The sequence below is a fragment of the Amyelois transitella genome, chromosome 2 (assembly GCF_032362555.1).
Source record: "Amyelois transitella isolate CPQ chromosome 2, ilAmyTran1.1, whole genome shotgun sequence".
In the NCBI taxonomy this organism is placed as follows: Eukaryota; Metazoa; Arthropoda; class Insecta; order Lepidoptera; family Pyralidae; genus Amyelois; species Amyelois transitella.
In genome coordinates, this window is record NC_083505.1 from 5,889,869 (window position 1) to 6,133,661 (window position 243,793).

General features: G+C 34.6%; 26 protein-coding genes and 1 non-coding gene across 40 annotated transcripts; 6 read left to right on the top strand and 21 right to left on the bottom strand.

Moving 5' to 3' along the window:
• Window positions 1-55,115: 55,115 nt before the first annotated feature.
• Window positions 55,116-67,070, top strand: LOC106143005 (sodium/hydrogen exchanger 9B1). The gene is made up of 11 exons (XM_013344965.2): window positions 55,116-55,248; window positions 55,412-55,475; window positions 55,856-55,959; window positions 57,301-57,538; window positions 58,136-58,305; window positions 60,147-60,361; window positions 60,779-60,950; window positions 63,322-63,476; window positions 63,866-64,030; window positions 65,729-65,912; window positions 66,984-67,070. Exons 1-11 carry the CDS (start codon window positions 55,224-55,226, stop codon window positions 67,061-67,063), a joined length of 1,572 nt encoding a protein of 523 aa, XP_013200419.2. The 5' UTR covers window positions 55,116-55,223; the 3' UTR covers window positions 67,064-67,070.
• Window positions 67,071-68,465: 1,395 nt separating this feature from the next.
• Window positions 68,466-80,751, top strand: LOC106143029 (sodium/hydrogen exchanger 9B2). Of its 6 annotated transcripts, none has more exons than XM_060945888.1 (11): window positions 68,466-68,599; window positions 70,435-70,502; window positions 70,707-70,825; window positions 71,377-71,605; window positions 72,592-72,682; window positions 75,230-75,441; window positions 76,999-77,170; window positions 77,676-77,830; window positions 79,188-79,349; window positions 80,004-80,199; window positions 80,534-80,751. In XM_060945888.1, the coding sequence occupies exons 4-11, from the start codon at window positions 71,387-71,389 to the stop codon at window positions 80,539-80,541; spliced, it is 1,215 nt and encodes a 404-aa protein (XP_060801871.1). In that variant the 5' UTR covers window positions 68,466-68,599; window positions 70,435-70,502; window positions 70,707-70,825; window positions 71,377-71,386; the 3' UTR covers window positions 80,542-80,751. The 6 variants fall into 6 exon arrangements, with proteins under 6 accessions (XP_060801871.1, XP_060801873.1, XP_060801868.1 ...); XM_060945890.1 differs by having other exon boundaries at window positions 70,435-70,498; XM_060945885.1 differs by having other exon boundaries at window positions 68,501-68,780.
• Window positions 76,619-76,690, top strand: Trnah-gug (transfer RNA histidin (anticodon GUG)). Its single transcript has one exon. It is a non-coding gene; the product is annotated as a tRNA-His (tRNA).
• A 2,795-nt stretch (window positions 80,752-83,546) lies between the features above and the next one.
• Window positions 83,547-122,728, top strand: LOC106143138 (sodium/hydrogen exchanger 9B2). 3 transcript variants are annotated; one of them, XM_013345145.2, is made up of 13 exons: window positions 83,547-84,085; window positions 101,051-101,310; window positions 114,640-114,731; window positions 115,431-115,530; window positions 115,765-115,913; window positions 116,015-116,246; window positions 116,499-116,668; window positions 117,423-117,637; window positions 117,852-118,023; window positions 119,458-119,612; window positions 119,976-120,140; window positions 120,633-120,840; window positions 121,391-122,728. In XM_013345145.2, exons 1-13 carry the CDS (start codon window positions 83,882-83,884, stop codon window positions 121,573-121,575), a joined length of 2,307 nt encoding a protein of 768 aa, XP_013200599.1. In that variant the 5' UTR covers window positions 83,547-83,881; the 3' UTR covers window positions 121,576-122,728. The 3 variants fall into 3 exon arrangements, with proteins under 3 accessions (XP_013200599.1, XP_013200601.1, XP_060802236.1); XM_013345147.2 differs by lacking the exon at window positions 83,547-84,085 and adding an exon at window positions 88,236-88,658; XM_060946253.1 differs by lacking the exon at window positions 83,547-84,085 and adding an exon at window positions 94,199-94,302.
• A 3,264-nt stretch (window positions 122,729-125,992) lies between these two features.
• Window positions 125,993-139,334, bottom strand: LOC106143078 (G-protein coupled receptor Mth2). Its single transcript, XM_013345050.2, has 8 exons — window positions 137,904-139,334; window positions 136,458-136,696; window positions 134,163-134,346; window positions 133,156-133,234; window positions 129,018-129,202; window positions 128,629-128,821; window positions 128,165-128,355; window positions 125,993-126,881 (listed from the first exon to the last, which is right to left on the bottom strand). Exons 1-8 carry the CDS (start codon window positions 138,919-138,921, stop codon window positions 126,742-126,744), a joined length of 2,229 nt encoding a protein of 742 aa, XP_013200504.1. The 5' UTR covers window positions 138,922-139,334; the 3' UTR covers window positions 125,993-126,741.
• A 1,584-nt stretch (window positions 139,335-140,918) lies between these two features.
• LOC106143079 (protein 60A) lies at window positions 140,919-148,479 on the bottom strand. Its single transcript, XM_013345051.2, has 7 exons — window positions 147,994-148,479; window positions 145,449-145,638; window positions 145,017-145,171; window positions 143,448-143,648; window positions 143,101-143,174; window positions 142,735-142,869; window positions 140,919-142,201 (listed from the first exon to the last, which is right to left on the bottom strand). Exons 1-7 carry the CDS (start codon window positions 148,373-148,375, stop codon window positions 142,076-142,078), a joined length of 1,263 nt encoding a protein of 420 aa, XP_013200505.1. The 5' UTR covers window positions 148,376-148,479; the 3' UTR covers window positions 140,919-142,075.
• A 1,797-nt stretch (window positions 148,480-150,276) lies between these two features.
• On the bottom strand, window positions 150,277-153,456 carry LOC106143081 (protein CWC15 homolog). Its single transcript, XM_013345053.2, has 3 exons — window positions 153,146-153,456; window positions 152,194-152,473; window positions 150,277-151,421 (listed from the first exon to the last, which is right to left on the bottom strand). Exons 1-3 carry the CDS (start codon window positions 153,274-153,276, stop codon window positions 151,179-151,181), a joined length of 654 nt encoding a protein of 217 aa, XP_013200507.1. The 5' UTR covers window positions 153,277-153,456; the 3' UTR covers window positions 150,277-151,178.
• Window positions 153,457-156,043: 2,587 nt separating this feature from the next.
• LOC132902192 (protein CWC15 homolog A-like) lies at window positions 156,044-158,837 on the bottom strand. The gene is made up of 3 exons (XM_060946296.1): window positions 157,946-158,837; window positions 157,210-157,489; window positions 156,044-156,760 (listed from the first exon to the last, which is right to left on the bottom strand). The coding sequence occupies exons 1-3, from the start codon at window positions 158,074-158,076 to the stop codon at window positions 156,518-156,520; spliced, it is 654 nt and encodes a 217-aa protein (XP_060802279.1). The 5' UTR covers window positions 158,077-158,837; the 3' UTR covers window positions 156,044-156,517.
• A 970-nt stretch (window positions 158,838-159,807) lies between these two features.
• LOC132902356 (protein CWC15 homolog A-like) lies at window positions 159,808-162,583 on the bottom strand. The gene is made up of 3 exons (XM_060947054.1): window positions 161,628-162,583; window positions 160,892-161,171; window positions 159,808-160,442 (listed from the first exon to the last, which is right to left on the bottom strand). Exons 1-3 carry the CDS (start codon window positions 161,756-161,758, stop codon window positions 160,200-160,202), a joined length of 654 nt encoding a protein of 217 aa, XP_060803037.1. The 5' UTR covers window positions 161,759-162,583; the 3' UTR covers window positions 159,808-160,199.
• A 401-nt stretch (window positions 162,584-162,984) lies between these two features.
• Window positions 162,985-166,083, bottom strand: LOC132902182 (zinc finger MYM-type protein 1-like). The gene is made up of 2 exons (XM_060946279.1): window positions 165,506-166,083; window positions 162,985-165,402 (listed from the first exon to the last, which is right to left on the bottom strand). Exon 2 carries the CDS (start codon window positions 164,914-164,916, stop codon window positions 163,459-163,461), a length of 1,458 nt encoding a protein of 485 aa, XP_060802262.1. The 5' UTR covers window positions 164,917-165,402; window positions 165,506-166,083; the 3' UTR covers window positions 162,985-163,458.
• A 620-nt stretch (window positions 166,084-166,703) lies between these two features.
• LOC132902340 (protein CWC15 homolog A-like) lies at window positions 166,704-169,492 on the bottom strand. Its single transcript, XM_060946981.1, has 3 exons — window positions 168,524-169,492; window positions 167,788-168,067; window positions 166,704-167,338 (listed from the first exon to the last, which is right to left on the bottom strand). Exons 1-3 carry the CDS (start codon window positions 168,652-168,654, stop codon window positions 167,096-167,098), a joined length of 654 nt encoding a protein of 217 aa, XP_060802964.1. The 5' UTR covers window positions 168,655-169,492; the 3' UTR covers window positions 166,704-167,095.
• Window positions 169,493-170,385: 893 nt separating this feature from the next.
• LOC132902347 (protein CWC15 homolog A-like) lies at window positions 170,386-173,239 on the bottom strand. Its single transcript, XM_060947010.1, has 3 exons — window positions 172,205-173,239; window positions 171,469-171,748; window positions 170,386-171,019 (listed from the first exon to the last, which is right to left on the bottom strand). Exons 1-3 carry the CDS (start codon window positions 172,333-172,335, stop codon window positions 170,777-170,779), a joined length of 654 nt encoding a protein of 217 aa, XP_060802993.1. The 5' UTR covers window positions 172,336-173,239; the 3' UTR covers window positions 170,386-170,776.
• Window positions 173,240-176,064: 2,825 nt separating this feature from the next.
• LOC132902303 (protein CWC15 homolog A-like) lies at window positions 176,065-178,870 on the bottom strand. Its single transcript, XM_060946824.1, has 3 exons — window positions 177,976-178,870; window positions 177,240-177,519; window positions 176,065-176,790 (listed from the first exon to the last, which is right to left on the bottom strand). The coding sequence occupies exons 1-3, from the start codon at window positions 178,104-178,106 to the stop codon at window positions 176,548-176,550; spliced, it is 654 nt and encodes a 217-aa protein (XP_060802807.1). The 5' UTR covers window positions 178,107-178,870; the 3' UTR covers window positions 176,065-176,547.
• Window positions 178,871-179,837: 967 nt separating this feature from the next.
• On the bottom strand, window positions 179,838-182,691 carry LOC132902344 (protein CWC15 homolog A-like). The gene is made up of 3 exons (XM_060946994.1): window positions 181,657-182,691; window positions 180,921-181,200; window positions 179,838-180,471 (listed from the first exon to the last, which is right to left on the bottom strand). The coding sequence occupies exons 1-3, from the start codon at window positions 181,785-181,787 to the stop codon at window positions 180,229-180,231; spliced, it is 654 nt and encodes a 217-aa protein (XP_060802977.1). The 5' UTR covers window positions 181,788-182,691; the 3' UTR covers window positions 179,838-180,228.
• An 827-nt stretch (window positions 182,692-183,518) lies between these two features.
• LOC132902352 (protein CWC15 homolog A-like) lies at window positions 183,519-186,036 on the bottom strand. Its single transcript, XM_060947044.1, has 3 exons — window positions 185,339-186,036; window positions 184,603-184,882; window positions 183,519-184,153 (listed from the first exon to the last, which is right to left on the bottom strand). Exons 1-3 carry the CDS (start codon window positions 185,467-185,469, stop codon window positions 183,911-183,913), a joined length of 654 nt encoding a protein of 217 aa, XP_060803027.1. The 5' UTR covers window positions 185,470-186,036; the 3' UTR covers window positions 183,519-183,910.
• A 1,081-nt stretch (window positions 186,037-187,117) lies between these two features.
• On the bottom strand, window positions 187,118-189,716 carry LOC132902333 (protein CWC15 homolog A-like). The gene is made up of 3 exons (XM_060946934.1): window positions 189,020-189,716; window positions 188,284-188,563; window positions 187,118-187,834 (listed from the first exon to the last, which is right to left on the bottom strand). Exons 1-3 carry the CDS (start codon window positions 189,148-189,150, stop codon window positions 187,592-187,594), a joined length of 654 nt encoding a protein of 217 aa, XP_060802917.1. The 5' UTR covers window positions 189,151-189,716; the 3' UTR covers window positions 187,118-187,591.
• Window positions 189,717-190,798: 1,082 nt separating this feature from the next.
• LOC132902202 (protein CWC15 homolog A-like) lies at window positions 190,799-193,592 on the bottom strand. Its single transcript, XM_060946325.1, has 3 exons — window positions 192,701-193,592; window positions 191,965-192,244; window positions 190,799-191,515 (listed from the first exon to the last, which is right to left on the bottom strand). The coding sequence occupies exons 1-3, from the start codon at window positions 192,829-192,831 to the stop codon at window positions 191,273-191,275; spliced, it is 654 nt and encodes a 217-aa protein (XP_060802308.1). The 5' UTR covers window positions 192,832-193,592; the 3' UTR covers window positions 190,799-191,272.
• Window positions 193,593-194,479: 887 nt separating this feature from the next.
• Window positions 194,480-197,273, bottom strand: LOC132902200 (protein CWC15 homolog A-like). The gene is made up of 3 exons (XM_060946319.1): window positions 196,382-197,273; window positions 195,646-195,925; window positions 194,480-195,196 (listed from the first exon to the last, which is right to left on the bottom strand). The coding sequence occupies exons 1-3, from the start codon at window positions 196,510-196,512 to the stop codon at window positions 194,954-194,956; spliced, it is 654 nt and encodes a 217-aa protein (XP_060802302.1). The 5' UTR covers window positions 196,513-197,273; the 3' UTR covers window positions 194,480-194,953.
• Window positions 197,274-200,246: 2,973 nt separating this feature from the next.
• LOC132901899 (protein CWC15 homolog A-like) lies at window positions 200,247-203,045 on the bottom strand. The gene is made up of 3 exons (XM_060945039.1): window positions 202,154-203,045; window positions 201,418-201,697; window positions 200,247-200,968 (listed from the first exon to the last, which is right to left on the bottom strand). The coding sequence occupies exons 1-3, from the start codon at window positions 202,282-202,284 to the stop codon at window positions 200,726-200,728; spliced, it is 654 nt and encodes a 217-aa protein (XP_060801022.1). The 5' UTR covers window positions 202,285-203,045; the 3' UTR covers window positions 200,247-200,725.
• Window positions 203,046-203,932: 887 nt separating this feature from the next.
• On the bottom strand, window positions 203,933-206,726 carry LOC132901893 (protein CWC15 homolog A-like). The gene is made up of 3 exons (XM_060945028.1): window positions 205,835-206,726; window positions 205,099-205,378; window positions 203,933-204,649 (listed from the first exon to the last, which is right to left on the bottom strand). Exons 1-3 carry the CDS (start codon window positions 205,963-205,965, stop codon window positions 204,407-204,409), a joined length of 654 nt encoding a protein of 217 aa, XP_060801011.1. The 5' UTR covers window positions 205,966-206,726; the 3' UTR covers window positions 203,933-204,406.
• Window positions 206,727-207,613: 887 nt separating this feature from the next.
• Window positions 207,614-210,007, bottom strand: LOC132901896 (protein CWC15 homolog A-like). Its single transcript, XM_060945032.1, has 3 exons — window positions 209,516-210,007; window positions 208,780-209,059; window positions 207,614-208,330 (listed from the first exon to the last, which is right to left on the bottom strand). The coding sequence occupies exons 1-3, from the start codon at window positions 209,644-209,646 to the stop codon at window positions 208,088-208,090; spliced, it is 654 nt and encodes a 217-aa protein (XP_060801015.1). The 5' UTR covers window positions 209,647-210,007; the 3' UTR covers window positions 207,614-208,087.
• Window positions 210,008-211,298: 1,291 nt separating this feature from the next.
• On the bottom strand, window positions 211,299-213,692 carry LOC132901898 (protein CWC15 homolog A-like). Its single transcript, XM_060945034.1, has 3 exons — window positions 213,201-213,692; window positions 212,465-212,744; window positions 211,299-212,015 (listed from the first exon to the last, which is right to left on the bottom strand). The coding sequence occupies exons 1-3, from the start codon at window positions 213,329-213,331 to the stop codon at window positions 211,773-211,775; spliced, it is 654 nt and encodes a 217-aa protein (XP_060801017.1). The 5' UTR covers window positions 213,332-213,692; the 3' UTR covers window positions 211,299-211,772.
• Window positions 213,693-214,983: 1,291 nt separating this feature from the next.
• Window positions 214,984-219,763, bottom strand: LOC132901892 (protein CWC15 homolog A-like). 3 transcript variants are annotated; one of them, XM_060945021.1, is made up of 4 exons: window positions 219,634-219,763; window positions 216,886-217,050; window positions 216,150-216,429; window positions 214,984-215,700 (listed from the first exon to the last, which is right to left on the bottom strand). In XM_060945021.1, the coding sequence occupies exons 2-4, from the start codon at window positions 217,014-217,016 to the stop codon at window positions 215,458-215,460; spliced, it is 654 nt and encodes a 217-aa protein (XP_060801004.1). In that variant the 5' UTR covers window positions 217,017-217,050; window positions 219,634-219,763; the 3' UTR covers window positions 214,984-215,457. The 3 variants fall into 3 exon arrangements, with proteins under 3 accessions (XP_060801004.1, XP_060801005.1, XP_060800997.1); XM_060945022.1 differs by lacking the exon at window positions 219,634-219,763 and adding an exon at window positions 219,398-219,613; XM_060945014.1 differs by lacking the exon at window positions 219,634-219,763 and adding an exon at window positions 218,810-219,001.
• On the top strand, window positions 219,137-226,009 carry LOC106143080 (RNA-binding protein 39). Its single transcript, XM_013345052.2, has 8 exons — window positions 219,137-219,289; window positions 220,219-220,273; window positions 222,900-222,979; window positions 223,343-223,883; window positions 224,171-224,437; window positions 224,509-224,724; window positions 225,026-225,150; window positions 225,591-226,009. The coding sequence occupies exons 2-8, from the start codon at window positions 220,220-220,222 to the stop codon at window positions 225,877-225,879; spliced, it is 1,572 nt and encodes a 523-aa protein (XP_013200506.1). The 5' UTR covers window positions 219,137-219,289; window position 220,219; the 3' UTR covers window positions 225,880-226,009.
• A 208-nt stretch (window positions 226,010-226,217) lies between these two features.
• On the bottom strand, window positions 226,218-231,761 carry LOC106143036 (uncharacterized). Of its 3 annotated transcripts, none has more exons than XM_013345005.2 (3): window positions 231,696-231,761; window positions 226,964-227,312; window positions 226,218-226,522 (listed from the first exon to the last, which is right to left on the bottom strand). In XM_013345005.2, exons 2-3 carry the CDS (start codon window positions 227,303-227,305, stop codon window positions 226,319-226,321), a joined length of 546 nt encoding a protein of 181 aa, XP_013200459.1. In that variant the 5' UTR covers window positions 227,306-227,312; window positions 231,696-231,761; the 3' UTR covers window positions 226,218-226,318. The 3 variants fall into 3 exon arrangements, with proteins under 3 accessions (XP_013200459.1, XP_013200458.1, XP_060801035.1); XM_013345004.2 differs by lacking the exon at window positions 231,696-231,761 and adding an exon at window positions 229,388-229,617; XM_060945052.1 differs by lacking the exon at window positions 231,696-231,761 and adding an exon at window positions 228,269-229,335.
• A 2,522-nt stretch (window positions 231,762-234,283) lies between these two features.
• Window positions 234,284-236,698, top strand: LOC106143032 (protein FAM210B, mitochondrial). 3 transcript variants are annotated; one of them, XM_060944997.1, is made up of 4 exons: window positions 234,284-234,582; window positions 234,729-235,170; window positions 235,377-235,539; window positions 236,436-236,698. In XM_060944997.1, exons 2-4 carry the CDS (start codon window positions 234,849-234,851, stop codon window positions 236,659-236,661), a joined length of 711 nt encoding a protein of 236 aa, XP_060800980.1. In that variant the 5' UTR covers window positions 234,284-234,582; window positions 234,729-234,848; the 3' UTR covers window positions 236,662-236,698. The 3 variants fall into 3 exon arrangements, with proteins under 3 accessions (XP_060800980.1, XP_013200455.1, XP_060800985.1); XM_013345001.2 differs by having other exon boundaries at window positions 234,293-234,582; window positions 234,745-235,170; XM_060945002.1 differs by lacking the exon at window positions 235,377-235,539 and having other exon boundaries at window positions 234,298-234,582; window positions 234,745-235,170; window positions 236,436-236,596.
• Window positions 236,699-236,973: 275 nt separating this feature from the next.
• Window positions 236,974-242,858, bottom strand: LOC106143038 (2',5'-phosphodiesterase 12). Its single transcript, XM_013345009.2, has 8 exons — window positions 242,075-242,858; window positions 240,558-240,681; window positions 240,084-240,223; window positions 238,934-239,096; window positions 238,046-238,334; window positions 237,801-237,921; window positions 237,293-237,444; window positions 236,974-237,167 (listed from the first exon to the last, which is right to left on the bottom strand). Exons 1-8 carry the CDS (start codon window positions 242,733-242,735, stop codon window positions 237,060-237,062), a joined length of 1,758 nt encoding a protein of 585 aa, XP_013200463.1. The 5' UTR covers window positions 242,736-242,858; the 3' UTR covers window positions 236,974-237,059.
• Window positions 242,859-243,793: the final 935 nt, after the last annotated feature.

The following is a 243,793-nucleotide window of genomic DNA, read 5'->3' on the forward strand; positions in this document are numbered from 1 at the left end:
GGGTTGCTTCGTCGTTATCTTGCGAAATGACCACTTTTATGAGGGTATAAAATAAGGGTCATTTTTTTCAGACCTCTCCGTGTTAATAGGAAATTATATATAGGTAGAAATCCTTACACGTATGGGTTTATTAAATATAGAAAACAATTTGCTGGATTTTTTCCCTGCGAAAGTTGTTTTTGGATAACAATTCAATCCGTTCTATCAATCACGCGGTGTCTGATCCACTTGTCGAGCTTTGATGAATTGGGCGTTCTATTTCTAAGCATGAATAAAAGAAGACAACTTATTTTAAATTTATAGTATGGAGGAATATTTTTAGTTATTAAATTTTTTATTATTTTTTTTTTTGATTATTAAATCAGTTAACAATTAAATCAATCAATCAATTAACTTTAATTATTAAAGCGAAAATTTGTACTTCAGTTATAATAACTTAAAACAACATAAAGCAACCTAAAATACAATTAAAATATAAAAACACATTTAAACAATAGCAGATAAATACAACTCTACTCGTATATATCGCAAAATATTTATAATTTACTAAGGTAGATACTAAGGTTGCCAGTGGTACAAGATAAATATTTCCTCTGTATAAACTCATTCTCGTTTATTAAACGGCACAATAGGGAAGGTATAATAAGTTTAAAAAAAAAAAAATAAAAAAAATAAAAAAAAATAAAAAAAAAAAATAAAAAAAAAAAAAAAAAAAATAATCCGTACCTACTGAGGGTAAATTGTTTTTATTAACAAAGCCGAGCAATTCTGTTTAATTAAAGAAGCGGTATAGTTTCAAGTAATCTGGTACTCAACTCCCTGTGGCCGCTTGAATTATAGTACTTAATCGGATTTCAAATTCCGTATTTTACAAAATAATACTAATTAATCATTCATTTCTCAAGCATTTTCACAAACCATACTAATATATATACTTTTATTTTAAATGCGAAAGTAAATTTGTTTGTTTGTAACCCTTTCACACATTCTGCCTTAATATACTTAGTATGAATTAAGGAAAAGGTAAGATTTTTCATGCATGCAGAGCCGTGGACGAAAATCCATATCCAATCCATAAATAAATATAGCACAAAAATAAAAAGAGTAATAAAAAATCACATAAATACTAGGTACCCAATAAAATTTTCCATATAACCGTTTCATCATAAATCTGTTTGCAGACTAGTTTAATTATAGCAAGGTCAATCACTCCACCCACATTTCTAATTACATCCAGTTATCATCGAGCCGGATGTCAATCACACAAAGGGCATGCGACGATACGCTGTATGAAAACCACAGAGCGGCCATTAGAGTACAACGGAACTAGAATATTCACATTCTATAAAACTATGTAGAGCGACAGTGGTCGAACCGTTAGAGTATCCGAATAAAAAAAATGATGCACCAGCAGGTACAGGTTTAAATTGTACCTATCTCGACTACGTACCAAAAACTTCTTCAAAGTTATATAGGTAGGTTAATTTAAGTGACAAAAATTAAAAAAAGAAATAGTTTGAGTGCTAATAGCCGATGCTCTTACTGCGAGAGAATACATTGCAAAGAAACATAATTGCAATTGGATGTGTGTAAGAAATAAAATAGTTCATAATCACTCATATTGCGCGCTCTATTCGTTAGTGTCAAATAATACAAACATGTATATAAATACACGCCCTCAGTCATGAGAAGTTTACCAATATCAAACATACGAGTTACCAAATCACCTAAATAGGAACCCGTGTATTCTCTGATACCGACTGACTTATACATTCATAGTTATAACCAGTTGCAACGGAATATTCACTAGAGATGAGCACAGCCATTAACAAATAGATTTCAGCTATCTATAGAGCCACTGCAGATCTCTAGCAATCAATTATTGAGATACTACCGTACCTATTTACGACCGACTGATTTTGACTTGCTTCAGTTTAAAAGGTATTGGCTAGATATTTAATGTGAGAGACTTCCATTACGCAATAGTAGGACCTTCTTAAGTTTTAAGTTAAAAGAACTTATTAATGCAAAAATATATATAAACTCTTTTAAAATTCTTGTTTTTTTCACCCCCATGAAAATTTTCAGGAAAACAAACACGACACGAGTCTTAAACAAAACCACATACCAAATTTCATTAAAATCGCTTCAACGGTTTACTTGTTAACAATAAGATTTAATAACTTTATCATTTATAATGTTACATGGGACAAGATTAAGTTGGGATAGTTATTAATTTAGAATACAGCATAGAAAACATAAAAATCAAAATTTACCTTAACTTGAAAAAACATTTTTTTTAGTTATTTTTTCTGCACATAGGAATGAAGAAACAGATACGGACTCCAGATCCCGAAGCATAATGTGAGAAGGTGTAACTGAGAACATGTAAAGACGAGAGAGGGAAAGAGATTCTAAATCCGCGAAGTTTAAGTTGATTTTCTTCCAACATGAAACTATGTATAGTTACATTTTACTTTTCAACTCCATATAAGGTATAAGGTTAGCATACAGAAACTGGGTTACAGATAGTAAACGTATGTACGGTCGTTGCAGGTGACGTGTCATAACTCGATATGACGGCACTTACCATTCCGGGATTTGTGTCGCAGTACGAGTAGATGTCGCCACTATCTTCCTTCGAACCTGATTACAGTATTTACGACGGTTCACTGCGCGGTACCCTCGCTGTTATTGCGTAGATACCTATTTAGTTATGGTAAACTGTGAGATAAGATTTAGTTCTTTGGGTGAGTGCGATTGTTCTTTTAAACTACAAATAAAAATAAAGTTTAAATTACAAAGTTATGTTCCAGGATTCGTCAAGAAAAGCTTATAAATTTTGCTTTATAAGTATTTAAAGGGACTTAAACTAAATAACTGTCACTATCAAAACCTGAAATAGTAGACTTTAAGAGCTGCGACTACTGGCTTATATTTAAAGTATAAAAACCTGATATGTATGTGATTTGTAAAAATTTGTAAGCCTTTAAAATGAATATTGGACATATATAAGGATGAAACATCTTTTCATCTAAGTTCATAATATGAGTAGCTACATACATAATAATAAATTGTTTGTAAACTGCCCAAATCAGTAGCAGAGGCTGTCAAGCTGTATGTGACATACCACTGCTCTTAATTGCAGATTATGTTAGTTATGAGAAGGCATGAGATTAGAGCACGCTCCTTGATATAGACATGTCAGTATTGCAATGCCGCTTATTTATGACGCAACTTCTACGAGTAGTAAGATATATTACGTAGGGTACCTTACGTAGAAAATACTATCATAAAAAGAATAATAGCACACCGCATAATTCATCTGGTGAATTCATTTTATCATTAAAATAATAATAGCCGACACAAAGACAAAAGAAGTTTGTCTTTAGAAACTATTCAAATCTAAATTACCTTAGAAGATACGACTAGCCCCAACCTAGGTCAATAAAATGAGTTCTAACCTATATTAGACGTCATGTAAACCAACCACTGAGAGCATTGACAAAATTTTTAAGACACGATTTCACCTTTTTCTATCTTTTTAGTTACTGTAACTTTAAAGTTAAAAAAGAGGGAAAATAAGACTTTTTCGTTGTCAATGTTCGTAAATAACGCTGTACTTAGAAACCGTAAGTCTATTTATATTCTGGTCAATCTTTGGCATTTAGAAGTAACTCTACAATCGGAACGTCTGGGGAAAAATCACTTCAAGAGTCCGACGACTTGCTAAGACTTCAACAAGACTTTACAAATGTAGATTAAGCAAAAGAAATATGAAGGCTTCATAGTAACTGGGAAGATGATATCTGGCCCTACATTTTTGGGAAAGAGTAAATACATATATATGTTGTAAGTGTACCTCTATAAGTATACAATATGCTAATTAATAATTCTGTTGGAAAGAGATTCAACAGAATTATTAATTAGCATATTTTTGTCACGAGTGCATGTGTTGTTCTCAAATGCATTGCCAATTCACAAAGCGAACTGCTCACACACGCGTTGTATTAAAAACGTCGACAATTTAATACGTAAGCATTTAATTTAAGGTAACAATTTACTTAGTTAATAATTTTCAGCAACTGCTTACCATTTTGTCATGAATATTTTGCTCTAAGCCCGGCAACAAAGCAACGGCATTTATTTTAAAATCGTTTTTGTGAAGGCCTACTTTTCTCATGGCAGACGAAACTGCAATGTAGGTGATATTTTACTTTCGGTCCGGCTGTAACCACAATTTTTTGAAAGCTTTGCTTTGTATATGCCTCCTGAAAAGCTCATTGTTCAAGCTTCTTACACAGCGGTCATTGCGATATTTTCTAACATACTTTTTATGTTGTGGTGCTTTAGAGAATACGAATATTTTCTGATGACAGAAAAAGTTGGAGAGCAATTTCAAAAATATAAGTAAGTGCTGTATTTTAATATTTTTCTTTACATACATATTCTCAATGGCATTCTTGGATATTTATCTACATTATATTAAAGTCATATGTAGATAAACATTAAAGACTATCTCGTGTCTTGAAATTACTTTAAACCTGGGTCAATCTGTGTTTGGTTCCTCTATATTTAGTAGTTGATCATTCAGGTACATCTGTTTTCTAATGAGCTCAGAATCTTAGAAACGTGATAATTTACATACTATTAATAACTTTCAAGTGGCAACGTTAGGAATTTTATGCGCTACTTACTTAGTTATAAATCGTCTCCTACGACATCCAGGGGTACGAATGGAGACTAATTGAGATAACTGAGTAGATTGGACCACATATAGAATTCTGCCGAATATAAGTGTGAAAATACAAACAAGGATGTAACCATGTCTCCTTCAGAAAATTAAATCGTGGTATCAAATTCTCTTAACGTAGGAGAATGTCTATAAGGAGGTCGTAAAATTTCTTTTATTAAAGCCTTTTTTTTAATCTATGCGGAGAGAATTTACAGGGCCGTTAGTGTCAAAGCGCTGCGTATACTTCGTTCAATTTCTTTTGTGTCGTATATGTCATCAAAATTTTCTGAACATTACCATAATTTATGTAAAACTATCAAATTATATTTGGGGAAGTCCAAAACATTTTATCATTGTGTTAATGTTATGACTATAATACGTCCACGGCTTTACCCGCGTGCTACGAATACTTACTTAGTGTATCCCTAGACTTCTCGCTACATTTATTACACTAATCTTTGACACTTAACGAATAATAAACACAAATTATGTCTGGAAAGAGGAGACTGTAGGAAACTTAATTAAACTAACCAATTGCCAGAGAGAGCCTAGAAACACTTATCTCTCCGCAGTTCGCCTGCAAAGTGAATCTACTTAATTGCATACAGAAGTTATTGGTAATTCTACTTATATAATATTGAACTGGAGCTACGTCAAAGGAACTGGTGCCCCTTCATTAGGGATTTAAAATTAATTCATATTGGAAATTATGAAATCTGATTTTGCATGCAGCAAAGGAATATTTTTTTGAAAAGTTTTCTTTTGCTAGCCTCTAATATAAATTAAAAATCATTGATCATTAGCAGAAAGGGCTACTAAGGAAAAAGACACAATCTTAATCTTGTAGTGCAGCTTTTACTATGATCTAATATGGGTAAGGTTTCCCTAAAGTGGTTGCGAAAAGTAAGACTAGTCGCTTCGTGTACAAACCTGACTCAAAGGATTGTGGTTAAAAGTCACACTCCGGGCTCGACTTCAGGTGAGGTGAGAATGTAACCTGGATTTACACAAGGAGGAAGAACATAAGGAAACATTTATTCAATCTTGTTAAAATATGAATTAAACTATCATCAGAAGGAAAGATAAATCAATTACAAATTGACCGTGAAAGCGGTTTGTTTTAGCCGGCGCTGGCTCCACAGATAGCCGTGGTATCAGCTTATAAATCAGCCGCCTGTGGAATAGTGTGGATTCATGAATGTAGTGGTGCTACGGGCGATATCGGGCATGGCGCGAGGCCAGATACGTGTCCGACACTGTACCTGGCCGACGTAGCAGTACAAATTGAAGAATTACATATGAGACCCCCTTAAACGTTATTGTCGATCGCATAATTGTTATTACTTATTTAGCTAGCTTAACACTGTTGAACTACCTAATATTGTTTCATGAATGTAGTGGTGCTGCAACTATTGACACTGTACCTGACCGACATAGCACTGTATATTTAAGAATAATATACGAGACCTCTTCATCAACCGCTTTTTACTGGCAGTCTAGTCATTTTTATAGTATTTGTATTTTTATTGGTGCAATAAAGTGTATCGTCTAACCTGTATAAATAAGTTACAAAAAGGCAATTGAACATGCGATAGGACTATGAATTACTTTTTCTTAAATCTGGCATTTTAACCTCGATCACCGACGCTTAACATATAAGACTCCTTTACCATCTTGCTGGCGGTAGTCCCGGTTGTGTCCTATTTGAAGAGGGTCTGTGAGTCTATAATCGCCATCTTGGATTGTATATTGAGTATATGAGCCATATTATACGTTCCGTATTTGGAATCAGAATTGTTTATTACTACTTTGCTTTACAATGCTCGTCTATCTCCACGGAGAGCCTTATTGAATAGTGATAGTTTGCGCACGAATGTTGGCAAGTATATTGCATAACCAAAATACAAATCTTACTTACCTTATATTAATAATATAAGTAGGTAAGGTTTGTATTAATTTATTAAAATGAAAACATTCTAATGTGTAGTCCATTTGAAGTTTGATTATTTCTTCTTTATTCAAAGTCTTCTTCATTCTTTAATTTCAACGTCGCCGTTACCATATTATTTAATCAAATAAACCTATAATATATTGGAAAATTTAGGAACTTTTCTCTACTTTTTGTATTTTGTGGCAGCGGCGCGGTTGCCAGGTCTGTTTACTTTTCCTTTTTTGTTTGTATCCTATCATTGCAGCTGACGAAAAAATACGTGTAATCTTTGATTTTTCATTTCATACTTTATTTTACCTTAGCCAAAATAAATTAATGTAAGCAGTAGAAATTGAGATAAATAGTCATCTCATCGCAGTAATGTAAGTGATACTTATAAAAGATATTTAGAGCAGAAAAATACATACCTACTTTTAATTTCTGTCCTATATATAATAATATTAACATTACCCTAGATGATTTATCTCCACATTACATTTGTGAGCGAACAGCAACCATTTCACGTGTTATAAAATTCGTAACAGCATTTCGAATGCATATTTCCCAATCCTGTTATTTATTAGAGCGTCATCTGAAACATCAAAAATAGCATTATTTATATTTTCAAACATCTGTTTTATAAACTATTGTTGAATTTATTTTTTTTACTTTTAAAAATATTTCACATACTTTTAAAACATTCGCATGTAAAGGAAATGAATGATTTTTTATTATTATGGCATATTCAAGGATAAATGGAAAATGCGAAATAAGATAACAAAGGTAAGCGGGAGCCATGAAATATGCAGACGTGCGCAACACAAATTGCGCTAACTTGAGAACGAAATGTAAAACTTGAACGTCGCGGAGCGGAGGCCAAACGGGAGTCAAGTATGGAGCCTTTATAAATACAAAGAGAGGCGGCGGACTTGCGGTTGCGAAACCCACTTCCTTACAATATTATTGTGTACGTAGTTTAACTAACTTGTTTGTCATTTCAGGCGTAGTGTGACTGTTGTCGGTGCGGTCCACGAATGGCCTGGAGGACTTCACACTTCGCGCTTGCCTCTAATTGTCAACTCGAAGCCTTAAACGAATGTTGAACACAATGTACGTAACCAATGAATACGGAATGCGGCTGAGTTAACGCGGACCAAAATGAGTTAACTCGGTAGCGAGTTAAAACTTTACAAACAAGAACGGGCACACTCATTAAATTGCAAGTATAGTAAATTGTTTGCAGATAAATTAACAAATAACTTTGCATTTAAATACATTTGTGAATTTGATTATATAAAATTTTAAGCCCATTGGGGTACGTAGTCTTTTATTGAAATTTAATACATAATTATTAATAAGTAAAGCTTAACGACGTAAACACAGATACAAAACTGAAGATCCGTTTTACTGAATCGCTTAACTGTGGGATTGAGCTTCAAAAGTGACAGTCTTCATCATTTACGGAAGAGTCATGAGGGTATATTAAGGCTTTCCCTTGATTTTTTTTCAAAACCTGCGTAGGACCTGCGTAGAAAGAGACGCCCAGCGTACACCATTGGTTTTTTTCTTCGCTAGCAAACTTTACTAAAAATCTGCTATGTATTCGTAACATTTAAACCTTTTTTGTATTGATCTTTTTTATATCAACGTCCATTCTTTTTAGTATAGCAATAACGATGGCAACTTGAGACCTTTATTGGAGTCCATTCGGTTAGGATTTAGAGGCTGTTAGCGTCATATAACTAAACCATTACTTTTTGGATTATGTATTTGTACAGTTTTTAAAATAAACGACTAAAAGGTCGTCAAGGTTGATTACGCGTGGATGATACAGTGGCGTTGGATGTCCATAGACTACGGTAACCGCTCGTAACCGCTTACCTATACTTGACTTTGGTTAGTCGCCTTTATATGCTAACAAACATATAATCACGTCGATATTCCTTACGGGGTAGACAGAGCCAACAGTCTCACAAAGGCTGAAAGGCTGCCTTCGGCCGTATGGCTTAAAGATGAAATAGTGATAGGAGCTAGCCCATCGCCCAAAAGAAGAATCCCAAGTTTTTATTTATTTTATTAGCCTATCTCTTTGTTGCATTTCACGACATCCATGTGAACAACATGGACTGATCCTATTCTAAAGTGCTGAGAACTACACGCCTTTACATAATACCCTAATTTATCTTATACAAAAGTAACAAAGCGTGACGTCGATAGAGATGATTTGCTAGCTACTTAAGCGTCTTAAAAGTGAGTTACCGTAGAAGTGTGTGAAGAAAGAAAATTTTTAAATTTTATTATCATTTGAATTTCCTACTTTCGGAGCTTATTCGCTCCTAAATGTGTAGTTATCAAAGTGTTGCACTGCATCGTCGCACAGCCCCTTGGAGACATTATGCCTGTGTCATCTTCTCATTGTGACGTCATCCGACGCCCTCCCCACCACCCTTTCATTGTACCGTCCCACTTTTTAATCTGAAGACGTCGTATAAAAGCACAATACTCCGCAGATACATAGCAGATATTGTGTTTCGACTTACAGCACAAATAATGATTTGAAAATTAAGCTATTGAAAAAACTCTCTAGGTAAAATTATTTTCTCTGGGTATTTCATTGTATGTACGCCATAAACAAGATTTACTTAATGTAATTCTAACAAGATCCCAACTAAAATTAAAAATGCGACAGCAAGTTTGTTTGTATGCTCTTCACGCGTTTTTTATTGAACAATTTTTATCTTGTAATTTTGCTGTGTGATGATGATATATAATCATTATGATTTAGGAGGAGAACACAGGGTACTTTTCACTCGGTAAAAATAAAGTATTTTGTTTAAAATCTGTTTTCTTTTTGAGTGTGTGTAAGTGACGCTAAATTCGCATGGGCTAAGCTGTGGGTAAAAGCTAAGTAGTCATAAAATAAAGTCATCTGTATAAATGATTACTAGTGTAATCCTGCAGGAAAACACAGTACAAAAATCTCGATTTACATTCCGAACCACAGTTAGCGGAACCATAACAAACGATTCGCAGAAAAGAAAAACTACACGTCTAATATTAGCGCCGCAATATTAATCTGAGGACGCTGGCTGAGTCGACAACACATCTTCTCGTAGGATTGTCTGAGACGTGTGGATAAATCATAGCGATATTACCAAGTCGGTGGCGGGCTGTAATAGATCATGAGGCATAAAGACACCTATCCATAGCGGGACAAGAATTCTATTCTCAGTTAAGTAAATATTAAAATGTTGGCTGAAGTCTATATATACCTATTATAGTTACATACAAACACGCGTCTTTCCCAGAGGAGTAGGCAGGGGCCATATGTTTCGACATGACAAGATTCCTGTGTACTACTTTCTGCTTTATGTATTATATCATCTTCATGCAAACTCGTCGGTTAACTATTGATCCGAACTAAGACGGCATGTACTTATTCGATTTGATTTGAAGAAAGTCGTACTACTCGTACGTTACCGCAGCTGTGGAGTTTCTACTTTTTAAAGAGCCAAACACGCCAATGTCGCAACGTGTCGTGATGATTTGCATCAAGTTCGTAGCGCCATTTGTGATATTTTATGCTATAACCAAATTTATTCAGGGCTTTTCTTCAACGAAAATTAACAATATCTTTAAAGATACAAACAAATTTACATACACTCATAAAATCATGCCTGTTTCCCGGCGGGGCAGGCAGATACAAATTTTCATAGAAAATTTTGGGGTTTTATTTCAAGTGTCGACTATTCATAATATGTTTACCTACTAAGTATATAGGTAAAATATGTATTTATATTTCTACTTAATCATAAAATTTTGTGTATAGAGTATATAACGAGTTATTACTTGAACTCCGGGTCAAAATTACGCATAATTTGAAAAACGCAAACAAAGTTTTTGCCGAGCTGTCTGCACGTGTGCCAGCGCTTTGTATTACCAACAAAGCCACACAGGTAGGTACTTGCGCAGAGCTTTTAGGCGGGTAGTTATCGTGCAAGCCGCAAATGCGAATTTACGCTTTGCATTTTGAAAAATTAAAAGCGACATTTTCAATGCAATTGCGAACGTTCCTTTCACAGTTGGCGTGGGTAATGGCCACTCCAATACGAAAATGCGCGGCCTTTTTTGTTGCCGACGCTTTCCAAAACATTCATTTGTGCCCACTATTTGCAGTGCACTTCACTTTCACTAAATCGCTACTTAATGTTTCATTGTACTTATTGGAGAAATGTATTTTTTTTTCACGGACCCAAGATTCACGCATATGACAATGTAAACGTACAGGACATACGTTAAAAATATTAGGTATGGACTGGACATATGGGCCTATCTACATTTTGTGAGGATGTTTTAGCAAGTATTCAAACATGTTTTTATGACGTAATATATTAACTGAACTTGAGATCTTTCATCTGCCTTTTCTTTTCGTGAATTGATATAAATGTGTTACAATAGGTATTCATATGACTTTTGTAATTACCAAAAAAGAACGGACTAACTGAATTTATAACTGTGACACAAAACATGAACAGGGGCTATGAAGGACATAAATCCATAAAAAGTATTTTCATATTTGTGTTTGACGACTAAACTCGTGATTCTACATCTATTAGATTTTAACCGATGTTTTATATCGAATGAAAATAAATAAATTAGCTTTTTAAATAAAATGCAATCCAAAATTATCAAACGATAAACATTTCTTCAAAAGGAATAAAAACAAAGTACATAATCCTATAAACAGCCCGTTTTCCTTTTATGTTTCACAACCCTATATTTTTTTATATTTAACCGTTATAACCTACTGACCCGAAATATTAATTCCCTTCGTTCAAAAGAACAAATTAGTCGGTTTGAATAATATCTTTAATTTTCATTTCCATCACAAATAAAGTAGGATTACCCGGCTACTCTTTCAATAGCGATTCCTTAACGATCCCAATTAGCTTAAATACGTAATTTAAATAACCAGATGTCGGGTGAAATCGTCGGAGTGCGTTTTGGGAACGATTTCGAATCGGATCCACGTGCGACGAGGCTCTGGCGCCGTATTAATGCTAATAATAAAAGCAAACGAGGGAAGTGTTTAAAACAGATTGCATTATTGACGATACGGTCCTGAATTATATTCAGGTTGCATTAGTAGCATGTAAATTTTTGCTATGACAGGCGGATTTCTTTTTCTATAAGTACATTTACTCAAGAGGATTGAAAGTAAATTTAATAATACTGGTTTAAGTTTATACAAACATCAAAGGTTTAATAGCGATACATAGCGCTTTAACATTACATGAAAAATAACTTAAATATACCTAAACATACCTAAACATACATAAATATAAAATCTAGCTTCAAAAACTATTCACTGAAAATAATAGAGCGTGTTCACTAAACCGGAAAGATTTATTGAACCTTTTTGTAGTTTTATGGTACTGAAATGCGTAATGGTCGCGTGTCATACGACTGTGTATGCTTTTAAGGCGCACTCACACGGTCCGGATTTAGCTATCATCGTGTCGATTGATGAGAGTCACGATTCAAAATCATTTATTTTTCCCAATTCACTACCCTGTGTATTTGTCTTAAATTCTTAAAAGTATTTATTTAAAGGTCATATTGTTATAAGTACATACTCGTGTCTTTTTAATTATATACAATTTTGTAATGCTGAATGTAGTTAGACTATTCCACCTATTTTAATATGAAGAAATTTTAAAAATGTGACCAATCTTACATCTGCTAAGTTGTATTTTAAACTCCATACTATTCATTCCTTCAAATTATTGCGAGAACTTTTTCACAGCGGACGTCGCAATTTATCTTCTTAATATTTTTTTCAAGAAACCTTCAGCTGAAATGAAACAAGAGATGGAATTAAAAATATGAAAAGGTGATTTTCCTACGAGGCTGAGAACGGCGCGGCATTAATTCAAGAGGCGCCGCCTAGAGCGAACTGTCAAGCTACAAAGTGCACTGTGTGCTCTTAATATTTATGGTTCGCGACTATAGACAATTACCAAAATACCCGTACTTTTAAGTGTTGGCAAATGCAAAAGCTTTGCTTTCAACGGTTTTATTTGCATTTTGTTTATCTACGTTGTCACTTCCTTTAGCAATTCTATCATATATTACGAGTATATAGAGAAAAATCAATATTTAGGCATGCCGTGTGGAGAGTACAACAGGATCCATCTTTTTCTTTCCATTTCGTTAAATAGGATTAAAAACAGAACACTTACAATAAAGTAATCAAATATCTCAAAATGAGTTAGTGTGAGACTGCCTGTCGACTTTTCTTTCCTTTAATGCTAAAGGTAGTAATGATTGTGAATAGATTGTATTAAGGTAAGTAGTTGGTTTCAACATTTTGAGAGCATGTATCTTTTTGTGCATACGCTACTGTAATAGAGATTCGTTTTTATATGTCGTTACTTTAAATAATACTATATACAACATACGCCAACCTAAAAAAGACATCTTCCGGATTACATAATATGAAACGTACGCTCGTTAAGTTGTGACCAGCCTCGGTATGCGGTAGTTGGCTACTTGGCCAAGTGGCATTTTGCCCGTTAATGTAATTTTGCACTGACCATATCAAACGATATCGTTAGCTGCTTACAGATCCTATTGGTCCATCAGCATTTTGGCAAGCAACGTCTTTATCTCTTACGGGGTTGACATAACCAACAGTCTCATACGACTAAAAGAATCAACTGGATAGTTATAAAAAATTCAATTAAGATGGATTAATAATAAAAAGGAGATTCAGTTTCAGGTTGCTAGTCCATGACATAAAATAGGAATTCCCAATTTATCGGCCTGATCTTTATAGATCTATAAAGAAAACAATATTCTCACGTTATAATATATACCTATCAGAAAGGCACAAATATAAAGGACAGGATATTTATTACCGTACATTCGTCCTCGAACATCGTTAATCAGGTGTTATCTGCAGACAGGTTACATTTCGTAACGGGAAGTTCTTATGTGACGAAGTAATTATTTGAGCCTGGTCTAGCAGTCTATAAATAACAACCGATAAAACTCAATTAACTCGACAAAAGCTTACAATCGGTCCTGAGATGCGCTGACCAAGTTGGTTCTAAAGTCATTCAAATAAGATTGAACATTCATTGCCAACTTCGTATTTTTAGCCGATTGCGTAGGTTTTTGTAGCTTAATTTGTTTTGGTCTATATGACTTCAAACGAAGTGCCTTACTTTCCAAAGAGTTGATGTAATTTAAAGACTAAAGGGCGTTTTATTTTTTTTAGATCATATTATTAAAGAAATAATAAGGCTCCATACTTCGAAAAGTAGCGGCAAGTAACTGGAAACACGCAAAAAATATGTCTTTTTTTTACAATACATTAAAATTAATTAGAAGGATTGAAGTTTAATGGCAAAGTTTGCAACTAACTAAATAAAAGCGTAGAAGGAAAGAGCGAATGAAATCAAGTTAATAAGTTCATATAAAAAGAGAAGAGTATAAATAGGAACGTTTGACCATATCATATTCACCGTGCCCTAAGAATTGTACAGAAATTGAGAATTTTTCATTAATTGCTATACTATTACTAACTTTATAATTTGCGTTCATTATTTCTTCATTAGTTTTTTTTTGTAAAAACATTTCATTTACATCTTAAATGTATAAATTTAAAATTCTCACAAAAACATGTGAGTATCGACGTCATGGAGTTAGCGTAATGGGGTCATCAAACTTCTTCGTTCGGTAACAAAATGGCTCGGACGCTAAGAATTTTACGAGCAAATTAAATTCCACACTTGTCGCCCGCATTTAACTGCAACTTTCGCGACCACTTTAGGCGCGCTCGTTACCCCATAAATCTCTACTAATAAAAACATTCTCATTCCGTATCTTGTGGACATTGTAGACAGTGTTTACTGTGTAATCTATTTTGAATTAGGTTTGAATTCCGTACTCGTTTTTGGACTGAAAGATAATGTTCAGTGTTGTAATTATTCTTTTATATTTTTTTCGTCTTAATATGGACAAGTCAGAGATAAAGCTATTGTATTTAAATCGTAAAATCTGTGTCTTTTAGTTATTATATGTGCGTCCGCTCCTACCAAAGCTCGGCTCAGCATTCATATTATTATAATTACTAACAACATAGGAAATAATCACACTATCAGTGTCCAAAATAAAATTTACTACTATGTTAAAAGGTAGATATCTTTACATACATACAAATATATAAATATGTCTATATCCCTTGCGTTGCGGGGTAGACAGAGTCAGAGTCTTGAAAATATTGACAGGCCACGTGTAGCTAAACTAAGCCAAACTTGGGATTCATATAAAATGACAGGTTGCTAGTCTGACGCCTAAAAGAAGAATCCCAAGTTTATAAGCCCATCCCTTAGTCGCCATTTACGACATCCATGGGAAAGAGATGGAGTGGTCATATTCTTTTTTCTATTGGTGCCGGGAACCACATGGCACACGGCACGGCAGAAGGTAACTATTGAAATATATACACCATAATTATGTTAAATGGCGAAATTCGGCTACGAGCTACGGCGCGGCTACGCCGTAGCATCTCGTAGCTACATTGTAGGGAGTCAATTCTTATTATTCTGTAGTTGGTGATACGGTCGCTTTATTTACCTTTATCATTTTTTTTTAAATTCTCCCCGCAGTTTTACTGGCGTGAATACCGGTAAAAATTTATTTATTCATACAACATGGATTAGGATTGATAAACAATCAAAATTCCATGAAATGTGTCGGAATAAATATGTAGGTACACATATGTACATACGCTGCTACTACTAGCAAGAAATTTCTTTTAAAATCATATTTTTTAAATATGTTACATTGTGCCATATTTTCTAATTTGTTTAAAAATTTGCGATTCAAAATTTATACGTAGTTATATCATAAAATTTTCCATTGTAATAAAACTTTGCACAACACAGCACAACTTTAGCTTTAAAAGATAAATACTATCCAGTATGTTAAAATTTAATGACCTCCGAATTATTTGATCGGATTTAACATTAACACTAATTTCTACTTAACAGCTGCGTTCATTCTCATACGGGCTCAAACCGTGACTCGAACCCAATTAATTTGCAAATCTATCGCTTTAAAATTAATTATATGATCTCTTCCAATACAATATCCATAACATACTAATTCTCGTTGTACTTTTGATTTTCTGTTATTTGTTAATTGTTGCAAAAACCGCAAAAAATATGTATTTAGTTGTCTAGTAAAAATAAAACAAACAAAATCTAATGGGAATCAAATCTAAAACCCCAACGTGATAGGCAAACAAAACACTAGCCACTGACCCGCGGAGGTCGCATCGGAATTATCTACCCATTTTATATAGAAAATTAATTTTGGGTAAAAATATAGAAAACATCGAATTTTGAATTTTGGATCCCAACTCAACTCAAAAAAAAAATCCCAAGACATGGGTTCCAAAATTCAACGAATTTGGAGCAATTTAATACTAATGTTACTATACCGTATAAGAACTTTTTCTCAGAGAATTCCTATAATTCACAATAATTGGTTGTGAGCCAAAATCCGGGGCTATCTATTCAGTGGTATGGTTATGGTTCGTTGATAGGTGTGTCAGTCACCTTTTCCTTCAATTCAGCAGGTTATTGACCAGGCTTTTCAAGATTCCTTCATCACTCATCCTCCTAAATGAATAAAATAGTCCAATCGGATAGTCACAGTGGATTACGTCGTTTGATTTTTTATTTTCATATTTTTAAATAGTCACTCTTATACATATCTCTATTACTATGTGTGCATCCGTTTGTAACGAATAATCCCGCAATTTTTTTCCTGTAAAAATTTTAGATGTCTTAGTGCACCACTAGATCAATAAGGAACCTACTTATCAAAGAAAATTCTAGTCCCACCATTTTGGCATGAGCAGTCAAGCATCTTTTATATATTTAGATTATTAATATTAGTACAGTTTGCATTACTAACAGCAATGTATACGAGGTAAACAGTGGCTGTTGTTTCTAAAATCAAAACTTGTATAAATAAACTGTTCGATACTATTTTTTGCCTGAAATTGTTTGACCTAGGCATTTAACTCAGAAAGCTATTTGATGGGTAATAAAATTAACTTCTTTAGTTATTTATCAAATGGTTTTAGTTTAACGCTTTAAAATTTTTCAATTTTATTAAAATAATATAATATTTTCGTTAGTTGGTGGAATCGTCGTTCAACACAAACAAGGTTTTAATCTCCCCTGGGGTAATAATAACTTGAGGGCGATGTAACGACTCTACTTACAAACTACACAACATCTGTCAGCGGTTACCTACCACCATAGCTGTTAAACAACTTAGACAATATATTCACATAAGTACCATCTCTATATAAAGATTGACCAGAAATACATATAGAAAAGTCTTGTTTCACAACTAAACAGCGAAAAAAATCTTTTCTTGTAACGTAAGTTTAGTTACCAAAATGAACGAAGGGACCATACCTCGCCATGTTGTGGACTGAAAAGTGAATTAAAAACATTGAACTTTTTTTGTTCGTTATTAATTGAAACAATATTTACTCATAAAAGGTAGCAGAACCCAACGCTATTAAGCAGGCAGTCTTGTTTATGGCTCCTTTTATATAATACACGTCTTCTCAAACAGGTCAGTTTATATTGACGATCGTGAACGTTTGTCAAATCAATGTCGAATCACACTCAATATGACGTAGGTATCTATTTAGTGCAGTATCCATTTAATTACATGTATTGCTTTATGAAACACAGAACCAACACCCTCAGGACAGCTTATATTCCTGAGCAAGCTTTATCTCATATCTTCATGAAAGTCATTGAAAAACTCCGAAAACACATAACCAGATATAAGTTTCAATTTTCAACAACTTTCTGTAATTTGGTCTCACTTAAAACTAGGATAGTCCTTGCCTCAATATATTATCTTTTGCAAATCAGCTACTTCACAAGACGTTTCGATTATCAGGAAAGAGTGTCCATAAAGTAGAAATACCAAATTATCTTTAATTTGTTTATGTAGAAAGATATAACTGTTTGCAATACAGTCTGTTATGGTGCGTAGGCGTTCGCGTAGGAAAGTGTTATCCAAAACACCCACAGGAGCGAAAGCTCAGTAAAAAGAAATTTAATGGTTATCGGGAGTACTTTTGGTGCCACAATTACATTTAAGTCTATCAGAAGACAATATGAATGTGCTTGATAAATTAATTTAAGATTGCTAACCGATTATTTGCCCTTATATTTAAGGGCAATTTTCCTTTAAATAGCGACTCGTCGACTTCCAGATAAACCTGCAATATTATCGTGGCAAGTCAATGAAGTGTTATACGAGTATAATATATGATTTTAAACCTGGAACTGTGATCCTAAAATGGAATATCATTACAACGTTTACACGCATCTTAACACAGCAGAGATAGGTTAGTTTCACTTAAAGTTACTCGGAAAAGCGTGATATGTTGCACAAATAAAACCAATGTCGCGGCCACGCCACGGTCCCCGCAAATTGGATTGACTTTGCGTGGAAAGAAATATGTTCGTCCCTCCCTGGTGCATCCTCAACCGCTTCTTGAAGATTGCGGCTATATTTATCTTCTAGATTTCCATTTATCTCGTGGGAAACATGCTTGTTTACCTACATAGTTTATACATTATGCATAAGTACTGCTACTTATAAGGAGCCGTGATTCCGTGTACTTTCATCTTGAAATTTATTCAAATTTAAACCATCTTATCTTAAAGGCTTTTCTAATAACTATGGATTAAGTTATTACATATTTTTTTCTACATTTCGTGGCGGCCTTCATTTCCGTGACTAACGTTAGTTAACGAACTCCAGACAACATCCTCCGCCAAACTAAGGCTGAAGAAGGAAACTGGACAGAGAGGAAAGTACGTCTGGGTCTTTTAAATATTAAATGTACCCTCAATGAGGGATTAAATACAAAACGTTTCTACTTTCTAATGAGCTCAAAAAAATCTTTCATATACTTTTCAAAATCAATAGGAAAACGTCTGTTAGATTTATAATTTTATATTAATTCTTACAATAAAGCGCAATATAAAAACATTCCCTTTAACGCATTCTAATTTTAAAGAATATTTTAAATAAGCGGAGTATTTGAAGCAACATTTAATATACCCATATTCGTAATATTCCAGGCGAGATTCGTAACAAATCGTCGTAGATCCCGGAGCTAAACCTCGGTAAATTGTCGACATAAACTGTTATGAGACTACGCTTCATACCACAGGGACTCTTGTGTTTCTGGACTTCGCATCACAAGTATACTTCACTCGTAAGACAAGTTCGTCTCCCATGCAAAACTAGACGGTATTGTCTGCAACAATTGTTCATATATGTGTCGCGTTATTACAATACAAGTTACACCTCCTTACTTGACTATTATAATTAAAAGGCTTGTCATGGTTGAAATACATACATATGGTCACGTCTATATCCCTTGTGGGGTAGACAGAGCCAACAGTCTTGAAAGGACTGATAGGCCACGTTCAGCTATTTGGCTTAATGATACTCGTAGAATTGAGATTCATATAGTGACGGTTGAAATATGTATTAAACTTATATTTTCTAATTGTGCAACCTCGTGTAAATGAAGTTTTAAGAAATGGCAGAAAAGGAAAGTAGGACCTTATAAAGTGACCCAATTTTTTATATGTACTAATTTTTTTTGTTTTTTACAAAACTAAATATAGTCGAGTAATATTATATTTCATATTATTACTGTATTAATACTAAAGGTTTTAATACAGTAATAATATTCATACATAAAACACAAAAGCAATGTTATGTAATTTAAAAGTTAATTTGGTGTAAACAAAAATCGAATCGTAAACAGTCCCCAGTGTCGAGTATTTTTTATTCTGTTTGATTTCCTCTTCTCGCTCTGCATAATTAATTACAAAAGCGGAAAGTAAACTAAGGGGAGCCTCGCATTTAATCCTCTAAAGAAAAAGATAAGGAAACTATATAGAATACTGAGTAATTTGAAATTTTCTTAAGTCGCAAAGTGCGGGAAGTGTTAATGAAAACAGTAAGTAAATGAGTTCTGAAGCGATTCGTTTATGCGCAGTTTGCTCTTTTGCTGAAAAGAAGATCAAGGAATAATTATTTTGTCTTCAGATTATTAAGTTTGTACATAGTAATGTATTATTTGCGTATTGTTTAGTACCTCTTTTAACACATTTTTTAACAAATATATTGAAAATGCAGTTCAATAAGCATAGGCCTATAAATCAAAAGTATCCTTATCAAATCATTAACACAAGAAACACTCAATTGAATTCAAAATCCCGTCATTTTGACTGATTTTTTTCTGCTATTCACTAAGAAATCTATGCTTCGAAAGGAGATATTTAAATTTGGGAGGATTCCAAACGGCCTTGCCAACGTTCTTGAACGGATTTATGATCTCGCGCGGACAGAGCAAACCCCCAGGAAATAACGCGAGCCTGCCACGCGCAAATGTTCTGATCGATTCTGCCATTTATAAAACTATTTCAACTTTGTTTCGGTGCACAACTGGTGCATTTAAGATTTCATTGAATATGTCAAATATCTATAGTTTATTAAGTTATTAATAAGGTAGGATGGTAAAATGTTCTTTCCTTCTTTTAACGTTAGGTGGTCACATCCTCACCGGTTTAGGGAAGAGCCCGTGGTGCGCCATTAAAATTATGGTTTTTACACGTCTGACATCCGCACCTTTTGCATGAGTATTTGGATAATGGTGAATGGCCGAGATAGGTGATAAAATGTTCATACATACATACATACATATGATCACATCTATATCCCCAGCGGGGTAGACAGAGCCACCAGTCTTAAAAAGACTGAAAGGCCACGCTCAGCTGTTTGGCTTAGTGATAGAATTGAGATTCAAATAGTGACAAGTTGCTAGCCCATCGCCTAAAAGAGGAATCCCAAGTTTATAAGCCTATCCCTTAGTCGCCTTTTACTACATCTGTGGGAATAGATGGAGTGGCCCTTTCCTTTTTGTGTTGGTGCCGGGAACCACACGGCTAATAAAATGTTCATACAACATAATATTTTATTTAAAACTGATTTAAGTAAACAGGAGCGATTAAAACATTTGGTATAGAGCATTTATGATAGTTGTATTTACTAAATTATACCCGATGAAAAATACTTGTTGTATTGATCTGTGATTGAAATCAATGCAGCTATTAACAATTTTTTGTGGTTATATGAGAAACGTATTAATTATGGGCTGAAAGGGCAAATGACGACAGCAAAGTATTTGTCTTCGACTGAGATTTATGCTGCAATTCTATAAGGTGACGGGAAAGGGGCATTACAAACGAAACATAGCGGATTTGTCGACGTCACCCGTCTGAATATTCATCTCTGTCCATCACTCTGCGTAAATAACATGGCGATGAGACAGAAGTCTTTATCACTAAGGAGTTACGGTCGACCCAGGAATAATAAAACTACTTCTTATACATTAATTAAGACCCTTAATTTATGGCCAGCACTAAAGATAAAACTAATCTTTTGGTGCCAAAGATTACAGCGGGTAAAGTGACAGGACAGTAGAAGAAGTTAACATAGATTCATAAGACATTAGAGATCTCCGATCAACTTGAATTAAAAAAATCTGTGACAGCTTATAGGCAATTTTTTTTCAAGAGTTTTAACTGCGAAATGATAACAGAGTGCAAATTATGCTCACACAAAATAGTTGAATTTTTATTTTTGCGCATGCTGACTATTTTATGCTGTAATTTTCTATGTGAATCATTTTTTTCATCGATCAAGAAAGTTAATTTCATACATGTTTTCAGCATTTCTGAAATGACATCTAGCTCATTAAACTTTCTTACGGAATTATTGCATAAGAACATCCCTATCACGTGATACTATTTTTTACAAAGCACAGAGTTAGTAACCCTTAGATACATAACGACATTTTTACTATGCAAAAAAGCCTTTAAAAGACCTGAATTAAAACGATACGTTAAAACCGAGGAAGGCCACTTAATCATGTTAGGTTAGTGCGCTCCATTAACCAAGTTTTTTCGTATTTCGTTTGCCGAGCGAAGTGTAATTGACACGACATTAATCTGGATGCCATGCCTAGTTTGCTGCGAGATCTATGTTTAAATTATGTCCTAACTCCGAAGATTTAGACATGTTTGCGTAAAATGGCCAACGAATTTTAGTTACTTCTGCTAGCTCAGTATGTTTATATGTGCTGTGCTGTAGCACAACTAGGGTTTGTTAATACAAACTGTCTTACATATTTGTATAAGTTGCGATTTATATATATATATATGGATAGTTATATATACATATAGATAGATATATGCAATTATTTAATATATCTTACATCAAAACACCTTTTGCTAATAAAATGTCGAAAATTATAAATAAACAGCCACATGACTTAGGAATAGTTAAATTTTGAACGGTTAATGAAGACCAGTGAAGTTCATTATAATGGCTCAATAACTCTTATTAACTTTCTATATTAATTCTTGTTTAACAGTGTTAGATTAAGTTTTTAGACGGTATATTCCTCTCGGCTGCACTTGATTCCCGGCATAGTTTGCTTAAGTGTTACTTATAAACCTAGTTTAAGTTTAAATACCCATAACTTCGCTGGAACGTGCAGTATGGAAGGTTGCAGTAAGTTAGAGCTCTATCTGGCTTTACTTCCACTGGGGTTGCCTTTAACAATAAAATAACGAATTTACAGGTTTACGGCAAACGGCTACTTCTATCTAAATTGTTTTGGGACCGTGGATTAACTCGTTACTTTTATTTGTATTTTCTCCTCGCTTATTGTCAGAAAAAAGAAACAAGAGTTAATATATTTAAAAATACTTACTAGCCATACGGAAATTAAAATAAAATGACAAACATTATTAAGTGAAGAGGTACGTAAAATGTAAGGCAGGCAACATTGCTTACTTACGAGGTGAGTCCGACATAAAGAGGAAACGCAAGTCACATATGAGGTAATTTGCTGCTCCCCTGCGCTCGAAGTTAGGACCTCAATTTCATGTTATAACTAGCTTGCAAAGATCATATTTAAAATATGTTACGTTAATTTACCTTCGGTTTGATTTAGTTTCTGGAAAATAGAATTACCTATAGATGATGCCCACAGCTAGCTCGCGCGCTAAAAATCTATTTTATTGCTATACTTATACAAGCCAAAGTTCAACTTCTTACACCTAGTATTTTTTTTCTATACAAGGTCATAATTTAGTAAGGTGGAGTAAGAGTTTTTATATGTGGTTTTATGAAAATCATGATTATTGTTTATTACAAAATTTTTAGCTAGCTTTAAGTTTTTTCTTATACATATATACATACATATAATCACGTCTATATCCCTTATGGGGTAGACAGAGCTAACAGTCTTGTAAAGATAGAATTGAGATTCAAAAGTGACAGGTTTCTAGCTCATCGCCTAAAAGAAGAAACCCAAGTTTATAAACCTACCCCTTAGTCGCTTTTTACGATATCCAAGGGAGAGAGATGGAGTGGTCCTATTCTTTTTTCTATTGATGCCGGGAAACACACGGCACTATATTTCTTATATAGAAAAGCATTTCAGAAGAACAAGAGTATGCTCAGAGCACGTCAGAAATTGAGTTTTGTATTGGTCATTTTATTTATTCTCATAATATAAATAAAATATTTCATTCAATAATAGATTTACAGGATTTGCCAATCATTAAAGATTTACCTATGCAGAAAGCACTCCCTTCCCGGTTTTTCGGATGAACGCTCACCAATTGTTTTCTGAATCAACAATATGCGGGAGGAAGACGATAAATCGTCCAGTACCTGGGCCGCGGTTCCTGTCAAACGATACACGAATTTGATTTACATATGGCGAGCAAACTTTCCGACGAGAGCGTAGGCAAATATTAACTGTGGGTCCGGATTTTAATATAAATCGCAGATGGAATCCGGCTGTGGGAATTGGTGTTACATATTTTTATTTATAGGTGACATTTACGAATTGTGGGTTTGTGAAAATGAGATAAATATTTATTATACAAATTTGTTCTTTTTAAGTCAAGTCATGATCATTGCAAGGCCAAAGATAAATTATTATTTGAGTGAAATCTTTTTATTTGATGTCATTCTTTTTAAAACGCCATCTACATCCATAAAATACATGTATAAGTGCCTAGTTAAATAAACTTTTTTGGGTATAAATATACCGAGTTTAACATATCATATAGGCTCAGGCATGCATGCAAACCAGGCTGGCTCATAAATCAATGTCGAAAAAATGAATTTGCGGCGTTTTACGATGAATATTAATGAAATTTTATGGGCTAGCAATATTCCTCTTGGAACGGCAAAGGACAAGAAAAATCCATAGTGATTCATTGCGCGCTCAGTAAAACACTAGAAGTTAATTAATCAAAACACTTAAAAAAGAATACTGCAAAATTGTAAAAAGTACCAATTTGAATTGAGCAATATGTTTTTATTATTTCTACTGAACTGGAAAATATGATGTGGAAAATCTGGCAGTATATATTAAAACAATGAACGGTTCGATTATTCAGTGCATAATAAATTGATTCGGTGCTTCATCAATGGATGCGTCGGCAGTCAGAAACTGAGCTGAATGGCGTTTTATTTTTGATTTAATTTTGATTGTAATTGATAAAATAATTTTTTTTTTTTTGAAGGCTGGCCATTTCAATTTTGCCATTAAAATTAGTATTTACCAAAACTAAAAATTTTGCCGCATGCTACAAACTACATGACTGTAACTCAACCTCAACAACTCGAATTAATTTCTTTTGAACTGCATTAAGGAATTTATAAAGCAATAGCTTCAATAAACAAAATATATCATAAACTCTCAGTACCGTTATCTAGCAATTCCGATGCTGCATAACAATCCGAGCGGCGCGTATTATGCAAAATAAGTACATTCATTTCCCCGTGTCAACGCTAGATACGGAGAATGTGCGAGTACGTGATATAGTTGTATCGATATTAGGTATTCGAAAACTCGCATCGAGATTCGGTATTGAAGCTGTGAGTGCAACGACGCAAGCGGCGATCCCAAGGCGATCCGCTTCGAAATTTGTAAAGATGTCTAGCTCTTCCTGAACTGGGGTGACAAAAACCAACCTGATTTGATTTACAAGAACTTCCAGGAACGAATATGAAAAGGTATAGCGATACTTAGACGACACGTACGAGTTACATGAGGAGCATGTACAGATAGTGCATATTGAGGTAGATTAAAGGTAAAATCATGGTCTTAGTTGGTCCGATTTATGGTTCTTTAAATATTAATTTTCTTGGCTATATCCCGTGAAACATGTATATATATATACATATATATATATATATATATATATATATATATATATATATATATATATATATATATATATATATATATATATATATATATATATATATACATATTTCACGGGACTACTGAAACGGTGTTAAAATAAATAAAATCTATCAGCGCTCCCTCGCCGGAGTGATGTGTTGTAAAAACAAATTCCAACTCTCATTCCGCCGTGAGTGTTATATTGCTGCAAGCGGTGCTAACAAATAACATGAGGTAATAACATTGTTTTATGTAATTGTTATTAGAAATGTTCGGTAAAATTAAATTTTCGACTTAAATTAATTTTAAAACAATTTTTTTTGTTCTTCAATATCCGGTTACATCCTCACCTCTTTGGGAAGGAGAAATGTAACGAGGTATTTATGTCAAATTAAGCACCACTAATAACTATTATGTACTAAAAGTACACGGCGAGAACAATGAAAACGACGGAATGAAAGGTTCTGGTTTGACTATGATACTTGCAAATCCTTTGAAACTGCTTAAATTTTAACTAACATTAATACATAGCTCGAGCATTAGCAACAAATCATTAATTATGTTATGAGCATCTATCTAACACGAGATGGCGATATAATCAGTTGAAGAGGACACTCCCAGAGCGAGTGGTGAAGAGCTCTCAACTCTGTGCACAGAGCATTATTTGGTGATGTTCAAAGTACTTGTCTCGAAACACTTTAAATGCTATTTGGAGTTGCTATTATGTTGGCCGCAACTTACTGAGTGGAGCCGATTATACCGACTAGTTGGCATTTGCACTTGACAAATGGCAAAATACATAAAAGGACACCTTGGGTATTCTCGAATACTCAATTTGTATGAAAGATCGAAAATGTATTTCCTTGTTTTAATAAACAACTCGGGAAACACTACGAAACCCTTACATTTGTATAAAATAGCTTATTTCCAAGAGAGATAAGAGACAACTCAACAAATGGGTTCTGTGATTGAACGCAAGTACCTTCCGTATTCTGAATTCTCATTAGTTTGGTAAACAACTGTAGTTATTATCTGTTGCGTATCTATATTTTATTTATATATTATAAAATATTGTATTGTATCCCACACCTATATTTAAGATGAGAGTACCCGGGCAATTGACACCCAGCATTCCACGATCTTATATATGTGCACTGGTCGTTCTGCGGCCAAAAATAAATATATTTTAGATACTTCTCATTACCAACTAGCCTGTTTGCCTGGGGCTTTGCTTCCATGAAACTTTCTAGAAATAAATAAGCCTATGTAACTTTGAAAGTTCGGTCTAAGTACATCGGTGCTAATTTTACCAAACTTATTGGTCCAGTATTTTATGAGTTTATTAATTACAAGTAAATTACAAATAATTTATCTTTTGGTTAATATTAGTGTGGCAATATTATTATTTAGTCCTATAATTCAAATCTATCTATATGGTTTTTGCCACATATCGCAGATATGTATTTTTAATTTATTTTCAAGTATATTCAATTTGTTTGAATAAATTAATAAATTTAAAAAAAATATGTTTGGTGTCTTTGTTCTAAGAAAGTTTATCCAATTAACTGAACAAGTATAATTCATTATAACAAATAAAAAAAGAATCACTCACTCGCTAAGAGCTAGTATCATAAAGGCGTTTCAACAGCCGTACAGTTTTCACCATTAAAAACTGATTGAATGAGTATTTTTAGTGTAGTTGCACAGAGCTTGCAAATTATACTACTTTGGTTTCTCCACCACAGTCAACCTAAGGCCTAGTTAAAGTTATTTTGTTATTTTTGTCTTGCACTTAATTTTTAACAGCCATACAGTTTTCACTATTGATTGGTTTTGTTAGGGGCAATGCTTGCACATAATACAAATCTGTCATTACATCGTGACATTATGCCACTTACATCCTAATCTCTTCGGTTTTCTGGTTTTACACATATATGCAAAACTAATTGTATTTCAACGGCGCTCCTTATTATTTTAAAATTAACCAACAAGAGATTATGAATTATCTTTACCACTTCCAGCTGACACTGATTACGTGTCGTCCCAAAGAAAATGGACTATTTATCTAAGTGTGTTATCTTTGGTATTTCTGAAACGGCACAGCGGGTGGCTCAATAACCATCCAATTTGCATAACCTAATTCCTTGTGGCTGCGTCAAATTGCTGACAGATCTCGCGGCCGAACTCTGGTCGTAATGAATGGGACGTCGATCCTGATAAGGATGAAAATTGACAGGAATATATTCGCTCACTACCACCGTACCGCGCTGAAGACAAAGCCTTGAGAAGAAATTGCGAACTTGTTTTATAGAAAATTTGATTTTTTACTTTTAGAATAGAATAGAATAGAATAGATTTATTTTCAAAATTGGATACAAGGTATCACTTATTGACGTCACATAACTTAAATCTAATTATAATTACTACCGCTTCCAAAGCGCATGTGTAGAAGAAGCGGCGGAACAAACTACACTGCAGCATTTTCACAGGACGTCAATTTACAAATATAGATTTCTTAAATCTAAATCGTGGACGAATGCACATTGTCTACATTAAAAAACATGTATGAATGTAGAACTGATTATGTCAATACGAATATTTCGTCAAATAAAATAAATATAAAATAAAATATGTACATACTGTACAAATTATGTCAAGATCATATCAAAAATACACAAGCATTTAAGAGGCCATTATGTCCAGCTCGGGCCACACATGTTTATCATTAATATAATCATCCGTGCTGTAATAGGTTTCCTACAAAGCTCAACTTTAATATACTGTTTGAATTTTCTATCATTCATTTCAAGAACACTTTTTGGTAATTTATTATAAAATCTTATACAATTAATCAGAAATGATTTCCCTACCTTAGCCAGCCGATGTGCTGGGATCGACAACTTGTAATTGTTCCGCAGTGATCTACTAGTACATTCACCTACTTTTTTGAAAGAGTCTAAGTTTTTCCTAACATGCATGATGTTATCGAATATGTATTGGGAGGGCAAAGTTTTTCTTAGCAAAAGTACAGCTTTTATTAAACGATCTTTCCTCTATACAAGAAAACGTTATAACTATCTTTGATTAATTAGTCAGATAGATAAATATGCAAAAGAATAGTAATTAGATAAAATAATCTTAAGCTGTATATATATGCATTTAACAATATATTCCACAGTTTGCTAATAATATACAGTTTGCTAGACACGTAAAAATTTTCCTTTAACTTGCAATCAGGAAGTTGGCAATTTGCAGTTGAAATCACGATTAAAGTAATTTTATTTCAAGACGAAATTCCGCGGAGCGTTTGCGCGCTTTGGGAACTGAAGTTAAACAAAACTTGTCCATTGCTAACTCTGACGTATGTATTTGTATGCCACTGTAGTAGTTAACATAGCTTTGAGTGCATTTGCATATGTTATATGTTAAATAATTTACATTGGCATTTAATTTAGGGTAACTACAAGTATAATTATTATATTTTGAAGTACCTTAAATTATCCATATTATTATAAATCAAGCCAACCTGAGTCGCATTCGAATTGAGCTCCATGATACTATCTGAATTTCCTTTTTGGAAGATAAATATTTCTAAGCATTAACTACTTTGTCAATATTCTAATAAAAGTATGTATAGTTTATACATGCTTAAATAGGAAGGCCACGTGTAAGATCTTATATTAAAACATTATTTATATTAAACGAACATGCCAAATAGGTTTGATCTTTTTCTCATAGCGGTCAAGAAATCAGTATTCAAGGGTCAGCTAGCAATAAATTGAATGCAGCGAGCTTCAGGCTTGTCAGGCATCCGAGAAAAATGAAATTCCGATTGAACTCCAACGCGTGGACAGCGCGTGCCGGCGCATACAGCCTAGTCGGTACTTTTCTTTTATTAAGTGTGGTCTAACGTTTACTCATAACTTGTGTCTTTTGAAATGAAAATAATTTTTCTTTGCCAACTTGAACTAAAAGTTTTTTAGTTAGAAAATATATATAAAAAAACATTAAAAAAAATTGTTAAGCATATTTTCTGGATTTATTGGACATATTTTTTATATTGAGCTATAAAATAAAGCTTTGTACAAGGGGTCTGGTAAATCGCGTCGCATATTGAAAGGAAGCACTCAGTATCTGATTCTCGTTCTAAATAATTACAAAAAATAGAGGATTAACATTTAAGCGATTCCTATTCTACATGTATATTTATTGAATTATTATAATTGTTGTGTAAAAGTAACAATTTCCTAAAAAACACATGTAATGGAGAACTTATACATATTTTTTTTCCTATAAGAAAATATGAGTAAGATATTATATATACCTACTGATATTTCTTTTCGTAGATTTTATACCTCGTTATCGGCCACGAGATTCAAAATCTTAAAATCAAACATAGGGATAGAAACTTCTTAGTACTAAAAGTCTTTCAACACTTAAGAATTGCAAGCTCCAAACTTTAAATGACATAAAAATCTTTAGCAAAATCAGCTCGTCTATAAGCAGCTGTCCAGGCGCGTCATTGTAATCCGGCCCCGTTGTGCAGACACTGCTTAATATTCTTTTTGGAATGCATCAGAAGTGGGACGCAGCTTAGCGCCGCTGTAAGTTGTAAGGCGCTGAACAAAATTAATGGCTCCTCCGGCAAAGTCCTTACTACAAAATAGGGACAGTCAAAAGGTGACTCGCAAAAAGTGACGTCTAGCAAGTGTATCGACTGATTTTTTTATGAAAGAATGTGTCGTGACATTAAGCCACAAAAACAAATAGGCAGACTTTCTGCATTTTTACTTAAGTCGGATGGAAGGAAGTATGAAAAACACCTAAATGGAAAAGCATATAAGACCCAATCCGATAAACGTTCTTTTTCACCATGACCAAATCAAGAAAAATTTTAAAGTGTGCTTTAAAGCACACTATTTAACGGCGACAGAGATCGATGTTTATATTTGTAGATTCCTTAATTTATGGACCAAGTCCTTACCAAGAGAACGCCTGCAGACTTAATCCGAGCAAACACGTGATGCACTGCCCACTCCGGCGCCTTTAGTTGGCAGATCAGCGAATAAACTTTGTCTAACTGAACAATGTGTGCATATTTTAATTAGTTAGGAACCTAGTACATGCTCTAACATTTAAATGAGCTACATCGGCGTAAGTCTGCTCTGGAGTAGTTCCGTAATTGTTGAAGCACGAGATGAAAAATAACTCACTCTAAGTAGGTAGGTTAGGTTTGTTTAGTTCCCTTATAATTCTCAGATTTTTAAAAGACTCCTATGTGGACCTATGTAGTTATTATGCCATTTATGTACAGATTTTCCACAATTTTAGAATTTTAGATTAATCACAAATAATTAATATTTATAGATATATTTTTATATAATATTTATATATCTTAGATTAATCACAAATTATTAAACGTGTCTGTTTTTAGATGAAAAACAATACAAAAAACAGAAACGGAACCAATGGAGAGAATTTAAGTGCAGTATAATGCAACAGCTGGCAGGGCATTAATATTCAGCTCGACTTCGTAATATCGATTATCACCATCTTTTTACAATTCTGAAAAAAAGCGCTGTACACGATTAGAAAAGTCTTGCACATTAAACAATATATGAGAGAAACAATTTCAGCTTTCTCTGTGACATTCGACTTTCAGAGTGCAATTTAACAACATAAGCATATATTCAAAAATTGCAACGCAATGTACTCATTTAAATAGGTATTTTACCTCAATCTCTATCCTTGGAATACCTTCAGTGACTTTGTTTAATTTTTAATCACAGGGTCAATAATTAGTAAATATAAAATACGAAGTATGAAAATTTATTTATTACTTTGACCGCAAAGTTCAAGGAACGTCATTATGTGAAGAGTAGATTTGATTTATTACATCAAAGAATAAAAATGGCGCTGGTTCTCTATCTTCCATTAAAAAGCTTTTTCATGGCGAATTGCGACATATAAATGGAGACAAGACTTCTTGAATCTTTCTCCATAATTGATTCCGTCTAGGGAGATTTCTTTTTGCTCGACCACGACTAAGCTTGAAAATGACTGCGATTTGCTTGTACCTACTTTATCACTGGCTCGAGTTACCATAAATATCTTCACATTTTTATGATAAAAGATCTCCATGATATACAATTTACGACTAGAAATAAAAGTTAGCTATTTAATCGTTTACATAAAAAAAAATTATACTAGACAGGATTTAAAATTAGAAATAGATTTTCTGTAATAGGCTTAATCAAATAAGGCAGAGCTATAATTCTTAAATATTAAGCTAATCTAGAATATAAATGTATATACTTTACTTGATTTTACTTGAAATCATATTTCTAAAAATTAAAACATATAAGTAAAAACAGTCTATGTTATTGCTGATGGACTAGCGCCAATCTTTATGCCTAATTTCATAAATTGGTCTTGTCCTATAACAATTTATTTTTCAATACTAAAATATGAATATGGCTAGATACTAGAAAAGTACATACAAGTATAAACCTCTATGTTTGATCATAAATTTTAGAAAGGAATCAGTATGAGCTATTTTAATCATGAATATCGATAATCGCATTTGAATAGCTTCCTCGTTTCTCCTGCGGTGGATGCTTAAGAATCTTGAAATTTTTAAGAAGTACTTCAGCCATTTTGTCGTACTCCGATTATTGCTTTATAAGACTTTTATTTTCCCCACAAATATAGAATAATTATATACCTATATAGGTATTATTATTTAGAATGATATGAATTTTATCACTTAACCATCCGGCTTAATGTAGACTTCGAGTCTTGTAACTATTGGTTCTATCTATCCCGTAAAGGATAAAGATGTGGTAAGTGTTTATTCGTAATGTGCTTTACACACTATTTAACGGCGACAGAGATCGATGTTTATATTTGTAGATTCCTTAATTTATGGACCAAGTCCTTACCAAGAGAACGCCTGCAGACTTAATCCGAGCAAACACGTGATGCACTGCCCACTCCGGCGCCTTTAGTTGGCAGATCAGCGAATAAACTTTGTCTAACTGAACAATGTGTGCATATTTTAATTAGTTAGGAACCTAGTACATGCTCTAACATTTAAATGAGCTACATCGGCGTAAGTCTGCTCTGGAGTAGTTCCGTAATTGTTGAAGCACGAGATGAAAAATAACTCACTCTAAGTAGGTAGGTTAGGTTTGTTTAGTTCCCTTATAATTCTCAGATTTTTAAAAGACTCCTATGTGGACCTATGTAGTTATTATGCCATTTATGTACAGATTTTCCACAATTTTAGAATTTTAGATTAATCACAAATAATTAATATTTATAGATATATTTTTATATAATATTTATATATCTTAGATTAATCACAAATTATTAAACGTGTCTGTTTTTAGATGAAAAACAATACAAAAAACAGAAACGGAACCAATGGAGAGAATTTAAGTGCAGTATAATGCAACAGCTGGCAGGGCATTAATATTCAGCTCGACTTCGTAATATCGATTATCACCATCTTTTTACAATTCTGAAAAAAAGCGCTGTACACGATTAGAAAAGTCTTGCACATTAAACAATATATGAGAGAAACAATTTCAGCTTTCTCTGTGACATTCGACTTTCAGAGTGCAATTTAACAACATAAGCATATATTCAAAAATTGCAACGCAATGTACTCATTTAAATAGGTATTTTACCTCAATCTCTATCCTTGGAATACCTTCAGTGACTTTGTTTAATTTTTAATCACAGGGTCAATAATTAGTAAATATAAAATACGAAGTATGAAAATTTATTTATTACTTTGACCGCAAAGTTCAAGGAACGTCATTATGTGAAGAGTAGATTTGATTTATTACATCAAAGAATAAAAATGGCGCTGGTTCTCTATCTTCCATTAAAAAGCTTTTTCATGGCGAATTGCGACATATAAATGGAGACAAGACTTCTTGAATCTTTCTCCATAATTGATTCCGTCTAGGGAGATTTCTTTTTGCTCGACCACGACTAAGCTTGAAAATGACTGCGATTTGCTTGTACCTACTTTATCACTGGCTCGAGTTACCATAAATATCTTCACATTTTTATGATAAAAGATCTCCATGATATACAATTTACGACTAGAAATAAAAGTTAGCTATTTAATCGTTTACATAAAAAAAAATTATACTAGACAGGATTTAAAATTAGAAATAGATTTTCTGTAATAGGCTTAATCAAATAAGGCAGAGCTATAATTCTTAAATATTAAGCTAATCTAGAATATAAATGTATATACTTTACTTGATTTTACTTGAAATCATATTTCTAAAAATTAAAACATATAAGTAAAAACAGTCTATGTTATTGCTGATGGACTAGCGCCAATCTTTATGCCTAATTTCATAAATTGGTCTTGTCCTATAACAATTTATTTTTCAATACTAAAATATGAATATGGCTAGATACTAGAAAAGTACATACAAGTATAAACCTCTATGTTTGATCATAAATTTTAGAAAGGAATCAGTATGAGCTATTTTAATCATGAATATCGATAATCGCATTTGAATAGCTTCCTCGTTTCTCCTGCGGTGGATGCTTAAGAATCTTGAAATTTTTAAGAAGTACTTCAGCCATTTTGTCGTACTCCGATTATTGCTTTATAAGACTTTTATTTTCCCCACAAATATAGAATAATTATATACCTATATAGGTATTATTATTTAGAATGATATGAATTTTATCACTTAACCATCCGGCTTAATGTAGACTTCGAGTCTTGTAACTATTGGTTCTATCTATCCCGTAAAGGATAAAGATGTGGTAAGTGTTTATTCGTAATATTTATTGATAAAGTCTAGTGTAAGTGACACATATTATATCCACAGAAACTCTTGACCGTTTTTAAATATTTTTTTCTTTCAAGTATTCAAATTATTTAAATCAAATGTAGGTTTTAGATCACAATCATAAACATTTATTTTATATTATAATATCGAAAAACCCAAAACTGCACGTCATTCATTTAATTGTAACGTTCAATACACAGACGTGAAAAAAGAATCTTCTTTTTTCAAACCCTTACAAACACTTTTGTTGTCCTTATAGATTTAAATCTCGCCAAGTTTCAACAGTCGAGATAAATCTGAGGGCACAAACTTCCTGCCGACAAAGATCGATCGGGACATTGAATTACCTTGTTGCCCCGACCTTTGTTCTGTTGCTTGACACAGTAAGGGCAAGTTAAATTATCCTAATTAAAAACTGAACCGACATTTGTATTCATTTATTGAGAGTGCTAATATTTTACTTTTAAATCTACACTCAGATTATTGTTGGCACTTTCTACGCCGCAAGTGATAAAGATATTATATAAACATATCTACAGACGTAACGATTTAATTCCTACTTTAATAATGTTTTTGTGAGTTAACATAAAATGAAACTACAAAATTTTAATATCACTAGAATTGATAAATTAATACAGCAGCGACTTGATCCTTCATCTTTCCTCCCGATTGTTATTGGCAGTTTTGATTGATTGCATCATACTATAGCAATCCTATAGCTAAGTTTGATCTAATTTTTTTTTTCATTTTAAAATTAATCAAGTCAGGTCGTACAGTTACGTATTCATCCACAAAAGACCTGAATCAGACATAAATTCAACTACAAAATGCAATAATTAGCAGTAAGAGATAATGCGATACAATAGCGAGCGAATTCTTGACCAACAATAATTTCATCTTCATTGCCGTACATGCATATATCCTTAACCAGATAGACAGAGTTAACAGCCTCGCAAAGACTTGAAGTTCACGTTTAGCTTAGTGGTTAATGGAATCGAGATTAAAATAGTGACAGGCTGCTAGCGCATATGACAAGATAATATCTAAGCCTTTCTTATATACCGTCTGATTGTATTACCAATATCCAGATACATGAAAAAAGATTGCTATTATATTTATTTCCCTAGAAAGTATGGTGAGGCATGCCAACAACGTCACGTTTCATTGTCTGAGCCTGCGTGAGGTTTACGAGGAGACCCTGACAGACCGACGGTAAATTGTGGCGGGTTCAAGTGCGTGGTGTGTATATATGTGTCATTATGTACCGCCAAACCCTTGTATTATTCACCGTAATAATTTGTATAGTAGTTTAATATTAGTATTATAAGATAATTTAAGAACAATAAAGTTTTCGGCTTCGGTAATAATAAGCACGTTTTGATCTCTTGCCTTGTTGTTATAAAAATACAACGTTTCCTGATTAATTTGAGGATCGGTAATTAAATTAAGATATATTTCTTGAACCCACAGCCACCGTCCGTTTCCTTGTTTCCTCAAGCGATGGGAAACAGGCATTGCATTCTCTCTTCCACTCTCGTTGTGACGGTCTCAAGTGATACTTATAGGTAATGCTGGGGTAGCAACAATAATTCATAGGACTACAAAAGCTACGTACTTAAAGTACGTTATACATCAGGTCAAAAGGACGCTTTACCGACACTGAACTTGCGTAAAAATAATGATGAATGCGTATCATATGTAAGAAGCATAAAGTGCAAAGAGAAAGTCTCTGTCTTCCCTCCGGGAAAGAGACGTGATTTTATTCATCAACGTACGAGTTATAAAACTGTGTAAATTTTAAATACATAGACAGAATAGAATGTATCTCTATGCTAAGTACGGGATATTGTAGAGATGGCACTATCGCATAGCCAGACTTGCATGCGAAATGTTGATGTATTCTCACTGTTTCAACTGCTAGGACCAACGGCATATGGCCATGCTCAACATTGTATTTTTTTTTCATAAAATAAACAAAGGATAATATGAACTTACGAGTATTAGTTGGTCAACAATTTTTAAATGTCTCAAAATCTTTATAACTGTGTGCGGAAAACTTTAACTACTAACGTTTATATATTTTGAACGAATGAATGAATGAATGATTTATTATGCAAGAATGCATACATATGCACTACAGTTGTTACATTTGTTTTTTTAGCACTAAACATTCAGACGTTTTTTTATGTTGTATGAAAACTCTACAATAATTAGTAATTTTATGGAATAATCTATTTAGCTTTATATTTAACGGACTTAAAATATTAACTGTTCTCCAGAAAACCTTACATACATAGTTACATACCACCGTTTCTGTTTCACCAAACATAAACCGGTTGCACGTATAAAAAACGAACGAACTGTGAAGACCTCACCAAATTTTTCTACTTCGGCAGTTCACGGTGTATAGTGAACGAAAACAATGGGAACAAATCCGCACGGCGCGGCACCCGTTCACAGGATCGACTTCTAAAACGTAACGTAAACCGATTACTGGCGCTGTTTCGGGATTTCAATTCAAACAGTACCTATTTCCGATAGCTGAATGGATTATTGGCTGTTACTTGGAAATCGCGCCCCGTTTTCATTAAGTCAATTTGTGAAAATCACGCTTTTGTAATTAGTTACTATAATCTACGATCTCACATTTTTTCTTATTTTCATAGATACGTCTTGTATCGATAGATTTTTGTTTGCAGATTATAAAGAGAATTTTGGTGGTTGAAATAATAATCATAACCCCACTAAGAGCTGCCATAAAAATGTAAGTAAGTAGAATACATATAATAATCTAGATAAAAATAATAATATTACTTTTAAGCTCCATTAGAGAAGGGATTAAATAAGCGTTCACTACTGCGAAAGTCTTCTACGGCTCTCTTTTAACTCTTTAACTAACGTAATCTTCAAGAAGTTAACGTAAACTTTTTATAGGCCAAACTGCACTTTGGACTAACACGATTTATTTTACCGCAATTTCGTGAAAGTACTTTGGTGAAAATATTATTTCTCGAAACTTTTTTACATTGTTAACTTTTAAATGATTTGTTTGTTGTAAAATTAAATATTGTATACAATGTTTTAACAATCCATTATGAATTAAACTCAGCCCGTACTAACAATGTGGGATTGTGAATGATCGATATTTGTAAATTTTTATCATAATAATAAGATTCTTTATACATGATTGTGTGTGGGTCAACAAAGCGAGGCAGAGACCAACCAGCTTATACGCATCATCAATATGTTGCCTGGAAGGATGCAAGTGGCAGTAATAAAATACGATGGAGAACCTGCGGCTTAACTAAAATCTGTGCCACATTAAGAACCTACATGCCAAATTTAAAACTGTAAATTAGTATCCAATTACACATTAGTATTTATTTATATAATTATTTTAATTAATTCATATGTCTGTCATTTAGTCACTCTGTACATTGTATTATTTATTAGAGATTTTAAAAATATCGAATAAAATAAGTTTTTAATTTAACTTCAAATTGTCTGATTAGCTCCATAGCTTATTTACAGAAATATTGAGAAAATGTTGGAAAACTATTTTAAACCGTTCATTCACCGTACAAACTCCAAAACTAAACTTTTAATTGGTATAATATGCTCAGTGAAAGCAGAACATTGATTTTAAAATAAATTTGTCGTTACATTTTACAGGATGTTATTGGCATACCAGGTGCGTCTTCACCGCTTGATGATATCTTGTGGTCCGCCTGTGCTCATACCAAGATCCTAGAGTGGGTAACCAGTTTTTTACAGAACCGTCTGACGTCTGCAACCTAACAGGGAAACCTAACACTTATTGGATCATGGTTTCTCAACCAGTTCCTTCAGGATTTTTTTTTTCAACAAAATAGCAACTAACGTAACTCAGCAAAAATCATTGATATGTTGTCACATTGTCAACCTTGATAGTTTTTGAAATTGAACGTGCGCATCACGCTTTTTGAAATCGGATACCTTAAACATTTGACTGCCGTCGCTCTTCTTTATTTTCGTAATATTTTACAGAAATACTTTTAATCGCATAGCCGTTTCACTTTCCTCATGAATCTACTGGCGTGGTATATTGCTTAAGTACATATAATGAACCTTCGTTCGGGTTTTATTTCGAAGATTTAACTTTTGATATTTTCATTAATACCAGATAAATGAGCAAAAAAATCTAACTGCCTGCCCATATTATTTAAGATACAGAAGCTAACTTTACACAGTTTAAGAGAAAACCTAGGTCGTTAAATTGATCGAAGTGCTCAACTAAGAAAACAACTCTACCGTAGACCGTCACAAGGTAGTTGACAAGGGCTTAAATTTCTCGGCAAAGTTGTAGGTAGTGTAACCGCCGTTTCAAAATACCGCAGTGCAGCGCATGCCTTCATCGTATACGATATTTTAGCAATTCGTTAAATGCAAATTTAATATTGTGTTCACAACACATACGATAAATGATTTCCAACAGGCGCAACATACGCCAACTGATATTTATTGCTTGGCGGAGTTATAAAGAGGTGCTTGTTAATAAATTAGGTACTTCGATATAGAACCTGAGCTTGTTTTTTTTTGTTGCTATGGTTCTGCGTATGGAATAAGATATAGTATACAGAGATAAAGTAGACAGATAGGGTAGACAGAGCCAACCGTCTCAGAAAGATTGAAGCCATACAGCTGAACGTGGCCTATGTTCAGCTGGATATTTTCATGATGGAATCGAGATTCAAATTGTGACATAAGTAGCTTACCCATAGCAAACAAGCGGAATGGCAAGTTCATAATAAGCCTACCATTAGTCGCCTTTTACTACGTCCTTGGTAAAAATATGGAGTGGTTCTATTATAAACTGCGAATTTATTAAATTAATTAAAGAGTAAAGGGAGATATGTGGAAATAATACTTTATGGTCAAACAAATCATACGAATATAAGAGTTACTTTTCAGACAAATAATAAAAGGGATGTGTAGTTTTGTGTATTCGAAAAGAAAATGGAGCTTGGGCGAGCTGCCCACTTTGTACGATGGTGGATTTATATCGGTCGTATAAAAGTTTATGTTGTATGCATACATTTTGAGAGACTTATGGACACAGTAACGACAGCGTCCCAAGTTTCAGCAAAACACTGCAAGTAACTGTACTCAGCGATGAGTTTTTAAACCATCGCTTATTGTACTTCCTTCGTTTATATTTAAGGTTTAAGGTTTAGAATAACTTTATTCTCATAAGATTTACATAAAATAAATCACTTACTGAGAAAACAATATTTATATAAGTATGGGCATGCATTTTATACAAAATAAATATAAAAAACCAATGGCCTCGACACAGAGGGTATAGAATATTAAATATGAAAAAAATTACTTAGTAGGGTAGATCTACGGAGCTACGGAGTGACGTCGTCTTCGTCATCGGCTGCATGCGATCGCGCCCGGCAACACACGGATAAACCAAGAAGTTCATGTTGTCAGTTTATTTTGTATTTTTGTTCGACGAAAATATCTCAGAAACTATTCACAATGGCTCAACCATTGCGAATAGTTCCTACTCAAAAATTATATTACTATTTTTTTAATATCATTACGTACGTACATATTTTATTGATGGGTTATTTTGATAAATTTATCGAATACTTATATCGAAAGTCATTTAAGAACTTGTGAAATCAGAAAAATATAATTTTATCCACGATCACAGAACAAGAAGCCTTATTCAAAGAGTTGTCTTTTTCTTATTTTTCCTCACTATAATCCCGGTTACATCTATGCCAACCTAGATAGGAGCCTGGGGTAGGCCATTGACTATGGATTTTAGATTGGATGTCAGTCAGGTTTTTATACGAAGCGACTCCCATCTGACCTACACAACCGTGTTAGATCATGGTTACTCATCCAGTCGCCTGGATGTGCAGATTTCCTCACGATGTTTACATAACTTCGAAATTATTCACTGGTGTATGGCCAAGGTGGGATTTAAACCTGTGCCTTTATGCGCAACAGCGTTTAACCGGGCACCTTACCGATTCGTTCACCGACGCTGACCTTTATTCAAGTACGAATATAATTAATTACAAAATCATTACGGTTCAACGCCCAAGTGAGAGCAAGTTACTGCTGCCAAACTATTGTTTTCTATTATATTACCCGTAATTTCTATCCACGGCATCCACCGTCGAAGGTTTTGGAACAATCGGTTTTAAGTTTATTAGTTTATTTCCTAATTTTATTTATTTTTTAATATTGTGCATTTACCTGGACCTCGTGGTGATATATCGCACGCTCATTCAAGACTACACCACACACGATCTATCAAGTTACCTAAGATACATACATTATTTATCACCAGTTGCATAAATATTTGCATCCAGTGTTTTTCTGTTTCAAGAAGAAAAAAGCTGATGCCTATAATCGGGCGAATCATAAACTTCATAATTTATTCTCTCGCACATGATATGGCATAAGAAATAAATATCTATTAGCTTATTACCGTTTTAGACTTAGTACAATATGAAAGCATTAGATTTATGTATAAAGTATAAGCCGTTACCATTTCGGCTGCATTTAGATTTAAACTACTGAAGTATTTACTTCTCTTAGAAAGGTTTTGAGGTTTATGTCTGACCGAAGGTCGCAAAGCTGATTAAAGTAGTTAGTTTTAATATTGAATTAACGTAAAAGGCCATTACCTCTGCGATTGAACACGCACAAATTTTTTTTACACCAATTATATTTTATCAATGTAATTTTGCATGTTGTTGAAGATGACTGAAATTTCAGGAATTGCACGAAAGCAAAGCATCGGATAAACTATTTTAAACCAAAAGAAATGAAGCTTGTTAGGTAAATACATTGAGAATAAATTGAATTTCAGTGTAAATGAAGTTCTGGCATTTTCGTCCGCTGACTATAACGAATACAAAACGTCAGGGCAAATAATCGAGGCTATTTACATTTTGCTCCGCCCACCTGACGCCACCAGGTAGCGCACCTGTAACGCTAATTCCTGTTCATTTTACTAATTTTATAATATTATAATTTGGCCATTTTAGGAAGCTTTAAAGTTGAGAAGACAACAGGGCCGCAAAATTATATATGTTCAAGGATTTTAATATATTAATAGCATATAGCGTGTGTATTTTTAATATTTTATATGTAGTGTTACTTACATATAAGATATTAATATTTATTTAAAGTTTATCTTGTTCACGCTGATTCATGTTTTCACGCTGATTTTAGTTACCAGATATTTATATTATCTGGTAACTAAAATCAGCGTGAAAACATGCCATATATCAAATTTAAAATTCCAAACATAAAATAAGAGAAATCTTATATATTTATTGATTCTTAAGTAACTAATTTAGAATATTGTTGGTGGTTTCGACAAAAACCAAGACAAAAGAAGTTTAAAAAATAATTAAGAGAATGTTACACTTAAGGCCCTGAAAGGAAGTTTTCCGATATCGTTAATTAAAAGCCATTTATAGTCATCATTTTATTGCGTTGAAAAGATATTGTATTCGACATCAGATAATTAAATAAAAAAAAAAACACGTTTAGAAGTCAGCTTTATTTTTCTTACATGTACTTTTTTGATGAATATTTCAATGTTTTTCTCTTGTCGTCATTGTATCCATAATTATTCTCGGATAGTGTTTTAAAGCATATGTACAAGAACTTGCAAACACACAATTTGGCAAATTTTACCGCGAAGGAATGTAAAGGTTTTTTTAAATATTGCCATACGTAAGTGGCATAGCTGCTAAAGGAATAAAAGTCGTTTTTAAACAAGATATTCTTTGGATATCGAGGGTACCTTGTGTCACTTGTAGACTTCTGAACCCAACTCTCTCTTTTTCTCTCCCAAGTACAAGCATAGTTTCTCAATTCATGGAATAATAGAAAGTAAGAAATATATTTTTTCATTAAAATGGATTTCTAGATAAACATTTTAGGCATTTATGTGTCTAATATTAAATATCTTATATTTAAAACATATAATAGGAAAATATTACAAATTATATACAAATTTAATAAAGATAATCTTCCTAAAGATAAACCGGTCAGGTTAAAAGTACCCGAAACCGCCGAGCTTGCATGAAGAGAGTTATGAATGTGTATGAAGCGAAGAAACTATGCAGAGATCGTGGCAAGTGGAAAGAGGTAGTCTGCCTACCCCTCCGGGAAAGAGGCGTGATTTTATGTATGTATAAACTTCCTATTCCATGTTCTCAAATTTGGTTCCCTATGCGAATATTTTAAATCTGTTACCCAGTTCCGGTTTTCTCGTTAGACGTAATATGAGAGTTAAGACAACAGCTGACTGACGCAGATCGTGTTCCATTTTAAATTTTGCGGAGACCTAGTTTTGCGGCTGCACATCTGCACCCTCGCAGCTGAGGTTTGGTGGAGTGCATCGAATGCGGGCTAAACTCCCAAGCAAAGAGAAAATCTTGAGAAACTCGTGTAGTTTTGCTCAAGTTTACAAACACAAAATATGATATATTCAAATTGAAACTCAGAATAAAATAAAATCCTAAAAAAACGATACCGAGGATATCGAATTCCAAAACATTTGGCGTTGATTTGCAAGTCATTCATTTTATTACACGCAAACCGAAATTGAAAAGAATTTATGTTTTTCAGTAACAATCTTGATCGTATTTGTTTGTGATTCAAAATGGTATATTGTTTTTTAAATTTTGTATTTCTTTTTCAATATTCTTCTTTTCGGTTGCAATATTTTTTTACGTCAATAATACTATAAATTTACCATTTAACGGCGAATAGAAGGTGAAATATTTATAATTTGATCCAAGGATGAAATAAACGTACTTACCTTTAAAATTGCCGTGCCGTGTGGTTCTCGGCACCAATACAAAAAAGAATAGGACCACTCCATCTCTTTCCCATGGATTTCGTAAAAGGCGACTGAGGAGTAGGCTTATAAATTTGGGATTCTTCTTTTAGACGATGGGCTAACAACCTGTCACTATTTGAATCTCAATTCTATCTTAAAGCCAAATAGCTGAACGTGGCCTATCAGTCTTAACAAGACTGTTGGCTCTGTCTACCCCGCAATGGATATAGACGTGATTGTATGTATGTATGTACCTTTAAAATTTTGGGTACTTAGTTAGAAGGTAAATAGTTTGTCTTACCTTCCATCAACAGCCCTCCATGGCCCACTGCTCTGCATAAGCCTCTTTCAGTTTACGCCAACCTTCTCTATCCTGTAGCAACGCAATATGAAGTTTTTATCAGCGCTGTACTTAATGTCATCATCCTTTCTAGACTTGACTCTGACGTCCCAAGCTTCACTTTTCCTTCTTGGTTAGATACCATTCTGTTACAGCCCTCTTCCACCTATCATTTCACTTGTAATTCTATCTACCTTTCTTACCTTAGGGGCCAAAAATTATATTTAAAAACAAGTGATAAATTTTTTAATGAAGTTTTAGAAAACGTACAATATTTTGGAATGAGCCATTACTACAACAGATTTAAATGGAAGCACAAAAATAATTAAGGTTGTAGCGCGCATCACTATTTTTAGCAGACATACCCCAACCCTATTTTATGCTAAGGTTGGCGGCCTCGTCGGCCGCAGCCTATCACCATGCGCAGTGTTGCCAGTATGATTTCCCAAAAAAGGACTGTTGACTTTCTGAAAAAGTACGGTTTTCAACTTCAAGGTACGGTTGGGTCGGGATTCTGCAAAAACGAAAAAACATAAAAAATGAAAAAGTTATGAAACAAAAATATTGAAACAAAGTATAATTTCGTATTATTGAATATCAAATATTAGAATCACACATGCATTCATACAATTGGCTACGTGCCAGCCTTCGGAAAAATATTTACAAAAAAATATTCATTACTTTAAATTCGCGCGAAAACAGCCGGTCACGTCACATTACAATTTCTCGCCAATCAGTGAACGCTGTTTGAAACTGACAGGTGACGTTTTGCTTGACATTTTCTGTGAGATGTATGTGACGTATCACAATATATACACAGATAAAAAAGACAAATCTATTTTGCGAAAATAAAATATTTAAAATTTCTTATAAACCGATATCTATTGTGCCATTATTCTTTGGTTACAAGCTATCTCAAGTATCATATTTAACATATTTGATGTTTCATCGTTACAACTATCAAATAGCCAATTACTTAAATGAATATATGTGATATACGTAAATACTCCGGAATTTTCTAAATTCGGTTGTTAATTCACAAGATGGCAACCCCAACAAAACATTAAAAAAACAGGATTTTTAGCATCAAACTTATCTGTTTCATTTTGACGCTAGTGGTGATTATTAATTTTATATGTCGACCAGAAATATAGCAGACTTTGCCACACTGCGGATAAAAAAGCAACAAAAAACAAAATAACTGGCAACAAGGCTAAAAAAAAAATGTTACCATAACCCGACAATATTCAGTAATCAGTGTTGCTCTATGGTCTTGCTTGTTCTTACATCTTCTAAAATAAGTCTGAAAATATTTGACAATTTGACAGTTTACTCAATATGACATACCTATTTGGTGTTGCTTTGCTAAAAAAGGACTGATATAAAATATATATTTACGAAAATGAACACTATTTTAATCAACAGTTTTGGCTACTCAAAAATTTCATTGAAACTTATATTTTTATGGTATTTTAACAATTGTTAAGTCAACAAATAACAATCGCATTAATTTCTTTGCATGTATTTTTAAATCAAAAATAAAATATAAATTTATATTTCGCTTTTTTATTTTTTATGGTAACCCTGAAAATCATATCATGTCATGGCGTCGGATGATTTAGCATCTTTTTAGCATTTAATGTTTTTTTATAGCATATGTTATATAAAAACACTTCCAAATTTACAAAGTTAAATAATCTTAGCAAATTCTAATTTGTCTCACATAGCCAAATCGCCTCTATCGCGACTATGAAGTCGCCCTATTAAAAAGGGACAGCCGGCCCCCGTACTACCTATCTCGCTCGGGTCGTTTTTTCGCTAGGTATCTATCAGTTATCAATCCTGTTTAGGGTATAATGTTATTGTGTAAAATGCATAATTAGCGCCCTCGTTGACAGGTCTGCAATATTTCTGGTCGACCTATAAATAATTTTTATATCAAACGTCCAAGGCGATTAAATATAGTTCTACCCTTGACCATCAGATCGGAACAGATAGTTTGCAAAATTTTAAGTTGTTTGTCAGTATCTATTTAATAAGAATGAATGAAAGGCAATAAACCACACCTTGGCTGTGGTGATAAGAAAAGAAATAGCATTGTCATTTAGTCACACAACTTTGCCTTCTTGCCATGCAAACAAAAATCATGCATGAAAAATGCAAACCATCATCAACATCAACTTACCTTGACTTAACTTTTCTTCCGTCTCGAGATTCGTATTGTTTTCTCAATCAGTTATGTGAATATCCGAACAACAGAACACAGTATTTTATATTAAAACCAAATTCTAATCATATTTGTGAAAATAAGTTATCTTTAAATATTTAGTTCGATCTCGGTTTCAGATTGACTATTTGACATTTGGTGATAGTCCCGCCAATTCTTTGAGTCCTGCAGACCGCAGACTATATTTTGTTTTTTTTTTTTAAGTTCATCGTTTCTTAGTAAGAAAGGCAATGAATGTAATCCAAACAACTAAGTCTTATTTGTTTGGAAGAAAAAAGTTTTTTGAACACAAATTCAGAATGTTGAGCAAAACATAAAAAGGCGATTTTTTATTGTTTTTTACCCTTTGTAGGTTGTAGTGAAAAATAAACTACTAATATGGAAAAGGTACGAAAAAGGTACGGTCTGCACTGAGGTACGATAGTGGTACGGTTGTGTGATGAATAGTACGGAAAACCGTACTTTTTGGTACGGTCTGGCAACGCTGACCATGCGTAGCGCCGCGTGCTTTGTCTATTTTACTTTAAACGGTTGTCGTTCTGTCTCGAACGACCAATGGCAGAGCTTCCCGCCTTTTTTGTCAGCTGCATGCCCGCTCTCTCGCGCCGAAACTGGGAGTTCGACCGCCGTCCGCTCCGCCATGAGCGATGTTTTCATGTGTCCTTATAATTTTCTTGTTTAAACGGTAGATTCTGTATTTTATAATATTTTGTTAGCACTCAAATAAATAATATAACTGCTACAAGTGGCTGCCCAACGTTGTGCGAGTAAAGTTAACCCGTGAACCCTAAATCCTAGTACCTACACCTACGTTCCGCGTGTGCTCTCCATCATCATGCCACGTACACGCAGGGAGGAAGCAGCGCAAGCTACTGACGAAGTCGCCCCGGACTTCGATGATGCAATGGGCGCCGACGCCGCAGTTTTTTCGTCGGGACAACTCGCCGCCATGATGGCGGCCATCCAGAGGTCCCAAACTGAAGCCTTCGAGCGCCTGCTGGAGAGAGTAATTCGCCAGCCGCCATCCCCAACTCCCGCGTCTACACCAGCATTCGCCGCCGGCAGCGGCACTTTTACGCATTGCACCGCCAGATTCAGCGGTGACGCCGGCGACTCCGTGGAAGCATTCATTGACGCCATTCAAAGTTACAAGGACTGCGCTAACGTGTCCGAGGAAAACGCCCTCAGGGGGCTCTCAATGGTGCTCACTCACAACGCGGCAATATGGTACCAAGGGATCAAAAAAGAAATCACAACATGGGACGGGGTCATTGAACTCCTACAAAATACTTACGGCGATAAACGACCTCCACACCGCATCTACAGAGAGCTGTTCGACCAGAAACAAGGCGACCAGAATACCGACGTGTTTGTCGCGAGATGCCGTGCACTTCTTGCAAAGATTCCCGTCGGCGATATTTCCGAAAGAGCGCAAGTCGACATGGTTTACGGCTTACTCGATACAAGAATACGTAAACGCTTACGAAGAGAAGAGTTCGAAAATTTCTCCGGCATGCTTCGTCTCGCCCGGTCTATTGAAATCGAGGAGGACGTGGAGACGCAGACCCATCAGCAGTCCGGTCCGCCGCTAAGAGGACGACCGAGACCGACGGCGTACGACGGCCGCCGCGCCAGCAGCACGGCTCGGGCCCCGACGGGGTCGAGCGCCCATGCCGGCGCGATGCCGACACCAGCCGCGAGCGCAGCGTCGTCATCGCGACATTCCGTGGATGTCACCGCCGATTCCAATCAACGATCGAACAAGAAACTGCGTTGCGTTTATTGTAAAAAATACGGTCACGTACGGGAAGAATGTAAAAAGTTACAAAAGTGCAGTGATAGTGATAACAGTGATAAATCGTCGGGTTCGCTTATTTGTTACGGTTGCGGTGCGAGAGGGTTCATGCGTCCTCAATGTCCTACGTGTAACAGTAATGTATCATTCGCATCTCTCACATTCAACGATTCATCGGGTTCGGTAAGTGATCAAATTACTACTTTCTCTACTCCAAGTCATAACATCAAACCTATCAATAGTAGTTTTTTCGATGTCAATTCTTGCGAGATGTCACCTAGTAGTAGTTATAGATCGTCATACCTACAGTCGCAACAGCTGTGCGACCAAGCTTTTGTTACTAATAATTTTAATGAACGATTACATCTTAAAACCGCCGATTGCAACTCACGTTATTGTAATGAGACACGTTCGGATGTGACAAGTGATAAACAATTGATAAATGATACATTTAGTACAGTAACTGTTATAGAACCTAACATTAATCAATTACCTAGTAGGGTAAATCTGCCTGTTTTGGATCTTAATCTTAAACAACCACCTAATAGGTTGAATACACCTGCTATCTTACCGGCTCATGGGTCTTGCTGCTTTAGCTTTAATCAATTCACACCTTCAGCTGTTTCTCACAGCACCGTGTCTACGGTGACAAACACTGGTTTTTTGGGTGATGCTATGCCTGCGGTTTCTCTCTCTGCGTCTGAAGTTTTACAGACGACTACTGCATGCTCTACGCAGCAAAGGCCTGTGCTATGTGTTACAATTCTTGGAATGCGAGGCATGGCTTTAGTTGATACCGCTGCAAAGTGCTCGGTTGCCGGACATAAGCTTTATAAAATTTTTAGAGATAAGGGGCTTACTTTTAGATCCAAACAGGTGAACGTTAAGCTAGCTGACGGTGTCGTGCATCCTCATGAGGTCCTGGTGGCAACTGTAAACGTCACCATCACTGTAGATAGAAGTGTTCGAGTGGACTTCATGATTTTTCCTGATGCTGACAACAACGACACACTCCTGGGAATTGATTTCCTCAACGCTGCAGGTATGGTTATTGATTTTTCTGCTTCAACTTGGCGCTTTTCTGGGTGCACGCAGACCTACCAGCTTGAGTATGAGGGAAATGAGAATTCACAGAGCGACTCCATAACACTTTCAGCAATTACAGTGTGGTCCCATGAAGGCTTGTTGCTTACCCAGGATCAACAGCAGCGACTTCCTCCAGTGCTCCAGCACCATGAAGACACCTTCCAGCAAGGAGGAGAGGGTACTCAGCTTGCTGAGTTTCATATTGATCCAGGTGATCATGAACCTATTGCTAATACTTTTAGCCACCTCATCTGTGATCAAGCATCACAAGAAGTATGCGGAGCCAGTTCAGTCATCATAGACTTACCTCAAAGAAGTGTTACTGATCCTCTAACTACACAGTTGCAGGATCCTAAGGTATCAAAGAGTAAGAATGTACAGAACTTTACTAACTCTAAAACTTCTTCCCACTGGTTGAAGCGTGGTTATTTGATGGACCATGGTGATTCCTCTAGGAGACCATCTCCAGTTTTCAAAGTTGGGGATCAGGTACTGTTAACTATGCATGCTCTTAGCAATGCAACCAAGGGTTTGACTAGAAAGTTCATGCCGCAGAGAGATGGGCCTTACACAATTAACAAGGTAATCAGTCCTACGTCCTATGAGCTGGTGGATAGTCAGGGTCAACATATAGGTCGTTATCACGCGTCAGATCTGACTTGTCTTATTCATAGTAGTGTCGAAAATGTAGAGCCCGTCCAATCTCGCCGTTGTTTGCGAGGACGGCCACGTAAAGCTAAAAGATAGTCGCGCTTTCTGATGTTACCAACTCACTCTCGGGGCGATGTCGTGACTTGGAGGAGGAGGATGTAGCGCGCATCACTATTTTTAGCAGACATACCCCAACCCTATTTTATGCTAAGGTTGGCGGCCTCGTCGGCCGCAGCCTATCACCATGCGTAGCGCCGCGTGCTTTGTCTATTTTACTTTAAACGGTTGTCGTTCTGTCTCGAACGACCAATGGCAGAGCTTCCCGCCTTTTTTGTCAGCTGCATGCCCGCTCTCTCGCGCCGAAACTGGGAGTTCGACCGCCGTCCGCTCCGCCATGAGCGATGTTTTCATGTGTCCTTATAATTTTCTTGTTTAAACGGTAGATTCTGTATTTTATAATATTTTGTTAGCACTCAAATAAATAATATAACTGCTACAAGGTTTTATTTCAACGGGTACGATATACAACCTCTAGCTGGTCTTGATTCTTATCACATCTATTTTTTCGTGTGGAAACGACCCTTTCTGCCCAGCGGATGCTTACGCGGGACTTGAACTTAGCAAATTTCAGTTTATCACATCGCACTCACATAATTTTGTGATGAATCAGCTCATCACGTGGTCACTCTTACTGAAATAAAATTTGCTCAATTTTTTTTTAATTAGATGATAATGAAGTTTATCCGCCGAAAACATAATTTTGCATTAACATACCGATAACACATATAGAAAGTACTAAGTGTAATTTTTTCATCCTGGTAAAAACTAAAGTTCCCGTAGGATTTCCGAAAAACCTATATTGTTTTGTAACGAAATAAATAATACAACGAGTAATTGAAGGTAATATTTACCCTACTGACTTTTCTTATGCTACGTCAAATTGCTTGGCGTAGTGGTGGGCGGGCGGCGGCGTGCGGGCGTCGAAACATCGGGAAAAAACGCGACCTCCCCGGATGCACCTGTAATTGGCGGCTTCCCCTTCCGCAGCCTGTCCCCAGCCTTATTCCCAGCACAGATTCTTTTAGACATTTTGTAGCTGGTTTGAAAATTAACTGTACCGTGCTCTGTTTCTATTTGGCAGGTATGTGTTATAATAACAAAAATTGTATGACTTTTATTGTATGTGTTTAGTTTTCAAAATATTTCTAAAGCAACAAAATATTTCTAATAACGAAGATTTTTTTTTATTTTTATCGTCATAGAACTCAGTGTTATCTCATTAGTATGACCCCAGTTGAAGTCAGCGTTCTATACAATATATGTATATCACGTCTTTAACCCTAGTGTGATAGACAGAGCCAATAGTCTCGAAAGGATTGAAAGGCCACGTTAAATAAAATACTATTAATACAAAATGGGGAACATCTTTCCCATCGGGTATCTGAACTCTTTACATTATGTACACAAGCAAATCCCCGCAGAATACTCTAGTGAACTATTTTGAAAATCAATAACTATTCATATCCTCCGCTCGGTCGCCTATGTAAACATTACTCGAGCAGTCCTTGGGAACACTTTGATAAATCAGAATATTCTTCAAACGACACTGAGATGTTTTTACCAATATGCGGTAGATTCATAAATTGACTAAAGTACAATTGTGACACTCCTATTTGTGAGGGAAATTCGTTCTGAAGGATGGTATCTGTTGGAAAAAATGAGTTATGAATCACTAGCTTTCACCGCAGCCCGTATAAAATGTACCGTATATACTTCTCCATACTCCATACTATAATGTATGCAAAATTGGATGGGACGGATTCAATGGTTAAGAAATTCGGTGGTGAAAGATAGACAAAATAAATACCTAAGTTAATAAGCATTACTAGAAGATAAAAGTTATTTTATTACTGTGATAATATCCAAGAGATTAAGATAAGTACAAAAGTTGCTTAAATTTTTATAAATATGTATACCTATATAGAGGTATACAATTCAAAATTTAATCGATAGTCTGTCTAGCTACAGCAACAAGTAAAAACAGATTTTCATAAAAATACATCTAATAACAATATTTCTTCTGGTGATTTCTGGTTTCTTCAAAGCACTGGTTTTCTTGAAAATACTTGAAAGGCAATTCTACTCTTTCGCTATTTGTAGCGTTGAAGATCCCTCGCCCCCGGTAGCTATGCACGCCTGTTTCAAATCATTCGCTGTCTTTTTAAAGAGAAATAGGTTATTTTTGAGATATTATGCAATCGTAGATGAGTCGTTTCAAATGATGACTTTAAGCTTTTTTTAAGTTTTGCATGAAATTAAGTCAGTTAATGCTTACAATGAAGGTATTTAATAGGTTAGCACAATATTGATTAAGTTAATTTTAAAGTAAAAGACTCAGTTACTTTTTATATTGTTTAGAATGTTTATTTCCAAATATAACAAACAATTACTACTTACTTGCCTTTCCTCAATGGATTGCGAGACTAATTCGCAACAAGCAAAAACTTTAATTGGTTCTAGTTTGAAAAAATGGCGAGAGTTTTTATTTAAATACGACACCTTAAACGTGATGGAGTTTCAAATGGCGACATCAAAAGTTCATAGTTAAATTTAATTGCATCATATAACAGCTGGTTTAAATATGAAACACCCCACGGCAACACTGGCGTCCGCCCTTTTATTACTTTCAAAGACTTGTAGAATTCAAAGTGGGTTGCCCACAGCTTGTCTTTCAAAAGTTTACTCCTTTCATATCTCCGTTTCAATTCCGCAGCGCAATTTATATGCACTTTGTGGGGACCGCTCAAAAGCAGCTCGGCGAGCTTTTATTCGTGGAGAGTGCTACTGTTAAACGCCGTTTTTTCTGCAGAAGAAGAGTCTTGATGACGCCGTTCATAGTTAATGAGCAGCCAGTATCCGGGTGTTACAGCGTAAATTGCCCGCTCTTTAAAGGCCCGCGTTTGCCAACTGGGCCGGAGTCGGTGTGGCGTGAAAGACTCTTCCGCCCCTGCGTTATTGTTTGCCTCAAATGACTTCTTTTTATCGTCAAATCAACATTGGTACCTGCAAGTTGCAACATGCAATCTCTTTTAGCTATCACTTGAAAATGATAGGCGACTAGGCGTCTATGAAACTTGCTAATAGGATGTTTTGTCTCTGAAATGGCTTCAGGCTTTCGATATATCGCGCAATTTGTTCTCGCTCAAGTTTCAAAAAAAAGAGAGAAAAAAAGCGGAAACTCACTTACATTTTATGGAACGTTATAAGTATATATACAACTTTTTGTTTTGAATATTAAGTTTAATATTTTTTGGAGATATTTATTTGTTTGTCAATATTTATATATACAACAGATCCTATTGTCCAATAAAATTGACAAATGATCATATGAAACCACTTTTTTGAAATGTTCCTCGGGAAAATTGTGAACTAAATCATTGATTAGCCTTTTGATAAAGTCATAACTTCAAGCGGCTGATTGTTGAACGTGAGCGGCATGCAGGTGCAATAACAATGCATTGTAGAGCTATCGAAACTCAAGTTACGAGATATGGCAGGTTACGATATTATTTTATTTATTTGTTTAAAAAGGAATACTATTCTTATTTTTTGACTTGTGTTAAAATAGATACGAATAGCCTTATAGCTTTTTCAAGATAATCTTTGATATTTTCGATTAGCGGAATAAGTTCAAATATACCTACATGAGGTTTTCCTTCATTCATTTAATACATACATACTCTTTCCCGGAGGGGTAGGCAGAGACTACCTCTTTCCACTTGCTACGATCTCTGCATATTTCCTTCGCTTCATCCACATTCATAACTCATTTAATTGAAGTATTTATTTATTTATTTATATTTCAGTGCACAAAATACAAATGTATAGCATAATTGGCGGACTTAATGCTAGTAGCATTATCTACCAGTTAACCATTGGGTCTGACAAAGAACTAACTAAACTAACTAAAAAATATAAAATAAAAACTACTATAGATAAACAATATACATAAATAAATAGGTGCAGCGATTACCGAAATGTACCTAATTTGAACTCGTAATAATCAAGTATTATGTAGACATGTTATGTTAGATTGATGACTAAAAATGTACTACTAAGTTATCGTAAATTATTTTCGGTAAGAGTTCAAAGGGACATTCTGTTATTCTCAGGATCGTCTTATTGCTGCTTTACAAAACATATTATAATGCAATCGTTAACAGATATCAATAACGTTTACTCTGTGTCTCATCATAATCGTATTGGATGCTATATACCAAACATCAAATGTCGAATGAATCAACCTTCACCCAACAAAACGGATTCATTTGTTCAAGGTTGAATTCATTGGAAACAAAATTAAATGTTCTTTAAATTAATTCCCAAATTCTTTTTGTCAAAGAAGTTAGATAATCTGGAAAGCCGACCCGACACAGCAACGTATGACTCCGACTAAACATAGAATATAGTACAGTGTCTAAAAATGTCTCATTTCAAAAATAAAATCAGCCCAGTGAGTGACGTGAAACACACATTCAACGAAATCCTAGCTAAATATATTTGTCTCACTTCTGATTTTAATTTCTAATAACTAATCTATTGCAATCTTTTGCATGAATATACAAATAAAGTTCTTTTACTACAAAGTTAAAAACAAAATCTAAATTAGCTATCAATTTTCTGAGAACGGCTGGATCGTATTTTATCCCAAGACCAATGTCAATAGCTAGTCTTGTTTGGTAGCGAAAAATAAGTGGAGTGTATTTTGTACCCTGCGATGGCGATGTCATAAAGTAAACCCAGCGTCGTCTAACTTCCTCTCCCCGTAGTAGTAGTAAAAGATAAGTAGATTGTAAAAGTTAATTAAAAGCTTACTTAGGATAATCTTTTCACTTATCTAGCAATCAAGGCCAAAAGAGGCCTTCGATTCTTGTGACCACTGCCTACTCCATAAGGGATAAAGTCGTGGATCCCAATGTAAGTAGGTAGTATCTTATTCAGACGAATTTGCACCCTAGGGCTCACCGCCCCGATTGCTTCTCTTTGCAAAAAACATAACTAAGAACCATTAATAAGACTATCATTTTTCACTTATTGATTTTATGCACAGTAAGATCGATCCATTTGCTTGACTACTATGATGCTAAAAAGGTACTTAGACAAACACTTCGATGTCATAATTCTCAAATCAGAGTCAGCACACTATAGGACACCAAAGACCCATTCTTCAATTGTTTCCTCTTTCTAATCAAAGGTACTTACCGTTCATTTTATCTATTATGAAATTTCTTTGTCCAACTTATCCGCTAGCTAGTTGCGGACGTCCACCACATACATCCGATGTTGTATAAATCTGTTGCATATTTTGAAACTACATCGATTGTATGGCCGTGCGCGGCGCGTCATGTTAAGCTACCATTCTATCGATATTTTGTACTCACCTGTGTTACTTTTTTATACACCTACCTGATTACAGTCACTTGTCTATGTTAGATTCTTATAGTTTTTGCGAAAGTATTTCGAGTAAAAACTTATGTATTTATCCCCAATAAAATAAACAGGGATTAGAAACATACATAAGTTAAACTATATGTGGGTTTACATAAGTGGGCTAAAGAGTTTAGATAAAATATTCCCCCTATTTATTAATATATATACGAGTATTTATACTATTCTATATATAAATACATTATTAAATATACTTACATCAAAAAAAACAGGCATTTTAGTGATATTACTTTTGATTTTATTTTTTTAAATAAAAAATTAGATTTTTATCTGACGTTTTATGCAAAACTAGCGACCCTCCCCGTCTTCGCACTGTTAGCATTTACATATGAACCTTTCTCTTGTATCACTCTATATATTAAAAAACAAAATCAAAACATAGGAAGCGACTTTGCTTTATACTTATATAAGTAACATATTCACATATATTAAAGTCATAACAACTTCCATTTCGAATCTAAAAACAGTTATATAAGAAAATATGATTTACTCGGCAGTTGTGCAAAAATAACGTTTTCATATAAAAATGAAAGTAATATCCGGGGTTGTTAGAACTACATAACGTATCATCGTCAAGCCTAATTGAATGGCGTGTCAAGTTTCTTCATCAATATAGTACTACGTTATGATTGATGAGTATTCTATAATTGATATTAAAGCGAGTGCGCATGCGACGACTTTACAAAATATAACGTCAGGGACACGAGAGCGGCCGACGCGACGGCAGCTTTTGATTCAATCAACGACAATACTCAAGCAGAATGCGCACTCCGCGACGGACCGACAGTCCACACGTTACACTAAAACAAAGCAATTCAGTTCAATACAGCACTCGATACTGAAAACTGTAAAATAAAATGATAGGAACGACATGTGAAAATGGTGAGTAGAATGTGTTAAATAGTGTTAACAAACAATATTCAAGTTTTTACAAGCGCCAGTGAATTGAAACTTCATCACATAAAATATGTTATGCTAAATAAATACTGTTGTTTAGGCAAGTGCATGAAACCCCGAAAAATGTTAAACATGTGTGTGATTTCAGAGCGAAACAACACCGATACTCGGACATACAATGTGACTACTTTCGAAATAGGTCCCAACAAAACGTGAGTAAGTAATATTTTTTTGCAAATTGTTTTTCATGGGGATTTTTTTCTTCAATTCACTCATAATGACGGCGAAGCTTAGCATAAGCCTGACATAAAATGTAGATTGAAAAAAAGATTATTCTTTCCCAATAATTAGCAGTCTTATACCACCATATATACCTATTTAATAAAGCCAGGTCATAATTTTTTTTTATGAATAAAACATTTTATTTTACAAAATAACCATATGTTAGCAGTAACGAAATGAAATATTAATTAGAAAATAACTGATAACTAAGTATTTTATAATAATTAATAGTCTTGATTATCTTTAAATTGTCATTAACCGAAAAAAACAAAGTATATGAAATAAAAATGAGGTATTTATTCATTTACAGGAATATACCACAGACTTATGAACACAAAGTACTTAAGAGCAGGATAAAGAAAGCAATACCTTCCCTTCATGAATGGAAGCAGTATTTTGGAGTTTTATTATGTGGTAAATAATTTTCACTTTGTAATCACTTCATTTTGACTTTAAATAATATATAGTCTGGTAATAGATACAAATACAATCGGATTTATATTGTTGCATTCATAAGGGCGGCTGCATTTAACTAAGTATAACTCTGTAATATAATTTTTCCAAATTTTGGCTATAGAGATAAAAATGTCCAATAATTTTAGTTATATACATATTTTATATATACACTTGCCCGAACCTTCCTCGTTTTGAGAAATTTTTAAACAGTAATAAATGTCCTACGATTGTTGTCAAAAATGTAAGCACTTATTGTTTTGCCGAAAATGCAACAAGAAAAATTTTAGTATTTTAGCGTATAATGGAATAAGTTTTTGTAGCTGAATTTATGTATTTTTTTTATCTTGTTTTACTGGAGAAAGTTACGTAATAGTCATTCATTCTTATCTCAATCGTTTGAAATTTTATACAGTCTATATTAAAAAGATGCTCCAAAATAATAAAGTATTATTCCTAAGAAAAGTTAATTAAATTTCCATTATCATTTATCAGTAGCTCTGCCGTTCGCATGAAAAAGTCGTCTTCCATTAGCTTTGTCTAATGTAACGAATACATGGCTTTTCTTTTGTCACATATTTATCCCGAATGACTCTAAGGCTGACAACTACTGATAATTTTTGGATGTCCATAAAATTTTCATAGGTACGTATAGTACGGAGGAAGGCAAGGGTACTTCCGACGCAGGCAAAGCCGCTTGGTTATACTCTTACAGTGGGTAAAGAGAAACATATTCTTAGACAGCTGATTTGTTAACAGTAACAGATTTTCGTAAACTTAACCATTGACCTCTCGATCTTAAATAAATCAATAGGCTAACGTTACTTTTTAGTACTGACTTCTTATCAAGCGTAGTAAAGATAAGAAGAGTGAATAAAGTGAGGTAAAGATTTCTTGACATTGACAGAAAAAACTGTTCTTAAAAAAATTACGTATGAGAATATTCAAGTCATATACCGAATACATACCATTCCTATAATGTTATGACTTTCCTACGCGCCACTGGTGTTTCAATTAATAAAACAATTGAAGATGCATGATCGTTAGCATATGCGGATAACATTTTGCTCACATGTTAATAACAACCTGTATTCAATAGTGCATATGACACAGCCAGGAAAAGTATTTGATAACACAGTAGTTGTTCAATAACTCAATAAGATAACGAATTACCTATACCTTAATATTTTAAACTAATATCTATCCAGTATTAGGAGTATTTCAGTTATAAAATGTCAGTTATCTGATTTGATTTCTAATAGGAATAAGAAGAAATAAAAAAATATGTATCTTTTATTTCAGGGTTAACAATATGGGGCACATCATGGCTTGCGCTCAAGGATGTAGTCCTTCCAGGAGGTTTCGCATTCCATATGGCCGGAGTAGCCATAGCCGGCTATGTCTGTGGCCACACTTTAGAACGATATAGTACAATAAATCCTGTAGTGGGCATGACCTTAACGGGAGCTCTTTATAGAAGCTTCGGTCCTGCGAGTTACTTAGAAGACCCAATCGCAAATTCTATTGATTTCCATTTACGGTATGTATTTATCACAGTTTATTATGTTGTTATTATATATAGGTAAGGGCAATTTTTAAGATAACGTAATAGATTGCTTGCGATGAGTAACTGGATGTGTAAATATTACCCGGTTTAATTCAGGTTCCCCTGCAAGATCTGACGGCAGTCGCTTTGTTTAAAAGAAGACAGTTTCATCAGAAGACTTATTGTACTTCACACTTCACAAAAAAAAATACTTTTACCTCTTTCGTAGTTCACAAAAATTTGTATGAAATATCGAGTAGGCGCAAAAACCTAGTAGACATTTTCAGTGCTATTTATACTCATAGATGGATTATTTTCTTTAAAATTATAAAGGTTGTTTTAAGTCCCATATCTCTCTTCTTCCGCAGTTACGGTATTGGGCCTATTTTACTCATACTCTGGCTGTCTGGCCAGACACGTTTAAAGGTCAAATAAGTTTATCAGTAATTTACAACATATTAATTAAAACTGTGCCATAAACATTATGACGTTTGTGTTATAATTTTTTTTATGTTGTTAGTATAAAATACTGACTTTGAAATCTCTTATGAAGTTATAGTACCACCAAAATATTTCTTTACTTTGTTCTAGGCGTATTTATCCTGTTATTATATTGACAAAGGGTCCACTCACTTGGAACTGGGACTACATAAGAAAGAACTCGATCAAAGTATTCTCTTTGGCAACTTTACCATGGATTGTGGAGTGTACTTCAACTGTTTTTTTCAGCCACTTACTCCTTGATTTTCCTTGGTATTGGGGTAAGAAACATTTCCTGTATTCAAATAATTCAAACAAAGTATTTATGTTTGCTAAAGAAAAGCGTTTTTAAGCCTCGTTCAAATGAAGCTAAGTAACAATTGAAGTTGGTATACTTATTTTATGAATAAATTACATGATCTCAATGACATCATTGAGCAATGCAGCTGAACGTGGCCTTTCGTGTTTATGAGGCAGTAAACTCCATTAGGGATAATTACGTGATTATATGTATGTATGTTTATTTAGCGAAAATTTGAAATGTTTTTCGCCTTCTTATACACATGAGAATATTACTTTGCAAGTATGCAAGTTGCATTTGTATGGATAATATATACATACATATATATCTGGCAAGTTGTATTTGTATATATATATATATACTAGAGGCCACCCGCGACTCCGTCCACATGGAATCAATCACGCGGGAACTCCGGGATAAAAAAGTAGCCTATTTGTTATTCTGGATCTTCAGCTACCTACATACCAAATTTCATCGTAATCGGTTCAGAATTTTTTTGCGTGAAAGAGTAACAAACATCCATTCTGACATCCTGACATACTTACAAACTTTCGCATTTATACTGTTAAGTAGTATTATATTATTAGGTATATATCCTACTTAATAGTATATTGTTTATCTTATTTGGCAGTTTAACGATTGGCCGCCAGTGACCCGCAAGTTTTACCTCTTAAAATTTTATTATTTGATCTCTTACTCGACGCTTACTAATGTCAACTAAAAGTTATACCTAAAGAGGGAGTATAATCCTGTTTTAATGAGCACCGGGAACCAGACAGCATACAGTGCCATAGATAATTTAAATGATACCCACTTAGTATTTTCTCTTTATATCCTATTCATACTTCCATTTTTAAATTTCAAAGGGACGCGACGGATTATCATGTTTCCATTTATATGTGCTTGTTAGAATGAAAAATACATTACATGTGTTGCTCCAAAATTATTTTTACCCACTCATTCACGTGATTCTAATGTTAATAACCGCTTTGACAATTTTTTTCATTCATAAACAATTAAATATCGTCAAAATTTACCATGCTATTACATACATACATAAATAAAATCACGTCTATATGCCTAGCGGGATAGACAGAGCCAATAATCTTAAAAAGACTGATATGCCACGTTTAGCTGTTTGACTTAGTGAAATAATTGAGATTCAAATAGTGACATGTTTGCTAGCCTGTCGCCTAAAAGAAGAATCCCAAGTTTATAAGCCTATCCCTTTGTCTTAGTCTTACCATGCTATTAATAGGTTTATATGAATATGACAATAATAAAACACATAGGTCATATGAAAGATTTGTTTGTTGTCGTGTAATTCATTTATCATGTCCATATATATATATAAACACTAATATGTAAGTACATATCAAAATAAATATATGTATGGCCTGTGAGGAAGCCTAAAGAATAGATCTTTTTTCAAAATTGGAAACAAGATTTCACTTTTTTACGTCACATCACTTAAATCTAAATATATCTACTAGCGCTTCCAAAGCGCATGTGTAGAAGAGGCTGCAGAACATACTACACTGAAGCATTTTCACCTGACGTCAATTTACAAATATAGATAGATCTCTTTAATATAAATCGTGGACGAATGCACATTGTTGAGCAGTGGATGTCCTATGGCTGATATGACGATAATTATGAATACAATAAATATACACGAAATACAGAGAAGTATACATACTACTAAAGTTCATGCATTTAAAATGCAAATTCAAAATTTTTATTCATTATTGCGCAATGATAGAAATGGAAAAAAAAATTAATATGCCCTAGAAATATATTAAACGTTTAATTTGTTTGAAGGACTACATCTTGGAGCGATATTGGCGTCGGTTTCACCTGCAGTGGTAGTGCCCACAGTGAACGCTCTAAGTGCCCGGGGTCTGGGCACTAAGCAACAAATCGCCCAGCTGGTTGGCAACGCCGGCGGTCTCGACACCGCGTTCACGGAGGGCATGTTCGGAGTTATCAATAGCGCAATATTTTTCCCCGCATTACTTCCGTACAAAATTGTGAAGGTTATTTTGAACACTTAGTTTAGAAATATGTTTGTTTTGTTAAGATTCACTATTTAACATATTATAGAATGTTTGAGCTTCTCACGACGCATTTATGTTAATTGAGTTGAATATTGGTTCGACTTACTCTATTTTTTTATATATATTTTTTTGGAAAGGTTGAGTTTATAGAAGTTAACTTATAAATTAAACTAATATCTCCCCAGTTGTCCTTGCTTATGAAATTAAAATATCTTTTATTAACTACTTGATTTAATCGTGAAGTTTGCCAACTTGCTATGATTACAAGGGTTTTGCTTAATAACATCAATGATTCGCTTACGCTGGAGCAGAAAACGCTGAACTAATCATTCCCATACATGCTTATATAAGATATTCTACAGATTTTTAATTAATACAAACTAACTTTTTTGGCAGGCAGTTCTAGCAATGTTCTTGGGAATCGTCCTTGGAATCCTTTGGGGTATTCTGATCGACTATGTCCCAGACCACAGTGACTTTTACGCACCAACTATACGCAGTCTCCTGATATTTTGTGGGGGACTGTTGATCTCATATGGAAGTGCTTATTTTGGATGGGGAGGAACTTGTGAGTAGAACACACAAATTTATCACTTCTTTATTTCGTCCGTCCTGACGGGATAGATGGAGCCAATAATCTCAAAGGCATTTTTCAACTGGATAACATAATTGGTTTTGGAGTAATATCACACTAATTGACGACTTCATAGACTACTTGTAAAAACGACTATGGTTAGATTAAAGTTATTTTATCAATATTTATTCTTCTTCTCGTAAGCGATGGGCAACCTGTCGCTATTCTCTATTCCATCTTAAGGCAAACAGCTAAACGTAGCTTTTCAATCTTTCCTTGCCTTTCAATCCTATATGTATGTATGTATCAAAATCCATAAGCTTGAATTAACATCTACATATACATACATAAAATCACGCCTCTTTCCCGGAGGGGTAGGCAGATAATTTACATCTATTACTGCTACATACATACATATGGTCACGTCTATATCCCTTGTGGGGTAGACAGAGCCAACAGTCTTGAAAAGACTGATAGGCCACGCTCAGCTATTTGGCTTAATGATAGAATTGAGATCCAAATAGTGAAACTGTCGCTAGCCCATCGCTTTAAAAAAAGAAATCCCAAGTTTGTAAGCATATCCCTTAGTCACCTTTTACGACATCCATAAGGAAGAGATGGAGTGGTCCTATTCTTTTTTGTACTGGTGCTGGTGCCGGATCTTTTTTGTACTATAACTCATATTATACATTATGACCTCATGTTGTGTAGTCAATATAACATCTCTGAGTGAAAATGTAAGTCATATTATCTCAAGAGTATATTTTGTACTATCTTATCACAGAGTTCTACAGTAGCGTTATTATAATCCTTAATTACACGTGGCATTATGATACAAGACCAAATCAATATAAATCAAGTTTGTAAACAGTAAATTCATTAATACAGAAACAGTGCTTTCTTGATTTGATCTAACTAATTATGAAGTCGCGACAGAAGTACACGTACATAAAATAGGTATTTTAAAAGCGATAATTAGAAACTTATATTTATTGAATACTGTCATCGATAATATACATCAATGTCTACATACATTTAAGTATTAAAGAAATCAAAACGTAAAGCATTTAATGCAGTATGGTACCATACATAATTTAATATAATCGGTTCTCGATCATCCAGCCCATCGCCTACAAGAGGAATCCCAAGTTTATTAGCCTATCCCTTTGTCGCCTTCTAGGACATCAATTGGAAAAATATGGAGTGGTTCTATTCTAAAGTGCCGCCATAGTCTAAATATATAATAAAAAATACAGACATAACATTTTAAAATGTTTAAACAGTCGGCTTACTCTACTCAAGTTAACATTAAGCCTCGTTTTGACACAACAAACTACGTCATTTTACGTTACGCAAACGTAGGGATTTTCTTCAGATTTCGAGAGCATATACATATTTTCAAGGAGAATGTTTTCTTTTCTATTTAAATATTTGTTATGTAGATACTTTTTATGTTGCATTATCGATTAATACATTATAGATTTAGTTCCCAATAAATAAATAAAATAATTAGCACAAGTAATATCCATAACAGTAAACATATGTATATTTATGTAAGTAATAATATTCACTTATGTAAGTACGAAGTACTTATTACCAAGGAGTAATAAAAATGCAATGGATTATAGAAACGTTAAGATATGTGTATGAATATTAATTAGGCTGGTTTTCTGAGATACAGGCATCTGCCTAGTTCAGACACCAGTCTCTCATATTCATATTCTTACCTATTGCATTTACTACTTGATATTTGAGAGAAAATAAAAATATTTTTGATTTTGATTAAGAACGCTTTATATTTTTGATTTAGATTTGTCTTTTTATCTTAGCATTAATTTTTACATCTAAGGCTAAACTAATTGCTCTTGTTGATGAAAGCAATTGGTCGAGTTATGAATCCCACTAATTGTTGCTTTTAATTAGCCTTCGTATCAATTAGACCAATTGCTTTATCTTATCTCACTCAAAGTGTCGTAACGTAAAATTTTTCCAATATGTTACTGTGCAAAAAATTGCTCAATTTTTTATTAGCTGGTTTAAAAAAATCCAAATAATAGACTGATATCAAACTCTAATGAATGAAACTGCATACTTTATTCAATTCAGTAATCCGTATGCCGGCTTTAGTCATTCTCCAGAATTTGTGCTATGCAGTTCCCGCCGTCTAATAAATGAACGTAATCGTCTGACGTATTATAAAATAGCCACGTAAATTTTCGAAGTCAATAACATTATCTTGTCCATGACATGGATGTTAATAAAGAAATGAGCATGTATTTATATAAATAAATAAAAAATGTCAACAGGTTACACACATGAGCTAATTGCTAACGGGGTAGACAGAAATCTAATATTCTTGTTTTAGCTGGAGTAGCGATCATGGTGTGCGCGGGCACAGCAGCGACGCGCTGGTCTCGCAGGGGGTGGGCCATCAACGACAACCCCGTGGCCGAGGTCTACAAACTCCTGTGGAGGATCTTCGAGCCAATGCTCTTCACTTACAGCGGTTACTTCTTAGAAGTAAGCCAACTTTTCCATCTTTAAGAAAACATGCACAATGCTGAAATTTTCCTTAAACCTAACTCTACTATTGATGTCGCCCTGGAATTCTTAACAGCACTGACTGTATTTGATGCTAGTAATGACATTTTTTCTTAAACATGTGTATTGAACTAATCGACAACACAATTAGTTTTTTTTTAATTTTAGTAGCCAACAATATATTACCACAGAATAAATACTTAATCGTTATATTTGTTAATTTTTAATTTCTCTACTTTGACGAGATTTAATCATATTACATCACTAAAGAACGCTCGCGGCTCCACCCGCGTGAATTGTATAAAAGGGAGACTATAAATTTTATTAGATCGTTGTAAATGCCTAAATAACAAATTAAACTTTTTTAGATTTCTTACACATCGGCAAAAGAAATTAGTTTGATGGTTGCTTGTATCTTCTCCGCGCTGATTCTACGGCTAATTACGGCATTCCTTATCGGTATTTGTAACAAGATGTCAATTAAAGAAAGTCTGTTTATTGCCGTCACATGGATACCAAAGGCCATTGTCGAGGTGAGTTTTTATTGAATTCGTTATTTTTAAAGCTTTTCCATACAAGTATGTGCATGATCTAATATATACTCGTACATCATTGAATTCATTTAAGGGAATAAGCTGGTTTCATAATACCATTTCATAGGAATATTTATCAACCTTTAATAATAGGTAATGCTACATGACAGCACATGACGGACAACCAAACACCTGTTGATATGCCTGTAGTATCACTAACTGGATAGGTATGTCGCCATTAGATTTACATCCATTGCCAGATTCGTTTTTTTCTTTCGTTACGTTGATTTTCAATAATACAGTTTATTATTTCTTTGTCATTTTATCACACTCTTTTATTTTTTATTAAATATGCAACAATCCCAAATTACCCAAATAATAGAATTCCTTAATATTTTCCAAATTAACGATAATGCTCATGCCAATGTTTGAGCGGACGGACTCTTTACACGCTAAGGCAATTAATCATTGTTGATGATGAATATATAGGCCCGCCCACTGACAGCCAAAGGCCTTCTATTGACTGAATTAAAACTTAAATAATTGATAGTTTTATAACAGGACAACCACAGAGTATCAGGCACATGTTATTTTATTTTATTTTCGACCATAAACTATCAGTGACAGCAAAAGACATTGGTGTACCTATCGTTATTCACGTCTATATATTGTCTCCATAAAAAAACAAATAATACAACCTGTTCTGTATCACACCAGTATTTATAGAGACATCAATATGAGAAATAATTTATATACTTTTTTTTCAACCAATAACTCAATATGAGAAATAATTTGTATACTTTCCTTAATTGACTCAAAGGATCTAATATCACTGTTATTAAAAAAAGCATCTTATCTAACTACCATTTTAATATTGTGTAACGTACAGAAGGGTGAGACTACGGAGCAGGAAATGGTTTTTGCGAAACCCTATCATATCTTATTCGATGCTACTGACAGACATATTACTGCGCCACCTAAAGGAAGACTGCAATAATAATACATCTTCTTTTGAGATTAGAAGCGTATGTAGATACTCTAGATATGTGAAGTCAGTTATTCCAAGTTGGTCAATAAATAATTCTTAACAGGCAATGGTCTGCCACTCATTAAAAATCTTTTACACCATTTCACCTTATGGGTCTACCAGACGCCAAATATTTTCGTTTAATTTACCAACGTGATACTCATTTTTTTCTACATGTAAGAAAACAGTAAAAAAATATATTATTCATTGAATATTTTTACACAAAACCAAAATCAAGCAATAGAAGAAACAGTAATAAACCTCTGTTTGTCTGTACACACTAATCTTCCGAACAACGGGACAAATACGAATGAAACTATGTTAGTATTGAGCTTGGACACCATGTTTACTATAAATGATTTTGGAACCTCAAACATACATACATATATATAATCACGTCTAACCTAAAACCCCTGCCAGATAACCAGCCACACAAACCAAATAAATAAAACATAAATGTAAAAATGACACCTCATCAAAAGTTGTTCTGCCTTATGAGCATTTTTGAATGAGCTATAAAAATTGAAGACATAGTCATAATGTCCCAGCTAAACTATAGGAAATATATTAATGAAGCCTGCAATAGTTCAATCACGCTAACGTAGTCGAAGAGATAAGTTAATTTTAAATATTTTAGTGCTTAATAAATAATTAATTCAAACCTTTTTCAGGCCGTACTAGTACGCGTGGCAATGGATTCATTATGGAGTGACGCTACTTCATTTGACAAACAAATTGCATCTCAACATTCAAATATTATAGTCATTGCAATTCTTATCACATCTACACTGGGCTCTTCATTAACTACATTTTTGGGACCTATTCTTCTCTCGGAATCAAAGGTTGCACCTGAAGGTATCTATACTTTTTATATTAAACATTTAAAACCTTGACCACTGTGATCAAGTGGTTCATGGCCACAATATGACGACTTTGCATCAAATGTTGTTGGTTAAATAATTCTGAATAGAAATAATTAGGTCTTCTATGGGAATTTTATGACTTTTAAAACTATTTTTACATTTATTTTAATCCCCATTAAATAATCTTATCCCCAATCTTTATGTTCAAGAAAAAGAGGAGATAAAAAGTGGCAATTATTTATTTCTACTAGGCTTGATGCCTAGTAGAAATAAATATGATATCATCGTTATAACTTAATCGATAACGCTGTTAGTTAAATAAATGATTTATCTTAAGGATAATATGAATACATGACAGAACTATAACGTAATATAAGGCGGATGCCAAAGAATCCTTCACTCCGGGTGTTTGTCCCGGTTTCCCTCTTTTATCTATGATTAATGCTGCTGAGCCTGATCCTTGACCGCATAGATCCCGTAGCTATACACACCACACACACCAATACTATAAGCTGAATAGAGGAAAATTTTATTATAAATTCATTACATAATATGAGTACGACCACTTCCGTAGTTAAGTATCATTTAAATTTAATTAATAATTAAAATTAAATTTATAATTTAAATTGAAGCTAGTTTAAATATAAAGTATATGATGTTACATATATTTTCTATGTTTTTCTTACGATATTATACGCGTAGTCATAATATTCGTTCTTGAAAAAATGGGGAGTCGTTTCTTGCTGCTGTTCATTTGTTGTCGGAACCGCATTTTGTTATCTCTCAGTTATTTATTTTACTTATTATTTTATATAAAGTTACCTTCTCATATTTTATTGACACCGAACCACTTTACCTATGTGTAAAATTTAGCATTATACGTTTAAATAATTGTATATTCTTTTTCCGAACATGACCAATTTACACTCTAACTCAGCGCAGTAAGGGATCATGTGCTGTAAAATGGCTCATAAATAGCAGCTCACATTTTTAGAGGTAGCTTTACCTCCACGATGTTCTAACAAGATAAGAATGGATGAACTGACAATATTTTTTGTTTCAGAGTTTTACCGTACACAAACCTTATCACCGCCGGCATCTTCAAATAGTGTTAGAGATAAAACAAGCTCTCTAGAAATTTAAATAATTATGATGTATAACGATTAAATATATTTTATAAAGATTTCTTGTTTATTTTTTTCACATTCGAGAAAACAATACACGAAATCAGATCGACTTGACGAAAAAGACTTATTCAGATAAATATCTCAGAGCTAATAAGTTTCATACAATTACGCCAGGACCTATAAACAATTCTGTGGTCCAATTGATAAAAAATAATGATTTACAATTGAACGCCAGTATGGGATACGTGATAGTCAATTTATTTCAATAAAGGAATATGAGCCTGGCATAACGGATTCTTGAAGTCAATATACCTACATAGAATATCATCGCGGTTACGTTATTTAGACAGGCCTAAGATAACATGATTAATACTGGAACAGAAAATATGGTAGAAGCACCAAACATTAGTAATAAAATCTAATGATTTTCCAATTATAAAGTAATAAATGATCACAAAAAAAATTAATTAGTCTGCCAGAAAGTCTTGTCTAACACGGGTAACAGTATGAGGCATGTAGTGGGTGAATTCATGTTTATCTTGCGACCACACAATTGCCCATGTAAAGAGAGCGCACGACTGACGACTGAAAGATACTGAACTCCGTTGATAGTTCTCGAATCCCAGCCCGCTTAGCTCGCTCGTTTGTGTTTTGGTTATCAGATAACCCTAACCTAAACGGACCCAAATGAATACGCCCGCTATCGGATACATGTATGTTTAGGGCATTTGATGTGAAGTCAAGAGGATAAAATACTATCCAGCGCCAAGCTTTAGATATGCCAAGGATATGATACGAGTACTTAATCGCAATTACTTTGGGTAAATTGAAGTGCCTTCCATTATACAATTCATATGTCTGCACTTATTCGACAGAAAAACAATAATGCCATGTGGTTCTCGGCTTTTTAGAATAGAACCACTTCATATCTTCTCCATATGTGTCGTAAAAGGCGGCTAAGTGAAAAACTAATAAATTTGGGATACTTCTTGTAGGCGATGAGCTAGCAACTTGTCACTATCAAATGATTTAGCCAAAACAACTGAACGTAGCCTTCCAATCTTTTCGAGATTTTGGTTTTCTACCGCAAAGGGATATAGACGTGAGTATATGTATGTATAAACCATCAAAACTTGAGTAACTATTTCGATCATTCTGTATACTTTATATTTCTGTATTCATGTTTCAAATATTTAAATCGCTATTTTTGTCATCACTATCATAAGACATCGAAGGTACCGGGCCAATCAAAATAAATTTATAATACCTAAGAAGAAAAAAGATATTTCAATAAGTTATAAGTAGTATTTAACAAACCACCGAGCACAGTGATCAGTAATGCTTATATTAACAGTCTTACTATAAATATAAGCATTAATATTTTATGATTATTTACTTGTGATTACTGAAGTGAAAATTTGATAGCTACATGGTTGCTAATTTTGCGTCAGTATTATTTAAGTACTTCAAAGATCACTGAAGCGTTGCTGTAATTATTAATTTCTTCTTGTAAAGTGGCTGGCCAGAGTAGACCTATATCGGCACTGCTCAAGTTAAGTGGTGTTTAACTATTGCAGGGTGTCGCCATCCTGCCACGACGCTTTTAAAACTTGTTCTAATGAAAGTGGCGTCATAGTTATGTGCACTAACAAATTTGTGTCAAAACTAAAAGCTATTTTGTTGTGTTGTTAATATTGGACCGTAATTAGATACGAGAAAAATCATGCGAATTGGTAAGTTCTATTATTAATATATAATATAATAATATTAACCTATCTATATTCGAGAGAAGCATTTTCATTTTGATTTGTATGTTCATGGTCTGTTTTTTTACATAATAATAGTATAGTATGTTTTCTAATTATAATATATTGAATAATTTGGCCATAATTACTTACTTAATGTAGAATACATAACTGTTCTTCTGATATAATAAAAATACCCCGTATTATATAGGTATTCAGAGGCAGTCTTTTTTTGAAGTCGGTAACTCGCGCAAATTGTCGAACGCTTATGAGATTTTTTTGTCTACCTCTTTGATCAAACGCTTCCCATCACATTTTAATCATGTGGGGTGTGCGTGTGGAACCATCGTTGTTTACTTCAATGCACTTTGGTAACCTTCTTATTATGTTTAAGAATAGAATATCTACATGAAATATATCACAGAGATACAGCTAGTCCCAAAGGAAACTTAATTTGGATAGCTCAATCATGAGTTACGGAATAGTAACTCAACGAAGTAATTATAGACATATAAAAATCAATTTAAGCTCTTGGATAAATATTATAATTTGTTAAGTATCTATATTGTTCACTTTACTTAAACATTGATACCTCTAATGACCTTTAATCAGAATCTGTTGGAGGAGACCCTTGTCCCTTTTAAGCCGCACGCTACAGCATTGTTTTAAAAATATTACGTGTTTAGCGTATTTTAGCATAATCAAGATAAGTATGTATTACTGCATCTATTGATCTACTAACGTTGTTATTATAATTGATCTTTGTGTTGCAAATTTGTCTAGACTACCGATAAGCTTTTTAACCTTATAAACATAATTCGCTTAATCAATTTAAATTCGGGTTCTTAGAAATTACATACACACATACATACACAGGCATACGCTTAAAGTACCACAATTTTTAAGCTCGGTCATTACTTCAGCCCTGTCACCATCGAAAGGTAGAGCTATGAACCTGTTTTGGTATTAATTAGTTCCCTTGGCTCACTGGAATCTGAAATCAAAAATGTATCATCACAAATAGAACATTTTATATCTAAAAAATAAAATATCTTCTATTTTATATCATGTTACTCTCCAAAAAAAAAGACGACTAAGGATAGGCTTAAAAACTTAGGATTCTCTTTTTAGGCGATGAGCTAGCAACTTATCACTATTTAATTCTCAATTCTATCATTAAGCCAAACATCTGACCGTGGCCTATCAGTCTTTTCAAGACTGTTGGCTCTGTCTACTCAGCATGGGATATAAGTGTTTATATGTGTGTGTATATGTATGTGTGAATTTATTATGTTACTGTCCAAATAACCGCAAAAAAAAACAAAAAAAAACGAATAATACCTTCAAGATTTATGGAAAAATCAAGTGTAAATACACACCTACACAAGAATCTCCATTACGTACGACTTATAATATTTGATTATTTTTTAAATACATAGGAAGTACGTCATAAGATCAAACTTTGACAAAAAATAATGCTACCATTAACATGACAAGATAAAGCATTGGTTTGGCTACAAAGCAAATTGTTGAGTAACTTGCTCTAGCATTATTAGGTTTTGAATTCGTGCCATCCATCCAGCCGTCCATCGAACATAAATCATTGCTTACATTGAGATTTTATTTGCTTTATGAACTTCAGATAACGAAACAAAAACGGTGAATAAAGGCGACAGCACAACACACAGCCACGACGGAGAGAAAACGTGAGTAAGTACGAGTAGGCGGTATAAATTTGCATTCTCTGATATATTCATTATTAAAAAATACTTATATATCATGGACGAAGACGACAGTCTATTAGTCAAAGTGGAATATAAGTGCGGAAACATTATGTCCTTAACGTAAGGTTTCAACGATTTATAAAAATGCATTTTATCGTCTTGGTTGTTGTTAACCTTTTTAATTTTTCAGAGAGTGCACGCCGACATATATAGCTGACACAAATTTTAATGACGAAAAATGTAAAAGTAAATTCTGGGATGGAAAAACTTCATCTTCCATTCGTCATTTTCTCACGCTCTTAATATTAGGTATGTTCATAAAAATAAACCAATTAGTTTAAAATTAAGTAGCTTATTATCTGTCTTAAATTCTACAAGTAAGTATTTTGCTTAAACATCAAAAGTTTATCATGAAGCCCTTGACCACCAAAAGAGGTTAATTTTAATAATTTTTAATTAATGATTGGAGTATTTGTGAATAATGTGGCTCCTTAATCAATGATCCTGGAAATGTATTATCATTAGTTCAAGAACTTGTTTGTATTTAAATGAATGGTTAAGATTTAGTACTAATAAAAGACATTCCCCAAAAATGTTACTATGCTCCAAAATTTTTAAATTTAAATCCCAGTGTTTATATGTTAAGTGAATAAGTGAAAATCAATCATAGTCGGGGATGTTCCACCATTTTAATTCCTAACCCGATCTGATTTAATTGTATTAATTAAGTACCTAGTTTTGAAACAGACGGTCTTAACTGTCTGGTGGAAATCTTTTGGGAAAGCATATGCCCAGTCTGTTCAGTTAAACTAATATTAATAGTGGTAAAGCAACATCTAAAATAATTCTTAACTTTATAGGAATTTGTACATGGGGTGTCCTCTGGGTGGGTTGGGGAAGCAGCTGGGGTTGGAATGGAGAATACTTCGTGCTGGCCCTAGTGGCAATCGTGGCTTGGGGCAGCGGGTTGTTGCTACAAGAGCTGACCTCTCTGCCACCTCTACTAGCCGCCCTTCTCACGGGCATACTAGCCAGATATCTGAATGTCCTAGATATGAGACAGTACACCGACATCGATGGGTTTTTAAGGTAAGTATTTGATCATCATACGTATCTATCAACAGGCCTAACGTACCAAAAATAACCATACATACATATAATCACGACTAGACAGAGCCGACAGTCTTGAAAATACTGAAAAACCACGTTCAGCTGTTTGTCTTAATGATAATAATCATAGATATATTTAAACGAATACGAGTATAAGAACAAAGAGTGCTGTGGTAAGAGGAAATGATAATAAATAACAAATAGTTATCTTGACATTATAATTCCGATGATTATTTATTCGGATAATCAAATTTACAAATGTATCACTGCCAATCATCCAGGCAATGTATACTTATATTGTATCTATAAAATCTACTTTAATGCATGTAGGTATGTATGTACGATTATATATTATAATTTTCTATGGAAATTAAACAAATATACCTTAATGAAGTAATAATAATAAACAGTCTTGGTTGACATACATAACTAAATGTTTTAAACAGCAAAGTACTTTCAAATCACGTACCGCAGAACCTTCACGTTTTATCGAAACTCAGTTTTTTAATTTACTATTTTCCTACATAGGCACATTGTAAAATCGTTGGTGACCACGTATGTCTACTGATTTTTAAGTTAAAAAAGATTAATATTATTTTCACCAATTGACAATGATCTAGATTTATCCAAATACATATGTATAAAAGCGGACACTGTCTGACTGATATATCAACAGATAGCCCAAACTGCTAGATTTGGCATGTTGGCGTTTGGCATTTGGCTTCTTATATGATATCAAGGAATGCACTGTGAGACAATTTCGGGATATTATATGTTCTTATTTTTATTTACCTGCTGGCGTACTTTAGTAAATATCAAGATGAAGAAAGAATGCTCTAAAAGATTTCGCAAAAAAAATGCTCACTATAAAAAAAAAATATTTCAGGAAAATATACCCAATCGTGATTCTAGGTAAGGGATCACTAGCGTGGGATGTGACTTACATGAGATCCAACTGGGCACAGGTGGTGTCGCTCGGGGTATTACCATGGGTCACTGAAGTCACAGTGTTGGCCGCCATGACTAACATCCTGCTCGGATTTCCCTGGATATGGGGTAAGTGTACAATATTTAATACACCTACATAAATTAATAAAAAAAAAAAAATTAAACACGAAAGAAGTATGCAAGAATAAGTGTCTAGATGTCCTCTCTACCAACCCTTCCGGGAAAGAGTCGTGACTTTATGTATGGTTGTATGCAAAACTTATTTAAATAAAGCAAAGTTATTTTCTTTATAAAAACATAACGTAACAGACCCTTTTTTTACTAATATGACAAAGGCATCCCATATACCACATAAGGCCACCCATAAAAGCCACTCGAAAAAATGATATTTGAAAATAATCTTATAACGAAATTAAAGTTAATATACCTACTTTCAACACTATGACATAATACAGACACCTGTTGAAGCGTGATGGATCCCTGATAATAATAACCTGACGCCACAAATTAAGTACAATACACTCGTTATTACCTAATTGGTAATGGTAATTATAATGAAAATAGATCAAACTCTTGCTAATAAATTATCAAAGTAATGATAAAATCAGAATATATTCAAGAATATAGCATAAATAAATATAAGAAACATAATTTTCTTAATGCAACTTGTAATGTTATTAGTTCAGTAATAAAAACAGATAGCTTTTTACAAATCCAGAAATATACATTTTCTTATCCCTTGCGGGGTAGTCAGAGCCAATAGTCTCGAATCAACTAATTACTATCTTATAACTAGAAAGCCACGGTTATAGGCTGAATTAATTAGTGATGCGATTAAGATTCATATAGATAAAAATATATATATATAATGTCATATCACAGCTAAAAGACCTTATAAAAATTACCATCCCCAACAGATTACTTTAAAAATATAGTAAACTGAAAGGGTAGATAAAGCAATAATCACAATAAATAGGAACATTCGCAATTTCCACAATCGGTATTTTATAGTGGTGGAGTCACTTGATATTCCTGCAGTAATAAAATGAATAGATACAAATACAATGTAGTGCGAAGCGTGCGGTACAAAGCCAATTCAATAAATTCCGCCGTATAACTCGTATTGCGAAAGATTTGAATGCATTTTCACTGCATGACGTGCTCGGAAAATCAGGATTTCCACAGGTTAGGACCGCACAGGAATGACACTGACATAGAAAATAGTTTCATTTAGTTTGGAAAAAATAATAATTTTACTTTTATGAGTGTACGCGTAATTTATGCAAACACTTTAAGAAGATTAAATAATAATAACCTTTAAAAACATAAATTAATAAAACAAAGTATTTAAATATTGTAAATTTTTTACGACAATACGTTTTTTTTTATTCCGAGATGAAAAAAATGAAAACTCGTTTTACGTGATTGCACCTGATTCATATCGAAAAACCTTTTAATTTTATTAACATTGGCTCCGTGGTGTGTGACAGAGGTTCACCACCAGGATTGTAACAATATTTTACGATTCCCAAAATAAAATCCGCAGAATGTGGGCAGCGTAGCGGAGCGCGTTGTCGGGACCCGGGAACGCTTCATTCCGCTCTATCTGTAAGCGTGTGTGTGTGTTTTTGTGTATGCCGTGAACAGTGAACACACCTGTAATTATGCGTCCAATTTCAATGGACAAAACGTTAAAGCGAAAAACTTTAGGCTTTGTTTTCAGATTTACTGTATTCATATTTAAATTTATTTACATGTACCAAATAAACGTTTTGGGTTTTTATGTCGGTAACAAAAACAAAACAAACAAATAGGTGATATTTTTATCGTGATTCCGGTAGATTTTGTGCTCAGTTTACTATTGATCGTGCATTGTTTATCTTATTGGTATAAACTACATTATGTATTGATGACCCGAATACGTCCGCTCCGTTCCCGCGGAAATTATAAAAAAATCAATCTTAGTGTACCACTAGATAACTTAGAATCTAATTCAAATTGATATGTCACCCAATCAGTTAGTACCCTCTTTTATATATTTAGGTGCATGGGTAGTTTGAAGTTATGATTCCAGAAAATTTACTTTTGGAAGGATTCCGTGGAAGGTTTTGACCTGTTTACCCCTTTTGCGCCAAGCTTTTTTATTTGAGTACTTCAAAGATGTAATTAACTGTTTACCATTTCATATCACGGCCATCGATTCTCTTATGGTTGAAGCATATACCTATAACAAAATTCAAAACAAGCTGCAACTCGTAAGTTACAACTATAAAATGCATCACTGTGGTATGTCATAGCGCAACAGGGTGATTTATCTTTGAGCGAAACGTCACTTTCTATATAGAATTGGTATGGAAAGGAACAAAAAGCAATTGAACTTTCCAATTTTGTGTAAAAATCACTGAGATTATTGTATGCAATGATTGTAGTATATTATCGAGCAGGATGCATGAAGTTAAAGAGAGATAAGCATTATCAATATAGAACTCTCGCTATAAATACCTACTGCAGTTTTATTAATTGTATATTTAACTAGACCGTAATGCTAAAACGAAATAAAAATATTTTTCTCGATTCTACAAAACACGCTAGAGAATTGTCGTTAGAAGACCACACGCAGAGAGGTCATTAGTGATTTGATTATTCGGTTTGCAGGTTTCATGCTGGGTTCTGTGTACGCTTCAGTATCGTGCCCCGTCGTGATGCCTCTAGTGATAAAACACAGCAAGCTTGCCGGCGGCAAGCGCAATTGGCCACAATTTGTGTGCACAGCCGGAGGCATCGATACCGCCCTGAGCGTTGGCGTTTTTGGGATGCTCTACAGTTTTTTATTCTACGAAACCGATGAAACGTATCGATATGTTAAGGTAACTTATGAAATTAATAAGACGAATAAGCCCCTAAAAGGCGTGATTTAAAGTTTTCGCGTGTTCCCACGCCTAGAGTTTTCGGGGTGCTCTATAATTTTTTTATTCTAGTGAACCGATGATACGTATCGGTATGTTATGAAATGAATACGACGAATAAGAAATATTTAAAATCACATCCCTTTACTAAAGGGGTAGACGGAGGCATTGACACTGCCTTGAGCGTCGGCGTTTTTGAGTTGCTCTATAGTTTTTTATTATTCGGAACCGATGATACGTATCGGTGATTCGGTATTTATGTGAGTCTCAAGTCACAAAGAAAACTCCTCTGCATACTTTTGGGTTTGTAAAGTAATAACGTCCTATACTAGGAGCCTGTTTTGGAATTATAAAATGGTTTCTTTTTCCAAACTATGAACATTAGACAATTATATCATAGACAAAGATTTCTTCTAGATTTGATTTTAAATGTCAAAATGTTCCCATGGTGACTAAAAAGTTACAATTTGGAAAGAACAACCAAACTTCGTAGGTAATTAAGTTTTCAATTATTGTCCACACTAATAATAAAGATAAAAGATTTGTATTTTTGTTTGTTTGTAACGAAGCCCTCGCAAAAGCTAGTATGAAATAAACTGACTCTGGATAAATCTAGTTTCATAAAGCCTTGTTTGACTATAAGTGATCAAGAGTTTATACCACAACAACTTTATATATTTTATTAAAATGTCCTTACATCGCTGCAATGAATTGCAGCCTAAGTAATTCATTGCAGTGGCAAGAATTCATTGGATTCAGGCCGCTTCCAACTGGTCAACGTAGTAGTCGGCAAAGAATAGGTAGCAAATATTTTTATGATTGATTTAATATAGAAAAAACATGAGATGTGTTAATTGTGTATAATGATCTAAATCTTTCAAAACATTGGAGACTAAAATTGTTAAAATAACCGTTTTAACTTCTAGAGCCTATTTCAAGAAACCATTTTTTTTGTACCAACCATCTCATAAGTAAACAGAAACTCCAGTTAGTTTTAATGTATAAATATCTACTACTTATCGAATAACTGTTTATTTTTTGCGACTCGCTTGCGCAGCGTATCGAATTACTTATTGTGAAAGTATCACGTTTCTTAAAGTCTCTTCGGATTTTGTTAACCTTGTCACCAGCTCCAATAGCCGTGATCGTCTAGTGGTTAGGACCCTACGTTGTGGCCGTAGTAACCCAGGTTCGAATCCTGGTCACGGCAGTGAAAACTATCACGGTGGAGCGTATATTTTATACTTTGAAATATATTTGTTACCTCTACACATTAAACCACTGAACCAAATTCATTCAAACTGTTCATGAAATTCTGGGTATAATTTAGTGTAGATAATGGAAAAGGACAGACGTACTTTTCAAATGGGCGAAAGCAATTTTTTTCGTATGTATTATATACACATCATTCAAAATATATTTCCAAATCGGTTTGGTGGCAGGTCGCCAGCCGGGTAACACAGTCCTTTAAAAAAGTTTGATATAATGTTATATAAACTTTTATTATATTTCTTACAGGCGAGCTTATCTTTGTTGGCGGGCATAGCCCTGGGGGTCTCTTGGGGAGCCCTCGCGGGTCTCCTGCCCGACTCCCGAGATTACTACGCAACGGAGCTACGGATCCTACTCGTGATTTTAGGAGCCCTCTCCGGGAATTTCGTCACCTCTTTTTTTGGATGGGGAGGCACCGGTTAGCCTTCATATTTTTGAGTAGTAAATTTACCTAATATGCAATATTGTTGTCATACGAATTCAAACAAAAACGTCTTTACCATAAGACGCAGGTATATTACAAATTAAACGCTAATTTGTTTGCTTTCAATTTGTATCTTGACTCTATTTTCTGTACTATACACTAACCAAGCTGGGTGTTTTAATATGCAAATCTGTGGCATAATTACATATTTAGCAACTTACATTAATTATCACGTGGTATCCGCCTAAGTAGAAAAAGACCCCATTTTTTCGACATTCTCAAAAGTCGTTTCAGAATCATATTCCAATGTCAATTCATGTTTCAAATAAATTTCTGAAAATCAGAATTCGATCATTGCGTTTCCTTGGAAATTCAATTTTTTTTTTATTACAATAATTTCCATGCTATTAAGTCACTGCACTATATGATTTACAGATACACAAATACACAAATTTACATAAATATATATACAGTGTCACATATGATCCCCATATTTCAGCGGGGGTGGCTGTATTAGCGTGCAACGCTACGGCCGCTACGTACTGGGCGCGGGAGGGGTGGCGGCTGAACTGCAATCCCGCGGCGACCGCCTACCGCGTGTTCTGGGCGGCGTGTGAGCCGGTACTTTTTGCTTACACCGGCACTTTCTTTGTGGTGAGTTCTAAATGAAATTTCCTGTAGTTAAGCTACCATGGACTGTACGCTCTAGTTTCCATACAAATGTTCTTACTTTCTTTGTGGTGGGTTTCAACTGGGACTTTAGTTAGTTAATATATTATAGAGTCACACTATATTCCCCATTTGTAGCAGGAGTGACTGCAATATCTTGCAACTCAACGACCGCTACGTTTTACTACCGATGTTTTAGACGCCGTATGAGCCGGTACTTTTTGCTTACATGCACTTTCTTTGTGGAGACTTCTAAATAGACTCCTTAAAGGTACATTTACATTTTTACAGGAAATTACATTTCAAGTCGATTAAATTTCATTAATGGTAAATAATGTGATCTTGTTAAGATTTTGCTGTAAAAACAGTATAAATTAATACTTGAACGTACAGGGAAGTCAAACTTATATCTGCGTGTTTATTTTTTTGGGCATTTACGGCGCTAAAAAAAGTTTAAACGTATTTTCCCTGAAATAGATCCTTTAGTTATGTTTCTACGGTCACGGTTCAGTAGTTAAAATATTGTACAAAAAACGTTTTCTGACTCATAAAAACTCAATAGGCAATTAATTAACCTGTAGTTTTCCTCTTAATATTTCGTACGTTTCACCGTTTCGTAAGGACGAAACGGAAAATATAGAACAATCTATTTTAGCAGTTACTAAAAAAACATAAATTGTATAAACATGTCATGGACTATAGTACTAGTATAGTATAGTACTAGTACTATAGTACTTCGGTATACTAAATCTCCCATTTTCTTGCGTTCCCAATTGCACCCTTCGCCGCTTTATATTGGGACCTGAATCCATTTTCCTACAATTGCCTCTGCACTTTATATGGTCTGTTTATTTGTTTGTAATATCTTTTAAGAACACAGAACTTAGTCGATTTTAAACTTCTGCGTTGCATTTTACTATTTTTAATTATTAAACGAGCATGTAAAGTACATATCTTTATTTTCTTTATTATTATATAATTATTATTCTGCCGTAGAGACGGAGCAGTAGCCCGCTGGCTTTCAATCGCTCGTTGACCACCGATCATTGATCATTGTAACATAATTTGAAATGTCATAGATAAAATAAAGGTACTACCTACTTTACGCGTTTAATAAGCGCGTTTAATACCTGTATTATTAGAAACATTACACAGTCTTCATCGCCATACTCAGTTTAAGGTCAAAGCATGCTTATCATATCTTTGGGAAGCAAATATCTCATACATTGGTTTCGTATTGAATAAGTTTGCAGATGAATCCTTAAAAAGCGTATGCGGCTCTTTGGCATTTTGTCTGTTGTCTTCACGGATAATAAATAAATTAAATATATACAATTTTCAGATTGATAGTTCTATAACGGAGGCGTCGTTAGTACCAGGGTTCGCGATCCTTGCTGTCTGTCTGTCAGTGCGGTTGTCAGTAGTATGTCTGGCTTGTTGGAGACTCTCGCTCAAGGAGAAACTATTCGTGTGTTGCACTTGGACGCCGAAGTCTATTGTAGAGGTACTAAGTAAATGTATTACTATTTAAATTCTTGTTATTAGTTTATTCATGCATTGACTGTACGAACCAAAAAGAGAGATAAAATGATTACGTTTAGGTGAAAGTTTAGAGTAACCCCCCAAAATCCCTAAGCAACATAATTTTTTTTTATGTTTTCCTACTGTAACTAACCAGAGTGATGTCGTTAGCTGCATTTGAAAAAAAAAACAAATGAAATGATGCACGTAAATTATTCAAACATTTATAAAATGTTATCATTGAATTGGATATACTGGGAATGTGCATAAAAATAAGTACTTATATTGATGAAAATCACGAATCGTTCGGAAGCTTTTGTACCGCAATTTATACGCCAATAACTGCAGTACAATTAGCAATATTTTATTGTTATTACAGTTTGCGGATGAGGCTAACCGCCTTCCATAAACAGCTTAAATTAACGAACCTTTATTGAGAGTCACTTTCTATGGCATACGTATTAACCACTTTTTATTAAGGACTGTTAAAAGCATTTTTCATGTCAATAATGGTTTCCTATAAGTTTTTTTAGTTCCTTGTTTGATTTTTTTATGAAATTATATCATTTTTGTGGTGATAGGTTACTCTTTGTGACTTTTACTTTTTAACATAGGACTATTTTTGTCTTATTTTCAGGCGGTACTCTGCCCCATAGTATTGAACACCATAATATCTATGCAAATGCAAGATGAGACAATAACTAAATACGCTGAAGACATAATAAAACTTATAATTCAAGCTATCCTGGTCACGACGCCAGTGGGATACTTGTTAACTAGTCATGTGGGACCAATATTGTTAAGAAGTGCTGCTAAGGATATCGAATTTTCTGGTAACTAACAAACTGTATCACTTCATAGTCTGTTTCTTATCTCTTCAAACTAGCAACAATACTACCTTTTTTTATTTTAGTTCTGAAGGTACATTATCTTTTTACAAAATTTCATTAAGTACTAGTTCTGTTAAAAACTAGTCTATTTGCAGCAAAAAAAAAGTATAAATACTTTATCTTTTTATCATATTGGTATAATTGTTTCACATTCAAACTGTCTCATGGTCACGCCAGACGGCGAGGCAACCGGGTTAATGTGCCTTCTGAAATATAGAAACATCATCTTTTAATAAGAAATTACTTAGTGTTTACTTACTCATTTTTTAATTTTCAGATACCTAATTGATCAAAAAGTATACTCTCAACTTATGGATCTCAGGGCAGACACAAATGAAGATTTACCTTTACACTTCATTAATTTGATAAATACAATATAGAAATTAGCAAATAAGCAGCCATAAAAATATATATGACGAATTATTAAGTGTAAATAAGTACAAAATATTTAATAATATATCTTTCCCGTAAAACCACAATAAAGTTTGTTAAATATTATATGTATTTTTAATCGCTTTCTGCATGTATATACACCACTAAATTTATTCAGTTTTTTTTATTTTAATCGATGGCATCCCGCATAAAACACAAAGAGTAAAGAAGCAAGTATATTTCAGGCTAGTGAGAAAAAAAATATGAAATCAAAAATAGTATTTTTATTGTACTCCGCAATTTAAAGATAACATTAATTGATAGGTTAATGGTACTTTATTATTGTAACTTCACTAATTTCTTGAATTACAAATACTTAGCATAATTGCCATGGTACCTAAGCCGAACTGTACTGATAAAGAATACTCATAAACATTACTTGCAATGCAATAAACTCCGTAAAAAACAGATATCAGAAGTCAGTTCTTCTTAATAAATTATTATTAATAATAAAAAGATGTGAGAAAGATAAGTTGCACTTCAAGTTGAACATGTTCTGTAATTAATGACATTTCTTAGTATTCTTACGATCTTTGTTGAATTAGTACCTAGGTATTAACAATTTTTCAACACAAATACAGAAAAGCCACTTAAGTCTAACTTTTAGGCTATTTATCTCAAGGAATCAAACTTTTTGCAATCCTCCTTTTTCATCAGGTGCCAAAGCCATAAAACTTGTACTGAGTCGCCATCTAGCAACTTAGTATTATAGGTTGTATCAACATGTAAAAGCAACTCAGATTGCAACATAAAAACGCCAGCGCCCTCTGTTTAAATTTTCTTGAACTGTTTATATATTGTGAAAGCCTTCAAGTGACAGTTTGTTGTTTTGGTAATACATACAGATTTGATATTCTAAAAGACAATTGAAAGATGGCTTATCACATGATTTCATAACAAATTCTAAAAAGAGGTAGTCCTTTGTATGTTTTGCTTTATAAGTGTGCAAAGGTTAAATTTTGACGAATTTTCACGAGCCGGCTAACCTGGACATTGATTCTTTGATCTATAATTTCGACGAATGGTATTTAGAAGATGTTACTATCATGCAAGCCTTCGAAATCCTTTTTTATTTTAGGTAAGGGTTCAAGGAGGGAAAGTAAAGAATTAGGGTACTTATTACCATTTTTAAATCCTTCATTTCAATGTTCCTAAATACATACCTTACATACATAAAATCATTTCTTGTTTACCGGAGAAGGCAGAGACTAGGTGCATCCTTGCCACAATCTTTTCTTAAGTGTTCTTTTCTCCTCATTCACAATCATAATTCTCTTCTTACAAGCTCTCGTTCTCAACAATCATTATTTTTTATCACAAAAATTATCGATTGCTACTTATAAAAGTAACAATTTATGATCAATGGATTATTATTGTTATTGCTAGAGGTAATTCAACGTTTGTAAAAACATATTATATGTCAAATAATCAGGATAAGATGTCATAATTTTTCTTCGAATATTGTATATCGCTTGATACCAGAAGACAGAGTTCTAATCATTTCTGATGAACGAAACGCACGTCATAGATAAAGTACCAACTTGCATACTCGTCAGAAATATCAACCCGAACATTGTGATTAATTGTAATATAATAATATTAAAAATAATGATCTTTAATATTTCCCATTCTGATACATAATGACCACAGAACACGTGGTCCACTGGAGATTTGACTGCTCTTTGCTCTATCCTTCCGTGCCGCATATTATTTCCTCAGACCCTCAGAAAAAAGTTTTGAAAAAGTTTCTTGCCAATTTCGTACAAAGAATTTGGGAAATAGAGATCATTTGCATGCACGGTTTAAGGTGTAAGGTACGGGCATAAGGACATCAAAAATTTGACACAATTTATGTGAAGCAATTTGGATAGAATATTGTAGGACAGATAACATACTGGCAAAATTTATGACGTGTGTAAAAGAACAACGAACATATTAGCTTAAAATAAAATTTGAACATACATTTATTTATTAGAATTAGTTTTATTGTTATATTTTTATTCCTAATACCTTTTATCTTCTGATTTATTATACTTAACAACCATATTAATTAATTGAGGAGCAGTCGCTTAACAGTTTATCTGTATCATAATTTTAGAAGGTCCGTATTTTTAAAGACCCGCATAAAACAAAGCAGAATGTGAATGCACGCAATGCAATAATTGTTGCAGTTACTACTGGTACATCTGAAAACTATTTACGTAAAATGTTATTACTACGGTAAGTATGTGAGATCATTTACTTGTACCAATGTATTTGTTTACCCATAATAAATTAGGACATATGAATAGTGATCAAATAGCCTGAAATAGTTGCGAAATTTTTCAACTCGATACTTATATCTCATATCACGGTAATATAAATTCAAACTTGAAAAATAAGAACATAGGAAGACGGGAGATAGAAGAGAAGAAGGGAAAAAACTACTGGCAGCAGTCCTCGTCCACCACTCCGGGAAAGAGGCGTGATTTAATATGTAAGTATATATAGAATTATTTGTACATGTATTGTTAAACTACTAAAATGAATACATTCGAAGAGAAGTACGTACTAAATGATTCTAATTTGCTGATAAGCCATCCATTCAAACGATTCACAATTTAAATCTAATCCCATATTTAATACTTATCTCATCTACATATATTGTTTTTCAATGTTGACATCTCATATCAGCATATTTATTATTACATTAAGAATAATAAAAACTCGTGACATAAATTATCTTTCACATTAGTCTGATGATTGTAAGATGAACAATTATTTTAGAAGAGATGAGATCCCTTCAATTAGTTAACCGCGTAAAGTATCTACGGCAGGAGCGCGGGGCTGGCACACCAGTGGTGCACTGCGCCCGCGCCGGCAGTGCGGCAGGATTCCGCTACCCGCTCGTACACAATCATAACGTCACACCGCACTCGTCTTAGAGGTGATAAGTGTTAGTGAAAACCCTGAATAAGGAAACCGCCACAAAGCTTCACGCGCCCACTAGCCAGTTCAAGGCTCCTACGTGATCTTGCCAAGGCGTGAACATAAAGGGCCTCCGTCCTCACGTAAACAGACCTGCTGATTTGTATAATATTTTTTATCTGAACTCTTTCACCTTCGAGGTGTATCTAATCGAACTGTCAAGTGGTGATATTGTTTAGAGCAGTGTGATATCACAATAGAATTGAATGAATAGTGTTAACTGAAGATGAAATCTCGAGACCGTCGTGCGAAATCTAAACAAGAGAAAAAAGGCGGGAAACAAGAAGTTAGAAGTGGGAAAAGCGGTGGGGTAACCCAGGGGACGCCTGGAGCAGCCCGAGTGCGCGCCAAGAGAACGGGAGCGGAGGCTGTGAAGCTGCACATAGAGACGTCCGGCAGCACCGGCAGGTCGTCGAGGTCTGCCACTGCGGTATGTTGACACAACCTTTAGTACCTAAAACAATATCGACATTCAAAATATAGATCAACAAAGTGCTGTCTGGTTCCCGGCACCAATATAAAAAAGAATAGGAACACTCCAACACTTTCATTTTTCTTGGAATTCTTATTTTAGGCAATGGGCTAGCAAACAGCTAAACGTGTCCTAGCCGTATCTTACGTGTGTATGTTGGCTCTGTCTACCCCGCAAGGGATGTTTGTAAAGATGTTTTTCTTTGCCGATACGGCAACAAGCTCATTGCGTTGGGACATATAGTAATTAAAGTATGAGTGATATGTTTATGATCGACTAGTGACCAACTATTGAGTAAGTCTACAGTCATCTCTGTTTTGGGAGTTATTGCGAAACTACATTCAAGAGTATTCATAAATTTAAAAAATTCAGATATTATTATATCAACGAGTATTCTGAATATTTTTTAATAAGTAGATACATAAAGAATAAAATTTGAATAAAGAAAAAATATTTAATCATCCTGTAAAAAATGAAGATATTGAATATTTAACTAACTTATAATACTATGACAGAATCATCGCTCCCCCTACAACTTAATAAGATCAAAAATATAAAGCCTACAAGCATCAATATAGTCAGACAGATATGAGAACGTCACATTTTATACTTAAATAAATAAAATATATACAGTAGCTACCAAAAACCAAAGCATGTGATCCGTTTATCACATCCACAAGATCGTGACACTCAGAGATTATCGACTCTTACCTTATCGTGTTCAGAATACTTTGTCATTCTTTCAGTTTATTGCGCATACTGTTTTACTCACCTACATTCAAAACATCTATTGCTTGTTTATCGAGGCGAAACCTGGTATCATAATTCCTAATGCCAGCCTTACAGCCGACGTCAAGATCACTATATGACGACCATACTTATCATACCTTCGGAAGCACGGAAATTTTTAATCAGACAATCAGTTATTAAAAGGGAATATTCCAAACAAGAAACTATTGTATGACAGTTTTCCAGAATTATCCAGAAGTATGCTGTATAAGAAATTATGGTTTTAAAAATACATGACTGGCCACGAACTTATAAACTACAATAAAAAAAAACTTATACTCAACGGTTAAACTACTCAAAATATTTCAACATTCTTTGTTCGTGATCTGAAATTCTGGTCAACTATTCTTATTATTTTGTCACGGTTTTTTCACGTTTTTCCTTCACTACTCTACATTTTTAATAAGCAAAATATTAACTTTCTTAAACAAATCGAAAATATTTTGCCCGTTGACGTGGGCGAAGGCACCCCATGATATCCACATAAAAAGAACTCCCTACCTAATGTTACGAGCCCTAAATTTACAAATTACGTAGACCACGTCAATACGTATACGTAAAAACCAATATCGTCCTCAGAATACGACCAATTATTACTTTCAATGGCCACCTATTATTTAACAAAGTTACAAAAACGTTTTGTGATGCGTTCTCGCATATAGGTACTAAATAAACTAAATACATTTTATGAATCGACCATATTAGACAATAATGGTACAGATTGATTGATTGCCGTGCGGTTCCCGGCACCAATAAAAAAAAAGAACAGGACCACTCTATCTCGTTCTCATGGATGTCATTAAAGACAACTAAGGGATAAGCTTATAAACTTGGGATTCTTATTTTACTCGAAGGGCTAGCAACCTGTTACTGTTTGAATCTCAATTCTATCATTAAGTCAAACAGCTGAACGTGGCCAGTCTTCCAAGACTGTTGGCTTTGTCTACCCCGCAAAGGATAACGATGTGATTATATGTATTTATGTAAGTATATGTATTGATTGATACTATTACTTTACTACATCTTGCTCTTAGCTCAGTATTATTAAAATGAAATCACGATATAAGTATGTAATGTCGCGACCCCAGGTCCAAAAGCACTATGGCGGAGAGTGCAATCACCTAAGAAAACGCAAAGATATGAGAGAGATCTATTTTTCGTATTATTGTAATACATCTAAATTATTCATATTTCTGTAATTTCAATTGTAAATATAACAGAAAATAATTGTTTGAAATTATAATGTTTTAATTATAATAAGAACATAATTTAAAAGGTAATAAAATGCCACGGAAAATATCATCAAGGAAAATGCGAACAAGGTGACAAGTAATAAAGCTACCGACGTGTATTATCTCAAAAAAAGGAAACGTAATACAGATAATTACAAAAATTGTTTTTTTTAATAAAGTCTATAAATAATACATTGTTTTGTTATGAAATGTATTCTATTGTTTAAATTAAAATATTATACACACATTTACACTAGCGAAAACTAAACTAAAAATCATATTTATCTATAAGAAAATTCTAAATGTGTGCGTTGCAATAAGGAGCGCGCGTCATTTTTTTACAGTTGCTGACCCGAAAGACATCATAGTTAGGTATATTCCACTTAGGTAAATTTATTTAGTAAGGGTAACCGACCAAAAGGTTATTAAATGTCAAGAGGATTACTAAAGCAGATTGACTAAGCAAATATACAAAGGGAGAGTGAATGGAGCTGTTGGAGTGGGAAGGCTTAGACGAAAGTACCTTGGTCAAATCGGAGACGTTCTAGCAAAAGGTCAGGGCAAGAGTACCCGAAACCAATGCATGAAGAAAGTTATGAATGTGGATTGAAAAATGAAAATTTTTATTGTTAAATTTTTTTATTGTTTTTAATTTTGAATGTCTATTATCATTAAACATTTTATATATCATTCAAATTTAAAAATACCCCGACACCAATTTTTATTGTAATACATCACTTCTTTGCACCGTGGGTTAAGCTTAGAATACTCTCAATAAAATCATCAATATTTTCTATCAATTCGGTTCACTCGAGTATATTCGCCGACATTCGATCTTCCTTCACCAGTTTCAACTCCCACACCTTTTACACGGCTCAACCGATTTTGATCAAACATATCTAAGAACACTCGCACGCAAATTACCTTTAATCCAAAAAAACTAAATTGAAATCGCTTTATCCATTTGTAAGCTTTGATGCCACAGACAGACACGTCAAACTTATAACATCCCTCTCTTTCCATCGGGGGTTAAACGCGATGTTCTACATCTTGATGTCTGTCGTTAACAATAAATAGTGTAACAATCATATACTGATGTCAAAAATTATTAGAAAACTCTTTTCGTCCAATTATTTACTAATGAAGTTTTGATTTTATTGTTAACTTTGAACACAAACGAGAGGAAGTAAGTTTTTATTAACAATACACACAATGCATGACCTTCAATTAGGTCCCTCGTGTATGTCCAAATAATTCAAATTAATGTGTCATACTTCTAGTTTATTACACAAAAATACTATAAAGTTTAAAATAACTGTTTATGCGCGAACTCGCCTATGAAGATTTCCATTCTGCCATTCTACTTGTATCTCACACACTCACGAATGCAAAAACTATTTTTAACGTGCAATAATATATATTATATTTATAATAATAGCGATATCAAAATGTAAATAAATGAATTATAAGGTAATTTCAATTATTAAGGCATTACTTACATTATTCGGAATGAAACAATGTTGTTCGTGCTTAATAAATAAAAACTATCTAAGAATTACAACATTTTCTTCTAACGAACGGAAAATTTGCCTCTTTGAAACTCGAACAACTTTTGATGGTTTAATATCAATTAAAACTTATTGGGCTAATAATTACCTATATCACAGATAACGATAAATCACGATCATCCAAAGACTCAATGTTATTATCCTTCTAATTAATACTTAGTAACAGCCATGGATACCAATAATATAGTTCCACTATGTAAATGCCGGTATTTACCATAAGTTGCAATACGTACCTACTTTACTCTGTCTGAGCCGGTCCGTTTGTCGCCAATATTGTTTTCACGTGACTCCTATAAAACTGTAAAAGGCCACGGAATGTTACAAAAATTATTGATCCGCATCCATTTAAATACGTGCAATCTCAACGGGTCTGTCATTTCTTTTCAATTTCCATTTTAATGTATCACGTGCTTAGCCAGAATTCATTAACTCCATTGTGATAATAAAAGAAACAAAGAGATACACTTATAAGTACTAAGCGGTTGGTTGTGTAACATCATTCTGTTTGTGCCAATCGGTATCGTGAAGTGTGTGGAGGGTTTAACGGTTTTGTGTAAAAACCAAGGTCATATAGTGTTAAACATTGTCAAATTCCCTTAGACGGAGTGGTCACGTAAAGAGTTTGCGTGCTTTGGACGCCGGCTGCGCGGCAGTCTGACGTCGACCGCAGCAGCTCTTAATACTCATCTCTTCTTTATCCCTTATCTTAAGTAGTGTCCACTTAGTCTTACCTCGTGACTCGAGGGCCGGACTCAGTACTAACAAAAGATACGCGATATCTGGAAACTCGTCAATACAGATCAATCGTTTATTGTGAATGTTTATAACTTCATATCGGCTATGTAATTTACGATCTCTGTTTTATTTTATTTATAAAAACTTAAATTTTTATTACAACATTTTGTGACGACAGTGTTAAGTGAAGCTGACAGGTGTACGAAGGTGGGTAAAAAGTTGCGTTAATTTACAGTGGTAGGAATTTAATCGTTGTTTTAGGAATTAATCATAACGATGATTAAAGGAATATTAATTTACATTTAATTTAATTCTCTGTTTACAAAAGATATGGGCAACTAGCTTGTGCATCAACTTTAAAACCTCTGAAAAGATTTCGCTGAAGTTAAGCATTCAAAAAGAAATCAGCAAGGAATTTTGGTGGCAATATATTTCGCGTCATCTCTGTCCAACAACTTCCTTACTGACTCAAGCTTACGAATAGCGAACCTTATATGTATGTTGTTAATTAAATTACCTTGCGACAATAATTTCAGTGTTCCGCTTTAATTATAAATTCAAACATTAAAATATGTGTCAGTTTATGTTCCATAAAACACAAGTCACTCACTCATGTTGAACTGTACCGAATGATCTATTTCAGAACAGTAAAACTACTTTAATCGTAGAAATCTGAATAATATGAGACAACAGAAATACCATATTGTTTTTGGAACTGTAGAAATGATTTGTCATGGTCTTTCATCGAACGAAGTGCAGCGAAGGTACAAACTGTTAAATGAATTTTAATATTAAGATGCAATATTAAAGCCTTAGGGATTCACTATCACAATTGTCAACATGGCTTTCGTTCATTACGAGTATTTAGTCATTAGTCACTTCTATAGTCTTCCATAATTACGAATTCTATGACTGCACAATGTACGACACGTAAGTACAAGACATTGTTGTAGATTAATGACTTAAGTAGGTCCTCTTTAATCAATTACACAATATACGAGTACATATAAACATACGAAAGAACCATGCCTGTTTCTCAGAGGGAAGGCAGAGACTTATTTTTTTAATAGTCTAACAGTCATTTGTTAAGTAATTAGTGAGAATAGTGAATATATTTAGATGAATATCAAAGTGTGAATAAATGTGCAAATAGAAAAACCAATATTGTAAAACCAAAAGATATGACAATTATTAAGTGATATGAAGTGTCCTATAGTAATGAATAAAAATGTTGAATCTGAATTTTGAATTTTAAGTGCATTTTGTGTCTTCGTACTTAACAAATAAAAAGTATTTAAATTTTAAGTGAATAGCTTAAAGAACAATTAAATAATAAACAAATTAAAATAAATGTGAACATAATTCAAATAATACAATCGATTTTAAATACAAGTAGTATTACTATGCACGACGTGTTACAATAACAACGTTAATTTTTGAAGTTTAGGACTGTTTTTTTTTATATAACCATTAAATAATAATACAATTTTATCTATGGAGTAATCTATACATATCATAAAAAATTAAAAATATTTTGTCTGTACATTTAGTATTTTTGACTGAAATGGATAGAGGGACACTGAGAATGAATAATAGAAAGCAAACATATTTTATTTTTAATTTCTTGTCTGTCTGTCTGTATGTATGATCAGGATTATCTCCGAAAGTACTGAACCGATTTACTTGAATCTTTCACCAGTTGCTTTGTTTTAACTCAGACAAACATTTATCGTTTGTTTCATCAAAATTGGTTCACTAAAAAAAAAGTTATCGACATTTGAATGAACTCAAGGCATGAGTTTGCCTACAAATAAGTTACGAAATTTAAAATTCAAAGTCATTTATCATTATACGACAGCATTATACCTATAACATATAAATATAAGTGAAAGGCGACTAAGGGATAGGCTTACAAACTTGGGATTCTTTTTTAGGCGATGGGCGAGTAACCTATTACTATTTGATTGAGATTCAAATTCATTCTATCATTAAGCCAAATAGCTGAACGTGGCAATTCAGTCTTTTCATGCCTGTTGGCTCTGTCTTCCCCGCAAGGGATATAGACGTGACCATATGTATGTAGTCATCTTTAATTTCGACACCAGCGCAACGGCTTCGCTGGTCTAGTGGTTAGCGCGTGAGACTGTGAAGTTGGCGGTCCAAGTTCGAGCCCCAACAAAAACAAGATATTTTTTTATTAAAAATATTTTTTTTTGTGTTGTTTGAGTATTTTATTAAAAAAAACTGAAAATCACAATACTACATACAATAAAACGGTAAAAATATTTTGTCTATACATTTAATATTTTGACTGAAACGGATAGAGATTTTTTTTTACATTTTTTGTCTGTCTGTCTGTATCTGGCTGTATGATATAGATTCAACTAAATTTACGCAGACGAAGTCGCGGGCAACAGCTAGTGTTATAATAACGATGAAACAAAAACATATATATTATAATTTTTGTAAACATACATACAAATAATCACGTCTATTATAATGCTCGCAAGGCAGACAGAGCCTTTAATTTTCAGCCTTGACAAGTCAGAAAATTACATACTTAACTGTAAAATATGAAATTATATTTAAATGGATAGGTACTAACAAAAAGATAAGGCCAATTTAAGATTTTACTCATTGATATGGCTCCTTTAATTTTTATTTATCCACAACTCAAAGAGAACTTGATCATTAATGAATAAGGGTATTTCAATTCATAGGGATAAGTCAAGAATTACTATTTTAATGATAGACACATTTAATGCCATTAATGAAATTCATTTTTTATCATACCTTATCATTTTAAAATTTTACATTAAATTACCATGTTTACAAACATACATGGATAATATAAACTTGACTTTGTATCAAAACCCCTATGTGTAATACTACGTTTTTCTTAAACGCTATATTCAACTTGCCTACTAACGGCAAAGTCCATACAACATTTGAAAAACATTTCCTTTGGAACATTTTTTGGAAATCTACTGCACTCAATTATATAATTAGCAGACATGTAAACCGAATTGTTAATTCGGCTCGCATGGCAGTGCAACAGATAAGTCACGGTCCGACAAATGAAAAACAAAGTTATTTTGAGATATTTTCTTGTTTTATTGAAATAGGTATGTAGGTACATTCTCAGAGAAAAAAGATTGCACGTCATTACCAATTTAACCCTTCTCGATTAGATTGTTTCGGATTAATTTTATCATTATTATAATATAATAAATTCTCCTTGAGATATCTGACGTAACATCAGACATAGAATCGTCGCGGACTTAATATCGTGATGAGCTGTGAATATTAAGTGGAAGTACGCAGGAAAATGTGCTCTTGATACCGGCTAGCCTTATTTGTGGAGCAGGAATATAGGCAACTATATTTTTGTAATAATACCATCATGACCTTATTAAATTAATATTATGAATTTGTTTAAAATTCATATTATATAAAACTAATTGAAGAAACTTCTTATAAGATAACTTCAATTAAAAAAATTGGTATTGGTGTACGTGATCATCCGCACGGAGTGCCTCGCAAGTACATGATTTACTGATTTTATTTTTTATGTTTTTATTTTTATTTCTTTTTGTGTTGTCTATGTTTTTATACTAACATATTTATAAGTACCATTGTTACTAAACAAATGGATCCTGTTATCCGAAATAAATAAATTTTGAATTTTTTTTTTTTTTTTGAAAAAAAAGGGTTGATCTATTATAGAGTTTTGCAATCAGTTTTTCCATAATATATTATTTATAATTTTTATATACACATAATAAATTATATATTTATTATTTATAATAAAAATATTCATTACCTTATTGTTTTAAATATATTATAGAAATATTTAGATTGGATAATATTTCTATTGTAGAAGTTGCATTGAAGGCCGCTTTCTATTTTACATACATACATACATAAAATCACGCCTCTTTCCCGGAGGGGTAGACTTTCTATTTTCCTAATTGAAATCTTTTCTGGTGCAATAAAGACATATAATCACTTCTCTATTCCTTACGGGGTAAACTGAAAGGTCACGTTCAGCTGTATGGCAATGAGATTCAAGTGAGATAAAGAGATGGTGACAGGACGCAAGTTTTAAGCCTTTCCCTTAGTCACCTTTACTACATCTATGGGAAATATTTGGATATAAAAGTGGTCCAATTTTAAAGTGCCGGGAACCCACGATTAAGATTTTTAACTGTATTGTATCAAATGTACTTAAAATTTTTGCCGTGTGGTTCCCGGGTGCCGTGTGGTTCCCGGCAGTGCCGTGTGGTTCCCGGCACCAATACAAAAAAGAATAGGACCACTCCATCTCTTTCTCATGGATGTCGTAAAAGGCGACTAAGGGATAGGCTTATAAACTTGGGTTTATTCTTTTAGGCGATGGGCTAGCAACCTGTCACTATTTGAATCTCAATTCTATCATTAAGCCAAATAGCTGAACGTGGCCATTTAGTCTTCAAGACTGTTGGCTCTGTCTACCCCGCATGGGATATGGATGTAACCATATGTATGTATGTATGTACTTAAAATTTAATAGTTTATATGTGAGTGAAACTTTGCGGTTATATGGCTTATATTTAAAATTTTACGATACATTGCAGAATTTTCAAGTATCCAAAGACTAATAATATACTACTGAAAGTTAATGTAATTGCTTATTAGCTACTGGAAGTAACTGTCATAATACCATTAGTATGGACGGATTGACCTAGCACCGTTTAAGATTAGCAGGTTTAAGATTACGGAAATTTTGCGATACAAAATTTACATAAGTGTTTCATAAATTTATGGGGCGGTAATAATTTCAGCTCAGATATATATGCATTGTTATTTTATTTTATCCATACATTATAATAAAACAGTAAAAATATTTTGTCTGTACATTGATTATTTTTGACTGAAATGGATAGAGGGACACTTAGAATGAATAATAGAAAACAATTTTTTTTTTAATTTTTTGTCTGTCTGTCTGTATGTATGTATGATCACGCTTATCTCCGAAAGTACTGAACCGATTTACTTAAAACTTTCACCAATTGCTTTGTTTTAACTTAGAAAAACATTTAAAGTTTGTTTCATCAAAATAAGTTCACTAAAAAAAAAGTTATCGTCATTTGAATGAACTCAAGGCATGAGTTTCCCTGCAAATAACTTACGAAATTAAAAATTCAAAGTCATTTATCATTGTACGGCAGCATAATACCTAATAACATCTATACTAATATTATAAAGCTGAAGAGTTTGTTTGTTTGTTTGAACGCGCTAATCTCAGGAACTACCTACTGGTTCGTATTGAAAAATTCTTTTTGCGTTGAATAGACCATTTCTCGAAGAAGGCTTAAGGCTATTTAACATCACGCTGCAACTATAACGAGCAAAGAAATAATGGAATATGTGAAAAAAACGGGGAAATTTATTTATCCTTGAGGGATTCAATGATGCCCAAAATAACTATTCCACGCGGACGAAGTCGCGGGTACAGCTAGTTTCCAATAAATTAATCCATTGAAAACAGGAGCTCTAACCGACCCTCTTAAAATTAATAAATTTGCTTATATACTCAGATTAATTTTATAAATATTATACAGGATAGTGACATTACTGTCAAGGATTGTCGTGAATTATACTCAAAGTAATTCAGTGAACCTATTTAATTTCAATTGACACTTCCCTTGTCATGTGGTGCGCGTGCTAACGTCCTCATGTTTGATGCACAACACTTTAGTAGTAATAGCTTATATCTAAACGATTGGTCGCCCGCGGCCCGTCGCGGTAAACATCTTGTTTAAAGAATCATAATACCTCGCACCATAGACTTCACACCGGCAGCGCAATGGTCAGTAACACATTGTACCTTTACACCAACTCATGTGAAATTCACAGACTAATTTGTTTTTTTTTTTCACTCATCTTTTTTATTAAAAATGAAGCCTATAATCTTGATTTGTTGACTAAACATACATGCATTAAATTAAATCGGTCAATGCTTAGATAACAGGTTAAATACATTCACATTCCTAAATCTTATGAGCGTTTTTACATATAATCTTAAGTCATACATGTATAACGTTTAATCGCCTAACCCAAAATCATTAAAAATAAAATATGAAATACAGTCCGTAGGTGCTTTTGTTTTAATTTAATTCGTTTATATAATCTTCTTCTTCTTCATCAATATTAATCTTCTTCTTCATAATCAAGAGCAACATATTTTTATACTATTAGCAGTAATTTGAAACGATGGCTTTTGTTTCTATATGCCAATACCATTCGTTTCTTACATTTGTATACTTAAAATTATTTAACACAATTAATTTGTCACGTTATGATCGTAAATTGGGATGACGACACGATAACCTTGCCTTAAGGAAAGACTAAACAATTTCTTGTCCCAAGGTAGACCGGAGTATCCGTATAAATACAATTTAATAAAATAAATAGTACGTATTGTCATAAAAAAAATATTACCTAGTATTTGTGAATTAAATTTTGAACTAATGATAAAATCGCACTTTTTGGAACTACTCATCAAATTTTTTAAAACTAATTTTCAGTGTGGGATTTGTACAAAAATAGTGAAATATTTTTTCTTAAAATATAATTTGTATTAACCAACTAGCTGTTGCCCGCGGCTCCGCCAAACGTCTGTCATCTGCCAAATATTAAATTAATTAACAAAAATTAAAACATCAGAGATTTTAAACAACTTACCACAGTAAAGATGTTTAAAACCCTTACCCCAGAATGTTAAGGCATAATTCCCCAACTATTTTTAAAATACTTTTATATTTTCGATTGAACTATTTAAAAATTTATTACAGCCTATTCTGTCTTCTTTAATTTGCAGAATAATCAAATGTAAAACAAGCTAATATAATACATGCAACTTTGAATAAAAAATAGTAGATATTTATTGATATGGAAAGGTGCTTTTAAGGAACTTCGTGCCAATTGCGTGCAGTCAAATCTAAAATGTTTTTAATTAACTTAATCAGAGAAGTTCACACTACATAAAAGGTTGGTAACATTGACGGATAGTTAAGTTACGTCAAATTTTATATGTAATTTGCAATCAAAAAGCTTAATATATCTTTTCAATTTATTTTCCTTATCCATGAGTAGTTTAAAATCTTACGAGATCGAACTTTGGAGTATGAAATATATGAAAAATGCTCAGCAAATTTATTTGTTTTTCTTTTGAGTTTAACCGCTAATTGTCACTAAAGATGTTTATAACACGATAATTGATCTTCATAGGATATACGTATCGTGATCACGATGTTAGTAAGTGGATTCAGTGTGATTCCACTAAATACATGACAAACACATCGAACTAATAACGCAATGTATTGTTTACGTCGTTCATAACGACGCGCGCCTGTATCAGATTATCACCATATTGAACTATTTGTTTAGTCATGGGATCCACAAGTTAGTACAAGTTTTCATGACGTTAGTGGAAAAGTTTGTGTGGCTTTTTTTTATTTCGTTACTATTATGAAGCTAAGAAATGTTCAATAAATTAGCGAGAAAAAATATATCAATTAAGTTTTTATGAAACTCAGATATCTTCGTCAATTGCTTAAACTATATAAAGGGCCATAGGTATATCATTACACAGAATACCAGTAAATTAAAAGAAAAAAAAAATTGTTGTATTTTACATACATCTATCCTTATTATATCATATATCCCTTGCGGGGTAGACAGAGCCAATAGTCTTGAAAAAACTGAAAGACCACGTTCAGTTGAAGGGCTAATTTATTGTTTTTTGATATTTTTAAATTTTATAAGTTATTATCCGACGTATAACTTCGACACTGAAGTAAAGAGAAAATATGTGAGCAATGTCATTGTTTGTTTAATGTATCATACACGTAACAATTTGATCATATGGTAATTTTTTATCAACAATGCTTTGGTCAAACATTAGTGAATCTATCCTTACTTATAACTAAGGCAGTCACTAGAGCGCAGTAGAATCGCGATACCCTCCCGAGATCTTTGGCGAGTAGTACCAGACGTTGGTATTACAATATAAATTAGTCAAATTTTAAATATTGGGTAAGTTAAGCATTGGTTTTATTTTTATATTGAACAATTTACACAATTTTTCCACAAGTAAGTAGTTACAAATATCATTTTACTAATAACTTAATTACATCTACAATCTATAATTTGATACTACCTAACTCCTATTAGTAAGTAGTTTGTGCCATAATAAATAAAAAAATTAATAAAATCTATATTTGTAAATAGATACCTTTAAGAACGTGTATTTAAATACTGAAAAATTCATAAATATTCATAGATATTGAAAAATTTTCTCACAAATTCTATAGCGGACGTTTTGCTAATATTTATATTTATTTTGTATAGCCCATTTAACATATTTTGTAATATGAAATATTTAACTGAATAGTGCTTTAACTTAATAGTTGAGCATTAGTATAATATATGATAATATAAAAATATAAAAAATGAAATAATTAGAATAATTAGATCTGCTAACGACTATTTCAGACACCAGATTTTTACAAAGATTTCCAACACTGTTGATAGATAGATAATGTTAATGATTGATCAGTATAGTACATTTTATTTTTATTGCTGTAACTACTAGTCACATGTTTTTATCTTTATTTTAATTTATTTGATATTTTTATTGTTGATTTTACAACTGAATTTTCTCTTACTTTACACAGTGAAAAATTGCAGAAAAAAAGTGTAGGTACTTATAGAATTCAATAACAACTTCAAGTGAAAAATGGTAAAAACAAATCAAGATATTGGCGGTTATTTCGATATTTAAATTTGTCATTCAGATTCAGTAGAACGAAGATTCAACACTAAAACATGAATGCAAGAAAAAGATGGTATTTAGATTGCATTTTCGAGAGAAGAAAAGCCTCGACTTGGTAATTAAGTAACACTATAAATGTGAAAGTTTCTGAGGATATCTATTTCAGCATACATTGGTTGCTGATAAAGTAACATTCTAGCAATGTTTTCTTTTGTCACAATCATAAAACCACTGTAACCAACATGCAACAAGGAGCTCAATAACATTAACTCTCTTGAGAAATAGTGACCTTGCCATCATATTATAATACACACACGCACCTATCAAAGGATTGTCTATTACATTTGTATCATTGATGTACTCGTAGGTAGAGGATGAAGCAATTTACTTTTTTCGTAAAAGACTCTACACACATACACGTATAATAAAAATAAACGTGGAAAAAATAATTATGGTCACCAGTCATAGTTCCACATAGGAGAGTACTAGTTTTCTTATCCCATAATTATTTTACTTGGATTACTATAAACTCTAGCAAAGACGTCATTCTGCTTGATTGTGTGCTCTCTTCCTACATCCACCGGTCAATTTATTTCCAACTCTTATTGCTAGTGTGTCAATGCTCACATCAATTTCTGTTTTCCTAACTACATATATTTTCCCATTTTCGGATTTCCGAGTAATTTATTTTATCACGGAAAGAAACATATCTGTGCAACTTAATAATTAATTTAAATACATACATTCTTAAACCTCCATTAGTGCTAATGCGAAAATCTGAAAACGTATTAATTTTCTTTACTGTAATCACCATTAGCGGTCGGAAGAACATTAAAGGTGATGAGTAATAAGGCCTAAAACTCATGTGACATGGCCAATGCTCTAAATTTTCAAATGTACGTACATTTCTTACAACAATACATTTTATTTCACTAAATATGAGGAACTACAAATCTCTATTCTTTCCATTGTTTTATTTGTACCAATGTATATTGTACAAATTAAGGTAATTATGGTCAAAAAGGTAAACAAAGCAAGTATGTGACAACAATTCACACTACAATTATTCAAATGACATGCGCAAACCTGTTAAAAGTTAATTAGCAAATAAGATCACAATGCTTATTTGATATAGGAAACTTGTTTACGTTTTTAGATATATACTTTCTTATTTCAATTATTGTATTCAATAGATGTACGTACATCAAAAGAAATGGAGTGAAGATATTTTATATTTTGGAACTTTATAAGTATATTAGAAACCTATTAGAAAAAATCTCATGAATGTGATGATCTAAATAACACATTGCCGGAGCGACAAATGCATGCAAATTGGCAAAATTAATTTAAAGTATTAATATTATATTGAACAAACGTAACGACCAACCACGTGTGTGTATTATTTATTTTTCTTACAAACAAAGCGATAAAATATTTCACAATCAATGAACAAATAAACATCAAACAAAACATATATTACATGAAGTCATTGTCCTTTACCTTTTTATTAAGGTCTCATAACAAAACGATCGTCATGAGTGTATAATTGGATGAGCATCCATCCAACAAATAAGAGCGTATCAGGGCGCGTGGCGACGGCGGACCACGCTCATCTAATGATTACAAACTCGTGGTCCGCTCCTCGTGAGTGGTCATGTGATTGTGATGAGACCACTTAAGCAAATAAATGCGTTGCGGCCGCGGACCAACTACTGACATTCGGTAGCCATCACCTTTCACGTCATCAGTTGCATAGATTGTTATAAAATCCCAAATACGAGTTTTTTCCCCAACAATTGACCAAAATAAAATCGTGACTTTAAAACAGAAGACAAAAATCAAAATGTATAAGTAAATGTAATAGATGAAAATTTAGAAAAAAAAAGTTGGAAAGCGGCGAATGGTGCAATTAACACACACAACATCAACAATTGAGTTGAGAGAGGTCAATGTCTTAAAATATTGCCATTTCTATGGAATATTTTTAAGACATTGATTTCCAGCCTGCACACAACTTAATCTTGAATTCTTATATAACCAACCTTCATTTTTCATAAAGCATTATCATTCTACTTATATTTTATTTAGCAGGATTTGTATAAAATCTTCGCACTTTGTATACTCACAATTATATACGTATTATTTACTAGTTGTTTCCCGCAACTCCGTTAAGGTTACGTACATATTACAGGTCCCTTTGGCTTCTACATCACATGATCCTCCATTTTTAACTCATCAGGTTGACCAACATTTGTTATGACGACTTTTCCATAATTCGGATGATTTAGCTGGTCTACAATGGTTCTGCATCAGGTGTTCTAGATCTTCGATTTTTAAAAGCCGACAGAAAATGCTCTTCAGTTTGAACAACTTTTGTTAATCAGTCCTTTCTATAATTCCTATAGTTTAGCTGAGTTATTATGGTTCGATATTACCTGTTCCAGATTCTAAAATAAATTATACCCTAGGTATATGTTGGCCAGGCTTAAGAGCTTTACAACAAAATAGTTTTATTCATATCCGTTCAGTAGTTCCGGAGGTTAGCATGTACAAACAAACATACAGACATAACAACAGACAGACTTTTTCGTCAAATTCATACTATTTCTGCATCGTTATAAAGTATATTTTTTAATATACCTACTGTACAATGTACAGACAATTTTTTTACAGTTTTATTATATGTATTGATTTATAAGTTTTTGATATTACAAACACTGCAAAATGTTATTTACTCATTTAAAAATAACTTTGCAACTAAAGGCATAAATAACTGTATTTGCTTAGATATCAAATGTAAATGAAGACATACATATGTAAAAAACAGCACTACAAAATATAAATATATTATAACATTTATTGAATGCCGACTGAAAATATTGTTATACTTTGAAAGTAGTGGAACAATTTTTTTTTTTGGTTTGCTGTATTGTAGATACTATTTTGATTTTTTATGTAATGGACCTACGACCCCACCATAGAGTCGTTACAAAGTAGGTATCAAAATAATGAAAGATCGCGTATAATTCCCGTTAAAAAATGCAGAGAATTCAACGCAAACTTTTATATATTTATTTCAGAACTTTTTTTTACATATGCTTACTTTTACTGTATAAAAAACTCTGTATTGACGTCTTTAAATATTAATAATTAACTCATTAGGAACCTATTTGTCGATTTTCAATTCAGTCACTTATTCAGTCAATGTGCTCTTTTATAAATATATAGAGAAAAAAAGAAAATTAAGTCGCAACCCTTGCCAATTAGTATCACAATCTATTGTCTAATATTTAAAGTAAAAATATATGTATATGGGGAAATAGTATGGTAAGTAGTTACTTTTCATAAGGTTTGAATCTCTTGGCTCACTCTTAATTAGAAATCTTTATACAAATGTGTGAAAAAATTAAAAGTTACATTATACTTAATGAGTTTTGCTTTAGCGTCTGCAGCTACTGAAATTCAGTAAGTGTGTAGCCGCTAGCTGGCGAACGAGGTTCCTCGGGCAGAAACGCCCTTTACACCTACGTCAAAGTTGAACAATTAACAAAATCCTCGTAATTCTTGATGGTCTCGTTATGATTTTTATTTTCATTTTGCAATATATATTTATAATATTAAGTGAATGTAAAATTGTTTGAATAAGGACTTACGTCATTATTATATAATATTTTTTATAATATTTATAAACTTGAACACATCATTCATAAATTCCAAGGGTAAGGTACCCTTGGAATTTATGAATGATGTGTAAAAAATAAAGATTTTTATCTCATTGCAGGTACGCAAAACCAGCGTCAGAATGACGGCAATAAAGGAATATCCTTTCGATCTGAGTGATCTACAGAATCAATCTAACGAAAGTGGGGAGACGAAAAATCCGCCACCTGCACCAGCGCCTACGCAAACGTCTGCGTTGCCGGCAGATGCTCTGGCTGTTCCTTCCAGCATTACTAAAGCGCCCACCCCTGACGGAAGGAGAAAAGTGTCGATAATGGCAGATGAAGGCAGCAAAGACAGGGAAAATATGACATCAGAAAGGTAAATTAGTTTTAAAACTTTTTACCATTTTTCAAAAACAATGATTTGGATTAAAAAATTGGAACCGTGTATTATGTTTCGGTTAATAAATCATGAAAACACGTTAAAAATAATTGAAATTTTTCATGTCATCTAATAACCAAGCCAAATGCTTTATCTAAACTGTTTTGCCTGAATCAAATCATCAGGCGCTTACGTAAATCATTCACATATGAGATTTGTCAACAGTCATGATAATCTGTATAAGATTTAATAAACAACAAGAAAATTCATAGAATTTATCAAAAAATTTGAAGGTTTTATGATAAGATAGGTATGTCCGCATTCTTAAAGTCCTTACATAAATGTAGTTACCTAGTTATCAGATGTCCGATGTCCACGTCTTGGAAAATTTACATTCCTAAGCCCTCTTAAGCTGGCCATTTCATCTTTAAAAAAACTATTACGTTACTATAATCAAACTAAAGTAAATCCCTGTTTCTTACCTACCGGAGAACTTATCTAAAGACTGTTGTGTTATCTTAATTATTTTAAAGTTTCCTAAGTCTTATAACCCGTGAATTTCTTGTATATACTCGTTATAATGGTGAAACCGGAACCCTATTACTCAGCATCCGCTGTCTACCTGTGCGTCCGTCCGGCTATATAGAAAGCTGAAATTTAAACATAATGTTACAAGTAGTGTTGCCCAAATTCAGTCTTGGTCTTGCAGTCTTGGTCTTGTTCTTGCGTTTTTGCAAGACCAAGACCAAGAACAAGACCAGGTGTATTGGCGCAAGACCAAGACCAAGACTGACCGTGCAAGACTTGTGCAAGAACAAGACATAGCCTGCAAGACTCTTGCGTCTTGCAGCTAGGACTTAGCGCTATTTCACTGAGTAGTTAGGTGTAACAGTTCGGTGTATAGGTAGGTACGCTTAGGAATTCTATGAGACGCAAAAAACTGTATCAAAGAATATGAAAAACTGGACCTATGCGCATTACGACTAATACCATAAACATAGCGAATAAAAAATATCTATTAAAATCAAACTGAGTGCATGCATAGTTATGTTTTAACCATCGGCACTTTGATAATGCGGCATCAAAGGTTTTGTACTTACTTCTCAAAGAAATTTGCCGCTTTTCGGAAGTACATGGTTATGATACACGCGCCAGCGGCTTCTTTTGAAATCTAAAACAATCGTTGCCGCCACGCCGAAATCATAACATTTGACACTATTTGATTGCCGCCGTAGGTATACTCATGCAAAATAATTTCGAATTTTAAGAGTACCTACAGGTGTTCCAAAGAATAAATAAGTTTCAGAGTGCTTAGAATGAAAATGAATACATTATACTGATCACACAAGTAGTACTATGATTAGGATAAAATGGTAAGGATAGGTAGTTGATGTCATATTAATTCATTCTAGTAATATTGATTACTTATATGGTTTTAAACTAATTACTTAGGTACTATTATTGTACATTTAGTCATTATATTTCTTAAGTTTTTACAAGAAAAAATAGCAAAGAAGTGTTCAAATATCACCCGTTTAATAAATATTGTAGCCACTTTTAAATATACTTGAAACGTGTAAAAAATTCTACAAAACTAATAAAATAATATAAAAAGCGTAGGTACTTACCTACTAATAAAATAAAAAGCCTGCGATAAGAGTTTTGTATTACTTACCAGCCCGAATATCTCTGAGAGAGATGATGAGAGTAAGTATTTACTAGCTGTGCCCGCGACTTCGTCCACGAGGAATAGTAACTTTGGAGGTATAGTGACGTTCAGGACTTATTTATTTATTTTAAAACTTCTGTCATCAAACATACAAACGAACTCTTCAGCTTTATAATATTAGTATAGATGTACGCCAAAACATTCACTTATATGTAAAGAATAGTGATTGGCACTAATTCTTTACATATATTTTATTCACGCGTCGCGTCTGTACAAGTAGCTAATATTTAGTGTGTGTTTGTACGCCGCACGCGGCATTGTTTGATTTGCGGCGGCATCCTTTTTATAGAGCCGGCACGTGGCGAGGCGGCGCGGTAGAAAGCAAGGAAACGTACTATAAATAAAGGAATTATTTTAATTCCAGTCATTTCCAATTGAGCTGTGCTTCGAGTCTAACTTAATAATTGTTTTTACTAATTCTCGTTATTTTCTAAAAACGTATCACGTGTACAATTTAATATGAGTGACGAAGATTCAAATTATTCTAGTCCGAGTAACGAGAGTTTGAGTCACAGATCTAAAAGACCCAAAAGCAAATTTGAGGAGTTTTTCGAAATAATTCATGCATCCCAAACTGCCTTCTGTAAATTGTGCCAACATAAAAAGATTGAAATAAAAATGAAAAACAGAAACACTTCAGGCTTAAGGAAACATCTAATATCTTTCCACAAAAAGGAATCAGAAATATTTCTTCCTGTTAAACCAAAATTAAGTGGAGATATCACAAGCTTTTTAGTAACCGCTGGAAGAAGTGGACAGGTAAGAATATTTTTTTAACAGTTAAAAGAATTTTAACTCTGCGTAGCTATTCATGCGATACTTTCAAAAACGCCATTGACTTACGTAAGTATTTTTGAGTTAGTGGTGTTTTCATCTAGGGGTGCGACACATTAAGTATGTAATTATCGTCTTAAATATTTTTTATAAACACCCATATTTTCATTTAATCGGCCAGTAACAACTAAGTACTTTATTTTGGTAAATTACAGTTCAGTGCAACCTTCAGCGTAAGCTTATAAATCATAAATGTTTATTAAGAAAGAGTTACTTCCATGGAAAACGACATATATCGTAGGTCAGTTGATTTTTCGAATTTCTTATCAAATCTTCAGTTATTTATTAATCTGCTTGATCTTTACTATGGCTATGTTAATTCAAGCTCACAATGTTCCAATTCTAATACGTTTTTCTAAGTTTTAAAGTAAACTTTAATAAATAGTAATAGACTAATAGGTAATTGCAAGACTTGCAAGACTCTTGCTGCAAGACCAAGACCAAGACCAAGACTGGGAGCGCAAGACCAAGACCAAGACCAAGACTAGGTGTATTGGCGCAAGACCAAGACCAAGACTGGCTAAGTCTCGTCTTGTTCTTGCATTTGGGCAACACTAGTTACAAGTATAATACTGTTGCCTTTGATTTCGCACTCTTAGGAATTTCTAAAATTATTTCCTTCACGTCGTTCCGTTCCATCAATCATATATACCAAGACCGAAACGAACTTATTCAAATGGCAGAAAATACCTATAACGATGGAATAACTTCACTTTTTATCCACATCCATGTAGTTCAAGTACACCCTACTAATATTATAAATGCGAAAGTTTGTGAGTATGTCAGTATGGAGGTTTGTTACTCTTTCACGCAAAAAATTCTAAACCGATTACGATGAAATTTGGTATGTAGGTAGCTGAAGACCCAGAATAACATATAGGCTACTTTTTATCCCGGAGTTCCCGCGGGATTGATTGATAGAGTTTCGATGCGGACAAAGTCGCGGGTGGGCTCTAGTTCTTCATATTAACAGGTGTGAGTGTTGTTCTCATTGAAGTGTATATAGTTCTCATCTCTTAGCTTAATTTCAGCAAACAAACAATCAAAATCATTTATTTTTAATGTTTATGCAATTAATGATAGAAATCGCAAAAAAAAATGAAATACATTGAAAAAAAAGAAAAGTACAAACAAACATATTTTTTTTATTTTGATTTTAATGGAAACAACTAATGCATCAATAAACATTTTAGATCTCCACAACCATATAAAATGCTCTATTTTCCTTACAAGTCCTCTATATTTTCAAATTTTAAAAATATACCAATTTCTAGTTTGTACGAACAATCCAAGGGATTTAGCGATTTGAAATAGAACTGGCACGATATTCCACATGACGTAACACACATCCGCAACAACTTAATGCAAAAGACTTCAACGTGTTCGCATATCGTTAGGAACTTTGAACTTAATTCATTTTTCTTGTTAATCAATAAATAATTTTATTAATTACTATTGGTTTCTGTTAGTAATATTCAATTATTTTCTTATGAAATCAAATTTATAAAATAACGTTTGAATTTACCTTCTAAGATTTAATAAAATATTACTTTTGATTTTAGATTTCATCACTTCATAGTATAAAGCAAAGTCGCTTCCCGCGTCTGTCCCTATGTTTCTATATAAGCTTAAATGTTTAAACAACACGAAACACAAAGTTTTTTGATGCAGATAGATAGAGTGATTCAAGAGGAAGGTTTTAATGTTTTTCTTTTGTTTTACGAGGACGTAACTCAGGGGCTTACTCCAATTAAAAATTATTAATATACACTTGTCTGTCTTTAAGGCACATACTTAACGATGTATTCAGCTCGATCGGGTTGGTAATTACAGAGCAAACTAGCTGTGATGTTTGGACAAACAAAGGATGGATGCATTCGTAGAGTTCCCTCTTCTCTTTTGAGATACTAAACCCTTTATTTTAGTTAATAAGTAACAATTTGTTACTAACAAATAACCCATGTTATGTCATTGAGTCTAAGATATCAAACCAATTTTTCTAAGGCGGAGTTGTGCCCCGACTTTCAGTCCTGTGAAAAATGGTAATTCCATTCCATTCCCATTTTTTTCCTTTATAAATCACAAAATTGATAAATTTCTCCAAATATATAATTTTTGTGGATATATATTTAGATTATGATAGATAATAATAGAGATTTATCGCTTGTTTTAAATTAATGAATTATAAAATTTCTTAATTAACTGCGCATAATATCATCTTATTGTAATTGATCGTGGCTGATTGATATGTAGATGATTTGTACGTCAAATTTAAACCCTTTTATACTACACCTTTCACTACCAGTTAGTGAATGCATGTAGGTACCTGTGTATCTTACATTTAAATACAGTACGTCTTGTACAAATCACGTGAATCGTTGTGAAAGGAGCACTCAATGCTTATTATAATATCTGCCATAGATACACGTAGTGGTATTTTGACCCAATGTCAATACTGCGTCATGTACAAAGGATTTTTTGTTCCCTGTTACTCAATAGAAACACAATTTATCGCAAATAGATTTAGGTCAAATAGGTAGTTAGATATGAAGGTTTACGCTTTAAATAACCGTGTCAAATGTATATGATTTCTCCACCTCTATTGCATCTCAAAAACTAACTTCTTAATACACTATGCATGTATGATTCAGAAGAGTTTGTGATCACGATAGGTTTGAATGTGCCTAATTGTACTTGTAGTTTTGTCTGTGTCCAATACGTACTAATCATAGTAATCAGCATATATACCAAACAGGCTCCTAGGTGTCAGGCACGCTACTCGTATAACCATCAAATCATTAGCACGTCGTTTTACCAAATTTTATTACTTTTGTAACATCTCTCTTCCTTTCGTCTTACCAGGTTCTTAGTTGCACCCTCAATTGTTGTTTCATAGAAGAGTATACTTAGTAAAAAAATATTATAGGAGCACAATACTCGTACTATCGCGTTCATATCTGCAGTCATAGTTTTAAAATTCTTACGGGTTAAAATAGCGTGCACTGAGGTTCCACTAGATACACACACACATGCATATTTAAAAAGAATAAATATTCCTTCAAATGAATACGGTCTTTAATACCAATGATTACTAAGAAAAACAGTCTATTATTCTTTGACATATAACATAACAAAACAGAAAGAGACGGTAATCAACGATGGCCGAATTGGGCCCGATAATTGTCGATCGAGATATCGTCGTCTCTCATTATTTGCATAAGATTTGCCTATAGAGGGAAGCCTGCGACTGCCAGACTTATGTCATTTCAATAAGGTTGAAAGTTTGTCTGCACACGACCCTAACATAGGTAGTGGTTCCTTTGAAAATTATTGGGTAGCAATTTTATTACTTCGTGTGAGCAAGTGAGATCTAAGATATATTAGATAATCTCGCTTGTTCACACTCGCTTGTTCTAGTTACTAGCGTTACTTGGATTCCGAAGCTATTCAAGGATTTTTTTTTTAATTTTTTTACTGACAATTTTTAATGTTTCAAGGTGCCATTTGAACTAAGTAACTGACTGACTAACTAACTGATATCTAAGAATTACAATACCTACCCGTGTCTTCAAACACGGAAATCAGCAAGAAATATTAAATTTATTTATATAGGTAATTTATTTAATAAAGAGGGAGCAAAATAAAACATTCAATAATTAAAATTAGTAAATTTTATTAAAACAGTTTACCTGTAGTTTTATTTACATATTGATGATTATATAAAGCTATACATATATAGTATATTACACTAATTGTATTATCCACTTATCTCCTGTTATTAAGGTTACAGCTTAATTATTCGTTTTCATAAAGAAAAGATATTGAAGCTGTCCTTAAAATACTATCCAAGTAATTATTACTTTTAATATAAATTGGCAGAACCTTTCACGCACTATATGGACTCGATGCATAGGGCAGTTGTCTTGCACAAATGATATTGTTGGCATATCATCAATCGGATAAATACACCGCACAGTTGGTAACATGGTTTCTTGCAGCACTTGCACATAATGAGCAGCTGTAGCGCGTCCTGCTATCCACACCTGTTCCCCAGGTCCAGCAGCACTCATCCAGCCCCACATATTTACAGATATGTGTCCAGACTCCATATTTGGCACTATATTTTTTTCTTCATACAGAGTTGCATTTCTTCGCCATAAATGAAGCCTACCGTGTTGTGATGACATAAACGAACTTTTCGTCCGTAAATATCGCTTCTTTCCAGTAAAAATCCAAATACTGCCGAGCAAATTCTAAACGTCTTTGCTATTTATTTCGGATAAATACGGCTTTCTTGCTGGCTGCCTGTTGTGTAGTCCCTCACGATGAAAACTCGACGAACAGTAACCACTAATGTGTCGAACTGTTCCGCAAATGTTCTGGTCGGTATGAAGCCATTATTTTCGTACTGTTCCACCATGGATCACCGCTGTGTGGCTGTCGCTGTGTTGATTATTAGCGGATGACGGTCGCTGCGCGGTCGACTTTTTAGACTACCCTCTTCTTGATGGCGCGTTACCCAACGTTTCACCGCTTGTTGTTTATTGTGTTATTTGTGTGAATGTGTGAGTGATAGCAGCGGTGCAAGCTATAAAGTTTTGCGAACTATGACTGCAATTATGAACGCGACCGTACATACACACTTATAATCACGTCTTTTTTCCTTAGAGAGCTAACAGTTTTTTAAAGACCACAATTATTGAAAATAGCTCAGATCGTCCATTGTAGTATAGTTTACAATTGTAGACGTCAATTAAAAAAAATTTAAAAATTAATAATTAATAATTTGTAAACGAGAACAAGTACAATTAAATTACATAGAATAACGATGACATCTGCAGAAATTATTTAACTGTGTCGCAGATGTCACCGCCAACCCCCAGAATTTTTTTTTATCGTTGAGCTTTGCCTGATCAAATATATAAAGCAAAAATAGCAAACTTTTTTACAGCAAAAATGCTCAGTGAACACATTGCGTGTTCTCGATGGGTAGATCGAATTATTAACAAGTTGGAAGAACTATTTTATTTTATATCATTCCATTTTCTTCGAAGAACATCCAGCAATTAACAACAAAAAAGTTAACTAACTAACAACTAAAGACCAATTTTATATATAAAACAACTATGTAGATTTTCACTTAAAAAGTACTTATTACTTGACCCTATTATGACTGCTGCTTCAGTCAAGTTTAAGGTATTAAGACTTCTTCGACAATATAATAAGCAAGTTTAGTGACAAGTTATGTAATAAGGCGCGATTCTTGTCGGATTATAGTTTTAATAGCTACTTGAAAAGGGCAGTATCTTTAATTTTGACCTGTCCATCTTATCAAAGATATCTAGTATGTGGTAGTACCAATGACTTTATTAAAAGTCTGGCAACGTTCCATAAAGACCACCGCCACACATACCACCTGATACATGGCCAAAGAAAGTAAGGAAGCATGCTTCTTCTATTGACAACTAGGGCTGTCTGATTCTGAGTTCGTTAAGTTTAGAAACGGACGTTCGACTTTTACGTACAGAACTTAACCCTCATTTCCTCCTTTTTTAAATTCACATTCATGCTATCAATGCCTCATCAATGCAATTCAATTTGTTAAGAAGAAGGCAAACTAATTAAAATAATCAAATACAAATAATAAAATAAGCTCTTTAAAATTTAAATAACAAAATAAAATAAACATGTCACATGACTGTGTTATTCTAAATAAACGCTTACTTAAGAAACAATTGCGACCAATTTTGTATTTTTCCATAATTAGTTACAGTATTTGGTCACGGTATAAAATTTCCAATAGAAAACAGTTTTGTAGTAAGTATATATACTTATATCTAACTATATTTCAATTATTTACATAAAATATTCCATTTTAATCTTGAAAAAATTTCGTATTCAAAATAAATAATTAATTCATCTTGAAAATACAAAAACCACACTGAAACTATTCGACAAATTTATACCAGTTCGATATTTCTGCGCACAGGATAATCGTTTTACAGTTTTGTGTGAAATCCGAAGTTAATTATTTTTTTTATTGAACATTGAACCGTGACTGCAGTAGTCAGTTTTATTGGAAATATTTTTGAACAAAGCGACGTATAGAACGAATTGTTCTCTTTTACGATTGTGTTCGTGGTACACATATTGTGTCGATCAGCGGGCAGTGCGGAAGGTTCGGAGGGCGCGGGTGCGCAGCCATAGTTGTCATTTGAGCTTGTTTGAGATTTTCCACGCAGTATTATAAACACGGGGCGCGATATCGCGGACAGTAGTCAGTTGTCATCTTAATACCAATCCGGCAGCCCGCCCCAGGCGATGAACAACATTTTTCTATGGCAGATAGTTTACTGTTGGGCTTGAGACCATTTTTTGCACAACGGCCAATGACCGGCCAGCCGGCCGGCGAAACTAAGAGGACGGAGGCAGTCACGTGCCCGGGGTGAGGCGCGACGGGCGGCTCACTCACAACCGAACCTTCTCTTTAAGATGCACATTCGCCTTCACATAGGTGTGGAGCATGCTGGTCCGGACGGCATGCCCCCGCGTCGAGTACCCGCTTTGTTAGCTCCGTAACCTTAAATTTCGTGAATAAGACTCGCTGAGTACCATGTAGGATGTCTCACAGCAGCCTTAGTTGTCACTACGACAGCTACTTACCATCGGATTCATCGCTTGAGACAGACGCACTCAATCGGCACTGGTAAGTCTAAAAACTACATTTATTTGGCCGCAGTCTATAAAATGCATTCTGCTCGCAACGTAAAATTACGCAATGAAAACACTACGCCGTGCACAAGCGTACTTACATACATTATTTATTTTCTGATTCGGAGCAATATGTTTGTACATGTGCATTATAGTTTATATGCTTGATTTTAAAAATATCTACTCATATAAAAAATATTTGTTCTCGTCGTCGTCGATCATATTACATATTTAAGTCCTACATATGGTGAAACATCGATATAAGTAGGAACTATAAACATTCACAATGTAGGTACCTAGTAGGTATAATCAATTGTTTGACAAATCTGTCCACGGAAGTTTCAGTTTACACTTGGACAATTTTCTGCTCACCTACTTCTTTCAGCGGTGATATGATTAATATCAATGTCACTAAAAGCTATATACCTACTTGATAAACGAAGTCACCAGGTACATATTGTAACTATAACGATTGCTTTTCAATAATTAGTCGATAAATAAAATCATAGGTAAGGTGAGACGTTTGTAAATGTAGTGTATCTAGATTAAAATTTCCTAAATTGCTAACTAAACCTACATTAATGCTACTGCAAATAAGTTAAGAAGGATCTCACAATCGTCATAAACATAACCTTTATCCTGTGATAATAAAATAAGCCGTTAGTTTGCAATGACCGTCCGCGCAACTGTCTGCCAAATTGTCAACGTATCAAGTAACCGAAAAAAAGGTTACTTTTTGCTAGAATAGGCATGATGACTAATTTTTGTTTTGGTGTTTATTAATTTACTTTCATAATAACTAACACATTGGTGAAATAATAGCATCGAAAAACTGGCGAGTCCAAAACGTTGTTAATTAATTTATATTGTTTTAAGACATTGTCTTCATCCCTGCAAAACCTCTTATTTCTGATCAAATATTTCTATGGTTTCTTCTTCTTCTAACTAAGTTTCTTAGTACTTATTCTTTTTATTTAAAAATATATAAAGGTTTTAGATACTTGCGAAATCTGATGGTGGTAAAGCTACACGATTTCTACAAATCCTAAACTTATCCTATATCTTTTGTAGTATATTTATTTTCTTGTTCGATACATACACAACCTTAGCTATTATATTTCTGTAACACTATTGTAATATTTATTTCTACATACGTATGATGTTTGTAACACAAGGTGTCGGTTAAGTCATGAAAATATAACAGTTAAAAAAATGTTGCAAGATTGGCAATAAATGAAATACCTACCTTAAAATTATACACGTGACAACTTGTGAGGGTACTCCTTATTGCGGTTTAGAATCAATAAAGACCACCGCTTAGTTGACCCAGCCCCGACTCTGGATATTAGAAAATCTAATACAAATTTATTCTTCTTCAAAAATCTTATAAAAATTTACAATGATTTTTTAAAGAAACGATGACTAATTGTTGCTATTTATAACCATTTATTCTAAAATTACTTTAATTTGTGCAGAATGTTTTTTTTAATTCTCGGCACATAGAAATAAATAGGATTTAATAACATGGAAAAAGGAATTGAAAAATTATTTTACTTTTCTTATTTTATAAACGTAGGTACTCACAATCCTAAGTATTTCCACCCCTTAATGTACTTCTATTAATGTAGTTGAAAACGACCTTCAAGTCTTTACGATACTGTTGGATCTGTCTATCGTGATAGAAAAGTATGTAAATGTGCAAGTAAATGTTTGTATCTATTGCAACAGTGCAAACGATAAATAGTTTTATAATTTAAATATCCTCTAGCAACTGTACTAATAAGATCTTTGCAAGTTATCGTATCACATTATTTATTCCATCTACAAACACCTACATGTCGCATGACTGAGTCATCATGTGCCGAATACTCCGAAACGCTGGGCCATCGTTAGTGGTGTTAACTGAATCGTGCCAGTACCTACTAATGTTACATAAATAAAAGATAAAGGTAACCCAGGAAGTCTTGTCTGAAACACCAATAAAACCTTTTCTAACAATACCATCTAGAAACATAATTTTATCTATATTAATAAAAATAAATCGCGAAACGTGTTACTCAGCATAGTCGAGAAAAATTCGTTACAGTTAAACTTTTTCAGGGCGCAAGGAAGGTTCTTAGGGAGACAATAAATGTAAAATAGAAAAAATTAAAAAATCACTCCTTTGACAGTAAAAACTAGTGCCGTCACCTAGTTTTGAATATAAACATCAAATCTGTTTAATAAAGAAAAGCGGTGAAGTTATTTGCAATTTATTGCCTACGTCAGATCAGTTGACCCAGAACTTAAACATTGACCTACTACATTGAGGAACATATCCATCGTAACCGCTATTTTACCTCATGCTATACATAGGTGAATAGTTACTATAACCTTAAGATATAAAACGACCATTTTTGCAATTACTCCATCAATAAAGTCAATGACAGTCGTGAGTTAATAGATCGAACGATGTAATTTATAAAACTACGAGATAGAATGACACGTAGCTTTGGTTTTGGAATTTTTCTCCTTTTTTCCTCTTTCTTTGGTTTTTCCTCTGTAACGACGTTGACATATACTTATATTATCATCGACCTTGTCTTTTACCGTAAAAAAAGAACCGAAAATTGGGCGGGATCATAAAAGCAAGTTAAAAGAATTTTCGTTTTCACATTGTGTAAGTACCGAAAGCTGTTCGTCAAATAATAAATTTGGATGTAATACAATTTTTCAAATCATTTGCATTTTAATTGATTTGAGGGAAAATGTTGGAATATGTAACATAACAACATAACCCTGAATATAGGTAGCTATTAGTATGCCGAATAACAGAAGTACCTTTTCAAAATCTATTCAATCGTTTCGATTGTGCGTGGAGTTCACAGATGAGTTCGCCGCCAATTTAATCCTTTTGTAAACATTATGTAGATTTCATTGAAAAAGTCCAAAGGTACGTCTGTTTGATAGATCGATATAATAGGTATTATTTGTCTTATATCACAAATCCTTAACAGCTCATTATCTGCATCCATAGTTTTTCTTACAGGTTTTTTTAACAGGACTTTCATTATATATGGACGGACAGATAAACATTACAACCACTACGTTAAGTAGCTTTATTAAAAATAAACTTTCTCAAGAGGAAAAAAGCGAGTTATTTTAAACCCGTCTCGTAATGTACCGGTTTTAACTCGAGTTTTGATGAATTTATGTCGTTCGATTTTTAAAGTATATACGAAGCTTATATGAAGCAATAGAAAAGAAAAACAAATACAAAGTTATGTAAGAATAATAATAAGACGAGCGCAACACACAAAACCGCGAACAGATAACGGTGACGAATTTGGAAATTTGTTTGCGTTCTTAGACAGGACATCACCATACCTCAAATTGTGTTAAAAATTAAACCGTTTTAATGATTAAAAAGTTTTTAAAAATATTACTAACACGACAAATATAAGTTATGAATAAGTCAACGTAATTGAGTACAAGACCAACACATAATCGCGACACGTGTGGAAATTTAAATTTTTGTTAAACGGTATCAAATGTAATGATTAGTCGTTATTTGCTTACGTAATGCCACTTTCAATGCGTACTAAGTAATGTTGCTATAATACTGAAAAAGAAAGAAACTCGGACATTTATTGTTAGTAGCCTGAAATTGAGCCAACTTGGTAATTGACAAAATTTTCTTCATGTAAAACTTGAGTCGTGGTCATATGTCAATAAGATATAACGTCAGTCTTCTCTCCCGAGGCGACGACGGAACCGGGACTAACACTAAAAAAGATTATTTGTTGCCTTATTATTTTGCTACATAACAAAAAGAGCATCATCAAAATCCGTCCAGTAGATCTGGAGGTTAGAATGTGCAACTAGTTCAGGCGGATTAAAAACTCATTGGTACATTTCATGGAAAAATATACTTATTATAAAAGTATTAAAAAAAATAATAATAATAATTTGCACATTTGCGCATAATTTTGATACGGGTTATTCCCTTCCAGTAGAGATTTTTGGGAAAATTCCGAACACAATAACTGGAATACATATTATATTGTTTCCAGGAATGGACGGGTATCAAGCACAGCAGAAGGACCCTCGCGCCGTAAGAGCAATCTTCACAATGCCATGGCGGCAGAAATGGATACATCATGGGGTAATTCTTTTGAAATCTTAAGAGAGGATTCCCATTAGGGCAGTCTGTCCTCGGGATTGGTCGTGGAAGTGACGGCAACGGAGCACCGATATGAAACATAATAGATTGTGTATTACCGTGACCCGTCCGAGACCACTTAATGCTGTTATATGCCCAGCGCGGATGAACTCCGGCCCGTCCCAGGGCACCGTCTGTTCTGATAAGAATCGCCCAAAGATATTAAAAATTCATCCATATTTCACCCTGTGCCTATTTTGTTTCAATATAACTCATCAAATTAAGCGTAAGGTTCATTTTACATATCATATTTTTATAGATTGGATCGTTGATGATGTGGACAACATATTTCTCAGGAAATTATTACCTCGATAACTATGCCAAGTTCAGCTATTCCATTCACTCATTTTAACTATTTGCATAAACATCTGGTATACTTTACTTACCACTAGATAAAAGAAAGAAAAAATATTAAATACGATACGGTAACCAGTGAAGATAATTTTATTCATTCTTCAAAGAAGAACGAGAATAGAACAAGAATAAATTATATTGACAATATAACGGCAATTTCCCAGGCGGTTGCTTTAGAAATGAGCAGGTGCGAGTTGGACACAGCTGACGAATCACACGGACAATTTCATCGATTGTCCGCACTTGACTTACATTTGTTTTATGTGACACTCGTCTGCTTGTTCCCAGATCGGCCGGCGCACATTGAAGGCAGGTATAAGAAATATTCAACGACATCCTCGATATATTCGAAGAAAGCTTTGTCGCAGCAGAGCGAACACGTCGAAAGGTAATCATGAGTTGTGATTTGATCCAGTTTCACTACAACCTTATCCTTTTTGACAAAAAAGAAAATTTTATTGTTTGGCCACTACAATAATATTTGATAACTTCACAATAATTTATTAAGAGCATTAACATTAAATTTTCACCAAAATCTTCTTCACTTATTGATGAGTCGTGGACGATGGTATGAGCTACGGCGCTAGTCTTTCTTTTTATTTGCTAAATTCTTTATTTTTAGGTCCTGGTGGTACGCTTGTTGTCAGAAGTGTCATCAAGAAGAATCCGGAATTCCTTCTTGGGAACCGCCTCACTGGCAAAAAATATGCCCATACCCACTATGCCCGTCTTACAGGACTTTTGCCCAAACCGTATCAGTATTGCTCATCGGTAATGTACCTTTTAATTTTGATAAATTGTTTGGGTAAATTCACCCATATTTATAAGATATAGGTTACTTGCCAAGTGACAATAACATTTATATATTCAAGGTGTTCTTGTATGGCTGACTGTATGGATAATCATGGGAGACACCGCCGCCCCTGGAGGCCAGCTGTTTATGTTTGCTGTCCTGACCATCGCCGCGTACTTTGGAGGCTGGCTACTCGTCAAACTTACCACACTGCCAGCCCTAATAGGAATGCTGATAGTCGGAATAGTCATGAAAAATATTGGTTTTGTTGAGTTTGATCCAACGTATCAAAAAGTCTGTTCATACATAAGGTAAAGTAAATTTTGTAAAAATAACTTAAGTTTAAACTAACAATCCTTCCCGATTACACAAATGAGTATAATTTACTTAATTTATCATCTAAACAATGTTTATTGGTAACTATAAATATTCTTACTCTTTTTAATTAATATCAAAAATACATCGGCCTTTTTTTAAATCAATACGAAACCTTTTTCATAAATTATTATATTTATAAATAAGATAATCAATAAGCCCGTAATAAAATGTTAATTTAATTTCAGAAAAATTGCCTTGACAATCATTTTAACGAGAGCAGGAATGGACTTGGATCCTACAGCCATGAAAAAAGTTTTCTTCACTGTAATTAAGTTGGCATTAATTCCATGGACCTTCGAATGTATTTTGTGTGCTGTGATGGGTAACCTGCTCCTAGGCTTACCATGGGATTGGGGTAAGTCCAGAATGTTTTGAATTAAATTTAATTATTGTTTTACTTCACTCAACAAATTTCAATCTATTTTTCTAATATTAATTTTTTGGGTGAAAGAGTAATTACTATACATATACAAATAAAGGTTAAACCATAGGTTTTGCATTTATAATATTAGAAGAGAGAAGTAAAATAGTAAAAGTAAAGCGACAGAGCCACCAAATAAAAATCTACCTAACTTTTCAGTCGGCGGTTAAAATTGAAACTTATGATAATACATGACATGTCTAAATATATTGTATGAGACACGTTTCTAATACATCAATTACTCGCAAGGTCATTGCCTATTAATAATTCAGAAAGTTTAAACTTAATAACGACCCACTTTCCTACTTTCAAAAGTTGTACCTATATGGTAGTGAAATCAATAAACACATTTATGTATATGCATCCTTTTATGGGACAAACATACTTATTTTTTGGCTTAGACCACGTTTTTAATATCTTTATACGGTGATTGGGGCAAACAATTTTTCAAGTTGAGTTTTGCTAAGCTCAACTTGAAAAATTGTTTGCCCTAAGCAGCGGGGTATATTTAATCGTAAATGGTAAAATTTTATCCTGCAATTTTCTGATTATTTTCCAAGTTAATTTTAGGAGCTACAATTACAGACTATCTTGTCTATTGAGTTGAATATTATGAGTTACCACATTAGTAAATTAAAAGAAAATCATTTTTTACTTTGCTGATAGAACTTGTTATTATTTATTTCAGCATTCTTGCTGGGCTCCATAGTGGCCGCGGTTTCTCCTGCTGTAATTGTTCCCTGCCTATTCCGCCTTCGGGAAAAGGGCTATGGTGTCTCCAAGGGAATCCCCACTCTGGTATTGGCAGTTTCCGGGATAGACGATGCTGCCAGTGTTGCTGTCTTTGGGATTGTGTCTGGTGTCATGTTTTCGACTTCATCGATGACCATGAATATAGTGAAGGTAATCAATATTTTATTTTTAAAAAAAGGAGCAAAATCCAATTAAAACTAATTTAATTGGATTTTGCTGTAGAAATTGTAAGGTTTCAAATATGTAATTAAAGCATTGATAATCACACAAACTATTGAACATACCACAGAAAGGAAGGATTTGAACCTGTGCCTCCATTGTAGATATCTTTGAGGTTTATTGGTGTGTTAATTTCCAATTACAGGGACCTTTGAGTATTCTGGGCGGTATAATGTTCGGCTTCCTGTGTGGATATTTAGTGAAGTACGTGCCAGAGAGGAATGATGCCTTCCTAGTTCCTTTGCGGGTACTATTGTTGCTCGCTGGAGGAGTGGTCTCTGTGTTGGGCTCTGAAGAGGTTGGCTGGGATGGTGCCGGTAAGAAAAGTTACAATTGGTTAACTAATCATTACCCTCCTGACATTTGTCCAGAAGTCCATGTAGAAGACGGTCAGTAAAGTATTTTTACTTAGAAACTACCGTTTGACCTCTATGACCATGGTGACGATTATCGGTATTTAAATTTCTTTTTCATTACCAAGAAAAGTGCTCGATTAATCTATAAATCTATAAGTCGTTTTGCGTATATTCTGTTTCTCCACATTGTGTACAACCATATTTCAATTTTTTCTTCTCGTTTCCTCTCATATATTCCTTTTATGAGTCTGTTTATCAAGTACTAAACCTGTGATTAAAAAAGTATCAAATATATGTGAAACAGATTTCACAATTTGAAATTATCTATTTGATAGTTTTAAAGTCGCACTCGAGATGTCAGTTTCAAAATTTGCCCATTTTGTAAAGTGTAATTTCCAAAATCACAACTTGCACTACAAAAACAAGCGCTACGTTCTTAAATTAGCCATCGAATAAATAATCTAGATGTTTTAGCAAAGCCAGGGTTTTCACTTCACTTTTATCATAATTTTGTCATAAATTGAATTACCTACTAAAGGAAGAACTTCAGAGTTTCATCAAACACCAAGTACCTGTAACAGCTAAGCAGAATTTACAAACTGGATCATTTCCACCTCAAGTCTAGAAGGTTTATACTAACAAGCGTTAAAATGTTTGCGGCTTCGGATAATTGTTTTTCATAGCATAGGCTTTCACCAGAACAATGCCTTGTTATATGGAAATGCATCGGCTGTAATAAAAACTGTGCATACAATGAAAAATTGTAAATATTTTCCTCATTACGGCTTGGATGACGATCACAAAAAGGTGTTATTAGATGAACATTTCTGTCCATCATCACTTCACTCACATGTCAACAAATAATATTGTTCGCTTATTTCTAAACAAATATTTTTTTAGAAATTAGGGAATAATATTAGTTAAATTGGTTATAAGTAATAAACGGCCTGATATAAAATATATAATAAAAGACAGTAACTACTAACAACAACTTTGCCGTGTGGCTCCCGGCACCAATACAAAAAAGAATAGGACCACTCCATCTCTTTCCCATGGATGTCGTAAAAAGCGACTAAAGGATCGGTTTATAGATATTTTGATTTGGATAGGCTTACAAACTTGGGATTCTTTTTTAGGCGATGGGCTAGCAACCTGTCACTAGTTGGATCTCAATTCTATCTTTAAGCCAAGTAGCTGAACGTGGCCATTCAGTCTTTTCAAGACTGTTGGCTCTGTCTACCCCACAAGGGATATAGACGTGACCATATGTATGTATGTATGTACTACTAACAACTATTAATAATTCTGTAGGACTATAAACTAGTCATGATGTCGCCTCTTATAATGATAAATCTACTAACAAACTTGTTGGAATATTTTTTCTAATATTTACAGGGCCACTAGCGGTTATTGCCTTTGCCTTCATGGCTTGCAAGAACTGGAGTGAACAAGGATGGGAAATAGACGACAACCCAGTCGCCACTGCCTTCGAAATCTTTTGGATGTTCTTCGAACCAATGCTGTTCGGTGTGACTGGTGCGCAGGTCGTTGTAAGTACCTACATTTGCTGCTTTTTCATACTTTATATTTTCAGTCAACCCCAAAAATTATAATTAAGAATTTATGTACAAAGTAGTCCAACTTTCACTTTACCTATTCCTCTCGTGATTCTTCTATTAATCCTATCCTAAGCAAATATTACCTATATTCTTATAGATAGGTACGTTTTTCTCTCCTTAAAAGTGTTTATAAAAGGATACAAATTTAATTTTACAACTAAATAACCAATCCTTAAAATAATATTTTGCATGAAAAAAAGACTTCCAGGCATTGTTAACCTTAGCGTCAACTTATACTATTACTAACAATATCATGTTGTGATATCATGGGAATGGTTAATTTTCGTTTTACAGATAGCAGAACTGCCGTTACAGTTGGTGTTGATTGGGAGTGGGATTCTGGTCGTATGCGCAATATTGCGCGCCCTCCTCACCAGTGTTTGCGCCGTGCGCAGTAATTTGAACACCAAGGAAAAACTCTTCGTTGGCTTGGCATGGATGGCTAAAGCGACAGTACAGGTAAGCACTGAAATACTTACAAAGACATTTTTTTGATTATTCAGATACATACATACATATGATCACGTCTATATCCCTTGCGGGGTAGACAGAGCCAACAGTCTTGAAAAGACTGAATGGCCACGTTCAGCTATTTGGCTTAATGATAGAACCGAGATTCAAATAGTGACAGGTTGCTAGCCCATCGCCTAAAAGAGGAATCCTAAGTTTATAAGCCTATCCCTTAGTCGCCTTTTACGACATCCATGGGAAAGAGATGGAGTGGTCCTATTCTTTTTTGTAATAGTGCCGGGAACCACACGGCATTATTCAGATTGATATAGATTTTTTTTTTTACTTTTTACTTACTAACTTTTTATCTTTCTACATGCCACTGCTGAGCATAAACCTCTTACTGCCTTTGCTTGTAACCCACTATCAAAATTCTTTGACATATTAATATTATTTAATGTCTCCAAAAATTACTTTAATATTTTCTTTCAAACTTTACAGGCTGCCTTAGGCCCAGTAGCTTTAGACGAAGTCGGGAAAATTGTGGGCCTAGATGCCGCACAACATGAGAAGCTGGTCGGCTACGCCGAAATTGTGGTCACTGTGTGCATTATGTCCATTGTGATCACGGCGCCCATCGGAGCCATTATTATAACTCTCACCGGACCCAGGCTACTGTCCAAGACATCAAAACCACCTGTATTAGAAGGTAAATATTTAATATTGTGTCTTTTTTACTGTAAAACATGTTGCTTTTTGAAGTTATCCGAAGGACATAACAGCACTATAAGTCTAATTTAGCATTTGTACATACTAATGGTGTGATTTGAAAGGTGCGAAAGGATTATTATGATAAAACTTATGGTTTATTCTATTTGATGCTCAATGGCAAGATGAAGGGTAAGATAAAGACACTGACAATAAAGTTACACGAATTCTGAATTTTATAAAAATATATTTTTGAATTTGAATTTTTTGAATTTTTGAATTTGAATTTTGCCTTTGATTAAAAAAATAGATATAGCGGCTATGATAAACCATGCGAATAATACTGCCGATACCAATATGATGAAAATTTATGATTAGAATCTCAAAAAAAGAATACTTTGATAACAATATTTTAATCTAACCCTTGTCTTTAAGTAAACGTTAATAAGAACTACTCACGATTCACGCTTGGTGTGGCACTCTCTTTTTGCAGACCAATGTTACTAACACAAAATTATCAAAGCATTGTTATTAATACGATTCCGTGTCAGGGTGGCGTCGTTCACACCGGCCTTCCATTCGAGACATCTCCATCATCGACGAGGAGGAAATGGCAGAACGCGACGCGGAGGCCGACGAGCCCGCGCCGCCGCCCGACAGCCCCGACCAGACCGCTGTCGCGCCGTCCTACAGCACCCCCAAACCCATCACCGTCCAACCCAACCACCGCACTTGATCTCCTAACCCTGTCGCTGCGGGACTCCACTCAGAGTTGGTTTACCATCTATTCTTTCAATGGTACAATAAAACTAGGTATGTCCTTCCTCTATATGCGAGAGTAACACTCGCTGGTTATGCTGGAAACATCGACTATGACATACTTAGTGAAAATTAATGCACTATATATTAATTGTTACCTTTCTTGCGTAAGTCTAGTTTTAACTGAAATGCAAGTCTGTCATCATCCATATTTGAATGTTAACTGTAGCCGTCCATTATAGGTGTACATTCACATTTCTTTTAGTTACTTCTACAGAAATCATCACAGATATTTGGCATACGTAAAGAATCTAACTAAGCCTTTCATTACAAATTTGTATCTTTAGAATCAAATACTGGATACTCCAAAATAATAATTTTACTTTCGTATAATTGTAATAAGGTCTAATGCCGAGTTGTTGATTAGTAACTCTACTTTCTATTTATTTCCAAAACTACTGCAAAATCATCAACCCCAACCATTAAGTATACTACTAATATCATTTGAATTGTGCTATTTAGTTAGTACTTACAATGTTAACTAACTTATTTTTATATAATCGCCATTACTAGATCATTTTAAGGAAATCACAAAAGTAAAATTGTATATAACTAGACCATTAGATAGTAATGATAAGATCATGTGATAAAGAGTATACTTAAGTTTCTTAGCAGCGGGAGAATCCTACTTATAAAATGAATCGATGTATAAAGTACTTATATTTCACGATTCAACTTAAATATAGGTTACATTGTTATTGACCAATATTTTATTTTATATTTTATTGGCCGTAATTAATATGTTCTCGCTAATATGCATACTTAATTCATCTAAACCAAGTGTAAAAGCCGTAAACTTAACGTTGGTACAAATTATATAATAAGCAGATTAAAATATTTGTATTCGCACTTTAAAAGTATATTTTTGTATTGCTACTCGTATACCAGTTCATAATTATATATTCTTGCATGTTTAAAACACTTAAATATTTTTTAAGTAATTAAGTAGGTATAAGTGGCAAATGTAATGTGTTCAGTATTATGCACGTGTATATAATGATACAGCCAGTTGTTTCCAGTGCCGTGTGCGTTTGGTGATATTGTGTGATTAAATTTAGTTTCAAAATAAACATGTCTACATAAATTGTTTATATTAGTCTGTACCTAATTATAAAATGAAGTTAGAAATAAAAAGGAAAATTTTATTGCGACAAAAATAAAATTGGATTCGTGCTCGTAGTATAGTGTATTTAGTATAGTTACTATGGCGATATATATATATATATATATATATATATATATATATATATATATATATATATATATATATATAATATATATATCTAAAATCAAGTAGGTACTTACTACAATTTGACTAATTTTATGAATGTCTTATAACCATACCTACGTAATACGATTAGCACGGATATTATTGTACTTAATGCAATATTTTTTTAATTTTTCTACAGAACTCATACAAATTTTCAATATTTATAACCTTTGTATAATTTGTAATAGGTAAACACAAGTAGACAGCTGGGTTGTGTATCATTAATACAAATGTTTATCTTCCTAAATTAAAAGTCATTTTGCAAATAGATAATGGTGCTGAAAATATATCTAGGTACTATGTTCATTGTTGTTCAATACCTATATTAAAATTTTCAAAGTTAAGTCTCCTGCAAAAATACGTTTTTGAAAAAGTAATTTCCTTTCATTTCGAAATTTCTTGTACATATAATTTCAATGAAATTTTGCCATAATAAAGAAATATATAGTTAGGTCTTTATTTATTTCAACAGAAAAATCTTATTTTTAAATTGGAAAATTTTCATGAATAACCTTCGTTTAAAGCACAACTACGAGTAGGTACGTTGTATAAATATTGAGCATTGCAGGCAACCCTAAGCAAGTAGGTATACGTACCTACTTGTATGAGTTAAAATCACTTTTTATGTTTTTCGGCTCTTACCTAATCTAAATGAACATAATGTTACCTCAAGTCATAAGTAATAAATACTTGTATTATAAATACTAAAGTACTCATTTTATTCGAACTAAAACCGTATGGACCCTTTTCTCATCCTTGAGATTGGATTTCATCAAGTTCATAACATCACTAACAAGAACGAGAGAGTAACACAATCCATATTTTCAGATTGGTAGCAAAAAAGCCGCACCTTTTAACAATCGGGGAAGATATTCTACTACATTCGTATTTTCAAATAAATAAAAGTTCTCCCTTATTACATTTTAACTTGCTACTACATCGATGCAATAAAATTTTTTTAGTCATTTTAAAAGAAGAGAGCTTCAAAAACATGGTAAAATAAAAATACTGAAATGCTTACGAAATGAATAACAAGAAAGTAAACAAAAATAAGGCGGATAAGGGCAGAAATTCTACGTACTATTAGTAGTATTCATCGGACCGTAAAAACTTTTTACAATATTTTATTTCATGTTGTGTCACAATGTTGTCCAACGAACACTGGAGCTTGGTAGAGAACAGCTAAGAGTGCCGTTGGCTTTTAGAAAAGGAGATACTTATTTCATGTTTGTGGATACAGATTCTGCCGCGCCCCAATTTTTTGTCATTGTATATAAATGTTACATCTGCATAGAAATGTGCTCATAAAATCAAAAAGGCGTTAAAAGTAAATGTTGTGTTTAACGTTATGTTAAATGAGTTACATTTTGTGCTTACAAAACTAAGCTAAGTTTATCCATAAAAACATTTTTTTAACTTAGACGTACAAACGTTAGGTATACCTATTTCACTCTTGGTTCGAGCTCCACTGCGGGCATGTTCCAAGGACACTCTTTATGTGTTACGTGCATTTTGAATGCTAAACAATTTTGTGTAATAATTAACTAGTTGATGCCTACGACTTCGTTTGTGTGTGAGCCACACAAACGAAGTCGTAGGATTAGGTAACGATTGTTGTTAAGGTGTCATTTCTATTTTTCCTTTACCGGGATCATCATGGGGCTTCAGGTATTCCAGATCTCCGATTTTTATACAATATTTTAAGGGTAAGTATATTCATAAAGGATGCTTTATAATTTTGCCTAATAAAACCATATTATTTTTAAGTTTACTAACTCAAGGAAGACTTTCTTACAATCAATTAGGATACCCAAATAGAGTAGTGGGCCGTTTCAATAAAGATTGCTGATAATAAATGAGTTTTATGCGCCTATGTGTGTTTAGGGCGTCGGCCAACTTGTCTGCAAACAAATTAACTGGAATAAGGAAAATAATATTTTAATCGTCATTTATTCTCTAAGTGCTCAAATGTGGTCATCCCTCACATTTTGGAGACAGTGCCAAACTTAAAATAAATATAAATTAATGATTAAGAATAAACAAATATGCCTTAATTTGATAGAAAGTAACGAAATGAAGGATATGATCAAAATCGGTCAGCAATTTTTCTGAATGTGAAATAAAACATATTTCTCTAGTATTAATTCATTTTTAATGAAATATACAGTTGTGTATGAATGTAGGCATAGACACTAACAAACACGTCACATTACTACTTAAATATTTTAAAAACCAAATAGTTAAGAAACAATTTAAGTGCCTCTTATAGTACCTATTCTAGTAGTAGTTTAACTTAAAACTCATAGGTCAACCGTTTAGGTATTTTTCTTAAGTTAATAGAAAGTACATTTATTTTCTATTTGGATTATGTTGCCGTGTATTTCCCGGCACAGTGCCGTGTTCTCGGCATAAAAAGAAAATAAGAAAAGGGCCACTCTATCTCTTTTCCATGGATATTGTAAAAGGCGACTAAGGGTTAGGCTTATATACATATATTATTATGTTATGGATTCAGTTCAACATTATATTTTGAAATCTAACTCTGCTTTAATGTTCATACATACATACATACATACATATGATCACGTCTATATCCCTTGCGGGGTAGACAGAGCCAACAGTCTTGAAAAGACTGAATGGCCACGTTCAGCTATTTGGCTTAATGATAGAACCGAGATTCAGATAGTGACAGGTTGCTAGCCCATCGCCTAAAAGAGGAATCCTAAGTTTATAAGCCTATCCCTTAGTCGCCTTTTACGACATCCATGGGAAAGAGATGGAGTGGTCCTATTCTTTTTTGTAATAGTGCCGGGAACCACACGGCAACTTTACTGTTCATAACCTCAATAATACATAGAGCGTACAATTCGATAATTTTTTTTATTGTTTTTCCGTCTCTATGACATGACGACATGTCCCAATATCAAAGATAACAATATTGTATGAAAATGTATGTCTAATCTAAATTCTATGACTAGATCTAGTTAAGAAAGTATGTGATTTTCGACAAAGATAAACTACTGGTATAAAACAACAATACCTAAATATTGATTAAGTAGGTACCTTTGATTTTTTTTTTTTCACCATAAAATCAACAAACTAGTACGAACGGCCACATCTGCTTAAAATAGAAAATATCGCAACATAAAAAAGCTTATAGATATAATATGGTCTTACCTATTTCTATAATAAAATAAAGTACCTACACGAAAAATCAGTTCGGCCATTTATATTCATACATGCAAATTCAAAAAATCAACATAATAATAAAAAATATTAAATTTAATCTAGGTTTAGAAAAAAAAAGCGGTTGAAACATTACACAATAATAATAACTTTTACTTTAAAAAATAAATGCATGGAGCTTCTGAAACAAACATACCTACCTTAGAAATTAGAATATGATAACGTTAAGACTTTTATGGTGGGATGAGAGTAACGCAAGTGAACTTCTACATAAATTAAGTCAAAAAAATTAAAGCTCTTTACGAAAATTCTATGATATCGCGTTTAAACATATAAATTCTTAATTATAGTCAATCATAGCAAGAGCTGTAATCACAATCACAATTATTTATTTTAGAAACAAATGATGAATAATACCGCCCAACTTTGGTAGGTTAAATAACGAAGTCATGATCCTTCTACGAAAGATATTAAATCAAATCATGCTGCAAATCAACATATTTAGTATGTTACTCGTAAAATTAAGATTTTATTCAGTATCAATATGAGTTACTCTAGCAGATCCTTTTGCTTCGTGTTTTAAGCCACAGACTTAGAAGCACACTGGTCCAAAAATCGGTGGTTAATTTATTTCTTTTTAGCGTTGTTAGGGACAGACACTCTTGTGGAGATGCGTTCGTCGGCACTGATAGAGCGGGACAGAAGGGTGGATGATGTTCTTCCAGAAGATGAAGTGCCGTTGTTCTGCGCGTCTGGTCTCTCCAGCCCTGTTTATATTAGTTTGAGTTAATTGAGGTGCGTTCATTCTCATAGTTACTTTACAATCCTAAACTGACTGAATATAATTAAGATTAAAATTTACTTCATTTTTGGTAGATATTTACATTTTTTACATTCTACAAACACCACACAACGTTAATTTTTCAGTCATTTTAAGATTGGAATGCGTCACAAAAACTGTTTTTGCGTGTACTGTACGTTAGCAAATGTGCAATACATATTATAACATTTATGTGCAATTACTAGATGTTTATCAATTGTATTAAATAGCAAAGCAAATATATTATCATGAAGTAATATAATAATAATAAACATAGGTAAGTAGAAATACTAATTAAACGTATATTAAAATTAGCTAGAGTTAAATAAAGGTCTTTCACCACCACGTTATAATATATAATAAAGGATTCTATTTTATATTCAAATGCTCAGTTAATTTAAATTAATTTTTAGTTTTGTCTCACTATGTCTGTAATAAAAAAATGTCATTGTTCGTAAACCGACATGAAGCATATTTTGATGAAATACGACCTTTATGATTTAAAGAGTACAAGTACAAAATATGAAAAATTAATAAGAAAAAAAAATGAGGGTTAAGAAAGAGAAGCAAAATTCTAATAAGTAGTAAAAAATTCTCAATATGTACTTGTATCAAGTGGGATCCTTGAACAACCTGAAAAAGTAACACCAAATCTCATTTTTGGATGAAAAACATTGACATCAGATAATTTCAAAGAAAATAATTAAGTAGTTGAGTTCCTAGCGATTTCTTGCTTTGCTCTTGTAGGGATTTACAAAAATCTTTTCTCTCTAGTTGCTGACAATTCTTTATTTTATTTAATTGAGTAACGACGAAATCCCTTTGTCTGTTTTTGACGAGTATTTGTGTTGTGAGATCAATAAAAGGTAAAAGCAAATGAAGGATATGACGTAAATCAGATTGCACTAGCACTTAGTAATTCAATGATCTTGAAACGTAAACTTAACTTTTATCGATAATATTTATATCTAATAGATATCAAGTCCTCATTGCAAAAGTACTCGTAGAAATCATATCATCAGATTATATTCTAAAAAGGGTCGGTCGCACTTTTTTCATACTTATTACGTCCTCCAACTCGCATATATTCGATAAATGTCATTTGAATTCATTCTTTAAAACTAAACAATGAAATTTAATAGACAAGATCTTCAGTTAATCATAAACTTCTTTTTTTTTAATTTCTGCGTGAGCAAAGCTGTAATTTTATAACTGTACTAAAAAACTTACCCAGTCTTTTCCTAGCCAAATAATACAGCTTAGGCTTGAAAATCAGTATGATAAAGATGAGGACTCCTTGGAGTTGGTTGTAGAGGTCGACGATATCCCACAGCCACTTAGGCTCGCCAGCGACTGTAGACAGAAGTTCGCAAATCCACCCTGCGCCCATCACGACCCACAGCTTCCCAGTTAAAAGGTACCTGCATAATCACGTTACAGAAATTAGTATCGCATTGTCGTTTTAAAGATCAATTGCGTAGAAAAAATAATGAGGAAATACCTACAATATGAACATATTTAATTTCGCTACTTTAATTTTAATACTGCTCTAAAAATGTAGTAGTTTTTGGTATATTCAAAATTTTTCCTAATCTAATAAATGAGAGTTTCAAATAATGCTTACTACATCTTTAGGTGTTTTCTCCCTCGAAATTTGAGTAGGTTAGGCCTCAATCTGCGTTAAATTATCTTACTTAGCTCTATCGACCCTGAACCGGCGCTTCATTCGTTCTCCCATGGATCCTGCCTGCAGACGGTGGACTTCAGACTTGACGCGCGCGCAATGGCGCGCCGTCAGCACCCACAGCACGAAGTTGATGCACGTCACGATGCCCATAGGAATCACAAAGAATATGTAATGTGGCCAGTCGTCTTTGTCATTTTGCACTGAAAAAAATATGTTTTATGTAATTTACAATCACAGCGTAGGTGGTTTGACAAAAGACTTTTAAGTAACTTAGGTAATAACAGAAAAGAGTAAGGACGTTAAAATATATCTTAGTGTCAAAATTAAGAAAAAAATTTAATATTTAAAATGAAAAAATAAACTCCAATATAAGCCAGGGCTTTTTTGTAAACGTACTTGTTCCAAACCAGCACCTGGTGATTCCCATATTAGAATCGAGGTATGGTGAAACTGGATACTTGTCGAATAAGAATGTGATCAGTGTTAGGAGAATAGAAGAGCTCCACGCATACACCGAGTACCAGATAAAACGTTTCCTCTCAGCATTTGCCTTACGTAATGGACGCACTGACCGAACATTCCTGCAACAAAAATTTAACCATCAACTCAGTCTCTTATATCAGTAGAATAAAGTAAACATAAATAAATTATTACAAGTTATCCTATTAGGTTAGATCGCTTTAGTTTAATAATACCTAATAATTTCAGTTAGGTACCTCAAAGCTGTTCATCATGACACAAGATTTTAATTATAAAGAAGTAGTATATAAAAATGTTAATTGGGTAATTAGATGATCAGAAGTAACATGTGGTTCCCGGCACCAATAAAAAAATAGGACCACTCCATCTCGTATGGAAGTCGTAAAAGGCAACTAAACTAAGGGAACGGCTTATAAACTTGGAATTCTTATTTTAGGCAATGGGCTAGAAACCTGTCACTATTTGAATCTCAATTCTGTCATTAATCCAAACAGCTGATCGTGGGCTTTCAGTCTTTTTAAGACTGTTGGCTCCGTCTACCCCGCAAGGGATACAGACGAGAATATATGTATGTACAGACACACAGTTGTGCGTGGCTCCTTTTAGCAAACTCTGCGTGTGCCAGGATAAATAACATAATATGGTGCTCACTTGTCTCGTTGTTTCTTAGTTCTGTGATCTGTGAGCACCAATAATAAAGGATACACTGCCAACTCTCACCTATAGGTAAAGTCTGAGCAATCATGAATCAAATCATGTTAACATTAAAGTTCAACGATGCTTAATATGTCAGTAATGGAGTATACTCATAGTTAGAATTAAGACTATAAAAAGCACTGATTTCGTGCACCACTCCTACTGAATGATTGTGTAGTGTAATCGCAATATTGTAAACAATCACATGCACGTATAAACAAGCTCTACATGTGCTAACCTACTTACTAATAAAACAGAAAATAAAAAAAAGAATATGATGTACACCCAAAGAAATCTATACTTCTGTAAACATAACGCATAAGTATACAAAAGCAGACAATGTTGCTTATTGATTTCTGAAACTTGAGATGCGCATATATTTTTTTAAATGTATATATATATTATTCGGCAAATTTAATATATCAGGGCATTGGTGTATCCGTACAATACAATCTCCCTAACCAAAAACATAGAATAGAAAAATATAAAAAGGTCAAATTATATGCGAATGAATTCTCGAATTTTATTCCGCCGGGACATATTGTAGTTTAATTAGTTAGCACCACACCTACTGACACAAAAGTGACTTTATTACTGCCATCTTGTCGGTTTTCATTAGGCGATACGATGACGGCCATGTCCGACCTTTACACACGAACGTCCATTTGCACCCTAAATTACTTGTATAATTAAAATGATTTCACTTTTTACCATTATTAAGTCTGATAAGCGAGTAATAAATACTGATTAATGAAAAATGTCACTTGAACATTGAACAAAAATAGTTCTAGATACTTACTTTTTACAGACATACAACAAAAAATTAAGTGAATAAATGGAAACGTATATATGTATATGTATACGTATATATATAGAATGAAGTGGAAACCTGTGTAGGTTATTGTTTCGTGTGCTTATTCATATATGTTTTCTATGTTCATGAATTTGTAAAGAAAAAGCTAATGTAAAAAATCCGGTACTTATTTATAACCGCTCCATATAGGAGCGGTTATAAATAAGTTATGGGAAATCCCATGGACGTCGTAAAAGGCGGCTAAGGGATGGGATTATGAACTTGAGATTTCTCTTGTGGGCGATGTAGCCCATCGCAATCTGTCACAATTCCATCATGAAGCCATACAGCTGAACGTGGCCTTTCGGTCTTTTCGAAACTCTTGGCTCTGTTTACCCCGCAAAAGATAGAGGCGTGACTATACGTTGTATGTGATAAAAATAATCAGTCAGTCAGCCATACGAGAATAACAAAAAATTATCAGTTTTAATAAAATGTTAAGAGAAAATTTTCATTTCTTACTGTAGTAACGAACTTTCAAAACTTTTCAAAGACTCAAGCTCCCAATTGGCTTACATAAACAATGTATCACTTAGCCAAGGACACTATTTGGGAAAAAGTTATTTTGTTGTTTGTGCGGGGGTGACCGAAAATCCTACTTCCCTCAGTACACACCCTCAACCTTGATTAAGCTATACCGTCAACTAACGACAATGTACCTACCCATTATGTGCTTTTAGTATGTCAGCATTAGCCGTATTTATAAAAGTCTATTATATAAATGTGTAAGTTTGTCGAATTCAAGTTGATTAGTATGGCTAGTTACTTAATATATGTAGGTACATTTAAATACAAAAACCTTAAACAGGCCGCGAGCATTTTCAAATTTGACGAATATTTACAAATAAGGCTTACTTAGTTACTGTATTTAGAAGATCTCTGAAGCTTTTGGGCTCTCTGTTCTACACGTTACGTGATGGTGAGAGGTAAGATCGCAAAAACACCTGCATATTGCTTAAACTGATTGATCATAATAAAAACAGACTCTCCCATTTCTGGATCTTGGCTATAAGGCAGACCCAGGCTATTCTCCCATGGGACTCAATTTTATAGAGTCATAAGCTATCTGACATTATACCGTATTAACAGCAGAAACTATAAAACGGGACTGCAATTTGGCATGTTATTTTCTTTGACGCGTATATGGGAGCATTAATAGATCGAAAAATTAACGTCAATTTTCGTTTCGCGCGAGCAGTACTTCAGCGATAAGCTAGTATTAAATATATATAAAGAAAAAGTGATTATAATATCTGAATAGTATGATTAGACATATTTATTGCAAGTAGGAAAGTATAATTTGAAATAACGCATCTTGTTAAAAAATCAAAGAAAAAATTCTTTATTAATATATAGATACATATTTCTAATTGTTCACGTTACTATATGAACAAAATCCATAAATAGCTGACAGTGACTAACACTTACGCTAATATAATACACGCAAACGCCAATAGACAAACATCTGGGGTGCAGTAGAACATGTGCAATAGTAAGGTTTCCACGTATTTTGTAACCTTTCTTGAATAAGAAAATTTCTGCTTTTAGTTTGAAGTATTGGCCTAACGGACACAGAGCCACAGTCCGCTGAGTCCAGAAGTTGAATGAAATGTGCAGGTTTTCTTATGGCCGTAAAAAGTACTGACATAAAACTTATTGTTCGTCCATTCGCGGTATTAGTTTAAGCGCAATTAAGTACTTAGACATTTTTGGTACTATTTCAGATATTTTAGCTATAGAAAAACTGAAAGAATATAAGTTCAATATTTCTATCTACTGTTAAGTTGTAATGTAAAGGCTTTTTAATTAATATAATTCAAATGACATAACATTCACCTATAAGTATAATTACATTATACAATGAAGCATAGAAATGGAAGTCGCTAGTTTATCTTTTAAATAGATAATGTAAGTATGAAATTAGATGAACATCTGTAATCGTCGTATTTTTTTCTAAAGGCCCGCTGAGTTTGTACTCCGCCTAATGTAAACAATTGCGTCTAATAAGATCATGAACGAAGCAGACGCGCTGTTATGTTAACAGCAACGTTACTCTGAAATCAAATTTATCTTAATATTCATTATCCCAACACATGTTTTCGATCGTAACTTAAATCAGGAATATATCCAACCATCCTTAATACGTTAAGAGCTTATATATACCAGAAATTTAATAATAAAAAAAGATATTATAGCTTTCATAGTAAATGATTTTCGTGTGATATTATTACTAGCAATCTTCTGCGAAAATCCCAAAAGGATTTCTGAACAAAATTATCTCATTCCTTAATTTAAAGTCACACTATTATATAGTATTTCTTTGAATTTTTTTATATTTTTAGAAATTAATTAGAAAAGAAAGGCCACAGGCAATAAAAGCTAGAGCTTCAGTAAAAGCTTATGGATTTAGCTTTTTGATACATTTTTTTTCTTTTTTATTTTAATAATCTAATTAAATATTTATCGATGACTAATATCGATGAAAATTTATGAAAACAAACTCACCCAAATGTCCACCAGATGTCGAAACACATCACATTGAGCCAGGCGAAGGCAGCCACGAAGCCGAAGTAGATTCCGTATGCTGTGTAAACAACAAATACTTGATAATTGCTCACAGTTTTACATTATTATAATTTATAAAGCACCATTTGTTCTTCTGGTTTTAGGTATACTTATACCAAACCTAACATACGTAGGTAATAAAAATGAATACCTAGGTAATTAAGTATTTTCCCGATAAAAGACTTGATAATAATTTGTTGGAAGAATCCTTGATGTTAGAACAAAGTTGCTCATAGGATGCGAACCTATGAAGTAGGATTTTTAATTAAGCAAATAAATTTCAAAAATTAACTTTACATGCTCTTTACGATTTGAATCAGTTATATTTTGTAGGTGCTTTAGCCCCCTACAGCTACATCCACAGGAAGAGATATATCTATGTAACTACTGATAAAGACATGATAATATAAGTAAATGTGTGTGTGTCCAAATTATACATAATACGTACAATACTTCTACAAATGACCGATTATGGCGGATAAATCAACACGACCGCCGGTTATGGCTTATCCTAACAGTGCTTAAGTGGACGCGATCAATAAAATATTTTATGGCACATACATATGTATGTACGATATTTGTTTAAGAGCCGAATGTTTTAATGGAATCGGTTAGGAACCCAGAACTAAGTCTATTCTTAAATGTAGTACACGATTGGACATATTCTCTTCTGATGCTTGTTTTAAGCTATCCTCTTGGCATTATTCACGTTTGCGTCACTCACGCACACGCACTCACTTAAGTGCAGCCCGAGGTGTTTCTGTGACCACAATCCTGAATGTCATGTTGTTACGCGATCTATATAGGGGAACCTTCCCGAGCTTGGATTTTTACACTAAGTGAAAGAGCTTAGTCGGGCCCAACGATATCCATATAAAAGGTTGGTTTTTAAAAGACTAATTTACATCGATTTAGTTCTTCAGTACTAAAAACCACAAAACACTTACCAAGTAAGGTGCATGTACCGTTGTCAGGAATGTAGGCGTACTGTACTCTCGCGAGACAGCCGAAAGCAAGCAGCATGGTGCATAAGTGACATATCAGGGTGCGTCCGTGCTGATTCCTCAACTCTGGTAGGGCGCAATACACTACAAGCGTAAGGGCAAGACACACACTCGATATCGTCATCAACTGCAACATAAAGATTCCAATTAATTACGCTTTCTTGTACCTGCTTGATTGAATTTGCAACGAAACAATTGATAGTTGGTTTCGAGTAAAAAAAATAATCAAGTAGGTTTTCTTGTTTTAGGCTGCTTGTAGACGTTTACTTGTTAGTTGTTCTATTTGTAAATGAAAAATTGGATTTGACGATTTTTAGTGTTAAAATCACTACAAATTATATATAATTTCGGTAAAGTTTTGCAGGGATTTGGTTCTTGTTTGAAATGTTGGAAAGTGGGTTTTCTGAGGATAATCTATAAATAATAAAAATGTCTGTTTCGCGAATAGGTGACCCTTTATTGTAAGTACATTATGTTATGTGTTGAAATTTTTTTATTGTATTGAGTTGCGTTTAACCATTTTATGGAACCATTATTACCTATGTGTTTTGCAAACATATTATAAATTGGGAGTAATTAATATTTAGTTACTATGATTGCAAACCAACATCGCTATTTGTAAGTATACTAAGATTCTACTTATATGTAGCATCTATATGAGGATGACCTCGGATTCCATGGGTAAATAAATTCTACGCTGTTAGCTACATCATGTACCGTATATATATATTTGTTAGAAATATTTGATGAAAATGACGAATGGTTGTTGAATGAGTGGCTGATGATGAGTGAAAAATATACATCAAAGTGTTGCCAGTAAAATGAATGACTATGACGAACTAGCCATTAGTTCCGTGCAAATACAATACAAATATTAAGAAGTTTAAGAGTAGATTCTATTAAGATGATTTTTATTTAATTTGTCTTGCCTCCTTGCACTAATTCCGTAAAATTATACGCCAGATTCTTTTAAAATATAAAAATATCTTTCCGCTATTCATTATACCGAACATTATATAAATGTTTAAAATAGTTAGGTACCCTTAACTTGTAGTACATTAGTCCTCATAAAATAGATAGATAATATTTAGATTAGGTACCTTTAGGTACCTACTCACAAAGTATGCTATGTAACTGATCTATTAATCAAAATTTTGTAGATGAAGATTGTAGTTAGAACAACAAGTCATCGACGAAAATAACACACTGGCTCATCCAAATTTTATTTCCGGATACAAGAAGAATTATTATTTGATGAAACAAATAATTTAATTGTTATAAGAGCAAAGAAATTTCCTAAAGTTATTGGTTGTTAAAAGTTAAAAGAAGTTCTAATTAAATAAAGAATTTATTGGTTAAAAGAAGTCGTTTAGGGTTTTTAAGAGGTTTTGGAAAAGTATTGGTTTTAGAGCCAAATGGCATAAACGCTGATTAAATGGACAAAAAAACTGATTATGGTTATAAATAACCATAGTTCAGTTAATAAAAAGTATTAAATTCCTGTGCTTATGGCGAAATAAGGAAGTAGTAGATATCAACTAATGGATTTTCGAGTCACTTTCTGTGGTAACCACTATTCATTCACTTAGCTACTTTTTGTTTTAAACACGCTGTTTATTGTTGTGTTGTCTTTAATAAAAGAAGTAATTCATAAGCTTTGAAATCACTTTATGAAAACTGTGAACTACACTGGTGATTGAGGAGAGTTGGATAGTTATGACAAATATCTCTTATAGGTACTTATATAAAATTTTCGTGCCACAATATTCGTTCCGGTACTCCTCTGAAACAGTTGACCGATTCTCATGAAATGTAAGCATATTGAGTAGTCTGAGAATCGGCCAACATCTATTTTTAATACCCCTTAGTGATAAGGGTTGTCCACCCTTAACATTTTTTAACTAGAAATTACTTAAAAATTATTTATAAGGCAAAACAACGTTTGCCAGGACAGCTAGTATTAATATAAATTCAATCGCCGCGATAATGAGCGCGCCTCGATGTTGATTTAATTATTAACTACATATATAAATGTTACATAAATTTATTTTCTGATTATAAAATAACTTAAAGTATTGTATAAAAATATCATGAGTTTCCTATTGAGCAATTACAGATAGAGTAAGAACTTATCTTTTCCTGTTACATTACGAGTCGAGTTTACACGACTGCTTCACTCACATCACATAGGTAGAATATTATAATTCAATACTTTTTTAATTAAAGCAAAATACTCACTACAAAAGATAGTTTATAATTCTTGTCTTCAAGCGGTTCGTAACACGTGACCCCACTGACCAAGACATCAGCATTGCAGTGACGAAAGTCGAAGGTTTCCAAACAGTAGTTCACAGTGACGCCTAGAGCCCATTTCAGATTACCTTCCATGGTCAGCTCGTGGTGATCTGCCCTCGATGAAATATTGAGAGCCATTCGACTTTGTGGACAATCCAAGGATGAACGGATGCCGTATGTATCTAAAACATTACATTTTTTTTTTAATGTTCATACGCCAGTACATTTACACGGAATTTGAAGTTCGTAGGTCAAAAAACGTCATCTAACAATGTACTTCCCCAGTTAAATTTTAAAACATTTGCCTTTGAAATACATGTTCGCATTATAAGAGGCCAGCACTATTGGACATAAAAAGGTAGGTACACTCAACTGCATATCAAGTTATCCTGCATGTCGCGGTAATAGAGGCGAATTTGCAATGACTATGGGTAGGTTGAAATCCTACTGTTACGTACGTTTTTGAAATCTTCATTTTGACACAGTTTATCTTATCAAACGACTGAGAAAGGAAATCCTTATATCCAACCTTCAACTTGGAAATAACAAACTTTAAAAAGTTATGTTCGAACAGAATATTTCTGGGGAAGACTAGAATTAGAATCCAAGTAAATGTAGATCAGATATTGATTTCGATTTTATCATGGTTACTTTTACATCCAGTTGGGTGATATACAGGTTTCTTCACTATGTTTTTCCTAACCTAGGTCAAAAAGTGGTATTACAGTTTTAACAATTACTTTTTAGTGTGACAGTGTGGCATGTCAATGCACAAAAATATATTTTTATATTTATTATTATATCAATTGCGGATATAGTAACATTTGAACCTTATTTTACCTATTTTAATAACAAAAACATTTATTTTATAGTAATGTTCAAAGAAATAAAACAAATTCAACAATTGTTTTCTACGTAAGTATAGGTAAATAAATAACAGTTACCCAACTTAAATTTACGGCTAAACACTCAAACATATTTAAAGTAATCTCTTCTTTTACAATTAGTGCGAGTGAACTTAGTAAAAAAATGGTACACTATTTCGTGTTTATTTAGCGTTGCAATTTATTATGAATCAGCACTAAATGCTCTTCTGAATCATTATTTGACTAAATAGATTAGATATCTCTTTATCTATAAATTGGTTTTGTTTCAAGATTAATGCAAATATAAAAATACATGAACAAATAGTAAAAATGTGAAATTTCTATTTAGATGACAAGCTGTTACTCCATTTCTCCTTACGGATTATTATATTTATGGCCTGCCTTATAAATACGCATACCTACTACTACTAAGAATCAGTATCCTACTGTTTGAAGTAATACTAACTTTTGCTGTTGATATAAACAGAAAGCCAGTATAAAGGTATCAAAAGAATAAACTTACCTAATTTTGAAAGGTTTTTTAATGGTGGTAAAAATGGTGACAAATCGAACAAAGCAGACTCATCAGTATTTGGGACACATCGACTTCTGAATCCGCACGACCAGGGCTTAAAATGCTGTCCTACGGGACAGCATTTTCTTAGACAAAAAGCATCATAATTTGAACAATTCTTTGTACAGACTCGGGCAATCATTTGCTTGTCTGGATCATGTATGTCCCTGTCTATACACCATTCATTATGAAAACTGGAACTGTTGCTTGCACCATATCTACTCTCAATATTTAACATACTGCCATCTAATCTAAACATAAACTTTTCATTGGTTAATTCTACTGCATATTCCGACAATTTACAGTGTAATCCCAATTCAATCTCATAAATATAATTACTATTTTTACTGTTCTCAATTTGTGTTGCAATCCACTCTTCGTCATCATTTTCCAAATTTTTTCTACACAAATGGTATTCGATGTCATAGTTTTGGCCCTTGGGACAACATTTTCGAATTTTAACTAAGGATATTTTTGCGTCTCTTACTTCAGTTTCAGTCTGTTCTTTAATGCACTGCAGGGCAACAATTTTAGGGATTATATGTTTTTGCTCTTCGTTAGAAATGTTTGCCACAAGTCTATCATAACATATACTATTTTCTTTCATTGTGTCGACATCTTTAATTGTTGGTATAGGTAACAATTGTAAATCGCAATCCTGGGGCATTCCATATTTAACCTCAATATCTTCATCCAAAATTAAGGGGAAGTGTCGGTTTGAAATATTATACGTCGCTTCGACATCACTCTCTAAACACTTGAAATTTACTTCCTTGGTATCGTTATTCACAACAACAACTTTAATAAGATTTAACTTTTTCGGGCAACACTTTTGAAAAGTTGTTGTCTCAGCATTCAAAGCTTTTGCGCCAAATAAAATAAAACAGGAAATTAACAGCCACATGGTATTTCTAAATCGTTTGGCGTTCCCGCCCACGAATATTGTAATATTATATGGAATACTCATAACAGGTGGGGGATGTCGATCGCACTGTTCATTGTTTATATTGAGTCTGTTTTGCTGCGTGCGTTACCGCGAGCCGGCGGGCGAGTGAGGCCGGCTGAACACTGCACTGACCGAACCGTTTTCGGCCAACTGAATGATCTCTGTTGCGATTTGGAGGCTGTTACGCCCTTGAAATTAACCAGTCAACCCCCCGCACCTCAACACGTATACTTGTATCCGGAAGCTTGTTTCTTCAGATATTCTATCACTTCACATTTAGTATATACCTATATCATTCAAACACCTTTTCTAAAGTAGGTACAATTATCATAAGATTTTGAATTTTTTTAGTCTGATGAGCAAATCATATATAAATTTAAATAACCACACGTGGTCTACGGCGTCGTAGCGTTTGCGTCAAACTAAATTTTATTAACAAAGGCTACGATTCAAGTTTCTTATCAGATAGATACAGATAAATATTGAGGTGACAGATTGATTTCTTACAACTGAACACATTGATATCCAAGTAAATATTATCAGTAAGAAAAATATGGCAAGCAGTCTATATTTACCCTTTTATACCTACATACAGCAATGGGCCTCAGAGATATATAAATTCATATAGAAATTCATTTTCATCGACCAACTAAATGATGAGAATAAAAATACAAAATCACTCAAAAGCTGACTTTTTCAAAAAAATTATACTCAAGTATTTTGATTAGAAATCTGAGAAAAGAAAATATTTGGAAATATTTGATTTGAACTTAAATCAAAATTCAGTACACTTTGATTTGAACTTAAATCAAAATTCAGTACACTTTGATTTGAACTTTAATCAAAATTCAGTACACTCTGTACATAAATCTTTTTAAAATTGGCAATCCATAAAATATATATATATATATTTTTCTTTTTTCAATATTAAATCTCATAAATATATAAATCTGAACAATGTATTCTCTCGTCCACCCACATTCTATTCTAAGTTTAATTTAATATTTTGAAGTTGACGTTGTTGAAGAAAATGCTGCAGTGCAGTTTGTTACCGCTTCTTCTGCCTTGGAAGCGGCAGTAAACTTAGTTTTTTGTTAAACCATACGTTTTGACAATTATTAAGCGATATATAGTATCCTATAGTAATGAATAAAATTTTTGATTTTGAATTTGAAATTTAACTGATGCTAAGAAAAATCTTAACAAACAGCAACAATCGGAACAAAAATCAGCTACTCGTAAAAAAATGATATCACTACAAAATGCAATTATGTTTCTGGTCAATTATATTCATTGTCATGAAATCCAAAGCGATTCGACTGGTCTAGGTATGATTGGGGAAATGTCGACGGTTAGCCTAAGTTTGACAGCACGAATGCAATAGACCGATCAGTGAAGGCTGCTCTTTACAGTACCTACTCTTCGCCAGTGCATTGGAAACATTTGTTCATATACTTAGGATTTCTCTTTTAGACGATGTGCTTAGGAACCTGTCACTATTTGAATCTCAATTCTAGTATTAAGCCAAGCGGCTGAGCGTTCATTTTTTATTAGGTAATTACTACATACTGTGACATAATGTCGTAATATAGAGTAAGTGCCGTGTGGTTCCCGGCACCAATACAAAAAAGAATAGGACCACTCCATCTCTTTCCCATGGATGTCGTAAAAGGCGACTAAGGGATAGGCTTACAAACTTAGGATTCTTTTTTAGGCGATGGGCTAGCAACCTGTCACTATTTGAATCTCAATTCTATCATTAAGCCAAATAGCTGAACGTGGCCATTCAGTCCTTTCAAGACTGTTGGCTCTGTCTACCCCGCAAGGGATATAGACGTGAACATATGTATGTATGTATGTATATAGAGTAATTCAACTTGTATAAGGAAGATTCTGTACTTGGTTTAAGGATGGGTACTGGGTAGGTAGCAGTATTATTTTAAGTTGAATTTGTGTCATTAAGAAGTCCCTTTGATAACTTTGAACTAGTAATAATTATTTTTAAATAAACACAAATAATGAATACATACCATACAAAATAATATATTTATTGTCACAGTATATGTACTACATTCATAGAAATTATTAAGTATTACTATATATCTGGCGACTGCAGAATAACCTGCGCCGAAGTCGGAATATTATAATGGACTAAGGTACTTTTAATAATGTAGCAGGAACATTGGTTAATGCGTAAAAAAAATTTGTACCTTTTTATATTTATTTGGAGTATTTATATGTCTGAAATGTGCTGATCTTAATTTATTTGAAATACTAAAATGTTGTGTTAAATCCTATAAAATAATTAAAAATTAAATTTCCCGCTACACTCTATTTACAGAATTTATAAAAAATACTTAATCTACGTAACGTGTGAAAGTCGCAATAAAATAATTTCGTAGGCATACCTATTTACATATTTTGGCACATATTATGGCAAACCTTAGACCATTCAAAGTTTCAAATTAAAATATGCTGAAGTATTAACTTAGGCTGTATACATAATATCTACCTACTTTTATTTACATAGCTTATCTAAGGAATACTTAACGACTCAATACATACATTTTGTCGGTATCGTAGTTATTAAAATGTACGACTTTGTATTTCACTATTTTGTTTGAAAATTTAATTTTAATATTTCTTATCAATATTAAAGTTATTTTTATACACTGTTATATTTTATGCCCTGTTACATAACTTTTGACCAACTAAATTATAATAGTAGACGTCAAGTCGGTCTATTCTCTATCGTAATTTTAGAAACTTCACAGAATTATTAACTGTAAGCACGTCGCCTAGTTAATTGGGAATTATATACCAAATATCTGAATTAATTCAAATCATATAAATAAATTGATATGTATGGGTATATCTAAACATACCTTGATATTATAATTATTTTTTTAACCCATTTCGCGTTCCATAAGCTTACCATCAAAATATTGTCATGGTCACATTACTTTGATGACCTTAACGCCGAACGCATTATCTGATAATATGGACTGATTTTTATTGAAGTGGCGGTATAAAAATAATGTTCTGAAATAGTAACTTTAGTACATATATATAAATTCTAAGATTTAAAATTTAAGTTGAACATTTCAAAGTTCACCTAGTATAAACACAAGTCTTTCCTCTTTCTAATGTAATTATGTAGTAATTACGCAACATCTCAATGACAACCACAACTCTTAACAACCATGTTCTTGTATTTCCGAAGGATCACATTGGAGTCATCTGTGTAGTAGAGGACGGATATTGGAGATAGCTTGATCGGCGCACACGATGGTTTTGGGACCTGAAAAATTATGGACTTTTATAATAAGACATGCAAGGCACTCGCATCTTTTCCAAAATTCATAGAGGGGGATATACAAAAGCACTAACTTAATTCCATTAAAATTTTAGACAGGTAGTCGACGTCAACCTTAAATCTTTCGCAAATCTTCACCAAGTAAGGTATAATTTACTATACATATTTAGCAGATCTAGAGCCATGCTCAGCTGTATGGCTTAATGATGGAATTGAGATTGAAATAGTAACAGGTTGCTAGCTCATAGGATCGCAACAGGTGGAAGGAAGAGATCAAAGAGAAAGTGATTCGGCGGGGGAGTCACGACCCTCAGCAATGAGGTATACGACGCGAGGAGGAGGCTAGCTCATCGCCCACAACAAGAATACCAAGTTTATTCGTCTTTCCCTTATTCGCCTTTAACAACATCCATGCGGAAATGATATGGAGTGGAACTTTTCTAAAGTACCGGAAACCACACGGCACCGTGGTATAAACTTATTGATAATGTTTTGTGACATCAAAAACATCTTCATACCTGTTGTGGATTTAAAAGATGAACCAACGTCTGTACGATTGCATGATTCGTGGCATTTTTATGTGCATTCAATGGGAAGTTGCATTCACCGCTACAATAAAATGCACCGTACCCGTCAGGAGCTATGATCCAATCCTGCAATAAAACGAAAAAAAGACATTAATTCCATATTTGAATAGAACAGAAACACTTCACCTTTTATAAATATGTAAACTTATAACGTCTCATTACTTCCTCAAATTTCAGCATAATTAAGGTCTTGTTAAGTATGCGTTTATTTATCATTTCGTAGTGTCTCGTCCTAAATACATTGTTAATCGATCTATGTACTAACCTTAAACCTACGCAATTATAACGATGTCTTACCTGCCATTCTAAATCTTTGAAACTAACATAGAGGGTTTGTATTTCACAGCTTCTCGTTGTCCAATGTGACGTGTCTGTAAAAGAAATAAATGTTTCGTCATTTTCAAGTCTTAGCCATACTTAGATATAGTTAGTAAGTTCTAATAATTTGTATTACTTATTTTGGATAAACTTACAACAAATAAAATTTTCTTGATAAAACCAGACTTAAAGCCAAGCCAGACTAGCCAGAAGGAAGAAGAGTTAATTTAAAATATTCTTATTTTACTCTGCTTGATAGCAACAATGCAAATACTTTAGCCGATAAACACCAGTAAATGACATGAAATTTAACTGATGAGTCTTACCTGTCAGTGGATTCCTTAGATGGTTTTCAGAGAAGCCGTGGGAGCGCCAACGCTTCGCTTCCCGCTTGCGGCGCGCCCCGGGATCCGCGTTGCCTAACTTAGGGCCACCCTTGAAGAAAGCCACTAAGAATGGCTGCTTGCCTTCCACGACCGCACCTCGAGGCTCTTCCAACCCTATTTCCTCAGGTTTCACGTGCCGCTCTAAATTTATAATATAAAATCAAATCAAATAAGGTTGCAGTTATATACATACATGAGTATATGTATATTTATCCCTTTCCTTTTATGGGAATCTATTTATGGTAGTAATTGTATTATTGCTATATATATCGTGGAACCGAGCGGTGCTTAATAGACGTAAGAAAATCCATTAGAAGATGTAAAATCAAAAAACCAACAAAAAGCAACAAAAACATCAGGAAAGCATAAAAAAATTTACTTTTGTCAAAAGAGACCCGACTTCAATGGACATACTCCTTTTTTGAATTCAGTAAATGTATACTAAAACATTCTCCTAAATGTAACAAACCCTTTTTCTGAAAACCTCATCATAATCGGTTCAGCCAGCCAGACAGATCGATTTTGTAGCCCCATATGCGACCTATATTCGAAATTTCAACGATGTCGTTAGAGCCGTTTTCGAAAACTTAGTCCGCGTGGAATAGTTATTTAAGGCATCATTGAAGCCCTCAAGAATTAATTTTCCCCGTATTTTTTCACATATTCCATTATTTCTTTGCTCCTTATAGTTGCACTGTGATGATATATAGCCGATTAATGGTCTATTCAACGAAAAAAGATTTTTTAATTTGAACCAGTAGTTTCTGAGATTAGCGCGTTCAAACAAACAAACTCTTCAGCTTGCTCGTTCAATAGTATACGATTTGTGCCGTATGGTTTCCAGCACTATATCTATAGTGCTGGAATATATAATAGGACCACTCTATATCTTGGAAGTCGTAAAAGGCGACAAAGGGAAATCTAACAACCTGGCACTATTTGAATATCAATTCCATCTTAAGCTATACAGCTGAACCAGCTTTTATATTTTTACGAATGTTGGCTCAGTATACCTCGTAGGGGATATAGTAGTGATTTTATGATGTACTTATTTGTTAAATATGCGATGGGCTAGCAACCTGTCAACAATCATCAACATCAAGTCATTAGCCGAACTACTAGTAGGCAAATTCTTTGGCTGGTAGCTGGCATCCGTTATACACTACACGGATTTCTTCATTCGGCTAATTTTAGAAGCCAAGGTCATGGTAAAGGTACAGCATTAGGCAGGTAAACCTGATACACAATTAAAGGGATACTTAACATCTGTTTATTTGCAAACTGGTGTTCATATCTATGGGTGCGCTTGTAGAGAAAGCAAACGTAGAGCAGCACTCAGCCCCCATGATTCGGCTCGTAATAACCGAAGAGTAGAGTCATAGGTGGTAGTGGGATCGTGCCATGACAAAGTTTTATATACATATATGTCCATAGGACATTGAACCGGTCGTCAGATATTCTGCCCCCGATTGAATAAGATCGTTTTCACTGTAGCGACTTTGCTCTAACCTGGTTGTGAATGTGGGTGTAGAGTGATGAAGAATCCGCGGTTGTCAGCGGGCGATGATAGCCACGCACCCAGGGCGTTGGTCACGTTCAACTCCAGCCAGCCTTCTGCACCCGCACTGGTGTTTACTGCAGCCACCTCCTCAAGTTGCATTTTTCTGGAAGTGTATTGTTTTCGTTTTAATTTTTTACCTATTACTGCACGAACGTGCAACAGCAACCATTTAAAGTGACTTTTAGCCATTTTGGCATCACACCCTTGCCTGCCAACAGCCATGTAGCTCACATGCAACGAAGACAACTAACATCACAGACCCTCCTACTATTTTAATGGCTCATATTTTACAAATCACTTCAAATACTTTAGATTGGGTAAGTACTAAATAAATCTATTCTATTCTACTTCACCTACCTACTAAAGCGATAAAAACTTACCCTAAATTATCAACGTTGATTACACGATGTGCAACCACTCTGTATAAACTTGTGGGGTCTTCTGTATGCGTTGGCGCCTGGTGTAGCCTCAGCTCGGCGGTCAGCAGCGAGGACGCGTCGCCGGGAGCGCCTGCCACCTCAAACCACACGTGTCTTCCGTGGCCTTGTCGAAGAGCCCCCAAATGATGCTCTGAAAATAAATATCATAGACCTTTTGAAACAGATATAAAAGAATATTTAACATCTTCTTCCCCCTGGAATTTGGTCCCAGTTAATCCTCAACTCTCTGAAGAGTGGGTGGGTCAAGTTTTTACACTAACGACTCCCATCTGACTTTCGCGACCTTTTCCAATAAACCTAACTCTTATTAGATCATGGTAACAATAACCAGTTACGTGAATGTGTAATTTCTCCCCATCGAAAGATAATCAGAGGTTTACATGGCAGAGATAGGATTTGGATCTGCACCTTAACGATTTGACCAACGACATTCTTCAACGAAGAAAAAAGATTCTGTTTTTTTTATCACATACTATTTTGATAGTTTCAACCTATACTTAATCTATAACAATAGAAAATCATCTACAAATTCTGTAAAACACGTTTCAATTAACATCACTGTGTAAACAAGGGTGACGTAACTTATAGTTAATGAGCGCTTTTGCGATGTGTACCTGCTTATTTAACTTGGTTCAATATGAGTGTGTTCTCCAGACATATTAAACAGGTAGGTAATATCCTTTATTAAATAAAGCCATTCGCATGCAAATTGTGACCAAAGGTTGCGGAACAGGTGGCTCGCCCGTTATTCACCCGTCAAGTGTAACTTGAAACATTAATTAATAATTTTATTCTAGTTTTCACACAAGTATTAATGCCGCATATCATACTTAGAAGCAGTCAGAAAACTGGTCTGCCAATTTCATAATTTTCATTCCTATTTTCTTATTTGTAGATTTTATTTGCCCTATGTCTTCCGGATAAACTTTGTAGCTGGGTACTTCTGCGAAATGATTGCGTTCCAGTAATAGAATATGTAAGTAGGTATAACTCGTTATCGAGTTCGTAACAAACATGCACGAGAGCAAAGAACTGTTTACATTAATTTTATTATAGTTACTTAATATCAAAGATCTCCAACACTACGATCTTTAACGACCTCTACTGGGTAATTAATTAATACGATAAATAAATACGATCCCCGTCTGCTACTCTGGAGCTACCCAGTTTCGATTCCCAGCGTGGACAATTTAAATTTATTTATAGCATTTTATCAGATTTTTCTACAATTTGGGGTGTGCGTTTTCTCCTAAATTAGTAAGGATTTATATTGATAATGATACAGGTAGGTAATTTATTTAGGACGATATGTAATGCCAATTTACCCCGGGGCTACGCTCCCTTGGGAATTTCGGAATATAAAGGAACTTATATGTTATTCCATCCTACTAATGTCCTATCCTACTAATATTATAAAAGCGAAAGTAGGTAGGTATCTTATTAGTAGATTTTGCATGAAAGAGTACTGACATCCTTACAAATTCCGCTTTTATAAGTTTTATTACGAGTAGTATCTAGTATATTAGCCCCTTACCACTTAATGGGATTTTATATTACTAGGTAAGTAGGTACCTACTTCATTTGCTATGTAATATAACTTCTTTTAATAACAGAAAATATAACTAGACATTTATGGAATTGTTTCTTGGAACTTAAATTCCATTATATTTTTTGTAACGGCCTTCAATGGTGATTCTCAGACAAAGCTATCATTAAATTTTAAGATGTCTTTATCAAAGTGCCGCCAGCCAGACCCACCCGCTCTGGTGGTATGTGAAATGACTCATCATTGTTCTACCTGTGGACCACATTTTTTACAAATTCTTCTAAAGTAGAAATACCTTTCGATTCGATAGATAATAAAAATTTTGAGAATGCTATTTATTACAAGAAGCATAATAGAAGAAATATTTGACATTACGAAAATAATATCTCGGAGTTCCCTTCAAACTAAGTGTATTTATTTTTAACGAGCCAAACTGAAATGGTTATCAAAGGGGCACAAATGGTGAGAAGCAGACAAGCTAAGCAGAAAACAATAAAAAAATTGTAGGAACCTCGTTTGTTGATTAATTTTAAGTTACCTAGTAAAATTATTTAGATAACTGGGAAATTAGTCTTAGTTAATTTTAGTCCCAGGACGCATAAACCTAGGTACCTCATCCTAAGTAGGGACAAATCAGAATCACACGAATGAACCTACCTACTTGTAAAATAAGTAATAGGTACTTACTCTACATAAATATCTTAAATAGGTACTAATCGTAGTCCAGAGAACCTGCCAAGTAATTTAAGTAAGAATATTTAATAACAATATTCACATAGGTACATAGTTTTTATATATTAAGACATAGGTAGTTAATACCTATCTAAAATATAGGTAAGTAAATAAGACCCATTAGAAAATGTATTAGATTTCTACATTGAACCGACCAGGAATTTATTGAGCTTGGAAATAGTAAAAAATTAAAGTAATGCTACTTACTTTTGCTTTGAAACGTCATGATGAGATCACTGGCATCAATCGCTATCTGTTCATCGCCACTGAGTGCCATCTCAGAGCTGCGTGTAGGACGCGCCTGCTCATGTTCCTCGGCCAGCTGTTTGTACACGTCCAGGAGAAAACTAGGAGCTGAACGGTCCAGGGGTGGAGCCCGAGGGCCCCGCGGACGTTCGCCTAGGCCCAGGAGATCGAGTATTTCATGTTCAACAACCAGCCGTTCGTGCCGCGTCATAGAGTGATGTATCACTGTTTGATCGACCCCATTATCAATGTATAAACCGGAGAGGGTAGCTTTACAAACGAGAGGAAACAACGCCACGAGAGTGATGCACGCGCATCGCCACGCCGCTTTTGGGTCGGTCATAATGGCTGTCCGTGCGGTGAGCGCCCACTCAACTGGCGAGCGGAGACGCGGAGGCGCGCGACGGGATCAGCCACTGAACCTGCCCACTCAAGGTAGGCCGCCGGCGGCGCCGCGCTCGCCACATTCCTCCCCTCTCTCGCCTCGTTCACTTCACTTTAATGTAAACATTGATCGCCACAAGCCGCACCGCACACGCATTAGCTACTTACATGTAGGTATCTATGTGTTGATTAATGCGCCTTGCAAAACAAACGAATCTTTCCTCTACCGTTAACTAATCGATGCATAACACAAATAACAGGTACATACATACATGTAATCACGTCTATATCTCTTGCAGGGTAGACAGAGCCAACAGTCTCGAAAAACTGATAGGCGACGTTCAGCTCTTAGGCTTAAGATGATAACATCAACAAATTGAGACTTCTATATTGCGTCGTGTAGATGATTCACTGCATTGATTCTTTTCAAAAAAGGGGGGAAATATGTACTTAAGTACAATTTGACACAATAGAAAAAAATCACAAATGTAGGTCTAAAAATATCTTTCAATGAGTAGAACTTTGTAAAAATGCCTTTGTAAAAATTGTAAAAATGTTTGAGGTACAAACTTTTTTGATATAGGTACAAACAGGTACAAACTAGGTACTAAGGGCTGGTTCGACAATATTTGTGTTTTGCGAGGTGGCTCCGTCATCTTGACGTTCATCTTTTTTTGCATTACCTTATGTATCCAAACAATACTAGCGTAATACTGTTTGATTTTTTGATCAAAAGTATAAAAATCAACATTGAGTATAGGTACCTATCTAGTTACCTACTTACTAGTTTCAAAATACAAGGACAAGGCCTACGCCCTTAGCCGCTCGGGGTGCTTTCAGGAGAATAAATTAATTTTCATTTCAGTGATTAGGTACCTGTGTGTGAATCTTACACATTTTCTTTCTACTTACGTTACTTTCTTTGATGAGCTAGAGAAAAAAACTCATAAAAAAAAGGTTCGCGTAACGTTTATTCACGATTTACTTACCTACCTACTTTGTTACAGGAAAAGATAAAATTGTGACAGATTGTTGGCCCATCGCCTACAAGAGGAAATAACATAGATACCTACACTTTATTACCAAGTACCTAAGTACCTACTCATATTTTGGCAACCTCCTCGAAGGACCTCTGGACGTCCCAGTCCCAGGGCGGAAAAATGAAGTGTAAAACGGACGTGGACACCATAAAAAAAAGGTCATTATGTATTATTTAAAAAACAAATTACTTGTTTTTTTACTTTTATGTAAGTACCTTACAAATTGGCATTAGTTCGTTACTCATCCATCAGTTAAAACTAATTACATTAATTAGTTTTAAATTAGCAGGGCAGGTAAATTCAACTCTAATGAAGAGAACTTGGTGTCTCGTCTTTTCTGCTTAGGTTAGTTAAGTACATTTCACAGAAAACATAGAGCCGCATTAGCTGAAACGTACGGAGGTAAAGAGGAACAAACATTTTCAGCCTGAGCATTTTCTGATGAGATATAAAAACCGAAGATTTGGAACACCTAATGCAGCACCATGACGATCAAGCTTAAATTAAAAAAATGCCACCTTAACAAAAACCGTTCAGCCACGGGGACAAAACCGTGGGCTTCAAATAATTTACATTATACATCCACCTTATCACGGTTTTAGCCCATACGGGTATACAGAGCCCGCAATCTCGAAAAGACTGGAAGGCCATGCCTAGCTCTATGGCTTAATAAATTTATAAATATAAGTGTAATAACTATTAGTTAGTTGCGTTCATTAAGAAGCAGTAAGTGTTCCCTCTTTTTCAACAATTCCCGTCATTAGATCTTGTGAATATGAAACTACCTAGGGAAAATATAGTTTCAAAAAAACTATCCAAGTCGATTTATAAAATCTTTAATAAATATAGGTACCAAAGAATTATTTTAAGCTACTTCTGCCCGGGGCTTCGCTCCATTCTTAAATTAAAACAAAGGAGCAATACCAACAATTAGGTATATTTCTTCCACATACCACATCTGTTTCTGTTCACATTTTAGAAATCTTACCGATACCGATCTTGACCGATACTTGAAAGATATCGGTCAGGATCTAAAACGAACAGAAACCAAAAATGTGATTTTTAGTATTTCATTATGTCTGTTTGTACTCGCATCACGTGAAAACTGTTGCTCCGATTAGAATGTGGTTTTCTCCGATGTTAATCCACCCCTTGAAGGAGGCAATACTGAGATTATCAGTGAACTATTGGTCACACAGATTTTGTTTAAAGTCGATGGCAACAGCTAATTAAAAATAAAACACCTTACAACCTAGTTAAAAACATAAGTTTTCAGAAATAAAATATTACCTACACCCTACTACTATTTACACGCAGATAATAATAAATAGTACCTATAAAGTTCATTTATATCACATACTGATATTAACGTTAGTACAAAGATGAAGCTAGCCCCAAATTTCGGCAGGCATACTGACAGACTGTGACACAGACTGAAAATTACAAATAAATTTATAACAAAATTAGTTATATTAATTTAACTGGGAATTAAACATAATAATGAGACATCCACCTTAGGCATTCTATCCATAGCCCAGGCAATGTATAGAATGCCTATATTATACTGACTTCCGGTGACATAAATAAAAAAAATATATATATATTGGATATATAATATTTCGAATATTTCAAACCCTGAAAAATATCAAACTGTTAGATAATAAACCAGTTTAATAAATCTAATCATTTTGTAATCTCACTTTTACAAATCATGTAAAAAAATTATTTAACATATTTTTCCATGAATTTTTTATGAAATTCTGACCTAAGTGAGTCATTGATAAATGTGTTGCCTTTCTTTTGTGGCTCAGAACGAGCACAGTTTTTGAACACAACATCATCATCCCATCTTCTTTTAACCTTCATATCATTTTTTTGTCCTGCTGCAGAGTAATTCAACAAAGGATTCCCAGACAAAATGTTTTCCATTCGTATTCTCTCCTCTTCTTGTTTCCTTTCAGCTTCCTAAAAGAAAAATTGCATTATTTGTGACATGTCACGTCTTTATCCCTTGCGGTCAGTTAGATTGATATGCTGTTAACTGTACTATTTCAATAAAAATACTTCAAGCTTATGTTAAGCTGCTTTGCTTGACAATGGAAACCAAAAGTAAGTATGATTGTATGTCAATTAGCTTTAAAAGACATACATACATACATATAATCACGTCTATATCCCATGCGGGTTAGACAGAGCCAACAGTCTTGTAAAGACTGATAGGCCACATTCAGCTGTTTGGCTTTAAGACAGAATTGAGATTCAAATAGTGACAGGTTGCTAGCCCATCGCCTAAAAAAAAATCCCAAGTGTAAGCCTATCCCTTAGTCGCCTTTTACGACATCCATGGTAAAGAGATGGAGTGGTCCCATTCTTTTTTGTATTGGTGCCGGGAACCACACGGCACTATAAAAGACATTTCAAAATATCAATCTACAACCCTGTAACCTGGCTCCTCTCCAGAAAGGTGAGAATTTAACCAGGACTAACGGCATGAAGAAGATATCAAATATAAGGATTCATTATGAGGATCTTAAATATATTTTGTTATTATTATAGTTAGAAATAAATAGTTTTGATTTTATTTAAAACATTAGACACTTCAATGTTACATCCCATAATTTTTTTTTAACAATTATGGTACTAATAATGAACTGTTCTAGCAAAAATTTATAAATACAAATACTTTATTTGCTATAAATGCTATAAATGCGGTACAATTAAACTAAAAATTACATACCTTCTTTGCCTGTTCTATTGCTCGCTCTTTTTTTATTTTGTTCAGTTCCGCTAATAATGCCGCAGTGTCATCATCAGAATCGTCAGATTCTGAAGAATCTCCTTCAAGGGGATCATCCGCATCCAAACTTGCAGCGGGTACTTGATCTACTTTGGCTCTCTTTGCGGGTGGTTCATTTAGCCTTCTTGTGCTTGGGCCTTTAATTTCCTTTTCTCTATCATCTAGTTCTTTGCGAAAATCTCTTGATCTTAACTCTTCAGTGGTGCCTTGTCCTTGTTCTCTAATAAGTGACAAAAATATGATTTGTTAAAATTTATATCAACTTCCTTTAGAACCGACAAGAAGAGACAGACAGACAGACCAGTTGCTGCAAAAATCTTCTTCCTCCTAGCTTAAGTCCCTGTTGCATCCTATCCACTCTGGAGAGGAACCCGAGTAATGCCTTTGGCCATGGATCCTGGGCTGGGTGAGTCAGGTTTTCACATGAAGCAACTCCTCCGCAACCTTTACAGGTAAACCTATCACGTATTGGATTGATCGATGTTATCCCTCACCGTAAAAGAATCAGTTAGTAGTCAAACCAACGTAGTTTCATTACATCTAAATAGTCATTGATACATTGCCGAGAGATGGGATTCAAACCTGTGCCTTTCTGCACATCACGGATTTTGACCGGGCACCTTACCGATTCCACCAACGACACCACAATCTCTGCATAGTTACTTTTTGCTTCATCTATATTCATTAATCTTTTCATGCAAGTTAAGAACGAGTACACTAAACCTAGTGTACTCTTGTTCTAAACTTTCTTACACTTGAATATTCCTGATTACATCAAGATACATACGTCTTGGCCTTCCTTCCTGGTTGACCTGCTTTCATCCATACTTACAACATGACCATTATCCAAGCAATCCCTTTCAACTTTAAAGTGTCCAGATAAATCACTCACCTGTATTTTAACTTCGTATGTCCAGGCAGATCTCTACTGGAGTACTGTCGAGATATAGCGCTCAAATCCTTTTCACCACGTCCTTGTCCACCTCTAGCCGGATCAAAAGTGGGCCTTGCTGCGGTGGTCATTTTAAATGATTGAGCTCTATTCAATTGTAATAATTTGTACTTATTTTTCTCTCAATATTCGTTTATGATTAGGCCACGAACAGTTACACCAACAAATACCAAGCACGATTGTTTGCAATTCACTGCACGCTTGCTTGTTTGCTTAGCCTTGCAGTTTGCGACACAGACTAGGAATGTGAAAAATTAATCATAAGTAAAAATCGATACATGATTTTTTTAAAATTAATTATCGATTTTTTTATAATCATGCAATAAATGCACCCCGACATTACGTTTGGTCTTCTGGCTTAGAGCCCAGAACGCGAACTGCCAAAGAATCATAATATAATAATCAAAGCTCCATAATATTACATTAACACCAACTGTGCATTCTTTCTGTGCTTTTAAAACAGTTTAGATGATTCATTTAATCAAACATTAACTAGATGGATAGTCGATGAATTGTATTTTACCGACATTCGGTTGATTTGTAATTCATTTTTCGTTGTTGAAATTTTTTTAAAACTTTAATTTGTGTTGATTATATAAGGACTTACTTACTGTTTCTGATTATAATTTTAAAATAATAAATTTATTGATATAATTTATACGGCGTTTATTATGACATTAATTGAAAAATTAGGAAAAAAATTATCAATATAATAAAATCAATTATTTTCTTAAGAAAAATCGATTTATCATTCTAAAGAAATAGACCGATTAAATAAAAATCGATGTTTTATCAACAAGTCACATCCCTCACACAGATAATAAATATGAATGTCTAAAGACTAAGTATGTAGGTATGTAGGTAGTCATTAGTTCACCGTTTAGTTCCTTTTTATGCGGATAGCACTAGTGTCGCATCTGTCCTTAGAGATGTGCAAGCAAAGCTGATATCGACAAGCTAGTTATGTACCTACTCGAAATCGAAATTTGCTGCTCGGATTGCCCATGTTTTGTTCTATTATTATTTATTAACATAAATCTTAATTTAAAAATATATTTATTTTCAAAATAGGATATAAGTTAAACCTTTAAAAGTCAACGCAAAATTTTCGGTTTTGTTTGGTTCGCAGTGACATGGGCACATATATAATCGTTTGCAACGTCACACTAGAATCCTTTTACTTGAACCTGGCGGAGATGGCATACCGAGACTTTTCTTTCCCAGATAGTGAGCAAGCTCCCGCAACCCGTTGCCGTAATACCATAGCCGTTTCTGTTACATTTACTAGGTACTTCTGCTTCAGAAGTCGTGCAATATGAAAGACATAATTGTGGCCAAAGACAAAAAAACATGGCCGAAAATATGGCGGCACAAGCAGCCAATAGGGGCGTGCGATACTAAAGCTATACATTGGAACTACAGACAGTGCCCAGGCCTGGTTTTCACCTCGCAACGCGCGAACGAAACGTCACAACGAAGCGAAGCGATAGGTACCTACGTGTGTATCTCTGTACTGTACACGTAACCTAGGTACTTACCGAACACTGACATTGACACTGACACTGACAGCCGACTTTGATTGAATGTGGATTGAATGCTGTCAACTCTCACCGACGAGAAGGCGCTAGATCGTATCAAAAAAGCGCTAGATTGCAAATATTTACTATTTCGTGTGTATATATTATGTAGGTACTGCAGTATTGTTATTTCCGAAAGGATGAATCGATGTTGTTCTTTTGACATTCTCAGTACCTATAGTATCATATCAAATAACAGGGCTTCATAGTAACTATATACCTACACTATACTATAATACACATCATGACTAAATTGTGACTAAAGAATAGGACCACTCCATCTCTTTCCTATGGATGTCGTAAAAGGCGACTAAGGGATAGGCTTACAAACTTGGGATTCTATTTTAAGGCGATGGGCTAGCAACCTGTCGCTATTTTTGAATCTCAATTCTATCATTAAGCCAAATAGCTGAGCGTGGCCTATCAGTATTTTCAAGACAATTGGCTCTGTCTACCCCACAAGGGATATAGACGTGACCATATGTATGTATGTACTAAATTGTGTCGTGCCTGTTCACAATGCAATATCGCACGGCAAAACACAACGGTCGGTGCGGTGTAGGTAGGTGGTACCTATGTTTGTTTGCGACGCGAACTCCTATGAACGTTGAACGGAGATCTAAACGTCTAATCACTACTATATTGATATTATAAAGGAAAGTCTCCATGTGTTAAATGTTCATACCAAATTTCAAGTAAATCGGTCCAGTGGATTATGCGTGTTGCGTCTCCAGACAGACAGACAGAAAACTTTATTCCACTGAGAATATAAAAAGAAAAATATCCAATGTACAATGTACAATTTTTTTGTTCTTCAGATTGAATATAATACATATGTATATTATGTACCTACTCCTACCTATATCACGTTTTCATCTCTTAAGGTGTAGACGCAGCCAACGGTCATAATAGAGCCATCTCTTCAATGTGTCGTAAGGCGATTTTTATTAAGTATAATTTTTTTTGTACATTGTTAATGTAGTAGAGTAGATTTTGCTTTTCGAAATCCTATTGGATTGTCATCAAGAATTTTAATTTTTTGCTAAAACGCTATATAAATATACTTTCGAAAAGACTGGAAGGCCATGCCTTCCTCCATGACTTAATAATTTATAAATACATACATATACCTATACCTAAGCGTATAAGTTGCGTTCAGTAAGTTGCAGTAAGTGTTGCCTCTTTTTCAACAAGTTCCCGTCATCAGATCTTGTGACAAATATGAAAACACCTTAGTAGGGTGTAGATGTAGTTTAAAAATAAAACCATACAAGTAGGTTCATAAAAAAAATTTATACAAATAATTACATAAACGATAATTAATACTATTATTATTTTAAACAAAATTCTGCACGGGGCTTCGCTCCCTTCTAATCTAAGATGTTATAAAACAAAGGGGTAATATGAAGACATAATTACATATATAAAAATAAAAAAATACAAAGCGTTCATTAAAATTGATATTTATACATAACACCTAACCTAATGAGACATCGGCCTTAGGGCCCTTTAATACATAGCCATACATAGGCATTGTATAGAATGCTTGTTTAATACTGATTTCGTACAGTTTTTGTTGGCTCACTATAACAAATCATGGAAAAATATTATACTGTGCTGATAAGAAAACAACATTTTTTTTTTTTGTTTTAAAATGTAACAAATAGATTATCGTCTGCTAAAAGTAGCAGACTAATCACAGATTAAGAGCTCAAAAAAATCAATAACACTATCATTATTTAACATATTTTTCCATGGTTTTTTTATGAAATTCTGACCTAAGTGAGTCATTGATAAATGTGTTGCCTTTCTTTTGTGGCTCAGAACGAGCACAGTTTTTGAAAACGACATCACCATCCCATCTTCTTTTCACCTTCATATAATTTTTTTGTTCTGCTCCCGAGTAATTCAACAGAGGATTCCCAGAAAAAACGTTTTCCATTCGTATTCTCTCCTCTTCTCGTTTCTTTTCAGCTTCCTAAAACAAAAATTACATTATTTGTGACATGTCACGTCTTTATCCCTTGCAGTAGCTTGGGTAGAAAATACAGTCTGCACTGTTGCCTGTACTATTAATAAAAAAACTCCTCAAGGCTATGTTTGGCTGCTTAGCTTGACGATTGAAATTAACAGCAGGTATGTATGATTGTGTGATGATTAGATATAAAAGACATTCCAAAAAACTGGAAAGGTATAAAACATATGTATGTACTTGGTATTGAGGTATTATTTTAAAAATTGGATTTTTAGAGTTTTCTAGTTGAAAATAGGCATCATTTGCAGGTATCAAATGAAATAAAATAAAAATTAAACCCTGCCTACTCTCCAGAGAGGTGAGGACGTAACAAAATTTCATTTAACAATGATGGTGCTAACAACGAACTGTTCTCGCAAAAAATGTAAATAATCAAACTAAAAATTACATACCTTCTTTGCCTGTTCTGTTGCTCGCTCTTTTTTTATTTTGTTCAATTCCTCTAATAATGCCGCAGTGTCATCATCGGAATCATCCGATTCTGAAGTATCTCCTTCAAGGGGATCATCCGCATCCAAAATTGCAGCGGGTACTTGATCCACTTTGGCTCTCTTTGCGGATGGTTCATTTAGCCTTCTTGTGCTCGGGCCTTTAATTTCTTTTTCTCTATCGTCTAGTTCTTTGCGAAAATCCCTTGATCGTAACTCTTCAGTGGTGCCTTGTCCTCGGTGTCTAAAAAGTAAGAATAACATCATTTGTTAAAATTTAAATCAACTTCCTTTAGAACATTCAACACGCAGTTAAGATATTCGGACCAGTTGCTGCATAAATCTTCTTCCTCCTGGCATTAGAACCGGTTGCATCCTCAACACTCTGGAGAGGAGCCCGGGGTATGCCTTTGACCATGGATCCTGGATTGGGTGAGTCAGGATTTCACACGAAACGACTCCCATCTGACCTCCGCAACCTTTGCACGTAAACCTAACCCATGTTGGATCGGTCGATGTTTTCCCTCGCCGTAAGAGCAGTTCGGTTAGTATTCAAACTAGTGTAAATTAAAATCTAAAATAGTCATTGGTCTCAATTGGCCTTCCGTCCTGGTTGACCTGCTTTCATCCATACTTACAACATGACCAAACCATCCAAGCAATCCTTTTGAACTTTAAAGTGTCCAGATAAATCACTCACCTGTATTTTAATTTCGTATGTCCAGGCAGATCTCTACTGGAGTACTGTCGAGATATAGCGCTCAAATCCTTTTCGCCGCGTCCTTGTCCACCTCTAGCCGGATCAAAAGTGGGCCTTGCTGCCGTGGTCATTTTCAATAATTGAGCTTTATTCAATTGTAGATACCTAATAATATATAATTATTTTTCCTTCAATATTCGTATGAGATTAGGTGTCTATGTAAGTACCTACTTATTATTCAGAATAGGTCTCAAATTATTAAACAAGCTCTAACAACGATACCGCCACGCGGCCACGGACACGTACACCAGCAAATACCACGCACGATAAATTATTTGCAATTCGCTGCACCCTTGTTTGTTTTGTGTTGCAGTTTGCTTGCACTCTGCACCACGCAACGCACGACACGTCACAACGAAGCGAAGCGATAGGTACCTACGTGTGTATCTCTGTACTGTACACGTAACCTAGGTACTTACCGAACACTGACATTGACACTGACACTGACAGCCGACTTTGATTGAATGTGGATTGAATGCTGTCAACTCTCACCGACGAGAAGGCGCTAGATCGTATCAAAAAAGCGCTAGATTGCAAATATTTACTATTTCGTGTGTATATATTATGTAGGTACTGCAGTATTGTTATTTCCGAAAGGATGAATCGATGTTGTTCTTTTGACATTCTCAGTACCTATAGTATCATATCAAATAACAGGGCTTCATAGTAACTATATACCTACACTATACTATAATACACATCATGACTAAATTGTGACTAAAGAATAGGACCACTCCATCTCTTTCCTATGGATGTCGTAAAAGGCGACTAAGGGATAGGCTTACAAACTTGGGATTCTATTTTAAGGCGATGGGCTAGCAACCTGTCGCTATTTTTGAATCTCAATTCTATCATTAAGCCAAATAGCTGAGCGTGGCCTATCAGTATTTTCAAGACAATTGGCTCTGTCTACCCCACAAGGGATATAGACGTGACCATATGTATGTATGTACTAAATTGTGTCGTGCCTGTTCACAATGCAATATCGCACGGCAAAACACAACGGTCGGTGCGGTGTAGGTAGGTGGTACCTATGTTTGTTTGCGACGCGAACTCCTATGAACGTTGAACGGAGATCTAAACGTCTAATCACTACTATATTGATATTATAAAGGAAAGTCTCCATGTGTTAAATGTTCATACCAAATTTCAAGTAAATCGGTCCAGTGGATTATGCGTGTTGCGTCTCCAGACAGACAGACAGAAAACTTTATTCCACTGAGAATATAAAAAGAAAAATATCCAATGTACAATGTACAATTTTTTTGTTCTTCAGATTGAATATAATACATATGTATATTATGTACCTACTCCTACCTATATCACGTTTTCATCTCTTAAGGTGTAGACGCAGCCAACGGTCATAATAGAGCCATCTCTTCAATGTGTCGTAAGGCGATTTTTATTAAGTATAATTTTTTTTGTACATTGTTAATGTAGTAGAGTAGATTTTGCTTTTCGAAATCCTATTGGATTGTCATCAAGAATTTTAATTTTTTGCTAAAACGCTATATAAATATACTTTCGAAAAGACTGGAAGGCCATGCCTTCCTCCATGACTTAATAATTTATAAATACATACATATACCTATACCTAAGCGTATAAGTTGCGTTCAGTAAGTTGCAGTAAGTGTTGCCTCTTTTTCAACAAGTTCCCGTCATCAGATCTTGTGACAAATATGAAAACACCTTAGTAGGGTGTAGATGTAGTTTAAAAATAAAACCATACAAGTAGGTTCATAAAAAAAATTTATACAAATAATTACATAAACGATAATTAATACTATTATTATATTAAACAAAATTCTGCACGGGGCTTCGCTCCCTTCTAATCTAAGATGTTATAAAACAAAGGGGTAATATGAAGACATAATTACATATATAAAAATAAAAAAATACAAAGCGTTCATTAAAATTGATATTTATACATAACACCTAACCTAATGAGACATCGGCCTTAGGGCCCTTTAATACATAGCCATACATAGGCATTGTATAGAATGCTTGTTTAATACTGATTTCGTACAGTTTTTGTTGGCTCACTATAACAAATCATGGAAAAATATTATACTGTGCTGATAAGAAAACAACATTTTTTTTTTTTTGTTTTAAAATGTAACAAATAGATTATCGTCTGCTAAAAGTAGCAGACTAATCACAGATTAAGAGCTCAAAAAAATCAATAACACTATCATTATTTAACATATTTTTCCATGGTTTTTTTATGAAATTCTGACCTAAGTGAGTCATTGATAAATGTGTTGCCTTTCTTTTGTGGCTCAGAACGAGCACAGTTTTTGAAAACGACATCACCATCCCATCTTCTTTTCACCTTCATATAATTTTTTTGTTCTGCTCCCGAGTAATTCAACAGAGGATTCCCAGAAAAAACGTTTTCCATTCGTATTCTCTCCTCTTCTCGTTTCTTTTCAGCTTCCTAAAACAAAAATTACATTATTTGTGACATGTCACGTCTTTATCCCTTGCAGTAGCTTGGGTAGAAAATACAGTCTGCACTGTTGCCTGTACTATTAATAAAAAAACTCCTCAAGGCTATGTTTGGCTGCTTAGCTTGACGATTGAAATTAACAGCAGGTATGTATGATTGTGTGATGATTAGATATAAAAGACATTCCAAAAAACTGGAAAGGTATAAAACATATGTATGTACTTGGTATTGAGGTATTATTTTAAAAATTGGATTTTTAGAGTTTTCTAGTTGAAAATAGGCATCATTTGCAGGTATCAAATGAAATAAAATAAAAATTAAACCCTGCCTACTCTCCAGAGAGGTGAGGACGTAACAAAATTTCATTTAACAATGATGGTACTAACAACGAACTGTTCTCGCAAAAAATGTAAATAATCAAACTAAAAATTACATACCTTCTTTGCCTGTTCTGTTGCTCGCTCTTTTTTTATTTTGTTCAATTCCTCTAATAATGCCGCAGTGTCATCATCGGAATCATCAGATTCTGAAGTATCTCCTTCAAGGGGATCATCCGCATCCAAAATTGCAGCGGGTACTTGATCCACTTTGGCTCTCTTTGCGGATGGTTCATTTAGCCTTCTTGTGCTCGGGCCTTTAATTTCTTTTTCTCTATCGTCTAGTTCTTTGCGAAAATCCCTTGATCGTAACTCTTCAGTGGTGCCTTGTCCTCGGTGTCTAAAAAGTAAGAATAACATCATTTGTTAAAATTTAAATCAACTTCCTTTAGAACATTCAACACGCAGTTAAGATATTCGGACCAGTTGCTGCATAAATCTTCTTCCTCCTGGCATTAGAACCGGTTGCATCCTCAACACTCTGGAGAGGAGCCCGGGGTATGCCTTTGACCATGGATCCTGGATTGGGTGAGTCAGGATTTCACACGAAACGACTCCCATCTGACCTCCGCAACCTTTGCACGTAAACCTAACCCATGTTGGATCGGTCGATGTTTTCCCTCGCCGTAAGAGCAGTTCGGTTAGTATTCAAACTAGTGTAAATTAAAATCTAAAATAGTCATTGGTCTCAATTGGCCTTCCGTCCTGGTTGACCTGCTTTCATCCATACTTACAACATGACCAAACCATCCAAGCAATCCTTTTGAACTTTAAAGTGTCCAGATAAATCACTCACCTGTATTTTAATTTCGTATGTCCAGGCAGATCTCTACTGGAGTACTGTCGAGATATAGCGCTCAAATCCTTTTCGCCGCGTCCTTGTCCACCTCTAGCCGGATCAAAAGTGGGCCTTGCTGCCGTGGTCATTTTCAATAATTGAGCTTTATTCAATTGTAGATACCTAATAATATATAATTATTTTTCCTTCAATATTCGTATGAGATTAGGTGTCTATGTAAGTACCTACTTATTATTCAGAATAGGTCTCAAATTATTAAACAAGCTCTAACAACGATACCGCCACGCGGCCACGGACACGTACACCAGCAAATACCACGCACGATAAATTATTTGCAATTCGCTGCACCCTTGTTTGTTTTGTGTTGCAGTTTGCTTGCACTCTGCACCACGCAACGCACGACACGTCACAACGAAGCGAAGCGATAGGTACCTACGTGTGTATCTCTGTACTGTACACGTAACCTAGGTACTTACCGAACACTGACATTGACACTGACACTGACAGCCGACTTTGATTGAATGTGGATTGAATGCTGTCAACTCTCACCGACGAGAAGGCGCTAGATCGTATCAAAAAAGCGCTAGATTGCAAATATTTACTATTTCGTGTGTATATATTATGTAGGTACTGCAGTATTGTTATTTCCGAAAGGATGAATCGATGTTGTTCTTTTGACATTCTCAGTACCTATAGTATCATATCAAATAACAGGGCTTCATAGTAACTATATACCTACACTATACTATAATACACATCATGACTAAATTGTGACTAAAGAATAGGACCACTCCATCTCTTTCCTATGGATGTCGTAAAAGGCGACTAAGGGATAGGCTTACAAACTTGGGATTCTATTTTAAGGCGATGGGCTAGCAACCTGTCGCTATTTTTGAATCTCAATTCTATCATTAAGCCAAATAGCTGAGCGTGGCCTATCAGTATTTTCAAGACAATTGGCTCTGTCTACCCCACAAGGGATATAGACGTGACCATATGTATGTATGTACTAAATTGTGTCGTGCCTGTTCACAATGCAATATCGCACGGCAAAACACAACGGTCGGTGCGGTGTAGGTAGGTGGTACCTATGTTTGTTTGCGACGCGAACTCCTATGAACGTTGAACGGAGATCTAAACGTCTAATCACTACTATATTGATATTATAAAGGAAAGTCTCCATGTGTTAAATGTTCATACCAAATTTCAAGTAAATCGGTCCAGTGGATTATGCGTGTTGCGTCTCCAGACAGACCAGTGGCGTAGCGTGCATTGGCGGGACCCCGTATAAAAAATTGTTTGGGGGCCCTTGTATTGTTTGGGGGTAAAGATTTTTCACAAAAGAAAAAAAATATTGTGAAAAGAAATATTTATTTATCATAACATAATTTAACCTTAATTTAAAAATTTAATTTTACAAATAAAAATCAAATTTTAAATATTCATTCGCCTTGCCTTTTTTTCGGCAAACTGATTTATTAAATCATTTATGGCTGATGATGATTTTAGTTTTTCTAAAGTTTCTACCTCTATGGACAATAGTGAGAGGTCTGACAGCCGTTCTTGTCCCATCGAAGTTCTTAAGTAATTTTTTATCAGTTTTAATTTTGAAAAACTTCTTTCTGCAGTTGCGGTTGTAACTGGAAGGGTCAAGAATAAAAAGCATGCTGTGATTACCTCGGGAAAACTAGATGCAAGACTATTGAATTTTAGTAGCAATAATTCAATGAGTTCTTTAATGGAATAAATTTTTTGAATTTCAGATTTTAAGCATGTTTTTAGAGCCTTTAATTGGTCACAAAGATTAACTGAGATGTCTTTACTGTATTTAACCGACAGTTTTTCGGAAGCGATTAATATCTCTTCGTTCGTTCTCCGGTTGTAATATTTCGAACATACTACTCAGGTCGCAAAGGCTCTGAAATCTTTCTTTAGTTTGAGAAATTAATATATCTAAACAGCAATAGTATACATTGACTTTGAAATAGGATTCCGGGTCGGAAATTCTCTCATCTTGTGATAACTCATCAAAAAAACGCTTCGTTATCTTTCGCCTACTGTTTTTAAAAACAGTTGTTACCCCCCACTCTTTTGCTAAATCTTTGGACTCATTTAGCAAACTATTAAATGAAATCTGATTTCTTAATTGGCACAGTCTATTTAAAAGATTACTTAATAAAATACTAGATTTCTGTAAGTCATTATTTTCATGCTGTAGAGCTTTAGAAATAGGATTAATAATTTCAAATAGTGAAGAAAAAAATGTAACGAGCACTAAGAAATTATAACTCTCTAAAATATTAATTATATTTTTACATTCTTCACGTTCATCTTTTTTATTTGAAATTAAATTTAGTTGGTACAAAGTTTTCATGATAAGTAAAAAATTTTTCTTTACCGATAATAAAGCATCGTTCCTAGAAGACCATCTGGTTGGACATACCTTTTTAAGGGTAATCAAATATTTTTCAGATGGATCGTCACTTAGCATAGCCCAGCGTTTTATACTATTGCCAAAAAAAGTATATATTTTTTCTAAATTATCGAAAAAAGTCGATACTTCACGAACGTGTCTCGCAACTAAGTTTAAAGCGTGCGCAGCACAATGAACATAATCGGCATTTGGAGCATGCTCTTTTATTAGGGTTTGTAATCCTCCATAAACACCCGACATAACATTTGCTCCATCGTAACCCTGTCCTCTACATTTAGTCAAATCAATTCCATATTCTTTAGTCAAATTTAAAATGTCAGTTTTCAGACCTGCAGCACTGCAATCGGTTACTGCTATAAATCCTAAAAAGGACTCACAGATTTTTATTTCTTTAGGCAAATTATCATCATTTTCTGTAACCGAGATATATCGAAAAACTACAGAAAGTTGGTCAATTTTTGACAAGTCTTGTGTTGTATCCAGAATTATTGTCAGAAATGGAGCTTTTTTAATTTCTGAGATAATATTGTTCCTAACGGTGGTACCAAGCAAACTAATAATTTCGTTTTGAATCGTAGGGCTTAAATAATTTATTTCGCCTTTCGGTTTTAGAAGAAGTTCTTTTAAAGTTGCATCATAGTTAGATAGCAAACGTAAAATTGCCATAAAATTTCCAGAATCAGAATCATGCCCTCTCAAAGATAGATTACAAGATGCTAAAGTAATTATAACATTAATAATACGATTCAGTACATCTCTCCAGAATGTAATTTTACTATTGATTTCACTTTGCAATAGAGTATCGATGGTATTTCCTTGCAACCAATTATTATAAGAGAGTGAGGCATTCATATGCTGCTGTGACTTTTCATGGTCAAGTATAGTTTGCGTAAAATTGCTTCTAACCGAAACACCGTTAACCCAAGCAGAGGAGTTCGATTTGTTTTGACGATCTGCTAATAACCAACAGAAGTGACAGTACGGTTTGTTTAAAACGTTAGAATAACATAACCATGGTCATTGGTCTTACAAGTTTTATGCCTGCCTGATTGAAATATGAATAATAATAGGCCGAAAAAGGTCGGTTACTTTCTGGATCTTTTGGAATTGGTCCTTGTGGTTTAAATGGACCCAATTTAAAAATTATTTTTCGTTCGCATTCAGATAAATTGTCACCGAAATTTCCTCTATCTGATGAAATTATATTACAATCCTCAAATATATCAGAATCGTTGACTTGGTGTTCTTCAATTTCTGGATGGACATCCGATGAAGTATGTGCTTGACTTTCTTCTATTTCCGAATGGATATTCGACGCAGAACGTGCTTCAGAAGAATCTAAAAATAAACTTTTTGTGACGGACAGATTGACAGACCGAAATTAAAAGATTTCCTTGTTAATCACTACGAACCCCGAATAAATGGGTTGGGTAGTACTTACCTTTCCAATCTAAATCACTCACAGTATCTTGTCTCTGAAAAAATGAAGAAATTTTGGGCACTTTTTTTATAACCTCTTCCCTTTTCCGTTTACTTTTTCTTTTCTCACCACCGCTGGGATAATCTCTTTTCCTTTCACTCATTTCTTTTACAAATCGCTTCTAATATTGTTAAACCAGAAGAACAATATTGTTTGTACTGAATTACAATGTAGGTAATGCACAATTACATAAAACGCGTAAATAAACACTGCACTGCACTCCGTGGTTTAACATCAAATGTAGAGTATGGACGTACACGTACATCGTGATATCGATTTTATTATTGAGGGATTCCCCGCTGAGTTGCAGATGAAGTAAGTAAAACGGGGAAGTCCCGCAGCCCGCCATAACGATGTAGAGTGTTGCCAACTTTTGAACGCACGCTTAAGGCGGGATGAAAAGTTATTGCTTTATAGAATTTTGTCATTTGTAAAATAAAATAAATTAGGAAGTTTTTATTTCTTTTTCCTTACACACTTTGGGGCCCCCGTGGCTCGGGGGCCCCGTATAATTGATACGGCAGATACGGCGGTAGCTACGCCCCTGAGACAGACAGACAGAAAACTTTATTCCACTGAGAATATAAAAAGAAAAATATCCAATGTACAATGTACAATTTTTTTGTTCTTCAGATTGAATATAATACATATGTATATTATGTACCTACTCCTACCTATATCACGTTTTCATCTCTTAAGGTGTAGACGCAGCCAACGGTCATAATAGAGCCATCTCTTCAATGTGTCGTAAGGCGATTTTTATTAAGTATAATTTTTTTTGTACATTGTTAATGTAGTAGAGTAGATTTTGCTTTTCGAAATCCTATTGGATTGTCATCAAGAATTTTAATTTTTTGCTAAAACGCTATATAAATATACTTTCGAAAAGACTGGAAGGCCATGCCTTCCTCCATGACTTAATAATTTATAAATACATACATATACCTATACCTAAGCGTATAAGTTGCGTTCAGTAAGTTGCAGTAAGTGTTGCCTCTTTTTCAACAAGTTCCCGTCATCAGATCTTGTGACAAATATGAAAACACCTTAGTAGGGTGTAGATGTAGTTTAAAAATAAAACCATACAAGTAGGTTCATAAAAAAAATTTATACAAATAATTACATAAACGATAATTAATACTATTATTATATTAAACAAAATTCTGCACGGGGCTTCGCTCCCTTCTAATCTAAGATGTTATAAAACAAAGGGGTAATATGAAGACATAATTACATATATAAAAATAAAAAAATACAAAGCGTTCATTAAAATTGATATTTATACATAACACCTAACCTAATGAGACATCGGCCTTAGGGCCCTTTAATACATAGCCATACATAGGCATTGTATAGAATGCTTGTTTAATACTGATTTCGTACAGTTTTTGTTGGCTCACTATAACAAATCATGGAAAAATATTATACTGTGCTGATAAGAAAACAACATTTTTTTTTTTTTGTTTTAAAATGTAACAAATAGATTATCGTCTGCTAAAAGTAGCAGACTAATCACAGATTAAGAGCTCAAAAAAATCAATAACACTATCATTATTTAACATATTTTTCCATGGTTTTTTTATGAAATTCTGACCTAAGTGAGTCATTGATAAATGTGTTGCCTTTCTTTTGTGGCTCAGAACGAGCACAGTTTTTGAAAACGACATCACCATCCCATCTTCTTTTCACCTTCATATAATTTTTTTGTTCTGCTCCCGAGTAATTCAACAGAGGATTCCCAGAAAAAACGTTTTCCATTCGTATTCTCTCCTCTTCTCGTTTCTTTTCAGCTTCCTAAAACAAAAATTACATTATTTGTGACATGTCACGTCTTTATCCCTTGCAGTAGCTTGGGTAGAAAATACAGTCTGCACTGTTGCCTGTACTATTAATAAAAAAACTCCTCAAGGCTATGTTTGGCTGCTTAGCTTGACGATTGAAATTAACAGCAGGTATGTATGATTGTGTGATGATTAGATATAAAAGACATTCCAAAAAACTGGAAAGGTATAAAACATATGTATGTACTTGGTATTGAGGTATTATTTTAAAAATTGGATTTTTAGAGTTTTCTAGTTGAAAATAGGCATCATTTGCAGGTATCAAATGAAATAAAATAAAAATTAAACCCTGCCTACTCTCCAGAGAGGTGAGGACGTAACAAAATTTCATTTAACAATGATGGTACTAACAACGAACTGTTCTCGCAAAAAATGTAAATAATCAAACTAAAAATTACATACCTTCTTTGCCTGTTCTGTTGCTCGCTCTTTTTTTATTTTGTTCAATTCCTCTAATAATGCCGCAGTGTCATCATCGGAATCATCAGATTCTGAAGTATCTCCTTCAAGGGGATCATCCGCATCCAAAATTGCAGCGGGTACTTGATCCACTTTGGCTCTCTTTGCGGATGGTTCATTTAGCCTTCTTGTGCTCGGGCCTTTAATTTCTTTTTCTCTATCGTCTAGTTCTTTGCGAAAATCCCTTGATCGTAACTCTTCAGTGGTGCCTTGTCCTCGGTGTCTAAAAAGTAAGAATAACATCATTTGTTAAAATTTAAATCAACTTCCTTTAGAACATTCAACACGCAGTTAAGATATTCGGACCAGTTGCTGCATAAATCTTCTTCCTCCTGGCATTAGAACCGGTTGCATCCTCAACACTCTGGAGAGGAGCCCGGGGTATGCCTTTGACCATGGATCCTGGATTGGGTGAGTCAGGATTTCACACGAAACGACTCCCATCTGACCTCCGCAACCTTTGCACGTAAACCTAACCCATGTTGGATCGGTCGATGTTTTCCCTCGCCGTAAGAGCAGTTCGGTTAGTATTCAAACTAGTGTAAATTAAAATCTAAAATAGTCATTGGTCTCAATTGGCCTTCCGTCCTGGTTGACCTGCTTTCATCCATACTTACAACATGACCAAACCATCCAAGCAATCCTTTTGAACTTTAAAGTGTCCAGATAAATCACTCACCTGTATTTTAATTTCGTATGTCCAGGCAGATCTCTACTGGAGTACTGTCGAGATATAGCGCTCAAATCCTTTTCGCCGCGTCCTTGTCCACCTCTAGCCGGATCAAAAGTGGGCCTTGCTGCCGTGGTCATTTTCAATAATTGAGCTTTATTCAATTGTAGATACCTAATAATATATAATTATTTTTCCTTCAATATTCGTATGAGATTAGGTGTCTATGTAAGTACCTACTTATTATTCAGAATAGGTCTCAAATTATTAAACAAGCTCTAACAACGATACCGCCACGCGGCCACGGACACGTACACCAGCAAATACCACGCACGATAAATTATTTGCAATTCGCTGCACCCTTGTTTGTTTTGTGTTGCAGTTTGCTTGCACTCTGCACCACGCAACGCACGACACGTCACAACGAAGCGAAGCGATAGGTACCTACGTGTGTATCTCTGTACTGTACACGTAACCTAGGTACTTACCGAACACTGACATTGACACTGACACTGACAGCCGACTTTGATTGAATGTGGATTGAATGCTGTCAACTCTCACCGACGAGAAGGCGCTAGATCGTATCAAAAAAGCGCTAGATTGCAAATATTTACTATTTCGTGTGTATATATTATGTAGGTACTGCAGTATTGTTATTTCCGAAAGGATGAATCGATGTTGTTCTTTTGACATTCTCAGTACCTATAGTATCATATCAAATAACAGGGCTTCATAGTAACTATATACCTACACTATACTATAATACACATCATGACTAAATTGTGACTAAAGAATAGGACCACTCCATCTCTTTCCTATGGATGTCGTAAAAGGCGACTAAGGGATAGGCTTACAAACTTGGGATTCTATTTTAAGGCGATGGGCTAGCAACCTGTCGCTATTTTTGAATCTCAATTCTATCATTAAGCCAAATAGCTGAGCGTGGCCTATCAGTATTTTCAAGACAATTGGCTCTGTCTACCCCACAAGGGATATAGACGTGACCATATGTATGTATGTACTAAATTGTGTCGTGCCTGTTCACAATGCAATATCGCACGGCAAAACACAACGGTCGGTGCGGTGTAGGTAGGTGGTACCTATGTTTGTTTGCGACGCGAACTCCTATGAACGTTGAACGGAGATCTAAACGTCTAATCACTACTATATTGATATTATAAAGGAAAGTCTCCATGTGTTAAATGTTCATACCAAATTTCAAGTAAATCGGTCCAGTGGATTATGCGTGTTGCGTCTCCAGACAGACAGACAGAAAACTTTATTCCACTGAGAATATAAAAAGAAAAATATCCAATGTACAATGTACAATTTTTTTGTTCTTCAGATTGAATATAATACATATGTATATTATGTACCTACTCCTACCTATATCACGTTTTCATCTCTTAAGGTGTAGACGCAGCCAACGGTCATAATAGAGCCATCTCTTCAATGTGTCGTAAGGCGATTTTTATTAAGTATAATTTTTTTTGTACATTGTTAATGTAGTAGAGTAGATTTTGCTTTTCGAAATCCTATTGGATTGTCATCAAGAATTTTAATTTTTTGCTAAAACGCTATATAAATATACTTTCGAAAAGACTGGAAGGCCATGCCTTCCTCCATGACTTAATAATTTATAAATACATACATATACCTATACCTAAGCGTATAAGTTGCGTTCAGTAAGTTGCAGTAAGTGTTGCCTCTTTTTCAACAAGTTCCCGTCATCAGATCTTGTGACAAATATGAAAACACCTTAGTAGGGTGTAGATGTAGTTTAAAAATAAAACCATACAAGTAGGTTCATAAAAAAAATTTATACAAATAATTACATAAACGATAATTAATACTATTATTATATTAAACAAAATTCTGCACGGGGCTTCGCTCCCTTCTAATCTAAGATGTTATAAAACAAAGGGGTAATATGAAGACATAATTACATATATAAAAATAAAAAAATACAAAGCGTTCATTAAAATTGATATTTATACATAACACCTAACCTAATGAGACATCGGCCTTAGGGCCCTTTAATACATAGCCATACATAGGCATTGTATAGAATGCTTGTTTAATACTGATTTCGTACAGTTTTTGTTGGCTCACTATAACAAATCATGGAAAAATATTATACTGTGCTGATAAGAAAACAACATTTTTTTTTTTTGTTTTAAAATGTAACAAATAGATTATCGTCTGCTAAAAGTAGCAGACTAATCACAGATTAAGAGCTCAAAAAAATCAATAACACTATCATTATTTAACATATTTTTCCATGTTTTTTTTATGAAATTCTGACCTAAGTGAGTCATTGATAAATGTGTTGCCTTTCTTTTGTGGCTCAGAACGAGCACAGTTTTTGAAAACGACATCACCATCCCATCTTCTTTTCACCTTCATATAATTTTTTTGTTCTGCTCCCGAGTAATTCAACAGAGGATTCCCAGAAAAAACGTTTTCCATTCGTATTCTCTCCTCTTCTCGTTTCTTTTCAGCTTCCTAAAACAAAAATTACATTATTTGTGACATGTCACGTCTTTATCCCTTGCAGTAGCTTGGGTAGAAAATACAGTCTGCACTGTTGCCTGTACTATTAATAAAAAAACTCCTCAAGGCTATGTTTGGCTGCTTAGCTTGACGATTGAAATTAACAGCAGGTATGTATGATTGTGTGATGATTAGATATAAAAGACATTCCAAAAAACTGGAAAGGTATAAAACATATGTATGTACTTGGTATTGAGGTATTATTTTAAAAATTGGATTTTTAGAGTTTTCTAGTTGAAAATAGGCATCATTTGCAGGTATCAAATGAAATAAAATAAAAATTAAACCCTGCCTACTCTCCAGAGAGGTGAGGACGTAACAAAATTTCATTTAACAATGATGGTACTAACAACGAACTGTTCTCGCAAAAAATGTAAATAATCAAACTAAAAATTACATACCTTCTTTGCCTGTTCTGTTGCTCGCTCTTTTTTTATTTTGTTCAATTCCTCTAATAATGCCGCAGTGTCATCATCGGAATCATCAGATTCTGAAGTATCTCCTTCAAGGGGATCATCCGCATCCAAAATTGCAGCGGGTACTTGATCCACTTTGGCTCTCTTTGCGGATGGTTCATTTAGCCTTCTTGTGCTCGGGCCTTTAATTTCTTTTTCTCTATCGTCTAGTTCTTTGCGAAAATCCCTTGATCGTAACTCTTCAGTGGTGCCTTGTCCTCGGTGTCTAAAAAGTAAGAATAACATCATTTGTTAAAATTTAAATCAACTTCCTTTAGAACATTCAACACGCAGTTAAGATATTCGGACCAGTTGCTGCATAAATCTTCTTCCTCCTGGCATTAGAACCGGTTGCATCCTCAACACTCTGGAGAGGAGCCCGGGGTATGCCTTTGACCATGGATCCTGGATTGGGTGAGTCAGGATTTCACACGAAACGACTCCCATCTGACCTCCGCAACCTTTGCACGTAAACCTAACCCATGTTGGATCGGTCGATGTTTTCCCTCGCCGTAAGAGCAGTTCGGTTAGTATTCAAACTAGTGTAAATTAAAATCTAAAATAGTCATTGGTCTCAATTGGCCTTCCGTCCTGGTTGACCTGCTTTCATCCATACTTACAACATGACCAAACCATCCAAGCAATCCTTTTGAACTTTAAAGTGTCCAGATAAATCACTCACCTGTATTTTAATTTCGTATGTCCAGGCAGATCTCTACTGGAGTACTGTCGAGATATAGCGCTCAAATCCTTTTCGCCGCGTCCTTGTCCACCTCTAGCCGGATCAAAAGTGGGCCTTGCTGCCGTGGTCATTTTCAATAATTGAGCTTTATTCAATTGTAGATACCTAATAATATATAATTATTTTTCCTTCAATATTCGTATGAGATTAGGTGTCTATGTAAGTACCTACTTATTATTCAGAATAGGTCTCAAATTATTAAACAAGCTCTAACAACGATACCGCCACGCGGCCACGGACACGTACACCAGCAAATACCACGCACGATAAATTATTTGCAATTCGCTGCACCCTTGTTTGTTTTGTGTTGCAGTTTGCTTGCACTCTGCACCACGCAACGCACGACACGTCACAACGAAGCGAAGCGATAGGTACCTACGTGTGTATCTCTGTACTGTACACGTAACCTAGGTACTTACCGAACACTGACATTGACACTGACACTGACAGCCGACTTTGATTGAATGTGGATTGAATGCTGTCAACTCTCACCGACGAGAAGGCGCTAGATCGTATCAAAAAAGCGCTAGATTGCAAATATTTACTATTTCGTGTGTATATATTATGTAGGTACTGCAGTATTGTTATTTCCGAAAGGATGAATCGATGTTGTTCTTTTGACATTCTCAGTACCTATAGTATCATATCAAATAACAGGGCTTCATAGTAACTATATACCTACACTATACTATAATACACATCATGACTAAATTGTGACTAAAGAATAGGACCACTCCATCTCTTTCCTATGGATGTCGTAAAAGGCGACTAAGGGATAGGCTTACAAACTTGGGATTCTATTTTAAGGCGATGGGCTAGCAACCTGTCGCTATTTTTGAATCTCAATTCTATCATTAAGCCAAATAGCTGAGCGTGGCCTATCAGTATTTTCAAGACAATTGGCTCTGTCTACCCCACAAGGGATATAGACGTGACCATATGTATGTATGTACTAAATTGTGTCGTGCCTGTTCACAATGCAATATCGCACGGCAAAACACAACGGTCGGTGCGGTGTAGGTAGGTGGTACCTATGTTTGTTTGCGACGCGAACTCCTATGAACGTTGAACGGAGATCTAAACGTCTAATCACTACTATATTGATATTATAAAGGAAAGTCTCCATGTGTTAAATGTTCATACCAAATTTCAAGTAAATCGGTCCAGTGGATTATGCGTGTTGCGTCTCCAGACAGACAGACAGAAAACTTTATTCCACTGAGAATATAAAAAGAAAAATATCCAATGTACAATGTACAATTTTTTTGTTCTTCAGATTGAATATAATACATATGTATATTATGTACCTACTCCTACCTATATCACGTTTTCATCTCTTAAGGTGTAGACGCAGCCAACGGTCATAATAGAGCCATCTCTTCAATGTGTCGTAAGGCGATTTTTATTAAGTATAATTTTTTTTGTACATTGTTAATGTAGTAGAGTAGATTTTGCTTTTCGAAATCCTATTGGATTGTCATCAAGAATTTTAATTTTTTGCTAAAACGCTATATAAATATACTTTCGAAAAGACTGGAAGGCCATGCCTTCCTCCATGACTTAATAATTTATAAATACATACATATACCTATACCTAAGCGTATAAGTTGCGTTCAGTAAGTTGCAGTAAGTGTTGCCTCTTTTTCAACAAGTTCCCGTCATCAGATCTTGTGACAAATATGAAAACACCTTAGTAGGGTGTAGATGTAGTTTAAAAATAAATAATAGTTTAAAAAAAACTAAAAAACTACGCTTTTATTGCTAATCAAACTAAAAAATAGAAAATAAAAATTAATGACAAAGGAATTCAGTAGTAGCAAGTCGAACAATCAGTTATAGTCAGTTGTAGTAGTAATTACCTCGGATTAAAATTATAACAAATTTAAATTTATAAACAAAACAATTTAAATCAGAGTAAAAAGCGTGGGGTGCCTGATGGAGTAAATATTAAAATCATTCTATAAGCATATATTTATGACAAGAGAGTTATGAAAATGAAGTAAAATGCACCCCACGCTTTTTACTCTGATTTAAATTGTTTTGTTTATAAATTTAAATTTGTTATAATTTTAATCCGAGGTAATTACTACTACAACTGACTATAACTGATTGTTCGACTTGCTACTACTGAATTCCTTTGTCATTAATTTTTATTTTCTATTTTTTAGTTTGATTAGCAATAAAAGCGTAGTTTTTTAGTTTTTTTTAAACTATTATTTATTTTCTATTTTTTAGTTCGATTTGCAATAAAACGGGTTGTTTTCTAGTTTTTTTATACAATTATTTTTTGGAAGTTAACACTTCTGGTATAACTATCTTACTAGAAAAGACTTTTGCAACCATGCGCCCATCGCCGGAGGTTTTCACAACTAACTTTCTTAAAGTTATATGTGGCCTGATTGGATTAAATCTCATAATATTCTCATCATCATGATTCTTTTTAAGGCGATGGGCTTGCAACCTGTCACTATTTGAATCTCAATTCTATCTTAAAGCCAAATAGCTGAACGTGGCCTATCAGTCTTTACAAGACTGTTGGCTCTGTCTACCCCGCAAGGGATATAGACGTGATTATATGTATGTATGATGATTGTTAAACCCAGTTGAAAAGAATTTTATAGTGATAAATCACTGTTAATAATATTTTTGACTATCCAGCAAACGTAATAATTTTCGATTGTGGCCTTGCCAGGAATCAAACCACAAGATTAAGAGGCAGATTGATACAGGAACAAAAATATTTCAAACATACCTCCACTGCCTTTACAACCAGGAACGCAACAAAGTTTATCTGAAGACATCGTGGCACTTTTGTTGTTAAATCTGTCTTTCACAAAAACAAACACAAACTTGGGACTCCTATCTCAAATAATAAGGTACTTTTTACAGGAGTCCTATCTCAAAATATCTGCACAACACAGTAAACACAGTCAGAGTCCAATCTCAGATGATAAAATCACACGAATATCCGGAAGAACAAAGCTCGACTCAACGGAAGATTCCAAACTCCAAATAACGACAAGTTATCACCACAAAACAAAGTGCAAATAGGTAAATACACAGGCACCGGTAAAAAACAACAGAAAGAAAGTTTACAGGTGTTCGAATCGAATTCAATCAAAACTTACTGCAAAACTTATTTGACATAAAAAACTGTCACTCATTTTCCAAACGAGTATTACAGTGTTGCTATTATAAATAGGCAAAAGATACCTAATGTTAATTCAAGAATTGCATTAATATGTTAAATACGTATTAAATATCGCAAAGTTCTGTAGGTAGTAACTTTATTCTTGTATTTTTGTAAATTTAGTTGTTCAATTTTCATTTATTACTTTTGTTTTATTACTTATATATTTTTTATTGTTTTAAAATATTCTACTAATTCTACTATGGTTTCTAATGGTAATTCTAAATGGAGCAATGCGATGAAATAAAGAAGCCTCAGGTTAATAGTAACATTATATGGAAATATATTACATCTCTTTTTGACTCATTATACGTCAGAACTTCTTGGTTTCTTGTATGGAGATTACTGGCACTGGTGCTATCTCTGTCTCTCTTACTCTCATACGAAGGATCTAAAAATGAATTTATTAATCCTGGCAGTTTTAATAAGGATAATGAGAAACTCTTATCAAAATATTGCATTGTCATCGGTCCTTGATACGTGTGCAAAGTTCCAAGTTGATCAGACGTTTAGAAATCAGTGAAAATTAAGCTCAAAGATTCCGTTACATACATACATACATACATACATACATACATACATACATACAACCCAAGCTAATATAAAAGCGTAGTAAAAATAAAACCATACAAGTAGGTTCATAAAAAAAATTTATACAAATAATTACATAAACGATAATTAATACTATTATTATTTTAAACAAAATTCTGCACGGGGCTTCGCTCCCTTCTAATCTAAGATGTTATAAAACAAAGGGGTAATATGAAGACATAATTACATATATAAAAATAAAAAAATACAAAGCGTTCATTAAAATTGATATTTATACATAACACCTAACCTAATGAGACATCGGCCTTAGGGCCCTTTAATACATAGCCATACATAGGCATTGTATAGAATGCTTGTTTAATACTGATTTCGTACAGTTTTTGTTGGCTCACTATAACAAATCATGGAAAAATATTATACTGTGCTGATAAGAAAACAACATTTTTTTTTTTGTTTTAAAATGTAACAAATAGATTATCGTCTGCTAAAAGTAGCAGACTAATCACAGATTAAGAGCTCAAAAAAATCAATAACACTATCATTATTTAACATATTTTTCCATGGTTTTTTTATGAAATTCTGACCTAAGTGAGTCATTGATAAATGTGTTGCCTTTCTTTTGTGGCTCAGAACGAGCACAGTTTTTGAAAACGACATCACCATCCCATCTTCTTTTCACCTTCATATAATTTTTTTGTTCTGCTCCCGAGTAATTCAACAGAGGATTCCCAGAAAAAACGTTTTCCATTCGTATTCTCTCCTCTTCTCGTTTCTTTTCAGCTTCCTAAAACAAAAATTACATTATTTGTGACATGTCACGTCTTTATCCCTTGCAGTAGCTTGGGTAGAAAATACAGTCTGCACTGTTGCCTGTACTATTAATAAAAAAACTCCTCAAGGCTATGTTTGGCTGCTTAGCTTGACGATTGAAATTAACAGCAGGTATGTATGATTGTGTGATGATTAGATATAAAAGACATTCCAAAAAACTGGAAAGGTATAAAACATATGTATGTACTTGGTATTGAGGTATTATTTTAAAAATTGGATTTTTAGAGTTTTCTAGTTGAAAATAGGCATCATTTGCAGGTATCAAATGAAATAAAATAAAAATTAAACCCTGCCTACTCTCCAGAGAGGTGAGGACGTAACAAAATTTCATTTAACAATGATGGTACTAACAACGAACTGTTCTCGCAAAAAATGTAAATAATCAAACTAAAAATTACATACCTTCTTTGCCTGTTCTGTTGCTCGCTCTTTTTTTATTTTGTTCAATTCCTCTAATAATGCCGCAGTGTCATCATCGGAATCATCCGATTCTGAAGTATCTCCTTCAAGGGGATCATCCGCATCCAAAATTGCAGCGGGTACTTGATCCACTTTGGCTCTCTTTGCGGATGGTTCATTTAGCCTTCTTGTGCTCGGGCCTTTAATTTCTTTTTCTCTATCGTCTAGTTCTTTGCGAAAATCCCTTGATCGTAACTCTTCAGTGGTGCCTTGTCCTCGGTGTCTAAAAAGTAAGAATAACATCATTTGTTAAAATTTAAATCAACTTCCTTTAGAACATTCAACACGCAGTTAAGATATTCGGACCAGTTGCTGCATAAATCTTCTTCCTCCTGGCATTAGAACCGGTTGCATCCTCAACACTCTGGAGAGGAGCCCGGGGTATGCCTTTGACCATGGATCCTGGATTGGGTGAGTCAGGATTTCACACGAAACGACTCCCATCTGACCTCCGCAACCTTTGCACGTAAACCTAACCCATGTTGGATCGGTCGATGTTTTCCCTCGCCGTAAGAGCAGTTCGGTTAGTATTCAAACTAGTGTAAATTAAAATCTAAAATAGTCATTGGTCTCAATTGGCCTTCCGTCCTGGTTGACCTGCTTTCATCCATACTTACAACATGACCAAACCATCCAAGCAATCCTTTTGAACTTTAAAGTGTCCAGATAAATCACTCACCTGTATTTTAATTTCGTATGTCCAGGCAGATCTCTACTGGAGTACTGTCGAGATATAGCGCTCAAATCCTTTTCGCCGCGTCCTTGTCCACCTCTAGCCGGATCAAAAGTGGGCCTTGCTGCCGTGGTCATTTTCAATAATTGAGCTTTATTCAATTGTAGATACCTAATAATATATAATTATTTTTCCTTCAATATTCGTATGAGATTAGGTGTCTATGTAAGTACCTACTTATTATTCAGAATAGGTCTCAAATTATTAAACAAGCTCTAACAACGATACCGCCACGCGGCCACGGACACGTACACCAGCAAATACCACGCACGATAAATTATTTGCAATTCGCTGCACCCTTGTTTGTTTTGTGTTGCAGTTTGCTTGCACTCTGCACCACGCAACGCACGACACGTCACAACGAAGCGAAGCGATAGGTACCTACGTGTGTATCTCTGTACTGTACACGTAACCTAGGTACTTACCGAACACTGACATTGACACTGACACTGACAGCCGACTTTGATTGAATGTGGATTGAATGCTGTCAACTCTCACCGACGAGAAGGCGCTAGATCGTATCAAAAAAGCGCTAGATTGCAAATATTTACTATTTCGTGTGTATATATTATGTAGGTACTGCAGTATTGTTATTTCCGAAAGGATGAATCGATGTTGTTCTTTTGACATTCTCAGTACCTATAGTATCATATCAAATAACAGGGCTTCATAGTAACTATATACCTACACTATACTATAATACACATCATGACTAAATTGTGACTAAAGAATAGGACCACTCCATCTCTTTCCTATGGATGTCGTAAAAGGCGACTAAGGGATAGGCTTACAAACTTGGGATTCTATTTTAAGGCGATGGGCTAGCAACCTGTCGCTATTTTTGAATCTCAATTCTATCATTAAGCCAAATAGCTGAGCGTGGCCTATCAGTATTTTCAAGACAATTGGCTCTGTCTACCCCACAAGGGATATAGACGTGACCATATGTATGTATGTACTAAATTGTGTCGTGCCTGTTCACAATGCAATATCGCACGGCAAAACACAACGGTCGGTGCGGTGTAGGTAGGTGGTACCTATGTTTGTTTGCGACGCGAACTCCTATGAACGTTGAACGGAGATCTAAACGTCTAATCACTACTATATTGATATTATAAAGGAAAGTCTCCATGTGTTAAATGTTCATACCAAATTTCAAGTAAATCGGTCCAGTGGATTATGCGTGTTGCGTCTCCAGACAGACAGACAGAAAACTTTATTCCACTGAGAATATAAAAAGAAAAATATCCAATGTACAATGTACAATTTTTTTGTTCTTCAGATTGAATATAATACATATGTATATTATGTACCTACTCCTACCTATATCACGTTTTCATCTCTTAAGGTGTAGACGCAGCCAACGGTCATAATAGAGCCATCTCTTCAATGTGTCGTAAGGCGATTTTTATTAAGTATAATTTTTTTTGTACATTGTTAATGTAGTAGAGTAGATTTTGCTTTTCGAAATCCTATTGGATTGTCATCAAGAATTTTAATTTTTTGCTAAAACGCTATATAAATATACTTTCGAAAAGACTGGAAGGCCATGCCTTCCTCCATGACTTAATAATTTATAAATACATACATATACCTATACCTAAGCGTATAAGTTGCGTTCAGTAAGTTGCAGTAAGTGTTGCCTCTTTTTCAACAAGTTCCCGTCATCAGATCTTGTGACAAATATGAAAACACCTTAGTAGGGTGTAGATGTAGTTTAAAAATAAAACCATACAAGTAGGTTCATAAAAAAAATTTATACAAATAATTACATAAACGATAATTAATACTATTATTATATTAAACAAAATTCTGCACGGGGCTTCGCTCCCTTCTAATCTAAGATGTTATAAAACAAAGGGGTAATATGAAGACATAATTACATATATAAAAATAAAAAAATACAAAGCGTTCATTAAAATTGATATTTATACATAACACCTAACCTAATGAGACATCGGCCTTAGGGCCCTTTAATACATAGCCATACATAGGCATTGTATAGAATGCTTGTTTAATACTGATTTCGTACAGTTTTTGTTGGCTCACTATAACAAATCATGGAAAAATATTATACTGTGCTGATAAGAAAACAACATTTTTTTTTTTTGTTTTAAAATGTAACAAATAGATTATCGTCTGCTAAAAGTAGCAGACTAATCACAGATTAAGAGCTCAAAAAAATCAATAACACTATCATTATTTAACATATTTTTCCATGTTTTTTTTATGAAATTCTGACCTAAGTGAGTCATTGATAAATGTGTTGCCTTTCTTTTGTGGCTCAGAACGAGCACAGTTTTTGAAAACGACATCACCATCCCATCTTCTTTTCACCTTCATATAATTTTTTTGTTCTGCTCCCGAGTAATTCAACAGAGGATTCCCAGAAAAAACGTTTTCCATTCGTATTCTCTCCTCTTCTCGTTTCTTTTCAGCTTCCTAAAACAAAAATTACATTATTTGTGACATGTCACGTCTTTATCCCTTGCAGTAGCTTGGGTAGAAAATACAGTCTGCACTGTTGCCTGTACTATTAATAAAAAAACTCCTCAAGGCTATGTTTGGCTGCTTAGCTTGACGATTGAAATTAACAGCAGGTATGTATGATTGTGTGATGATTAGATATAAAAGACATTCCAAAAAACTGGAAAGGTATAAAACATATGTATGTACTTGGTATTGAGGTATTATTTTAAAAATTGGATTTTTAGAGTTTTCTAGTTGAAAATAGGCATCATTTGCAGGTATCAAATGAAATAAAATAAAAATTAAACCCTGCCTACTCTCCAGAGAGGTGAGGACGTAACAAAATTTCATTTAACAATGATGGTACTAACAACGAACTGTTCTCGCAAAAAATGTAAATAATCAAACTAAAAATTACATACCTTCTTTGCCTGTTCTGTTGCTCGCTCTTTTTTTATTTTGTTCAATTCCTCTAATAATGCCGCAGTGTCATCATCGGAATCATCAGATTCTGAAGTATCTCCTTCAAGGGGATCATCCGCATCCAAAATTGCAGCGGGTACTTGATCCACTTTGGCTCTCTTTGCGGATGGTTCATTTAGCCTTCTTGTGCTCGGGCCTTTAATTTCTTTTTCTCTATCGTCTAGTTCTTTGCGAAAATCCCTTGATCGTAACTCTTCAGTGGTGCCTTGTCCTCGGTGTCTAAAAAGTAAGAATAACATCATTTGTTAAAATTTAAATCAACTTCCTTTAGAACATTCAACACGCAGTTAAGATATTCGGACCAGTTGCTGCATAAATCTTCTTCCTCCTGGCATTAGAACCGGTTGCATCCTCAACACTCTGGAGAGGAGCCCGGGGTATGCCTTTGACCATGGATCCTGGATTGGGTGAGTCAGGATTTCACACGAAACGACTCCCATCTGACCTCCGCAACCTTTGCACGTAAACCTAACCCATGTTGGATCGGTCGATGTTTTCCCTCGCCGTAAGAGCAGTTCGGTTAGTATTCAAACTAGTGTAAATTAAAATCTAAAATAGTCATTGGTCTCAATTGGCCTTCCGTCCTGGTTGACCTGCTTTCATCCATACTTACAACATGACCAAACCATCCAAGCAATCCTTTTGAACTTTAAAGTGTCCAGATAAATCACTCACCTGTATTTTAATTTCGTATGTCCAGGCAGATCTCTACTGGAGTACTGTCGAGATATAGCGCTCAAATCCTTTTCGCCGCGTCCTTGTCCACCTCTAGCCGGATCAAAAGTGGGCCTTGCTGCCGTGGTCATTTTCAATAATTGAGCTTTATTCAATTGTAGATACCTAATAATATATAATTATTTTTCCTTCAATATTCGTATGAGATTAGGTGTCTATGTAAGTACCTACTTATTATTCAGAATAGGTCTCAAATTATTAAACAAGCTCTAACAACGATACCGCCACGCGGCCACGGACACGTACACCAGCAAATACCACGCACGATAAATTATTTGCAATTCGCTGCACCCTTGTTTGTTTTGTGTTGCAGTTTGCTTGCACTCTGCACCACGCAACGCACGACACGTCACAACGAAGCGAAGCGATAGGTACCTACGTGTGTATCTCTGTACTGTACACGTAACCTAGGTACTTACCGAACACTGACATTGACACTGACACTGACAGCCGACTTTGATTGAATGTGGATTGAATGCTGTCAACTCTCACCGACGAGAAGGCGCTAGATCGTATCAAAAAAGCGCTAGATTGCAAATATTTACTATTTCGTGTGTATATATTATGTAGGTACTGCAGTATTGTTATTTCCGAAAGGATGAATCGATGTTGTTCTTTTGACATTCTCAGTACCTATAGTATCATATCAAATAACAGGGCTTCATAGTAACTATATACCTACACTATACTATAATACACATCATGACTAAATTGTGACTAAAGAATAGGACCACTCCATCTCTTTCCTATGGATGTCGTAAAAGGCGACTAAGGGATAGGCTTACAAACTTGGGATTCTATTTTAAGGCGATGGGCTAGCAACCTGTCGCTATTTTTGAATCTCAATTCTATCATTAAGCCAAATAGCTGAGCGTGGCCTATCAGTATTTTCAAGACAATTGGCTCTGTCTACCCCACAAGGGATATAGACGTGACCATATGTATGTATGTACTAAATTGTGTCGTGCCTGTTCACAATGCAATATCGCACGGCAAAACACAACGGTCGGTGCGGTGTAGGTAGGTGGTACCTATGTTTGTTTGCGACGCGAACTCCTATGAACGTTGAACGGAGATCTAAACGTCTAATCACTACTATATTGATATTATAAAGGAAAGTCTCCATGTGTTAAATGTTCATACCAAATTTCAAGTAAATCGGTCCAGTGGATTATGCGTGTTGCGTCTCCAGACAGACAGACAGAAAACTTTATTCCACTGAGAATATAAAAAGAAAAATATCCAATGTACAATGTACAATTTTTTTGTTCTTCAGATTGAATATAATACATATGTATATTATGTACCTACTCCTACCTATATCACGTTTTCATCTCTTAAGGTGTAGACGCAGCCAACGGTCATAATAGAGCCATCTCTTCAATGTGTCGTAAGGCGATTTTTATTAAGTATAATTTTTTTTGTACATTGTTAATGTAGTAGAGTAGATTTTGCTTTTCGAAATCCTATTGGATTGTCATCAAGAATTTTAATTTTTTGCTAAAACGCTATATAAATATACTTTCGAAAAGACTGGAAGGCCATGCCTTCCTCCATGACTTAATAATTTATAAATACATACATATACCTATACCTAAGCGTATAAGTTGCGTTCAGTAAGTTGCAGTAAGTGTTGCCTCTTTTTCAACAAGTTCCCGTCATCAGATCTTGTGACAAATATGAAAACACCTTAGTAGGGTGTAGATGTAGTTTAAAAATAAAACCATACAAGTAGGTTCATAAAAAAAATTTATACAAATAATTACATAAACGATAATTAATACTATTATTATATTAAACAAAATTCTGCACGGGGCTTCGCTCCCTTCTAATCTAAGATGTTATAAAACAAAGGGGTAATATGAAGACATAATTACATATATAAAAATAAAAAAATACAAAGCGTTCATTAAAATTGATATTTATACATAACACCTAACCTAATGAGACATCGGCCTTAGGGCCCTTTAATACATAGCCATACATAGGCATTGTATAGAATGCTTGTTTAATACTGATTTCGTACAGTTTTTGTTGGCTCACTATAACAAATCATGGAAAAATATTATACTGTGCTGATAAGAAAACAACATTTTTTTTTTTTTGTTTTAAAATGTAACAAATAGATTATCGTCTGCTAAAAGTAGCAGACTAATCACAGATTAAGAGCTCAAAAAAATCAATAACACTATCATTATTTAACATATTTTTCCATGGTTTTTTTATGAAATTCTGACCTAAGTGAGTCATTGATAAATGTGTTGCCTTTCTTTTGTGGCTCAGAACGAGCACAGTTTTTGAAAACGACATCACCATCCCATCTTCTTTTCACCTTCATATAATTTTTTTGTTCTGCTCCCGAGTAATTCAACAGAGGATTCCCAGAAAAAACGTTTTCCATTCGTATTCTCTCCTCTTCTCGTTTCTTTTCAGCTTCCTAAAACAAAAATTACATTATTTGTGACATGTCACGTCTTTATCCCTTGCAGTAGCTTGGGTAGAAAATACAGTCTGCACTGTTGCCTGTACTATTAATAAAAAAACTCCTCAAGGCTATGTTTGGCTGCTTAGCTTGACGATTGAAATTAACAGCAGGTATGTATGATTGTGTGATGATTAGATATAAAAGACATTCCAAAAAACTGGAAAGGTATAAAACATATGTATGTACTTGGTATTGAGGTATTATTTTAAAAATTGGATTTTTAGAGTTTTCTAGTTGAAAATAGGCATCATTTGCAGGTATCAAATGAAATAAAATAAAAATTAAACCCTGCCTACTCTCCAGAGAGGTGAGGACGTAACAAAATTTCATTTAACAATGATGGTACTAACAACGAACTGTTCTCGCAAAAAATGTAAATAATCAAACTAAAAATTACATACCTTCTTTGCCTGTTCTGTTGCTCGCTCTTTTTTTATTTTGTTCAATTCCTCTAATAATGCCGCAGTGTCATCATCGGAATCATCCGATTCTGAAGTATCTCCTTCAAGGGGATCATCCGCATCCAAAATTGCAGCGGGTACTTGATCCACTTTGGCTCTCTTTGCGGATGGTTCATTTAGCCTTCTTGTGCTCGGGCCTTTAATTTCTTTTTCTCTATCGTCTAGTTCTTTGCGAAAATCCCTTGATCGTAACTCTTCAGTGGTGCCTTGTCCTCGGTGTCTAAAAAGTAAGAATAACATCATTTGTTAAAATTTAAATCAACTTCCTTTAGAACATTCAACACGCAGTTAAGATATTCGGACCAGTTGCTGCATAAATCTTCTTCCTCCTGGCATTAGAACCGGTTGCATCCTCAACACTCTGGAGAGGAGCCCGGGGTATGCCTTTGACCATGGATCCTGGATTGGGTGAGTCAGGATTTCACACGAAACGACTCCCATCTGACCTCCGCAACCTTTGCACGTAAACCTAACCCATGTTGGATCGGTCGATGTTTTCCCTCGCCGTAAGAGCAGTTCGGTTAGTATTCAAACTAGTGTAAATTAAAATCTAAAATAGTCATTGGTCTCAATTGGCCTTCCGTCCTGGTTGACCTGCTTTCATCCATACTTACAACATGACCAAACCATCCAAGCAATCCTTTTGAACTTTAAAGTGTCCAGATAAATCACTCACCTGTATTTTAATTTCGTATGTCCAGGCAGATCTCTACTGGAGTACTGTCGAGATATAGCGCTCAAATCCTTTTCGCCGCGTCCTTGTCCACCTCTAGCCGGATCAAAAGTGGGCCTTGCTGCCGTGGTCATTTTCAATAATTGAGCTTTATTCAATTGTAGATACCTAATAATATATAATTATTTTTCCTTCAATATTCGTATGAGATTAGGTGTCTATGTAAGTACCTACTTATTATTCAGAATAGGTCTCAAATTATTAAACAAGCTCTAACAACGATACCGCCACGCGGCCACGGACACGTACACCAGCAAATACCACGCACGATAAATTATTTGCAATTCGCTGCACCCTTGTTTGTTTTGTGTTGCAGTTTGCTTGCACTCTGCACCACGCAACGCACGACACGTCACAACGAAGCGAAGCGATAGGTACCTACGTGTGTATCTCTGTACTGTACACGTAACCTAGGTACTTACCGAACACTGACATTGACACTGACACTGACAGCCGACTTTGATTGAATGTGGATTGAATGCTGTCAACTCTCACCGACGAGAAGGCGCTAGATCGTATCAAAAAAGCGCTAGATTGCAAATATTTACTATTTCGTGTGTATATATTATGTAGGTACTGCAGTATTGTTATTTCCGAAAGGATGAATCGATGTTGTTCTTTTGACATTCTCAGTACCTATAGTATCATATCAAATAACAGGGCTTCATAGTAACTATATACCTACACTATACTATAATACACATCATGACTAAATTGTGACAAAAGAATAGGACCACTCCATCTCTTTCCTATGGATGTCGTAAAAGGCGACTAAGGGATAGGCTTACAAACTTGGGATTCTATTTTAAGGCGATGGGCTAGCAACCTGTCGCTATTTTTGAATCTCAATTCTATCATTAAGCCAAATAGCTGAGCGTGGCCTATCAGTATTTTCAAGACAATTGGCTCTGTCTACCCCACAAGGGATATAGACGTGACCATATGTATGTATGTACTAAATTGTGTCGTGCCTGTTCACAATGCAATATCGCACGGCAAAACACAACGGTCGGTGCGGTGTAGGTAGGTGGTACCTATGTTTGTTTGCGACGCGAACTCCTATGAACGTTGAACGGAGATCTAAACGTCTAATCACTACTATATTGATATTATAAAGGAAAGTCTCCATGTGTTAAATGTTCATACCAAATTTCAAGTAAATCGGTCCAGTGGATTATGCGTGTTGCGTCTCCAGACAGACAGACAGAAAACTTTATTCCACTGAGAATATAAAAAGAAAAATATCCAATGTACAATGTACAATTTTTTTGTTCTTCAGATTGAATATAATACATATGTATATTATGTACCTACTCCTACCTATATCACGTTTTCATCTCTTAAGGTGTAGACGCAGCCAACGGTCATAATAGAGCCATCTCTTCAATGTGTCGTAAGGCGATTTTTATTAAGTATAATTTTTTTTGTACATTGTTAATGTAGTAGAGTAGATTTTGCTTTTCGAAATCCTATTGGATTGTCATCAAGAATTTTAATTTTTTGCTAAAACGCTATATAAATATACTTTCGAAAAGACTGGAAGGCCATGCCTTCCTCCATGACTTAATAATTTATAAATACATACATATACCTATACCTAAGCGTATAAGTTGCGTTCAGTAAGTTGCAGTAAGTGTTGCCTCTTTTTCAACAAGTTCCCGTCATCAGATCTTGTGACAAATATGAAAACACCTTAGTAGGGTGTAGATGTAGTTTAAAAATAAAACCATACAAGTAGGTTCATAAAAAAAATTTATACAAATAATTACATAAACGATAATTAATACTATTATTATTTTAAACAAAATTCTGCACGGGGCTTCGCTCCCTTCTAATCTAAGATGTTATAAAACAAAGGGGTAATATGAAGACATAATTACATATATAAAAATAAAAAAATACAAAGCGTTCATTAAAATTGATATTTATACATAACACCTAACCTAATGAGACATCGGCCTTAGGGCCCTTTAATACATAGCCATACATAGGCATTGTATAGAATGCTTGTTTAATACTGATTTCGTACAGTTTTTGTTGGCTCACTATAACAAATCATGGAAAAATATTATACTGTGCTGATAAGAAAACAACATTTTTTTTTTTTGTTTTAAAATGTAACAAATAGATTATCGTCTGCTAAAAGTAGCAGACTAATCACAGATTAAGAGCTCAAAAAAATCAATAACACTATCATTATTTAACATATTTTTCCATGGTTTTTTTATGAAATTCTGACCTAAGTGAGTCATTGATAAATGTGTTGCCTTTCTTTTGTGGCTCAGAACGAGCACAGTTTTTGAAAACGACATCACCATCCCATCTTCTTTTCACCTTCATATAATTTTTTTGTTCTGCTCCCGAGTAATTCAACAGAGGATTCCCAGAAAAAACGTTTTCCATTCGTATTCTCTCCTCTTCTCGTTTCTTTTCAGCTTCCTAAAACAAAAATTACATTATTTGTGACATGTCACGTCTTTATCCCTTGCAGTAGCTTGGGTAGAAAATACAGTCTGCACTGTTGCCTGTACTATTAATAAAAAAACTCCTCAAGGCTATGTTTGGCTGCTTAGCTTGACGATTGAAATTAACAGCAGGTATGTATGATTGTGTGATGATTAGATATAAAAGACATTCCAAAAAACTGGAAAGGTATAAAACATATGTATGTACTTGGTATTGAGGTATTATTTTAAAAATTGGATTTTTAGAGTTTTCTAGTTGAAAATAGGCATCATTTGCAGGTATCAAATGAAATAAAATAAAAATTAAACCCTGCCTACTCTCCAGAGAGGTGAGGACGTAACAAAATTTCATTTAACAATGATGGTACTAACAACGAACTGTTCTCGCAAAAAATTTAAATAATCAAACTAAAAATTACATACCTTCTTTGCCTGTTCTGTTGCTCGCTCTTTTTTTATTTTGTTCAATTCCTCTAATAATGCCGCAGTGTCATCATCGGAATCATCCGATTCTGAAGTATCTCCTTCAAGGGGATCATCCGCATCCAAAATTGCAGCGGGTACTTGATCCACTTTGGCTCTCTTTGCGGATGGTTCATTTAGCCTTCTTGTGCTCGGGCCTTTAATTTCTTTTTCTCTATCGTCTAGTTCTTTGCGAAAATCCCTTGATCGTAACTCTTCAGTGGTGCCTTGTCCTCGGTGTCTAAAAAGTAAGAATAACATCATTTGTTAAAATTTAAATCAACTTCCTTTAGAACATTCAACACGCAGTTAAGATATTCGGACCAGTTGCTGCATAAATCTTCTTCCTCCTGGCATTAGAACCGGTTGCATCCTCAACACTCTGGAGAGGAGCCCGGGGTATGCCTTTGACCATGGATCCTGGATTGGGTGAGTCAGGATTTCACACGAAACGACTCCCATCTGACCTCCGCAACCTTTGCACGTAAACCTAACCCATGTTGGATCGGTCGATGTTTTCCCTCGCCGTAAGAGCAGTTCGGTTAGTATTCAAACTAGTGTAAATTAAAATCTAAAATAGTCATTGTTCTCAATTGGCCTTCCGTCCTGGTTGACCTGCTTTCATCCATACTTACAACATGACCAAACCATCCAAGCAATCCTTTTGAACTTTAAAGTGTCCAGATAAATCACTCACCTGTATTTTAATTTCGTATGTCCAGGCAGATCTCTACTGGAGTACTGTCGAGATATAGCGCTCAAATCCTTTTCGCCGCGTCCTTGTCCACCTCTAGCCGGATCAAAAGTGGGCCTTGCTGCCGTGGTCATTTTCAATAATTGAGCTTTATTCAATTGTAGATACCTAATAATATATAATTATTTTTCCTTCAATATTCGTATGAGATTAGGTGTCTATGTAAGTACCTACTTATTATTCAGAATAGGTCTCAAATTATTAAACAAGCTCTAACAACGATACCGCCACGCGGCCACGGACACGTACACCAGCAAATACCACGCACGATAAATTATTTGCAATTCGCTGCACCCTTGTTTGTTTTGTGTTGCAGTTTGCTTGCACTCTGCACCACGCAACGCACGACACGTCACAACGAAGCGAAGCGATAGGTACCTACGTGTGTATCTCTGTACTGTACACGTAACCTAGGTACTTACCGAACACTGACATTGACACTGACACTGACAGCCGACTTTGATTGAATGTGGATTGAATGCTGTCAACTCTCACCGACGAGAAGGCGCTAGATCGTATCAAAAAAGCGCTAGATTGCAAATATTTACTATTTCGTGTGTATATATTATGTAGGTACTGCAGTATTGTTATTTCCGAAAGGATGAATCGATGTTGTTCTTTTGACATTCTCAGTACCTATAGTATCATATCAAATAACAGGGCTTCATAGTAACTATATACCTACACTATACTATAATACACATCATGACTAAATTGTGACAAAAGAATAGGACCACTCCATCTCTTTCCTATGGATGTCGTAAAAGGCGACTAAGGGATAGGCTTACAAACTTGGGATTCTATTTTAAGGCGATGGGCTAGCAACCTGTCGCTATTTTTGAATCTCAATTCTATCATTAAGCCAAATAGCTGAGCGTGGCCTATCAGTATTTTCAAGACAATTGGCTCTGTCTACCCCACAAGGGATATAGACGTGACCATATGTATGTATGTACTAAATTGTGTCGTGCCTGTTCACAATGCAATATCGCACGGCAAAACACAACGGTCGGTGCGGTGTAGGTAGGTGGTACCTATGTTTGTTTGCGACGCGAACTCCTATGAACGTTGAACGGAGATCTAAACGTCTAATCACTACTATATTGATATTATAAAGGAAAGTCTCCATGTGTTAAATGTTCATACCAAATTTCAAGTAAATCGGTCCAGTGGATTATGCGTGTTGCGTCTCCAGACAGACAGACAGAAAACTTTATTCCACTGAGAATATAAAAAGAAAAATATCCAATGTACAATGTACAATTTTTTTGTTCTTCAGATTGAATATAATACATATGTATATTATGTACCTACTCCTACCTATATCACGTTTTCATCTCTTAAGGTGTAGACGCAGCCAACGGTCATAATAGAGCCATCTCTTCAATGTGTCGTAAGGCGATTTTTATTAAGTATAATTTTTTTTGTACATTGTTAATGTAGTAGAGTAGATTTTGCTTTTCGAAATCCTATTGGATTGTCATCAAGAATTTTAATTTTTTGCTAAAACGCTATATAAATATACTTTCGAAAAGACTGGAAGGCCATGCCTTCCTCCATGACTTAATAATTTATAAATACATACATATACCTATACCTAAGCGTATAAGTTGCGTTCAGTAAGTTGCAGTAAGTGTTGCCTCTTTTTCAACAAGTTCCCGTCATCAGATCTTGTGACAAATATGAAAACACCTTAGTAGGGTGTAGATGTAGTTTAAAAATAAAACCATACAAGTAGGTTCATAAAAAAAATTTATACAAATAATTACATAAACGATAATTAATACTATTATTATTTTAAACAAAATTCTGCACGGGGCTTCGCTCCCTTCTAATCTAAGATGTTATAAAACAAAGGGGTAATATGAAGACATAATTACATATATAAAAATAAAAAAATACAAAGCGTTCATTAAAATTGATATTTATACATAACACCTAACCTAATGAGACATCGGCCTTAGGGCCCTTTAATACATAGCCATACATAGGCATTGTATAGAATGCTTGTTTAATACTGATTTCGTACAGTTTTTGTTGGCTCACTATAACAAATCATGGAAAAATATTATACTGTGCTGATAAGAAAACAACATTTTTTTTTTTTGTTTTAAAATGTAACAAATAGATTATCGTCTGCTAAAAGTAGCAGACTAATCACAGATTAAGAGCTCAAAAAAATCAATAACACTATCATTATTTAACATATTTTTCCATGGTTTTTTTATGAAATTCTGACCTAAGTGAGTCATTGATAAATGTGTTGCCTTTCTTTTGTGGCTCAGAACGAGCACAGTTTTTGAAAACGACATCACCATCCCATCTTCTTTTCACCTTCATATAATTTTTTTGTTCTGCTCCCGAGTAATTCAACAGAGGATTCCCAGAAAAAACGTTTTCCATTCGTATTCTCTCCTCTTCTCGTTTCTTTTCAGCTTCCTAAAACAAAAATTACATTATTTGTGACATGTCACGTCTTTATCCCTTGCAGTAGCTTGGGTAGAAAATACAGTCTGCACTGTTGCCTGTACTATTAATAAAAAAACTCCTCAAGGCTATGTTTGGCTGCTTAGCTTGACGATTGAAATTAACAGCAGGTATGTATGATTGTGTGATGATTAGATATAAAAGACATTCCAAAAAACTGGAAAGGTATAAAACATATGTATGTACTTGGTATTGAGGTATTATTTTAAAAATTGGATTTTTAGAGTTTTCTAGTTGAAAATAGGCATCATTTGCAGGTATCAAATGAAATAAAATAAAAATTAAACCCTGCCTACTCTCCAGAGAGGTGAGGACGTAACAAAATTTCATTTAACAATGATGGTACTAACAACGAACTGTTCTCGCAAAAAATTTAAATAATCAAACTAAAAATTACATACCTTCTTTGCCTGTTCTGTTGCTCGCTCTTTTTTTATTTTGTTCAATTCCTCTAATAATGCCGCAGTGTCATCATCGGAATCATCCGATTCTGAAGTATCTCCTTCAAGGGGATCATCCGCATCCAAAATTGCAGCGGGTACTTGATCCACTTTGGCTCTCTTTGCGGATGGTTCATTTAGCCTTCTTGTGCTCGGGCCTTTAATTTCTTTTTCTCTATCGTCTAGTTCTTTGCGAAAATCCCTTGATCGTAACTCTTCAGTGGTGCCTTGTCCTCGGTGTCTAAAAAGTAAGAATAACATCATTTGTTAAAATTTAAATCAACTTCCTTTAGAACATTCAACACGCAGTTAAGATATTCGGACCAGTTGCTGCATAAATCTTCTTCCTCCTGGCATTAGAACCGGTTGCATCCTCAACACTCTGGAGAGGAGCCCGGGGTATGCCTTTGACCATGGATCCTGGATTGGGTGAGTCAGGATTTCACACGAAACGACTCCCATCTGACCTCCGCAACCTTTGCACGTAAACCTAACCCATGTTGGATCGGTCGATGTTTTCCCTCGCCGTAAGAGCAGTTCGGTTAGTATTCAAACTAGTGTAAATTAAAATCTAAAATAGTCATTGTTCTCAATTGGCCTTCCGTCCTGGTTGACCTGCTTTCATCCATACTTACAACATGACCAAACCATCCAAGCAATCCTTTTGAACTTTAAAGTGTCCAGATAAATCACTCACCTGTATTTTAATTTCGTATGTCCAGGCAGATCTCTACTGGAGTACTGTCGAGATATAGCGCTCAAATCCTTTTCGCCGCGTCCTTGTCCACCTCTAGCCGGATCAAAAGTGGGCCTTGCTGCCGTGGTCATTTTCAATAATTGAGCTTTATTCAATTGTAGATACCTAATAATATATAATTATTTTTCCTTCAATATTCGTATGAGATTAGGTGTCTATGTAAGTACCTACTTATTATTCAGAATAGGTCTCAAATTATTAAACAAGCTCTAACAACGATACCGCCACGCGGCCACGGACACGTACACCAGCAAATACCACGCACGATAAATTATTTGCAATTCGCTGCACCCTTGTTTGTTTTGTGTTGCAGTTTGCTTGCACTCTGCACCACGCAACGCACGACACGTCACAACGAAGCGAAGCGATAGGTACCTACGTGTGTATCTCTGTACTGTACACGTAACCTAGGTACTTACCGAACACTGACATTGACACTGACACTGACAGCCGACTTTGATTGAATGTGGATTGAATGCTGTCAACTCTCACCGACGAGAAGGCGCTAGATCGTATCAAAAAAGCGCTAGATTGCAAATATTTACTATTTCGTGTGTATATATTATGTAGGTACTGCAGTATTGTTATTTCCGAAAGGATGAATCGATGTTGTTCTTTTGACATTCTCAGTACCTATAGTATCATATCAAATAACAGGGCTTCATAGTAACTATATACCTACACTATACTATAATACACATCATGACTAAATTGTGACTAAAGAATAGGACCACTCCATCTCTTTCCTATGGATGTCGTAAAAGGCGACTAAGGGATAGGCTTACAAACTTGGGATTCTATTTTAAGGCGATGGGCTAGCAACCTGTCGCTATTTTTGAATCTCAATTCTATCATTAAGCCAAATAGCTGAGCGTGGCCTATCAGTATTTTCAAGACAATTGGCTCTGTCTACCCCACAAGGGATATAGACGTGACCATATGTATGTATGTACTAAATTGTGTCGTGCCTGTTCACAATGCAATATCGCACGGCAAAACACAACGGTCGGTGCGGTGTAGGTAGGTGGTACCTATGTTTGTTTGCGACGCGAACTCCTATGAACGTTGAACGGAGATCTAAACGTCTAATCACTACTATATTGATATTATAAAGGAAAGTCTCCATGTGTTAAATGTTCATACCAAATTTCAAGTAAATCGGTCCAGTGGATTATGCGTGTTGCGTCTCCAGACAGACAGACAGAAAACTTTATTCCACTGAGAATATAAAAAGAAAAATATCCAATGTACAATGTACAATTTTTTTGTTCTTCAGATTGAATATAATACATATGTATATTATGTACCTACTCCTACCTATATCACGTTTTCATCTCTTAAGGTGTAGACGCAGCCAACGGTCATAATAGAGCCATCTCTTCAATGTGTCGTAAGGCGATTTTTATTAAGTATAATTTTTTTTGTACATTGTTAATGTAGTAGAGTAGATTTTGCTTTTCGAAATCCTATTGGATTGTCATCAAGAATTTTAATTTTTTGCTAAAACGCTATATAAATATACTTTCGAAAAGACTGGAAGGCCATGCCTTCCTCCATGACTTAATAATTTATAAATACATACATATACCTATACCTAAGCGTATAAGTTGCGTTCAGTAAGTTGCAGTAAGTGTTGCCTCTTTTTCAACAAGTTCCCGTCATCAGATCTTGTGACAAATATGAAAACACCTTAGTAGGGTGTAGATGTAGTTTAAAAATAAAACCATACAAGTAGGTTCATAAAAAAAATTTATACAAATAATTACATAAACGATAATTAATACTATTATTATTTTAAACAAAATTCTGCACGGGGCTTCGCTCCCTTCTAATCTAAGATGTTATAAAACAAAGGGGTAATATGAAGACATAATTACATATATAAAAATAAAAAAATACAAAGCGTTCATTAAAATTGATATTTATACATAACACCTAACCTAATGAGACATCGGCCTTAGGGCCCTTTAATACATAGCCATACATAGGCATTGTATAGAATGCTTGTTTAATACTGATTTCGTACAGTTTTTGTTGGCTCACTATAACAAATCATGGAAAAATATTATACTGTGCTGATAAGAAAACAACATTTTTTTTTTTTGTTTTAAAATGTAACAAATAGATTATCGTCTGCTAAAAGTAGCAGACTAATCACAGATTAAGAGCTCAAAAAAATCAATAACACTATCATTATTTAACATATTTTTCCATGGTTTTTTTATGAAATTCTGACCTAAGTGAGTCATTGATAAATGTGTTGCCTTTCTTTTGTGGCTCAGAACGAGCACAGTTTTTGAAAACGACATCACCATCCCATCTTCTTTTCACCTTCATATAATTTTTTTGTTCTGCTCCCGAGTAATTCAACAGAGGATTCCCAGAAAAAACGTTTTCCATTCGTATTCTCTCCTCTTCTCGTTTCTTTTCAGCTTCCTAAAACAAAAATTACATTATTTGTGACATGTCACGTCTTTATCCCTTGCAGTAGCTTGGGTAGAAAATACAGTCTGCACTGTTGCCTGTACTATTAATAAAAAAACTCCTCAAGGCTATGTTTGGCTGCTTAGCTTGACGATTGAAATTAACAGCAGGTATGTATGATTGTGTGATGATTAGATATAAAAGACATTCCAAAAAACTGGAAAGGTATAAAACATATGTATGTACTTGGTATTGAGGTATTATTTTAAAAATTGGATTTTTAGAGTTTTCTAGTTGAAAATAGGCATCATTTGCAGGTATCAAATGAAATAAAATAAAAATTAAACCCTGCCTACTCTCCAGAGAGGTGAGGACGTAACAAAATTTCATTTAACAATGATGGTACTAACAACGAACTGTTCTCGCAAAAAATGTAAATAATCAAACTAAAAATTACATACCTTCTTTGCCTGTTCTGTTGCTCGCTCTTTTTTTATTTTGTTCAATTCCTCTAATAATGCCGCAGTGTCATCATCGGAATCATCCGATTCTGAAGTATCTCCTTCAAGGGGATCATCCGCATCCAAAATTGCAGCGGGTACTTGATCCACTTTGGCTCTCTTTGCGGATGGTTCATTTAGCCTTCTTGTGCTCGGGCCTTTAATTTCTTTTTCTCTATCGTCTAGTTCTTTGCGAAAATCCCTTGATCGTAACTCTTCAGTGGTGCCTTGTCCTCGGTGTCTAAAAAGTAAGAATAACATCATTTGTTAAAATTTAAATCAACTTCCTTTAGAACATTCAACACGCAGTTAAGATATTCGGACCAGTTGCTGCATAAATCTTCTTCCTCCTGGCATTAGAACCGGTTGCATCCTCAACACTCTGGAGAGGAGCCCGGGGTATGCCTTTGACCATGGATCCTGGATTGGGTGAGTCAGGATTTCACACGAAACGACTCCCATCTGACCTCCGCAACCTTTGCACGTAAACCTAACCCATGTTGGATCGGTCGATGTTTTCCCTCGCCGTAAGAGCAGTTCGGTTAGTATTCAAACTAGTGTAAATTAAAATCTAAAATAGTCATTGGTCTCAATTGGCCTTCCGTCCTGGTTGACCTGCTTTCATCCATACTTACAACATGACCAAACCATCCAAGCAATCCTTTTGAACTTTAAAGTGTCCAGATAAATCACTCACCTGTATTTTAATTTCGTATGTCCAGGCAGATCTCTACTGGAGTACTGTCGAGATATAGCGCTCAAATCCTTTTCGCCGCGTCCTTGTCCACCTCTAGCCGGATCAAAAGTGGGCCTTGCTGCCGTGGTCATTTTCAATAATTGAGCTTTATTCAATTGTAGATACCTAATAATATATAATTATTTTTCCTTCAATATTCGTATGAGATTAGGTGTCTATGTAAGTACCTACTTATTATTCAGAATAGGTCTCAAATTATTAAACAAGCTCTAACAACGATACCGCCACGCGGCCACGGACACGTACACCAGCAAATACCACGCACGATAAATTATTTGCAATTCGCTGCACCCTTGTTTGTTTTGTGTTGCAGTTTGCTTGCACTCTGCACCACGCAACGCACGACACGTCACAACGAAGCGAAGCGATAGGTACCTACGTGTGTATCTCTGTACTGTACACGTAACCTAGGTACTTACCGAACACTGACATTGACACTGACACTGACAGCCGACTTTGATTGAATGTGGATTGAATGCTGTCAACTCTCACCGACGAGAAGGCGCTAGATCGTATCAAAAAAGCGCTAGATTGCAAATATTTACTATTTCGTGTGTATATATTATGTAGGTACTGCAGTATTGTTATTTCCGAAAGGATGAATCGATGTTGTTCTTTTGACATTCTCAGTACCTATAGTATCATATCAAATAACAGGGCTTCATAGTAACTATATACCTACACTATACTATAATACACATCATGACTAAATTGTGACTAAAGAATAGGACCACTCCATCTCTTTCCTATGGATGTCGTAAAAGGCGACTAAGGGATAGGCTTACAAACTTGGGATTCTATTTTAAGGCGATGGGCTAGCAACCTGTCGCTATTTTTGAATCTCAATTCTATCATTAAGCCAAATAGCTGAGCGTGGCCTATCAGTATTTTCAAGACAATTGGCTCTGTCTACCCCACAAGGGATATAGACGTGACCATATGTATGTATGTACTAAATTGTGTCGTGCCTGTTCACAATGCAATATCGCACGGCAAAACACAACGGTCGGTGCGGTGTAGGTAGGTGGTACCTATGTTTGTTTGCGACGCGAACTCCTATGAACGTTGAACGGAGATCTAAACGTCTAATCACTACTATATTGATATTATAAAGGAAAGTCTCCATGTGTTAAATGTTCATACCAAATTTCAAGTAAATCGGTCCAGTGGATTATGCGTGTTGCGTCTCCAGACAGACAGACAGAAAACTTTATTCCACTGAGAATATAAAAAGAAAAATATCCAATGTACAATGTACAATTTTTTTGTTCTTCAGATTGAATATAATACATATGTATATTATGTACCTACTCCTACCTATATCACGTTTTCATCTCTTAAGGTGTAGACGCAGCCAACGGTCATAATAGAGCCATCTCTTCAATGTGTCGTAAGGCGATTTTTATTAAGTATAATTTTTTTTGTACATTGTTAATGTAGTAGAGTAGATTTTGCTTTTCGAAATCCTATTGGATTGTCATCAAGAATTTTAATTTTTTGCTAAAACGCTATATAAATATACTTTCGAAAAGACTGGAAGGCCATGCCTTCCTCCATGACTTAATAATTTATAAATACATACATATACCTATACCTAAGCGTATAAGTTGCGTTCAGTAAGTTGCAGTAAGTGTTGCCTCTTTTTCAACAAGTTCCCGTCATCAGATCTTGTGACAAATATGAAAACACCTTAGTAGGGTGTAGATGTAGTTTAAAAATAAATAATAGTTTAAAAAAAACTAAAAAACTACGCTTTTATTGCTAATCAAACTAAAAAATAGAAAATAAAAATTAATGACAAAGGAATTCAGTAGTAGCAAGTCGAACAATCAGTTATAGTCAGTTGTAGTAGTAATTACCTCGGATTAAAATTATAACAAATTTAAATTTATAAACAAAACAATTTAAATCAGAGTAAAAAGCGTGGGGTGCCTGATGGAGTAAATATTAAAATCATTCTATAAGCATATATTTATGACAAGAGAGTTATGAAAATGAAGTAAAATGCACCCCACGCTTTTTACTCTGATTTAAATTGTTTTGTTTATAAATTTAAATTTGTTATAATTTTAATCCGAGGTAATTACTACTACAACTGACTATAACTGATTGTTCGACTTGCTACTACTGAATTCCTTTGTCATTAATTTTTATTTTCTATTTTTTAGTTTGATTAGCAATAAAAGCGTAGTTTTTTAGTTTTTTTTAAACTATTATTTATTTTCTATTTTTTAGTTCGATTTGCAATAAAACGGGTTGTTTTCTAGTTTTTTTATACAATTATTTTTTGGAAGTTAACACTTCTGGTATAACTATCTTACTAGAAAAGACTTTTGCAACCATGCGCCCATCGCCGGAGGTTTTCACAACTAACTTTCTTAAAGTTATATGTGGCCTGATTGGATTAAATCTCATAATATTCTCATCATCATGATTCTTTTTAAGGCGATGGGCTTGCAACCTGTCACTATTTGAATCTCAATTCTATCTTAAAGCCAAATAGCTGAACGTGGCCTATCAGTCTTTACAAGACTGTTGGCTCTGTCTACCCCGCAAGGGATATAGACGTGATTATATGTATGTATGATGATTGTTAAACCCAGTTGAAAAGAATTTTATAGTGATAAATCACTGTTAATAATATTTTTGACTATCCAGCAAACGTAATAATTTTCGATTGTGGCCTTGCCAGGAATCAAACCACAAGATTAAGAGGCAGATTGATACAGGAACAAAAATATTTCAAACATACCTCCACTGCCTTTACAACCAGGAACGCAACAAAGTTTATCTGAAGACATCGTGGCACTTTTGTTGTTAAATCTGTCTTTCACAAAAACAAACACAAACTTGGGACTCCTATCTCAAATAATAAGGTACTTTTTACAGGAGTCCTATCTCAAAATATCTGCACAACACAGTAAACACAGTCAGAGTCCAATCTCAGATGATAAAATCACACGAATATCCGGAAGAACAAAGCTCGACTCAACGGAAGATTCCAAACTCCAAATAACGACAAGTTATCACCACAAAACAAAGTGCAAATAGGTAAATACACAGGCACCGGTAAAAAACAACAGAAAGAAAGTTTACAGGTGTTCGAATCGAATTCAATCAAAACTTACTGCAAAACTTATTTGACATAAAAAACTGTCACTCATTTTCCAAACGAGTATTACAGTGTTGCTATTATAAATAGGCAAAAGATACCTAATGTTAATTCAAGAATTGCATTAATATGTTAAATACGTATTAAATATCGCAAAGTTCTGTAGGTAGTAACTTTATTCTTGTATTTTTGTAAATTTAGTTGTTCAATTTTCATTTATTACTTTTGTTTTATTACTTATATATTTTTTATTGTTTTAAAATATTCTACTAATTCTACTATGGTTTCTAATGGTAATTCTAAATGGAGCAATGCGATGAAATAAAGAAGCCTCAGGTTAATAGTAACATTATATGGAAATATATTACATCTCTTTTTGACTCATTATACGTCAGAACTTCTTGGTTTCTTGTATGGAGATTACTGGCACTGGTGCTATCTCTGTCTCTCTTACTCTCATACGAAGGATCTAAAAATGAATTTATTAATCCTGGCAGTTTTAATAAGGATAATGAGAAACTCTTATCAAAATATTGCATTGTCATCGGTCCTTGATACGTGTGCAAAGTTCCAAGTTGATCAGACGTTTAGAAATCAGTGAAAATTAAGCTCAAAGATTCCGTTACATACATACATACATACATACATACATACATACATACATACAACCCAAGCTAATATAAAAGCGTAGTAAAAATAAAACCATACAAGTAGGTTCATAAAAAAAATTTATACAAATAATTACATAAACGATAATTAATACTATTATTATTTTAAACAAAATTCTGCACGGGGCTTCGCTCCCTTCTAATCTAAGATGTTATAAAACAAAGGGGTAATATGAAGACATAATTACATATATAAAAATAAAAAAATACAAAGCGTTCATTAAAATTGATATTTATACATAACACCTAACCTAATGAGACATCGGCCTTAGGGCCCTTTAATACATAGCCATACATAGGCATTGTATAGAATGCTTGTTTAATACTGATTTCGTACAGTTTTTGTTGGCTCACTATAACAAATCATGGAAAAATATTATACTGTGCTGATAAGAAAACAACATTTTTTTTTTTTGTTTTAAAATGTAACAAATAGATTATCGTCTGCTAAAAGTAGCAGACTAATCACAGATTAAGAGCTCAAAAAAATCAATAACACTATCATTATTTAACATATTTTTCCATGGTTTTTTTATGAAATTCTGACCTAAGTGAGTCATTGATAAATGTGTTGCCTTTCTTTTGTGGCTCAGAACGAGCACAGTTTTTGAAAACGACATCACCATCCCATCTTCTTTTCACCTTCATATAATTTTTTTGTTCTGCTCCCGAGTAATTCAACAGAGGATTCCCAGAAAAAACGTTTTCCATTCGTATTCTCTCCTCTTCTCGTTTCTTTTCAGCTTCCTAAAACAAAAATTACATTATTTGTGACATGTCACGTCTTTATCCCTTGCAGTAGCTTGGGTAGAAAATACAGTCTGCACTGTTGCCTGTACTATTAATAAAAAAACTCCTCAAGGCTATGTTTGGCTGCTTAGCTTGACGATTGAAATTAACAGCAGGTATGTATGATTGTGTGATGATTAGATATAAAAGACATTCCAAAAAACTGGAAAGGTATAAAACATATGTATGTACTTGGTATTGAGGTATTATTTTAAAAATTGGATTTTTAGAGTTTTCTAGTTGAAAATAGGCATCATTTGCAGGTATCAAATGAAATAAAATAAAAATTAAACCCTGCCTACTCTCCAGAGAGGTGAGGACGTAACAAAATTTCATTTAACAATGATGGTACTAACAACGAACTGTTCTCGCAAAAAATGTAAATAATCAAACTAAAAATTACATACCTTCTTTGCCTGTTCTGTTGCTCGCTCTTTTTTTATTTTGTTCAATTCCTCTAATAATGCCGCAGTGTCATCATCGGAATCATCCGATTCTGAAGTATCTCCTTCAAGGGGATCATCCGCATCCAAAATTGCAGCGGGTACTTGATCCACTTTGGCTCTCTTTGCGGATGGTTCATTTAGCCTTCTTGTGCTCGGGCCTTTAATTTCTTTTTCTCTATCGTCTAGTTCTTTGCGAAAATCCCTTGATCGTAACTCTTCAGTGGTGCCTTGTCCTCGGTGTCTAAAAAGTAAGAATAACATCATTTGTTAAAATTTAAATCAACTTCCTTTAGAACATTCAACACGCAGTTAAGATATTCGGACCAGTTGCTGCATAAATCTTCTTCCTCCTGGCATTAGAACCGGTTGCATCCTCAACACTCTGGAGAGGAGCCCGGGGTATGCCTTTGACCATGGATCCTGGATTGGGTGAGTCAGGATTTCACACGAAACGACTCCCATCTGACCTCCGCAACCTTTGCACGTAAACCTAACCCATGTTGGATCGGTCGATGTTTTCCCTCGCCGTAAGAGCAGTTCGGTTAGTATTCAAACTAGTGTAAATTAAAATCTAAAATAGTCATTGGTCTCAATTGGCCTTCCGTCCTGGTTGACCTGCTTTCATCCATACTTACAACATGACCAAACCATCCAAGCAATCCTTTTGAACTTTAAAGTGTCCAGATAAATCACTCACCTGTATTTTAATTTCGTATGTCCAGGCAGATCTCTACTGGAGTACTGTCGAGATATAGCGCTCAAATCCTTTTCGCCGCGTCCTTGTCCACCTCTAGCCGGATCAAAAGTGGGCCTTGCTGCCGTGGTCATTTTCAATAATTGAGCTTTATTCAATTGTAGATACCTAATAATATATAATTATTTTTCCTTCAATATTCGTATGAGATTAGGTGTCTATGTAAGTACCTACTTATTATTCAGAATAGGTCTCAAATTATTAAACAAGCTCTAACAACGATACCGCCACGCGGCCACGGACACGTACACCAGCAAATACCACGCACGATAAATTATTTGCAATTCGCTGCACCCTTGTTTGTTTTGTGTTGCAGTTTGCTTGCACTCTGCACCACGCAACGCACGACACGTCACAACGAAGCGAAGCGATAGGTACCTACGTGTGTATCTCTGTACTGTACACGTAACCTAGGTACTTACCGAACACTGACATTGACACTGACACTGACAGCCGACTTTGATTGAATGTGGATTGAATGCTGTCAACTCTCACCGACGAGAAGGCGCTAGATCGTATCAAAAAAGCGCTAGATTGCAAATATTTACTATTTCGTGTGTATATATTATGTAGGTACTGCAGTATTGTTATTTCCGAAAGGATGAATCGATGTTGTTCTTTTGACATTCTCAGTACCTATAGTATCATATCAAATAACAGGGCTTCATAGTAACTATATACCTACACTATACTATAATACACATCATGACTAAATTGTGACTAAAGAATAGGACCACTCCATCTCTTTCCTATGGATGTCGTAAAAGGCGACTAAGGGATAGGCTTACAAACTTGGGATTCTATTTTAAGGCGATGGGCTAGCAACCTGTCGCTATTTTTGAATCTCAATTCTATCATTAAGCCAAATAGCTGAGCGTGGCCTATCAGTATTTTCAAGACAATTGGCTCTGTCTACCCCACAAGGGATATAGACGTGACCATATGTATGTATGTACTAAATTGTGTCGTGCCTGTTCACAATGCAATATCGCACGGCAAAACACAACGGTCGGTGCGGTGTAGGTAGGTGGTACCTATGTTTGTTTGCGACGCGAACTCCTATGAACGTTGAACGGAGATCTAAACGTCTAATCACTACTATATTGATATTATAAAGGAAAGTCTCCATGTGTTAAATGTTCATACCAAATTTCAAGTAAATCGGTCCAGTGGATTATGCGTGTTGCGTCTCCAGACAGACAGACAGAAAACTTTATTCCACTGAGAATATAAAAAGAAAAATATCCAATGTACAATGTACAATTTTTTTGTTCTTCAGATTGAATATAATACATATGTATATTATGTACCTACTCCTACCTATATCACGTTTTCATCTCTTAAGGTGTAGACGCAGCCAACGGTCATAATAGAGCCATCTCTTCAATGTGTCGTAAGGCGATTTTTATTAAGTATAATTTTTTTTGTACATTGTTAATGTAGTAGAGTAGATTTTGCTTTTCGAAATCCTATTGGATTGTCATCAAGAATTTTAATTTTTTGCTAAAACGCTATATAAATATACTTTCGAAAAGACTGGAAGGCCATGCCTTCCTCCATGACTTAATAATTTATAAATACATACATATACCTATACCTAAGCGTATAAGTTGCGTTCAGTAAGTTGCAGTAAGTGTTGCCTCTTTTTCAACAAGTTCCCGTCATCAGATCTTGTGACAAATATGAAAACACCTTAGTAGGGTGTAGATGTAGTTTAAAAATAAAACCATACAAGTAGGTTCATAAAAAAAATTTATACAAATAATTACATAAACGATAATTAATACTATTATTATTTTAAACAAAATTCTGCACGGGGCTTCGCTCCCTTCTAATCTAAGATGTTATAAAACAAAGGGGTAATATGAAGACATAATTACATATATAAAAATAAAAAAATACAAAGCGTTCATTAAAATTGATATTTATACATAACACCTAACCTAATGAGACATCGGCCTTAGGGCCCTTTAATACATAGCCATACATAGGCATTGTATAGAATGCTTGTTTAATACTGATTTCGTACAGTTTTTGTTGGCTCACTATAACAAATCATGGAAAAATATTATACTGTGCTGATAAGAAAACAACATTTTTTTTTTTTGTTTTAAAATGTAACAAATAGATTATCGTCTGCTAAAAGTAGCAGACTAATCACAGATTAAGAGCTCAAAAAAATCAATAACACTATCATTATTTAACATATTTTTCCATGGTTTTTTTATGAAATTCTGACCTAAGTGAGTCATTGATAAATGTGTTGCCTTTCTTTTGTGGCTCAGAACGAGCACAGTTTTTGAAAACGACATCACCATCCCATCTTCTTTTCACCTTCATATAATTTTTTTGTTCTGCTCCCGAGTAATTCAACAGAGGATTCCCAGAAAAAACGTTTTCCATTCGTATTCTCTCCTCTTCTCGTTTCTTTTCAGCTTCCTAAAACAAAAATTACATTATTTGTGACATGTCACGTCTTTATCCCTTGCAGTAGCTTGGGTAGAAAATACAGTCTGCACTGTTGCCTGTACTATTAATAAAAAAACTCCTCAAGGCTATGTTTGGCTGCTTAGCTTGACGATTGAAATTAACAGCAGGTATGTATGATTGTGTGATGATTAGATATAAAAGACATTCCAAAAAACTGGAAAGGTATAAAACATATGTATGTACTTGGTATTGAGGTATTATTTTAAAAATTGGATTTTTAGAGTTTTCTAGTTGAAAATAGGCATCATTTGCAGGTATCAAATGAAATAAAATAAAAATTAAACCCTGCCTACTCTCCAGAGAGGTGAGGACGTAACAAAATTTCATTTAACAATGATGGTACTAACAACGAACTGTTCTCGCAAAAAATGTAAATAATCAAACTAAAAATTACATACCTTCTTTGCCTGTTCTGTTGCTCGCTCTTTTTTTATTTTGTTCAATTCCTCTAATAATGCCGCAGTGTCATCATCGGAATCATCCGATTCTGAAGTATCTCCTTCAAGGGGATCATCCGCATCCAAAATTGCAGCGGGTACTTGATCCACTTTGGCTCTCTTTGCGGATGGTTCATTTAGCCTTCTTGTGCTCGGGCCTTTAATTTCTTTTTCTCTATCGTCTAGTTCTTTGCGAAAATCCCTTGATCGTAACTCTTCAGTGGTGCCTTGTCCTCGGTGTCTAAAAAGTAAGAATAACATCATTTGTTAAAATTTAAATCAACTTCCTTTAGAACATTCAACACGCAGTTAAGATATTCGGACCAGTTGCTGCATAAATCTTCTTCCTCCTGGCATTAGAACCGGTTGCATCCTCAACACTCTGGAGAGGAGCCCGGGGTATGCCTTTGACCATGGATCCTGGATTGGGTGAGTCAGGATTTCACACGAAACGACTCCCATCTGACCTCCGCAACCTTTGCACGTAAACCTAACCCATGTTGGATCGGTCGATGTTTTCCCTCGCCGTAAGAGCAGTTCGGTTAGTATTCAAACTAGTGTAAATTAAAATCTAAAATAGTCATTGGTCTCAATTGGCCTTCCGTCCTGGTTGACCTGCTTTCATCCATACTTACAACATGACCAAACCATCCAAGCAATCCTTTTGAACTTTAAAGTGTCCAGATAAATCACTCACCTGTATTTTAATTTCGTATGTCCAGGCAGATCTCTACTGGAGTACTGTCGAGATATAGCGCTCAAATCCTTTTCGCCGCGTCCTTGTCCACCTCTAGCCGGATCAAAAGTGGGCCTTGCTGCCGTGGTCATTTTCAATAATTGAGCTTTATTCAATTGTAGATACCTAATAATATATAATTATTTTTCCTTCAATATTCGTATGAGATTAGGTGTCTATGTAAGTACCTACTTATTATTCAGAATAGGTCTCAAATTATTAAACAAGCTCTAACAACGATACCGCCACGCGGCCACGGACACGTACACCAGCAAATACCACGCACGATAAATTATTTGCAATTCGCTGCACCCTTGTTTGTTTTGTGTTGCAGTTTGCTTGCACTCTGCACCACGCAACGCACGACACGTCACAACGAAGCGAAGCGATAGGTACCTACGTGTGTATCTCTGTACTGTACACGTAACCTAGGTACTTACCGAACACTGACATTGACACTGACACTGACAGCCGACTTTGATTGAATGTGGATTGAATGCTGTCAACTCTCACCGACGAGAAGGCGCTAGATCGTATCAAAAAAGCGCTAGATTGCAAATATTTACTATTTCGTGTGTATATATTATGTAGGTACTGCAGTATTGTTATTTCCGAAAGGATGAATCGATGTTGTTCTTTTGACATTCTCAGTACCTATAGTATCATATCAAATAACAGGGCTTCATAGTAACTATATACCTACACTATACTATAATACACATCATGACTAAATTGTGACTAAAGAATAGGACCACTCCATCTCTTTCCTATGGATGTCGTAAAAGGCGACTAAGGGATAGGCTTACAAACTTGGGATTCTATTTTAAGGCGATGGGCTAGCAACCTGTCGCTATTTTTGAATCTCAATTCTATCATTAAGCCAAATAGCTGAGCGTGGCCTATCAGTATTTTCAAGACAATTGGCTCTGTCTACCCCACAAGGGATATAGACGTGACCATATGTATGTATGTACTAAATTGTGTCGTGCCTGTTCACAATGCAATATCGCACGGCAAAACACAACGGTCGGTGCGGTGTAGGTAGGTGGTACCTATGTTTGTTTGCGACGCGAACTCCTATGAACGTTGAACGGAGATCTAAACGTCTAATCACTACTATATTGATATTATAAAGGAAAGTCTCCATGTGTTAAATGTTCATACCAAATTTCAAGTAAATCGGTCCAGTGGATTATGCGTGTTGCGTCTCCAGACAGACAGACAGAAAACTTTATTCCACTGAGAATATAAAAAGAAAAATATCCAATGTACAATGTACAATTTTTTTGTTCTTCAGATTGAATATAATACATATGTATATTATGTACCTACTCCTACCTATATCACGTTTTCATCTCTTAAGGTGTAGACGCAGCCAACGGTCATAATAGAGCCATCTCTTCAATGTGTCGTAAGGCGATTTTTATTAAGTATAATTTTTTTTGTACATTGTTAATGTAGTAGAGTAGATTTTGCTTTTCGAAATCCTATTGGATTGTCATCAAGAATTTTAATTTTTTGCTAAAACGCTATATAAATATACTTTCGAAAAGACTGGAAGGCCATGCCTTCCTCCATGACTTAATAATTTATAAATACATACATATACCTATACCTAAGCGTATAAGTTGCGTTCAGTAAGTTGCAGTAAGTGTTGCCTCTTTTTCAACAAGTTCCCGTCATCAGATCTTGTGACAAATATGAAAACACCTTAGTAGGGTGTAGATGTAGTTTAAAAATAAAACCATACAAGTAGGTTCATAAAAAAAATTTATACAAATAATTACATAAACGATAATTAATACTATTATTATTTTAAACAAAATTCTGCACGGGGCTTCGCTCCCTTCTAATCTAAGATGTTATAAAACAAAGGGGTAATATGAAGACATAATTACATATATAAAAATAAAAAAATACAAAGCGTTCATTAAAATTGATATTTATACATAACACCTAACCTAATGAGACATCGGCCTTAGGGCCCTTTAATACATAGCCATACATAGGCATTGTATAGAATGCTTGTTTAATACTGATTTCGTACAGTTTTTGTTGGCTCACTATAACAAATCATGGAAAAATATTATACTGTGCTGATAAGAAAACAACATTTTTTTTTTTTGTTTTAAAATGTAACAAATAGATTATCGTCTGCTAAAAGTAGCAGACTAATCACAGATTAAGAGCTCAAAAAAATCAATAACACTATCATTATTTAACATATTTTTCCATGGTTTTTTTATGAAATTCTGACCTAAGTGAGTCATTGATAAATGTGTTGCCTTTCTTTTGTGGCTCAGAACGAGCACAGTTTTTGAAAACGACATCACCATCCCATCTTCTTTTCACCTTCATATAATTTTTTTGTTCTGCTCCCGAGTAATTCAACAGAGGATTCCCAGAAAAAACGTTTTCCATTCGTATTCTCTCCTCTTCTCGTTTCTTTTCAGCTTCCTAAAACAAAAATTACATTATTTGTGACATGTCACGTCTTTATCCCTTGCAGTAGCTTGGGTAGAAAATACAGTCTGCACTGTTGCCTGTACTATTAATAAAAAAACTCCTCAAGGCTATGTTTGGCTGCTTAGCTTGACGATTGAAATTAACAGCAGGTATGTATGATTGTGTGATGATTAGATATAAAAGACATTCCAAAAAACTGGAAAGGTATAAAACATATGTATGTACTTGGTATTGAGGTATTATTTTAAAAATTGGATTTTTAGAGTTTTCTAGTTGAAAATAGGCATCATTTGCAGGTATCAAATGAAATAAAATAAAAATTAAACCCTGCCTACTCTCCAGAGAGGTGAGGACGTAACAAAATTTCATTTAACAATGATGGTACTAACAACGAACTGTTCTCGCAAAAAATGTAAATAATCAAACTAAAAATTACATACCTTCTTTGCCTGTTCTGTTGCTCGCTCTTTTTTTATTTTGTTCAATTCCTCTAATAATGCCGCAGTGTCATCATCGGAATCATCCGATTCTGAAGTATCTCCTTCAAGGGGATCATCCGCATCCAAAATTGCAGCGGGTACTTGATCCACTTTGGCTCTCTTTGCGGATGGTTCATTTAGCCTTCTTGTGCTCGGGCCTTTAATTTCTTTTTCTCTATCGTCTAGTTCTTTGCGAAAATCCCTTGATCGTAACTCTTCAGTGGTGCCTTGTCCTCGGTGTCTAAAAAGTAAGAATAACATCATTTGTTAAAATTTAAATCAACTTCCTTTAGAACATTCAACACGCAGTTAAGATATTCGGACCAGTTGCTGCATAAATCTTCTTCCTCCTGGCATTAGAACCGGTTGCATCCTCAACACTCTGGAGAGGAGCCCGGGGTATGCCTTTGACCATGGATCCTGGATTGGGTGAGTCAGGATTTCACACGAAACGACTCCCATCTGACCTCCGCAACCTTTGCACGTAAACCTAACCCATGTTGGATCGGTCGATGTTTTCCCTCGCCGTAAGAGCAGTTCGGTTAGTATTCAAACTAGTGTAAATTAAAATCTAAAATAGTCATTGGTCTCAATTGGCCTTCCGTCCTGGTTGACCTGCTTTCATCCATACTTACAACATGACCAAACCATCCAAGCAATCCTTTTGAACTTTAAAGTGTCCAGATAAATCACTCACCTGTATTTTAATTTCGTATGTCCAGGCAGATCTCTACTGGAGTACTGTCGAGATATAGCGCTCAAATCCTTTTCGCCGCGTCCTTGTCCACCTCTAGCCGGATCAAAAGTGGGCCTTGCTGCCGTGGTCATTTTCAATAATTGAGCTTTATTCAATTGTAGATACCTAATAATATATAATTATTTTTCCTTCAATATTCGTATGAGATTAGGTGTCTATGTAAGTACCTACTTATTATTCAGAATAGGTCTCAAATTATTAAACAAGCTCTAACAACGATACCGCCACGCGGCCACGGACACGTACACCAGCAAATACCACGCACGATAAATTATTTGCAATTCGCTGCACCCTTGTTTGTTTTGTGTTGCAGTTTGCTTGCACTCTGCACCACGCAACGCACGACACGTCACAACGAAGCGAAGCGATAGGTACCTACGTGTGTATCTCTGTACTGTACACGTAACCTAGGTACTTACCGAACACTGACATTGACACTGACACTGACAGCCGACTTTGATTGAATGTGGATTGAATGCTGTCAACTCTCACCGACGAGAAGGCGCTAGATCGTATCAAAAAAGCGCTAGATTGCAAATATTTACTATTTCGTGTGTATACCTATATTATGTAGGTACTGCAGTATTGTTATTTCCGAAAGGATGAATCGATGTTGTTCTTTTGACATTCTCAGTACCTATAGTATCATATCAAATAACAGGGCTTCATAGTAACTATATACCTACACTATACTATAATACACATCATGACTAAATTGTGACTAAAGAATAGGACCACTCCATCTCTTTCCTATGGATGTCGTAAAAGGCGACTAAGGGATAGGCTTACAAACTTGGGATTCTATTTTAAGGCGATGGGCTAGCAACCTGTCGCTATTTTTGAATCTCAATTCTATCATTAAGCCAAATAGCTGAGCGTGGCCTATCAGTATTTTCAAGACAATTGGCTCTGTCTACCCCACAAGGGATATAGACGTGACCATATGTATGTATGTACTAAATTGTGTCGTGCCTGTTCACAATGCAATATCGCACGGCAAAACACAACGGTCGGTGCGGTGTAGGTAGGTGGTACCTATGTTTGTTTGCGACGCGAACTCCTATGAACGTTGAACGGAGATCTAAACGTCTAATCACTACTATATTGATATTATAAAGGAAAGTCTCCATGTGTTAAATGTTCATACCAAATTTCAAGTAAATCGGTCCAGTGGATTATGCGTGTTGCGTCTCCAGACAGACAGACAGAAAACTTTATTCCACTGAGAATATAAAAAGAAAAATATCCAATGTACAATGTACAATTTTTTTGTTCTTCAGATTGAATATAATACATATGTATATTATGTACCTACTCCTACCTATATCACGTTTTCATCTCTTAAGGTGTAGACGCAGCCAACGGTCATAATAGAGCCATCTCTTCAATGTGTCGTAAGGCGATTTTTATTAAGTATAATTTTTTTTGTACATTGTTAATGTAGTAGAGTAGATTTTGCTTTTCGAAATCCTATTGGATTGTCATCAAGAATTTTAATTTTTTGCTAAAACGCTATATAAATATACTTTCGAAAAGACTGGAAGGCCATGCCTTCCTCCATGACTTAATAATTTATAAATACATACATATACCTATACCTAAGCGTATAAGTTGCGTTCAGTAAGTTGCAGTAAGTGTTGCCTCTTTTTCAACAAGTTCCCGTCATCAGATCTTGTGACAAATATGAAAACACCTTAGTAGGGTGTAGATGTAGTTTAAAAATAAAACCATACAAGTAGGTTCATAAAAAAAATTTATACAAATAATTACATAAACGATAATTAATACTATTATTATTTTAAACAAAATTCTGCACGGGGCTTCGCTCCCTTCTAATCTAAGATGTTATAAAACAAAGGGGTAATATGAAGACATAATTACATATATAAAAATAAAAAAATACAAAGCGTTCATTAAAATTGATATTTATACATAACACCTAACCTAATGAGACATCGGCCTTAGGGCCCTTTAATACATAGCCATACATAGGCATTGTATAGAATGCTTGTTTAATACTGATTTCGTACAGTTTTTGTTGGCTCACTATAACAAATCATGGAAAAATATTATACTGTGCTGATAAGAAAACAACATTTTTTTTTTTTGTTTTAAAATGTAACAAATAGATTATCGTCTGCTAAAAGTAGCAGACTAATCACAGATTAAGAGCTCAAAAAAATCAATAACACTATCATTATTTAACATATTTTTCCATGGTTTTTTTATGAAATTCTGACCTAAGTGAGTCATTGATAAATGTGTTGCCTTTCTTTTGTGGCTCAGAACGAGCACAGTTTTTGAAAACGACATCACCATCCCATCTTCTTTTCACCTTCATATAATTTTTTTGTTCTGCTCCCGAGTAATTCAACAGAGGATTCCCAGAAAAAACGTTTTCCATTCGTATTCTCTCCTCTTCTCGTTTCTTTTCAGCTTCCTAAAACAAAAATTACATTATTTGTGACATGTCACGTCTTTATCCCTTGCAGTAGCTTGGGTAGAAAATACAGTCTGCACTGTTGCCTGTACTATTAATAAAAAAACTCCTCAAGGCTATGTTTGGCTGCTTAGCTTGACGATTGAAATTAACAGCAGGTATGTATGATTGTGTGATGATTAGATATAAAAGACATTCCAAAAAACTGGAAAGGTATAAAACATATGTATGTACTTGGTATTGAGGTATTATTTTAAAAATTGGATTTTTAGAGTTTTCTAGTTGAAAATAGGCATCATTTGCAGGTATCAAATGAAATAAAATAAAAATTAAACCCTGCCTACTCTCCAGAGAGGTGAGGACGTAACAAAATTTCATTTAACAATGATGGTACTAACAACGAACTGTTCTCGCAAAAAATGTAAATAATCAAACTAAAAATTACATACCTTCTTTGCCTGTTCTGTTGCTCGCTCTTTTTTTATTTTGTTCAATTCCTCTAATAATGCCGCAGTGTCATCATCGGAATCATCCGATTCTGAAGTATCTCCTTCAAGGGGATCATCCGCATCCAAAATTGCAGCGGGTACTTGATCCACTTTGGCTCTCTTTGCGGATGGTTCATTTAGCCTTCTTGTGCTCGGGCCTTTAATTTCTTTTTCTCTATCGTCTAGTTCTTTGCGAAAATCCCTTGATCGTAACTCTTCAGTGGTGCCTTGTCCTCGGTGTCTAAAAAGTAAGAATAACATCATTTGTTAAAATTTAAATCAACTTCCTTTAGAACATTCAACACGCAGTTAAGATATTCGGACCAGTTGCTGCATAAATCTTCTTCCTCCTGGCATTAGAACCGGTTGCATCCTCAACACTCTGGAGAGGAGCCCGGGGTATGCCTTTGACCATGGATCCTGGATTGGGTGAGTCAGGATTTCACACGAAACGACTCCCATCTGACCTCCGCAACCTTTGCACGTAAACCTAACCCATGTTGGATCGGTCGATGTTTTCCCTCGCCGTAAGAGCAGTTCGGTTAGTATTCAAACTAGTGTAAATTAAAATCTAAAATAGTCATTGGTCTCAATTGGCCTTCCGTCCTGGTTGACCTGCTTTCATCCATACTTACAACATGACCAAACCATCCAAGCAATCCTTTTGAACTTTAAAGTGTCCAGATAAATCACTCACCTGTATTTTAATTTCGTATGTCCAGGCAGATCTCTACTGGAGTACTGTCGAGATATAGCGCTCAAATCCTTTTCGCCGCGTCCTTGTCCACCTCTAGCCGGATCAAAAGTGGGCCTTGCTGCCGTGGTCATTTTCAATAATTGAGCTTTATTCAATTGTAGATACCTAATAATATATAATTATTTTTCCTTCAATATTCGTATGAGATTAGGTGTCTATGTAAGTACCTACTTATTATTCAGAATAGGTCTCAAATTATTAAACAAGCTCTAACAACGATACCGCCACGCGGCCACGGACACGTACACCAGCAAATACCACGCACGATAAATTATTTGCAATTCGCTGCACCCTTGTTTGTTTTGTGTTGCAGTTTGCTTGCACTCTGCACCACGCAACGCACGACACGTCACAACGAAGCGAAGCGATAGGTACCTACGTGTGTATCTCTGTACTGTACACGTAACCTAGGTACTTACCGAACACTGACATTGACACTGACACTGACAGCCGACTTTGATTGAATGTGGATTGAATGCTGTCAACTCTCACCGACGAGAAGGCGCTAGATCGTATCAAAAAAGCGCTAGATTGCAAATATTTACTATTTCGTGTGTATACCTATATTATGTAGGTACTGCAGTATTGTTATTTCCGAAAGGATGAATCGATGTTGTTCTTTTGACATTCTCAGTACCTATAGTATCATATCAAATAACAGGGCTTCATAGTAACTATATACCTACACTATACTATAATACACATCATGACTAAATTGTGACTAAAGAATAGGACCACTCCATCTCTTTCCTATGGATGTCGTAAAAGGCGACTAAGGGATAGGCTTACAAACTTGGGATTCTATTTTAAGGCGATGGGCTAGCAACCTGTCGCTATTTTTGAATCTCAATTCTATCATTAAGCCAAATAGCTGAGCGTGGCCTATCAGTATTTTCAAGACAATTGGCTCTGTCTACCCCACAAGGGATATAGACGTGACCATATGTATGTATGTACTAAATTGTGTCGTGCCTGTTCACAATGCAATATCGCACGGCAAAACACAACGGTCGGTGCGGTGTAGGTAGGTGGTACCTATGTTTGTTTGCGACGCGAACTCCTATGAACGTTGAACGGAGATCTAAACGTCTAATCACTACTATATTGATATTATAAAGGAAAGTCTCCATGTGTTAAATGTTCATACCAAATTTCAAGTAAATCGGTCCAGTGGATTATGCGTGTTGCGTCTCCAGACAGACAGACAGAAAACTTTATTCCACTGAGAATATAAAAAGAAAAATATCCAATGTACAATGTACAATTTTTTTGTTCTTCAGATTGAATATAATACATATGTATATTATGTACCTACTCCTACCTATATCACGTTTTCATCTCTTAAGGTGTAGACGCAGCCAACGGTCATAATAGAGCCATCTCTTCAATGTGTCGTAAGGCGATTTTTATTAAGTATAATTTTTTTTGTACATTGTTAATGTAGTAGAGTAGATTTTGCTTTTCGAAATCCTATTGGATTGTCATCAAGAATTTTAATTTTTTGCTAAAACGCTATATAAATATACTTTCGAAAAGACTGGAAGGCCATGCCTTCCTCCATGACTTAATAATTTATAAATACATACATATACCTATACCTAAGCGTATAAGTTGCGTTCAGTAAGTTGCAGTAAGTGTTGCCTCTTTTTCAACAAGTTCCCGTCATCAGATCTTGTGACAAATATGAAAACACCTTAGTAGGGTGTAGATGTAGTTTAAAAATAAAACCATACAAGTAGGTTCATAAAAAAAATTTATACAAATAATTACATAAACGATAATTAATACTATTATTATTTTAAACAAAATTCTGCACGGGGCTTCGCTCCCTTCTAATCTAAGATGTTATAAAACAAAGGGGTAATATGAAGACATAATTACATATATAAAAATAAAAAAATACAAAGCGTTCATTAAAATTGATATTTATACATAACACCTAACCTAATGAGACATCGGCCTTAGGGCCCTTTAATACATAGCCATACATAGGCATTGTATAGAATGCTTGTTTAATACTGATTTCGTACAGTTTTTGTTGGCTCACTATAACAAATCATGGAAAAATATTATACTGTGCTGATAAGAAAACAACATTTTTTTTTTTTGTTTTAAAATGTAACAAATAGATTATCGTCTGCTAAAAGTAGCAGACTAATCACAGATTAAGAGCTCAAAAAAATCAATAACACTATCATTATTTAACATATTTTTCCATGGTTTTTTTATGAAATTCTGACCTAAGTGAGTCATTGATAAATGTGTTGCCTTTCTTTTGTGGCTCAGAACGAGCACAGTTTTTGAAAACGACATCACCATCCCATCTTCTTTTCACCTTCATATAATTTTTTTGTTCTGCTCCCGAGTAATTCAACAGAGGATTCCCAGAAAAAACGTTTTCCATTCGTATTCTCTCCTCTTCTCGTTTCTTTTCAGCTTCCTAAAACAAAAATTACATTATTTGTGACATGTCACGTCTTTATCCCTTGCAGTAGCTTGGGTAGAAAATACAGTCTGCACTGTTGCCTGTACTATTAATAAAAAAACTCCTCAAGGCTATGTTTGGCTGCTTAGCTTGACGATTGAAATTAACAGCAGGTATGTATGATTGTGTGATGATTAGATATAAAAGACATTCCAAAAAACTGGAAAGGTATAAAACATATGTATGTACTTGGTATTGAGGTATTATTTTAAAAATTGGATTTTTAGAGTTTTCTAGTTGAAAATAGGCATCATTTGCAGGTATCAAATGAAATAAAATAAAAATTAAACCCTGCCTACTCTCCAGAGAGGTGAGGACGTAACAAAATTTCATTTAACAATGATGGTACTAACAACGAACTGTTCTCGCAAAAAATGTAAATAATCAAACTAAAAATTACATACCTTCTTTGCCTGTTCTGTTGCTCGCTCTTTTTTTATTTTGTTCAATTCCTCTAATAATGCCGCAGTGTCATCATCGGAATCATCCGATTCTGAAGTATCTCCTTCAAGGGGATCATCCGCATCCAAAATTGCAGCGGGTACTTGATCCACTTTGGCTCTCTTTGCGGATGGTTCATTTAGCCTTCTTGTGCTCGGGCCTTTAATTTCTTTTTCTCTATCGTCTAGTTCTTTGCGAAAATCCCTTGATCGTAACTCTTCAGTGGTGCCTTGTCCTCGGTGTCTAAAAAGTAAGAATAACATCATTTGTTAAAATTTAAATCAACTTCCTTTAGAACATTCAACACGCAGTTAAGATATTCGGACCAGTTGCTGCATAAATCTTCTTCCTCCTGGCATTAGAACCGGTTGCATCCTCAACACTCTGGAGAGGAGCCCGGGGTATGCCTTTGACCATGGATCCTGGATTGGGTGAGTCAGGATTTCACACGAAACGACTCCCATCTGACCTCCGCAACCTTTGCACGTAAACCTAACCCATGTTGGATCGGTCGATGTTTTCCCTCGCCGTAAGAGCAGTTCGGTTAGTATTCAAACTAGTGTAAATTAAAATCTAAAATAGTCATTGGTCTCAATTGGCCTTCCGTCCTGGTTGACCTGCTTTCATCCATACTTACAACATGACCAAACCATCCAAGCAATCCTTTTGAACTTTAAAGTGTCCAGATAAATCACTCACCTGTATTTTAATTTCGTATGTCCAGGCAGATCTCTACTGGAGTACTGTCGAGATATAGCGCTCAAATCCTTTTCGCCGCGTCCTTGTCCACCTCTAGCCGGATCAAAAGTGGGCCTTGCTGCCGTGGTCATTTTCAATAATTGAGCTTTATTCAATTGTAGATACCTAATAATATATAATTATTTTTCCTTCAATATTCGTATGAGATTAGGTGTCTATGTAAGTACCTACTTATTATTCAGAATAGGTCTCAAATTATTAAACAAGCTCTAACAACGATACCGCCACGCGGCCACGGACACGTACACCAGCAAATACCACGCACGATAAATTATTTGCAATTCGCTGCACCCTTGTTTGTTTTGTGTTGCAGTTTGCTTGCACTCTGCACCACGCAACGCACGACACGTCACAACGAAGCGAAGCGATAGGTACCTACGTGTGTATCTCTGTACTGTACACGTAACCTAGGTACTTACCGAACACTGACATTGACACTGACACTGACAGCCGACTTTGATTGAATGTGGATTGAATGCTGTCAACTCTCACCGACGAGAAGGCGCTAGATCGTATCAAAAAAGCGCTAGATTGCAAATATTTACTATTTCGTGTGTATATATTATGTAGGTACTGCAGTATTGTTATTTCCGAAAGGATGAATCGATGTTGTTCTTTTGACATTCTCAGTACCTATAGTATCATATCAAATAACAGGGCTTCATAGTAACTATATACCTACACTATACTATAATACACATCATGACTAAATTGTGACTAAAGAATAGGACCACTCCATCTCTTTCCTATGGATGTCGTAAAAGGCGACTAAGGGATAGGCTTACAAACTTGGGATTCTATTTTAAGGCGATGGGCTAGCAACCTGTCGCTATTTTTGAATCTCAATTCTATCATTAAGCCAAATAGCTGAGCGTGGCCTATCAGTATTTTCAAGACAATTGGCTCTGTCTACCCCACAAGGGATATAGACGTGACCATATGTATGTATGTACTAAATTGTGTCGTGCCTGTTCACAATGCAATATCGCACGGCAAAACACAACGGTCGGTGCGGTGTAGGTAGGTGGTACCTATGTTTGTTTGCGACGCGAACTCCTATGAACGTTGAACGGAGATCTAAACGTCTAATCACTACTATATTGATATTATAAAGGAAAGTCTCCATGTGTTAAATGTTCATACCAAATTTCAAGTAAATCGGTCCAGTGGATTATGCGTGTTGCGTCTCCAGACAGACAGACAGAAAACTTTATTCCACTGAGAATATAAAAAGAAAAATATCCAATGTACAATGTACAATTTTTTTGTTCTTCAGATTGAATATAATACATATGTATATTATGTACCTACTCCTACCTATATCACGTTTTCATCTCTTAAGGTGTAGACGCAGCCAACGGTCATAATAGAGCCATCTCTTCAATGTGTCGTAAGGCGATTTTTATTATAATTTTTTTTGTACATTGTTAATGTAGCAGAGTAGATTTTGCTTTTCGAAATCCTATTGGATTGTCATCAAGAATTTTAATTTTTTGCTAAAACGCTATATAAATATACTTTCGAAAAGACTTAATAATATATAAATACATACATATACCTATACCTAAGCGTATAAGTTGCGTTCAGTAAGTTGCAGTAAGTGTTGCCTCTTTTTCAACAAGTTCCCGTCATCAGATCTTGTGACAAATATGAAAACACCTTAGTAGGGTAGATGTACTTTAAAAATAAAACCATCCAAGTAGGTTCATAAAAAAAATTATACAAATAATTACAAAAACGATAATTAATACTATTATTATTTTAAACAAAATTCTGCACGGGGCTTCGCTCCCTTCTAATCTAAGATGTTATAAAACAAAGGGGTAATACGAAGACATAATTACATATATTCATAACAACATACCACATCTGTTTCCCGAAAAGAGGAGCAATTTTTCGGCAACAGCTATTTAAAAATACAACCTAGCTTACAACATAAGTTTTTGGAAATAAAATATCACCCTCCACTACTATTTACACACAGAAAATAATAAAAAAATAAAAATAAAAAAACACAAAGCGTTCATTAAAATTGACATTTATACATAACACCTAACCTAATGAGACATCGGCCTTAGCTTACAAGCTTACAACATAAGTTTTTGGAAATAAAATTTATTTCCCCCCAGCCCCCCACAGCCAATAATTAAAAAAAAAATTACAAAGCGGTCGCACCTAGCAACACTGGCAGGACAGCGCCATTTTGTGTATGCGAGTTCAAGTTATTTCACGATATTTTGTAGTGGAGATCTCCTAATATTCATAAATAAGTTGTTCATAAACAACTCACATTCACCAATTGCGGCTTATTAACATTTGTAGAACGTGGCTTCCAGTTTATCAGGTATGTATTTTTATTAATTACACAAAATCCCATATTTTATGATAAGAAATCTGATTTCGAAAATATCTTGAGGTGACTTTTCTAGAAATAAATAAAGAAATCTCTCACCAGCCGCTGCTAACTGCCGCGATTTTTCCTACGTTACGTTAGTAAACAAGCTCATGTGCAGCGTTTTCTTGCCTTGAAAATTGCCTTAGATCTTGTCTTACATCACGACACCCTCATAAATTTAATCTTGTTAGTCACATTTTTAGGGTTCGGTTCTGTTCCTATGATTGAACATTTTTGTAAGGAACCTTTGAAATGAGAGTTTAACCTATGGCTTGTCTAGTTTTGATACTTACTACAATATCTTTATTTGTTATCGAAGGGGTAATCCTTTTTACGGACGCCATCCAAAAGTCTAATTTTAATTAATTTTATTTCCCTAGGAATATAGGTAATTATATCACGGCGTTTTCTAACTCACTGTGACATATACATTTGACATTTCGGCTCGAACATGTGGACGCGTCGCTAGCGCTTGAGGCAATCTCTTTGATTTGTGATCAAAAAACTGACACTCGATGTGCCAGCTACAACCCCTTGCAAACCTTCTCTAACCAAACCACTATCCCCATGTTTGCATTTGATTTGGTTTGTTGAAATTTGCAAAGTGTGTGGTCGCCGCTTAATATATTTGTGAACTGCACAACTTAATCTAATTTTAAAGTCTTCCACACTGCCATTTGCCATTGATTGGGGCAAAGCAAAATAATTCTGTTAACAGTTGGTGAAGATTTCTTGGTAACACTGAATTTATATCAGGTCAGACCCCAGTTGCTCTGTGTCATTATAGTAACCTCATTTTTTTATTCTGATCTTGATCGTTAGCAGACAGGTACCTAGTGATTGTTAGATTTGACTATTTATTGAAATATTTTTTTCAGAATGGCTGAAGATTTAGATGTAGAGGCTATGTTGGAAGCGCCTTATAATAAATCTGTAAGTTTTTATTTTAATTAAGTTTTCATATAATCACTTTTATTAAGTTAAATACAACAGAAGTAGGCAGACACTTATTGTTATTTACATATTCCAACAGCAGTAAGTTTGTAAGCAGGCATTTATTTTATATAAATGTAAAATTCTAAGTTTTTACCTGTAAGAACTTCCCAGTTATTATTGTTTTGTGTTTTCATTATTGAACTTAAAATCTTTGATTCTACAGAAATTATGAAGAGAAACATCATAACTAATTATGAATGAGTCAAGGATACTTACAAGGTTTAGTGCTGTATGGGTAAATGTTTGTACTAGAATGTTAACATGTATTTTTGGTTTACTTTTAAATATAATTGATTTACAATAAAATACAGAGGGCAGACCACAATAGAAAAATTAATATTCATATATTAAACAATCATTGTTTTTAATTATATATTATTTATGAGTAAATAATAATACCAATATAAAAAAATATGTTCCAATTTGGAAAGGTAATAGTCTATTTGACAAGTTTTTAAAAACCGGTTTAAATTGTTTAGTAGCAGTTAAAAAACTTAATTTTTTTTTTTAATTTTGATATTTAATCACTGGAAAAATCGAATATAAAAATCTAAATTTTAATACGCTACTGTGACCATATGGCGCTGCAAAGAGGTCGGTGACATCACCTGCCTTTTTTTCTATCTGTGGTACATATCACTCTTAAATGCAAACAAGAAACCAAAATGTGATTGGATTTAATTTTAACTGTGTTTTATATTACAAAATGTTACAAATGGAGTCCAGCTCCAAAATGTACCAATACATCGTAAAAACTCCGGAAAAACTATTTGTTAGTGTACCCAAGAATTGTATTTGGTAAAATATTATAATTAAATCACATAAAAACAATGTAAAACAGTTTCGAAGGCTAAAGTAAGCAAATTTCAAGTTTAGAGCAAGTGACGTCATTATCAATCCGACCAATCAAGAGCGTTTTGTGTCCCGTGACAAATGTTTAAAAATGTGCATTTTTATGGATGAATTTAATTAATATTTTCAACTTATGTGAATAAATAACCATTTTTAAACTAATAATAAATACCAGTGATAGATACAGGGTGACTTTTAATTCAACTGCATAAATTTATCTGTTAAGTGTACTCATCTAAAGGATATTTAAAAACGTTAAAAGAAAATATCGGTTCATATTTCAGAAAGTACGAAAAAAAATAAAAGTATCAAAATCCACGATCCTAAATACGTCATATCACCCCGGCCGGCGGAAAAGCGACGCGTAAGATTCAGAGGTCAACGACACAATTCATTCAGCTGAGCGATCTCGACAACTCTGTACTTTACTTGATCTTGATATTGGTCTTTAATAAAGCGTGTGACGTAGTTTCTGAGGGTTTTTTAAATGCGAAAATGATGACGTTTAATTTAAATAAAAATAGGCTCAAACAGCTCAGAAGCATGGGTATAGTCTTTGTTTAAAAGGATGCAGTTGTTTTAAATGTCAGCCTGTATAAACAATATATTTTTCACATTGTCAAATAGCCTATTACAATGTCCAAATGCAATTATATATACTATATATATATATATATATATATACTTTTTCAAATTTCACTGTAATGAATGATAAATTCTGTAATCATATAATCTTTGAAATATGTTATCATTCTCTAGCCTCCATAAAAAAGTGTTAATGGACTGGGCCTATGTGAAATCCCTAGATGCAAATTTTATTTTTAACTATTATCTTGCCATTATTGTTTGAATCTATTGTTGAATGATGTTTCTATTCATATATTGATAGTTGTTAATCAGAAATCACAACTAGTGCAATGTCTTACCAATATGTGCAAACTTAAAGTAACCATATTCTACTACTTATCTGCTACATATTACATATAACAATAATACTTATGATGAAATTAGTGTCAAGTTTATTGTAGTTCAACTTATGTTTTTTTAGTAAATTAGGAAAAATTGTTTAAAGATGCTCTACTGTATATTTTGAAAGTATTCAATTGGTAATCTTTAACTATGTATTTTCTTTTTTAACATTGTATATAGCTCCTAACATCTTTAAACAGTTTTTGGCAGATTTATAAAACTAAATTACATTGGGAATCATTTCTTGTATTTATAGAACTTTGTGGTAATAGTCCAGCATACTTCACCGACCTGAGCAAACAGAGAGGTATCCACTACTACTTACATTTTTTATATGAGTTAATATAATATTTACTTGAAATGCAATTAAAAGAAATTAAATGACAAATATAAAAGTTTTTATGAACAAGACCATGAGCTGATGGGTCGTAAATCTTTTGCAGAAGTATCCCTGTGTGATGTTAGCGCTGTGTACGACCTTTGTCAGTGGTTTTGTGAACGGTAAGTGTAGTCCAGGTCATCGCGACTGACACCTGCGTGACAAAGGTGGTTGCTGATGCAACTATCAACCCTAGAAAAAGTAAAAAACGACATTTGCATCATTTCATCAATGATTTTTAGTTATCAATGATGAAATAATACAAATGATCAACTTATTATTATAATTAACTAATGCATTTTTATTTATTCACTCGGCGTGTGTTGCTGTGGCGCTGCTTCTACCTTGTGCTTTGTGTGACAGGATAACACTTCCTCTTCAAAGCATCGCTCGGACAAGTATACTGATAAGCACAAAGAAAAGGAGAGGGACAGCGGTAGAAGGTGAGTTTCATCATTTATATTTTCTTTAACTGACTTAAAAGGAGTTTTCTCAAGAATTTGAATTTGCTTTGTCAGACAGTTAAAATGATAATTAATCTAAACAAGATGATGATAAAATATTTGGTTAAAGCTTGTGACAATCTAGCTTTTCACTTTTAATACTAACGGATGCACTACACTAACACCTGTTCAAGTTTAAAGCCTATGTCTAGCAGTAGTCTTCATGCAGCAGAGATGTTGATTTCCAATTATATAATTTTAATTTTTATATATAAACTTTCTGAAGACTAATTAAAAAAAATCGCGATTTATTTTGTTTATAATTCCGTGACATAAATAATCTAATTTTTATGTTATTTTCAGACGAAGCCGATCAAGAGAAAAAAGAAGATCGCGTGACCGGGACTCTCGCCGATCCAGAGATAGAGATGACAAGAAGGACAGGGATAGGGACAGAGATCGCGAAAGAGATAGGGACCGTAGAGATCGCGATAGGGATCGTAGTCATAGGGACAAGGACCGGGACAGGGAGAAAGAGCGGGAGCGTGACAGAGACAAACGGCGAACTAGTAAAGATAAAGAACGCAGCCGAGAAAGAGATCGCAGTAGAGACAAATCGCACAAAAGGGAGAAAAGTCGCGAAAAAGAGAGAGACCCAAGTAAAGAATATCGCTCCAAATCAAGAGGCCTCGAACCTAAATTAGAAGAATTGCCACCAGAAGAGAGGGATCTCAGAACTGTGTTTTGTATGCAATTGTCTCAAAGAATCAGGGCTAAAGATTTAGAAGAGTTTTTCTCATCAGTTGGCAAAGTCAGAGATGTAAGACTTATTACATGTAATAAAACCAGAAGATTCAAAGGAATTGCTTATATAGAATTCAAAGATGCAGAGTCTGTACCATTGGTAAGCATACCTATTCATCATCTGATTGTGTTCCTGGTTATATCCTTAGCAGTGTGTTGCTTGAACCGCCAGGATAATAGGTAACCTAAATCTGATCTAGCAGAAATAAGCCTAGGACAGGTTTGTTGTTGGTGTTGTTGTTTCCTTTCTAACAATCTGCAAAGTTCACTATTAGCTTGGGGAAAGATTTACCCTTTCAAAAACCACACAGCTAAGGACAACTGTTTGTGTAAATTTTCTATTTAGTAATAGGTTGTATAACATGCTAACCCTGATACATTTTACAGGCTTTGGGATTGACAGGACAAAAACTTTTAGGAGTACCAATCATTGTTCAGCATACACAGGCAGAGAAAAATAGAGTAGGCAATACATTGCCTAACTTGGCTCCAAAGGCGAGTAATGGCCCAACAAGACTGTATGTTGGCTCTCTACATTTTAATATTACTGAAGACATGTTAAGAGGTATATTTGAGCCATTTGGAAAAATTGATCACATTCAACTTATGACTGACCCAGAAAATGGCAAAAGTAAAGGATATGGATTTTTAACAGTAAGTAATTATTGATCATTTATTTTTAACATAATACAAGAAGATGTCTTATTTAATTCTGACTGTTTCAGTTCCATCATGCTGCCGATGCAAAAAAAGCAATGGAACAGCTTAATGGCTTTGAACTGGCGGGGAGACCGATGAAAGTAGGCAATGTAACTGAGCGTGCTGATGGAGGGTCTAATACAAGATTTGATGCAGATGAGTTAGATAGAGCTGGTGTCGATCTGGGAGCTACTGGCCGTTTGCAGCTTATGTTCAAACTTGCTGAGGGAACAGGTCTTCAGGTAAGCATGACCTATATTTAGTTAATAAATATTTTAAAATTAATGTTAATATACTGCTCTAGCACTCGCCATGACCTTGTTTCATTGCCATACTGTGTGTCGTAATGGTGGATGTAAATACCTGGCCCTTCAAATACCATCTTTTTTGCCCAAGCCGCCAAAATGTGGGCGACAATGTCGCGATCGAAAGTGCAGTGTTTGAAATTTAATGGGTCTAAAGATTAAGCAAAAGCTAACCTCTATATTTATAATTATACATAATACTTGTTGGTGTGGTAAGAAAATATTATTATGTTTACAGATACCACCAGCTGCGGCGTCAGTTTTAATGGGCACTGGCTCAGCATTAGTTGCTCCACAACCACAAGTGGCACCCCCCATAGCGACACAATGCTTCATGCTCAACAACATGTTTGATCCTGCTACGTAAGTACTAAGTATAATAGAAACATTATTTTATTATTCTCCGGGTTCTATGATAATACATACATGCAAATTACATACATACATACGATCACGTCTATATCCCTAGCGGGGTAGACAGAGCCATCAGTCTTGAAAAGACTGATAGGCCACGCTCAGCTGTTTGGCTTAGTGATAGAATTGAGATTCAAATAGTGACAGTTTGCTAGCCCATCGCCTAAAAGAGGAATCCCAAGTTTATAAGCCTATCCCTTAGTCGCCTTTTACGACATCCGTGGAAAAGAGATGGAGTGGTCCTATTCTTTTTTGTAATGGAGCCGGGAACCACTTGATCTTATATACATGCAAATTAATTGTCGGCAAATGAACGTATTTAGCTCCGAGCCTGCACCACTGGTAACTTAATCACAAAAAAGAATAAAAACTATTTTTTTTGGTTTCAGGGAAACAAATCCAAATTGGGATATTGAGATCAGAGATGATGTCATCAGCGAGTGCAATAAACACGGTGGCGTCTTACATGTTTATGTGGATAAAGCATCGCCACAAGGAAATGTTTATTGTAAATGTCCAACAATAGCTACAGCTGTAGCATCCGTAAACACTTTACATGGGCGGTGGTTCGCAGGTCGTGTTATCACTGCGGCCTACGTACCTTTGGTCAACTATCATTCTCTATTCCCAGATGCAATGACTGCTCTTACATTATTGCTTCCATCCCGACAACGATAACTGTTGGAACAGTTCAAGCGTGCATCAGGAAAGGTGTTTGTTATGTATCAAAACACTTAAGTTTTGTGTATGTACACTTCACATTAGATTATTTTGTGCCCTTCTTTAGGCAATAAAATATTAGATTATGACAAAAGTTGTTTTATTAGACTCGAGTTTTAAGTGTCTGTTATAAGCATAATATAATCTCCTATGACTACGTATAAATATTTAAATGAAATTCAAACAAATGTTTTGCAAAATAAGTTTTATTCGATGTGTTATAGCAGGTAGCAAATCATATTAGCATTTGTCACGCATAATAATCATAATTCAGGTAAAAAATAATAGAGAGCAACCAAAATAAGAAAAGATTTAATTCCCAATTTCTTACTTTGCTTCCGTTCACAACTTATCAGCAGACAAACAATTTTACACACTTCGTTATTAGACGTAACACTTACACTGCTCTTATCCAGTCTATTTCCAACGTCGCGGGACCTTTCTGTTTTATTCGTTGATATACTCCACCGTACATTTGAATACCGAGACTTGTTACTTGAGATAAATCTAACGTTTCATTGTTAGTTACCCGTTTTCCTCGGTAGTATGCTTTAAAATCCGAAAATAGAAGGTTGCTCTCTGCAAATTCATCTTTTGGAGCCTGAAAATACAGGTATATTTAAGAATCTCTTAAATATAAAAAAATCATACTTAGTTTTCTCTTATTCCCAACAGTATACATTGAATGACGATAAAATTACTCGAAAGATTTAATTTACATATCTTTGATTCATTTAATGTGATTCAAAGTCAATTTTTAGATTTTGCTGTAAAATCCATTAAGTCTGAATATGTATGTGATCTCTCTATATCAAAATTTTATCGAAATTCAGTGCTTAAGAGAAATCATATTGTAGGGTAATTTTTTTTTCCTTTTTTTCGGGTTATTCCACTAATCTCCATTGGAAAACCCCATCGATGGGGATTTGTGAACTTTTTGTTCACTTTTCCCCATTGATGACTCTTAGAGTTGTAGACCTAGTTGAAATTCTTCTTTTGCAAAGTTATACTCGTACATAAAAATAATAAATGGTTTACATACCTGAAAGTATTGCTCGAATGAATAATTTGGTTCATCATTGAGGCCTTTATGTCTCAATACTACTTTGTAACCGTTATATTGTCCCTGGCCCCTGCATCTTATTTGTAATTTTGTGTAATTCCTTAAATCATATGTTTGTAAGGCTCTTATACCAGCAAAACCAGCGCCATTCATTTGTGGATTCAACAAAACGAAAAAAATGGCTCTTCTGAATCCCTTGTTTTGATGAATTATCAGAACTGCTTTGGACATTCCCACGTCTCTAACTGTATCTGACTGCTCTTGCCATACATCAACGTTGTCCGCCTTTGTGAAGTCAAATAAATAGTTTGCAAGTGCCATTGATGAACTGAAAATGATATTTGATAGATTTAAAAGATCGAAGTTAGGGGAATACGGTCGTATAGTTTACGGTGCTTTAGAATAGGACCATATCATCACTTTCCCGTCGATGACGTAAAAGGTGACAAAGGGTAAAGTAATAATTTTCCTTGCTTTTTTAAAAGCGAAGAAAAAACGTAGATACTTATTTCGAGATGTTACTCAATTCCGTCCTCATTAGACCTTGAAGTCCAGCCGAATGAAGTTTCCGAGACTTGGCTTTGTCCACTCCAAAGGATACACGTAGTCAACACATGTGTAGTTCCTTCTAGACATGTGTTGACTACGTTGGGTAAACCTCTTAATGACGTGATGCATGCGTGACGGAATTCGCGGAACTTAATGATAGCATGGGTAGGGATAGGTATATAGCGAATTTCGTAAGGGAAGTAGAAACTAAAGAAATGCTTAGCATTTACTAGGAGGTATTGAACATAAGACTACATAAGTAGTCCATTTTGTCTGGAAATTCTCTTTGCACTTTGTTACTCAAAGGTTTTGTCTGTTTTTAAACCAAATATGGAAATAGGGGATCAGTAATTTTCAATAAGAGCGCTTTCAATGTATGCGTTTCGTGTCGGACCGCTACGGTGCCAAAGCGGTGTTTTAAGCTTTGGTCTGGTGATCATGACGCACAACGCTGCGGTATGCGTCCTAACGCAGCGTCACGACGCAGCATTTACCATCCCTGCGGAAAGGTGGTCAGTTGATTTTGCCGCAGCTACCAAGGTAGACGTGGACATGAAGAATTTTTCTGTAATTTGTGCCTTGCTTGAAAAGGAGGAAGAAGATTTTTTACTGCTTCTGAATAGAGAAAAGAACTCGGGAGTTTTTTTCCAGCGGCACGCTAAGCGTGCGGCAGCCGTCCGACAAGAAACGCATAAATTGAAATCGCCCTCAAATACAAATCTTTTATAATATTACCTGGCTCCTCACAGGTAGGTTTGATAGATATCTACAAACCTTTCTTAGCAACCCTCTTTCTAACATTTCAAACAGGAACATAATCCGAAAACAGCTTTTCGAGATAATCGAGTACATACAGAGAGAGAACATAACTTTTGGAGCCTTTATACCTATGTAGTGAAATGTAAGTTTTTTTTACGTTAGTTTCTATTCAAACTGGTGCGAACTCTAGAAGAAGAATGCTCCGTATTGCATGGAAAGCTTTCCAGATTAACGTTACGTTACGCTACGTGAACTCAACATCTCTCTACGACTGTCATCTGATTCCCTATGTAGAGTATCGGAATAAGAGTACTTCTATCACATTTTAAGGAAAGATTCAAACAACATGGAGACTCATTGTCACCGGAAAAGTAGATGGGATAAAATTTGATTAGATCTGTACCATTTTGGATTCCACTGTGGCGACATCTCTACGCCACAAGTCACAACAGCCAATCACGCGACGCTATCAGCCAAAACCATTAAAGTCTTAAGTCGCGCAAGCAAAGATTTCACGGATTGGAGCATACCTATATACAACCTCCGACACATCGTCTGAGCCACGTTTACCCAGGCATACGTGGAAGTTCTTTCAATTCCCTTAAAATGGAATATCTTTGTAGCGTTCGAGCCCGAATCATTGTTCCCGCTACGCCACACAATCCACAACGCCTTCCACACCGCCAGAGATAAAGATAGACGGAGAAAGAGTGTGCGAAAAAAGTGATGAAGAGGGGTAGACACGACCCTAAGCATTGATTGAGGAAAGCGACACAAAGACGAGTTGCTGCTATTCTGAGTGGAGTGATAGGCGAATTCTCGGCTCCTCTACAGAGAAGTAAGGACATATCTGGAACTAACGGTAGGAGGATGATGATAAACGGGTTTATGTGTAGATTTGGCATTTCCATTACGCCTAATGTGGTGTAAGTCGCCCACATCATTATTAACCATGATTTATATTTAGATCTTTGATTCAACTCTTACTATTATCTGTTGGCTGGTGACCAGGTAAACAACCAATGGGATTGCATAGACAATCAAAACATAAAAATTAGTATGTAGTGAGTTGTTAAAATCCACAAGTCAACTTACTTGATATCACAATGAACAGAAAGAATCAACATAAACACGTTAATTAAAAATAATTCTTTAAGACAATACATATTCGACAGAAAAACAAATTGGATAGTGTAATACAGAAGACGCTATCAAGCTCACTACACTCGTTTGTAAGTTTATACAATGAATACTATCTATCTAACAACACTCGGTCGCTGCACAGTACCATCAACCTCATAAAGATTAATTACATATTGTAAATAATAAACATTTGACTCTCTTATCATTCGTTGTTGACGCACACTACACAACTATGTCACATTAATTATGTTAATACTAACTGTTGCCCGCTGCTTCGCTCACGAGCATTGTTGTTTAACGCAAATCCTATACCATTAAACGAGCTGACACCTTACCGATTCAACGCGAGCAATATTTTTATGTATACATATGTTTGTGAAAATATTGATCGTGTTAAATCTGTAAGGTGCCCGGTTAAAATGCGTGATGTGCATAAAAGGGGCACAGGTTCAAATCCCACCTCTTATTTGGAGTAATGTACAATAGTGTATATTAATGTATGTTAATATTAGTTTTAAATACTAGCCGATGCTCTTACGTTGAGGGAAAACATCGTGAGGAAACCTGCACAACCTGTGTAACCACGATCAATCCAATACAGATTAGGTTTACCTGCAAAGGTTGCGGAGGTGACATGGGAGTCCCTTCATGTAAAAACCTGACACACCCAATCCAGGATCCTTCAATCCAGAAAGGCACACCCCGGGCTCCTCTTCAGAGGGGTGAGGATGCAATCGAGCGCCAGGCGGAATAAGAGGAAGTTTTGTCATTTCTTATGCCCAGGAGAGAGGACTCTTTATATCGTGTCTAATTATTTATTCCTGGAATTCTTGACTTGGCAACTTATGAACTTGGCACTCCTTTTATACCAGTGCCCTCTCCTGTTTTCTTCAAATTCTGTCAACCTCTCAAGAAACCATTTTTGTAATGCTGGTGTGGTCACATCTTCGACCTCGATGTTTCGAGCTCGACTGCCACCAAAGAAAGATCTTCTCTAGGCCAGTCTGCTGCTGCTTTAAGCAACCTATCACTATTTGAAACTCAATTATGTATGTCTAAGATGGCGATCTGAGATCAAAGGATCGATTTTTCAAGCCCAAGAAATCGTTTTTTCAATGATTTGCAGTACTGAATCGATCCAAAGAATCGATGTTTCACCCTTGATAATCGTCATACGATTTCTTTTTAATTTCGTAAGTTTAGATATTAAATATTAGGCATTTTATCTTTTTCATGTAATAAATTGATAGTAAACGACGAGTGGTTCTAAATAAATCGTTGGCACAGTTTCCTCTTTAATTGTGATTTATTCAGTATTATTCCGTACACAAAGAAAACTTTCGCTAGTTTTCTTTGTGTACGGAATAATACTGAATTGTTCTAATGACTTGATTGTTCAACTACCTTCACTGGCATTTTTTTATGGATTATGTGAACATAGTTTGCCTGAGGGGCATTAACTTTTACAGCGGGACAGTTTTAGGCGAGGGCTTGACGCTCCTCCAACAGCTTTTTGGGCAAAAGCGCGGAAGGGGCTCCCAGGTGGGACGAACCTCGGCCTTGGACTTTGCCTTTGAGCAATGCGAGCAATGCAAACCCGCGAGCGGATGCAACACGCAACCTTAAGGGTTCTATCTTGACTAACCTTGCCTTGCCGGTTTTTATTACTTAAAAATAACTGCAGTATTAATTACATAAAATAAATTATATTAATGACACCTGTTAGAATTAATTTATTTTTAGTTATTTATACTGTAGTTATTTTTATAAAATAAAAACGACGTCAAAGAAAAAAAACTTTTTTTTTCATTTTCTCTGTACCCTTAATATTTTTTATTTATTTAATATACAGTTTACTTACCTACATATGCTAACTAGAAGTACACCCGCAGTCCTGACGTCAGGATGGCGGGTGTAGGTACCTATTTTATTTAAAAATCTTTACATAGAAGGAGGTACCAACACAGATTTTTAGGATAGGTACACTGAGGTACACATCAGGTACGTTTTTAATCCAAAACAGATATTTACATCCGTGAGGTACACCCGCGATTCTGACACACACACATGTATTTTAGAGTAGGAGCATACATAGTGGTACCTATCTCTATTTAGTTTGTGTGTAGGAGTGCAAATCATAAACGAGAATTTTTCAGAAGGAAAATTAAAAAAAAAGTCGTTAGATCGTCAATGTCAAGGATGTCAATTGCCATATATTTTTTGCAAAATATCTAATTTAAAAAAACACAAATACTCTTACATTAATCATTGATAGCCCATGTATTGTGAAAAGCGAAATTAAAGGACTCATCGTATTCGTAAATACAACTTGACTTGTAATTGACACTTCACTTGTTTATTCTCAGCGTTGCCAACTCTACGTCTTTTTACGTAGATCTACGTCGGTCGTGGGTCTTCCTGCATTTCCGCCGTTAGGCGGAAATGTGGGGCAGCTGTTCAGGGCTTGTGGCCCCCTTCAGCGACTGTCTTCGCTGCCTGCAACGGCAGGCAGGTCGCGAGCGTGGCCGTGGCGGCCACTAATGAGGTCTTCCTCTTCCTGCGGGGTCAACGGGCGCCGCGGGTGCGGCGCCTGCAGTGGTGTTCGCTGTGACGATGGCTTCTCTCGGCGATGGCCAGTGTCTTCGGTCCGGCGGGCGAGCGTGAAGTGGCGCGATACCCACGAGGTGCGGGTGCGCCGACCTGTCCGCCCTGCCGAACATGTCACCGGCCAGACGCGAGATGAACGCGTCCAGGCCCTCCCATTTAAGGTCCCGCTGGATCGTCGCGTTCCTCACGTACCGTGGGGCCCCGACGATGTCGCGGAGACATTGGTTCTCTTGAGCGCGGAGACGTCGCCTGTTTGTCTCCGCGACATAGGCGTACCACGCCGGGCTGCGTACGTGAGGCGGGATCTAACGTAGGTCTTGTAGATCCCGAGCTTCGTCTTCAGCGGGAGGCTGGAGGAGAGGACTGGACGCAGTCTTCCCCTGGCCATCTTCACAGTTTGCACCACTGAATCGACGTGGGTCTTCAGGCGAAGTCCACGGTCGATCTTGACCCCGAGGTAGGTGACGTGTGGCTGCCACGCCACGTCCTTCCCGAAGAGCTTCAGCGGCGGCGGTGGGGCGGCGTTCCCGGAGATAATGGCCTGCGTTTTCGCCACGTTCACCGACAGTCTCCACTTCTGGAGCCAATCTGGCAGGGCGTCAAGTGCCTTTTGGAGTTTCTTGGCGGCGTGCTTCGCGTTCATGGACTTCGCGAAGTACGCCGCGTCGTCGGCGTATAGAGCCAGCTTGGCTCCATCAGCGACCGGGATATCGTCGGTGTACGCAGCGTAGCAGGCCGGGCTCAGGCAGCTGCCCTGAGGAACGCCAGCTCGGACGGGTTTTTCCGAGGAAACGGCGTCTTCGACCGCCATCCTGATCTTCCGCTCGTTCAGGAAGGAGGCCACAATCCTTACAAGTCTTCTGGGCCTCTAGATCTACGTATTTTAAGCCTTTCACGCAAACCAACAAACTTTAGTCCCAAAATCTACGTATTTTCTATCAAAATTATTCAATTGCAAAATAACATATCTCGTCGTAAGACTGAATTAATTCCGGTACTTTCGCGAAAAAAAGTTAATAAACGTTCCGTAACGGACATAATAACGCAAATGACGAACATAAGAAACAGAATACTTTTCACGAAAAGTAGCTTAAAAATAAATCGCGAGTCTATGCAGGAACACATTACACTTTTTAGTAAATATATGTATAAATTTAATTAATCCGAAAATGATATAAAATTGTATAATTTAAATAAATCGATGACCATGAAGTAGCAAACTTTTTTAAATTATCTGTAAGTGGTGGTTTCATATGTAGAATGTAGATAATGTGAAACTTGACTTGTTACTGGAATGTTTATTTATTTATTACTATTTTTTTTTTTTGCTTGCATGAAGAGAGTTATGAATGTGGATGAAGCGAAGGAAATATGCAGAGATCGTGGCAAGTGGAAAGAGGTGGTCTCTGCCTACCCCTCCGGGAAAGAGGCGTGATTTTATGTATGTATGAATGTATTTTTGTTAGCGGAGATATCTTTAACCAGTTTTATCTATCTTCTGACTGTTTGCAACTTTTAGGGTCTTATGAATTGTCGTTTTATTCACGTCTTTATTTCAAGCAGAAAAAAGTACGTAGAATCTACGTATTTCTCATATGGCAATTTTACTATGTCTACGTAATTTTCTAATCTGGCCTACGACCTTTTCAAAATCTGAGTTGGCAACTCTGTTTATTCTATTGTTTTTAAATGTCACTGAAAATTCTCATTGACAGCAATAGGGATGCATCCATAGCCAATCGTCAGGTCACTATCGATACATATTTTTAAAATCATGTGGTGACACATAAAAGTTCTACTTCCTCTCAGTTGACTAGGCATATTGTTTCTATCATCTCTCTTCCATATACTACAAAATACTCGAAATGATTCACTTTCCCAGGTATCGTTTTTAAAACTAGGTACCGACAGTGACCTATTGATTGATTTATTGAGATATAAAAAACTCATAGATTATAAAGTAGCTGTCCCAGCAAGCGTTGTTTTGCCATATAAATAATTTTAAACGAATTTCTAGTTAAAAAAAAATATGGGTGGACAGCCCTTATCACTAAGGGGTATGAAAAAAAGATGTTGGCCGATTCTCAGACCTACTCAATATGCTCACGAAATTTCATGAGAATCGGTCAAGCCGTTTCGGAGGAGTACGGGAACGAACATTGTGACGGGAGAATTTTATATTTATGATTATCTGTTTTTTTATCTGTCAATTCAATACGAGCCAATGACGTCATGTCGTAAATCCTTTTATACCTGACATGACACTACATTACAATACAAGTTACATTATCTAAGTACCTACCTACCTACCTAGGTAAAAATCTTGATTTGATGTTAGCAAAACTCAAACAAAAGGCAATAGGTACTTATACCGTCACAGGTGTTTTTGTCTCTACTATTGTTCTCCCAGTTTGTACGTTGTAGGACATCGTCGTTGTCAGTTTTTAACAAAGAATTTATTGCCTTACTGAACACTTACAAGATGCATAAAGTTTATTCTAAAAATAGTTGCTATCTATTAAATTCAAACACATTATTTGGTAAGTATATTAATACAACTAAACGCAAATAACTATCAGTATGTACTTTCAATTAAAGGTAATAATGCTATGTTTTTACCTTTCGCCTATTTTCTTTGTTCATTACTACCTACTTAAGTAAAGAAGTTCCAAATAAATCTTATTAGTTTAATTTTTTTGCAGCCAGTTGCGGTATTAATAAAAGTCTTACTGCGACATCTGTTCTTAAATTTCCCTTACCAGCTCTGAAACTACCGACAAATGTCGTTGATATAAATGCCACTGAAATGAGTAGATTTTCACCACAACGTGACAGAGATATATCGGGACCTGTGATAAAATATCATTATGAAAAAATACAACATCTTCCGAAGATAGATATAACAAGTCAACCAGATCCATATGTAAATAAATATGATTGTCGTGGTGCTTTGAGTCTGTCTTCTTCGATGCAGAGCAATGTCCCAAGTCCTTTTAGTGGAAATCACACTCATCTTGGCATGCCAGGCTCACAATGGGGACAAGGACATAAATACTTGTCAGATCATTTACACAGTGCTCATTATTTGACTTTGAGAAATCAATATAGAAACAAAACAACCAGCACAGGTATAACTTAATATTTTGTATAAAATACCCATTAATGCTTTAAGTTGGAGTTGTATTAATGTTTTAACAAAATAAGGTGATTGGTTGCACTGCATTATCATTAAAAATTAATCTAGCCCATAACCTTTATGCATTTCACCTCCATTTTATGAATTGTTTCAAGAAAAAGTTTTAATGTTAATTGTTTTGAATTTTCCAAAGCATAGTTATAACATTTTCAACAAGAGACATGAGTTCAAAGGTGGATCCCCCCATGAGTGCCAAAGAGAAGTTGAAAAAGGCCGTTAAAGAATATGGCTCAACAGTGATTGTATTCCATGTCTCCATATCAATCCTGTCTTTAGGGGGATGTTACCTCCTCATCTCTAGGTATGTGTTTATACAGCTTTTGTTAATATCTATTTCTATTCTGATTATAAAGCAATTGGTGTTACTTCTGCAAAATAGGATTTAGGAAAAAAGATAATTAACACAGTTATGGACTAAGAAGTATGTTTCACTTTGTGCCAATGCTTTCCAAAAAAATCATGAATTTACCCACCTAAGTGTCCACTTATATATACTTAAACATAGTGTCACATTTTCCTCATAGAGCAACTGATATGTACAACTAGTTGTGCCATCCCAGTTATGTTTTCCTAATAGCACAACTAAACACAACAGCAGTTGCATACAAACACCACCATCATTCTTCCACAACTGTGGGCCATCTCAACAAGCATTGTTGACACAGGTTGCTAGCCACAATTATAATTCATCAAAAAGTTTATTCTGAAATGCCAAGAACATTGTTTGAGTCCAAATTAGAGAATAATTTTTCTTTTATTATTTTGCTATAGGTACCTATCATGTATTCTAGATTCAAATCATCACTAACATAATATATACCTACAGGTGCAATTAACTAAGCTTATGTACAATAAATCTATTAATGTATTTCTACAGTTGGGGAATTTAAACTTTTGTTTCAGCTTGTGTTAAACTCCATCATATTTTTTGGATTTAAAAAAAATCACTATTTTTCCCATTGAATATGACTAATTTATATATTTCATCCAGTTGATACAACATACATGGTGGCCCTGGGTTTTGAAACTTGTGTAATACAGTCGTGAGCGCCCAACGGTGAATGATATCAAAAACATGACGAAGCTTCATGAAAATGTCGTGAATCCGAGATATCAATACACTTCCGAGATCAAGAGTATAATATCCTGACGGATATATTAGCTAGATTTATATTGTCTATGTGTTTTTTGTTACAGTGGTGTCGACATTGTAGCATTGCTGAAATATTTCAATATTGGTGAAGGCACGGTGTCAAAAGTAGTATCATCAAATGCGGGAACTTTCGTCGCAGCTTATGCGGTACACAAATTGTTGGCTCCAGTCAGGATAGCAATAACATTAACAGCTACCCCTTTTATTGTTCGATATCTAAGGAATGTTGGTTTTCTAAAACATAATTTAAGAAGTGGTGGTGGGAAATAAATCATTTTATAGCAAAATAAATGAGTATATCACTAAAGTTTTAATTTTACTGTAACATGATCCCATCTAGAAATGTATAAAAAGGGTAATGAGAAGAGGGAAGAGAAGATTGATGGGGGTAAATGTGTGATGTTATATACTTGTGAAATTGACGTTGTTGAAGAAATGCTGCAGTGCAGTTTGTTACCGCTTTTTTTGCACTGACGCCTATAAAGCGGCAGTAAACTTAGTTTTAAGTAATTTATTTGACGTCAACGAATGTGAAACCAAAAGATTTCACAATTATTAAGCGATATGAAGAATCCCATAATAATGAATAAAAATTTTGATTTTTTTTTAATTTGATGTCTAACGCAAAAAACTTAATTTTAAAATTATTTATGCTAAGTATTTATTTTTTATACAAATCGTAAATCTGATATCAAGGCTATATGATCTGATGGGAACACTACGCTTGGTAAAGCTATATTTGCTCTCAATTCTTCTTCACTGGGAAATGGTACAACCTGGAACAATAAAGACAATAGGTCTTTAATGAAATCATCATTAAATAGGTAAGAACTCCGATTTGGAAGATCATGACTAGCACGAAAAATCCTTGTCCCAATGCGTGCGTACGGTTCTGAAATACCTGCTGCACTTCCAATGTTGACTTGTCGTAGAATATGTAATCTAAGCAATCCGCAAAACCAGCAGTGAAGTTAGTAAACGGTGGAGTCCCGCAAGCACTACTCAAAGGTATCTCTTGCGTTAGGCATAAATCTTGAACAGCTTCCTTTTCATCTATAACAAACACAAATGTCACTAAACATCCCAGTAACCATTAATGATATAGCAAAGGTGTCTCAAGTAATAGAAACATTACGTTTAATTTTTTTATGTGTTGTAAATATGTAAGTAATAAAGAATGTTAATTAATAAGGATAATCCTTATTAATAAACATTCTTTATTACTTCAAAATAAGTCAGCAAAAGAAACTAGTTTTCTGGCGCTTTTTTTTTTATAATCTCTTATATTAGATCTTATAATCGTCTAAAATTGCATTGTTATATATCATGGAAATGTATACACTTTTAGGTTTACATGTACGACGCGTTGCGAGCAACAGCTAGTAATTACAAAAATAAAAAAAACTTACTTGATTTCCAATCCGGTAGAGAACTTGGTGCCTCTCCTGCGGTATACAATTGAAATATTCCGCAAGTAGGGACACTATTGAAATCACCGCATAAAATTAGAGAGATCCTTTTACCTGGAAACTAAAATGTGTCCCAATTAGTTTTTTACAGATTGTTAATTTAATAGGTAGATATAAATTATGACGAACGACCAAATGAAAATGTATTCAAATAAATAATACATTCACTTCTTAAATTCTCTTACCTGTCTTAATAAACTATTGCGAACATCTGCCAGCCAGTAAATACAAATTCCGCCTTGTATAAGTCTTATGTGATCGGCATCAGGATGAAAATACAAATGCGTATTACCAACAAGTAGTATTTCATCAGGATTTTCAAGTGATTTAAAGAACGTCACACTAGCCACCGTGGATCTATTTAATAATCTCTCGATAAGAGGGCCATTGTCTTTTATTTTTTCCCAAATTGGTTGCAAACATGATTTACTTTTGATTGCTTCTGATAATACAATTTTTTCCTCTTCAATAAACCTGTGAAAATATTAATCAATTCAATACATATAATAAAACAGTATTTTTCCGATACAAGGTGATCGTGGCTTCGTGACGAATATGATCTACCTTCTCCCAATTAAAATATGATTACTTGATAGAATTGAGATTCAGATAGTGACAGGTTGCTAGCCCATCGCATAAAAAAAGAATCTCTCGTTTATAAGTCTATCCTTTAGTCGGCATCAATGGGTAAGAGATGGAATGGTTCTATTATATTTCCTATTGGTGCCGGGAACCACACGGCACTTTCTCCTTTGATAAGTTGATAATAATGCTTGTTTGATCTACCTACCATAATTCACAGAGCAGAGTTTAAAAAAAAATATGAAAATGAACTCTTAAGAACATTACTTCAGAACATTGTGTCAGAAGAACATTACTTGTTTTCAATAGTTACAAAAATACGGACGTCAAGTTACAAATATAGATCCTGAATCTAAAACGTGGATGGATGCACATTGCCTGGATTAAAAAATGGTACCTAAATAATATGATTATTGTTAGTTAAAACAGGACTCCGTTATTATTATGACCATAGTGACCATACCTATACTATAATCTCAAAATATTCTTACTCAAATCTTTCTGCATTATAGTAACAAGCTAATCCCTCGGCCACTTCCTTTCCCTTTCTGTAGAACCGTCCTTTGAAACCATGACACTCTAAAAGTGGACTAAGACAGTGGTTAAATATTTTCCTATCCACTTCCTGTAGACAAATTATATCTGCATTGTAACCTGAAATAATGGAATATTGTTTTTAGGGTATTCTGTACCTAAAAGGTAAACGGGACTCTATTACTAAGCCTCGACAGTATGTCTGTCTGTCACCATGCTGTATGTATCTCATAAACCTTGATAGCTAGACAGCTGATTTTTTTACAAATTATGTATTTCCGTTGCTGCTATAACAACCAATATCAAAAAGCAAAAAATATATATTAAGGGGGTCCCTAAACACAGAATGTCACTTATATTGTCTTTCAAAAGGTGGGCTACCACACAACAAACTTTATTATACTTATAGCAATTTTTAGGTCGATATTAATAAATCGATCGGTGTGAAACTGTGTGACAGGGTAAGAAAAGGCGTGATAAGGGAATGTTTTGATGTGAAGGAAAGGGTATGCTAAAATGGTTTGGTCATATGGAGACGATGAATGAAAGCAGGTTGACTAAGCAAATATAAAATGAAAATGTGGATGGTAAGGCCTAGACGAACGTACATTGATCATAAAGTAAAATTATTAAGGATGTCCTGGCAAAAGGTCAGGTCACCCGAAACCGCCGACCTAGCATGAAGAGAGTTATGAATGTGGATGAATCGAAAGAAGTATGCAGAAATCGTGGCAAGTGGAAAGATCTCTTCCTACCCCTCCCTAAACGTGAATGTAAAATTTAAGATATTTAAGTAATAATTGTAGGCTATACACTTGGCTGGTTTTTATTGAAATTACATTTTATATTCCTCAAGCAGACTATCTGTTACATAAATTCAGAATTAATCATTTTATTATAAAACAAGAGCAGTGCATTAATCAAAATGTTTTTGTTGTTCATACAAACAAAACTTAGACAAAATCATCAAATTTCTCAGCAGTTCTGTGGTGTGCAAATGAGGTTTAGGATACTAATAAGGAATCTTATAGATGGCTATTTGTTACCGTTAAAGCTGTGTTACCAAATTCTTAATTTAGCAAAACAAGATTGTAACATAAATCATACCTAACAACTCCTTTATAATTAATTGCTTCCTGTAGTCAATGTGCAGAGCATATGGAGGACAATAAGGATGCAACACACTTCTTGTAAAGTCAGAATCACAATACAAATCAGCTAGAATATTGTAGCTGACACAGCGAAAACTGTAAATATAAAAAAATCATTAATTTGTTATTGTTCCCATAGTTAAATAAATTATTGCTTAGATATCTTACCCTGTTATTACCTTATATATTTTACTTTATTTTACCCTGTTTATGTAAGAACCATTGGATGTTGATGAATTTAAAAATAGAAATAGTAACAATACACAAAAAAAAAATTAGCATTCTAATGCTATTAGTACAGAAATAGTGCACTATTGTTAAATGACTTCACTAATATTTCTATACATAACAATTTGGTGTTTTAAATAAAACACAAAACTGTAATTAAGCTATGTTATTGGCAAATAAGCTATGTTCATGGTCAATTTACCTTTTATCTTTCAGCTGTGTTGATGTATATTTGTGCCTTGTTTCAAAGGGACAAATACCAGGACCAGCTTCAACTAAATTCTTAGAAATTGCAGCAATTGTGGGTCCACTGATTTCGCCATTGCCTAAAGGGAAAAAGTTAATGAATTGATTTAAGATTACATGTTAATTTGGTTTCAGACTGTAAGGCTGTCTGTCCTTAGATGCAGGGCAGAGAAACTAGGAATCTCATTGATTGAGCACCCCAATATGCACCAATGGAAAGGTAGCAGTAACTCATTTTTGTGTATATGTAAACATACATTATAAATTTTATGACATAATTATATTGATATTGAAAGGAGAGTGAACATGGGGAACATTGTGAACAGAGCTTTGCATCATGCCTTTACAAGCAGACAGCAACACTCCAATAAGGCTCTGGCCTGCCTGGGCTGGCTGTGCATAGAGGCGTGTTGATCCCAACATTAATGTATGGGAGTGACAGTGACAAAGTTGGGTGTGGCAAAAGAACAAGAAAGCAGAATAAATAAAGTGTAAATGAGATCATTAAGAAGTATGATCAGTGTGACATTGAGTGACCAGATAAAGAACAGGGTGATAAGGGTATGTTGTGATGTGCAAGATGCAGTAACAAGAATAGAAAAAGGTTTGTTTAGATGGTTTGGTCCTGTGGAGAGGATGAATGAAAGCAAGTTGACTACGCAAATAAACAAGGAGAGTGTGGTGGGAAAGCTGGAGTGGGAAGGCCTAGAGAAACATATCTTAATTAAATTAAGATGTCTTGGCAAAGGTCCAGGTCAAGAGTATCCAAAACTGCCAAGCTTGCATGAAGAGAGTTATGAATGTAGATGAAGCGGAGGAAGTATGCATAGATTGTGGCAAGTGAGATGTAGTCTCTGCCCTCTGGGAAAGAGGCATGATTTTATTAATGTATGTATGTATTATTTTATTTGATTCACAGATTACTGCAACATTTTCAGAAAAAGAAATTCATTTTCCCAATTTGGGAGTAGGTACATGAAAACTAAACAAAATCTCCCAAATACTTTCATCTATTCTCTACTTATATAGAATAGAATAGAATAGATTTATTTTCAAAATTGGATACAAGGTATCACTTATTGACGTCACATAACTTAAATCTAATTATAACTACTACCGCTTCCAAAGCGCATGTGTAGAAGAAGCGGCGGAACAAATTTTAAAATCTTATACAATTAATCAGAAATGATTTCCCTACCTTAGCCAGCCGATGTGCTGGGATCGACAACTTGTAATTGTTCCTATCCTTGTGTATCTATCTTATATCATCATTTGATGTGTGATAAAAATTAATATTAATATTTCATCTTCACAAAATTGTTCAACAAATAATGTGCTTACAATCTATAGACATTAAAAACTGATAGATGTGAATTCAAAGTTCATGTTTGAAGTGCAGTGAAAATAAATTGTACAAGGCTAAGAACCTCCAATTTGTTGTTGAACAGGCTATTTTAAACCTTGTTTACTTACTTGGTGTGCATTCCACTTTAAGCTTCCTTCCTACATCATCATTTGTTGGTGAATAAGTAAAGCCTTCTCCAACCAGTTCCCATTTTATATGACTTTCAATAATTTCATTGCCTTTTTCATTAATTGAGAGTCCCTTGAACCATTCATATTTACTTTGACTTTTCTCAGCATACTGAAGCACAAATTGTTCAGGATAAACCGGAAACCCAGCCAGAATACTTAGTGGTAAATTTAAACTAACTACCCAAGGTACATTGAAAACTGCTTCATAAATGTTGTTATGAATTTTTATTTTAATTGGAGTTTGGGTAGAAAACAAATCCTTACATGTAGAATTAGATGCTATAGCGTTGTCCTTAGCATCTAGCATCATAATTTCTAAATCGTAATTATTGTCACTATTCTTTTTGTTTCCCTTTTTTATTGCTTTATTAATGTTCGTCCCAATTCTATTTAATAGAGTTTCCAGTGTCTCTGTTGGTTTTCTACTAAAATTGAATTGTCTAACAGAATCTTTAATTTTATATAAAAAAGATATATCAATTCTCTCTTCTTCTTGTACATATCTAAAATAACACTTATTAAGATTCATCTCTTTGGTTTTAGATATAGACACCAATTTATGAAATCTGTTCACACACTTGTGGAATCTGAAAATCATACCTAGTAAGTAAATAATTAGTTATAGACCACTGTTTTAATTAAAATATTTGATTTTCCCTATGAACCTAAACTTATACAATATTTTTTTATAGGTTAGATAAATATATTCAAAGTATTTCAAAGATTATTAAACATCATAGCCTCCGAAGAACTATCCCTATGCATGTACTTTTCCTGCATACCTAAATAAACAAACCCGGATACAAACATGGCGGACTAGAGATTTTCACTTGTTCATTTAGTTGATAAAATTTTATCGATGGATGAGTGAGTAAGGTTTGTTTATTTCCTTTCACAGTTGTAACTATTGTAGAAGAAGCGGGGTCTTGCGCACGCAGACATCATTCTTCATTTTCGAAATATAAACGACACGCCACACCATAAAGTTTAATACGTCAGTGATTTGGTTCACACCATAAATTTAATACGTCAGTGATCGGGAATCCTAACTATCTTGGCTATAATATAAGATCCAACAATATTTTATCTATCACCTGTTAATCTGATAAAAAGTGTTTGGAAATCAAATATATTTAATACCCAATGATTCAGATTATAGCTATAACGCTAGTGGATGAAGTTAAATACCCGAGTTCAAATTAAGGTTACTTTTTATGTAATAAATCAAACTCCCAAAGGGCTGCAATTAGTAATGTACCGTGCCCGGAAGTGATGATTTGTGCCCAATTGAAAAAAGCAAAAGTACATCGAAGCCAATGTAGAGGGTGCTTATAAAAGAGTGCAAATGTTTTTTCTCCCGTACTCCCCTCACTGTTGTGAGAAAGAGAGATATACCATTGTTGTTTCTGAGTCAAGTTGAACAATGACGGTATTTCCATATGATGGTCCTTCATTGGTTTGTTAATTTCATACATGTCGCAGGTAAATAAAAAAATACTATACTAAATGAACTAACATTGCCAATGGATAGTCCACTATAGATAGTCTATCGATAGCTTCGATACTATCAATACTATTGCTGCTTACGATTGCAACCAGCTATCGATACTATCAATAGTGAAGTTGTATTTTTACATTTTGTTACTAAGCACTGCG

Coding starts and splice junctions, on each gene's coding strand:
- LOC132902352 (XM_060947044.1), bottom strand. CDS start 185,469: ATGACCACGGCAGCAAGGCCCACTTTTGATCCGGCTAGAGGTGGACAA. Junction 184,883..185,338: donor CATACGAAATTAAAATACAG/GTGAGTGATTTA, acceptor CTTACTTTTTAG/ACACCGAGGACAAGGCACCA. Junction 184,154..184,602: donor CAACAGAACAGGCAAAGAAG/GTATGTAATTTT, acceptor TTTTTGTTTTAG/GAAGCTGAAAAGAAACGAGA.
- LOC132902344 (XM_060946994.1), bottom strand. CDS start 181,787: ATGACCACGGCAGCAAGGCCCACTTTTGATCCGGCTAGAGGTGGACAA. Junction 181,201..181,656: donor CATACGAAATTAAAATACAG/GTGAGTGATTTA, acceptor CTTACTTTTTAG/ACACCGAGGACAAGGCACCA. Junction 180,472..180,920: donor CAACAGAACAGGCAAAGAAG/GTATGTAATTTT, acceptor TTTTTGTTTTAG/GAAGCTGAAAAGAAACGAGA.
- LOC106143036 (XM_013345004.2), bottom strand. CDS start 229,458: ATGTATTGTCTTAAAGAATTATTTTTAATTAACGTGTTTATGTTGATT. Junction 227,313..229,387: donor TCTGTTCATTGTGATATCAA/GTAAGTTGACTT, acceptor TATCATTTTCAG/TTCATCAATGGCACTTGCAA. Junction 226,523..226,963: donor CATTCGAGCAATACTTTCAG/GTATGTAAACCA, acceptor CTGTATTTTCAG/GCTCCAAAAGATGAATTTGC.
- LOC132902333 (XM_060946934.1), bottom strand. CDS start 189,150: ATGACCACGGCAGCAAGGCCCACTTTTGATCCGGCTAGAGGTGGACAA. Junction 188,564..189,019: donor CATACGAAATTAAAATACAG/GTGAGTGATTTA, acceptor CTTACTTTTTAG/ACACCGAGGACAAGGCACCA. Junction 187,835..188,283: donor CAACAGAACAGGCAAAGAAG/GTATGTAATTTT, acceptor TTTTTGTTTTAG/GAAGCTGAAAAGAAACGAGA.
- LOC132902356 (XM_060947054.1), bottom strand. CDS start 161,758: ATGACCACGGCAGCAAGGCCCACTTTTGATCCGGCTAGAGGTGGACAA. Junction 161,172..161,627: donor CATACGAAATTAAAATACAG/GTGAGTGATTTA, acceptor CTTACTTTTTAG/ACACCGAGGACAAGGCACCA. Junction 160,443..160,891: donor CAACAGAACAGGCAAAGAAG/GTATGTAATTTT, acceptor TTTTTGTTTTAG/GAAGCTGAAAAGAAACGAGA.
- LOC106143029 (XM_060945877.1), top strand. CDS start 69,262: ATGAGTTACGGAATAGTAACTCAACGAAGTAATTATAGACATATAAAA. Junction 71,606..72,512: donor GACATCGATGGGTTTTTAAG/GTAAGTATTTGA, acceptor AAAATATTTCAG/GAAAATATACCCAATCGTGA. Junction 79,350..80,003: donor CGCCGAAGTCTATTGTAGAG/GTACTAAGTAAA, acceptor TCTTATTTTCAG/GCGGTACTCTGCCCCATAGT.
- LOC106143038 (XM_013345009.2), bottom strand. CDS start 242,735: ATGATTTTCAGATTCCACAAGTGTGTGAACAGATTTCATAAATTGGTG. Junction 240,224..240,557: donor ACACAGCTGAAAGATAAAAG/GTAAATTGACCA, acceptor TTATATTTACAG/TTTTCGCTGTGTCAGCTACA. Junction 239,097..240,083: donor AATTATAAAGGAGTTGTTAG/GTATGATTTATG, acceptor CCATTATTTCAG/GTTACAATGCAGATATAATT.
- LOC106143079 (XM_013345051.2), bottom strand. CDS start 148,375: ATGACCGACCCAAAAGCGGCGTGGCGATGCGCGTGCATCACTCTCGTG. Junction 145,639..147,993: donor CATGACGTTTCAAAGCAAAA/GTAAGTAGCATT, acceptor ATTTATTTTCAG/AGCATCATTTGGGGGCTCTT. Junction 142,870..143,100: donor TCAAAGATTTAGAATGGCAG/GTAAGACATCGT, acceptor GTTTTATTGCAG/GATTGGATCATAGCTCCTGA.
- LOC132902200 (XM_060946319.1), bottom strand. CDS start 196,512: ATGACCACGGCAGCAAGGCCCACTTTTGATCCGGCTAGAGGTGGACAA. Junction 195,926..196,381: donor CATACGAAATTAAAATACAG/GTGAGTGATTTA, acceptor CTTACTTTTTAG/ACACCGAGGACAAGGCACCA. Junction 195,197..195,645: donor CAACAGAACAGGCAAAGAAG/GTATGTAATTTT, acceptor TTTTTGTTTTAG/GAAGCTGAAAAGAAACGAGA.
- LOC132901893 (XM_060945028.1), bottom strand. CDS start 205,965: ATGACCACGGCAGCAAGGCCCACTTTTGATCCGGCTAGAGGTGGACAA. Junction 205,379..205,834: donor CATACGAAATTAAAATACAG/GTGAGTGATTTA, acceptor CTTACTTTTTAG/ACACCGAGGACAAGGCACCA. Junction 204,650..205,098: donor CAACAGAACAGGCAAAGAAG/GTATGTAATTTT, acceptor TTTTTGTTTTAG/GAAGCTGAAAAGAAACGAGA.
- LOC132902202 (XM_060946325.1), bottom strand. CDS start 192,831: ATGACCACGGCAGCAAGGCCCACTTTTGATCCGGCTAGAGGTGGACAA. Junction 192,245..192,700: donor CATACGAAATTAAAATACAG/GTGAGTGATTTA, acceptor CTTACTTTTTAG/ACACCGAGGACAAGGCACCA. Junction 191,516..191,964: donor CAACAGAACAGGCAAAGAAG/GTATGTAATTTT, acceptor TTTTTGTTTTAG/GAAGCTGAAAAGAAACGAGA.
- LOC132901892 (XM_060945014.1), bottom strand. Junction 216,430..216,885: donor CATACGAAATTAAAATACAG/GTGAGTGATTTA, acceptor CTTACTTTTTAG/ACACCGAGGACAAGGCACCA. Junction 215,701..216,149: donor CAACAGAACAGGCAAAGAAG/GTATGTAATTTT, acceptor TTTTTGTTTTAG/GAAGCTGAAAAGAAACGAGA.
- LOC106143081 (XM_013345053.2), bottom strand. CDS start 153,276: ATGACCACCGCAGCAAGGCCCACTTTTGATCCGGCTAGAGGTGGACAA. Junction 152,474..153,145: donor CATACGAAGTTAAAATACAG/GTGAGTGATTTA, acceptor GTCACTTATTAG/AGAACAAGGACAAGGCACCA. Junction 151,422..152,193: donor CAATAGAACAGGCAAAGAAG/GTATGTAATTTT, acceptor TTTTTCTTTTAG/GAAGCTGAAAGGAAACAAGA.
- LOC106143138 (XM_013345145.2), top strand. CDS start 83,882: ATGAAATCTCGAGACCGTCGTGCGAAATCTAAACAAGAGAAAAAAGGC. Junction 116,669..117,422: donor AGGCTTACCATGGGATTGGG/GTAAGTCCAGAA, acceptor TATTTATTTCAG/CATTCTTGCTGGGCTCCATA. Junction 117,638..117,851: donor TGACCATGAATATAGTGAAG/GTAATCAATATT, acceptor TTCCAATTACAG/GGACCTTTGAGTATTCTGGG.
- LOC132902303 (XM_060946824.1), bottom strand. CDS start 178,106: ATGACCACGGCAGCAAGGCCCACTTTTGATCCGGCTAGAGGTGGACAA. Junction 177,520..177,975: donor CATACGAAATTAAAATACAG/GTGAGTGATTTA, acceptor CTTACTTTTTAG/ACACCGAGGACAAGGCACCA. Junction 176,791..177,239: donor CAACAGAACAGGCAAAGAAG/GTATGTAATTTT, acceptor TTTTTGTTTTAG/GAAGCTGAAAAGAAACGAGA.
- LOC132902347 (XM_060947010.1), bottom strand. CDS start 172,335: ATGACCACGGCAGCAAGGCCCACTTTTGATCCGGCTAGAGGTGGACAA. Junction 171,749..172,204: donor CATACGAAATTAAAATACAG/GTGAGTGATTTA, acceptor CTTACTTTTTAG/ACACCGAGGACAAGGCACCA. Junction 171,020..171,468: donor CAACAGAACAGGCAAAGAAG/GTATGTAATTTT, acceptor TTTTTGTTTTAG/GAAGCTGAAAAGAAACGAGA.
- LOC132901896 (XM_060945032.1), bottom strand. CDS start 209,646: ATGACCACGGCAGCAAGGCCCACTTTTGATCCGGCTAGAGGTGGACAA. Junction 209,060..209,515: donor CATACGAAATTAAAATACAG/GTGAGTGATTTA, acceptor CTTACTTTTTAG/ACACCGAGGACAAGGCACCA. Junction 208,331..208,779: donor CAACAGAACAGGCAAAGAAG/GTATGTAATTTT, acceptor TTTTTGTTTTAG/GAAGCTGAAAAGAAACGAGA.
- LOC106143032 (XM_013345001.2), top strand. CDS start 234,525: ATGCATAAAGTTTATTCTAAAAATAGTTGCTATCTATTAAATTCAAAC. Junction 235,171..235,376: donor AAACAAAACAACCAGCACAG/GTATAACTTAAT, acceptor TCCAAAGCATAG/TTATAACATTTTCAACAAGA. Junction 235,540..236,435: donor TGTTACCTCCTCATCTCTAG/GTATGTGTTTAT, acceptor TTTTTGTTACAG/TGGTGTCGACATTGTAGCAT.
- LOC106143005 (XM_013344965.2), top strand. CDS start 55,224: ATGATAGGAACGACATGTGAAAATG. Junction 55,960..57,300: donor TTTTGGAGTTTTATTATGTG/GTAAATAATTTT, acceptor CTTTTATTTCAG/GGTTAACAATATGGGGCACA. Junction 60,951..63,321: donor TTTTGGATGGGGAGGAACTT/GTGAGTAGAACA, acceptor TTCTTGTTTTAG/CTGGAGTAGCGATCATGGTG.
- LOC132902192 (XM_060946296.1), bottom strand. CDS start 158,076: ATGACCACGGCAGCAAGGCCCACTTTTGATCCGGCTAGAGGTGGACAA. Junction 157,490..157,945: donor CATACGAAATTAAAATACAG/GTGAGTGATTTA, acceptor CTTACTTTTTAG/ACACCGAGGACAAGGCACCA. Junction 156,761..157,209: donor CAACAGAACAGGCAAAGAAG/GTATGTAATTTT, acceptor TTTTTGTTTTAG/GAAGCTGAAAAGAAACGAGA.
- LOC106143078 (XM_013345050.2), bottom strand. CDS start 138,921: ATGAGTATTCCATATAATATTACAATATTCGTGGGCGGGAACGCCAAA. Junction 133,235..134,162: donor CGGTACATGCACCTTACTTG/GTAAGTGTTTTG, acceptor TTGTTTACACAG/CATACGGAATCTACTTCGGC. Junction 128,356..128,628: donor TTCAGGGTCGATAGAGCTAA/GTAAGATAATTT, acceptor GTGATTATGCAG/GTACCTTTTAACTGGGAAGC.
- LOC106143080 (XM_013345052.2), top strand. CDS start 220,220: ATGGCTGAAGATTTAGATGTAGAGGCTATGTTGGAAGCGCCTTATAAT. Junction 222,980..223,342: donor GAGAGGGACAGCGGTAGAAG/GTGAGTTTCATC, acceptor TGTTATTTTCAG/ACGAAGCCGATCAAGAGAAA. Junction 224,725..225,025: donor CTGAGGGAACAGGTCTTCAG/GTAAGCATGACC, acceptor TTATGTTTACAG/ATACCACCAGCTGCGGCGTC.
- LOC132901899 (XM_060945039.1), bottom strand. CDS start 202,284: ATGACCACGGCAGCAAGGCCCACTTTTGATCCGGCTAGAGGTGGACAA. Junction 201,698..202,153: donor CATACGAAATTAAAATACAG/GTGAGTGATTTA, acceptor CTTACTTTTTAG/ACACCGAGGACAAGGCACCA. Junction 200,969..201,417: donor CAACAGAACAGGCAAAGAAG/GTATGTAATTTT, acceptor TTTTTGTTTTAG/GAAGCTGAAAAGAAACGAGA.
- LOC132902340 (XM_060946981.1), bottom strand. CDS start 168,654: ATGACCACGGCAGCAAGGCCCACTTTTGATCCGGCTAGAGGTGGACAA. Junction 168,068..168,523: donor CATACGAAATTAAAATACAG/GTGAGTGATTTA, acceptor CTTACTTTTTAG/ACACCGAGGACAAGGCACCA. Junction 167,339..167,787: donor CAACAGAACAGGCAAAGAAG/GTATGTAATTTT, acceptor TTTTTGTTTTAG/GAAGCTGAAAAGAAACGAGA.
- LOC132902182 (XM_060946279.1), bottom strand. CDS start 164,916: ATGAATGCCTCACTCTCTTATAATAATTGGTTGCAAGGAAATACCATC.
- LOC132901898 (XM_060945034.1), bottom strand. CDS start 213,331: ATGACCACGGCAGCAAGGCCCACTTTTGATCCGGCTAGAGGTGGACAA. Junction 212,745..213,200: donor CATACGAAATTAAAATACAG/GTGAGTGATTTA, acceptor CTTACTTTTTAG/ACACCGAGGACAAGGCACCA. Junction 212,016..212,464: donor CAACAGAACAGGCAAAGAAG/GTATGTAATTTT, acceptor TTTTTGTTTTAG/GAAGCTGAAAAGAAACGAGA.